The sequence below is a fragment of the Argiope bruennichi genome, chromosome 3 (genome assembly GCF_947563725.1).
Source record: "Argiope bruennichi chromosome 3, qqArgBrue1.1, whole genome shotgun sequence".
Lineage (NCBI taxonomy): Eukaryota > Metazoa > Arthropoda > Arachnida > Araneae > Araneidae > Argiope > Argiope bruennichi.
The window spans coordinates 42,097,112-42,319,403 of record NC_079153.1 but is presented as its reverse complement, the minus strand read 5'-3'; the positions used below and the strand labels follow the sequence as shown (position 1 = coordinate 42,319,403).

Below are 222,292 nucleotides of genomic sequence, written 5' to 3'. Positions count from 1 at the left end.
TCATTGATGATCCAAATAGATGTTCCAAAACTCCCATGGTTCGAATTTCTTCAAGGCCCATACTATTGCGTAAGCCTCCTTGTCTACTGTTGGCCATTGAGTTTGTGCTTGAGTCAAATTCTGACTCGCATAGCAGATAGCGTATTGCTTTCCGCTCTTCGATAAGCATGCTCCAATGCCTATTTGGATGCATCTGTATGGATGCGGACAGGCTTCTCCAGTGATGGTGCATGAAGTTCTGTAGTTTTGGACAATTTATCTTTCAGTTCTTGAAAGGATTCTGAATGCGCCTCTTTCCAGTCAAGGGCTTCCGGTGATCGCTTTTTCGTCAATTCTGTGAAGAGATTAGCAGTTTCTGCGTAATTTGGGATATAATCTCTGTAATAGTTCAGCAGACCAAGTGCAATTTTAAGCTGGGTTTTGTTCTAGGTATTTCCAACTCTTGTATTGCTCTTGTTTTTTATGGATCCGGTTGATGCTTCCCAAAGCCTATAATGTGTCCGAGATATTTGATTTGAGCTCTCGCAAATGAACAATTCTTCGAATTTACAGTGAAACCAAGCTCATATTTGTAAATATGCAATCCAGATGTTGTAGATGATTTCAAAGTCAAGAGGAAATATTGCAATATCATAGATGTAAGCTTTTGCGAATTCACTACATTCTTTTAAAGTACTATTTATAACTCCTTGAAATGTGAACGCAGAATTTGTAAGTCCAAAAGGTAAAACTTTAAATCGATATTGAGCTCTAGAAGTTTTAAAAGATGTATGGTCTTTATTCTGCTCTTCCAATGGGATAGCCCAGTATCCCTTTAATAAGTCCAAAGTTATGATGTTAGCTTTACCTATACTATACATTAAATCAATAGCGTTTTCCAAAGGAAAAATCATCTGTTTTGTAACAGCATTCAGTAGTCTATACAAAGTCTCAAACTCCCATCTTTCTTGCTAACGCAGACCACTGGATGAGCTATGTCGGCATCACTCTCATCTATTATCCCTGCTTCCAATAATTTATCCACCTGTCCAGCAACTTTTTTCTTCAAAGCCTCCGGTATTCTATAAATATATGGCTTCTTCAGTTCTATATTTGGTATCAAGTGAATTTTATGTCCTTCAACTTTGCTTTTTTGAGTTTTCCTGTAAATAATCCTTGATGTTTTTTAATCAGCGCTTTGATCTGTTTTCTCTGTTGTTCATTTAAATGATCCAATTTTATCTCACTCATTTCATTTTTCTTCAAATGCGCAGAACAATCTTTCTCAGGAACTGTTATAATTTCTCCGAATTCTTCCTCATCCTCAAAAATAACTCCCACAGCATTGACTCTAGTTTAGAATTTTCGAATTTTGTTCACGTGGACTCCCTTCTTTTTCTTTCAGGTAATTTGACTAAGTAGGAGTGAGCGGAACGACTCTGACTATTTCAGCAGGTCCAGTCCACCGAGCATACAATTTGTTACTCGAGTCCGGAATGAGTAAATACACAAGATCTCCAATCTTAAATCTTTACGATGCAGTTCCCCTATTAAAACAATTAGCATAGGATTGTTGTCTCTTCTCGGCAAATACTTTCACTAGTTCAGCAGCTTCCGCCATTTCATTTTCAGTTCCTCTAGGTACTTCACTGCAGATTGGCTCATATTCGTAGACAAAGTAATCTCTCCAGACCAAGTTGATTTTATCACTGCCAAAGGACCTCTTGCCTGTCTTCCATACATTAGCTGGAACGGTGAAACTCCAGTTGTACAGTTTGGAACCTCACGGTAAGCGAATAGAGTAAATGGAATGTGCTTATCCCAATTTGACAGATCAATTCTTATCACATGATTTAACATCTGTTTTAAAACTTTGTTGTATCTTTCAACCAGACCATTACTAGCTGAATGTCCAGGATACGAAAATTTGGGATGAGATCCTAATCTTTTCTGGAATTTTGGGTGAGTTTTGATATTAAATTGATTCCTTGGTCACTAGCAATAATATTCGGAATGCCGGTTCTCATAAAAATTTCTAATAAGGCATCGCAACATAGATTTTGCTGTCAAACATCTCAAAGGCACTGCTTCAGGCCAACGGGAATGTTTGTCCATTAAACATAATACATATTTAAATTTTCTTGCTGAATTAGATTCAATTATGTTAATATTTACCACTTGAAATAACAATTCAGGTCTTAGCACAGGTGTAATCGGAATTCTATCAACTTCTTCTAGGTACTTCTTAACTGACAATCTTTACACGTTTTACAGAAATTTTCCACATCATGAGAAATACCAGGCCAGAAAAATGGATAACGAATCTTCTCTTTAGTTTTTTTCCATTCCCATGTGAGCATTAAAAATCGATTTATGAGCTAGCTTCAAAACTTGTTCTCGCCTATCTTTAGGAAGTACAAATTGGATTAACGGCTGCCCTAAAATTTTATCCCTATATGGTAGATGAGATCATCAAATATATATATATATATATATATATATATATATATATCCATTTGTTTTCTTTTTCCCTTGAAGGCAAGCATCCTTTAGTGACTCAAAAGTTCTCTACGCTTTTCGTAGTTTTCCATACAAGCCTGAGGTGTTGGTTTGAATTCTTCTAAAATTAGAGTTTTTACTTTAGCGTAATCCTTCATATCCTCTTCATGAATGTAGACTAGCATATTCGAACCTTTTCACCAAGCAATCTCAACAGGATTTCAGCTTGAAATTCTTTTGGAATTTTCTTATGTCTAAAGGTTCTTTCAATCGAATCGAAAATATATTCCAAAATTCTGTTTTTGGTACAGGAATTGTCACAACTTCCACTCCTTTAATAAGTTTATCGAGGGACATTTCATTTTCATCTCCGTTGTTATCATTACCACTCAAAATTGCGTTTTCATTGTTCCGAAATCTGGCTAGTTCCACTTCGCATTGTAATTCCTACATTTTTTTTCGTATGATTTTACTCTGCCTGTTTTAGATTTTCGTATTTTTGTCTTTTATTTTCCTCTTCTTGCTTTCTATTTTCCACTGTCGAAATCATATAATTTCTAATGGACTCTTCATCTTTCTTGTATTCTTCGCTTTCAATTAGTTTATTTTTAGCTCAACTAACTTCATGTCAATCGTTGCTACTTCTCCAATTTCATTCAGTGAAAGCACTAAATCTTCGTTTCAAACGTTCTTAAACATTTTTTAAGACAAAATTCAAACTAGCAACTACAATTTACTAACCTCTGGTTCTTGAAATAGAGCGTGTTGTAAAGAAACGAGCGAGTTATACGTCTTAAAAATGACACATAACTCAAACAAAACGCAGCACTCAAACTTTTCTTTATAAATATCTATTTAAATTCAAATCAAAATGCTCAATCATTATTCTCCCTCCGCCTCACAAGCTCTTCTCATCATATCATATAAAAAAAAAACAATAACCCTCAACGGCGGCGGCAAATCTCGCCAATCGTTTCCGCAGACGTCTCTAATGGCGGCCAAACATCACGTGATTTATAGAGAAAGTAAAGCAATCGTCAAAAAATTCGAACTCGAGATTTTGACGAATCTCCACGTTTTAGATTTCTCTGAGTTAAAAAACACATTTTTGGAAAATGTCCGTCTCTCTATCTGTGACAATGATAACTCAAAAACAATTTGAGCTAAACGATTGAAATTTGACATACTGTCTTTAAAACAAATTTGTCGATTTCTGTCAAATTTTGAGTAAAATCTATTCGGATGAAATCCGACTTTTCGAATATAAATAAACACGATAACTACAAAACGAAGAGAGCTAGATAGATAAGGTTTGGTGCACAGATTTAACATTTATAATGTAGGCTATACGGCTCCCGAATTGCGAGTCAAATCCAACTAGGGGTTGACTGTCTGTCAGACTGTACTTTCAGAAATAAATAAACGCGAAAATTCAAAAACATAATGATCTTTATGTATATCAAATTTGGTATGAGAATTTGTGACTACAAGTGCAATTTTGTGTTAAATTTTTGTTTCAATCGATTGAAATAAACATGTCTAAAATATAAATTAGATTTTTGGATATTATTAATGCATGCCAATTAATTATTAATCTCCAAATAACTCGCCAAGGATGGCACGATAGATTCAGTAAAAATGCTACATTCGCGCGAAAAGTTAGCATCTCGTTACTATTGTTCGGAAGTGCAAGTCGTTCTCTGGCATGACAAATTTATTCGAGAGTATGCGAAAACGTTTTGAGTTGACTACTCCTGCTGGTTATTCATGCATATGCCATTCATCATCTTAGAGATTTAAAACTTTGAGAAAAATTACAATTTCTAATGAATTTCTAATAAGAAAAAATTAGCTCCTCGTAAATGTATATCGCAATTACCATTTTTACTTTCCCCTGTACAAGGTATAGAAAAAGCATTATAATCTTCAAAAACTGGAATTCTAGATTTTGACGAATCTTCATGTTTTTGACTTCTCTGAGTTTGAAAAACACATTTCTGTCATAATATCAGACTATCTGAGACAAATATAACACACACACAAAAAAAGCTTCGAGCTAGAGGAGTGGAATTTGGTATATCGTCTTTACACCAAATTTGTAGATTTCTCTCAAAGTATGAGCAAATTCTTTTCAGAGGAAGTCTGCCTGTTGTTCGAATATAAATTAACATGATAACTGCAAAAAGAAGAGAACTAGATCAATAAAATTCGGTACATAGATTTAACATCGGTAGTTTAGACACTTATAAAATTTTGAGCCAAATACAACAGGAAATTGACCTTTTGTTAATACCTTCAGAAGCATGTAACTTATAATGCTCAAAAATTTAGTGATCTATATATATGGGAATTCGTGACTACAGTTGTTCTGTGTCAAATTTGAATTTCAATTCTTTGGGTTTGGTTTGGTTTAGATATATTAACGTCCCGTTTGAAGCAACACTTGGGCTACTTTGGGACGGACCTCGTGATTTTGAACCGCAGTCAGATGACGAGGACGACACCTGAGCTGTCACCCCCTTCTCCACACCACACCAGCGGAAGGACGTTTGGTCAAGACAGATTTAACGTGCAACAGACCCCCTTACACGACGGTTCTTCGGTGGAATCGGGTCTCGAACCTGAAAGCCTCCGGTTCCGAAGTCGAGACCTTACCACCAGGCCACCGCGGCCTTCTTCAATTCTTTGGGAGAAACGATCACACGATAGATTCATTAAAAATGCTAAATTCAAGCCAAAGGTTAATATCTCGCAACTATTGTATGCCAATGTCATGTAAGGTGTTCTCTGCCTTATCCAAGGCCTGCAATTTTTTGCAGGGAATGGGGAATAACTCATTCATTAAAGAGTTAGCGAAAAAGTTTTAAGAAGACCAATCCTATTGGTTTTTTTAAGATTTTTGCATTGAAATTTTTCAAATGAGAAAAATTGGCAGTCTTTCTCTCAGATTTGTGTGTTTTAGATTAATATCATATTGTTTTCGTCAGATTTGCCTCCATCCAAATGTAATGAGTAAGCCGTATGTCAGATTCACAGAAATGATGACCAATGCCAATCAGGATCATCATTGCCGTGAATTATTGTTATTTTCAAGAATGCGTTGTCTTTGGAATTGCTTTATGTCTGGAAGCCATAGGAAGGGAAAATAGAGTATTTCTATAATTCTTTTTATATTCTCTATCAAATGAAAACAAGATTGATATTACAAGACACGAAATCACTGAAATCCGGCTAGATATTTCACTCATCATCCATATATGCATCTTTGGTACCGTCTAACTGATCCAATCCAGGTAGCATTTCTGATCATGAGCTTTTTAGGATTTAAACTAGTTTTTGTGCTAGATGTTTTAAAACTGAATTCGGAAACATCTTATATTACGAACAAATGTATAAAAAATATAGACATTTAATAGAATATCTAGGGAAGATGATAGTATCTGTCTTGTTTAGTATTTCACCAGCAAAAAAATTTTATAGTCAATATTATAAAAGTGATGAGATTTGCAAAAATCATTTCGTTTATTTATTTATTTTGTGTGTAGACGTATCAGCCAAATGCAGTCAAAATGTTATGTTATATCAAGAAATAGATCAAAAAATTTTATTTAAAAATTCTTTACCTTTCGCTTTTTTTTTCCACGGAAGAGCAGCACGAGAAAGTGATTGGAAAATCGCCTACAATAGTAAAGTGATCGGGAGTCCCGTCTCCAAAGCAAAAAGACGGGGCATGGGTCAATGGCGGCTATTTTGTACCCATGTTACTAGTCGTGGCGGCCGGTTATTCAGATATCCCGAATGGCTCAAAGTTAAATAAGAATAATTTTGCCTGAATTACCTTTTATTTTCTAATTTTGTAATTTTCAAAATCTTATTTTCATTATCCAACAATGTACATAAAATAGTAAAATATAATAATAAAATAATAATAAATTATAAAAAAATAAAAAAACACTTCCTATTTTATTGAAAATTAATTCAAACCTTCTTTCCTATTCCATTAAAATAAAAATGTCGTTCTTAAGAGAAAATAAAAGTATAAAATTTCTTTTGAATTTATATTTTTCATATATGTAATATGTTCGACGGCTTTTTAAAAAATTATTTTTGCGATATGTTTCGATAGCATCTCTATTATTATTCTGAATCTGCCGTTGAAAGCATGTTGTTTTACCTTATCGCTTTCCTTTCATGTTATTGTCAATTTTATCACTAATTCGCATCTTTGTCAACGATGCGAATATATATTAGTCATAAAGTTCACGAAGATATTATTTTATTTCTTTATCTTCTTACTTCTATTGGCTAGATTTTAAAGTTAAATTGCATGGAATTTCATATTTCTTTAAACCATCCATTTTTAAAATAGTAGCTGTAATTTTAGAATTACAAATTTTGTTAAGAAATAATGTTTGTCTTAATAATTTTAAATTTTTAATAATGATATATAAAATAATATTATTTGACAATAATTCTAAAGAATTCAACAGCAATTGAATGCAATTTTCGTGTTCTATAAAAATAATAGAATGAATGCCATCTTAAATTCTTTTAAATATAAATGTATATTTATTATATTCTAATGTGCTATATTCTATGGAAGCAAGTTCTGTTACAAATATTAGTCTAAGACAAGCTCTTCAAAAATCCACTTTTTTTTTCTTTGTTTATTTTGATATTATTGCATATTAACCTATTAAAATAACGACTTGAAGATTTTATTTATATATTTGAAACCAAACTGCGATCATATGAAATTTCTTAAGTTGTTTTTCATTTACATGTGATCCAAAGTTACTTGTTGGAGGAAAATGATTTTAAATAAGCACCCACTTTTCAGTAAAAATGTACTTTGAACCAGCTTTCTATTATGTTTTCCTTATGTAATGAATCACGCTGAATTAGTTATTTTTTTAATTTGCATTATGCAGCAATGTACCCATGATGATTTTTTTCAAATAATTCTGAATTCCAAATCTTTTACTTAGATACTTTTAAAGCTATTATTAAAAAAAATGTTTTGAACAAAATTTGCTCCACTAAAAGGGATGCAATTATTTTGTCAAAAATGCCTTAACGGTTGTTTACGATTTTGAGGAAAATAAAACATCGTGATTTTTAAAAAAATCAACTTTATTATTTTCAATAATTATCTGTTGTGAAGAATTTGGGGGATACTATTTTCGAATTTCCTGTATTCTTTATTCTTTTAAATAAGAGTTACAATTGAAATGTATGCAATCTGTGACATTTGTATTTTATTGGAACATTTTTTCTAAATTTATATTTTTAATGAATATTTATGAATTTTTACTTATAATGATATAATATTTACGTATTATTATTTACTTATCATTAAGTTTTAATAAGTAATAAAAGATAGATAATTTAAGTTAAAATATTTACTTATCATTAGTTGTTTTTCATTTACATGTGATCCAAAGTTACTTGTTGGAGGAAAATGATTTTAAATAAGCACCCACTTTTCAGGAAAAATGTACTTTGAACCAGCTTTCTATTATGTTTTCCTTATGTAATGAATCACGCTGAATTAGTTATTTTTTTAATTTGCATTATGCAGCAATGTACCCATGATGATTTTTTTCAAATAATTCTGAATTCCAAATCTTTTACTTAGATACTTTTAAAGCTATTATTAAAAAAAATGTTTTGAACAAAATTTGCTCCACTAAAAGGGATGCAATTATTTTGTCAAAAATGCCTTAACGGTTGTTTACGATTTTGAGGAAAATAAAACATCGTGATTTTTAAAAAAATCAACTTTATTATTTTCAATAATTATCTGTTGTGAAGAATTTGGGGGATACTATTTTCGAATTTCCTGTATTCTTTATTCTTTTAAATAAGAGTTACAATTGAAATGTATGCAATCTGTGACATTTGTATTTTATTGGAACATTTTTTCTAAATTTATATTTTTAATGAATATTTATGAATTTTTACTTATAATGATATAATATTTACGTATTATTATTTACTTATCATTAAGTTTTAATAAGTAATAAAAGATAGATAATTTAAGTTAAAATATTTACTTATCATTAGTTGTTTTTCATTTACATGTGATCCAAAGTTACTTGTTGGAGGAAAATGATTTTAAATAAGCACCCACTTTTCAGTAAAAATGTACTTTGAACCAGCTTTCTATTATGTTTTCCTTATGTAATGAATCACGCTGAATTAGTTATTTTTTTAATTTGCATTATGCAGCAATGTACCCATGATGATTTTTTTCAAATAATTCTGAATTCCAAATCTTTTACTTAGATACTTTTAAAGCTATTATTAAAAAAAATGTTTTGAACAAAATTTGCTCCACTAAAAGGGATGCAATTATTTTGTCAAAAATGCCTTAACGGTTGTTTACGATTTTGAGGAAAATAAAACATCGTGATTTTTAAAAAAATCAACTTTATTATTTTCAATAATTATCTGTTGTGAAGAATTTGGGGGATACTATTTTCGAATTTCCTGTATTCTTTATTCTTTTAAATAAGAGTTACAATTGAAATGTATGCAATCTGTGACATTTGTATTTTATTGGAACATTTTTTCTAAATTTATATTTTTAATGAATATTTATGAATTTTTACTTATAATGATATAATATTTACGTATTATTATTTACTTATCATTAAGTTTTAATAAGTAATAAAAGATAGATAATTTAAGTTAAAATATTTACTTATCATTAGTTGTTTTTCATTTACATGTGATCCAAAGTTACTTGTTGGAGGAAAATGATTTTAAATAAGCACCCACTTTTCAGGAAAAATGTACTTTGAACCAGCTTTCTATTATGTTTTCCTTATGTAATGAATCACGCTGAATTAGTTATTTTTTTAATTTGCATTATGCAGCAATGTACCCATGATGATTTTTTTCAAATAATTCTGAATTCCAAATCTTTTACTTAGATACTTTTAAAGCTATTATTAAAAAAAATGTTTTGAACAAAATTTGCTCCACTAAAAGGGATGCAATTATTTTGTCAAAAATGCCTTAACGGTTGTTTACGATTTTGAGGAAAATAAAACATCGTGATTTTTAAAAAAATCAACTTTATTATTTTCAATAATTATCTGTTGTGAAGAATTTGGGGGATACTATTTTCGAATTTCCTGTATTCTTTATTCTTTTAAATAAGAGTTACAATTGAAATGTATGCAATCTGTGACATTTGTATTTTATTGGAACATTTTTTCTAAATTTATATTTTTAATGAATATTTATGAATTTTTACTTATAATGATATAATATTTACGTATTATTATTTACTTATCATTAAGTTTTAATAAGTAATAAAAGATAGATAATTTAAGTTAAAATATTTACTTATCATTAAGTTTTAATAAGTAATAAAAATCATTTAGTAAAAATCATTAAGTTTTGATATTTTAACTTGACGAAGAATCAACTAACATGTAATTCAATGTAATAATAAATATTTACATAATATTTCTTTCAAATAAGTGGCATCATTTAGGTAAATACTGAAATAAATAAAAATGTATATAATATTTTTATTCAGCGTGAATGGCAACTTGGGAAGGTATTTTATATTTGTCACAAAATTTAAAATAGGTATATTATTTTATCAAGTTTGAAATTTAAATTCATTGCGTTTGCAATGTTTCAAACAAAAGATATTTTGCTTCGTCTTCGAAATATTTTTGTGGATGTCTGTTCAAAATTCCATTTAAAAATTAAACATTCAAATTTAAGTTTGTATCATAATATATCAAAATCTTATCATCATTGTCTCATCTTTTTTTTTGGGGGGGGATAACATAATTATTAGAACTTTTTTCTGTATAAAAAAAGCATGTTGCAATATTTTTTTGAATTCCCATTTTTGTATTTTGGTGCAGAAATAAAATTCAAGTTATTAATGTGTAGAATAAATAAAATTTTAAATTTAATTCAATTAATCTCGCCAAAAATAATGTTTTTCCTCAATGATCATTCCAAACAAATTACCATACTTTTAAGATAATTTTTTTACGAAGAATAACATAAAAATGTATCGAAAATATTTTTAAAATATTCGAAATAAATTAATAGTCACATGCATGTTCTCTTATTTATCATATATTGCTTATAAATACATTTAATATCTATTAGAAAATTTTATGTTATATAATTTTGATTATTATTATATAATTTTAAAATATTGAAATTTATGTAACCGGAAATTAAGGGGTAATAACTTTTTATAAACATATCAATTTAACACTGAGAACAATACTATATAAAAAATATTTATTTAATTTATAAATAAAACAAATATTCATTGTCTGTAAGTGATACAGCAGTTCCAAAATTTCTTACTATTTCAAAATAAGGACTAAAAATTACGCACATCACAGTTTCAACTTTTCCGTTGATATTCTCACCATTTCATATTTCTTAATTTTTCCAGATGTTGTTTTGGGGAAATCATCTACAAACATGATGTAGCGTGGTATTTTGAAGTGACTTATCTGTAAGCATAAAAAAAATACAATATATTTATCACTTATAAAGCTGTATAAATGTTTTAATTTTTTTATTTTTACAGAAAGGTATCTATGTGCATTCACATGTTTATTATCGTAAAATAAAGTGACTATCATCAAGGTGATAATAACTATTAATTAGTCATCATAAAATCCCCTATCAAGAGATATAAGCGTCTAGTTTGGTTAACCCTTTCTAGGGTCATGGGAAGTACGATTCCCACCAAATTCATCAATCTTTCTGTGGAATTATGTAGGTTAGCATAAGTTTTGACAAATTTTTCAGTAAATCACACGCAAAATGATGTACCTTGATTTGTTATTTAATTATTATTCAGTCAAATTAACTAATCAATCAAATTTATCTAATAAGCTAAATGGATCACTTTTCTTAAGCCAATCTCAATCCTGAAAGCATTTTAATATACCACGACTAGACAAAAAAAATGGCATTTTAACACATTCACTGCCACTACTCACGCCTGATATCCGGGCCATCTATCTAATTAGATGACCCCTTCTTTGTTATCTTTTAACTGTAGTAGAGAAGGTGTCATCTAATAACATAGATGGTTTGGTACAATTGCATATTATCCGTAACGCACAGGCGCATTTGCGGTAGTCAATGTGTTAAAGGTTAAGTCTGGCGAAACACTGTGGTTCCAGATGTTAATCGAAGGAACTACATTAAACATCATTACAAATCGAAAGTATGTTTCCGATTTTTGTGTAAAATGAATTTATGTTGGTTTAAGCCTTCGATAGAATAAATTGAATGTTGTTGCCATCAGTAAACAAAATTTCCGTCGAGTTTTCGCAGAATGTGCAACTAGGTTAAACGAGATAAATATTATTCCAAGTACTACTGCTCTGTGTATTGACGCTAAAGTGAAACTAAGTTCCACTAGAGATGGTATAAATTTTTATCAACTTATTCAGACGATGATTTCAGACGATTGCTCTGAACATTGCAGATCTTGACAACTCTCTTCAAGTTGATTTTTCTACCGAACTTTTAATCAGATAGTACGAGTTATTCATGAACTCAGCCATAACTATTTTTCCATTGTAATCTTACCCACAAACAAAAAAAGGATACGGAGATGGTGCAACTATCTGTGGTAAACACATAGATGAAATTTAACCCTTTCGCATACAATGAAGTGTTCGACACGCTCATCGAATTACTGAATATTTAGTTTTAAATCTGCCTTTAAGTGAAAATATTAAGTAATTTAAAATGTAAAAATCCCTGAGAAATGTCTCAATATTCCAATGCCCTTTATATTATTATAGAAATAAAAATAGCAATAAATATTCCAAAATAGGATATTTTACCTGATTAGAAAATTAAATAAATTCGTAGATAAGGGAATTAAGGCCTATATGTACTCGATATATCTTTTCAATTATCCAGACTAGTAAAATATTTATGATATTCAGGATTTCTGCATTTCGTAAGGCTGCGAACATTTTAAAATATAATATCTAATAGAAAGGAAAATTTCTTTTAAATTTCACACAACCAAATAATATATCAAATATCATTAAAACAGAATAAAAACGAGTAAAACTAATTCCACAAAGCTGTTTTGATTAAAATATTTCATTTCATATTGTTATACTACATAAGAAAAAACTACGACAAGAAGAAATTCTTTTGGCTATGAGAAAATCACCCTACAACTTTGCCATGTTCTTTTGAAAACCTACAAATTTTCAATCAGGAAGGGACCCACTTTGGATTTGAAACGATAAAGTTATTATTTCATTGTTGGTTCTCGCTTCACTAAGGGGTATAATAATGTTGTGGGGCCAAGTTTCCTCCACTCCAATGAGGACACTCACCTCCTATGGGAAGGGTTCTACTGTAGTGAGTGATGACAATTAGGACTCAATTTTAATTGACTCCTCCAAGCTGCCCCGAAGGAGATCATTCAAATACCCCAGGGCCAGACAAAAGGCAATTCTAATGTGGTTTTCTACTCTACAGAAGACTATATCTGCAATTGCGACATCGTTTCATTTCAAAAAAGTTTTTTCCGGACTATAGTTAAGAGGAATTATTACTACATTATAAATGGAAATAGAATGCAAAATCACTATAAAGCACTGAAAGTAACTCTTCGGAATATAGGTGGAATCCATCCGTTTGATGGCGTATCATTATCCGTAATCTCCACAATTATAACGCTGAGTACAAGATAAACACTTGCGGAAGTCACTCAGATCTTTCAAAACCATCCATTTGCAGCCATGTTTCTGTTCTCTAAAAATTTTCATGTTGTATAAACTCATTTAATACATATATGAATAATCATTCGTCAGGAAGGTCTTTATTATATTTGTTCGTATCGTATATTGACTAAACATTATTCCAAATGGATACGTGAACTTCCTGTTTTCATACATTCTTTAAAAAGTTTTCGTGAAAAAGTATTATGTGCCCCTAATATTTAGTTAGAGATTGTATAAATAATTCCTTGAAATTCTTTTCAAATGAAAAAAAAATATATGAAAATGTAATGATGTATTAATAAATATATATTTATTTATTTTAATATTGCATTATTATTTCTGTAATTGTAAATTTTTTAAATTGCTTTCTAGATATTTATTTAATCCGTTGATAAACTATTATTCTACAGGTTAAATAAAACTCCTAAAGCTTTTTTGGTATCCAGTATTATTGAGTTTTCGAAATTTTTAAAAGTAAAGCTATATTCATTCTTACTATTGATTTAAACATAGAATTGAATTTAAATAGATGCAACAAAACATATAAAACTATAAAATAGATAACCTCAAGAAATTACAACTTACCTTTCCTCTGCAGAAGTTTTTCACTTCTTCTTCTGTTAAATTCATGTCTTTTTTCACAGATATCCAGGCACAGACTTCTTCTCCCATCCGTTTGTCGGGCACACCAACAACCTGAAGATAATCCGAAAAATTGTTTAATTAGAAAGATATATTAAAATGTGTTTTCTAAAGAAAATAAATGGCAAGACTGGAATTGGAATTATTATCTCATTATATTTCACAAGACTTAGTCTAAAAAAAATGTATGCAACAGACATTTAATATACTGGGTTATTATAAATAAAGATCGCCTGTTTAGAAAGCTGTAGAGCATGCATATATTTTTTCAATATGAACCAAGCGCTTTATGAAAACACAGAAAAATTACAATTTAGTTACATTTTTCGTTGATAAATAACGCTGCACCAATATTTAAGGAGAATTTTCTAGAATATTTTTGTTACTAAAGCAAAACTAAATAATTTTCACAATGTGTGGCCATGTTTCTGGGTCTAGAGTTGTAACAATGAATCATCATTTTTATACAAGACAGTTCACAACCTCACATCACTCGCTCAGTTCAAATTTTTTTTTCATAAAAATATAATTACTTGTATTAAGTTGTTATTTTCATGCAATATGGCGATAACGATCGCCTGATCTAACACCATGCGATTTTTGACCATGGGATTTTTCTGAAAGACAGATAGATGCCAGGCGACTTTTGATTCTAGGAGCAGTATTATGCTTCACATGAGCTCAATCGCACAAGATACTTTACGTTGCGCAGTAGAAAACTTAGCTTTCAGAATGAATGAAAATAGTAGAATGCTCAATGAGCACGAACAAAGCTGTTTTTATTCATTTGTTGCTGCAGAAAAATATGTTTTTATTTTTATTTGTTAATGCAAATTGCATCTCTCTTGATATTATTTTTTCCAGCGTTATTTGGAATATTTAAATCTATAGTTCTTACTCTAGAACTTTGTGAATTAGCGAATTTTAATTTAAACTCCACTGAGTGGTATCATTACAAAAATGTGTCTTCGGATTCATGGAAGTATCAAAAGTGAAGATTCGTCAAAATTTCGAGCTAGAATTGTTTGGCAATTGCAATACTTTGTATAATTTTTATATGAAAATATAAAAATCACTATTTTATTTACCTCGAATTTTATTTGCTTCGTGATTGTTGCCATATCTAGGAGCAATTATTTTACGACAACTTTCATAAATGGATACGACAAATATAAAATAAAACTGCCTAAAATAGTAATCAACTCAAAATTTGATTTAAATAAATGCAGTTCTATAATTACTTATTACAGAAGTTGTACAAAATAATGGGAAAGCCTAGCTGAAAACAGTTACTTCCATATATGATAATATAGGACTAAGTTAAATACGTTATTACTTTTTTTGTACTATTTTGTTGTTTATATTCTCAAGGGTGTGTGCGAGCGTATTGTACATCATTGGATGCTTAATTTCGTTTGGGGTGAAGTTAAAATGAGAAACTTGTTAGAGTTCCAGAGAGGGCAGATAGTGGAAGCCCGTCTGATTGGTGCATCGGTAACCACAATGGTATAGCTGTTGGGAGTATCAGTAGGCATTCTATCGAATTTCATGATAGCATAGAAAGATCATACACCTTCCGTGGCCTGACCAATTACAGGGCTTGAACATCATAGAGCCCTGTGGTCTGTTTTGGAAGAAAGAATGAAATCCCATCTTCCTTTTCCAGTGTCTCTCTGAGAATTAGAGTAATTTCTGCATGAAAAATGGCACAACCCACTTATTATCACGCAGAACTTGTATGCATCCATTTCAAGGAGAATTCAAGAGATTTTAACTGCAAAAATTGCACAAAGTAGTTGAACCTTGAAAGTTTTCACTTGAATCATATCCATGAAAAACGTGCACTAACGTCCATTCACCAGTCCAGTAAATCATCCACAGCAAAAATCCACTCTTATCAAAATTTTTAGCATCAATTTAGCTTCCACAGCTTTTTTAACAATTTGGCGGGATTTGCTAGGGGTGTTCACGAGAAAGGCCGAGCCCCCAAAAATGTGGGGAAAAGCAACGACTAGCATTAATATGAAAATATATTTATTATAATTAAAGGACAAAACATTACTATACTAACTTAAAACATATAAAGATACATGAGCGTGAGCTGTACGTCTTACGGACTCACTACCCAACTCTCGTCTGCCAATTATGGCGGGAAAGCATCATGTGATTAATGACGCAACATGGCCAACATGGCACCATACAGGAGATGAGATCTGTTAACAGTTCCCACATATATAGGTTTCTCATCATTTTGGACAACTCCTGTATATTCTATTTCATTATTCTTAAATTTATTAATATATCTTATACATACGTTTACTTCCAATATTGCCGGATGAGTGTTTAAGAAATTTTCAATTTCCATCGGATATATATTTTCACCACCTCGGATAATCATATCTTTTATTCTTCCAACAATTTTTATACATCCTTCTTCGTCCATTACAGTAAGATCTCTACATGCAAATAAAATCATCAAATAAATCAAAATACATCCATAAAATGTGAAATATATAATTATAGATTCGAAAAAGATAAAATTCACTTACATTATTTTAATTGCATATAAAAATTCTAATATTAAATACATTGTATGATTGAAGAAACATATATTCTTTTATAAATTGCTAATCATATATTAATAATCATAAAAAAAGGTTAGCTGCACCCTGTCAAAGCTACCAGGGTTTCATTGAATGACGGAATCAAAGCAACATAGATGGTGTAAGCACATAGATGTTTCCTCTTTTCCCTCACTTGGTCAAAGGCATCCAAAGCAGATGTAACGTTCCTCGTTTTCCCATACATTGTTAAGAGTATACGGACTACCAAATTGAATCCTTTTCAATATGAGAGTCATTGTGTCTCGTCAATTGTTACTAAGCAGGTGTGGGAAAACAGCTGTGTATTCCGTCGTTTCAAATAGATCCATCACGTCTTCAAGAGCGAGGAACGTAGAAATATCCAGATACTAAACTTTTTTTTATTTATGAAGAGACTCCTCAAGTCATCAGAAACCGATTAATCACTAGCAACCAATGTCATTAAGTGTCAAACTCAAATGCACTTCACCCGGCGTTAACTGCGAATCCATTGTAATCGACATCGACATCTCAAATTTATTTAACTTTTTGGATGAAAATGGCATTTTGAGAATTGGTGGAAGACTTGTTGGTGGAAGAAAAAATGTTCATTCATGTATTGTGTGTTTTAAGGCTAAACTTGTTACGTTAGACCAAATAATGGGAGATTTGCCGAGAGATCGAGTAACACCTAACTATCCATTCAATGTGAGTGGAGTTGATTTTTGTGGACCATTCTTCATAAAATATCGCAATCAGAGGAAAGGTATTTTAAACAAAGTCTATGTATGTATTTTTATATGCTTTGTAACCAACGCAATTCATCTAGAGATTGTGAGTGACTTAAAGAGTGAAGCTTTTATTGCTACACTAAAAAGATTTTTTGCAAGGAGAGGCAAATCATCCAAAATTTATTCGAATAATGCTCAAACCTTTATTGGAGCGAATAGGGAAATTAAGAGATTACTTCAGATTGTAATTGATCAAGATAAAATTCTTGCTGAGTATTTACTCTCAGAGGGAGTTGAATGGAAATTCATTCCACCCCGTTCACCCAATTTTGGAATCCTTTGGGAGGCTGGAGTGAAGTCCTTTACCATCTTAAACGTGTGTTGTAGGTAACGCTAGGTTAACTTATGAGGAATTTTTGACAGTTACAAATCAAATAGAAGGAATTCTAAATTCCAGACCATTATCACCATTGTCCTCAGATATAGATGACTTAAAGGTTTTGACCCCGGCACATTTTTTAATAGGCAGGCCTATCAGTGCAATAATAGAACCAGATATTACGAGTGTAGACACTAATAGGTTAAAATTGTGGCAAAGAGTAACGAAAATTGTCCAACTTATTTGGAAACGTTGGCATCTTACCTATTTAAGCCATTTGCAAAATCGCACGAAATGGCAAATAATTAAAACCAATGTCAAGATAGGTGATTTGGTACTGTTGAAAGAGGAAAATTTACCGAGTACCAAATGGGCCATTGGTCGTATTTTGAATATTTACCACGGTAAGGATGGTAACGTAAGAGTTTGTGATGTGAAAACACAGAATGGTGTTTACAAAAGAGCGATTTCAAAATTGTGTAAATTACCTATGGATAATAGAATTTAATCAGTGTAATATTGTATAGTGATTTAATGTAATTTGTATTATATTATAATTATTTTTTTTGTTGTGATATATTTTGTATTGGTGTTCAGTGTTATTATTTTGAAATGTAATATTTCAAGGCGGGCGGTATGTTGCGACGCCAACGCCACCTTTTGAGTTTTTTGTAGCTATCGGCAGAGAGAGTTTCAATAAACAGTGTGTTGTGAGCGTTGAGTGAGAGAAAACAGGGGTTATTACTCATAGGTCATAAAGCATGAAATTTCTACTCACGGTGTCAAAGTCATGCTCCTGCTCATCACAAATGTCTAGGCAAAGTAGAATTAATTCATTGTGGCGTGTTTATATCTAAGTGAAATGCATATAAAAAAAAATGGGAAACAGGTACAACTAGCTTGAGACGAAAATAATTTTCACTTTCATATTAATACATCATACAATAATGTGCAAAATTTAAGCAACTGTCAGCATAGAGCTATTAAATTGAAGAAAAGAGCTTTTGCAATCTGATCAACATCAAGTCATTTCAACAGAAAAGTGATACATATATAAAAATCAAGACAATGAGATTACAGGGTGACGCGAGAGCACGCAAAATATCTAGAGGCAGCGCACACAATGCAAGGCAACATAAAACGAAGAAGGTAATCATATTTCCAGGCATTTGTTACAAATGAAAAATAAATTTGAAAAACCTTTTATTCAGAATGACTTCAAGAAACTATCAGAATGCCTTTACCCAATCCACAATGATCGAAAAAGTACTTTAACCGTATGTCATACTTTGGCGAGTGTTTCAAAGAGTTTGGAATTTACAAAAATGTTGTTTCAGGCATTTGGGAAGCATTCCAAAACACAGTTTGGCAGTGGTCTGCAAAAGAAAACAATGGCAACCGATGTCTGGCTTGATAAGGAAGACAACACACATCATTTCTCAAACTATAGGTTTCTTGATTTACTGTGGCCAGACGACTGTTTGAAAAATAGCTTGTTCACCCGACGACAGGAACGCTGCATGCCATTGCCAATAAGTCATCGGCGGCACCGTTTACAATGATGTAATGAACATAATGGAGATATGTCATTTTGAACGATGAGATTCATTTTAGTCTTACAAACTATTCTCGACGGCATTTGATATGGCAATAGATAGGGTCACATTTCCATCCTACTATTATCAGAGAAAGATATTGTTAGGTGATAGTTATGAGCTTGTGTGGGAAGGCAGAGTGATAAAGAAAAAAGAAAACAGCCCCGGAAATCATTAGTGTTATGAAATCAGCTTCTTTGCATGAATCCATCCCAAGACGCTACAGTTGCATATATAATATTTATTTACGATTACGCACAACCCCATAATTTCTTTTTGCTCAGGAGTTTCTAGAACGAGAAGATATCCATTGAATGGATTGGCCAACGTTCTCCCCTTGATGTAAATCTCATTTAATATGCTATGGATGATTTGTACGATGATCGTACGTTCAACGGTACGATCGTATTATTATAAACCTGTAATGCTATTTCCCAGCACGATTAGTTCTATCACCGGAAAGACCAATTTACAATAATCTGTATTGGACCCTGCTAGGATGCCGAGCCTGTAATCCCAGAGCTTGGCGATCAACTTGACGACCATTTGGCGACAAAACAGTTAATACTGGAAACTTCGAGAATTTTAACTAACCATCCAATAGGAATTGAGATACGCCTGATTGGTCGAGAAACTTCTCGGAACACCTCCCGGGAACTATAAAAGGCTGACAGACTCAAGCTGAAGGCAGTGTTTTGAGTTCAACTCTGGTTAATAGTTGAACGAGCTCTCTCTCTCTCTGAGTGCTTCCACCAGCTTATCGTTTTTGTGCTGCGTTCTGCTATTACGTACAGCTGTGTGTTGCTTGTGTGCGTCTCCGGCTGTGAATTTGCCTGAGTATCAGTGACTTCGTGTTAAATAAAGTCGTCGTTTGTCACGAGGCCTGTTGACTGTGCGTCTCCATACATCCACTACACGAACCCGTTAACTTTACGAACTTATAGACGAAGTTCCGTAACAGTATCCTTTGTAGACCAACAGGAAACTAATATAGATATTCATTTTAGAATAGGCACTCTTACTTCAAGATTTGCTACATAATATAGGGTATGAATAGACAGTGCCACGTAACCATTGTAATGAGAGAAGGTCATGTTCCCTATTCAAGGGTATATGTTTTTAATTCTTTTTCCAGTTCAGACACTGTTTTATACCACCACCATTCTTTTTTTTTTGCTTCGCTCGTAAATGTATGCATCCTATTCATTTTTTTTCCAGAGACATTTTGTATTACATAAAGTATGAATTTAATGTCTTCCAACTTACTCTCTACAGAATTATGGCAAAATCAGAAAAATTGCTCACGTTTTGCTCACTAATGTAGAAACGATGATACTTTCTTTGAGCATGTTCTTGAAAATTAAAATGTTTTATGGCATATGGAAATCGTTCAAATACATATTTTTGCTCACTTGTTTTGGGAAGAAATTTATTTTTTAAGAGGAATTTCAAATGTCTTAAAATGCAATATTTTGAAACTAGAGCTTTCGAATACTCGTGTTGATCTTATCAGATTCGATACAGAACCAACGTGAAAATTTGTAACTCATTTCCGTCGAATAAATTTAAAAAGAAACTGCACTTTTGAAAAAAGTCGAGAAACATATTATGTTTAACGGAAACAAAAACAGAATGGAAAGTGAAAAAATATTTTACCCAGTATGATACCAGTTCGTTTTTTCCACAACTTCAGCTGTTTTTTCTGGATCTTGCCAGTATCCAAGAAACAAATTGTGGCCTCTAACGCAGAGTTCTCCCTCTGCATTTATTGGCACTAAACGGCCATTTCTGTCAACTATTTTGAGCTGAAAAGAATAAGCATTGGTTTTTATATAACTTATGAATGCATTGTTTGCTTATTTAAAACAAATGTATTTTATCAATATAAATCATACATTTTTAAACAAAAAATTGTATTCTTATACTATTTAAAGAATGAGATGAATTGTTTCTAAAAAATAACAAGGTTAAAGTATCTTTTCAAAAAATATTTTTTGGAAAGTTTATCTTTTATTCAGTGGCAGATTCTGGACTAGACAGTTACCTAGAACCGTTGAGCTGAATGAAATTACATTCCAAATGATTAAAAATATGATTAACCCAGATTCAAATAGACATGTAAAAACAAATTCTCTGATTCTATGAATCAGAATTACGAATTGAATTCTTATACGAATTACGAATTGTATTCTTATACTATTTAAAGAATGAGATGAATTGTTTCCAAAAAATAGCAATGTTAAAGTATCTTTTCAAAAAATATTTCTTGGAAAGTTTATCTTTTATTCAGTGGCAGATTCTGGACTAGACAGTTACCTAGAACCGTTGAGCTGAATGAAATTACATTCCAAATGATTAAAAATATGATTAACCCAGATTCAAATAGACATGTAAAAACAAATTCTCTGATTCTATGAATCAGAATTACGAATTGAATTCTTATACGAATTACGAATTGTATTCTTATACTATTTAAAGAATGAGATGAATTGTTTCCAAAAAATAGCAATGTTAAAGTATCTTTTCAAAAAATATTTCTTGGAAAGTTTATCTTTTATTCAGTGGCAGATTCTGGACTAGACAGTTACCTAGAACCGTTGAGCTGAATGAAATTACATTCCAAATGATTAAAAATATGATTAACCCAGATTCAAATAGACATGTAAAAACAAATTCTCTGATTCTATGAATCAGAATTACGAATTGAATTCTTATACGAATTACGAATTGTATTCTTATACTATTTAAAGAATGAGATGAATTGTTTCCAAAAAATAGCAATGTTAAAGTATCTTTTCAAAAAATATTTCTTGGAAAGTTTATCTTTTATTCAGTGGCAGATTCTGGACTAGACAGTTACCTAGAACCGTTGAGCTGAATGAAATTACATTCCAAATGATTAAAAATATGATTAACCCAGATTCAAATAGACATGTAAAAACAAATATCTCTGATTCTATGAATCAGAATTACGAATTGAATTCTTATACGAATTACGAATTGTATTCTTATACTATTTAAAGAATGAGATGAATTGTTTCCAAAAAATAGCAATGTTAAAGTATCTTTTCAAAAAATATTTCTTGGAAAGTTTATCTTTTATTCAGTGGCAGATTCTGGACTAGACAGTTACCTAGAACCGTTGAGCTGAATGAAATTACATTCCAAATGATTAAAAATATGATTAACCCAGATTCAAATAGACATGTAAAAACAAATATCTCTGATTCTATGAATCAGAATTACGAATTGAATTCTTATACGAATTACGAATTGTATTCTTATACTATTTAAAGAATGAGATGAATTGTTTCCAAAAAATAGCAATGTTAAAGTATCTTTTCAAAAAATATTTCTTGGAAAATTTATCTTTTATTCAGTGGCAGATTCTGGACTAGACAGTTACCTAGAACCGTTGAGCTTAATGAAGCTACATTCCAAATAATTAAAAATATGATTAACCCAGATTCAAATAAACTTGTAAAAACAAATTCTCTGATTCTATGAATCAGAATTACGAATTGAATTCTTATACGAATTACGAATTGTATTCTTATACTATTTAAAGAATGAGATGAATTGTTTCCAAAAAATAGCAATGTTAAAGTATCTTTTCAAAAAATATTTCTTGGAAAGTTTATCTTTTATTCAGTGGCAGATTCTGGACTAGACAGTTACCTAGAACCGTTGAGCTTAATGAAGCTACATTCCAAATAATTAAAAATATGATTAACCCAGATTCAAATAAACTTGTAAAAACAAATTCTCTGATTCTATGAATCAGAATTACGAATTGAATTCTTATACGAATTACGAATTGTATTCTTATACTATTTAAAGAATGAGATGAATTGTTTCCAAAAAATAGCAATGTTAAAGTATCTTTTCAAAAAATATTTCTTGGAAAGTTTATCTTTTATTCAGTGGCAGATTCTGGACTAGACAGTTACCTAGAACCGTTGAGCTGAATGAAATTACATTCCAAATGATTAAAAATATGATTAACCCAGATTCAAATAAACTTGTAAAAACAAATTCTCTGATTTTCTATGAATCAAAATTAGGAAGGGTATTTACATTAAATAATTAAAATCATTAGCAAATAAATTAAAGCACAATTAAATTAGTTAATTGTAACAGTTAATTGTAAGTGGGATATTAATTATTAATTTGGTTAATTATTTAACTATTTGGTTAATTGGCATGTCTATATTATATTTAATTTTAAATTTTAACATTATATTTAATACTTTCCTATAATTTATCACATTAATTAAATGCTTTAATTTGCAAGCAACTAAACTATTAATTAATAATTATAAATAATTTATACCTTCATCTTGATTTACATATTAAAAACAGTAAATGAATATATATGTATAAAAAATAGCTAAAATTAAAAGAAGTGAGCTTAACTGTTAACTTTTTAATTAAGTTAAAATATGTTGAAATATGAAATTAAACTCACCAACAGAAAAGCCTTAAAATGCACACTGCTTGAGGCTGCACAATACTTAAATCCATCACTGCTTGTCTTATATTAATGCATTAAGACATGCATATAATTCATAAGCATGATTTATTACATTATAAGTATTAAGATCTTTTATATTTGAGCGTCACAAGCAATCTTGGATTTTCAACTAAATTTTAATTTTGCATTCAGGCAAGAAGTGTAGGATAACCATAAAATAACACTTCCTGTTTGGTGGAATTTTCAGTTAAAATCAATGAAGGAATGAAACCAAATTTCTTATACAGTTTGTGGAAGGCATAGGCGAATTTAGCAAAAAGAAAAAAAAATCTTTTGCAATATTAAGTGTACTGGTTAGAAGCAAGGGTTGTTTCAAAATGTCAACTGTTACATTAATTCATTGCTAAAACAGTGCCTATCAAAACGCCGTTGATGCGCAACCGATTTCGAGTCAACGAAATTATGTCTATTTTCAAACAAAATAAAAAACACTACGTAGCACGTACTGATTTTCTTGTTCAATCAAAAGAAAAACACTGGTGCAAATCGCCGTATCTTTGTAGGAATTCAAGGTGACGATGTCCTAACGCCAAACAATAGTTGAATTAGACGATTCATAAGTGGTGATTCCATACCTTTATATTTGATGGGATCTGAAGATTGTCTTGTACCATGTACTTCTAAAATCAGGTGAAACAATGAATATCGTTTGCTGTTGCCAACGAATGATAAATTTGAAACATGCGTTGATCAAAAAGTGCTCAGATTTTGCTACAAGACATTAAAAGGCAATTTTACTGCAAGACAACGCCTTATCCCAAAAAAAGAAAGGCACCAGAGACATCATTTCTGCATATGGCTAGGAATTCTTGTCCTAGCCGCCGTATTCTTCAGACTTGGCTTATTCAGATTACCAGTTGTTTTCATCAATAACTCACACACTTTCCCAGCAAGATGTCTATAAATGGCTTGCTGACTTAATCACCTCAAAATGTGAACAATTCTTTCCAGGGGTCATTCATTATTTGAATGACAGTTATATTCAATTGATCACCCTGCCATCACTGAACTGCATAGTATAGACAGGATAAATGTGGCCTAAAATTTGGTCTTAATTACCATCCAGTTATGCCACCTACCTATTCTTCGAGTTAACGTCTTTTTCCTCTATCTACTATTGGAAGGACAGTTGGGTGAAATATTGATAGCGATGTCGCATGCTTTGAATAAAGTATTTATTACCTTTCTTCCAGAAGAAATATTAAGAATTATTAACAAGTATATATGGTATCTTGTAAAAGGGAAAATCAGCAGATTGAAAACGTCGCACAAGTTATAGAATACTGATATTGATAAATAAAGAATTCCTTTCTGTGAATTTCATACTGTATACCATTCATTTCTAAATACTGTCGACTCGGTTTCAAAACCTCGTCAGTCAAAATTATTCTGAAAATGCAATTTACTTGGATTTTAATTGGAAAAAAATCGAGAAATACTATTTTAAACGTCCTTGAATCAGTTCATCGAATTAGCGCTCCTAGTGAGAATTTTAGACAATTATTATTATCGCCTGAAAATTTTAATTGTTTGACTTACATGATTTTTAAACCATGCAGACGATATGTTATTTCACGAATATTAATTAAAAAATTTTATAATCCATTTTCAGTGCACTCATTGTATTTATTTATCAGTTTTCAGTTCCGATGATGTCAAAACTTCTCCTATCAGTAAAACATTTTGCTTATAATTGTTTCGAAATTAATCTTTCCAGTCTTTCTAAAATACAAACACGAAATTTGGTCTTCTCGTATTTGTTAAACCCTCCATTTGAACAATTCCTTATTTTTCCTTCTTGGAACAAAAACAAGATAAAATCTTGTTCACTACGAATATCGGTTACCTCAAACATCGAAAGAATTTTATCTTAGAAAACTAAAGATGTTTGTTTCTGGAGCTTTGTTTGCAGTAAATTTGGAAAATTCAGCAAAACATTCCTATCGTTCGACGCTCTTAAATGGTCTGTTTTCAATCTCATGATATTTTCAGCAGTAGTATTCAATAAATGTATTTGGGAAACTCGAAAATTCTAATATTTTCTTAAAATGAAAATATTTAAATGAACAAATACGAGTAAAATAGTCTGATTAGATATATTTCGTTAAAAGAAGAATTAAACGGTGTTCCATTCTAATGGTACTTCAGTAGCTAATCTGTAAACTATTAGAAATAATTAAAATATACTTTCAAATTTTTTTTAAAAAAAAGGCTTTAAATGGAGTAAAAATTACACTTTTCTTGTTTCATTCAATAAATATACTACCGAAAAAATTAAGAAATTTAATTTTTTATATAGTTTCCGATCTTATTAGTCTAATTTATTAAAATATTCTTTACGCGTTAATGTTTTGAATTTTTAAAAAATTCAATTCGCTGTGCTATTAAAACTGATCGAGTTATGAAACATTGAATTCCAAAATATTAGACCAATCAACGACTTTTTTGGGGAAACATCGTTCCTTGATCGGAAAATCTTCCTTGAGACAGCCTTTGAAAGTATTTAAAATAATTTCAAATAGTGATATTCATAAGTTCACAACAGGTTGCGGAAGAGAGGAAGGTTCTTTTAAACTAAATTAACGTATTAAGAATGTTTTACTTAATAAGATCAGAGGACAATACAGGAAATTATATTTCGCAAATTTTTTTCAATAGTACATTTATTAACTGTAACTACTTACTGTAGTAATTTATATTATATAAAGCATTTTTTTGCAATTGTTACTATTACTTATCTTTTAAAGCTTAAAAATTACATATTGAGAAATGATTAGAATGAACACATCGTATATTGTAAAAAAATGAACTATTTATACAAAAACTCTTAAAAGATAAAAAATATATAGAGAGAATTCTGATTATCTCAAATTTAATTGTCCAAATCCTATGAAAGCGAAAAATTCCACAAACAATATTCTACAGAAAAAAATATCATATAAAGGTAGTGAAACAATTGGTTTTGACCAATGCCTTCAGTAATATTTTAATACTCTACAGTTTTCTTCTATTTCAATAGTAATAGCATCAATTTAACAAGATCAAGCAACTTTGATGAACTAATTGTTACTGTACTAAATGAAAGTACTATCTTAAATTATACCTGAATTAGTACTATCTTAAATTACAGAACATTCTGATTAATTTGCAGTGAGCAAGAGAGCAAAATTAATTGGCGAATTAGATGCAGTGATGTTTTTGAGATTTCTCTCGAAAAAATGATAAGGATAGGACATGATGTTTCATGAATCCTACTTATGAAACGAAAATTAGCGAAATCGGGAAGGTAGCAGTGGAACTCTTCCATGAGTTTTCCCCGTAGGGTATGTGCAGAGAAATATTGTTTTTGTGATATTTTCCGAAAATGGGGAAGAGGAAGGAGGTTGTTCTAGGTACGTCTGGTTGATTCATATGCAATAAAAATTTACGAAATCAGTAAAATAAATGGCACTGGGGGGTAATTCTTTGAATATTACGATGAAGTAAGAAAGCAAAAAGTAAGCAATATGCTTATTAATTCAATATATTATAAGCAAATTTCATTTTTTTTTCTGAGAAATAAACTTTTTGTCATTTATCCAATTATCCAGATATTCAATTATCCTAATCCTGTCTGTTCCCAAAAGAACGACATAATTAGAATATATCATATAAACATTCATAGAGAAGATTGAAAACTAAAGTGTTTTACAAAAAAAATTGTGAAAATAATTTTTTGCAAAACCCACATAGAATTACAATATTTCTTCAAAGTGCGTAATTTGAGAGAATTTAAAATTAATATATGCTTAATATATGCTATTAATATATGCTTAACTTGCATATTTTATGGACAATTAAATCTGATATAGAAATAGAGAGTGCGCATAATCAAATGCATAATTAACATACTTCAATATATTCTAGGGGTTTCAAAAGGCCTTTGACAGCCTTCTCAAAGTCATCATCAATTCCATTAACAGCGACCGCTGGACTATTTTCTGTGGAACCATATGCTATCTTCAGAATTAAAAAGAAAAAAAGAAACATAGAATTTTATCATCATTTTGATAGAAAAAGAAATAAAATATAACTGAATTCTTTATTTGAATTTGAAGCTTTTACACGATTATTTGTAAACTTTTTCATAGTCATCAAATGTAACACATTGTAAAGAAATACAAATTTTAACATGCTGTTATCAAGTTTAAAATTAAATCATAAAATACTGTTTTATTTTAAATCAAAACCACTAAAAATGTTTTTTCCTTTAAATATCTCCTGGTATCCTAAAACAGAACTAACCTCTTCAGCGACCAACTAGTTCACGGTGAATATTGATTGCGTATAATTTTAAGTAAACCATTTGCTAAATGTTATGAATTCCTCAACAAAGTAATTTTAAGCCTTAAAGTTATAAGGTCGTGTTATTTTAATAGCCTTATACAGGTTCTATTTATTATATAAATGAGTGTTTCTAAATTATTCAAGTTCCGTGGTATTACAATGCTTTTAATATAAGCATATGAATCGTCCATATTCTAATTGCGCGTTGTTTCTCGTGGTACTGTAACTTCGGTTTCTTATTCCTAGTGTAAATTGCACAGTAAATGATCGGAATCTTTCTTCCTTAACTTTAAACAATTGAAGATGATCAAGCCATTAACTGCTTCATAAAAAATCAAAATGGTTTGAATTTCATCGCAACAATAAGACTGTTGCTAAAATTTATGCACAAAAAATATTTTTAAAAAATACCAAAGTTAAGAAAAACCTTTTAGGATAAATATTAGAAAAAAGGGCAATTTCCTTTTTTTTTTTAATTGACATAAATCAGTTTTATGCAATGATATTTTTGTTGTCATGGGAAAACGCCAGAATTTGGTTTAATTTGTAATTAACTAAAGTTTTAATTAAAATTTGAAAAATAAATCATTCAAGATGTAAATTATTGCCTTTCAAAGTATATCTATGCCAAATTTAGTAGCTCAAGGTCAAACGGTCTGCCTTGTATTAATCCAATAAACGTACAAGCATATACCCACATACTTGCCTTTATTATTATTAAAGATAAAAATTGCGCTTTTTACGTTTAGCTTCAAAGTATTATAAAAGGAAATGTCTTCGTAGTATTATGAAAAAAAATTTTATAATTTTTTTTCTACTGACCAGTTACATCTAAAATTTAATATAGATCCAGAATTGTGGTTTGAAGTTTTGAGTTATTATGCAGTCAAACACACAGAAAGGGATACAGACAAACAATTTAATAGTCGATCTATTGTTTTAGACACAGATATATAGTTTTGAAGTATAAACTAAATGTCAAATCTTATTCATCTAGATTGTTGTTTTTATAGCTATTATATTCAATCACACACATGAAAAAAAGATAATAGTTTTCTGTTTTACGAACTTGCATGATCTATAAATTTGGTGGACCTTGGGGATCCTGCAGAAATAAGGCGCAAAGTTTTCCATTTCAAAACCCCAATTCCAACGAAAATACGTCCTGTATGTGGTCCTAGTGCAGACTAAATCTGATATCGAGAACCAAACTTTCTCCAGTTTGTGAAACACGCATATATAGACAAGAAAGAGGCTTTTTAAGGACCGTCCTTGTCATCTGATTTAAGTTCATACTCATCCAAAGAAAATGTCGTCTTCATAGAACTTCCAAAGGGCATTTTAATGTAATTTTCATACGATTTTTGTATGAAGGCCACATACTACATTTTATCCATAAATTCATTTCGTTTTTTTTTTTTGTTGTTGTTGTTATTGTTCTTGTTGTTATCGCGTTTCCATAATTTCAGAAAAATACGCAGAATTCCATTTTTTTTTTTAAATTTAACTCAGCAAGCTTAAAATGTAGATTTAACACAATCTCGAAGTAAATTTATTTTCTTTTGACGATTGTATTTCCTATTTGCTTACTTTGTAAATCAAAATTACAATCAAGCAAAGAAATCAAGTAGTCGAATGGTTTTTTTAAGATTTGAAATATATATTTCAAAGTGAATTTGTTATCAATAATAATCTTACATTTATATAAGACAGGCCGAATGTTTCCTTCAGTTCTTCTATGAGACTTTCAACAGCTGGAGATCCACCAACAACAGCTGTAAGAAAAAAATTATTCATATATATTAAACAAGTAACAATCTTGATGAAATAACTGCAATAATGCGGGAAATTCTTTATTCCTTATTATTTTCTTCGTTTTTAGTGATATACAATAATTTTTAAACAAGAATTCCGCCCGAGCTCTCACTTTTCGTAAACAATAAACTAGTAAAGAAAGTCTATTTTCTGAAATGATGGCTGTTATTAATTTTGGATACTATTTCGCACTACGCGCCTTTGATGGCAAGCTGTTCGCCCGTAATGTTATCTTTCCTAGTTTAAATTACTGATAAGAAATACATTTATTTAAAATTTCAATTATTCATTTAATAAGATTGAAAAATATTAATTGAAAGGAATCTATCGATTACCATTTCCTACTGGTGCATATCAAAATTATAATACATGCGGAAGGAAAAATTTCATTTCTGGATTAATTTCCAAAAAAAGGACACATTTAATTTTAATTTTAACATTGGCGAAAGTACATGCTTATATACTTTGATGTAACATTAAATTAATCTTAATTTCATCTAATAATAAAATCATTGTTATAGATTCAAAACCAAATTGCATTTAAGCAGTTAAAATTAGAAAAAAAATTGTATAAATTAAATTGTATTCACTAAAAAAATAATTTTTGAATTTTAAGATAGTATAGAAATCATTTTGATAATAGTTGCCAAATTCTCAGCTATTTGCTATTAACCTCAACATAATTGAAATTTGAGATAAAAATTTTAGTATTCTCTCAGGTTATACTCTAATTTCTAAATCGCTCAAGTTTCTGCAATGTAGTTATATTTATTTCATAAGTTTAATCATTGTGGTCAAATTACCTGTCATGTTATTTTTTTTAATTTGAATCAAATGCACAATTAAATGCGTTTTATCATTTTTCATTTAATGTATTTAGTTTTCTTTTTCAATATTATTTCATATTTTATCTTAATAGAATTCGTTAAAATCAAAAACTGATTGAAAATTAAAAGTTTTTTTTTTTTTATAGAATATGGTGCATATTATTACAATTGTTTAAAATTCTCTCTGAATTTCTTAAACAATACGGAAATAAGTTATTAAACTTTAATAATGGATTTCCTCGTCAGATAAGAGTCACAATTCTGTTGATGCGATTTGTTTATATCAATAAGAAATAATTATATTATAATACAGATTAAGACTTAAGTATTCTGTTCGAAGTATGTTGAATCAAATTTACTTTCATCATGTATGCTTCATGTTTTTGCTTAAATTAACATGTTTTATGTTCGTAACGTTTGGAAATCAAGTTTTCTTTCTCTTCTTAAATATATCAAAATTAAAAAATCATATTCATTTGTGTTTTGTCGATAGCTATATAAATTTTAATATTTTCAGAACTTAACAATCAATTAATTTAATTTTATTCAATTTTGATTACAGACAAAAAGATTTATCTGGTATGGAATTTTAAAAAGTTTGATTGGTGGATTCAATAAGAATGTTAATTATATTTTTCTTTGAAATTATAATTATTATTCATTGTATCCATTCAATTATACTCATTATTGGTGGATTCAATAAACATGTTAATTATATTTTTCTTTCTAATTCTGATATGTATTAAAAACTAAAAAAAAAAAAGAAATTAATGAAAATTGAAAAAACATTTTTTAGATTTTATGCTCAAAATTTTTGAAAATATTTTTTATATATTTGGGAAGTAAAAGCAAGAAATATATGATCGTGAGATGTTGAAAACGATACTACAAAAAAATAATTAGCAACAATGAATATCAAAAATAAGTAATCGTAAAAACTAATTATAATTTATATACGTAATTAAAACTTCAATTTACGAAAACATTTCTCCATGCTTCAGGTAATTTGATAATATGATTCCAAAGAAAAAATATTCTTAACATTTTACTACATTAATAAAAGCGTATTTTCAAAAGTTTCTGCCTTCATTATTTTTATTGGTCCATAATTGATGCCGGTTTCCACCAGAAAATCGTTTGCATATTTGTATAAATGTAATTTTTTTAATTCTTAGCAAATTCTTACATTATCCGAAAATATGTTTTTAAGGAGATAATTAAGATCGATTCAGTAATAATTATCTTGATTCTTAGTATATAACTAAGTCAAGGTAAAATTTATCAGAAAAAGTTTGTCACGCCTTTTAAAAGGTTTCCTTTAATTCAGTAATGAGCACCGATTATTTAGTCAGCTACTTTTTTATGTGACTTATGTCACTTTTCATCAAAAAAATTTGTAAATAATCAGGAAAACCATTTGCTAAAGAACTAATGGTGAACTAATGATGATCTACGAAATTTTGATTGCGTCGCATAATTTGTCAACATAAATCTAGGTACTTATACTCATAAATGAGATTAACTATAAATGGTCACATTGAGTAAGAGAATAAATTATTTGAATATTAACCTGGAGATAAAAGCATAGGTTGCAATGGCCTGATAAAGAGAAAAAAAATTGTTTTCAATACTACTAATAGAAGAATAAATGTAAACCTTGTTTTAGTGATGAGACGTCGTAATTCTGCAATTTGAAATTATAAATACCATCAACATGCATGGTTGGAGTACCATAGATAACTGTGCATCTAAAATAAATAACAATAATATAACATTTATTATCTTTTAAATGTAACAAATTATTGATAATTAAATGGAAATAATAATGATTTTAAAGCATTAATTTCGATTTCATTCCAAGTGAAATCTCATCTATATTATTTCCAGATCTTAGATGTCTACATTCATTTTCAATAACCTAAAAAACGTAGTAGTAGTTAATTAATTCAAAAATAGCCATTTTCAGAACTGCTCCGAAAAATTCTAAGTAATTATATTTAAATAGTTTTCTATTTGCCTCTGCTTTAGACACTTGTTGCATAAAGGAAAAAACTCATATTTGAATAAATCAATTAACATTTTTGTTTAATTTCGAACAATCGATTCTAAACAATCGATGTATCCATTATTGATGAGACGAGTGATCGCATAAATCGAAAAAATACATTGGCAATTTATATGTCTATTTCGTCGAACAGGAAAACATTTTAACCGCTTAACTGCTTTGCCCGAGTGCCATACCTGCGTGCATCGATTTATCAAATTTTGATAGTTGTAAGCAAAAAATCAACCATTCATAACGATTATAATTCAATATTAAAATTACTTCGAATACATAGATGAGTCATGTTATCAATGGATTTCCATTTGAATCAAAATAAGAAAATATTCCCAAAATAGAAAGTGTCATCTTATTAGATTGTAAAGAAAATAAAACAGTTAAAGGATTAATCAATTTGTAAAGAAGTATTGATTAAAGTCTCATCACATTTATTTAAAAAAAAACTATAAAAATAACACTTGTTGTAGAAAGGAAAAAATTTCATATTGAATAAGTTAAGACATTTTGATTATTTTTCGAACAAACGATTTTATAAAAACCGATGTATCTATTATCGATGCAATTAGTAATCGTAATACTTCTGTAATTTATATATCAATTTCATCGAACAGGAAAAAAAATTTCATCAAATTATAAAGCAGTATTTATTAAAATCACGCCACATTTACTTTAATAAAACTGCAAAGATAACACTTGTTGCAGAAAGAAAGAAAAACTCACATTGAATAAATTAAGATATTTTTGCTTATTTTCGAGCAGATTTTCGATTTTATAAAATCGATGTATCCATTATCGATGCGACTAGTAATCGCGTAAATTGAAACAATACTTCTATTATTTATATATCGATTTCATTGAACAGCAAAAAATATTTTAATCAATTTATAAAAAAGTACAGTGAAATTCTCACCACATTTACATAAAAAAACAGCAGTTGCTAATGTCATCAAACATCTAACTATATATTTTCTTAACTAACTATATATTTATATAGTTAGTATATATTTTCTAACTATATGTTTTCTAACTAACTATATATTTTATTAACTATATATTTTCTTATTTATTATTAAAAAACAATCAATCAAATATATTTTCTTATACTGTGCGGTCGTATCATACTCTCCTTTCCATCTGCAAAATGTATAATGGATTCCAAAATTAAATTGGTTATAACAGGCATGGGTAAACTACGGCCCGCGGATAGAATTTTAAATGGTATGTGGCCATTTTAAGTCCGCATTGGAAAAAAAAATTATCCAAAAAATGTGTAAGAAAAACGACACAGCAAAAAACAGTACACAAGCATTAATGATTTATATTTAGCAAATTAAGTAACATATTAAATCTTTTGTTTTTACTTTTCCTAATTTCCCAAATAAATTGCATCAAGTAGTCAAAATGCTAATCCTAATGTATTCTTTGTTTGTTGCACAGAAACCTTTTCGTTAATGACCAAAAACTCTCGATATTCTGCGTATAAATATTTACATCGTTTGGGCTTACAAAATTTTTGGAATGGTTAATTTGTTGTTGACCAAAATCTTCGTTATTAGAGAGAGTGCTTCTATAAGCACGCCACTCACCTGTTATTATTGTAGTCCCAGGAAGAACATATTCATCTAAATTCTCAGCATTGTTTTAGTATTTCTATTGGTTACAGGCTGTAGTTACCCGACTTCTATTATACTTTCTTTTTAAAAAAATGATTTTTTGTCTAACTCGATGATTTTCGGCCTTCCATCTTCAGTTAGACCACCCTGCCTGTCATTATTACTTATTATGTAACGTACTATTATGTCTCTTATTTTCTCACTATATTCTCCGACTGTTTTCTACTGATATCTGTCTCATATATCTGTCGCATAAGAAGTGAGCTCAGCTTTGCAGCTTGAATTAATTGAATTGCAATCTAACAATCATATCAAACAGTTGCTTCTGAATATGCCAGTTAGAGTTTTACAAATCTTTATCGAAAGTAAATTTTCCAAATTTAATATCTCACGCCAAGAAAATCAGTGCTATGTTTGTTTATATATGTGAACAAGTTTTCATCTATGAACCTTAGAAAGAATAATTTCAGAAGTAGACTGAGAGATGAGCATTTAGCCTCGTTTCTTAGAATCAGTACATCTCACTTCGAACCTCAGTATAAGGAACTTTTAAAAATTAAATAGCAATTTCATTCATCTCATTAACATATTTAAATTGTAGTACTTGTATATTGTTTTTCTCATTTTCAAAAATTTATCTTGGCCCGCCAATTTTTTTCTTTTTTTTCGATTTTTAGCCCGCGACTGAAAAAGTTTGCCCATCCCTGGGTTTTAAATTCATCCTACTGAGTTTTGAACTTACCTGTTCTTCTCAACACTTTTCAAGCTTTCAACAGCATTAAATCCAGCAGATGGAAAAATGCAAGTTCCACGAAACATAACGGAGGCCGTTGAACCAAACACGCAACCGAAGCAGTGAAATAAAGGAACTTGGCAACAGATAATAGGTTTCTGAAAAAAACAAAACAAAAAAAACGCATTTAATTTCATGTTTTTGTATAATTGTAAAAAAAAATTATCCTTTCTTACTTTTTGAATTGGTAATAGAATTTGTTGACAAATCAATCATCTACTTTAATCGTACCTTGCAATAATTTACCAAGAACCAGTGGGTGTGGCCTTCCCTAAACTTGTCATGCCAGAGAACATCTTACATGATATTGGCATACAATTGTTACAAAATATTAACTTTGGCGTGAATTTAACATTTTTACTGAATCTATTTTGTCATCCTTGGCGAGTTATTTGGCGATTGATCCCTGGCATGCTTAATAGGTATCCAAAAATCAACTTAGTTTTAAACCCTTTCTTCTCGACCAATTGAAACCAATGATACAAAACTGCATTTGTAATCACAAATTTATATACCAAATTTGATACATTTAAGTCATTTTGTTTTTTAATTACCACGTGTACTTATTTTTGGAGGTACAGGCCAACAGAGAATCAATCCATGATTGGATTTGGCTCAAAATTTGACAGGTGTCTACACTATAAATGTTAAATCGGTGTTACCGAATTTTATTTTCCCAGCTATCTTCGTTTTTTAATTATCTTGTTAACTTATATTCTAACAGCCGGACATACGGACTTCCTCTACTCAGATTTTACTAAAAATTTGATAGAAATCTGGAAGTTTGGTGTAAAGACCGTATACCACAGTTTATGTTATCAGATCGTTTTATAGTCTTATCTTTGTCACAGGCAGATGGATATTTTCGAAAAACGTGTTTTTCGAACTCAGAGAGGTCTAAAATGTGGAGGTCCGTCAAAATCTTGAGTTCGAATTTTTTGACAATTACTATACTTTCTCTATACAACGTATACAAGAAAGTAAAAATAGACCCAGAGATAATATTGGCATAAACCTTCATCTATAGAATTTGAAACAAGCGAAGTCAGGTCAATTCATCCTATTGAAACGTAAACACGTTTACTTCCCTAATAATGTAGATCATATGGAACAACGAATATTCATCCATTTTTTTCTGGTGCTACAGGAACCGAAATAAATTGGAGAGTTTTCACATAATAAAAGGACAATGAAATCTACAATCCATAACAAACATAGAGATTTGGGGATGCTAAAAGTAGCGTTATTTTATCCTCAATGCAGGCCTACACACCCCTGGATACAGCCATACAGCCATTGATCGATTTGACTTCGAAATTCTGGAACACTCATCCTACAGCTCGAATCTTATTCTATCCATTTCTTTGGCCCTTCCAAAAATTCATTCATCTTCAATTTTCTATGGAATACGATGATCAAGATGTAGGTGCATCAATGCGTAATAGTTGAACCATGATTCTTCTTCAAAAGAATGCATGAAGTTGAACACCGATTGGCGTAAAAACCTTTCATTCAAAAGTCAATCATTATGATGAGGCAATTAATTTGAACTTCAATATTAAGAAAGTTATAGGAAAATGGAAATTTAAACCTTCCTCCCAAAAAGTTTCTTCTCAAACCAAAACTGGATGACCCATCTACAAAGACTCGAGATTTTTATCTTTCTGAAACTTCTAATTCGCCCACTCAAATCTAAAAATTAAGGAATTCTACATATCATGTTTATAAAATAACCTGAATAAAGCGCAATATACAGGGTATTTATAAAATATGTTTCCCTGCTTCATGGCAGTTGCAGTTAAAGTTTATCAACGGGATAAAATTTAATTTCATATACCAGCTATAGAAAATACGAAGAGATATAATAAGCATAACAGAAATAAAATGTACCAAAAGTATCTGAGGAATTAATTTCAAACCATACGCGGTTTTATGAGGCATTGCAAATTCACTTTCTATTCCTCTTATAATCTACACAGATATTAAACATAATCCTTTTGCCTTAGCTTTCGAAAATGACAGAAAAATAAAAGCAATAAAACATTAGATGATACGATGGGAAAGTTTGAATTTCATTAAAATAACGAAATCTATAGAAAAAAAATTATATATATTTTTTAATTTTAAGCATTTTTTAAAAATAGTACGATAATTAAATTAGCATCCTCAAAACGACAATTTTCAATTTTTAAACTAGTGTAAAAGTCCAATTTGTGCAATAATATTTTCGAAAGTTATATTGGGAAAATTTCGTTTATATTTTAATTAATTAAAATTTCAAAAAAAAAGTACCTAGTGCCTATTTCTATTTTATAAAGTAATTCTTGAGAGGCCGAGCTCCAATCGGCAGTTTTATTTCTTATTTAATCAGGTTTTTTTCAGAGGAAATATATAGATATGAATCATATACTTATTACATATGAATATTTTCCAATCTTACCCATAAATGAACTGGTCATTAAAATACAAATAATCATAAATACACTTAGTTTAGCATTTTATTCAAATTGGTTAACACAATAAGTGCATTATTGCTATTAGATGTGAGTCGAACGTACACATATTAGGATAATGTCATACAGCGTCAAATTTTGAGGTACCAGTAGGTTATCATCCTATGGCAACAATGCAAGTACCACAGAAATTTATGATATGCTGCTACGACTTTATCAGCATGGGAGCAGATAGGAAAAGGCGCTAATACTTAATTATAAAAAAATGTTCTTGTTTCGTCTGTAATACCGTGTTCTTTCAGGAAAGACACCTATATAGACAAATCCAAAACCTTAAATATATATAAAATTTGATCCAAATCATTAGAACCGTTTATGAGATACACGAAATTCATATATATACAGGAATTGCTCATTTAAACTTATAAGATATATGTGACAACTTTATATCTGATTATCTGCCTATAGAGCACTAATATATTCACACAAATAATCACCTTCTTTTATAAGCATTTACATAGATACTTTTTTTTATTTATTACCTGTAAGTGATATCCCATTCTTCTGCCCAAAACCACACAATTATTAACAATGTTATGATGTGACAGTACCACTCCTTTAGGCCTGCCGGTTGTTCCCTGTAAAAATTTGAAGAAACCATTTTTTTTATTTCATTTATACATAGTATAAAATGAAGTCTCCTGAAAGCGTCTGTATGTTTGAAAGAGAAAAACTCGAGAAATATTGAACTGATATTGAAGATATTTGTACCATTTTATAAGGCATTTATTGCTGAAGATGTTAGTATATTGAAGCCATATCAAAATTAAAAAAAGAGTTTTAGAAATGCGATTTTAATTATTTTCCTACTACGACTCGCGCATGCGTAAAACAGCAGTATCTGTGCTGTGCACTTATTCCCGTACGTGTGAAAACCGCAATCTGCGAATGCGCAAAAAGCAAGATATGTGGTATGTATATAGGATACATTTCTTTGTTTACGTCTGATTTTAAACAGCGATTCAAAACTCATTATGTCCACAAAAAAAAAGGTAATCCAAACTTGTCCGGAGCGTATTAAATGCCAAAACGTTTCGTTTGTTGCGCGATAATGAAAATGTAGAGGAAAGAAATATTCGGTTAGCGAATATCAAAGAAAGAATGCCTACAATTAGGGAAGGAAGTCTGTTGTTGAGCGAAGTAATCGTCTCTCTTTAAATCGCACTGCAATTGAATTATAGAGACAGAATGAATCTCATGAGGAACGAAGTGATCGCCCAGCCAGTATAGTTTACAAAGAAATATTATGAAGCAAGCTGAATTTTCTTTTCATATCAGATTATACAGAGTTGATAAACAAGACTTATTTTTATATTTTTAAGTTTTAAAACAGCATTCTATTGCATATTTTTTGTGAATTGTTTTGTCTATGACAATATCATATTTTTACCTTTTTAACAGTTTTAATATTTCTGAATGTGTACTATAAGAGATTGTTTTATAGTTATTTTTGATGATTTCTAAAATATTTTTATTTGTTTGATGTTGCGTGACATGTCCATGTCACATCTAGACTTAAATTTAAAGCTAATTTCTCCTCTTGCAGGTTATGCTACGGTCAAAGCTGTGATGGTATTGCTAGTTTATTATAAATTAATTGAGCGTGGCCATTATATATATTAAATTACTAATTAAAAATGTCCAATAAAAGATTAAAATTAAACTCAAAGGAGTAATTACAAATCGCTTCATCATCTTTCTTCTGTTAAAAACTGCCTCATATACTATTCTTTGAATAAGCAAAGCATTATAAATGCCCTTACTAATTATTTGTTCTGAAATACTCTTACTAAAAGGAATTTTGCTAATAAAGTTTTTTTTTAATTCTGATTTTTTCTAGCTTTAAGCTTTTTTTATATAAAAAAATCAACATATAAATGTTTTTTTAGGATTTTTTTTTATTTGCAGCTTTTATAGTTATTTAAAAAAGGAATGTTAAGATTTTTATCAATCATATCACAGTATTTTATCAATGTGTAACAATGGAAAAATAATTTCAAAAAAAGTAATCTTTTTAAAAATAATTAGCTACTTTGAGATCTGTGCTGTTCGGCTTCCAAAATACTAGTATTAATTGTTTAATTTAATACATAAACTGTTGATAATTTAGTCATATCAACAGTTTTGATGACCTACATCTTAACAAAATAAAAAAGGTAGTATTCTAATTATTATATTCTATTGTAATTATTATATTCTATTTTCTAATTAAATATAAAGTGATCTTACTATTAGGTACATTTGTAAAATGGCTAAACAAATTGGTGAAATCATACAATTATTTAGGCTGTGTGCTCTATCAAAGATTTATTTCCTGATGTCTCTCGAAAAATAGAAGGGGTGGTGAACAAGCGACCGTTGATGGATTATAAGTGTTCACATGCAATAAAAGTTAATGAGATTAGTACAGTGGTTATAGCTGGCAAACTCTGTCAAGGTTTTTCTCCATCGTGAACCTACTTTAAAATATTTGTGCGAGCCAGAAGATCATTAATGATATATTTAGGGATCTTAAACTTTCAAACAAAATAAAAATAGAGGATATTGGACCGTAGTTTGTGTTTGGGGTACTGGATATTTGGTTTTGCCAATAATTTAAAAGAGAGACTCTTAAACTTTTGTACAATGCGATCCACTTTTTAAAAACCGAATCTAGAGAGATCCACTTCATCCTCGGAATACTGAATCTTTTCGGAGACGATAACAAGCATTTTTCCCTCAATAGTGTTTTTATAGACTCAGAGCTAGCCTTAGTGGCGAAAAAAGCATTTATTATTAGATGTAATAAATGTCTACACAAATGATAGAGAAGTGTTTCGAAATTAATGCATACACTAATTGACTAGAATGTTCACAGCGAAAAAGAGTTTATGATGAGAAGATCGGGGTTTAAGGTCTAATGAAAGTAAACCTTAAGTAAAACGAAAGATTGTAACAATAGAAGAAGCGACAGGTATATGGTGGACAGAAAGTAGATTCTTTATATTCAATTCTTTTATTTCTTCTTTTCGTGTTCAATTAACATTATTCGCTTGTTCGCATATTGCGTTTCTTTTTTATCTTGTTGCTACCATGTTGCTTCATAAAGATTTTAAATTCTCATTTCATTTTTGCAAATTTTAATTTGATATACATGAGAGATTTTGTGGCGAACTATCAAAAATTGGCTCCAGATTTACCAATGGGTCGATAATTACAATTTGGGAATCCCTAATTTAAAACATATAAATCAAAATTATATAAGCCACAAAAACAAGTGTTGGAAGCACACAGAAATTTAACAGCACCTTCTGATTTCTTTATTCATCTAAATAAATTCGTTAACTTAAAATTAAATAATTTTTCTAAAAAACAGGAATTTATAAATTAGAATTATTCAATAAAAATTCACTAATAATAACTACTCGGTAAAATCTATAAGCTCACCGAAGTATATTGAATATTCGCAGGATCATCAAATTGTATCGATTTTTCGATTTCAGAAAGAATCCTGTCGCTTTCCTTGTTTCCTGACTGCAGGGCATCATTGAAATTCAGAATTCCTCTAAAAATAATAAAGAACAATGAGAATAATTTTTATAATCTGAAGTACTGAATGGTGATACAATTGACGCTATGATGCACAATGCGAATGACAGTGATCTATAATTTTGGTGTAAATATCGCAAAAAGAAATTTATCTTTCTAGCTTGTTTTTGTTTTTGAGCTATCGCTTACATATACACTTGATTATAAAGACCAGGAATCTGTTAAGTAAAATTCAAAATATGATTTGAATCTAAAATCGTAGTTAGAGTCCAGCCCAATTAGCTTCGTTTTTAAGTAATCATAATCGCAGATAGACAAGAGTAATGACTTTACGAAAACAGGGAGCTTTAAAATGCGAAGATACATCACAATCATCGCGATCCCTATTCTTTCGATATATCGCATAGACGAAAGTAATAAGCTTGAATGTTCTTCTTTCGACTACCCCGTGCACTTAGATAATTTAGTGTCTCCTTTTCAGTTCTCCTTCCTTCCTTCTCTGCATCCCCTGAACGTACAGAGAGGATGGTGGAGTGTAGAGCGAAGGGTACCAAACTCTCGAAGTTCACGCCAATCCACAATCATGAGTACCACCTCGTTCCTGATTTCTGCATTTAATGACTCTGGATGGTGCAGTGTAGAGAGAGGACGCCAAACTCTCGAAGCTCACGCCAATCCACAATCATGAGTACCACCTCGTTCCTGATTTCTGCGTTTAATGACTCTGGATGGTGCAGTGTAGAGAGAGGACGCCAAACTCTCGAAGCTCACGCCAATCCACAATCATGAGTACCGCCTCATTTCTGATTTCTGCGTTTAGTGACGCTGGATGGTGCAGTGTAGAGAGAGGACGCCAAACTCTCGAAGCTCACGCCAATCCACAATCATGAGTACCGCCTCATTTCTGATTTCTGCGTTTAATGACGCTGGATGGTACAGTGTAGAGAGAGGACGCCAAACTCTCGAAGCTCACGCCAATCCACAATCATGAGTACCGCCTCATTTCTGATTTCTGCGTTTAATGACGCTGGATGGTGCAGTGTAGAGAGAGGACGCCAAACTCTCGAAGCTCACGCCAATCCACAATCATGAGTACCGCCTCATTTCTGATTTCTGCGTTTAATGACGCTGGATGGTGCAGTGTAGAGAGAGGACGCCAAACTCTCGAAGCTCACGCCAATCCACAATCATGAGTACCGCCTCATTTCTGATTTCTACGTTTAGTGACGCTGAATGGTGCAGTGTAGAGAGAGGACGCCAAACTCTCGAAGCTCACGCCAATCCACAATCATGAGTACCGCCTCATTTCTGATTTCTGCGTTTAGTGACGCTGAATGGAGCGCTTTGCACTTTTTAATGTAATAAAAAATATTTGATATGCATTTTCAATGCTTTTATATCCACCAATTGGGTCCGAAATTTGATACAGATATATTACTTAGGTTATAAGAACATGTATCGAATTTTATTTTTCTAAATCGAAGCATATTTGAGTTATTGTGATCACATAACTATGAACATAAAGATTGACATATGCCTTCCTCCCATTAAAAGATTAAGCACAAATTTAGTATGCTTGTTGGGATTTGAAGATAAATCCCTGTACCAATTTCATCTATATGGCTTTTTATATTTTTGAATTATTGCCTTCACAAGCATATGGTTGAAGAGAAAAGTTTTCCTTTGATAGATTTTAACAAATTTTGATAAAAATTAAAAATTTGTTCTTCGAACTACATACAAAATTAACTCATTCTGGTTTCATGTATTTCTGAGTTATCATATATCCAGACAAAGAGAAATTCATAATATCAAAAATGTGATTTTAGGGCTAACAAGAAATTTAAATCGTGGAAATTCGTCAAATTCTCATTCTATTATTGAATTTTTTTGACAATTGTAATTCTTTCTCTTTTTATTTCATATAAGAGGAAGTAAATAATGAAATTGACAGGATATATGCTCGTAATAAATATGCGGATATACAAGGTGTATATGACCTAATCTCTCTAACGAAAGACAGTGATAGAAAAGCCAGGTGGATCATAAAATACTTTGATAACTCCGTCTTAATGCTTACCAATGCACATTGTGGTGGATAAAATAATCTTGCTGCCAATCGGGAAAAATCCTGATTTAAACAGCTTCTGATAGATCTACACGTAAAACAAGCATATAATTTGAAAAGGACAGAAAACATTCTATAAGGTAACATCATTTTTATTGAGATACCATTATTTAAAACCAAGAGGAAAACGCCGGCACCTTGGCGAGATTCAAAACCTCATTATCGCCAAAATCTTTGTATCGTACACGAAAGATTAAATTTCTCCAGAATTAGGGCAATGATATATTTTATTGTAGGGTCATTTAAGAGCTGATGAAATGGAAAAGTATTTGGCGAGTTCAGCATATTGTAACTAGAAGGGTATTTGCGGTACACAAAACTTAAGATTTTGACGACAATCCAATTTTGCTTTTTTTCCCAAGCTTTTGGCGCTCAGTGCTTGGTTTTAAACCTTACTATTATGATGAAAATTTTGCCAAGTTATATGATTTTTTCACCTCTTTGAACACATAAAATAAGTAATGCTAGCTTTTATGTTTAGGGCTGTCAATAGTTTTTTAAATTAGGATTTTTTTCTCGATTGGTGCATAATTACTTTTTTTATTATGACTTACAAATGGCAGAAGATAAGATAAGGTTGTTATAATGATTTACGATCCACATGAGCTCTTCTATGACCCTTTTTCGTTTTGCATATTTAGTTAAACTCAATCTGTATATCGATGGGAAATATATTGATTTTTATTGATATTTTCAATAGAATATTGACAAAAAGGATTATATCTTTAAAAGCGACTGCGTACACAATTTAACGTTATGAATATAGACATTCTTCTGCTTTTTGACATATATATCTTGAAAGATCAATTTGCTAGGATTTTTCTATTTAGATGTTTGTTTTCAAGAGTGTCAAGCTATCTTCACAGATTTTTAGAGTTAGGAATAATTAATGGCTTAGGTAAGTAATTTCGATAGAAGACAAACGTATCTCATTAATTTCTTATTATTATATTATTAATATTTTTGAATAAAAAAGGGACCTAACTACAAGAAAAAGATTCTCTTCACAGTTTTTGATTAAATTATAAGAAAAGAAGAAAATTAAGAAAATTTCAAAGATGGAAAATTTTAATTCCAAAAATAAAAAAAATAAAAAAGTTGCTTACGTTTTTCTATCCTTAGAAATCATCATTATTGTTTTCAGATTTGGAAAACTGAAAATAAATTATTGTTATTATTATTATTATTCGTTATTCGCATATTATTTTTGATGAAATGTTTTTAATCTTTTTGATATTTTTTTCTATATTACTTAGAGTTATTGAGATCATTCGGATGACTGCTTGGCAGCTCAGGAATCAGCCCACACAATATATCGTAAAAATTTTGTGTTTTGAAGCTATCCCATGTCACGAGAGCCTTGCAACCAACCTACAAAAAAATATTGAACATCGAAAATTTAATTTCATGCATTATTGGAACAATAGCAAGAGAGGACTAGATTATTTAGTGGTAAGGTCTCGTATTCGAAACCGCATTTGTCAATAATGCATTGTGTATGCAAACGCATGTTAAATCTGACATCATCAATAAAACATCCTCTCGTTATTGTGGTGCGAAAGTTTGAAAAGAGGAGATACCAACTCGGGTGGCATCCTTATCATTTTATCACAATTGAGAATTATTAGATCTATCCTAAAATATCTCTAATGTTTCTTCAAAGAGGGACTTTAATATAATTAAACTAATTGCATTTTAATTTTTAAAAACTGTTTTCCCAAAGATTCATATTAATAAAAGCTAGAGCTTACAAGGAGTATGAGAAGAAAAAGAATTGATTTTAAATTTAAAATGCCATAAAAGAATTTTTTGTTATTTTAACAATTTTGAAAAATAATACATAATTTATAATAATTAGTAAGAAAAAAGCATTGAGAATTACATTTTAAAAAATTGAAATTATTTTCGAAATAATTATTCTCACAAAAAGTGTGAATTGTGCTTTGAATATACAAGGAGTGTTCAAATGAAAAGGTACGAATCGTCGAAACAACGTAACATATTTGCCTATGCCGCTATGGGAGAATATAGCGAGACATCTAGGGATGTGATAGGAGAATCCAGCGTAGATCAGAGCACGCGCTGGCACCCGCATGCGCAGGAGAGAGCAGAGGTTCTTATAAAGAGCGCCATCCGATTGACTTGGCAGTGCATGTGAAGACTGGATGGCGCTCACATTTCAAAATTCGACGATTGATGAGCAGCGCGGCGTTATCCGATTTCTGACAGCGGAAGGTGTTACACCGACCGCTATTCAACGCCGAATGGTCACCGTATATGGGGAAGACTGTGTGACAGATAAGTCAGTGAGAAAATGGAGTGCCCGTTTACGTGCAGGCCGTGAGAGTTTGGTAGATGATCCAAAACCAGGCCAGGCAAACACAGTCATCACGGTCGATCTCATCGACAAGGTGAAAAAACATATGAAAGGGAAGCGCTTCAACTCGGACAGCGAATTCGAGGACGCTGTGAAGGACTGGGTCTCGTCACGGTCACAGGGAACAAGGAATCCTTCGGCTCATTAATCAATGGGATCGTTGTGCTCAGGCCTATTTAACTCAGGCCTCATTTAAACACCCCTTGTAATACTTTTAACAATGAAGTTGAAAAACAAGCTTACAATTCACATTTATTAAATTCAAATTTTTTTTGAATGAAGAATTTTTCAACATTCTTTTGAATTAACATATTATATTGTGGTAGTGCAAGTGAATTAAAAGCCCTTAAAAGTTTTTCACTTATAAGCGCCATAAAAGATAGGTTGGAACATAATTATGTGCTTAAAATTTAAGATATTAATATATATATATATATATATATATATATATATATATATATTTCTTTTTAGATTAAGTTTTTTGCAGATCTTGTCACCAAGGCTTTTGGAGGACTCTAATTCTTTGCACTAGCACTGTATGCATAGATACGATAACAACAACAAATTAAGTTTTATTTTAGATTTGATGTCGAATTACTCAGAATAAATTCGAATATAATATATATATATATATATATATATATATATATATATATATATATATATATATATATATATATATATATATATATATATATATATATATATATATATATTCGAAAAATACATTTTAAAGTGGGGAGTCAGAAATTCAATTAAATTTTTTTCAATGATTCGATTTTAAAACGCTCAAATTAGCCAAGTTCCACTGTATATTTATACAAAAGTTTTGCTTTTTTAACTTCAAAAATTTTATTTTGTGCATTTCCTACCTGTGTAAAAGACCTGTCAAAAAAATCTACCCGTCCAAAGCAATTTTCAATGGCACTCATGATTTCTGAGTAAAGATGTCTCGTGATTCAATAATATAAATGTAAAATTCAACCCATTAGCCAACGATGCAACGAAATCAGGTCGTTTAAATAAGGAAAGGATAATCTCGAAAGGAGTACAGGTTTTCAATCATAGATTTATTTTTTACTTAAATTTACAGCAATTATTCGCTCACGCTATCAGCGTCGTTATATTATTGAGTTGCCGTTGTTTTGCTCTCAAAATACAGATTTGTATGGATACATTTTGTTCTTGCCATTTGATAAAAGCAGTATGAGTGTAAAGTTACCAACGACGTAATTCTTCTTTGAAAGTTATGAAGACTCGGAAATTGCATAAAGCACGGCTTGAGGGTAGTTTTTATATTTATACCCGCAATATTATTTACCAATTTTATTTACCTTTCAGTTACTGAACATAGATTGTGATTATGAATTTAACTGTGTTTGATGCCTTGCCTACAGAGGCAAAGTATCAAATAGGCAAGGTAGGCAAATACTAAAAGTCTATATGCAGCATTAGGGGGACTCAACAGTGGTGTGAATTTTGGCTTTCATTTTGTTTACAAGGATCATGTATTCGAGGTTATTCAAACTAAAATCATTTAGGGGAGATTGTGGAAAGATGAAGAATGATTTAATTCTTATTGATATTTCTTCAACTTTATCGATTTATAGATATTTCTAGCTTTTTACATTGCTGGACTCTAAAAATTTTCATTTGGAAACCATTGCCTCCATTTCGTTGTTTTTAAGATAATCTTCGTGTATTTTAATTAATGCATTGTAATTTTTAAGGTATGCAATGTAAAATTTCACTGACTAACCAAAATTTATTTGGCTATTCATTCCTTTCTTATATATGACTACCTTAAACAATACACTTTTCATAATCATTATTTATTTATATCTTTTTCCTGTTAATCCTGCAAAAAAACTCATTTCAAATCGGTGTAAATTGACGACATGGTCGTCTTGACTCAAGTATATTTTTTTATTATTATTATTTCCTATATTTGGAGTATATATGTATTTATTACTCAGTGTGTGCAATTTTCTTGATCAACATGATACACAAACTGTTTAAAACCATATGACAAGTCGCATAGATTTAAGGAAAATAATTTCACAATCTATCATTTGAAAGATATGCTAGTTCCAAAGGAAACATAAAAGGCACATCAAAAACATTTATAGCTATAAAATCGAGAGGATTTGGAAAAGAAAAAAGTAATCGTTACTAAGGTTTGTTTTCTAACTTTGAAGACATGAATTGAAACTTCCTTCGAAAATACAGTGCAGTGACTGCATGTTGTGAGATCTATTATGACCATCCATCAGGAAACTAGTAATATTGAGAAAGCTGCACATGGTAAGACAAAGGATGCTCAAACTTAGGAGAGAAATTTGAGTTCAATTTTTGATAAGAAAAAAAGATTTTCAGTTATATAAATTTATTATGAACGAGAGTTTAAAACACAATAATCTTTTATTTTATATTAATCTTAGTAACGTACTTAAAAATCTTTAATTAATTAGCGTACAGTTATGCATCTTCTTAGAATAAAAATATATTCAATTTTCATCAGATTGACAGATTTTATCAGACATCATCAGACCCTAAGGTCAAAAATATTTTACCTTAATACCAAGGCAAGATAATATTCTTGAAATAGCAAAATAATATTGACTTTATTAAAATAAAAAATTATCCTGTTTGCTACTATTTTGCATTTATAGGAAGTGACGTCACCTCCAGATAGCTCTACTAACTCATCATTTGGTTTCATACTTTTAATTGATTAATTTTGCACCACAAAAAAATTGCGAAAATATCGTTTGGTTTTCGAATTTTTTTTTTTCAGTTTTAATTTTCGCACTTCTTGTAGTACATAATTCTTGAGATTATTCTTCAACTATTTATTGAATAATTTATAATCGCACTTTTTCGACTTTTACCGTAGTCTTATGAATTATATTTCTCAAAAGACTTCTGTAAATGTTATGAAAATATTAAAATCTCTCTGCATTATATTCAATGATTTAACCATATATACAAAAGCTTTCAGAATATTTCAGCAATAACGAACTTGTGATTGAATTACTTGCTATTACTTATTCGTTACTTTCAACTACCGTAGTATTAACACTAGTTATAATACAGGGAAATGCTTTTCAAACAATGTATGCAAAGAAAAATAATTTATCTCAAAAACTAAATTTATTAAAAATGGTCAAATGTTAACAACGTCATCTTGGTTCGGTTTTTTCTATCAAATTTTGTATTTTAGTATTTAGAGTGTGTTAAAAAAAATTTAATTTTTTATCATCTAATTTAAAATTACCTTTAAATTTTACATTTTTTTATACGTGAAATACTGAAATCAACTTTCTTGAAAGGGATTCGCATTGAATCGTGTTATTATTTTAATTTTTGTAATATTTGGTACTTAAAAATTGATTTTATAGATGTTAAATTAAGATTAATAAAGAAAAAAGATCGCTCTTGACAGTTAAGAGGAGAAAGGAGGCCCCTAAACTCACATTGTCTCCATGGAGTTTAATTCGGGTCTAATGTTGCTATGGTTACATAAAAAGTTATAATCCTCTGATATTTAATATTGACTCCCCTTGTAGGATTCAAAACAGGAAGAGTTATTAATAACCGTTTTTAGAGAGTCATTTTAACTAACAAATATGATATTGGGGTGGAATGAAGATCATTATGATCCATGCAATGGAAGCAAGAGGACGTATGTTTTCGAAAACATTTCTTTAATGATCACATTTCACGCAAAACAAACACGAAAGACAAGACAAGACAAGACATTAAAGCGCACTTTTGGCAGAATAGCATCTCATCTCATTATAATTACAATCGCAGAGCACTATGGGATGCTTACCTAATTAGTTATCGTCATCTATTATCCAAAAGAAAAGATAGAGTAATGCAACTGCTACGATATAAATATTTTAATTTTATTATTCTATTAAAAATTTGTTAGAGAAATAATAAGAAAATTTTGAATTTTAAAATGTTTCTTTCAACTCACTTTTTTCAAGCAGTATTCTAATTCACTTGGTTGGTAGGCAGGGTTTATAGTCACCTTTGAAAGAGAGAATGATATAACTATTTCTAACAATAAATTAATACAAGTTTACTCACTTAATATCATTATAAAGTAAGAATTATTTTCAAATATTGTATCTACAAATAAAATATTATTTACAAGTACAATACCTATGAATTGAATATTATAATTACGAGGAGTACAAATAAAAAATTATTTCAAGGTTATTAGTAATATTTGTAATTGGTAATAATCATTTGTAATAAATATAACGTTATTCATAATAAACATTTGTAATAAATATGACATAATTCATAATAAACATTGGTAATAAATATAACATTATTCGTCATAAATATAACATTTTATTACCAATTCCCCCGAACTTATCTTTTTTGAGTGTGTGTGGGATTTTATTATTATTATTTACGTTTGAGGTTATGAAATCCAACGTTTATTTGTCTTCTCTCAGAAGTATGACGAAAAAAGAGATCTAATAAGATTTTTGGATTTTTTTTTATATTTATCTACTTTAATTAATATCTGGTTTAATTTTATTTCTGTAGAGATCCCACACATACACAAAAGCATATTCATCTTTATTACGAGTAGAGCTAGCCAAACAAAATATTATGGTTAATATTGGAAAGGATAATTTTTCACGTTAAAATTGTTTTGCAGCAAAGTAGCAATAAAACCTCGAATTTTAATTTTTATGTTCATTATGAATTTTAAACTTTATTCATAAAAACAGTTATGCTGTGTAATAAAGCATGTTTGTTCCTGTAGCATGTCGAGGATTTGAGAAAGAGAGATATGCTCCTCATCATCTGACCACATTTCCATAATGGGACGTCCTTTTCAAATAAACCCTGTATTTCTGCAAAACGGTACATTATTATAGTTAAGCTAAATTGAAGATAGTTTTTTTCACTCTGTTGATTACAAAAAGAGAGTAAATACTATGAAAATACTAAAAAGTATCATTAATATTCAAGTAACTGATAATGAATTTAATTTCGTCAAAATAAATTTTAACTCTTTTTAAGGTGACGGGCACAGTTTTGTTTTTCTCTTATACTCTATTATTTTACATTTGCTTTTCTTTTCTATTCTTTTTATTTTTCTATAATTTTTATTTCCTTCTTTTTTAAATTTTCACTTCTATTTTTCTATTTTTTTTTATCTGCTGTTTGGTATTCCAAAGTACCTTAGTGTAAATAAAACGCCAATTCTTGGTTTTGCTTTTTAGTGCTCTGTAATTTTGATTTATACTATTCTTTTGAATGGTTTGTATCCTTTTTTTGATTGTCTCTTCGAAATGGCATCTAATTTGTGAGGTTGAAACTCGCCGGAAAAACATGTAGATACTTGCTGTCCTGAAGAAACTTCTAAAATATTAGAGTAGTTTGTTGGCCACAATTTTAAAACAGGATGCACAATCCGAGCATTGGTTAATCATGATCATTTCTAAATTAAGCATAGCACCCGTGTTATCATGGTAACTCCATTATTCAATACCCCGGCTGCATAAGCAAGGCAGGGGAATATCATTTATATTAGATTATTACATCCCAAAAAGTGCCATCCTTGTGTAAACTGGCAGTCAACAATGAAATTATATTATTGATTTGGAAGTTAATAAAATGCACATAGACTTTTACAAAAAAGAATAAATTCATCTAATATGCGTTAATTGTGCCATGTCAACTAAAATTTAAATTCCATTCAGCATGCTGCAAATGTGGAAAACGCATGTAACGTCACAAATATGTGTTTAGATATTAGATAACAGATCAGATTCCGTTTGCTATGCAACTTCGTATGTTGTATAAAGAATCTACATCATTACAATGTCCAAAGATAATCTAAACACGCAAACATGTTGGTGTTAACATCCTTTGAAAAATGCACTGTCAATTGATTTCCGTTAATAATCAAAAATTTTCCACTGTATCTTTATCATACTTTTTAAAGCAAGATAATAAATAAAGCATTAAAACAAAGTTTATTTCAAACTTTATCTGATTCTAATCCATTGATGATTTAGCTAGTTCTAACCGTGTGTGAAGTGTTAGAAACTGCTCAAACCTGCTGCGAACACCATGTCACAAAAGAAAAACGTCCAGTTAATTGGCATGATATTTTAGACTTCAAAATATAGAATAATTTTATTTTGGAATGCAACTGATAATAAATCATTGATTTAGTGTTTTTAAGAAAACTGGAAAGCTCATTGAAAATAAGCCAAGGGATGTGAAATTTACACTGATTTTTTTTTATTAGGTGAGAATAAAAACCGTTTATTATCTATATAACAGGTTACTCCTGGTGAAAGAGCAAAAGATGAGTGTTTTTAAATCATGGCTTTATTTCTTTCTTTGTGATAAGGTAGAATGTTCAATTTTTAACAGCTTTTAAAAGTTCCTTACTATGCCATGATTAGATATGCCACTGAATGATACGCTCCATACAATTTTAGGAAAAACAGAAAAAAAGCCTTCTAATCTTATATACATTTTAAAGAGTATTTTACTGTTATCTATCTGATCAAGCATTTATTTTAATCACCTGATTTTCGTATGAGACTACAATTCAACATTGAACAGTACATAAATAAAACCCTGAAAGGCATTAAATTCCAAACTCAAGTCAGAATGTAAAGTGAAGCTTGAATTCGATTATTAATAAAACAATTGATTTTAAAAGCGAAAATGAACTGAATTTATTAAAAATACATATACATGTAAAACATATTTTAGCAGTAGCGTAACCAAATAGAAGAAACTTTTGAAATTTTAAAACTTCGATTTATTTCACCCCGGGAGGCATAATTTTCACACAAAAAAATAAGCGATGATAAAAAATGCGTCAGTCTACATTGCAACAAAAGAATGGAAAAGGCCAAAATTTTTCCGTTTAAGGATTTTACTATGAGAATTTGATAGAGATTTTTTTGACACGTGTAGATTTGATAGAGAATCTCAAGTATCTTTGAAAGAATATTGTAAGCATCAAGGATTTTTATTCCTTCTCTCAGAGTATTAGAAGCTGCTTTTAGGAGGAAGTTAGCATAATTTAAATTAGGATAAAAATTAGGAAATTAATTAAGATTTAAATTAGATTAAGAGATACCATTACACACATGCATATACATAAAGAAAGAGAGAAAATAAATTTTAGGTTGAGTTTTTAAAAACATAAGGCTGACTGCATAAATAAAATGCTTCAATGAACATATTATTCGTAAATTAAGGAATTAAGTCAGTAAATTCTTTGATTAGTGGTATACTGTAAATTACGTTATTGTCATTCATTGGAATATTTTTAAATATTATAATTTAACATAAGCTTCACGAACACTTACTAATATTAAACCTGCTTTAGCTGCAGCATATTGGGTTAAAGGCCATTCGTAGCAGTTGGGACTGTATAAGCCGATTCTATCTCCTTTCTTCAACCCAAGTGAAACAAATCCTGATGCCAATCTGTCAACCTATAAAACAATTATATAAAAAAAAACAGGTGAAAATTTATTACACAAGTTACCATACAATTTACATACGACATTCATTCAAGATGAAAGAAATTATTTGAATAATAGTACAGTACGCTCCCGAGTATCCGGTTCGAGACTATCCGTCTTCCTTTCGTACTATCTGGCCTAATTTACGTTTATCATAATTAAATGAGAAAGGCAAGGCGTTGCATTGGCAACATTGCCAAGGCATTGTTGTCTGCTACGGTCCTCCTACGTGTCGTGGGCAAAATACAGGTTGCGACAGGAAAAGAGTAACTTTCTTCTCGTTGTTCATTGTTTCGCAGTGTGTAATAGACCGCTATCGTTGCCACCGTTCCTTATTATAACTGCAAAGCGCGTGCAATATTCGTAAGCTGTTTTCGGGGTATGCTTAATGTTTTTTTTTAAGTGTACTATCGTGAAGATTACAGAATTTATGTTAAAATGTGAACAGTTTATATCCTTTAACTTACTTCCACTCTAATAAATTCTTGAAACGCTCAGTGCAGTATATAAACATATATGAACTACCAGTACAGAGCCTTCTGTTATAACCCAACACGTACCGGCAACCGCTTTTATGATTCGCCAGGCAGCGACCTCTTTCATATTTTACGTGGGTTAATAAATGGAGGGCTTAGTACTCAATCAGAAGTGAAAAAATAAGTATTATAACAATGAATGCTGATATAAAAACTTTGTCTTCTGGTATTGGTGGGCAGAGAAATGAGTACATAGAACTCCGGTCTATCCGACTTTTTATTATCCGACCAGCCCTTCGGTCACGTTAGGTTGGATACTCGGGAGTGTGCTGTATATGTTATTCAAATAATTTTTATAATTAATTCAATTAATTAAATATCAATCAAATAATTAATATGTTATAGCTTTCAAATATATTGTTATATGCATGCATTCCCAAAGAAGAAAGAACTCTATTCACATTCATGTAAGAGCATATTGTAATTATATGTTCAGAATTTATTGTTTTAATAGCATTTAAGAATTCTCAGTTATTATGAGAACATTTATTACAGAAAAAACTGCTTTCACCTGCAAAATTACAAATATTTTTAATATATATCTTATAAAATATTTTAAACAATTCAAATATCAATGAAACATTATTGATGAAAAGCAGATAAAGTCAGCACTCTTATATTCTATGTTAATAATGGAAATACGTGAATTTCGGAAAAACAGAAATTTAATTAAATTAATTTAAAGCTTCTATAGAAAATCAACTCAGTGTTCGCTCTAAACGTATCAAATTTTATATGTTCTTGCAATTATTCTAATTATTCTAATTAAATTCTAATTATTCAATTATTCTAATTAAATGCTACCACACCAAAAAAGTGTGCATTCAAGCTGTCAAGTGTTTTATAAGTCACTAATGGCTTTAAAGCATGTTGTAATACTTCATGTTGTTGGAACTTCAGTTTCGATTTTTTGTATTTTTATTCTGTTTTCATGTTTTTTTTTTTTTTTTTCTAATCCTCTTCTGCATCTCCTGAACATATCGCAGAATTGTGACAGAATAGTCAGGGAGCTGATAAATCTTCGAAGATCACAGACAATAAGCGTTAGTTCTCTCTTCGCTCCCAACTTCTGCATGTATAGATGCAATATGACGCATTTTGTGCTTCGAATGAAGAAAACTATTTGGATATAATTGAATAAGAAAATAAAACTATCAACAAAATGATTAGTTTCGTATTATTATGGAAATCAACCGGGATTTGGTTTGGTTTTGTTTTGTCTTTTTTGGAACAAAAGCCAAGATGTTGACTATGCTGCGCCAACCAGAGAAATAACATCATAGCAATATGAGAGTATAAAATTTTATTAATAAAGCTTATAAATGATTTTTTTAATATCATTTATAAGCATAAATCATATTTTTTAAATGAGAGAATAAAACCCTATTGATTTAAAAAAAAAATCAAAAAGATTAACATGAGGGATTTTGCCAAGTAAAGTTGAAATGGTAGATGTTTGAAAAAAGCTCAAGCGCTGTACACTGAAATATGAGCGTTCACTCAAAATATGGTGAATAGAAATTCGGCAGTTGTATCACGAACACTTTGGTGGTTGTTCGCCGAGTAAAAGATGAAGATGAGTGAACTTAGTATGACCAATGCGTAAGCGTGTTAAAAGAGTATCTGCGTTTCTATTGTTTAATGAAGGCCAAGATTGTAAAAGGGCTTTGACAGCGTGGTGTTAGTTCTCTATTTCGAAATCCCACTCTGTTTGCCATTTCAAATAAAGAACCATTTTAACATGTTTTTTTTAAGTCGCGCGCTGGTAAAGTCATATTTATAGGAGCAGTCGCCAATTTGGTGGCCTTGTCCGCTTTCTCATTGCCTAAAATTTCCACACGATGAATCTGATGGTACCCAACAGAGTAAAACAGTAAAACCATGAGAATTCAAGTTATGAAAAATATCCAAAACTCTTAAAATCTAAGGATGATTATGAAGATTGGAATTAAATTATTAGAGTGACAATTAAACACTTAATGAATCGGTATAGATAATAAAATAATAAATGTTTTTTATGGAGATATATAGGTCATCAACATATAAAAAACCTTTCACAGAAAGTGGAATTTGTTTTAAAATTTTATTAATTTTTAAAATAAAAAGAGTAAGTTACACTTAAAACACTGCCTTGATGGACACCTTCCTCTTGTATAAAAAATTCTGATAGTTCAGTTTTCACCTTTATCCGGAATTGTCTACGTTTTAAAAAATTTCTGATAAAAATAGAAAGATTTCCTCGTAGTCCAAGATCATGTAAATCTTTTAAAATTCAGTATCTCCTAGTCCGATCATAAGCCTTTTCAATGTCAGAAAAGATGGCAATCAAATGTTTTCTTTGTAAAAATCCAAGGCGAATGTCTGTTTCAAGAGCAAGTAGATTATCGGTTGTACTCCGACCTCCCCTAAATCCACTTTGGGATGGCTGAAGGAAATTATGTGCCTCCAAATAACAAATCAGTCTGCGATTTATCATTCTTTCAAGCAATTTGCAGAGACAACAGGTCAAAGCAACTGGACGATAGTTAAAAGGATTCTTTGTACCTTTGTCTGGTTTCAATAATGGTTATAGAATGTTGCCACTAGGGATTGCAATACCGGTATACCGGGATACCGAATACCGGTATTTTGAGCCATTTGTACAATTTCGTAATACCGGTATTCACAAGTTTAAATACCGGTTTTTCGGTATTTACTAGAAATTTTTAAAATTGTTTCCAATATATATTTCGGTATCGCGAACATAGCAATATAGTATACGCTTTTGTTTTTATGGGCGAAATTAATTAGCTAATTAATGGCTAAGTTAATTGCTTAAATCTAAATTAGCGAAACATGGATTATCCCTGAAAGAAGATGTTGTATCCATAACGACTGATGGAGCAACAATTATGAAAAAAGTTGGAAAATGGATTGGTGCAAATCAGCAGTTGTGCTATGCACACAGAATTCAATTAGGAGTAATAGATGTATTATACCAAAAATATAAAAAACAGAAGAATCCAAATACTGTGGATATAGAAACTTCGGAACCCAACTTAGAAAAGAGTAAGAGTGAGAGTGATATTGACAATGAAGATAATGACAATGTAATTGTTGAAAAAGATATTGCTAATGAGGATGAAATATGAACCTATCAAGAATTGCTTCCTATAATTTATAAAGTTCGAAAAAATGTTAAAATATTTAAACGTTCCCCTATAAAAAGGATATAATACTAAAATATATACTAACTGAAAATAAAACAGAATATATGTTAATATTAGATTCTAAAACACATTGGAACAGTTTACTTCTAATGATGGAACGATTTTTGAAACTGAGAAATCCAATCCAAAAAGCAATAATCGACTTAAACCGGTAAATTAATTTTTCAGATAGTGAATTCGACTTAATATCCAGAACTACATCAGCTCTATTTCTAATAAAACTGACTATTGAGGCATTATGTCGGAGAGATTCTAATTTATTAACAGCTAATGCAACAATAAATTTCATGTTGCAGTCACTGAAAGAACAGCACACATCACTATTTAAAGAATTATATATTACATTGAAAAATCGCACAGAAGAAAGGCATACCGAAATAGAAAATGTCTTATGGTATTTACATAATTCTAATGATTTTAAAAATGAAAATGAAAAGGAGAAAAGAAAATAACCCATTCAAATCTGATTAAATTAGAGTAAAGTTTCTTAAAAAAATTTTCCCACAAACCTATTCACATTCAGAATTCGGTTCAATTATCGAAGATTATGATGTCACTACTGTCGATAGTGAAAAGGAATTGTCTCTTGAACAAAAATTAGAATTAGTGATAAATAAAAAAAATTTCAACGAACCAAAATACAATACAGAAATCAGCTATATCCAAAACCAACCGACGGGAAATCGATTCATTTGAATATGAGGGATTTAGAGGTAAGTAAGTACTTGGAAAAAGTATATCGCGCATTGCTAAAAGTACCACCAATTAACGTAGATGCCGAAAGAGCGTTTTCGACAGCTGGTCATTTTTACACAAAATTACTTTTCAGACTTAATGATAGTAGAATTGATGCATTATGTTTTTTAAGATCACATTTCAAAAATTTGTAATAGTACCACAGACTGAATAGTGATATTTACACTTTTTTTGTGATTTAAATAAATAAGATGTTTCTATATTTTTTTTTTGTGATTATATACTGTTATAATTTATAAGTTACAGATTATTTTTTGTGATATTTACACTCTCTAACAAAACTGGCAAACAAAAACAAAAAAGAAACACCTGTGTTTTCTTCCTTTTTCTAAAATTTCTAATACCGGTATTAAAACCGGTATTCCGGTATTAGGATTTAAGAAATACCGAATACCGGTATTGAAATTTTGGTCCGATATTGCAATCCCTAGTTGCCACATAGTGGGAAAAAGATGTTCTTGCCAAATACGATTGTATAGATGTAATAACTTTTCTTGCGAATCCATTTCTAAATGTTAGATCATAGAATAACTAATCTTATCTCGACCAGGAGATGAATCACGAACATTGGCAAGGCATGATCGGAATTCTGAAAGAGTAAAATTGCAGTTATAGGGAAAATTATCCAGAGAATAGAAATTTAATTTTTGTTTTTCATCATTATTTTTGTAGTTCCAAAACGGTTCGAACGGTTTTGTAGATCATCGAATAGTTTTCACTATTCGATGTATAAGCTAGACTCGAAACTATGCAATTTTCAATATCCTAAAGGATATCCTAATGTTGACATTATGTTCCCTCGATCAATTAAAATAGAAACTGTATTGGGTTGAGAAATACCCGAGGCTTTGTTAACTTTTTTCCATAGCTGACGGCTAGATATTGTAGAGGTTATGCTAGAAACAAATTTTTGCCATGATGTTCTTCCACTTCTTCTTTGTATCCTTCTGGATTCAGCTTAGCTTTTTTTAAACTTATAAAATTTTCAGAAGAAGGGTAACGTCGAAAGATATTCCATGCCTTTTTTTTCCTTCTTTTTATATGCCAGTTGGCAATTTGCATCCCACCAAGGCTTGCTTTGCCTCCTCTGAATGCCAGATGTCTTTGGAATGGAATTATCCGTTGCTTCAATTAATGTATGAATTACATGATTTAATGCTTCCTCGATAGTGGAAGATTGCTTTCAGAATTGATGAATTGATGTCAGCTAAAGAAGTGAATTTTCGCCAATTTGCTGCATTTAAAACATATTTAGGAGAGCGGAAAGAACTGATTGGATTAGACTTTCTGTCCGGTAAGATTAATGGAAAGTGGTCATTGTCGTACAGCCGAACTGAAAATGGTAACAGAGATGGAGAGCAAATGGTGAGATCAACTGAATGAAATGTTCGTGTTGGCAAGTGAAATGCGCTTTTTCGTCAGAATTTAAAATGCATAAATTGTTGTCGGACAGAAGTTGTTCAATTTGCAGACCACGTGAATTTGAATCAGAACTTCCCTAAAAAGGACTATGGCCGTTCATTTCTCCCAAAATGATAAAGGGAGATGGAAGGTGACAAATTAAATAATTCAGGTCTACTTGTTTGATCATCAGTCGGGAATGTTTGATGAGAAGTCCAATAAGATAAAAGATAACAGTACTTTATTCCCAGATAGTAATATATAATCAAAGTGCTCACAAGAACAGCTTGCAAAAATCCTTAACACGCTAACAGCAGCACAGAACTACTTACAACAACTGTATAGCTCGCTCTGCAATCAATACTCCAAAGCGAAAATTCACCTAGTGAAATTAATTCGCCTTTTATAGTTTCGCAATTGGATATAGAATAGAAGATTTGCGAATCTTGATTCTTATTAGAGATATCGTCATAATTCTTGTATTTTTTAGAACCTTCATTTTTAGTGACAGGAAGAATATTAACCTGAACTAACTCAACATCTATTAAAATATTTTTAAATCTCTCTTCTTTACTATGACACTAACATTGCAGGGAAACAATATTATAAATTAGTAAGAATTTTTCTAATAGGAATTAAAGTTTAATGATATCAGTAAGCGATTAGAATGTTCTATATGACTTCGCAGTACGTCTAGATTAGAAGTCAGGAAGTAAATAATAAGGCTGAAAACTAACTTCGTTTCTAAAATCTGTAAAATTTTTCTTTATCCCTTGGTGATCAGAAATAAATGCTATTGCATCTCCATTGCTGTCAGCAGCTTCATCTAAAATTTGAGATATAGTTGAACTTGAAAGTGGAATGTCTCCGGGTTTAAAAGTATAACTCTCCTTGAGTTTCTCTCGGATGTAGCTAAGAAATCTTAAGAAAAGAAAAATTTGTACAAACAAAAAATAAAAATAAACAAAAAGTAAATCTAAAAACTTATTTTGTATAAAATAAAAAGAGTAAAAGGCTAAATAAAATGTTGAAAATAACATAGAATACTATTAATAATTTTAATATATTATTTCTGAAAAATACAAATTCATGATCTTTGGTAGGTGTGCAATATCTGTAGCAATATCTGTTTTGGGCGATACTTGTTATATAATAAAACAATTTAGCTCTACTGTTGATTCAGTGTCCTGAAACGACCACGTTTCGACGATTCCATTTCACCAAAGGGTGAGACGCAGAAGGATGTGCACATTTCCTGAATTTATTTTATTGTTAAATGGAAACATCTCTTCCTTTCATCTTTCTTCCCACCCCTATTTTGTCGAATTAAACTCATCCTAACGCATGCGCAAAAGTGCGAAAGGTTTTAGAATCCATTGGTAAACAATACTTTCTTTTCTGCGCCATTGCTTATAACACAAAATTAAACATTGTTAGTAAATTATTCCAGATTCTGATTCAGAAATACACTTTTTATTTTTCGTTTGTTTAGGGGAATAGATAAAATTTTATTTCAAAATTGAGAAACTTGTCTTCTAATGAATATTTTTGTTTTATTTTCGGGAAAGAAATAACTTTTCTTTTTTTATTATTATTATTTAGAAAATTCTCTTATGCCTTCGTCTTTGTATTGTTCACTCAAGTTTGTAGTGGAATGAAGATCATTATGATCCGTGCAATAGAAGAAAAAGGGCGTATGTTTTCGGGAACATTTCTTTAATGATCACTTTTCACACAAAACAAACACAAACACGAAAGACAAGACATTAATGCGCGCAGCTTTGACAGAACAGCATCTCATCTCATCAGTTACAATCTCAGTGCATCATAGGATGCTTACCTAATCGGGCATCGCCATCTTTTATCCAAAAGAGAAAATAGAATAACTGCTACAAGTCACATTTTGTGATACAATAATTCAGTTTCGAAATATTTTTTATATATATAATTTGCTTAGCAATTTTCATGTTATTTGAAACGGATGACTAAATTTTTTTTCTTAATTTGTTTGAAACTTTATTTTAAATCTATATTTTGTTTTATGTATTGTTTACCGGAAAGAACTGTACCTATTTCATTCCATAATTAATTTACTGATGAACTCATTCAAACTCATTCTTTCCTTAAATAAAGGATGTAAGCAATTGTGATTAGTGCAAAACGAATCGCATTTTCCAAGGTTAACTATCTTTAATATAATCTAAATGTTTTTTGTTTTTTTTTAAAGAATAAGGAAAGCTTTTTGATCGTGTAGAAAACCTTTAAAAATTTTATTTTTAAAGATTATATTTGAATTGCGTGCATTCGTAATTGTGAATATAATTTAACAAAAATTATGCCCTCCAAAAGGAATAAATAATTTTATAATGATTTCCTTATTTCATTTATGTAGCACTAGCCGCTTTTCACAACCTGGTTATTCAGAAATATTGTTTGCATTTGAATTCAATTAAATCTCACAAACATATTTCATGTCCAACATTTCGTTAAAATGCTATTTTTAAACTTAAAATTACCATAGACATTAAAGTAATGTTATTTTAATATACATATATTTCTATTCATTTTGCACATGAATATTTCTAATGGAAGCTACTCCCATGAAATCATAGGGCCACGGCCTACTGGTGATAAGGTCTCAACTTCGGAACCGGAAGATTTCAGGTTCGGGGCCCGATTCCACCGAAAAACCGTCGTATAAGGGAATCTGGTGCACGTTAAATCTGTCGGGATCAAACGTCCTCCCAGTGGTGCAGAGTGGAAGTTTGGAGAGGGGGTGCCAGCTCAGGTTCGTCCTCGTCATCTGACAACTGTTCAAAATTTTGAGGTCCGTGCCAAAATAGCCCTAGCGTAGCTTTAAAATGGGGCGTTAACTAAGCTAAACTAAAACCCATGAAATCATAACGCCATTAAAAGCGTAACTGTTCTGTTCATCCATCTCCTAATTTTCGCGGTATTGTAACTTCATTTTAATTAGTCGTCATGCAAACTATATAGATATTAAAAAGAACCATTCTTCCCTGCCCTTCAATAATGGAAAATAAACACGCGATTAAATATTTAATGAAACAATGAAAACAACGTAATTTTTGATTAGCTAAAATTTTAATTAAAATTTCAAAAAAGCGCTTCTAGATACACATTCCAAAAAATATTCAACGGTCTGGCCATCACAAAAACATTATTTTTTTATAAGTAAAGAAAATGCTTTCTATTTATTTATTTCTATTAAAATCATATATTTAAATGTTGGTATATTAGATGTATATGATTTCAATATTATACATGATAAAAATTATTGTTCGGAATATTTTACGCGATAGACAAACTGTTGGATTTAGAATTACCAAATTATTTACTGCAGTTACTCCTTGGATTTTCGGTGCACACTAAAAAAGTATTTTTCAAAATTTTAAATAAAATTTTGATTAAAAATAAATTGACATTTTTTTCTCATTAACTTTAGATCATATTATTGTACCAAAATTAAACCATTTTTACTCTTTTTTAAAAATTTTAAAAATAAACTTTTTAATAATATCAGCCGTATTTTCATAAAATATTTGTCGATAATTTTAATAAATTCTTCATTGTTTTAATTACTGTCTTTATATTCACTTGCTTGTGGCAATATTAAATACATTTTTTCGTGTTTGTTACCTTTATTATATAATTAAGAAAAAAATTAATAAGATAATAATAGAAAATTAAGCTTAAAAAATCTTTTCGTGTTATTATGTTTCACGCTGCTTAAAAAAAATAATTTTAAAGAAAAGTAAACATAAGACATTTTTTTCATTTTATTATCATTAAGATAAGCAAGACAAGAAATGTTTTCATTAAAATCATTTAGAGATATCCACAACCAAGACAGAGCTTGGTTATAATCATTTAAGCCCATTTCTTGACATTAGGAGAATTTTCAACAAACTAAAACTTGATAAAGAAATTACTCTTTTTTTTAAGAAACAGACACATAAACACAAACACACACACATAGAGAGAGAGAAAAAGAGCATTTTGTCAAACAAATTTCATATTTTTTCAGACAAAAAAAATATTTTTGCTTATTTAATAATTTTAAGCTAATTCTTTTAAAATCTTAATATTTTACTTTTAAGATAATACAAAATTAAATTTTTTAATTAAATGGCAAAATTATTAAACTTTGATTAAAAATTTATTAATTTATCTATATTTATATAAAAGGAAGTATTTATGTGTGAATGCGTATTATGTGTGAATTACTGAACAAACCATTAAATTTGCTGTTATCAAATTTGAAACAGATATGTTTGCAAAATGAGGGTATGCACCTGTTTTAGGTCAAAATATGCACCTCAAAAAATGCTTTTTAATTTTAATTTCTTAAAAATGAACTGAAATTTTGTAGTCTTCCTCCATAACTTTCGAAAATATTTCAACAAAATTTTGACTTTTACAACATTTTTAAACTCAAAAAAATTACATTCTTAATCACACCAATATAAATAACATGCAACTTTAAATTTTGTAAATTCATTGAAAACTTTTGGCAGGATTTTCAATAATAGATTGTAATGCGAATCAAAATCATTTTCCCAGTTTAGTCAGATATTTAATTGAGTGACTTTTTCCATTGCGAAAAATTAAATAAGAAAGATTTTTCTAGTTATCTGTGTAGTAGTTTATATGAAACATTAGAAAGTGAAATTACATTGTTGCAAAAGATAAAGCGCATTTTGAAATAAATTGCACAGACAATTGAATTTTGAATAGCACTATAATGTAATGGAACTCAACTTTATGGAAAAAGAAACTCTTTTGCTCTGAGAATCGTGAACATAAAATTATATTGAAAAGATTGCATTTAAATTAGGCTTAGTAATGTTTAGAATAGGCTTAAGCCATCAGAATAGACTTAAGTAATGTTTTCGTTTAAAATTTACAAGAGCAATCAAGAATTTTCGATTTCCGTTTTTATCAGCAACTGCTTTGTTTTCAATAAATATGATGCATTTATTTTATCGTATGCAATAAAATAAATTAATGATAACCAATATTTTTTCTTCCTATAAAATGGTCCATTTTAACAACATTTAATCAACAATTTGAATTATACGGAATGCATTTGTCATACGGATATGTTACCTAATCAGAAAACACCAAACACTAATGTTAAAAATAAAGAAAAAAAACATTTTTATATAATATATTTGTATATGATAAGATAAATGTACAAATTTTTCATCTTAAAAAGCAAAATATGCACAATAATTTTAGAAGGATGATAAATCCATTATTGTAAAAAAACTGAATTGATAAAATTTTTGCTATAATTCATAATTTTGTTGATTACATAGAATTGCTGCAATCGTTTTAATACGCAAGAAAAATACAAATATCTTTATAAAAGACTTTATATTTTTTTAAGGTTCCTTTTAAAGCTTTTCTTTCATTCAAACGCAAACCGAAAACACTGTTAATCCAAATTATATTACATTGTTGTATGAGATTTATAGCAAAATTTATTTAATCGGATATTTTCCTTTTGACTATTGAGTCAACATCGATTGCATATTAAATTACGTAACAAATAACAGAAAAAAAAGAAAGGAAATTCGATTCCCTACTTTGAAATATTATATCATATTATTTTTAGCTTTATTCATCTACATAGTGTTTCTCAGAACAAGTACATTCGCGATTGAATGCTGGGTACAATGATTTTGACAACATACAATTTACAGAAACTCATTAAGCATATCGAATTAAATTCAGAAAAAAGAAAAGTGTTTAAAAATGAATGAACTTTAGAAAAATATCTATGATAGTATTATTTTAATTTCTTTTCAGTTACTTGTTATTTTGACAGTAGAAAAATAGAAAATAGAAAGAAAAAAAAAAACGTAAAATTTTTAAAATATTGCAGGAAAATTAAATTGGCATCACTGGGAAGTTTACCCTTTTTAAATTTCAAGATAGTCGATAGAGGATTTTTTTGTGCTATGTTGTAGATATTTATCGCGGAAAATTAATTTTTAAAGTTAATTTTTAGCAATTAATTTTTAATAAATAAAATTTTGCTTAAATTTTTATTAATTAAAAATTCAAGAAAAAATTACTGTAGGAAGTACGTTTACACCAAGTTTGATAATTCCAATCTGGTAGTCTAGTATTGTAGAGCGTTGTATTTGATACGTTTTATACAATGGTTTTTAGATTACACAAGTTACAAAATGAATGTCAACCTTACAGCATTGTGATGAAAGGAAATGCTTCCAGAAATCACTATAAAACCATCTGAATATTTAATAATTTATTCATCATAATCTGCTCACTTTCAAATAAAAATAACAAATGTTAAACAAAAAAAAACCTACAAAAAATATCAATTCAATATTTATGGAAGATTTGAAAAAGATTTAAGCTACCAAAAAATAAATATATATATTTTTTTTTTGTCCCTTTCGGCAAAAAGTAAATAACAGAATAATTGTATTGACAATTTAAAAGAAATTCAATCGAGAACTTTACCAAACGATCCACTCAAAATAAAAGAAAACAGCACTAAATAAATTTCAAGTTTTCGTTTTTTTCATCTGAATATTTAATAATGTACTCCAAAATCTATTCATGTTGAAATAAAAACAACAAAAAGTTAAATAAAAAAAACTATAAAAATATCAGTTCAATATATCATTGAATTCAGAAAAATAAATATAATTGATTTTTTTTTTTTTGTACTTTTTGACAAAAATCGGCTGCAAAAAAAATAATAATAAGCAATAGTTGTAATTTAAAAGCAAATAAAGCGAGAACTTTACCAAAAGATCCACTCACAGTAAAAAAAAATAGCATTCATCAAATTTCAAACTTTTATTTAAAACTTTATTTCTCAGTTAAAGAAGAGATATAAAATATCTATATGTTCAAAAGGATTAATTTTAATTAAAAAATATTCTTTAAAGAATATAGAAAACCTTCAAAAGCATAGTCATAAAAGTATTAATGTCACAAAATTTCGTTTACATTTTTAAAAATATAATTTCTGACGAAAATGTTTATTATTTTAATAAAATTAATTATATTTCACAATTATGAATATAAATAATAATCAATCTTACCTTATATGTGAGCACTGCAATTGTAATAAACTTCTCAGAGTTCTCTGTATTTTGAAGCAATTCATTATTCAAATTACAATAAAAAAAAATTCAAGGCTGAAAAAAAAAAACTATTTGAGGCCTAGAATGCACAATCTGAAATTTAGGTATAAAAATTTCGATTTTTTTTTTTTTTTTTTTCCCCAATAACAACTTTACTAACAATTATTTTTTTTACTTGCAGACGTTCATATCTGTCAGATTCCAAACTCTCTTTCACATGCTCGCATAGTTATCAGTCAGTTTTGTAAAAGGATTCATGTTATCAATGACTGCAAAAGTACTCTTTGTTATCAGTCGTAATGATAGTTTTTTTTTCGATGTGTTTTTTCTGATTGGGACTTTAGAATTTGCTATCAATAATTTTCATATAAAAAAAAATTTAAAAAAAAAACTAGACGACATGAAAAATTACTGAATCTTTACAATGAAAATATATATAAAAATAATTAAAATTTGATTAAAAAATAACAAAAGACCTGAATTTGAAATTACATAATTTTTAATGCAATTCAAAGAGATAAAAGATAAAGCATACGTTAATTCTTCCGAATTACTTCTGTTCAGAAAATTGTCATCTTGGCGCAAATTTAATGGATTAACAACTCCTGGAGCAATTGATTTTGCTGTTTATCGATTCGTTCTTATATTGGGGAAAATAAACACCTTTTTTGCAAAACAGTAAATTTCGCAATGAAAATACTGTTGATAAATGTGCGCAAATATAGATAAGAAATCATTTCAATATTATGTGACAAAAGTTTAGGATTGAGAAAGGATAACAAATGTTGCGAATGCATACTTCATCAAACGTATGCTTTTAACTTTAATTTCGCAACCAGCTGCAGGCAATTTAGCTCAATTTATTTTCACGTGACTATTGTTTAACAACTAACGCAAGCTGAAATCAGAAGCTTCCGTGCATTCCGGAGTATTTGATCGTAATGGTAAAAATAGGTTTCTTTGCTTTGCTGTTATCAGGATATAGTAGCTATTTTCTGTTTCTCATTTTCTAATGACAATGAGGAAATATTGTGTTGTTTTTAACAAGGAATTTCTTAGGAATTAATGTAGATGGACTCATTATTTTTCCTCTTCATGATAAAACAAATTTAAGCATGCAGAATGGAAAAAGTTTTTTTTTTTTTTTTTTTTTTTTTTTTTTTTTTTTTTTTTCTTCACAGCTTTGAACATATAAAAAAATTGTCCTGAAATATTTCAATTTCAAGAAAAACTTTATAAATTTTATATGTCCCTTAGTACTTCTACCTGGATAAGCTACTGTTTCAAATAGTTTTCCTTGTTACAATGTTCATCCAACAATTTTCTTCCATTGTTAATGATCAAGGAATAAAGATTATACCTATTTTTTTCTTATTCACTAATTTTTTTAACTGAGTGTCTATTTCTTATTAAGTTGATTTTTTGCAGAAATATGATTTTTTTTTATTTAATATTCTAAATGTATAAAAAAATTCTTTATAAAACCGTTTGAATTGATGTTGTTTTTTTCTATTTTTTTTAAATTACACTAATTTTTATTTACACTTATAAAAAATTTAATGCTATTTTACAACATTTATGGATATTTCCTCAAATTTTGATTTTTGCTAGAATTATTTCACGAAAATTCTCATAAATATAAATTTAATGCATATTTTTTGTTCAAATTTGGTATAACAATTTTTGGATGTATTTTGCAATTTCTGAATTAGATAATAAGTAATCTCAACATTTAAAGACATTCTATAGTTGTTATAATGCTGGAAAAAATTGGAAATTCCGTATTATTTATCAGTAGAATCCCAGTATCTAAATAGCGAATAGAAATGCAAAAACATAATTATTTTAGAGAGTTTTTTTTAAAATTCCTCCCTAACATAGTCACATATTTCAAAGCATATTTTCATTAGAATTTTTGAATTTTTAGATTAAACGTTTAATTTCGGGATTGATGGAACGTTTAATTTCGGCAATGATGGAAAAAAATTGAGTCCTCCCATTATTGTGCAAAGCTGCTCTTACTTGTTGAATTACTGAATTTTGAAGAATATATTACCACTCTTTAAGCCTGAAAATTTCTGACTTTTTTTTTCAGTCTGCGAAATTTTTCTCGATTAATCCTTTGAGTTATTACGTAAATTAAAAAATATATTTTGTATTAACTTCGATGCTGAAGGATTCTAATTTCAGAAGGAACTGTTCCTCTGCAGCCCTATTAGAGAATCATCATGGACTTTAAGTTGTGCATTATATTACTAAAAAATTCGTCCTGTTTGTTTACTGTGAGAAAAATCTCGGAAGTTTAAAGGGAAAATGGCACTTTATGTCACAAATATTCCATAAATCATGGAGCACAGGTAATAAAAAATACAGGCAAGCTGTTCAAAAAAAGTAGCATTTTTAGATATTAATAGTATGAAAGCAATCAATAAATCCATAAATACAAAACAGTTATAGCTCTCAGTGAAAGAGAAAATTATTTCTCATGTGAACAAGCGCTTTCGATTATAAAATCTCTTTTATAGGCTATGACTTCACATGGAAATCTCTAGAAGAATTCCTAGGTCCTCGTCTCTAAAAGTGATAAAACCGAAATTCTTGAAGTTTCGGGAACCTTTATTTTGAATCAAATGGTTGTGAACTTTGTTAGTGCTTATTATAGCCTTCCATCCATACTCCATCCATTATAAATATATATAAAACCGAAACATAATTTTTTTTTTATTTTTTTCATACTCAAAATAGGTAGAACTAATTTGGGAAATTTTTTTAGTATTGCATTTTCCAGAATTTATGCAGTATTTCGGAACTATATTGTACAGTTTTCTAACCCTATAATTATCAACATTACAAAAGTCTTATACTTTATATTTTTTCAATATTGTTAAATATACCGTACAGTATTTTTCTTTTGAATCCTGCAGTTATTATACAATATAGCGTGCTACTTGAGCATAAGTGTTTTTTTTTTTTTTTTTTTTTTTTTAGGATTCTTCTGAAATAAAGTCATAGCTCCCATATAAAGGGGCTAGCTGCCTTTCCGGAGGACATTTATCGGCAATGAACACATGTTAGTGTTTCCCTAACATGAGAGCAAGGTATGATATTTGAGTAACTATTTTATTTATATGAATAATGTTTTTGCTAAGCTTATTTACTCTAAATATGCAATTTCAATAAATACTTGCTGTTGTAAATATTACGTTCCGTAGACGATAACATAAAGAGTAATTTTTAGTCCAGTGCATATGTTACCCAGTGATTAATAAATATTTGAGGATACCATCATCCTATAAACTAAATCGTTGTTTTTGAGTTAGATTAAAATAAATAAAAATAACCACGATATGATCTTGTGATTTCAATCTTTTTACTAACAACCCTTTTTATTTTAACATTAAAAAAAAGAACACATCATTTTTTTAGAATTAAAACAATGTTGACATTCAAAGAATAAATTATGAATAAAAAAATAAATTATTATTATTATTAATTATGACAACTTCAATATTTAACAGCATAGATTTCCTGGAATACTTTACTTATCACTGTGATATTAGTCTTTCGCAGCTCAAAATGAGAATTAGCAATAGCAAAAAAATTAAGTCATATTGAATGCAAACTTAAATAATAATAAACTATCGACTATAAATCGAAAGATTACTGACTGGCCAAGCCTGAATTTTCCTGTAGCATAAACAAAACACTCTTCAACTTCAATCAACTGTTAGAGTGTTGCCACTAATTATAAGTTTTGTTTTTCCTGTTTGTTTTCATTTTAAAACGCTGCATTACATTTTATTTCAACATAGATCTGGCAACCCAGTGTTATTTTGTCAAATTATGCTGTGTTTACATGAAATTGACTAGCGTCTCAATCGCAACGTCTATCCCTATGGGATGGGCGAATCCATCCCAAACCATACTTTCGACAGGTAGGGACGTTGACCGAGAGGGGCAGCAGGGATAAACGTTGTCTTTTAAATGTTGAGTTGTAGCTCAACGCTTATCCCGCTTCAATTGAATCGTTTTCCGCTGGAGTGGAAGGATGCGTTTTCCAAGCAAGGTGTTGACATATTAGCTTAAAATATATTTTTCAGTGACCTTCATCTTATTCAATGGATATTTAATACAAATACCATTTATTTTACCAAAAGCAATATTTCAGACAATTCATTTTCAGGTGGCTTTTACTTGTTTTCTACTGTTTTTTTTTATTATTATTACTAATTCTGTTTTTATACGGTTCTGAATTTCCTGATATTAATGAATCTTGAAATCATTTAAAAGTACTTTTGACCCGACGAATGTTTCCATTAATACATCATCTTCAAAACTGGTAATTTACTGATTTTGAAAAAAATTTAATTGTAATATGATAACATTCCTTTACAGAAAAATTTCTCAATAATATGGAAACATATTTTTCATTTACATCTAACATGTACTATTTCTGCTGTAAGTAAAAAAGATGTGCCTATTATATGATTGTATGGATATAATATCTTTATAGTCTGAGAAAAAAAAATATTCTGCCAATGGTTATATTTTCCTTTACATTCCCAGAACAGTGTATGTCTATTTTTTTATAATTCCTAAATTTCACATTTCTATTTGTCTTAATATGTTACCATGAACGGAAAAAAAAAAATGTATACTGCTATTTTTAAATTTAAAATTTGACATGAGAACATTTCAATTTTGTAATATAAACTAAAATTTGGATTTTTTAAACCATAGATAGTCACAAAAGGCATTGACAAATTGAAGCATCTGAAATATATATACTTTAAATAGAATATGCTTCCTGATATAATCTTTCTGTAGAAGTATTTTCTATAATATGATTAGAATGTTGTTAATTCAGAATATAAACTCAAACAGAATAAATTTGGAATGGATTTAGAATGTGTTCTGATATTTTGCATTTTCTGCAGTCCCAATTTAAAGATATAGCTGACCAATTTTTTTCTGAAGTAAAAATTTCATTCCCAAAACTGTATCATGTTCTCATATCATAAAAACACAATTTAAGACATTATTTGGGAACTTCATATGTTTTACATTTATTTTCCATTAGCCAGTTGCAGTTATATAGTTTCTAAAAATAATTATGCAATGATAAATTCTTTTTAAAAAGAAAAAATCCAAGTAAAATATTGCACACATAGATTCATAGTGTCTCTTTTAGAATGTACTAAGTATTCAAAAATTGATTATTCAAAATCAATTGTAGTATTGGCAATTTGAATCTTGGAACGTTTTTTAACGATAAAATGCGACACATCACATGATTTGTGAGAAGATATACTAGTGTTTAAAATACTTAGGTAAATTTTTCCTTCTTGTCACTTTCTTTACTTTATTGATCCTGAAATTGTAATTATGGTATCTATGTTTTGCAGTTGTAATATTTTTTTTTTTATATTATGCGTTGTTCTCATTCTTAATAAAGTTTACACATTTTGCTTAGCATTTTATATGTAGTTTGTGCATTTAATATGTGTCTATTCATTGCAAAACCCTCTTGATAATGTTAATTCCTTTCATTAAAATTTTACATTGTTAATTAGAGCCAAATATATCAATTCAATAGACAAAAAATTTTTTTCATATTAGTGTTTCAATTTAGTTACATGCTAAATAATTTGCTGTTTTTATTATTTGATTTTTGAAAGTTATATAGTAAAATATTCTACATCCAAAGCATCTCCTATTATGCAATATCAATGTTTGTTGGACTAACTCGGTCAAATATTCATGTATAAATGTTTTTCATTGTTAGTCTTATAAATTATGAGAATTACCTATATAATTCAGTAAAATAAATAACAAATTATAGTTATTTTTTTTAATCACTAACCACTTACCAAAGACATTTTTAGCAGGCATTCAGCTAAGTGTAGCCTTTTGTAACCAATCTGTAAATATTTTTACTATATTCTTTAACACTGTAACATTTCTATATTTTAAGTGAATAAATATTTTTCCTATACCTATAGCACAATTATGAAAATTACATATATAATGCACAATGGTTCCAATGCTAATTGAGAGTACATTATCTATGCTTATCATTCATATTTTGGTTTCCTTAATGATTTCGAAGCAAACCTAATGAAAACAAATATATTATTTTCTTAACTGCCTCACAAAAATGAGCTGTTATGTAAATATTTAAAAACAAGTTTTAATCAAATTACTTTCATTCTGTTTATTTTGCTTCTAGAGTGTCCATCCAACTTTATTTTGTGTTTATTATTTTTTTTATTGTAAAACAATAAAATAAAGAATATAAAATTTCTAAAATAATATATAATATTTCTTCTCATAGAAAAGAACATATTTTTATATAAATACTAATAAAAAAATGGAAATAACTATTTTCATTATATTTTTTTTAATTTGTGTTAAGTTTTTTTTTTCTGCCTCTTATAGTCAAATAGAACAATAAGTTCTTCAAATGATGAAATATATTGTATGCTTTTGAAAAATTCTTTGTTTCTAATAAAACTACAATGCTATATTGTTTAATAATTAGATACAATATACCAATGGAGAAACTAAATTGCATTTGAAATTTTTAAAAAATCTGCCTTGAAAAATTTAGATTCATTTGTATATTAAGTAAAGAAACTATTTCATTTCTTATTCTATATTCAATAAAGATAATAAAAAAAAAAAAGTTGTTTGCTATAGAAAGTTTATAAAATATTATTATTTAAATTTATTAAATTAAAAGTTTCTATAAAATATCCATTAACTATCATCAAATTTATTCAATTCTTGAGAGCTGAAGTTCTACAGATTCACTAGTTTATTTAGCATAATTATAATATATAAACCAAAATACAGTTTGTAACATTTAACCAAATAATAGAATTGCAAGTCATCGTGCACTGAGTTGTTGTCTGTAGTATTTATGTAAATATCTTTGTCTGCATTATCTAACCAATAAAAAAAAACTCATTTATGGTATCACTTGCATATTTTTTTAGTATTATTATATTTAACTATTTTATTTTAATACATTATAAGGATAAAAACGGAATCATTTTTTAATCCACTCCATACCTAACTTGCTTCAACGAACGAATAACGAAACATTTAATTATAAAAAAAAGTGGAACAAATATATTTATATACTAATAATAAAGTTGAATGTGTGTGTTTTGGTGCTCTACAAGCCAAATATTTGACCTACATGTATCAAATGTGACACATAAGTAGAATGGTGGATGTGTGCACCTTGGACCGATTTTTTGGAAATTTTAAATAATATTTTAAGCTGAAATTCGCTGTTTTTCCACAATAATTTCTGAAAATATCACTGCACAAACATAAATTTTACGTTGTTTGAAATTTTTTTAATTATATCAATTGAATTGTAGAACGAATATTTGCTTTTTTAAAAAATATCCCCCCCCCTACATTTAATGTTACATTATTACCCTGAAATCCAAATCGTTTTCATTTTTTTATCATCTAATTAATCGCATGGTTTACGCCTATTATTGAAAATCAAGTAAAGAAGTATTATATTTAATATCTGAGCAATTTATAAAACAAATAGAAAAAGGGAAGTTACAATACCTCAAATTTAGAAGATAGATGAAAGGGTTATTTACATTTTCAACAGCGCCATGATGTCAAGTAACAGTCTCAATCAGAAAAGTTTATGATCACAATACACAGAGTAAATAAGAATATTTAAGTAAGTCAGTTAAAATCACAATTTTAATGCTAAACTATTTGATAGACTCATTGATATGAAGTTATATCTAAACAATTTATCTAAAAACAAATACAACCAATGTTCCTGATGAACAAACTGGTCACCTGATGTGACAAATATGAATATATATACTATGAAATGCATAACAGAATGATGAAACAGACAATAACAAATATGAAAACAATATCTTGTTTCAATATTGCATAGTATTCCCTTGTCCTTTATTAATCCATTTTCTGTTTGTTTCATTACACAATGTTTTCGTAATAAATATGTCTTGCATTTTTATTATATTTAACTTTATTACATACTAAACATTTTACCATTTGTGAGCAATGTCATTTAGATTACATCTCAAAAAACAGTTTGCTTCTGTAGGCTCTTCTAAATTTAGCTTTTAGTTTTCCTTGTTATGATTCAAGTGAACTTGCTAATCATTATTTCTTTTTATCATGATTTCATATTTGGTAAGGATATCTTTGTATTTTATTTGATAAACAGTAAGATGAGAATCTTATTTTGTCATTGTTTTGTTATTAAAATAGTAGAAACTTTAGTAATGTGTAAACTTGCACTATCATTTTAATAAGATAAGCATTAAGATTTAGATGAGAAAAATTTTGACAAATCAAATAAAACCTTTCTCATGATAAGGATTATATATATTATATTTCTTTTTATGACTCTTATAATGAAACCAACCAAGATTTTTCAAATAAATTAATAAGTATTGCAATTATTCACAAAAGGAAGATAACACGATTACTTTATTCCCAAACACTGTAAATACGATTTTATGTCACAGAACAACAATCTGAAAAAAATTACCATGAACACATTTATTTACATTTTATAGCTGTATAAAGCTAACAATCGATACGTTATATTTTTCATCACTCTAAAAACTGCCTAGTTATGACATTAACTTATTAAAGTTTAGTCAAAAAATTTTGTAATACAGTGCTATATATTATTTATTTTCTTTAGTTTTTATTTCATATGTTAATTTGTTTATATTATACTGTTAAACCAATAAGAATTTGATACTTGACTATATTTCTATTTTTCCAAGTGTTATTGCTTAATTCAAAATTCAATATTAGCTCATTATTTAATTGTAGAATTTTCAGGATATTATATTCAATACTCCTAAACATGAAAAAAATAACTGCTGCATGATTTAGCAGGTAAAATTAATTCTTTCCTAACTATAATTATTTTGCTCCAATTTTTACTTTTAAAACTTCATTTTGCCATATTTCAAAAATTTTGTGTAATTAAACTACAGGGTGACCATAAAATAACTTTCCCCATTTCGAGGCATCTACAACTAAATAGAATGAAGCCAAATTCCACTAACCCTCTTTAAAAAAGTTTTCACATGGAAACATATTGGTGCTACTAGAAATAGAACATGTGACATGTTGAACATTCAGGCTTTCTATATTTGTAAAATATATTAGTTCAGTATCACTTCTTTTTCAGTTATTAATTGGAAAATTTAGTAGTTTCATTTTTTAAAAATAAGAGATTTATTCATTTCCTATATTCAGAATGTCAGTAACAGGCTGCAATATTGTGAATATTCTGAACATCTTTTAAAAGACCATTATATTAATCTTTCAAGAATCTTTATATTTTGAAATATACTGAGGAAGCTGCAAGTATGAACATGAAACTCTATATAACATGATTTCTTAATAACTAGAAAAGCAAACCCTAATTTAAATAAAACCAGTATTAAAAAAAACTTATATCCTCCAAATCATTTGCAGGGAGTTACATTTTAATACTTTTATGTAATTGAATATAATCTTATACTTATCATAAGAAAATTGAATTTAAATAGTCCTATGTTTTAAAAAAAAATCACTGTTACAAAAGAACTTAAATTATCAATAAAACATGAATTGAAAATAGTTTTATTTCATGCTTTAAAAAGGTTCATATTTTTACAGCTCATTTAATGAGATTTATCTGTTAAGTAATAAAACACAATTTGTTTTATTTATTGAGAAGAGGAAAATAACTTATGATAATAAAAATTTTAGAAATTTATAATATAGTAAAATAAATCTCAATCAAACATGAATAAAATCAGAATCCTTTTAAGAAAACTGTTTCTTGAATAAAGGCTTGATTTGATATACAATAAATATTACAATATATACCTACTCAACATGCTATGTCTATTATTACACTATGAACCCCGAGTAGGAAATAAACTTTGTGATAAAGTTGTTTTTACAGTAAGCACTTTATAAAATTATTTTTCTAAATTTATGTAAAAGTTGTTTTATTTATTTTTTTAAAAATAAAGATGACCTAGATCATTAAGTTTTGGTTATATGTCTTCTACTCACAAAACGTGTTATTTAAATTCAATAAGTTATTTCATTCCTGTTAGTTTATTACCTTTACAAGAATTTAACATGCATTTACTTAAAACTACAAAGCACAAGAGTAATATAATGACAAAAAAATCAACAAGTATGAAAATGAAATGGTTAATGATTTGCTTTATTTCCATATTACACACTATGAAACTTAAATATCAATATCACATTACCTCTTCATTCACAATGTAATTTAATACATTTCTAAAAATTATATATGATCCGTTTATGAAATGCAACACAAGAACAATTTTGTAAACATTTTCAAAGATAAGAAATAGTGATTTAAAAATAGACATTAATAGAGAGGAAAATTATATCCACATTCACATGCTAAAGTAATGACAACGTATTCCCTCGTGATCAACGAAAAACAATTCAACTGAACCGGGATAAGCGTTGAGCTACAACTCAACATTTAAAAGCCAACGTTTATCCCTGCTGCCCCTCTCGGGCAAACGTACCTACCTGTGAAAAGTACGGTTCATGATGGATTCGCCCATCCCATAGGGATTACGTTGCGATTGAAACGCTAGTGGTGACAGCCGAAAATCCTTTAATCCCCCTCAAACAAACAAACAAAAACTGTTGTTAGGTGTATAGATCAATTGTTCAATTTCTGTCTGTTCCCTTTATTAAAATTCTAATAAGTTTCTATAAGGTTAATCAAGTAAATAATCACATCAAACTCTAGTCTAGTGTTGTGCAATAATAAACTGATTTTAAAATAAAAGGTAAGTTCCCAACCATAACAACAGTGTGCCTGTGTTTGAAAATATCATCACCATATTTATTATATGGTACATCACTCGAAATCTAAGTAATCTGCTTATTTCATATATACGAAAATGTATTTCTCTTTCTTTCCAAATTGATTTTATGTTTATGGCTTATATGGTCAGTTTCTTGTCTACATATTCTTGCATGCACTTTTGGTTTTATAAAGAAGAAAGACTTGATAGAAAATTTATATAATAAGAGTTTATCAAACAAACGTGAAACTTTTTATTTTATTTTTTTCAATTACAGAAAAAAATTGAGTTATCATATTTGGTAACTTATCTTTTTTAAAAAGTGTAGTCTGGCGGTTACGAAGACAGAGATGGTCCACAAATAGCATACAAAGCGAGGATAGGTCATAGACATTCGATATCCATTCCTTTTTTTTTATTTGTTAAGGGCTCTAATACATCCACTTTAGTGAATGGCTTTTAATTCTTTAATGAGATTGTGTGCTACTGCTCAAATATAAAGTCCCATTTATTTATTATATTGTTAATTAAAAGACTATTAAAAAAAGAATAATAAAAAGTTAGAAATATGGGAAACCCTTAATAACAAAATTATCATTTACTTATTATTTTTCATGTATACTTTGCTGATGCAAATAATTAGTAAATTTTTAATGTAACTAAATATAATAATTATTTTTAGAATATCATTTTACATCCATAGTAGTAATTACCTGCTACGTTAATATTTTTTTATAGTTAAGAAGTATCAATAAATCCACAAAAGCATTGTAATCGATGCTTATAAATAATTCAATTTTATTATTTTTGTTTTGATTTAGTTTGTTGCTTATGCTGCTAATTTTCTAGGAGTCTCCAATATTTTGCTGTAGCATATTTGCTCTATATAACTGAATTTGCCTTGCAAAATTATCTTAATCTCTTTAAGTAAACCAATAATACATGATTTCACTATTAGGAATTACTACTGAAAAATATTTATCAGTATTTCATTAACTATAGAGAATCAATAAAATGCTTTTTATACCTCTGTATCTACTGAGAAAATTGTTTAATAATCTCATAATATATATATTGTTAAATTATTAACATTTGAAGATGTACAATTATTACAGCATGTGGAATGTAATAATTTCTTGCAAAGTAAAAATATCTTAATAAAATCAAATTATATTTTGCTCTTCTTTTTTAGAAAATGTATATGTGAAAAGAGTTGAATTACATGGATATTTAATTTGATCTCACAGCCATATTTTGACTTTCTGATATTGTTATACATGAGGTATAAGTTTTCTGTTCTGTAATTCTCCTTGCAATTGATTTTATTAAGTAGAGGAAATATTCAGATCTATCTTCCTTGTTTATTCTTTCTAACAGAGGATTATTTTTTTTAAAAAAAAATGAAATTATATTATTATTAGAAACAAAACAAAAATCAAGCATAAATAATACATATGAATTATGGAATGCTGTTTAATTTCTTGATATCAAATATTTGCTAGATGGGGGCATGATAGTTGCACAATTATGTAATGGATTCCTTTTATATTTATGCTTTCATCTATCTAAATTCTTAGTTGTGTTTTAGTTACTTATTTGTTTTTCTTTTAAAATGCATTTTTTAATTAATTTATAGTTTAAATGATGCTGAGTATTAAATCTTTTTTTCATTTTAGTAATCGTTCATCATAATGTTGCTTTCCCCCTTTCCTTTTCTTTTAATTCTTTTTTAAGAATTTTCGGTTGCATGCAAGCATGTTTATGGCAACCTAAAGATATCATTTTTCTCTATTGATTTTATTCACCCAAAGGTGTCATGTTTCTTAATTGATTATATTCATCAAAGATATCGTGTTTCTTTATTTTATTATATTCACCAAAGATATTGTGTTTCTCTATTGACTACATTCACTAATAGTGTGCAATTAATAAACAAAAACCTAATTTTTTAAAGTAAAATCCTGTTGTTTAATATTATTTTATTCTGTATAATTCTGAAATAAAGGACAAACAATTAGCTGTTGTAATTTAAGTATGCAAAATTAAATATTGATGAAAAAAATTCCATTAAAATCCACAAAAACCTTTAAAAAAAATATGAAACTTGATGTTTCTAAATTTCTTCAACCTCTTAATTTCAAAATGTATGTAAGAACAAATTTTTCAGGATCTTATATTGTTCATTGTGATAACCAGCTTAAGGTATTTAGTTTTTTTATCATTGATTTTACTTGCGTACAGAAACTCATTATGAAGTTGTTTATTCTCTGGATTATTTACAAAATTTTAATTAAATATAAAAACAAATTCTCATTAAAGAACATAATAGAAATAAAAATGTAATATCATTTATTATTTTGGTTTGACAAAATAATTTTTAATAACATTTTTTTACAAAGTGACTGGAGAAAAAAAAAATTCAAACATATTTATTGCTTATAATCAAAGATTTTACATTTTCTTTTTTTTCTCCATAATATATAAATCATTGAAAAAAATGTTTTTTTTTTTTTTTTTTTTAATTATTTCCTAATTTGAACAGTTCCATACTAAAGGAGGATGAAATATCTATAAATATGTTTTGATAGATAATATTGTTGGAGTCGGTGTTTATTTAAAATTTTATATTCTATATATTCTAAATTTTCTATATTATACAAAAATGTGTTCTAATGTAATTTGAAAAATCTTAAATGCCCTCTATATTTTTAAAATAAATATTAATTGATTAAAAAGGAATTACTAAATTATCAAGAATAAATTCATAAAATTTGCACAATGTTTTTATTATTTTAGATACAAATTATTCTAATTGTAACATTTATTTAATTTTTATTTCAATTAAAATAAAATTTGCTCTCTTTATTATATCATGCAAAGAAATCAGATTATTAGTAAGTAATTATAGGCATATATTTTATGATAAAAAATCATTTTTAGTAGAATAAATTACATTTATAAAATAATTGAAAAAAAAAGAATTATTCTGTTGGTGAATGCAAAACAAATTGATTGTTATTAAAAATAACTTTTGTTTTTACCCTCTAAAAGTTAAATAAAAAAAATAGTTTATTATAAAGCTTTCTTAATATCTAAAATTCAAAAAGTAATATTGTTAGTTATTTTGAAAAGAATTTTGATTATAATTTTAGAATTGAAGTTTTTATTATTTTTTTATTTTTAATATTGAATTATTATAATGAATTTACTGTTTGAGCGTTATTTATTGATAATTTAAGTTTTCATATTTAAAATAGCTGCACTAACATTTTCATAAAGCATTCTGATTAGTGAATTCTATTATATATTTTTGTTTAAGACGAGGAAATCATAATGCATAAAAAAAAAATGGGAAAAGGTCATTATGCGTAAAAATGAAATTCTTATTAAATATTTCTTTTCATTTTCCTTTTTATGTTGAAATCTTTATCATGGTATTTTTTTTTATTTAAATTAAGATTTTTTTTTTTTTTTTATCACCACCATGGTACTTTATCTTAAGGTATATAAATAAGCACATATTTCTAGTATATTTCCAGTTCTAAAATGTAAAGGAAGTTAGTTACAATGACTAAAAAATGTGATGCATTTCATTTTTTATTTCAAATTATTTTGAAAATATATTTTTTTTAAAACAAGCTATTAAAGGAAGAAAATGTACAAAAAAATAGCAGATATATTGATAAAAAAATCTTTTAAATAGTGTGTTATTCTAATATGATTATTATTCTGATCAATAAATAGAAATAAATATATGCATACTATATGTACAGTGCAATCATGAAAGAAACTTTCCCGATTTATGAGACCTTAGCAGCCTATCCATTCAACTAATCTAAATGAAATTTTAGATATCTATTGTGGGGATAATTTTAAAACAATAGGATTTCTATACTTACGATTACATAAATTAATATTTAGTTAAAATTGCAATACCCATCCCTCCCTTCGTCTCTCCTGCTCAAATTGATCAGAGCATTTGAAAACCCTAAATGGTGTTGGAATGATGCGTGTGTGACAAAAAGTGGCATTCAATATTGGCAAATAAGAACATTGTAAAGAATCAATGACTGCATAAGGGAGGAGATAAAGGAAAGCGATCTTTATTGAAATTATCATGAGTGTTATGCCTTCCTTCATAGACGAGTACGCATTCATGCAAGGGATTATTGACAACAATGTCGAGCGTATCACATCAAGTGTAATCTGTATGGCTTCATGTTTTATGGCATTTTTTATTCTGACATATGCCTTGGATTTGAAGTGTACACTTTAGATTTCAAATAACTCCAGAACCAGAAATCCATCAAAGTGAGGTTCGGGAGAAGAAGGAAAAAAGAAAAAAAAACCCTGCAAAGTTACTTTATTTATGATATAACTCTCCAAATTGTTATTGCAGCATTTGTAGTGTGGTGACTTGTGTAGGAGTACCATCTTGCATCCATACAATGTGATTAACTACGTTTCGCTGCTACAGTTCTAGAATTATGTAATTCTGTAACGTTGTGTTTATTGTGTAACATTCTGTGCACTTATGATGGAGCACGTTTACATACCTGTTGAAGTAATGTTTTTGAAGAAGTACGGATCGAGAACAAATGTGTTTGCGATGGCGTACCACATAGTCACTTTATTTTCATATATTGGCTCTGATGCCGTATTATGAGCACTTTAGTCAGCATAATGATCGCAGTTTGTGGAGTTTACATCCCCAATGAAGAAGAAATATTCCGCATATCTCTGTAATATCTGCAGTGGCCACCTATTATCTTCATCATATCTAATGAGTAAAGAATATTCGCAAAGTCGATTTGCTGATGTTCGTGCCCAAGTTGTGATATCTGGACGCGTTGGAATCGATTCTGAAACATCCACAGAACAAGGCATAGGAGGTTGAAGACTGCCATTTTCGATACATCCAAATTACGGGCAACATTGCTAACTGTGTTTAATGGACCTATTCTAATCTCATCGCTTTCGCAACAATTTCTGCGGGAATAGATGATCTACCTGATCGCTGACTGCCAGATGTGCATTCTATCAATTACGTTACACCATTTTTACGAAACACGGGCTCCGTCTTAACTTATGATTTCGTCGATTAATTCACACTTCTTTGAGGGCATTTTTCCCGTTCAAATAATAAAGCTTTATCAATTCACCTCGCTGTTTTCCTGCAAGTACCATCGTGTTGGCATGTTCATTCACATCATTGAAGAAGCAGTCTATTCATTCTCCTTATTAAAGATTTTTCTCGTGTCGTATTTTACGGTGTTTTGTAATTGGTACTTAGATTGTTCGTTTCGATGAATTATGCATCTTGCACCAATACACTTATTCTCGTTGTTATCATTGGTTCTTGACTTACACCACCAGTTTTCGCCATATGTGTACTGTTCCAACACCATTTATGGGCCTTTTTTTTAAATGCAATGATCAGTTTGCACAGAGTAAAAATCAGTGTTGCCATTCGAAATTTTTTCACGGTAACAGAAAACTATAGAATTATAGAACTATATTATTTTAAATCCTCACAGTCTTTTACAGAAAGTCTGGTGATGCATACCAATCAAGTAATGTAACTACAAAACATAAAGAATTAAATTAATAAAAAATTGGTATGCAGATTTATCATCTAAAATGTAGATTCGTATCAAATTTTAAACCATATCTGTCCTAGGGTTGATTTCTGTAGGCACTCATTTGCAGAACTCTGAGGGTAAGAATCTGAGTACATTTGGCTTTTAATTCCTTGCCCGCGGTCCCCAGTTTTTCTGAAAGGGCATAAAATCTTTATTGAGATTTTCCAAAAGTTTCGGAAAAACCGCAACTACTGGTTTTTATTATGAAGTTAAAACGTAACATATTTTTACGAATTGTTACTCAGTGCAGCAAATCTCCTACTAAGGAAGTTAATTTTACAGATATCTCTAATAGATGCTGAGTCATTGAACTCTTGCCTTGGTGACAAAATCAAAAGTTTGGCAACTGCTGGAGTTTTGGCAATATATCGATTAGAAGCGAAGATACGGTAATCGTCTAGAACATTCGTTGCTCTCTCACGTAACTGTAAAAAGCCGGGAGACAAAATTGAAATCAGTCAGTGTAAGCAGTAGATGACTCCAGAGACGTGATTATTCGAACGAAACCTACGAGTTCTCACTGAGCACTTTGTTCTCTTACGATTGTTTATTTCCGAATTGCTATTATTTTTGCATACAGTCTTGTTATTTTATTACCTATGTTTTCTGTGTTAACTTTTTTCTTTACAAATTGAATTAAATTTTTCTTTACAATACCTATGAATGGATTTTGGAGATTTTCCATAATAATATTTTGTTGGAATATGAGAAAAGATGGTGAAGTATTCAAATGATATGAATGGGAATTGCGCGAAAGGTGCCGACTTAGCTTCAAAATTTTCTCCTCTTAATTCCTTTTAGTTTCAGCATTCTTATTTTAGTCAGTATGCAGTCGGAAACGTATATCTTTTTTTTAATTAGTTATTTTTATAAAGCACTAAAAAATAATGTACCTCGTTAAAAGTATTCAAAGAATCGTATGATTAAATATAATGAATGTTAAAAATAGTGCTTCAAACAGTTCGATAACGATTATCCCAAGATAATTTTTGCTGATTATTAAATAAAAGCTTTCTGCTGAATTTCACCAAAATGATGCATCAACAAAATTTAAGCTTTAAAAGATATAATTTTAAGTGTATGAGAAATTTGATTTTACATTCTTGTAAATCGCTTGTCCAAGAGCAACCTAGAACAATTAGTTGTGGTGGTGATATAATTCCAAAATCAGCATCAGTTAATCAAACATTAATAGGGAATGGAGGATTCATTGAAGATAAAACACACAAAAAAGCAGCAAGAAAAAAAAAAAAAGACATATTTTCGAAGGTTTCTGTGTTTAATCGAGTCGAGAATGATTGAGAATTCAAAGGTAATAATCATGTTCAGTAATTACATTTTTTTATTATTATTATGTCTAAATACATTAGGTAATTCTCTATATTTGACATTGAGGATCAATTGACTTTTGATTTTTCAATAATTGGTCATTACCAATCAGATTACTTTAACCCTTTAAAGGGCCATTTTTTTCTAGTCATATTATGTTAAAATATTTTTAGGCTTGAAATTAGAATAAGAAAAGGAATTCATTTAACTTATTAGATAAATTTAATTTGATTTATTAATTCATTTGTTTAATTAATAATTAAGTAACAAATCAAGACACATCATTTTGTGTAAGATAAAGAACTGAAGCATCTAAGTTTCTGTCTTCCTAAAAAATTTTGTCAGAACTTATGCCAACCTACATAAATTCATACAAAGGTTGATAAATTTGGTGGAAAGCATACTTCCCACAGCCTTAGAAAGGGTTAATATAATTTTTAAAAAAATTGAAAAAATGTTTCTTTTCAGTTGTTTTAAAATTTGCTTCGTTCTGTTCTAAAAATAGTCGCCTTTCTTCGATACAAATTGGAATGTGAAGAGAGGTAAAATTATAATTTATTTTATAAAAATGTATAATAATATTGATGTACGTTTTTTTTTTTTTTTTTTTTTTTTTTTTTTCCCAGCTGATTTCTGAAGATGACATTTTACAAATGGAGAAGAACTATATGCTCAGCGTATGCAAATAAAAGGAATGTGCTATTTCAAAATAAACTCTATTTTGACTTCAACTTCGTTCTAGATTGAGAGAAAAGGCATTAGAAAATGGGAATAGTGATTAGTGATGTGCCTGCTGAAACATTTAATGCTGATATAAAAATCGAAGATAACAATCGATTAGACGAGAAACGTTTTAACTGTGAAATTTGTGGCATGGCATTTGCTCTGAAGTGTAATTTCAAGCGACATATCCGTTTTCACACAAAATCAAAGAAGAAACCTTATTCTTGTGATATTTGCTGTAAAATATTTTCTTCAGAATGCCAATTAAATGAACATTCTTGCGTTAATACAGATGAAAAACCTTATTGTTGTGATATATGCCATAAAAAGTTTTCTCAGAAAAAATGTCTAATTGTACATTGTCGAACTCATACAAGTGAAAAACCTTATGCTTGTGATATATGCGGTACAGCATTTTATCAGGCAGGTCATTTAAAGGAGCATTTGCGTATTCATACAAACGAAAAACCTTATTCTTGTGATATATGCGGTAAAGCATTCTCTAAGAAAGGTAATTTAAATTATCATTTACGTATTCACAAAGATGAGAAACCCTACCATTGTGCAGTATGCAATAAAGCGTTTTCTCTCAATGCTACTTTGAAGAAACATTATCGTTCTCATACAAATGAAAAACCGTATTCTTGTGATCTGTGCAATCAAGAATTTTTACAGAAAAGCAGTTTAAATCGTCATTATCGTACTCATACAAGTGAAAAACCTTATTCTTGTGATATATGCAATAAAAAATATTCACAGAAAAGTCATTTAAATTCACATTTGCTGGTTCACACAAACGAAAAACCTTATTCATGTGATATTTGCAGCAAAGCATTCTCTAATAAAAGTAATTTAAATCATCATTTACGTATTCATATAGATGAGACACCCTACGCTTGCATGATATGCAAAGAAATATTTTCTGACAAAGCTTCTTTAAAGGAACATCATCGTTCTCATACAAACGGAAAACCTTATTCTTGTGATCTGTGCACTCAAGGATTTTTCCTGAAAAGTAGTTTAAAGCGGCATTATTATATTCATATGAGTGAAAAGCCTTATTCTTGTGATATTTGCAATAAAAAATTTACTCAAAAAGGTCATTTCAACTTACATTTGCGTACACACACAAATGAAAAACCTTATTCGTGTGATGTATGCGGTAAAGGGTTTTTCCAGAAATGCATTTTAAAAAGACATTATTATATTCATGCGAGTGAAAAACCGTATTCTTGTCATATATGCAATAAGAAATGTACTCAGAAAGGTCACTTAAATCTACATTTGCGTACACACACAAATGAAAAACCTTATTCTTGTGATATATGCAATAAAAATTTTTCTCTGAAGTTTAATTTGAATAAACATTTGCGCACTCATACAAAAGAAAAACAACCTTCTCATACAGTTGATTTAAATAATGGTATTGTGCTCATATAAATGAAAAACATCACTCTTGTGATGTATGCAGCATAAAAATATTCTCAGAAGCAATTTTTAAGTTAACTTACATTTCTGATTGAAAGAAAAGTAAACCTTATTCTTAAAGATATTTGTGATGAAATAAATAATTTAAAATCTCAAAAGATCATTTTTAATTTTGTATTATCATCTTATCTATGGAAAGAAATAAAGTAAAAATCATTTTGTCTATAATTATATAAAACCTTTCTTGAAGAAAGTAAAGCCTTGAAAGGATTGTTTTGCAATTTATTTGGCTATGCATTGTCTCAAACAGATTATTTGTGTGTAAAATAATTTTGTATCTAATATATTATTGTAATTATTTGTATATGCTTATCCTTATTATGTGCATTATGCCATTCTGTGTCAAAAATAATCATAATCGACGTTCTCTTATTCATCAAAATGTAGTATCTTGTCTTTGTGATATATGTAATAAATAATTTCTCCTTGAAGCTGTGTTTGCACGTTGATCTCCTCTCGGGCGCCATTCAAGACGATGCATTATTTTGGCGTTCCTTAATTTTTGTATATAATAATAATTTTTTAAAAAAATCTACAGAATAGTAAAAAATTGTAGGTTAATTTTTCGTTTAAAAAATTAATTGCAGTATAATATTTTTTTTTTTTTCGTTTAAAAATCTAATTCCATTATTATATTTTTTTACTTAAAAGAAGAGGATCATTTGCCCTCATGTTCAGTGAAATATAATGTATCCTTTTTATTACAAATTACAGTATCTAAGAAGTCGACGGCGCTGTCTGTATTCATTTTCATTGTATTTATTATGTACTCTTTCTTATACATTGTTCTCTTCTGTAAATACCTCGTGCAATAAAGTATGAGTGCGAGAGTTCTCGAATTTTTCTTTAATCAGGAATGCAGTGTAAGTCAGCTGCAAGCATTGAGTTCCGCTGCATGAATTACTGCTGCTTTTCTGAGTATAGAGAATAAATTTAAATTTACAAACTCATTCATGCAAAAAAAAAAAAAAAAAAAAAACTTTATTAGTATGACATACTTTATTTATATAAGTAAGATATATTTATTTTATTCAGATATCTTAACCCTTTAAAGGACCATTTTTTTTCTAGTCATATTATGTTAAAATATTTTTAGGCTTGATATTAGAATAAGAAAAGACATTCATTTACTTATTAGAAAAATTTAATTTGATTAATTAATTCATTTGGTTAATCAATAATTAAGTAACAAATCAAGACACATCATTTTGTCTGAGATAAAGAACTGAAGCATCTAAGTTTCTGACTTACTAAAAAAATTTGTCAGAACTTATGCCAACCTACATTATTTCATACAAAGATTGATAAATTTGGTGGGAAGCATACTTCCCACGGCTCTAGAAAGGGTTAAGTAATGTTTTAAAATTCATGCCATTTAATGTCCAACTATTATCCTTTTAGCACTATCTCAGATATGATTATTACCGAAAATTGTTGTAGGAAATGTCTGCACGTTGACAGAGTGCTTAAAACTTTTTAAAGAAGTTATTATTACTTACTTAATTATATACTTACTTAAAATGTAAATATGCAATAACATTAAAAATTTTGTTTTTTTTTCCAGTACGGTCATCTCTATGCATAATGTTCACAAACACTCAAAAATAGTTACTAAAATCAGTTTGATACAAATAAGGATTAATTAGCAGGAGGAAATCGGACATGGCACATGCTGGGATATATGTATATCTATTAAACTTCGTAGAGTAATGAATTCTGTTAATCATAAGCACTGAAAAATAAAATAAGTAAAGTAAGATGAAATGAACAATAAAATGAATACACTTGTACAAAAGATAATTAATCGATCTCAATCATGATAAAATTCAATTTTGAGACCTTTAAAAACCGCAGAAATGCAATAAAAAATAACATTGAAAGTAAATACTAGCAGATCTCAGCTCATTAATCTTTGCTGTAATTCAGCAACTATAAAATGTAGAGTTTGTGATCCTATTATTACATAAGCAGGCGTCCTGGCATATGGGTATCGCGTCTTCCCCTTGATCTGGACGTCCCGGCATGGTTTTTCTTCTGTGTTTTTTCTGTGAGGTGTGTGAATGTGCCCCTCCTCTCTGTAAAAAGGGGTTGTGCAAGCGAATGTGACGCATAAAGTAGCTAAGTCGAACTCTTGGCGCTACTGAAGAAAACAAGAGACGCTCACTCGGCTTAAATCGCTGACTGATAACTGTCAGCGGGCTTATAAAGTGCCATAAGTCACAACATAGCACACAATGTTCAAAACACTCGAATTAAAAGCGGGTTGAAACAGATGATCTATGACATCAAAATTTTGCTAAAGGGTGCCATATACGAATTGAAAACTGATTAGATGTTTGGGAACACGTTAATTTCTTAGATAATGCAAGAAATGCACAATAAAAAAAAATGCGTTTGGATTAGCCTCAGAAAAGAGATGTAACTGTCCTATAAATAAGACTGTGTTAAGAATTTAATTAGGAATTCATATTTTTTTTTAATTTCAAATTATCTTACAGCGTTGCTGAAAAGAGAATTTTCAATCTCAATTCATAAGAGATGTGCACTATAATGTTGTATTTAATCGGTTTAATTGGCTAGCAATTTGTTTCAATGTGAAATTCATTCAAAAAACTAATTTATGACAATAATAAATTCTAAAGTTGTTCTAGTAGATGACTGAAAAGTTTACTTAAGTAAAAGAACTTCCTATAATAAAAGGAAGCTTTAAGATTAGAAATACAGTTTATAATTTCTTAATTTAAGAAAGTTCTTTCACGCTTTCAGGTATCTTTAAATTATTTTTCAATAAAACACTAGTTATATTTCTTTTTTTAAAGAAATTATGTCTCAATACATATTGAATATCAAATAAAGCTACTTTAATTAAATCCATTTTTAAAAATGCACATTCTATATATACTAAAGTAACGAAAGTCGTGGATAGCAATATGTAAATATACAGATAGCAATAGTGTTAAGTACAAAATATATAAATGGGCAGTGGATTGCCAGGACTTTCATTTGTATTCAAGTGATTGATGTAAAAAGGTTTCTAACATGATTATGGCCTGGTGACAGGAAATAGCAGGCATTGAACCCGGAATGGTAGTTAGACCTAGACTCATGTGGTATTCCATATCGGAAATCATTAAGGAATTCAACATTTTCTTCGACTAAAAAGGGACAAAAAAAAGATAGAATTCAAGGGCAATTATTGGTCTCATTTTGTCAAAAAAATTGGGTGACATAATGTAGACAGGTTGTTGAACACATCAAGGAGAGGAGACAGACATCTTTGGTGAGAAACCGAACGTCTCGGACTGTTCTTGTTTGGAAAGGCAGTCATCGCAGTTGAAGAAAAGCAGATGGTCCACAAGAATGCCCTCAGGTGAACCTAGCCAAGTTAGAATTTTGCTTTCTGTTGGCATTAAATCTGGGGCCAGATTGCTCAGTTAATCCGGCGTATCGCCATCAATGTCCATATAAGCATCTGACGAAACCTGTCAGGTTGGTCTATTCTGACGGGGGTCTTTACATGTAAGTTTTTCCAACAGAATTTCGGAGATATTCTAGAATCAGTTACTAAGAATCATCAAGGGACACGATTCCATTCTCTTCTTCTGCAGCAAGCATGGGTAATAATATGGAGTTGGCTTAAGGATGACTGACCATTCTTTAAGCACAGATATGGGATAGATGGAGGGAGCAAGTCAGTATTTTATTGGTTTACATGTAAATTCCTTCGCTTTATCACATCACTTTCTTCGTCGAGCTCTTACACCTCTCCGTTTTCTTGGTCATTCCTTATATTTTCTCATCAACATTTTTTCCCCCTATCGGAGTACACTAAAATTTTATTCGTTTAAGGGTGGGATTAATAACTATGCAAAAGGATTTCACCACCAACTTGCTCCCCACTAACACAAGACAGAAAGACGAAAAAAAATTTTAAGTGAAGGATCCGCGTTTGCAGCTTCAAAACACTGATGTCCTCACAAAATTCAAAATGAGACAACCATGTAGAAATAATTTTCTAAATGGAGAAAATTCAGGGATAATTTATATCGCAAAGAACCACTCAGAAAGGACTGGGAAAGAATTTTTTTCGAGTCTATTCTGGACGTTCAAACTTGTAAATAAAGTAGTAATTTTCGCAAATAATTCAAAGAGTAAAGTAATAATTTATACAGACACGGGACGTCACAAAAATATTCTCACTGAAGTACTGAGTTACATAGTAAGCAACTATTGGGAAAAGCCAAACATTGACTTTTTTCAATAATTTTATGCTATTTTTAAAAATTTAATTAGATATATAGCTATACGAAAAGATAGTAATAATAAACATGAATTTATCACAATTAAAAAAATATGGTGAAAAAGGTTTTATATTACAAGTCAAATTTAATTTTTGTCAAGTTGGAAGTTTTTTTATATTAGAAAATATCATATCATCAGAGTAATAACAAAGAATAATTATTACACAATGATACTCCAAAATTAAAATAATCATTGTAATATTCAATACAATAAATAAAAAAATATAGATATTCATTTAAAAAAATTATTATTTTTTATACTTTGAATATGTTAGAATTAATTTTGAAAATATTTAGAGTATTGTGAAATAATTTCTAATCTATTGGGAATTATATTTAGAGTATAAAAATCTAATATTGATTAGTATATCAAAAGTCCTACTATTTGATTAGTATATCAAACACCTACCGAATAGACGTTCTAATGACGACCTTCTCAAATCTTCACCAGATATTTATTTTCTGCTGCATACTCCATTGCGGGAATAGAGTATAGAATTATTGTCGAAATCTGTAGAGATTTTAGCATTTCCTGTACAAATTATGACTGGTTGTGTACATTTCAATGGAATTAATGATTCTTTCCCATCACCATTGATAAAGTTAGGTTCATATAAAATAATTATGTTTCTTTAATTAGAGCTTTTCACACAAGTTTAAATAAAATATAGAAATAGGACCCAATTGTCAAATCCTACATCTATGAACTAAATTGCCATAACATGCGTTAGTTGCATATCTCAACAACGATTTTAAAACAACATTTTGACATCTTTCTTACAGCCTTCATCACAAAGGCAACATTCGTCACATGCTTTTGGCTTAGCTGCATCTTACTTCCTTGCAAAAAAACCGATGCATATTTCCTGTTATATTTTTAAAATTGGAGATTTGTCGACATTTAATGAAGGAATAAGACATTTAATTTAGATATTTGTAAATAGGTAGTATAAATTTCCTTCCATCCCCTAGATATCCAATAATACAACTCACATAAAAAGAAAATAGAACAAAAAATAAATATATATATTACATTACAAAACAAACATAATCTCAAAAGGGTAAATTTGCTGTATTTTATTAGAAAATATGATAAATAACTGATAGTGATAGCTGATTGACAGTAATAGCTGAATTCGACTTTTCTGGATTCAGTTTAACAAATTCCTCAACTATATTATGCAAATCTAATTTACTATGCTAATGTAATGCACTATGTATACTAATGCACTAGTAAAATTATGAAGCTTTAAATTCTATTCTGAGATACGGTAGTACACACAAAATTTTTGACAATTTGTATGTACGGAAACTGTTTTCACGTACAATTATGGAGACTGATATAAAGTATGCAATTTTCATCCATATATTCTATTTCGTAAAATGTGTCAGCAACTCGATAAATATACTGTTGCAAATGTCATTATGTTTTCGACTTAGCTGCATCTTGCTTCCTTGCAAAACACCGATGCATGTTTCCAGTTAGATTTTTAAATTTTGTATTTGCTGATCAACATCTAACGAAAACAACGATATCATCTATATTCAAAATTGTTGGTGGAAATGGTTCTAAGGTTTTTAGACTAATAGCGTCCAACATTAGGCTATCCATAAGCGCGCAGTGAATCTCATTAATGAAATAGAAAACAAAGTGTTGCTAATGGGAAGAAAATATTTTCTCAAAGGAAATAATATATCTAATATATATATTTGCCCCAACAGGGAAGCACAGCGTCATCGCCGGGGTTCACCCCGAGGGCTTTCCACTGGCAAATTATATAAAGTTTGCCAAATTCGTTTAAATTCACATGGGCATTTTAATCAATGCTTATTGTTACGGAAATTCCGTTAAAGTCGCTGTAGTGAATGTATGGCGACACAGTCAGGAGACCTGAATAACAAATAACGACGTTTACTGGCCGGCGTCCTGGCATAGGGATAGCGCGTCTTCCCCGTTCCCCGTGATCTGGGCGTCCCGGGTTCGAGTCCCGGTTTGGGCATGGTTGTTCTTCTGTTGTTCTATGTGTGAATGTGCCCTCCTGTAAAAAGGGGTTGTGCAAGTGAATGAGTGATGCGTGAGTGGCAAAGTCGTACTCTTGGCCCTAGTTGGCGCTGGTATAAAAAATAAGAGACGTTCCCCATCAGGATTAAATCGCTGTCTTCGTAACAGTGGGCTTGTCAGTGGCAAGTGCCATAAGAAACAAACAAACAACAAACAACGACGTTTACTAACACGAATACGCAGACGACGAAACACATTTGAGAAGTATATAAGAAATATATGGTAGCATTTAAGACAAAACACCAACCCACAAGTAATAATCTGTAATAAACAACCAGAACAGCACACAAAGAGGCTAGACAAAACTCAACAGGAAGAGAGAATCAAAGTAGCTATTTACTAAGATATCTCCACACACCTGTTGTTTTCCATTATGCTCCATTTATAGCTTCCGGAGCAGGGCGCAGGCAAACAAGCAAGCATAATTCGAGTCTTATCGCCAAAATTCATAAAGATATTAGTTCCATACATTTTATCACCAAAGTCACAAATTCGTCATCAAATTTGTCGCCAAGGCCGGGAGTCATTGATACGGCGTCCAATCAGCATTCAAGGAAGCTGCCAATAAAAATGTCTTTCTAGAGATGGAACTAACTATGCTGGGAAGTAATAATATAGATTCGTAACAATTTCTTGTTTACCACGGCTTTTCCTTATTGATGTAAATCGAAGCATCTGGACAAGATCCATAAATAAAAAAAAAATTAGATATTATGAAAATTTTGTCTTTGAATTTATTGCGAGATAATAATACTGTACATTTACGGCACATGAATCAACATATGCTATTCTTGTGATTGTTACATTACTCTTAGCTTGCGGGATTACATCTCTCACAGATGAGCGTCCATTAAAATTCTAATAATTAGCGAAAATTACAAGATAACTTGATAAGCAGTTCACCCGCCTCGCTTAATATGGTCAAAGAGTGAAAATAGTAACAATTTTCTAACTGGTTTTATTTCGATTTCAGAAAATTAGGACGTGCTAGGTTCAGCCGGTTTTAGGATAGCGAAGAAAGATTATTCACATTCCAACCATTATTAGAGAGATTCATTGGGTTGATTTTCTACGTTTTAGTTGGTTGAAAGATATGCATAAGTCTATCAACTTTTGAATGATAATGGTTAAGATAATTGATTGAAGATAGAACTCATAACCTTCTTCTACCGATTCATTTTTCTGAATCTTGCAATGCCATGCTTTAACTTGCTCGGCCATTTGCAGGCAACTATCTTTGTATGAGGTTTTATTAAATATCTTATTTACTCAAACAATTTTTGTTAAATTTCTGAGACCTTAATAAACATTATGAATACTTTGGCGCTGTAAGTTAAATGGTCCACAGACTATAACAAATAAGAAATGCTTTTTGTCCGGTGATTAGATATCCTAATTTATTTCACTAACCATTGTGATATTAATCTTTCTGGGGTGAAAAGATGAAGCAGCAGCAAAGAAACAACTCGACCATATGAATTCCAAACCTAAACAGAAACATCTTCATTATCATCATCATTACGTAAACAACGTGCATTTGTTTAGAAATTTTTATCCTCACCACATTCAGTTATGTGGAAAATCACTCGGAACTTAAGTATGCTTATTTTATGAATATGCATTTCTTTTTTCTTTTCCCCAAATTAATTTTAAGTCTATGGATTATACTGTCAGTATCCTGTCTTTGCATGTTCTGACACGTTCCTTTCATTTCGTATAGCTGGATGCACTTTAGTTTTTCATCAAGATGTTAGCTGAGCTTTCTTTACCTAAACTTTTTTTCATAATTTGATTTTGTAATTTATTTCTAATTTTAAAATGAAGACATTTTTTCCACATTCGTCTTCTGTAAAAATCTTTTATTACATATAAATAAAATTCGTTGACAAGTTCTGATTTTTATGCAAATTAATAGATCCTGTGGCAAAACAATAATTTTCTCTTTCGATGAGTATGTTCTTAAAATCTAGTAATTTTTATTTTTAGATGAGTATTGTAAAATCTTTATTTAATCAATAAATATTGTAATGTTGGTCTCCTTTAATATTAAAAACTTTTAAATTTATTAATTTTTAGCTTATCATTATGCATCAGTTTTGTTACAGTTTCTTTACTTATATTTTGTAAAATATTGGTCTTAATTCGATTTCTTCAATCAAGCATTTATTAATGGAATAATAATACAGTAAAATAATCTGTTCTTAATTGAAGTATTTTATTTTGACCTCCCTCCTTTTTTTTTTTTTTTTTTTTTATCACATCAGAATTCTAATGTAATTTTTGTTCTAAGGTACTCAAAACTTTTAGTGCCCTTTTTGTGTGTCTCTTAAAGATGTCAGAAAAAAATCACAGTTATATTAAAAATGGATTGTAACTAATGATAGCAGCAACTTCTAGATAAGGAATTAAGTTTCTGTTTTTAAAGCAAACCTTCTTGATAAAAGTTAGTAGAGATAAGACATATTTGTTTACCAATCTAGTACAATTAATTTGACAACATATTTGTGGAAACTGAAACTTTTAAAACTGTATCAAATAAGCTTATTTTAATCCAAAGTTTTTAAGATTCATTTAGTATTGAAATAATTTTTTCCACTACTTACTTTAGACTAATACTGAAGTAAATTATAATGTAACTATTACAAATTTTGGATTGGAACTTTGTGTAATCTTTTTTCTTATTTCTATAGAAATAATGATATTGTATCTTTGCACCTTCTTCTAAATTTACTTAGATTATTTTATTTAAAATGTCATTCAACTTTAAATTAGAATATATTATAAACCTTCTTTAACCATAATTATTCTTGAAATTTTTATTGGTGTACTTCTACTGCTTTTTAAAAAAATAGTTTTAGATTGATATATAAATATTTATATATTAATCATATACTATTTAATTGAAATTATTGATTGATATATAATTTCTTTTGGTCTTCTTCTTTTACTGTTTTTATTAAAAATAGTTTTAGGTTGATGTATAAGTATTTATTTTTTAGAACTGAAATTAGAAAAATAAAGATAAATTTAGAAAAAATGATTATTTTTCATTTTGAATAAATTTTAAATGTTTTAAATAAAGTACTCTTTTTTGTGATTTCAGAATACATTGTTAATTGCTTTTTCTTTTACTTTTCTTTCATAGTTTTCCCAAGATTTCATCCAAATCAAACCAAATATACCTCTGAAAGTGCCCAAAATCCTGTTTGTCCTTTTTTGAAAGTCCATTCAAATGTCTCATCTTCTGAGAAGAAAAAGTATGTTATAAGTTTATACTTTAAATCATATTATTTTAAATATTTGACTACATTTAATTTTCTTTCTATTTTATGATGGTAATTAATAAAATTATTGCTTTTATAATCAGTGATAATATACAGAAACTATGAGCAACTTCATGATCACTGAATGACATTATTTCTTTATTTTTATTTTCAAAATAATGAAACTTCTTTTTTTTTTTACTTTATAACAGTTTCTAAAATGTCTTCATTAATTAATTCTTTTTGATCTAATTGGATGATGTTGATTTTAATTTTTCAACTAATTAAATATAATTTACCTTCTTACTTTCATTTTATTTATATCATATCTCATTCAGTAACACAATCACAGATTTGAGTATGTCTTCAAATTTTTTTATGTCTTCCCTTTTTTTAAATTAAAATATTTCTAATTAAATCAATTCTGTATATTACTCACCTAAATTTTCATAACATAGTAATATTGATAATAATATTAATATAGTAATATTAATATTGATAAAAATTATATTTGTGCTATAATCTATAATGAGTACTTAAAATTTTAAAAAAATTTGTAAGTGGATATTTGTTTTTTCAATTTAATAAATATGTTACCAAAAAAACTATTAGATATGTTAATCTTATTCTTCACATTTCAAATTAAATGATATATATATGTTTTAGATCTTCAGAACAAAATGAGTGGAAAAAAGAACGCTTTAACCAACGTTTTTGGAATTGTGCTGATTTCCGATTTCATGTGTCCAGATCCCTATTTCTAGAAACAGCTAGTTGGCTAGTAAGTTATTAGATTATTTTATTTTTATGATAAACCATCTTATAGGCTTATCTTATATTCATATCTAGTTTGCTTCTGTGTCTTTTAGGTAATCTTTATAAAAAGCACCTAATGCGCTTAGTTTTTATAACAGTTTATACCTTTTTCATAAAAGTTTTCTTATAAAGTATTTGTTATTTAGGTCTTCATATAAATTTTATTTTCTCATAAATATTTTGTTTTCCATGCAATATGCAAGTTGTGTGATTTAAATGGGTTTTTCATCATTGGCAGATAAATTTGTGTATTTATTCAGAGAGCATTGCATGAACAAATGTATGATTAATTTTTTCTTTATGATTAGTAATTAAATCAAAGGTTTTAATGCTGGATTGGTAAAATTTTTCTCATGTTGATTGTTTTTCTGTGTTAAAAGAAGAATTAGGCTGAAACCATAACCTAAAGTTAATTTTACATTTAAATAATATAGTGTATGCTAGAATGCCTTTGGTTAAAAAATTTTATTAATAATTTATTATATTTTCGTAATTATAATAGTTTTGAAAAAGATTTTATTATTATGAAGCAGTTGCATTACACTGCCTTTTCTTTTGGATAATAGATGGCAATGTCTGATTAGGTACGCATCCCATAGTGCATTGCGATTGTAATCAAAATGAGATGATATGCTGTTTTGTTAAGCTGCGCACATGAATGTCTTGTTTTTGTTTTGCGTAAAATGTGATTATTAAAGAAATATTCCCGAACATATACGTCTTTTGGCTTTCACCATGGATTATAATGATCTACATTCCACCACAATTATTTATTTATTCGTTTATTAATGCACATCTTTGGATAATTTCGATTATTTTTGTAATAAAATTATTTTCTAATCCTTTTCATAAAGAGTTTATTCTTAACTGTATTTCTTTATCTTTTATAAAACTGATTGTAAAAGTTAATTTAATTGCATTTCATCAGATAGTTTATTGATATAATGATTTCAATATTATATTTTTAACATTGTTATGGAATGCTTAAATTTTTATATTTTTATTTTAATTTCGAATCAGTTTTTAAAAATTTTGTATGAATGTATTTTAATGCTTTGAATAAAAATGTTAATTGGCAATATAATCAGGATTTCCAGTGCTTCTAGGTATGACTTTTACAATATTTTCAGCAATAATTATTCTTTATAATTTTCTCCATTGACTTTGCATAATTAAAAGATATATATTAACCTCTTATTTTAGAGTACAGCAACTGTATTGAGCTTCAATTTGCACCGGCGTAAATTTTATGCTCTATTTGATAATGAAAGAGCAAGACTATTTTGCCCTTTTTCAAGACATGTTCTTGCTATGCAAGGAGCATCAACTCAAAATATGGAGTCGCCTGAAAACACCTTGCCTCCTGTACCTGAAGATAAAATTCAAAAGTCTGTTGAAGCACATGTATGTATTTTTAAATAAATCTTTTTAATTTTATATTCAGACTATCTTATCTTTGATAATAAAAGAAATTATTCTGGTGTATTAATCTTTCGTAATTATAATCCATATTAATTTAATTTTTAGCTATTTATGAAAACTCTTTAATGAATCTTTATTTTTTATGCCTGTAATAAAAAGTGACATTTTATAATATATAATTAATAAATTGTAGTGTATTAATATTAATCTTTCATGAAATATATGAAGGAATAATAATTTCTTTTCTTCCATTTTAAATTGTAGTCCCCAAAAAGTTTGAAAGTTTAATTTTGGACCAAAAGTCGTGAATTTTTTTCAGTACTTGTTGGTTGTAACAATGACCAAAAAGCGCCAAGAAAATTGTTTGGCATTTTTCAATTTTCAAGCTATATAGCATGTGATTCACCTATCCAAAAATTTTCATAATAAATAAGAATACACTTGAGTAAATTTTTATAATGTGGCAAAATTATCTCTTGGTGCTTTTTGGTTGCCGTTAAAATCTAATTGTATTTTTTTTTTTCTAATGAAAAAGATTTCTTTTACAAGTTTAGTAAAGGAGGGGACATTTTCATTTTGTTTTAAAAATAGGTTTTCTCAAATTAATGTATTTAAATGTTATTGAGAAATTGATGCTTTTATTTTTTATATACGCTATTTGTGCAATTAACTATATTTCGTCCTTTATTTCGGAAATAAACAATCTGTTATAATAATGTACAGATTTTTGTAACAGCAGTCATACTGATAAATCATTTCAAATTAAAAGTAACAATAATACCCAAAAATACAAGAATAATCTGTGTAAATTAAAAAGCTAATGCATTATCAAATCCTTTTTTTATAGTAATATTTAAATTTTGTTGCTTAAAATTATTTTCTGCTTAAATGAATCAGACAGCAAAATATGATTAAATATGGCTCGATAGTTCTGTGTTTTATTTACTTTTTTTTTTTTTTTTTTTTTTTTTACAAAGTTTTGAATTTACTGTTGTCATTTTTATATCATTCATTTTTCATAATCTCTTGCAAGATTTGCTATTATATTATATACTGTAAGAAATATTTTAATATTTTTTTTGAAATTTTTTAGGTGGATTCAAATCCAAATGTTTTCCAGGATATAAAAAACAAATCAAATGAATATGCAGCTGCTTTGCATAACTCAATAGGTATCTCATTCTTAGATAAAAATAACAAAAAAGCTTTTCGACATTTCCTAGCAGCAGCACGTCTTGGCTCTAGTCCAGGATTGTATAACTTAGGAATTTGTTATGAACTGGGAAAAGGAACTAGAATGAATTTAACTAGAGTATGTATTACAGTTTTATTTATTTCCTTGTGCATTTCTAAATACAAAATAACCATTAATATCTGAATAGTATAATTCAGTAACATAAGATGCCCTAAAGCTGGTCTTAAATTAGATTCTTTATATATAGTCCAATTTGTATTATTTTGAACAGCATACAATCAGTACTTATCAATAAATCTGGTTAGATTGTCAGGAACCAAACAAAACAATAAAGAAATTTTTATTCAAAAAAATTATTAAGACAATTGTATGAAACTAAGTGATTTAATTAATATATGATCAATCAAATGACTACTTATAATTTAATATCTATTGCAGGCAAATAGTTACTCATAGAAATTACTATTGAAAAAAGAATAAATAAAACTGAAAATATAAATATATTATATTGAAATAAGAAGGAATAAATAAATAAACATTAAACTAACATGTGGATGCTTTAACAGACTTTATTTATTTATTTCTACTGATTGAGCATCAAATTACCAATATGGGTGAAAAAAAAATCTTTAGAAGGTTTCCCACCCCTAAAAAGAGAAAAGGAAGTAGTAACTTTAAGACTGTTTTTTTTTTTTTTTTTTTTTTTTTCAATTTAATACTAATAAATTAGTGACTGTATTTAATTTGATATGAGTAATCATTACAAAGCAAATCATTACTTACAAAAAAATTATTCTGAATATTATCCTAATCATTTGAAAATAATGGAACAAAATTTAGATTTATAATAACTATCATTTAACTGAAAATCTAATTTTATAACACTTTTATAGATCTAAGATGAAACATGCAGTTGATTGTATTTTTGTTTGCCCTGTGGTCTTGAGACACTTTTCTCTAGATAAATTAAAAATTAGATAACATATAAAAGAACATATTTAGAAGGAACTAAAAGTATTTGTTAACAGTCACTTAAATGTCTACATGACATTGCAAAATTCTTTTCATATATACTGTCTTCTCATATAAAGTTATTTCAAGGATGTAACAAAATCATCGAGCGGTTTGCATTTATTAAATATGTATTAATTCATTGGGCTGTGTAAAGAATTTATTTTATACTTTTACTTTTAAATTATAAAAAAAGTATGTGCATGTTAAACATTTCTAAGAATATCTTAATTGCAATGAATTTTCAATCTTAATTGCATTCAATTTTCAACTGAACAATGAACATGAAAACAGACATTTGCCTTAATTTTTATTTCATAAATATTATAAAATTATAATAATAATCTATTTATTTTTTCAATTAATGTATTAATTTTTTTTCAGGCTGCATTTTGCTTTAGAAAAGCTTCAATGAAAGGTCATGGGATGGCTTCTCTCTATTTAGCGAGATATTTTCGTGAAGGTTTGGGGGGCTTGCCTGTAAATCATGAGACTGCAAGGCTTTTGTTAGAGCAAGCAGCTGATCAAGGCATTGAAGAGGTACTTTTTTTAAATTATATTTACTTGTAATTAAATACAGTGTAATACTTTTTTTTTTTCCATTTAATATTATCTGAATATCTATTTTTGTAAAAACATTGTATTAATATTTGCTGCTTTGCGTTTTATTTGTTTAGGCTATAATATTTCTAGGATTACAATATTTAGAGGATGGAAAGTGGTCTGATGCATTTGAACTATTTAGTGACTTAGCTTCCAAAGATGTGAGTATTTTCAGACCTTACTTATATCTAATGAAAGCTGTTAAAATACAAATTCTTAATTAAACTTTTAGTTCTTAATTTAGTTTATGTGTCATTAAATTAAAATTGTAAAAATTATTGTGGAAATTTTAGTGATGTGCTGCCTTTTAAATTATTTGTGTCTTTTTAAAATTTATTCTGGTAACAAATTCTTCTGTTTCCTTTCTTAATGAAATAAAAATAAGGAATAACAGTGTGGCAGATTTTAAACTATGCATCTTTTAAAAGAAAATTTGATGTTATGAAACTAGATGTTCTTTTTTCTTTTGAAAAATGGTGTTAGCATCATCTTGCTAATTACTTGTATTTCAACTTTCTCGAAGAATATATATATATATATATATATACGATTTTATTTTAGACCTTATCATTTGAACCAAGAAATAGTATGCTTAAAAACAAATCTATAATTCATATTTATCAAGTAATGAGTAATTAAAATTTGAAATCCTAATTATGTCAAAATTGGGAATAATAGATATTCAGTAGTCACAACATGTTTTTGTTTGTTTCTATTATGTTACTGATTTTAATTTGCTAATTATAAACAACTTTTGGTTTGAAAATTCTGTCTGTATTTTACATTCATCATATTTTGCTAGTTTAAGATGAATGACACTAATTAACTTCTTTTTACTGTACAGATTTGCCATTATTGTATTCTTTTAAGGATATATTTTGGAGAGACATTTACTTTCTGTTTTAAACACTTTAAGTTTGATTTAAGTTTTACATTTAATAAATTTTAAACTTCATGTAAGGTCATGCATTTGTGCAAAAATAATATTATTAATCAAAAACTGAAATTTTCAAATAGTAAGATTTTGAAAAAATACACAATTTTAGTCAACAATATGTAGTATATATTCCTTTTCTAATTCTATGGAGTTGAATTATATTTATTATTATCTGAAAGACAATGAATTTCATAATGATCTAAATAACGATTTATATTAAGTGTTTGTCATTGGAAATATTTCAATTTCAATCAGATGCTCTATGGAATTCTGCATTGCTTACTACAATAAAATTTGAATGTTAGATTATACATATTTAGTAGTTAAGGTTATTAATGTTTTTGTCTAATAATTATTATTAGACAAAATTTAACTATTGTTTGTTTTGAGAAATCTTTTTATTAGAGGTAGATTTTTATGATTATACATGGCTTAAAACATTTCATTATTATTAACTTTATTAAGTTGTCTTTTCTAATTTTTCATTTGCAGAATGTGGATGCAACATATTATCTTGGTTTGTGTTATGAAAATGGGTGGGGTGTTCACACGGATCATGAAATTGCTATGGAGTATTTTTCAAAAAATGCTAAATTAGGACACTCCAAGTCAATTATGAGTCTTATAAAATATTATGAAGAAGGGCTAGGAGGTAAGAATGAATATTTGTTATTAATAACTCATAATTTATTTGTGTAGTTTTTATTTTTTTAAATTTAGGTAACAGAATTTTATTCTAAAATGACATTTTATAAAATTTGTTTGAACATTTGTTTAATAATAATATATTGAGTTTAGAATTTCTGTATAAATCTTGATAAAGCAAGAAACAACTTTTAATATTATACATACATTGTCTAGGAATTATATTAAACTCTAAAGTTATATATAGTAAGAACTAGTACTTTTTTTTTTTTTTGTTATCAAAATACAAAAAAAAATCAGAATGATTGTTTTCTATTTCAATTTAGTATCTTCTTGTCTACTTAAAATAGCATTTTTTTAACTCTTCTTTTCTCTTCTGCATACCTTGAATACATGGGAAAGGTAGAGTAGTGTTGAGAGAGAGGATGAAAGTTTCCAAGGCATTGTGCATCCCACCTCAAAAATTTTGTGTGTAGGGACTGTTGTAATAACTACATTTTGTTCTTTGTGACAGAAAGAAGAAAATTGATTATACTTTTTGGATGTCTTTTTTTGAACTAACTAAATCGAAAATTTGAGGCATAACTACCTCTATATCCAAAATTGATACAAATTTATTGAAGCCATCTTAATTTTGATTTAAGATATTAACATGCAGTCTAGCAAATGCCCTTCCCCCTTCACAGATTTTATTCTATATTTAATACACTACAATTCTGATTATATATCTGTATAACAAATATTGTTAATATAACTCTTAGAATTTTGAAATTACGACATATACATTCTTATAGACAAATAGGCTTTCCTTCAATGGATTTAATCCAAATTTGAGAGAAATTTACAAATTTGGTGTTAGACAACATACCACATTTTTTCAGCACAACTAGTAGCTGCTAAAAGCTAAATTGAAACACCATTTTGACTTGCAAAGAAAGAACTGCTACATGGATTTTAAGGAAATATTGAATTTTTGTAAGGAAAGTGAAATATTAAAATAAAACATTGCATACTTTGCCAAGATATTTTATAAAATGCTCAGTTTTTTTGCTATTTTTGGAATTCACATATACATAGACACATTTTACCACTAACTTATAAACAAAAATCAATAAAATAAAGTGTAGTATTACTTTTTTTCACTGCATATAAGAATACATATTATTTATATATTGTCCATATTATGTACAATGATTTTATGTTCATAGATCAATTTATAATGTTTTTTTTATAATTCTTATAATTTGTTTTAGTGCAATTAATGTTGAACAATATGACTTATGACCACTTCAATTTACAACCTGTTAATCAGAATGAAGCTCATTTGTAAGTTGAGGAAAACTGGTATACATCTGTTGCAAGTTAAAAATTAATCCATGTGGGCATAGGGACAGCTGTTGATTGCAACATGAAGCCACATACTTCAATTGAATTAATGTTACCATTAATCTTAGCAATGTTATATTTTTCTGCTAGATTATTAGCAAGATTACTATTTATGTAATCTCATTGGGATCACATAGTTCATATTGTGCCTAGCAACCCTTTCAGTGCAAATAGTTCTAAAGAAATGAAGCCAGCTACTTCAAATAGCTTGTATTTTGAAATATGAATGACAGAGTTTACAGATGTTTATATTATTATTTAAGTACTCTTGTTTAATTTGGAACCTTTATGGGTGCCAAAATCTCAGTTTTGTCTAGAGGGTTTCAAGTTTGAAATCTGATTTCACTAAAAAACTGCCATATAATCAGGTCTGGTTTGCATTAAATTCTTTGAAGGCCAAATGTCCTTCCATTGTTGTAGTGCAGAAATTTAAATAAGAGATTGCCTACTTAGGCATCGTCCTTGTTCCCCGAGTTTTCTTAAAAATCTCCAAATAGACCTTGTGTATCTTCTAAACAGGACTTTATATAACTTATTTAAGTATCTCTCTCTGTGTGTGCACTAATTATCTCAAATTCCATTAATGAACACAATGCATTTTCTTATAGGATGCAATATTGACTTGGATTTTGCTTTAACATTGAGTCAGATGCTTGCAGACCAAGGAGATGATGAAGGTGTGAAGGCTGTTTTAAGACTGGAGTGTAAAAAGAAATATGAAAGTAAGTATGTTAAATATTAGGTAATCATATATTTAATTGCAAAAATTTATTTTAAATATCAAAAAATGTTTAGAAAAAAATCTTAAATGGCAAATAATGAAGTTAGTTATGAATAAAAATGATAAAAATGTATTAAATTTCAAAAATTGTTATTTAAAAAATGTTTTTAAGTTTGAATATGCAAGTTAATTTTAAATCATTTTAATCTTAACTGACTTTTTTCTTTCTTCCAGAAACCAGAAGTATGCATTACTTGGAAACTAAGAAAACAGGCTTGCATATGTCATCCTCAGTTCCTGAATTTCCATCAGAAAAAACCACACATTTAGAATCACATCGTTTTTCCATAATTTCTTCATATTTAAACTTGATAAATGATTTTATTCCTTTCAAGACTGAAAAGATTTTCAGTGAAAATGAAACAGTATTTTATATTGGCCAACCAAATGTATCATCTTCCTTAATGCTGCATTTACATGCCAAAGTTTAAAAATACATTTGTCTTTTTTTTTATCTACTTTTTAAATCATTTTAAATCTCCTAAGAATGAAGCTGTGATATCTTTTTGTTGTACAAATTTCTTGATATGTGTTAAATTGAGATTGTATATGATGTTATTTGTTATAATTACAATCTCTGGTATTGTGTATTTGTTTCGCATTATAATTAAATAACCATTTTTTAAAAATCTTTTTGTGTCATTTACTGTTATTGCAAATCCATTTCATGTGAACAAACATTATGAAAATATTAAAAATACTGTCACTAACTAGTAGAAATCTTATTGTTGCCATAAAGTTTCAGTATTGGGCTAGGTATCATTACAAATCTGCTAAGTTAAAGATAATAGATTAAAGCATCATTAATAAATGCTGATTCAAGTTTGATAAGTATATAATTTGGTGGAAATTAATTCAAAATAGGAGGAAGAAATCATTGTTAAAATATTTGTTGTGACAGTCAAAAAAAGCCTACCTTGCTACAGACAAAAAACTTTTCAATAAATATTTAGCATAAAAAAATTTAGTATAAAGAATAGCAATTTTTTATTTTTTGCGTATTAAAGTGAGAAATATAGACTTTCGGTTTCAATTTAAAGATTACAGGTACAACTATAGTAATATCAAAGTTTCATTATTAATAAATGACTAAATTACTATTATTTGAAATCCTACCATCAGTTTGAACTGAATTTTGATTTCAACTGAATCTACATAAAGCAGACTATAAAAAGATTAGAATTATTAAATGTTACTGATAGATGGGTATTTCTATAATAGTTGCATTTAGGATAATTTTTAAAGCTCATTTTCCAGAATGATGTAACTTTTAAAAATAGCAAATAAGAAAAATTGTTTACAATTTTCCTCCTTGTTTGCTCCATTTTATGCATGGCATCTGCCTTTGGGGACGTCTTGTTTGCCCAGATTATTGACTTTTTAGGCTGTTATATAATTAATATGAAATGCAATTTTTTTTTTAATTTTTCATTTTGCTATTTGATACGACTGAAAAACATGAATTCACTTGAATGAGTTTAATGTTAATTAGGAAGTGTAATCATTTTGAAATAAAAGCCGAAATGAAAATTGTACTATACAGTGTGTGATTGAATGTTTTGATGAATAAGTTTGAAGGCCATCTTACATTTAAAAGCAGTGTTATAGATAATGTTATGCAATTGAATTTAAAAATATTATTAAAACTAAGGGGAAATTATATGAATTGATATTAAAAACTTAATTATCGATTCTGTAAGACAAAGCAAAAATGGCATGACATGGCAAAACATATGAACCTCATTTTCTATACTCAAGTCAGCAGGGTTGCTACGCCTCCGAGAGAATCGTAAAATTTGAAAATTTGCATAAAACTAAAGAATTTTGTTTTTTAGTTCAACTTTTTAGATGGGGGGAAAGAAAAAAAAATCTCTGAACGTTGCAAGAATAAAAGATCGTAGCCATAGCTTTAAAAACGGAATACCACCATTCACGGAAACTCACTCCTTTTCCACTCGCTCCCCTTTTTTTTCTGTATAGATCAGTCTAATCATGATTTGAGGGATAGTTCTCATTTCATGTGATTCTTGGATTACAGCTAATGAAAATATGCAAAGCTGCTATAATCTCGTGAGAGAATAGAATAAATTTCTCTTGCGGGAATTGCATCATTCAATTTGCAGAAGCATCGCGATGATGTTCAGTCACTAATACATGTTTTGGTTTGTATATTATTTGAGAAATTGTGACCTTATTCAGTGTAGATTAAAGAATTTTTTTGAACAATGAATTGCTTAAAATCCGTATTTAATGCGGATTAGATAGATAAAAAGGTTGTTGTGTTGTGACTTATGGCACTTTACAAGTCCGCTGACTGTTATCTGTCAGCGAATTTAAGCCGAGTGAGCGTCTCTTGCTTTTTCATTAGCGCCAACTAGAGCCAAGAGTACGACTTAGCTACTCACACGTCACAACCCTTTTTACGAAAGTGGGCTTGATTCATGCATTTCATTCAATCATCCACAGATCGTAATTTAGAACTGAATCAGAGAACGATCATCACTGAACAAGTATTCCCATTGGTATTACTCTCGATATGGAGGACTTTGTGATCACGACAGATTTATATGTGTGCCAGCCACTTCGACCGGCGGGGTTTGAACTCGCAACCCAAAGGATGCGAATCCAACGCACTACCAACCTGGGTATCCCGGCCCATAAATAAAAATATGAATCCTGACTTCACTAAATGGGTTAGAGAAGTTCATCCGTTTGCTGCATACTTCTCGCTTTGTAAGATAATAATGGATAAATAATCTGGGAAAACATGCACCTACTAGTCATAGCAAAAGATCAAAACATACAAAATTACATGCAAGTTCAAAAAAGCCATCATTGATACTTGATTTTGTATTTGAAAGGAATACAGGGGAAGGTGAATTGTCAAATCCAGAAACGTCAAATTTAAAATAGCCGATTTCGAACTTTTTGGTCCAAGAACAATAATTTAAAGCTGAATTTTTGTATGGGCATCGAAACTTGTTGGTTACATTTGTCTTTTAATGCATTCAATGATATATTAGAAATATTTTCACATATGTTTACTGATTGTGAAATAGTCAAACAATCTACATTAGGTCCTACAGTTCTTGCTTAATGCTTTTGAATAACTATATTCCAACCTCGCTAAACAAGCACATTTCATAACAAGGGGAAAAAAAAAAACTTCCACTGGTGTTTACCTCAAAACTTTCTCGTATGTTCTCTAATAAATTCGCCATGCCAGAGAATGCCTTACATGTCATTGGCGTACGATCATTACGAAACTTTAATTTAAATTTAGAATTTTTACTGAATCTACCGTGTAATCCTTGGCGAATTATTTTGCAATTAATCCCTGGCATGCGGTTAATAGTATCCAAAAATCGAATTTATATTTTACATGCGCTTCTCTCAAAGTACTGAAATAAAATTTTGATGCAAAACTACACTTATACTCACAAAATCACATACCAAAGCCGATGTATTCAAGACATTGAGTTTTTGAGTTATCATATTTATATGTTTCTGAAAGTACAGTCCGACAGATGGCCAACTCCTCATTAGATTTAGTTCAAAATTTGAAAGGCTTCTAGACTATAGATATTGTTACGGATTTCCTTCTATCACTATCAATCCGTCGGGTTCGTTTACTTGTGTGTATATAGTGGTTGTGTATGGTATGAAGATAACACAACACAATGATCAGTCCTTTCAGTAGACGAACACACAACACTTTTATTGACACTACGACACACAGGACTGCACAAAGACGACAACTATATACGGCATAGAGAAGACAATTATCTTCAGCCGAGACGTGCACACAGCAGCACACAAGACTCTAGCGCAGACAGTAGCGCACAGCTTAGTTCAGCACTAGCTTGACTCCGTCGCTGCTCTGCTAATCTCTGGAAGACCCGTTGTTTATCGTCGATTCCGACTACCACTACGGCAGCAGCAGACTGCCTCCTTTTATAGGTCTCAGGAGGCGGGGCTAGAAGCCTCTCAACCAATCAGGAACTTTCGAGGCGTATCTCGGTTACTAATGGACGGATCGGGAAAATTCTCGATGTTTCGGGTATAATCTATTTTGGCGCCAAAATCGTCGCCAAGCCCTGGGACCTCCGACGCGACGCCCGGACTCCGTCCAATACAGATGACTGTAAAACAGTCTTTCTGATGATGGAACCAACTATGCTGGGAAGCAGCATCACAGATTCGTAACAATATTAATTATGTGTATCAAATTTTATCTATATAGCCCTCTTCATTTTGTAGTCATTGAGTTAAATTATATTCGAACAGCCGGACTTCCTCTGAGTGGATTTTGCTCAAAATATGACAAAGCTCTACAAATTTTGTATAAAGTCAGTATACCAAATTTCAACCGTCTAGCTCAAAGCGTTTTTGAGCTATCTTTGTCACAGGCAGATGGACGGACTTTTTCCGAAAATGTGTTTTTCGAATTCAGGGAGATCTGAAACGTAGAGATTTACTAAAAGCTCGAGTTCGATTTTTTTTTTAATGATTAATATACTTTCTCTATTCTACGTAAAAGAAAAAAGTGAAAATACCTTCCTTATCAAAGATATTTTGCACTACGAGTAACGAAGCAATATCATGATGTTGCCTGCATTCAGAATCTTGCCAACATCTGAGCTATTAGTTTGTGTTTAATAACGTTTAACGGCTGTCCGGATTCCCCCCTCCCCCAAATTAAAAGAGAAAGTGTAAAATATGCAGTTAGATAAAATTTCAAAAAATTAAAGAGAAATCACAGTTTTGCACTGCGATATGAGGAAGAAGTATTTCAATAACGTGCGAAAACAAATACAAGCATAGCTAGCAAGGCGTCACCAGCAAGAAGTTGTGGAAAATATTTCGTTTAGCAAGTTAGGATTTAACTGCCTCAGTATAGCATCAATAAAAGAGATGCTGAGTGCATGAAAAACTATTGCATCATATGTTGAAAAAATTGCCTTAATAAGGCAATATCTATGCGCAGTACAAATTTATTTAACAATGACAAATGTTTTTAGACAATTTTCTTGTAAAAATAAAGTATGTAACATGAATAATAAATTATATTATTATTATTGGAATGGAGTGCATTATCCTGTTTAACATTGATTCTATGGTAACTATTGTTCATCTTAAAGAGTGCTTTGCAGTAAGAATCGGGAATGCCTTATGCTTGCTATGCGAAGTTCCACTATATTCGATATTTGATTTTTAATAACTTTAACAATTTTTTATCAGTTTTAATCAGCAAATTGTATATTAAGTTCATTAGAACAATGAAAGTTGTTGCCTCACAATGAAGAGTAGGATTGAAACTGTTAAACTTGAAATTATTACATTATTAAATTAAAATTTTTAAATATTATTTTTTTAAATAATTATTTTAGAATCCATTTTGATCATCTATAATCCCCAGGCAATATTATTGTTCCAATATATATATATATATATATATATATTAAACTCTTAATTTAGCCTTAGTAAAATATTATCTAATTTCTTGATCTAATCCCACTTTCGGTTTAATGAATTCCTTTGTAAAAAATAATGCGCCATCAGTACTACGTATTGAGTGAAAGTGATACTTCCGTTGCCGTTCTCAAGGTCAACACATATATTCAATTGGCGCGTGGGCGGAAATCCCATCTTATATAAGGTTAGTGATCATTTGTTCGTCCCTTTTTGCTCTTCTTTACTTCTGCTTTTGTGCCGCCCTGTGGCGGATGTGCCTTGTCAGCGTCTCTGCTTGCAAATAATTTTGCTTTCCCGAAATGGATATTAAAACGAAATAGAAAATACAACATCTCGTCTATGTCTTCAAACCTGCCTTCTACTTTTCCGAAATAACATTACATATATATACTTCTTTTCATAGTTTTTACATCTTATTGTGAAATTCCTTATGTTACAGAAAACACTAAGTGGTTTCTACTAGTTATTTATAAGAGTAAATTCACATTTTATTCAGTTATTATCAGAATTAATCCCCGGGATAAGAGACAATTTGATGTTACGGTACGGCTCCTTGATATTCGCTCAAGGTCAACACATATATTCAAGCGAGCGAGAGACAGCGCTGTCTCCGCCACCGATGGTTTTCTCCTACGGCGACGTCGTTCCACGCAGCCAATGCGATATCCTCTGCATTCTGCCCGTAACCTGTGACCTCATCCGACTCAATACGCTTCTGTTTGTACTCCATTTCCTCATGTGCGTGATCCATATATCTTCAAGAAGTTCCATCCTGTGCCATGGTTCATCAAAAAGTTATTAGTGTTAAAAAAAAGCATCCATCAACTGACTCATCTTTCATCAATTCAAAATTTATATTGTACTTTTGATTCGATGTTAAATTGCTTTTTTCTATTATAATATAATAGCAAATAATCTTTTAAAATATTATGAGTTTTAATTTAAAATATTATGTTTTTAAATTTTTTCAAATCTATTATTTAAAAATTATGCATATAGACCTTGTGAACGAAAAAAATAATATACCAAGATTCTTACATACTTAATAATTAACGGCACATGATAATTAGACTAAGGTAGAAAATACCTCAGGGGAAATTATTACACCCCTGACAGTTATTAAGCTGCCCTCTATTATCACTGTGTCCAAATACTTGTTTTTACAAAATACAAATGTTTTTTTTCCCTTCAATTTCTCAACTATTTCTTATATTACATATCCCCCCCCCCCAAATATTATAAGAGTATTTTGAGTCTTTGTGTTTTGTTTGAGATTTTTGAATTTTGCAATTATTATTTCCAAATGATTTATTTGAAATACATGAATCTTTCATTTATTTACAATTCCAAAAGTTTTTTACGAAATATTTCAAGTATTTATTTTCATATCCAAGTTTTTTACCTGAAGTTTTGAAGCTTGTGTTTTTATTGACAGCTAAAATAATTTACTTAAAATCATAACTATACTGATATATAACTACACTGATTATAATAATTTAATTTTTTATAATTTAATAATCTTGTTGAGTCAAGACTTCTTAGCATTTAAGAATTATATAAGCAAATATACCATAGACTGTTTTCATTAAATTCAATAGCTAAGTTTCTATAAAAAAATGGTCAAAATAACCTTGTGCAATATACTGTTTAATTTATTAATATTTTGTTATTACTGTTGATTATTAAGTTTATATAATATTTTCACAATTATAAGGGAAACTGAGGTGTCACTTTCAATATACTTTTAAATTAAACTTACTCAGACACTACTGTAAGGTATGATTGTGTGTCAAAGGCCCTGACGTACTTCCACGTCTTGCGGTGGGGGAAAACTGTAATGATATTTTAAACTCTTAATTTAGCCCATAGTTAAATATTTTCTTATTTCTTGATCTAATCCCACTTTCGGTTTAAATAATTCCTTTGTAAAAAATAATGCGCCATCTGTACTACGTATCGAGTGAAAGTGATACTTCCGTTGCTCTTCTCAAGGTCAACACATTTATTCAATTGGCGCGTGGCCGGAAATCCCTTCTTATATAAGGTAAGTGATCATTTGTTCGTCCCTTTTTGCTCTTCTTTGCTTCTGCTTTTGTGTCGCACTGTGGCGGACGTGCCTTGCCCGCGTCTCTGCTTGTAAATAATTTTGCTTTCCCGGAATGGATATTAAAACGAAATTGAAAATACAACGTCTCGTCTATGTCTTCAAACCTGCCTTCTACTTTTCCGAAATAACATTACATATATATACCTCTTTTCATAGTTTTTACATTTTATTGTGAAATTCCTTATGTTACAGATAACACTAAGTGGTTTCTACTAGTCATTTATACGAGTAAATTCACATTTTTTTCAGTTATATTTACAGCAATTTTTATTCTATTAAATGTCTTGATCTTTTTCTGATTCAGTAACAACAATGTTAATTTGAAGCCAAAAAAAGCCATGATAAAAATTAATTTCAACAAATTATTTAAAATTAATAAATCTATGTACCTTTTTAAATTTTAGTTCTCTCACATCAAAATATTCATAAGAATGCTAATTGAAAATCCATATTCTTAATTACATGATAGCATACTCAGGACAGCAAAAAAAGTTATTATAAATTTTTAAAGTTAAATTTAATAAAACTTGCTTCAAATTAAACATTTTTTTTTTACACACAAAGTTCAATTTATAATGATTTTGTTACAGAATATTTTCATTATAAATGAAAAATTTGGAATTAAATTTCATAAATTTCAATAGAAATTAATTTATAATGCAAATACTGAACTATAGTTTAAATGCAAAGCCCATACTAAAAAATGAAATATCTTTAACAATTTGATTGGAAAATGTAATTAACATTTTAGATGGGGTTTACATAAATGCTCTGTAAACAAATTATATGATTCTTTACCAATGAATACAATTAAAGAATAAATGGAAAAGCTATTTTAATATCATTACAATTCATACACAGCAGAGGAAATACAAGAATTTATATAATTTTTACAAACTAACAACATCAAATAATTATTTTTTTCTGTCAAAAGGATCAGACCATACTTTCATTCCTGTAATAAAAATGAGCTTGGATTAATATTGCACTACTAAAATGAATTCGAATTAATTTATTTCCATAAATAATGCAGTATAATAATTCAGATATATAAAACTTTAAAAAGGAATGTTAGAAATTTTTGAAAGGGGCAAAAAATATAAATAAATAATGACCAGATTCAAAAGAAATAAATTTAGAACAACTAATAAAATACTAAATATGCTAATAGTGTATCTGTTAAGTTCATTGAAATGTATAATTAGAGCTTGCATCTTGAAAGATGATTTTTCAGCCAATATTATATAAGACTACTGTATTTGACATGCATTTTGTTTATTGATGAACTCGCAGAAGAATATTAAAAAAAATTTTAGGATTTTTTAAAAGGGGAATAAATTAACTATTTTATATTCTTAAATAGCTAGAATCATTTAAAACAATTATGAACAAATCATAATTATAGCAGAAATTTTAAAATAACTGAAAGTTATTTTAATAAGTAATTTTATTTATTCAGTTAATTTCCCTCTCAATTCCTCTTGATGACTCAAGTGTTATAATTTTCATTAAGAATAAAGCATCAAAAAAAATACTCATACACTAAAAATTCATTTAAATATGCAAATTTAAACTATAAAAAAAATTATAAATGTTTTTTTAATTCACAGATCAATTTGAAGTTTTTCTATAAATTAAGTATTAAATTTAAACTGTTCATTAGTGATAGCAGAAAAGTGCCAATATTCCATTTAGACTTACTATCAGAATAGAACTAGTATTTAATAACTCATTTTCGATTAAAAAAAAAAAGAAGCAGAAGAACATAAAAATTCAAAGAGGAAAAATAGGATTGTTATCATTAAATAAGAGTTAATAATAACATCTGAAAGTAGCAGATACATTTTTTATAAAACAGGCTTTGGTTAATAAAGTAAAGTTATTTTCTGTATACATGGATTATATATTCAAATAAAACATTATATCAAATGAAAAAAACTTGCTTTATTACAAAATGAAAAACAGCTATAGAATAATGTATATGAAAATTAACTAAAATGCTAATTGACTAAAGGTGGATTTCATACATGATATCCATTCATTCAATATAAGAAAATTTTGCTTCATAAATTTAATATATATATACTAATCATATAATTATCAATTTATGAATAACTATATTCATTGCAGTATTAACACAGTCTTTCATTTTATACGGAAAAACTGCATAAAGCAGTTAGATTTATCCAGAAAAAACTCTTAAACATAAAATATCAAAGTCCAAAAATGGTTATTAATACAACATTATTAAATACAGAATTTTGTCAGCAACAAAATTCTGACTATAACTACAGCTTTTTCATCGTGGCATTAGAAAACTATTAAGTCTTGAAGGTATCTCAAGAATTTATTATTTGATATGAGGCATAACAGATACAGAATGTATATGAATTTTTTGGAAGGAATGTTGATTATATCAAACTGCATTGCTATGGAATGCAATTTCAGAGTTAAAAGAAAAAGAGGGAATTTTGAAAATTAAAAAGAAAAAAGATTTTCAAAACTATAAAAACAAAATCAAAGTTTTAAAATTTGACAATATTACGAGAAATGCAAAAATCAATATTTAAATAAGAAAGATTTCTTTAATCTAAAACTTTGAAAAACATTTAATGGTTTTTAAATCAATGTTTTAGTTAGACAACAATATTCTTACCACCAGGTTGAATTTTCTCTTGATCAATCCCAGCTCTTGTTATTTTCTGTATTTCTTCTACAAGGAACAAATTTATATCAGAAGGAATATTTAAAATGGGTTAAATAATCAACTATATTGTTTAATTACTGAACTCACTGTATTCATCTATATGAAGATATGGATAAACAACAACTGCATACAGACAGGCACCAACTAATCCACCCAAACCACCATAGAAAGCAAATGCTCGCAGTCCTTTTAATTTTACTGGTCGAACCATTCTAATATTAGATAATTCGAAAAATCGAAATCCAAATTAATTCAGGTTTGATGCCGTTGACTTTTTAGCCGGTTTCTTTTTTAGACAATTATTGTTTCTAAGTAGCTTTAATTCATATTAATTGATTAAAAAAAACCAAGAAAATTAAACTGAATAAATAATGATCAAACAATTTCTCAACGAATCAAATTTATTTGATTTCCCATATTGTTTATATAAGTTTACTTTTGTTTTGATATTTTAATGTAAGCCCAAAGTTACAGTTAGAAAGATTTGATAACCAAAATTAAAATACATCATCGATATTCAGTTATGTTAATCATAAATGAAAATTCCGAAATAAACAGGATTCCAAAAATGCTTACAAAACTCATTGCAACTACTATTTACAATCTTCCCATTGAAATTTATTTTGATATCTTCAATTTATTAATTTGATTCTTGATTTGTTTTTCTTTAGTATATCGTTGCGCCTTCTAGCGGACTAAGTTTTAGTACGCGCAATTCATTTATGTTTATTTTTGTGAATACTTTAAAAAAAGATACGAAATTTCATTTTCTTACTCTACGGTTTCATTCATAGTTTTAAAGCGCATTACTTGTCAAATGGTAATTGTTTAAAGCAGGTAGTAATTAGTTAGCTTTTATAATTTGTATCGAACTGTTGGTAAGTTTTTATTTGAAGAAACATTTATAAAATATTGTAAATAAATTTTGATTTTGTTTTATTTAAACTTTTTGTTATCTTCGTCGTTCACTGTAACGAAATAAGGTAATATTTTTTTATCGAACATTTTAAATTGGTAGTGTAAGTGTGTAATTTCAGAAAGAAATTGATTGATATAAGAGCCATTAACCTACCGGATGCAATTATAAACATTAAAAACTTTTTTTAGAATTTTATGGGTGTTGACACTTTAAATAATCTTCAGTTTATACATTCTAATTATATTTCCCCTCAGTATGTATGTTTTCTTAATATTAATGCGTATTACTGTCTAGTAACAATGATACAACTTTTTTACTATTAAATCCATTTTCGTTACATTTGTAAAATATTGCATTACTAGATAACATTGCCACAATTTCAAAAACTTGTTAATTTGCTAGTTCGTTCAGTCGCGATCCCTTTCATGTTTCATATTTATATAACAATAATTTTAATTCCAATAAAGAGAAATTAGTGGGCCGAGAACTTAAGATAACTAAAATTCGAGTGATTTTTCATCTTTAGATGCAATTACAAAAAATTGAATTTTTATAAAGAAATAATGATCTTATGGGATAACATATATTATTGTGAAATAAAAAAATGAACTGGGATAAAAAGTGAAGTGAGATACTGAAAGAAAATAAATTTCTCTTATTTATTATAGTTAGAATTGTAATGGTAAATCTTATTTTTTTCCCAGAATAAATTGCATGCCTGGAGAATAACATCAATGATCTTATGATGTTTATATGTAACATTTGATTATATGGATCCCACTACATTGCAGAGATATTTAAAGGATTCTAATCGTAATCTTAATTTGATTTGGAAGATTTCAGCATTTTCTGAATGAGATTTTGTAATTCCTGAAACTGATTTTCTTTTCTTTTATGAAATAATTCACAATGTTTTTAATATGTGAAGCATTTATTGTATAAATTTCATCAGTTTATTGCTCTGTTAATCATATTTTATTTCTTAATGTTTACTTTTAGCAAAATTTATTTTACAAATTTCAACCTCTTTTGTTCCAAACATTGTGCTAGGTCTCTTTCAACTTGTTTAAAGATACATTATTTTAATTAATTACTAAAATTTTAGAAAACTTTACAAATTCATCTCTAAAAAATCTGACTCGTTTCAAGCTTAAAATTTTTACGTTTTTTTTTTTTTCATAAATTTGTTTTCCTCCCATTTGAACAATAGTGTTTTTTTATGTAAATGCTTTTCTTAGATGCTATTTAGAATTTATGCCTATAAATTCCAAATGACTCATTCAAAGTGCAATGTGTTATTAAGATGGATGCTTCCAAAGTCGTGGATAATATGCATATTATCAATTTGGGGAAATATCCCCTTATAATGGAATTTTTGAATAGGAACTACCTTGTTATGATATTGCGACTATTATTTGTTGTCTTTTAGCTTGTATTCAAATTATAATGTACTAAAATATTCTGACAAATATACACAATGAATAATAATTTATATATGACTGGTACAAGACTTAATGGTAATGATTAAAATATCAATATTTAGGATCTTTTAAATGACTTCTGACTTACTATATACAGTTTAGTGTAAACAGATTGTTTGTGTTAAAACATTGTCTATATTGTACTAGTTCCTTGAATCTTTTTTTTTTTTTTTTTTCTTCTTTTTTAGAAAGTTAATCTGTATAATTATATCGCTTATCTTCGACCAATTTAAACTATATATTTAAATTTCAATTACCTAAGTAAAGACTGCATTTGTTGAGGAGGAGGAAAATTTGAATATGCAAAAGTTTCACATAAGTTTACTGGTCTATTTAAAAAGTTTTATTTTTTAAGGTAAAAAGTCTTTAATTTTTAGAAAAGGATTTAAGAACAGCTTAAGAGACTTTTAACTATCTGTTTTAGATTAAAAGGTAACTTTATTATTAATGATAATGATGAGTAAATTCTAATTCCTGTGATTGTGGGTTTTTTATTACTTTAACTGCTTGATGTATATAAACTTAAAAGGATTTGTACTATGAATAATTTCAATAGCTCTTTGATTAAGATGTGCTAACTTTCATGGATAATTATCTAGTAATTATATCATGCTATTTATTGTTTCATTTCTATACCATTTCCACCCCCACCCCCCATCCTTTTATATGAAATGAAACTATTTGATAGTGATAAAGTGATGGAAATTTGTAATTTAACAATCTTACTAGATTTTTAAATTTTTTTATGGAATTATTTAGAAAAATCAAGATTAACCCTATCCTCCCCCAATGGTAAACTAAGAAACAACTATTTTGCTTGTTATGAATAAATTATGATAATTTTGTAGTATACCTAATTGTTAAGTAGAATATCTGCTCTTGAATATTTCTTAATCATCTAATGTAAATAAGATTTATATTGTGTATCTCAGTATCTTGCATTATAATTTAATACCTGATTTTAATTCTAAGCTAATTTTAACTATGCAGAGTGCTGTTGAAAATCTTGTATGATTAAAATGAAAAATTTTCATGGTTAATAGAATATATTACAGGCGATATAATTTGATTATGTTTATTAGATTTTTTTATAGTCTTTAATTTGTATGTCATAGTTTTTTCTGTATAAAAAAAAAAGTAGATAATAATTTTTATGCAAATCTGTATTCAAAAGCATATTCTTTGTTCCTGATTTTAAGAAACAACTTACAATTTTCTCATGTTTTTCCTCTTAATTTGTTTAGTTAAGAATCTATATAACATTTACTATGTAATATTTATTAAATAACTAAATTTTTACAAATTGAAAAAGTTTTTAAATATTATATCAACATCATAAGATATATCTTTATTTTTGTCTTATAAAGTTAATTAGATTTGTAGTTCATATGTTTTAATGTAATGAGTTTTCCTTTTCAGTTGCCTAAATTTTAATATTGTTTGTTATAAGTATTATTCAGAAACAGAGGATATTTGTTTTTAACATAAAGAACTAGTTTATAATTGTGGAATAAGGATAGGAGAGGTTCGATTCTAACTTAAAAAAAAAAAAAAAAAATCATTATTTTGAATGAAAATTCAGAGCGATTATAAAACGAATTTGTCATATAAGTAGAACTACAATGATGAATTAAAGCTAATGAAATTCAATATATAAGTTTATCAAACTACGTGTATAAGGACAGAAACAACAACAATAAATCCTTTCAGAGTTTGGATCACAAATTAATTTGTACAGTAAAAAACTTTAATTAAAGTCAAAGGGGTTCTTATAGCATTGAAAATATGGGACTAGTAAAGGCATTGTAAAGTGCAAAAGCGAAACATTCATTTTATATGCCAACTTCTTCAAACGTTATGGAATTTGGTATGGAGAGATGAGGAACAACAGTAATGTACCTATTTATTAATGGATTACATCAAATCCATAAACTGTGTCTGCTTTAAAAGATACTAAAAGGCATAAGAATTAATAAATTCCTCGCCCAATGTTTTATGTTCTTTTGCTGTCTACCATCTTGTATTTGCAGAGTATTATAAGGGTGAATGAAACTAATTAAAATGTTCTGCTTTTGCCCTGTTTCTATGTCCTTGCAAGTCTTTTTTCATGCCAGTGTTTTTCGTACTACAAGTGTTGGCAATTAATTGAAAGTGTGTAAAAATAGAACTAATATTTTGAATAAATTCTTCAACTTCACAAATTTCATTCATATTCATTGATCATTATAGCCACTAAGAACTTGTATTTCCTTAAAAAAAAAAAAACTACTTTATAAGCAGTTTTTACTTGCAATATGTTTTATTTATTAAATCTGTATTCATGAAATATATATGAATAGCTCCATTAGATACAAACACTGAATAAACCAAAAGAATATGCAGGCTTTTGTTTAATCATTGTAATTGCATACAAAAACATTAAGATAAGATTGTATCTAGGAACTGCTTAAGTGCAAAACTTGAAACATCTCGCAGTTTTTTTTATAAATTTTAGTTTCTTTGACTGTAGATGGATTTTGTTAATAAATTGAATATCTCATTACTTCATTTCAATCCTTATAATACACTTAAGTGCAGTTAATTATCTTAAAATTAATTTATTTTTATAATATTGAAATATCTTTATGGATGTTATGAAATCATGCTAAAAATATTTTTGCATTTTAGTAAACATGGGACAGACTTTATCAGAGCCCGTCACTGCTAAGGAAACTTCAAGTTGCGCAAATGATTTTGTTAAAGTTGGTGCTTCGTGTATGCAAGGATGGCGTATTAGTATCCTTTATTTTTTGTTTCATCATAATGTATTTTAAAGTAAAATTTTCAGTAAGTTTTAATTGTTCCATAATGTATTTATGAAGTAAGTTTCTATTGGATAAAAATGTTTACTTTTTAGAAATTTAGTTTATCTTAAATAATATATATTTAATTGACTGGTAATATTTTTTTTTCAGTGGATAATGGTGATACTTGACAAACAAACAATAATATTAGAATAAAAATAAAAAAAGGAATTAAAAAATTCTTTTGTTTTTTTAAATTTCAATAAAATATTCTCAGCCTACTCTTTACATATCAAATCGCGTATCATAATATGAAGGTGTTTTAAAAAAGATTTGGAATTTGAAGGAAGAACTTTCAAAGGGGGAAAAGAAAAGACCTTAATTCTTGTTCTCAGATATGGAAGATGCACACACACATTTATTATCTCTAGCTGATGATAAAGAAGCTTGCTTTTTTGCTGTTTATGATGGTCATGGAGGAGCAAAAGTTGCTGAATATGCTGGAAATAATTTACATAAGAAGATTGTTTCTCATCCAGCTTATAGTAAGTAATTTCAAAGTTATAAAATGCAGCTATAAAAGATGACATTCATTTTGTAGATTTTTCAAGTTGTATAGAATTTTCTATATTAAATATATATCATTTTGAAATTTTTAATTGCATAATAAGCAATATTTCTAATTGAATTTGTGTGAACAACAAATCCAATTAGACACAAAAATTTTTTCAAAAATAATGCAATGACAATTTCATTCATTAATTTCACTTGTATTCCTACTTTTTATTTATGTATATTCATTTTTTTTGTTTTTGTTTTTATAGTTATGTCCTTTTATTTATTTTTTTAAAGAGAAAAGGGTTATTTTAATTACAAGTTATTTGTTTTTTATGATTTAAAATATTATTTCTAAGCTCTATTTTTAAATTTAAATGATTATAAAGAAATATTTCCTCATGTTTAAATACCTTGATTCTCCAAGAGTAATAGTCTTAATTTCTAGCTTTAGTAATTTAGTAATGTACCTTCAATTCCGAAATAATGAAATGCAGCAGTTTGAAGCTTTAAAATGTTTGGAGAAGTTGTCTGCCGTATGAAATCACAACTGAATTTGTATGTGTGTGGACACGCTCAAATTCCTCCTAAATTGATAATTTTTTATATTTCTCAAGACATATATTTTTTATATACATAATTATGACTGTTTTTACAGTGATGCTTATAAACTTTTTTATATCTTCAAGAATTTAATTTGTCTGACTAAAATTATGTTTTAAAAACTCTTTGAAGTCATTTATTATTTTTCTCATTTGGAAAATTTTAGAAAAGGGAGATATTGTTGAAGCTATAAAACAAAGTTTTTTGGAAGTAGATGCTGATATGCTGAAAGGTATTTTTTCCCCCCTATGTTATGGATTTTTGTTTTATTTATTTATTTTATTCAAAAACATATCAGAACTTACTCTTTTTTTTTTTTTTTTTCAGATGAAAATATGAGGGATGAATTAGCTGGCACAACAGCTGTTGTTGTATTAATTAAGAATGGAAAAATTTATTGTGTAAGTAACTTTAATAATTTTGGTTAATGCAATTTTTGAAACAAAAATATGTTAACATATTCATATATAAAGTTAAGAAATAATACTCTATATGATCAAAATACTTTTTAAATATACACTTTTTAAAACTTTAATTTTTTTTTTTTTTTTTTTTGAGTTTCTCCTGAAAGATTATGTTAAATACCCTTGAATTGAGTGTATATCTAAAATACTTTTTAGATATACACTTTTTAAAACTTTTTTTTTTTTTTTTTAGTTTCTCCTGAAAGATTATGTTAAATACCCTTGAATTTCAGCCAAATAAAGAATGCATTTGAAGGCATATTTTACATGGAAGATTTTGTCATGGGGTGATTTAAAGGATTAAGAAAAGATTTGTCCTAACTCAGTTTCACAAAAAGTTGGACATGATTTGCTGCTTTCATGCATGATTTTGTTTGCTTTGTGTAATACTTTTATACATTTTTATGTAAAAGGAGGGGGGAAACCACAAATTTTTTTAAGTTTTTTTTTGGAGGGGGGGCTCCAATAAATGCTTAATTTTGCAGCATGTTTTCCTTCACCTCCTCCCTTTTCTGATAATATGAAAAAGTTTTCATAGAATCGTAGAAGCGGTTGCCGGTAACGTGACAAGTTAAAATTGAAGACACTGTACTGGTAGTTTATATACTACACTACATGTTTCAAGAATTTATTAGCGAAAAAGTAAATTACAAGAAATAAACTGTTCACATTTTAACACGAATTCTGTAATGCCTAACATAAATGCAGTAAGCATAAACAAAACTTTAAAGTACATCATAAGCCTAATTCTTAAGAAAATTGATTTTATTTTTGACTGATAAATGATTACACATTCATGAAAAGGTAACCCTGAAATAAGGATCAAAACTTGCAGTTTTTAGTTTTTGAAAAGGTCTTTAATAGAAGACATCTTCTGCAATGCCTTCCTCATTTAATTATGATAAAAGAAAACTATTCCTTATAGTACGGAAGCTGGATGATCGAGAATTAAATATTCGGTATTTGACTTTTAAATTATGAAAATAAAAAGGCTATGTTTTACATATTTTAAAATTTTTTAAAAGTAAATATTCATATTTCCATGGAATATTTACTGTATTTATTATTGGAAAACATCAGATTTTTTTTTTTTTGAATAATAATTTACTTAATTTTTTGTTTATTAATCTCTTTAATGTTTGGTTATTTGCAGCTAATTTTTTGGGTATATTTCATCAAAATATTGGGAATTAAGGATTTCACTCATCCATTCATGCATCATTTTTGTTCACCCATCAAAGACCAGAAATCATAATTTCAGTTTCTAAAAATCATGTTCAAAACCATAAAAAATATGCATTTCCAATTGTGTAATACAGAAGGAACTTAATGTGTGAAATCAATTTTCTTTAGAAATTGTGAATAATTGTCTAAAATTAGTGCAGTTAATACTAGTACTTTTCTATAGTATCATGTTGGTCTCTATAAAGTGCAATCTTGGTTATGAGAATAATTTACAAGAGAATTGGCATAGTTTTGGAATACTGGAAATCGAATATGTGCAAAAATATTTTGATACTTAATTTACAAAAATCAAAGAGTAAGACAAAATGGAATTATTTTTTTAAAGCATAAATCTGATAGAGTTCTCCATAAAATATGAAGCAAGTGATAGCTTTACTAATCGAAGGGTTATTAATATTACCAATCTTTTTGATGTTATTGCCTGAAATAAATTTTTTGAGAAACTAATTACTAACTTAATAAAAAATTGCAAAAAAAAAAAAAAAAAAAAAAAAAAAAAAAAAAAAGGATTGAAAATATTTAAATGTGCTGTCTAATTTCATAATTGAACTCACTTATAAGTTACTAAATTCCTTATGAAGTATTTATAAAATATAGACTTATCTCATAGTGTATTATGAAAGTAAATAATTTAGCTTATGTTGGTTTCTTTAGTACATATATTATAATATATACTAAAGAGAACAGCATAAATTATAATTTTGGAGTAGTCTGTTGACTGACATATGAAGAAAATTGAATTGTGGTTGTATTTTTGAATTTCTTTTCCTTTTTAATATCGGTTATTTTGTAAAATTAATTTGATTATGAAGTATTCATCAATTTTGTTTAATATCTAAATGCTTTTGGATTTTAATAATATTTTAGGGAAATGTGGGGGATTCTCGGGCTGTTGCTAGTGTTGCTGGAGCTGTTCAACAACTATCATTTGATCATAAACCAAGTAATGAAGGTGAAGTGAAACGAATAGTTGCTGCTGGTGGATGGGTTGAATTTAACAGAGTTAATGGTAGCTATTTTTTATTGATTTACATAGAGCTATATATAAAGTTTTATGGTTCATTTTTATTTAATATGCTTATCTGTTTCAGGCAATCTTGCTCTCTCGCGAGCCTTAGGAGATTTTGTTTTCAAAAAGAATGAAAAGAAGCCCCCTGAAGAACAAATAGTGACTGGTAATTTTTAAAATTTTCTTTTTAACTTGACACTAGGGATTGCAATACCGGACCAAAAGTTCAATACCGGTATTCGGTATTTTTTAAATCTTAATACCGGGATACCGGTTTTAATACCAATATTAGAAATTTTAGAAAAAGAAAGAAAACACAGGTGTTTCTTTGTTTTATTTGCCAGTTTTGTTAGAAAGTGTAAATATCACAAAAAATAATTTGTAACTTATAAATTATCACAGTATATAATCACAAAAAAGTAAAGAAACATCTTATTTATTTAAATCACAAAAAAGTGTAAATATCACTATTCAGTCTGGCGTACTATTACAACTTTTTGAAATGTGATCTCAAAAAACAATGCATCAATTGTACTGTCATTAAGCCTGAAAAGTAATTTTGTGTAAAAATTACTAGCTGTGTAAAAAATTACGCTCTTTCGATATCTACGCTAGTTGGTGGTACTGTTAGCAATGTGCAATATACTTTTTCCAAGTATTTACCTCTAAATCCCTCATCTTCAAATGAATCGATTTCTCGTCGGATGGTTTTGAATATAACTGATTTCTGTATTGTATTTTGGTTCGTTGAAATTTTTTTATTTATCGCTAATTCTAATTTTTGTTCAAGAGACAATTCCTTTTCATTATCGACAGTAGTGACATATAATCTTCAATAATTGAACTAAATTCTTCTGAATGTGGATAGGTTTGTGGGTAAAAAATTTTAAGAAAATTTACTCTAAACTTAATCAGATTTGAATTGGTTATTTTCAATTTTTCATTTTCATTTTTAAAATCACTATAATTATTTAAATACCATAAGACATTTTCTATTTCGGTATGCCTTTCTTCTGTGCGATTTTTCAATGTAATATATAATTCTTTAAATAGTGATGTGTGCTGTTCTTTCAGTGACTGCAACATGAAATTTATTGTTGCATTATCTGTTAATAAATTAGAATCTCTCTGACATAATGCCTCAATAGTCAGTTTTATTGGAAGTAGAGCTGATACAGTTCTGGTTATTACGTCGAATTCACTATCTGAAAAATTAATTTACAGGTTTAAGTCGATTCTTTGTTTTTGGATTGGATTTCTCAGTTTCAAAAATCGTTCCATCATTAGGAGTAAACTGTTCCAACGTGTTATAGAATCTAATATTAACATATATTCTGTTTTATTTTCAGTTAGTATATATTTTAGTAAAATATCCTTTTTATAGGGGAACGTTTAAATATCTTAACAATTTTTCGAACTTTTCTTGATAGGTTAATATTTCATCCTCATTAGCAATATCTTCTTCAACAATTACATTGCCATTATCTTCATTGTCAATATCACTCACACTCTTACTCTTTTCAAAGTTGGAATCCGAAATTTTTTATATCCACAGTATTTGGATTCTTCTGTTCTTTATTTTTTTGGTATAATACTTCTATTACTCCTAATTGAATTCCATGTGCATAGCACAACTGCTGATTTGCACCAATTAACTTTCCAACTTTTTTCATAATTGTTGCTCCATCAGTTGTTAAGGGTACAATATTTTCTTTCAGGGATAATCCACGTTTCGCTAATTTAGATTTAAGCAATTAATTAAGCCATTAATTAGCTAATTAATTTCGCCCATTATGGAGACATAAAAACAAAAACACATACTATTTTGCTATGTTCGCGATACCTGAACATATAGTGGAGAAATTTTAAAAATTTCTTGTAAATACCAAAAAACCGGTATTTAAACTTGTAAATACCGAAAAACCGGTATTTAAACTTGTAAATACCGGTATTACAAAATTGTACAAATGGCTCAAAATACCGGTATTCGGTATCCTGATATACCGGTATTGCAATCCCTACTTGACACATGATAAATATTAGCAATCAGTTTTACTACATTCTATCTGGAACAGTAGGTTACAGGTAGTTTGGAGTTTTATAATAATAAATAATATGCAATTTTTATCTATGATTGGTATGTTCTGTGTTATTAGAGACGAGGAAAAAATTTCAAAAAGTATTTATAAACTGAGATCTACCATTCTTTAACTTTCTGACTACAGTATTTTTAAATCGCTATTTCAATGTAATATTTGCGTGCAAATTCGGATATTTTTTTAATGGGGAAAAAAAAAAACTATTATATTCAGATACATAATAGAATGATATAATTCAAATCTGTAATTTAGAGGATAAACATATTAGTACATGAACATCACAGGATGCAGCAGAAAATTGACTGCCTTCCAACTTGTAGAAATTGTGGGCTATACAGTTTGAGAGTTAATCTCCCATTTTTATTGCAAATTTATTTAAAGGAATTTGGCTATTAAAACTGATTTCATGACAATATATTTCAAATATATACATGTTCTTTTTGTTAATTTTTTTAAAAAGTGATATATTGATGAAGAAATAAGAAAAAGTTTATACAAGTATAATATTGATTTAGTAAGACATTTTACTAACTAAAAATAGTTAAAATTCATTTGTAAAATCATGCTGATATTTTTAAAAAAGTATTTTAAAGTAGTTTGTGACCTTGCATTCTAATGCATGCTTGTTAAAAAAAAAAAGAGAATGGAAGGAATAGGGGTAAAAAAGAAGCAAGATTACAAAAATTACTTATTGAATTTCTTAATATTATTAAATTAAAAAGGTCTTTAGCTATCTGTTTTTGATATTAAGGTGTTACTCATAATTAGATATATGAATATAAGTACTGTATAATACAAGGTATATCCACAAAGTAAGTTCCATTTGGTTATATAAAAAAAAATGTGTACAGATACAGAAACAAATTTATTGTACAAAAATCTACAACTGTTAAACTACTTTTCTACATAGCTTCCGAAATTTTGTAGACACTTGTCATAGTGTGGCACAAGTTTTTGTATTCTTTCTTCATAGAAGGTTGCCGCCTGTATTTTCAACCATGTGGTAACATGTTCTTTCAGCTCGTCCTCATCGTTAAAGTGTTGACCACCAAGGAAAGATTTTAGGTGCAAGAAGAGATGAAAGTCATTAGGGGCGAGGTCCGGGCTGTACGGAGGATGATCAAACACGTCCCAGTCAAATTTCTGTAGGAGTTGTTTTGTCACGTTCACAGTGTAAGGTCGGGAATTATCGTGCAAAAAAAAAAAAAAAAAAACCTTTTGACATTTATCCTCGGCGCTTGTTCTGTATTGCGCGGCGCAATTTCTTAAGGGTCTCGCAGTAAACATGCGCATTGATTGATTGGCCTCGTGGTAAGAAAACAATCAGCAAAATGCCTTTTCTGTTCCATAAAACGGTGCACATGACTTTTCTAGGTGTCAAGGTTTGTTTAGGCTTAACTTTCGTTGGGGAGGAAGTGTGCCTCCATTCCATTGATTGCCGTTTACTTTCAGGGGTGTCGTAAGATACCAAAGTCACATACCCCGTGACTATCTGAGAAAGAAAATCATCGCTGTCTTCATTGTAGCTTGTCAAAAACTGAAGTGCACTGCCCATCCGTTGTTTTTTTTTGTGTTGTTCTGTTAGAATTTTGGGTACCCAACGTGAGCAAAGTTTTCGAAATTTCCGTTTTTCAGTAACAATTTTATGAATTAGTTATCGTGAGATATGCGGAAATTCCATAGCAAGAGCACTAATTGTAAACTTACGGTTTTGCTGAAGCTTTCTTCAATTGCGTGAACCAGTTCATCAGTAACCAAAGACGGGCGTCCACTTCGTTCTTCATTGTGCACTTAATCACGTCCTTCATTGAACTGTCTGACCCATCTTCTAACCATTGAATCACTCGTAGCATTTTTTCCGTAAATCTCGCAGATTTGACGATAAATTTCACTTGGTTTAACTTTCTTTGCATTTAGAAAACGAATCGCAGATCTGATTTCTCAAGCGGCGGCATTTTCAATTAAGGCTGACATTATAAAGAAGTACTACAAAGAACACGTCGGCAGCAGCGATTTGAAAATAGCATACATTTCTTCTCCTTGAGTCAGAGTAACTGCCGCGCATGCTCGGAATTGCGATCGCAGCGTTGCCGCTGTTAGAAATAGAAACGGAACTTACTTTGTGGATATACCTCGTATATATATATATATATATATATATATATATATATATATATATATATATATATTATGTTAAATGACTGTTGGAATGATATCATGCATTTCAGGAATAATAGTGACATACAGCTGTAAATAACCCTAAGTTCAAAGAAATTTTCATTTCATACCCATTTTTAAAAATTATATGTAATAAATCAGAATTCGGTGTGCATTTTTTCTCCCTTCCTTATGATAATAAGCTGAAAGGTAATGCAAGTTTTCCACCTTTTTTTCACCAAATTTCAGAAGTAATTCAAGTGTAATTTTTTCTAGTTATTAAATGTTTTTATAATTCGATTGTTATTGATTTATTAATGTTTTAAATAATATGAATATCAAGATAATCACATTAAACATATTTTATTGTATCAACTTTATTTTGCGCTTACATGTAATCTCGTAGGAAATAAAAATATAGCCTTCAATTTTAAATCATTTTGTAGTGTTTAAACTTCTTATCTATAATTTCAAACTATTTTTTAAATAACTTGAATTGCTTGATTATACATGTATAATTGCAATTCATTTTGTATAGGATTTGAAAACTTTTTGTCTTGCAAAATCAAAGTTAATAATATTTAGGAATCCTTATTGCTGCTTACTTGGCAGATCTTGTTTTTTTTAATTATGTCTTTAACATTTGCTTGATTATTTTCTTTAATTTTCCAGCATATCCTGACGTTGTAGTCAAAGATTTAACTCCTGATCACGAATTCATAGTTTTAGCTTGTGATGGAATTTGGGATGTAATGACAAATGATGAAGTTGTTAATTTTATAAGAACAAGAATAGCTATAAGAATGGAACCAGAACAAGTGAGTATCATGATTATCCTTATTATTTAATTTGCATTGCAAAGATTAGTTATGTGTGTGCGTGCATGCGAGTGGGAGAGAGAGTTTTATTATTTTTATTGCTTCGAAAATCAATTATATTGGGTGAAAACTTGCTTCTTCTTATTTCTTGGTTTAATAGGTTTAATATTTTATTTGAAGATCATATATGGAAATGTGTTTTCATATTGTTTATGTTCTAGAACTTATATGTTTGCATTTGTCTCTAAAAACATGAAGTATCAAATGGTTGAAATTACATTGTACAAAACTGATGTAATTGATAATATAACAAAAGGAATTTCTTTACTAAAATCGGTTGATTAATATAGTTAGCGTACATAAGTAATCGACACTTTAACACCAATTTATTCTTTTGAAGAATTTCTAAAAGAAATCATTGGCCATTTGTAAAACTTTGAGATATTGAAATATTTTAATTTTTGCATTTTTTAGATATGTGAAGAGCTGATGACCCGCTGTCTTGCTCCCGACTGCCAGATGGGTGGCTTAGGATGTGATAACATGACTGTAGTTTTAGTTTGTCTCCTACAAGGAGAGTCATATGAAGAATTGGCTAATAAATGTTATAGAGTGTATACTTCCACTCAGGACGATACTTTGATATTGTCAGAATCATCTGCCTCTGAAGCAGAAGATGATTGTGAAGAAGACAACACTAAGTCAGAAGGTTTTCATCAACGAGATTCAATGTTACGTGATTGTAATGTTCCGTCAAATAGGCCTCCAACTGTTCCTTCCAACTTGTCTGAGAAACCACCAACGTCTCATTTACCAGGCCTAGTTCAAATGGACCCTTCCACAAGAGAAGGGGGTGAGCTTACTATAGCTTAAGTGTACTTAGCTCTGAAAGTTAATAAAAAATGTAAAGTATATATAGGAGGCATTCTGCACAGATATACAATATTTAAATTGTGATGAAAAATATTGTAAATAATAAAATATGTTGATGCCTGAATAAATTTTAACATGGCACAAAGGATAATTTGTTTGCAGTTCACAAAATATATCATTTTGTATTTTCATTGTAAAAAGAAATCATTTCATGCCTCAGGAATTTTAATTATTCATTAATTTTTAATTACTTTTGTATCTTTCAGATGTACAATTGTATACTTTTCCACAATATTGTGTTACAACCTTGAGAATGTAATATTTTTATTCAATTTTTCGTAATTTATTTTCTTTGTATTTCCCCTGTGTTTTTGAATATATTTGATGAAAACAGTGGAGTATAATTTTATTCATACCAAATAGTTTCCACATTTTGGCATCGAATTAAATGCCTTAAAAGATTTATTATGATTTAATATATATTTCATTCAGTTTTAAACATTTTTTACATCATGAAATGTTAAATTATGCTTCACTTGGTTGTGAAAATATTCATATTTTTAAATATCTAGCAGCTATCAGAATCTTTAGATTCTTTGGTTGTGTATTGGGTTCATGAAAATTTATAAAATGAGTTTTCTTAATCCTTCGTGCCATATTTCTTCTGTTTTTAGTTCCATAAAGTTTATAAAATTTTTGCCATATTTTCAATGTTAACTTCACTTTATTTTTTATTAGATTAAAAATATCATTGTTTGTTTCCATAGACTGCAAAATAATTTTAAATTAATCCAAGACCATCAACAAGGTGAAGTTTTGAAATTTAACATGCCAATAGTTTCCATAATTTTTAACGCCATTTTTTTAAAAAATATGTAACAGTTTAAAAGATAATTTGAATATAAATTGCTCAACTAATCTTAATACTTATTTTTCCTTTTAAAAGTGAACTGACAATCTGTATGTTTAAGAGTATTGTTGTGAATACTATTTTATTAAATTTTAAATATTCTCTTCTTTCTTTATTCAATGAAAATATTAAATATCAAAATAGTTTTAGTAAATGTAATTTGAATTGCCTGCGAGGAATAAAATTTTCAAAGCTTTCCTATATTCAGCGTGAAGGATTTTTTTTTTTTTAATTTTTTTTTTTTTTTAACTAAGGCATATTTTAATTCAAGTGAAATATTTTGTGCTGATGATTCTTTTTCATATAGGTAAAAATGCTGCAAAAAATGAAATGGGGGGCCTTATGCAAATGTTTGATATAATTCTGTTCAAAAATGGACTAAGAATTTTTTTTTTTCTCCATTTGGGAAATTGATTAATAGTACGCAGATTATAACACTTCCTAGTTTTACATGATAAAGCATTTTAATGTCTTCATTAAAATGCTTGAATGATATAGTTTATCTCTTCACAGTTAAGGACATGGCTTTTTTTTTTTTTTTTTTTCACTCCTACAATATATTTCCACACAAAGTAGATAATTGATGATTAATATTATTTGTGTAAGTTTTTAAACAAAAGCAAATAATGATGAAAATTTCACTAATATTTTTGTAAGTATTAAATTTCAAATATTTTCTTTAATCATAATTATTCTGAAGTTCCTTACTTTATTGTTAATTGAATGCAAGTGAATTTAAGAAACTTCTTACAGTTGGCTATTCTTAATTGTAACTGAAAAATTTTATTGATTTTATGCACTTAGTTTTCAAAAATGCAAAAGAGACTAAGCTTTCTTCTCTCATAATACCTTTAGGCCAGAAATTAGAAAAAAATATACAAAACATTGTTATCATTATTAATGAAGATTAAAAGAGGATAAAAATAGTTTCTCAAGATATTTTTTGGCTTATAAATATAGAAGAATGGGAAAAATTCTGTTTCCCACTGATTTCTATTGAAAAACTTGTATATTCTATTATATCTAAATGCTAATTTTTACAAAAGATTCTTATAATTGTAACTGTATTAATTTGTGCCATTTAGCTAAATGATCTCTTAATTATGTTGATGCCAAGCATGAAGAATATTTTCATGAAATAATTATCCAATGAAGTGTTGTGCATAATTTGTTTTGCATCATTCCATTGTCATCTATTAATACAATAAAAGTTAAATTTCTAGTGGTTTGGGCTGTAGAAAATATTTTTTTAATGGTGATAAACTGCAATAAGACACTTATTCCGAAATTTAAAAGAATGCTGTCTTTTTTTTATACATAAATGATTTTAAATTTAAGCATTTGGTCTTTTTTTTTTTTGAAATAATTATTTTTAACTAATAATTTGGCTTATTACCATATTGCTAATTATAAATAAAGCTGAAAAAGCTACAACACAAATATTCTAACAGACAAATCTGATTTGAAATATATTAAATGTTTATTAGCATGCAGAACTATTATGACTACTAGTTCACATTAAAATATCACATCATTGAAACTCAAATTTCAGTAAAAAATGGAGAATTTATTCTCAGTATACTTTATTTGATAATGTGTTTATACTTCAGTATATGACTTTATTATAAAATATTTTAGTAGACTTTAGATTATGTCGTTCTTTATTGTAACCAAGACTACTTTATATTAGCATAATTAATGGATCAACTCAAAATATGCAAAATCAGAAATGAATTTTAGGCAATCTATATTATATAACCTGAATAAGAAGTTTTGTATAATAATAGTTTATATTATGCAATTTGAAGTTTCTGCATTTTCTTCATTAGATTTATCTTACTTTATTCTTTAATTGCTGGTCATATTGCTTCAGAAAGAGTAATACATGTTTAATACCAAACTCATTAGCAAATCTCTAATGTAGCTTTAATTTTATAGAATTAAAAGAAGAATTATATTTTTAAAATAAATTATTAGCTATATGTGAATTTTACTCAGTTTTTTTTTTAAGGACTTTTTCCATATCAAATTTTTGGCCCAGGGCCTGTATGTTGGAAAAATATCCTTGCTTTTTATTATAGCAGAATGTTTTAAAGATGATATTGTAATTTTGTAGTGAAAACAAATATATGTCTAATGTTTATTAACTCTTTTCTTAAGGCAATAAATATTTGATATGTAAAATAAGTATATGTATTATTTTGCATATAGAAAATACAAGAAAAGTCGTAAATATAATTTACTAAGCAATAACAGTATTTTTACATGTCTTTAAAATTGTATTCATTTGTAATATGTAAAATTATCACATATGCTTAGTTGCTAAGTTCTCTTTATATGATTTTAAAAATGCTTGTATTTTATTCAAACATTTGTTATCAAAAATATATAGCTTAACATCATGTTATTACTTTAGTACAGTAGAATCATGTTAAAAAGCTAGCCATATCTGATTTATGCTAGAAAAACGATCATTCTGCTTTAGTCTTTTGTATAGTTTTGACATTCAGACTGATTTAATTGGAGGTAAATATGTTACATAGTTATAGAAGGATTTTATATAAGTATTTCTAATTTTCTGACTATTTAGAGCAAGTTATTTTTTAACATGGTCTTTTGATTTTAACAAAAGTTACTAGTTTTTTTTTTTTTGGCTGATATTTTAGAACTTTAATATTTTTGAGTTAAAAAGAAATGTGCCTTTATTACGTTTACAAAGAAAATTGCTATCCTGTATAAGAAAGAGAAGATTAACCGAATGAAAATATAAAATGTGTATGCTGCACTATTTTATTAATGCGCTTTTCCATTGTACATAATGTGTATGAAAATTATACAAATTGATTTTTTTTTTTGTTTAGTAAAATGCTTAATTTGTTTTAAATTTTTTATTTTTTAAAAGAAAATATTAAGCCTTTGTTAGCTTTGTTTTTGTTATATCAATGGCCAGTTTAGTGCTATATTATAAATGCCAATTTCTCTATACTTTATGAGCTTGGTTGTGTTAATATTTATAATATATATTATGTATTGATTTTCAAAATAAAAAGGTGTCAATCCATAAGTTTTTTTCTCTTTCTAAACAAATTTACACAAATTCCTTTTACTACAAATTGCATGTAAAAATAATTTATCAGATAATTTGATTTTCAAATAATTTTGTTTTGCTTTATAGGTTAATTTGTTGCCTATTATTATTTTCCTCGAAGTTTCTCTTTTTTTTTATCATGATATATTATATATCGCCAGTTCTGAAACAAGCAGCTCAATTTAACTGGCATGTTTTCTCCATCAAGATAAAATTTAAAATGGCATTAATCACAACTTTAAAAAAACAACACTGAATTTTGAAATGTTAAACATAAAGTTCTTGAACATTTCATTTAATTCGAGTAAGACTTTTTTATGTGATGTAATGAGCATATGTATGTTAATGTTCACATTTTTCATAATTTAAATTGCTGCTCCTTGTTTTGTTTCTATTCATGCACATATGATTATAAATTTTTCATATAAAATGTGGTATTCAGGCAGTAGAAAAGTTAGTAATTTTCTTCCCATTTGATTCAGTTAAAACTAAGGAGGCTATAATTTAGCATTGCTGTTTCATTATCCAACAATTAAGTTTTTATTCTATAATGTGTAGTAAATGACATTTGGTTTAGACTTATAAAGTAGTGAAAATGCTATATATATATACACACACATACAAAACAAAATCAGCATAAATCAAATCCATCAATAATTCTTTTTTTTAATGCTCATAGGTAGCATAAATGATGGAATAATTATTGGCTTTTACTTCAAGAAGTTGATAGAATAATAGAAGTAACTGAATTAATGGGTAAAATTTGCTAATTATATCTGTCCAAGAACTATATTAATGAAAATCTGATTAATCATCACTGGATAACTTTGAGAAAAATCTTACTTTCTTGAAATATTATTTAAAATATAGTTAATTTTAAAATGCCTAACTTCTAGTTTCTTTAAGTCACAGTTAATGCTTTTTTCATTGTATGATTTTTGAAGATTGCTCAGTTAATATTTCATTAAAAACAAGGAAAACCATAACAAAATTAAACATTTATCTAAAATTATTCGTATCAAAAATATATGCACAATTTTTTAAAATATTGCATAGATGTACAATAAAATTTAAAATACATTATGATTTGCATATTCATTTCTCATTAATTAGGATCTACTCAAAGCTATTTCCAAGCAAAGTGCAATAACCTGAAAAAAAAAGAAGACATTTAATATATATATATGTTTATATTCAGCTTTTTGAATAAGTCTTTCTTGCTACTTAATTGAATTGTTCGAAAAATATTACAACTAAAAGAAATTTTTTTCTCAATTTGTCGGATTTTGTACTAATTTATTTAGCATCTGTATACATAAATAACTAATTCTTACATAACCAAAGAAATCAGCATTCATTCTTTCATTAAAATTCAATATGTAGAAGTGTTTTAAGGTCACTTGACAAATTATAACTGTACATTCCTTACAGAGAATAGCTAAGAAAATCTTCTCTTCAGAAAGGGATTGTAGCAAACAAATGCTTTCCATTCTTCTCAAGCAGTTAAAAGATATATGATTCTTTTACACTATTAATTTTAAGATATATTATTGTTACCCTTATAAAAACTACTCATTACACATCATGCTTTAGAAAGACATAAATAAATTTGACTACAGGGCATTGAGAGACTAGTTAAAACACTGAAACAAAAGGAGTTAATAGCACTGCACATTTACTAGGCTGTAAGCAGGGATAATAAATATGTTGATATAACTTTCATGCTGTTGATTCCCTAACTGTTTTATCTTTTTTAATAGTCTAATAAGATGAAACCTGTTTTAGAGATGTTTTGTCCTATCAATTTAATTAAGAATTCACAGTATACTTGAAATATTATGTCTATTTATATCGATTCAAATTTGAAACAGCTTATTTGCATATAAATTTGAAAACAAGAATTCGATAGCCTTATGATGGATGGGCATGATGATTTAAGGGTTATAGGAAAAATGGTTAAACTCTTGTCAAAAGAAATTGTATTATTAATTTGCCAGAATGAGAATCATCCATTTTCCACAGTTTATCTCCACAGACTTCTATATCAAATATATTAATAGATTTTTAAAAAAAATAAAATTGTGTTTCCATATTTTAATTACCTTTCTTGTATTTTCTGGGGATATTATTCCGTCACATAACATGTGTGAAGCTCGAGAGAAAGCACTTGTTTTGTTTTCAAACAATACATCATAATCATCTATATCCTTTGCATCCATTAATTTGGTCAATTTTCCAATTGGTTTAATCTGAAACAAAAAGGTAGAATTTAATATTTTTAAAAAAAATTTTAAAAATAAATAGGAAAATAATTGATAGATAATTAAATTCAAACAATACTACTGCACATAATTTAATAAGTAATAAATTAGGCTTTCATAAAAATGTATCAACTGGAAGAATAATGGGAATTTGAGCCTCCAAATAACAAACAATAATATTGGTATATTTAATATAATTTATGTATAGAATTTATTAGACATTAAAGAATTTATGCTAAGCTACAAAAAATATGATATTAATATCTCAATATTTCACACAAATATACTCATTATACTATATTAATAAGAATTAATAGCTTCCATATAAAGTAAAATAAAAATACAAACAAACCTTTATTTTAATAAAAAGCATATTTACTGTTTCTATTTCAATATAAAATGAAAATAGTAGCTTTTTCACTTACTTTTGATTCAATCTTCCGAGATGAAATATTAGCAAATGGCCAAGAAAGAAAGAAATTTGGCTGAAATGGCCACCCACACTATAAAAATCAAAACACAGAATAAATTTATCAAGTACCTAAGAATGCAAATTTAATTTTTTAAAAAGGGAAATTTAATTTTTAATATCTCACCATAGTAAAATTATCATCTTCATAACAACCATTAATACAGAGAGTTATTTTAGGTACTTTGCTACATGAATGAGCTGCTACCATTTTTGCTCTACAATTCAAAGTATCTAAAAAATGAACAAAACAAAGTAAAAATGCATTCAGCACTAAAGGAGAAAAAAAAGAGATATTTTACAATTTCGGAAAATAATTATAATATATTTTTTTTAAGGCACATAACCTTACAGATATTTTTAAAAGAATATGTATAAGATTAATTATTAAGATGATTTGCTAAAATAAATAGAAGCTATTTTACTGGACTTTTTATGAACAACTTAAAAAATTAAAAAAGCTCATTTCAAAATTTTTAAATTAAACTACGAAAATTAATTACTATACACTCATGAAATAAATACATATGTGACAAATACAATTTGAAACATGTCAGTCATAAAATAAAAATGAAATATAGAAACAATTACTCTTACAAAAGACTCTTAAGTTTTTTTAAAGTGCAAATGAAACAAGATAGAATTTAACAATGAAATTGCAGTGAGTAAAATAAACACTTAACTTCATTCCCACAAAACACTTTTTTTTATAATTTGTACTCAAAGACAATTGTTCAAATCTTTAATGATACAAGAAACAGAATAAAAAATTCATCTCATTAAACATTTGATTCTAAATAAATGTGTAAAAATATACAAATAGATATCATATTTTAAAATTCTGAAAGTAAAATAAAAAAAAAATTAAAGATTATAATACTATTTTATTTTCATGTGGATAATTTTTAAATTTGGAAAAGATATATTTATAGGAAAATGAGAATAATTTACAGAAATTTTATCTCTTATCTACACTTATGTACATTATGAATAATTTCTTGAATTTATTTTTACTTATATCTTGCAGCAGAATCATGAGCGACAAGAAATTTTTATCTATTGATACAGTACAAGACATGTGATCAGATTGTTGGAAACCAGACAAGATTATCTGATAATTAGTCAATAGGTTCTGATAATGGATAAGAATCATTTGTTATTGAAAATGTTCTAATTTAAATAATTTTCCTAGTTCTTTCTGGGTGTGTAGTGTGAAATGGATGCAAAAATTAAGCACTTTTTAAGCACCTTAATGAAAAAAATTAAGCGCTTTTGTATATGCATGAATACAGAAACAAGAATTTTTTACTCATAGAATTTTTTTTGTCTTATAATAAATTATAGATTTTATAGAAAAATTAAAAAATATATCTGTTTTTTAAAAAATTTAAATTTTAATCTTTGATTAAAAAACAACTTTTTAAATTTTAATCGATGTTTAGATGTTGAATCCAGCCTCATCTTTTATTTAAATTGACAACATTTTATTCAGCAATAATTAATACAAAGAAACTCTGAAAATTTGAATTAAGAGCAAATTGAACAGAACCAATAAATGTTACAAAAATTAAAGATTCAAATTGGTAAATTCGAAAAAAAACCAAAAAAACAACAACGGGTTTTCAAAATTATTTTCACAAGACATAGGGTGAAATAAATTTATACTAATTTTACAAAAAAACTATAATCTATTATGTATTAGTTCAGGAAACTTAATTTATTAATACTAGATAATGCTGACAGATTTTTATCAGAATAATTTTAAATTTAAGTTAAATTTTAAAAAAATAATATATATATATATAATCAAATAACTTCTATGTCTTAATAATTCTTATTTTTTATGTGTACATTTAAAAAATTTATTTATAAAAAGTAACTGACTGTTTCCTAATTTTTAAAATACTTAACTCAAATTTTAACATTAAATTGACAAAAACCTGGCAGTTTTATTTTGTATTGATAAATTAAATTAACTAATGCATACAGCTTTTATTTTAACATTATTTTTTATAAAAAAACATGATTGTATAAGACATTTTCTATTCATATAAATATTTATATGAATAGAAATTACAGGCATAGAAACAAGAACACTATTATTACAACTAATTAGGTAGTTAAGCAAAGAAACATTATTATTACAGCTAATTTTACATTAAAAAAATTGGTGATTTTAGAGTCTACATCTTATAAAATTTCTTTTTTTTTTTTTTTCCCCACCCTACTATCTTTCTCTGAATGTTGTTGCACTTCTCTACGAATGAAAAATCCCTTGTTTCATTAGCTTTTTAGAGAGATTTCTTTAATTTCTATAGTATATGTAGGTTGCTGAATATATTCCAGGGAAAATCAATAGCATCAATTTTCTATGGAGGATAACTTACAATTGCTGTATGTGATACTTTCCGCTTTGTGTTTACTAACGGATTTTTGCACCAGGTTTCTTTATAAGAACTGAATTAAAAATATATGTACTAACTATGAACTTGCTTCTTTCGTTATAAAAAATGGGTTTACAAAGGAGAGGGATAAGAATTTATTAATGGAATGTGAGTAGCTAATATTTTTTTGAAGCTTTTTAAAGCGAAATTTGTCAAAATACTATAGAAGAAGGTCAGATTTGAAAACTGCTAATGGGAAAATCCTTCTATGAGTATCACAATTAATGCAAGCCTTCCAAGGCCATTAAAATAAATGTAAATGAGAAGTAACAAACAGCAACCAAATTCACTGAAAATTATCGGAAAATAATAAATAAACACTTTTAAGAAAATGTAAAAATAAATTTTGTGCCATAATATTCCTTAATGTTATGTCGGAAATACGTTAGAATTTTAATTTTTAATAAAAGTTTTGTAAAATCCATCTTAAGTGAGTCTCTAACATCCAAAAAGTAATTGGCCATTAAATTTCACGTCCCTTATTTCTGTGATGCTCTGTATTAGGCAAATCTTCATATATCGAGGAAGAAAAATTTCGCTGAGAAACTTGCAAAAAGAGAGGGGAAAATAAAAATCCTTTTAAAAATGATATAATTTGAATCAAAGTTTTCTTAAAACTTGTTTTCTTTTAAAATTTTAAATATCAGACCTTGCAGAATTAAAAAAATAAATAAAAACTAACAACTGACAAGATTAGTTCAACAAATGATAATTTTCAAGGGAATGGGGACATTTAAAAAAGTACAATACAAAAGAAATTATTGGAAACTTACATGTCTTCAAATTAAAATTTCATCTCACTGGATTTTAAACAATCGACTGAAGTAATTACAATCACTATAAATAATCATACAGTAAAATCCCTTTCGTAGTCCTTCAAAAGATCGCTCAAAACAACGTATTAACAAGAATGATGAATGAATGTGTAATGAGACAACATAGAAATCAGAATAAAAGCAGTTAAATATCAAAAATATCTTTCATGTACACTTTTAAAATAACTTCTCCCATATCTGTATATGTATGCACCATATTATATTATTTTTGATCGATCAGAGTTAATCTGTAAAGTCTTTAAGAACACATAAAGAATTGAACATAAAGTTACCAAGCATAACTAAAATAAATTATTTGCTATTTAGAACACTAAATGTAAAAGAAGTTCAAATGTTTTCGTGTTGCAACCGATTTGGCATGTTTTGGTCTTTCGGAATAACCATTCCAATTATTTCAATATACGCTGATGCCCATTGTTGAAAAAAATGTTCATCAAGCATTTTCTTAATATGTGTTGAAACTCTTGTATCTCTTTATTGAATGCTTCCCTTTCGTCAGTTTTCTTTTTTGATATATCCAGCAAAGATTTATCGTATTCATTATCTGCGGGGAAGAAAAAAAAGAGGAATATCTTCTTTGCACTTCTCAAGAAAATTGAGCACTTTTAAGGTGCTTAAAAATGGTTTTCAAATTTAAGCACTTTTTAAGGATTCTTCATGACAATACGCACCCTGAGTTCCCTAAATGGAACTTAGAATCTAAACAGACTGAAATAAATTTGTTGATTATACAATCTGATTATACATGAATATATATGTATTAGAAAAAAAGTCTTACAAAATATAATCCTAAGTAAAAAAATGTACATGATTTTTTTTCTTAAATGTACTACTATAAATACCCAAGTATTTTTAATAATTGTAATTAAAATCAGAACTCTATGCAACAGCAAAATTTTGTATTTCCAAAATTATTACACTCATAATTGAAAACAAATTATTTCTGTATGTAATCTTTATAAAATAAATAATATCTAATCATTGAGCATGTTGTTCTTCAAATTATAAGAGAGAAACGTAATAATTAGTCCTCAATACAATAGACAGAAATACTAACTTCAAATCAAAAATTGCATACAATAATTGATTTTATTTATCACCATTTGAAGATTCATTAATGGCATCTTCAAGCTTTCCAGAATTTTGCAAAAAGCATAATGGTATATTGCGTTTATCACAAATCTGGATAAAATGTGCTCCTTTTTGGGCATCTTGAAATGTTAGTGCATTACAATTTGCCAGCATACCAACTAGCATACTAAAATAAAGAAAAGAAAAAGTATTCTCGATATATTAATATGATAAAAAAGATACAAATAATTGTTTAAAATAATACCTTTAATGGTGATCTTTCAGTTATAAAAATTACATAATTACAATGAAAATGAAAAAAAAAAAAAATGTGTTCGAAGTCATTGTTTGCTTTTTTTATAGCGATTAAAAGGTATTTTGTTTAAACAAATTATTAATAGGTATAAAAGGCCCAATTATTAATTAATCTTTATTCCTTATTAATTGTTCTTCCCATAATATTTGTTTTTCAGACATTATTAGGAATGATAAATAATAATCTAGGATTTCTTTAAATAAATAATGCAATATGAGAATAATCTGTAATTTTTAAATTAAAAAATGTATTGCTATTGTTAGCTAATTAAACATTTTAACATCTCTTACCCTTGAATGTACCCAAATCCTGTGATCAAATTTGTACCAAATTTTTCTTTAAACTCTTTAAACATGCTGCCATCAAGAATCCTAGATAAAATCTGAAAAACAATAATGCAAATAATAATTATAAAGAAGTAGGAATTCATTCAAAAATTAAATTCCATAATTTATTTAAATTCTTATGAATAATGTAAATGAAACTATTAATAGCACCCATCATAATTAAAATTGTTAGTTAATTGATTCAGTAATAATTTCAATTTCCCCAATTTGACAAATTTCAATTTTGACTTAATCCCTTGATATATTTAAATTTTAACATAAAAAAACACTATCCTACAAATGTGGATCACACTGATTTAGGTTGTTTTTTTTTTTTGTTGTTGTTTGTTTGTTTTCATAGTTATTTCTGAAAGTCATGTACATGACTATGGAACTTCTTAAAAGTATTTAAAACTGTAATTGTAAGAATTTTGACTTACAATGTACATATCTTCCTTGCATAACTTATCTTTTCCTGAGATAAGCAATAAATCATTTGAAGAATATAAAGGTTCTTGGTAAGAATTTGGCTTAGAGGAAATTAGTGAATTCAGTGTCAGAACAGATTCTCTACACATCTCAAATGCCTCTTCTTCACTTTCTGCATAATAATCTGTACAGCCACTAACACTAAAAATATATATATAAATATATAAAAAAATTTTAAAATGCTCATATGCATTATACTTTATGCTAAAAATCCAATGGTATCATTATTGCCTTTTTTTAAAAAAATATTTTAATCATAAATCAATTAAAGTTAGAAAATCTTACAAGGTCACTGAATATGAAAAATGAATATGTGTATAATCTAAAGATATCTGTTTAAAGGTCATATAAATCCATTGAAAATATATATATATATATATATATAAAAAAATGTTGTAAAATATTTTCATTATGAAAAAGTATTTCTTAAGATTTTGAAAAATGTATTGCATAATCTTAAGTTAAGATTTTATACTTAAAAATTTATCAATGTACCTTCTATATGAAAGAAAATCCAAATACATTTATTTAAAAAGTTCATTTAAGAAATTAAAGATTTTTCAATGAATGGACTATAAATGACAAAAAATAATCCAGTCAAACCATGCTTTTAAGCTACTACACAATCAAATCAATCTATTTGATAAAGTTATTTATTTTATTAATCATCTCTGGAAAGTATAAACACAAATTGGAATTATAATGCTATCAACTAGTAAGATGTTGGTTTATCTTGAAATTATGATATCATAATAAAAACAATGTATCATGGCAGAAAAAAAGTTTAATCATTTTAAAATAAATAGATTAGCTTTTCAAAGGAATCTGAAGTATCAGCCTCATTTCTAAGAGGGGAAAATACTTAAAACTCTATAATTTTTTTTATAAATTTTGCCTAAAACACTGTTGAACTAAATGATAGAATTTATAATAATGCTTCAATTTTTTTCTTATATCCTTTTTTCTAAATAATAATCAAATGTTAAGAACTATTAAAGCCTTTATAACACTATTTAATAATTGCATTATTTTTTATAATAATTAAAGTTATAGATTAATGGCTACTACAAACAGCATAAAACATAATAGGGGTTTGGGGAACGACAGAGAATTAAAAATTTACATAATTTTCAAAAGCAAAAAGTTTCATTCTAACAAGTTAAAAAAAAATACCTGCAATGCATCATAGCTCCTCCAAGTTCTTGTTCTGTTACTGTTTCTCCAGTAGCAGCTTTCACTAAAGGTGGACCACCCAGAAAAATAACACCTGTCTGTTTGACTATAATAGCTTCTTCAGCCATAGTAGGACCGTAAGCACCACCAGCAGTAGAGCTGCCACAAACAACAGCTATCTATTTATTTTTTATAAAAATAATTTCATTTATTAACTAAATTATTTATTTTTTCATACATCATATATTTATAACTTGAAAAACTCTGTTCTTCATAAAATCCTCAGCATTTAATTATTTACATTTCTAATAACTTTAAAACAAAAATTATAGCAGTATACATTTTTAAAGTTAATTTTATTCATGTATTTCTTTAAACAAACAAATGCTACTTTCTCCTTGTATATTAGACTGAAAAGAATAACCTATAGTTAAATATATTATTTAGAAAAAAAATTTATAACTTTAAAAATAAAATACAGAAGTTCATCATTGTTTGCTATGGCTAAATAAGTTTCTTTTAAATACATGCTATCATTTTCTTAAATTATGAAAAATATTATCCCGTGTTATTATTCAAATTAATGTTATAGATGCTACATTAAATTAATTAAAACACGGGACTTTTTTTTAAAATTTTGGAAGCATAGCAAATGTAAATTTGTAATACTTTTTAACTGACAAATAGCTTTATTACCTTTGTCTTTATAATATTTCACTTACTCAACAAAGTGTTGACATTTGAAACAATATATACTTTTTTCCTTGCTAAATAAAAAAATTGAATAAATAAAATTCTTGCTTAGTGAAATGTAAAACATAATAATCATATAAATATCAAAATTGTAATATCATTACTTATGATATTAAACTGCAATACCCATTGCACTGTATATGAAAAGCAGGATGATTAATTTTATTAGATTCTTTATACTTACTTGGGGAATCCCAATTGATGACATAACAGCCTCATTGTAAAATGTTCGTCCTCCATGATCTCTGTCAGGAAAAATATCAGCCTAAATAAAAAATAATAATATAAATAATAAAAAGCAATAATAAATTCCTATAATGAGATATTCTCATTTATATACAAAATAAAATAAAATACCAGCAATGTAAGCATCACAAAAATGTATTTACAGTTTGTCCTACTGATGCTTTTTACTATTAAACTGACTGTGGTCAAATTAATTTAAATTATATTTTTAAGAGACAAAGTATACAGGATATCTAAAAAGTATCATTATAGTTTTAAAAAATTACTTAAAATGAAGTATGCACTTAGGCTTTATATTCAATATTCAAATAACATTTTAAAGTTTTTTTTTTTTTAAATATTTAGAATATCAAATGTGCATATTATAAATGCATATTATTATTGCTCTTTTTGTTGAGTCAGAAAATTACACAATTATTACTTAGCTTACAATAATTTGTTCTCAAGTATATTGAATAGTATAAAATTTGAAACACTGTTTTTCTGTACAGTTAATCTCATAGTAAAGAAGAGAGATTTATAGATATTCTAATGGATATTGAATAGATGTGAGGTCAGTGAATCATCCCCAGCTTTGGTAAAAAAACTGAAGTTTCTAAAAAAATACAAAAATATTATTTATGGCTATATCTCTCTAAGGAGCCAGAATCTTTCATCATATCTTTCTAAAAACTATATATATCAATGGAATATAATTAAAAGTTAATTGATGACATGAAAAGTGAATTCTCTCTTTGGAAAGTTGATCAGTGTGAGCTTTGTCTGGTTTTGAAGTGCCATTATGTTGCTGCAGTCATTTAATAATGAGTTACCTTGTGTTGCTGATTTCTGTATCTTTGTGTATGCTTCAGTTGTATTTTGTTTTTCATGCTTTCTTACTGAATGAAATATCATTAACCATTATCAAGCTTCTTAGATTTCCGGCACCATACATCCATCAAATGATTTCTTTTCACAACATGTCGATTTTAAAGGTAGATTCTGATCTTAAATTATCCAAAATTTGCACTGTACCAGGATCATAGATTTAATTTTGATAAACCATGCAAACATTTGTACAAAAATTAAATTATAAAGACATAAAATCATTCAACTTTCATTTATTGAATAAAAAAATATATAAATACCTTTCTTAGTTTAGTATCTTTTTAAAGATTTTGTTATATATACGGATATTTTTTGAATACCTCTTAAAATAGTGATGAGAAGAGCATTTAATATAAATATTTAATCATAAAATTGTTTAGGTAAAAGATATTAATTGTTAAAAGTTAAAATAATTAGATGATAAATTTAAAGGGGGGGGGGAAGGGCAGTAATGCGATTTAAATATTGGTATACAGAACATCATTTAATGGTAATTAAAATAAATTATAGAACAAGAAAAAAACAATATCCAAAAAATGTGGGCAATTCAATTAATTAATAGATATTATTTTCAAGCAACCTAATTATAATAATGATAATCATTTACCTGCAAAGGTAAAAAAGCTCCCCCACTATCAACTAGATATATACATGGTAACTTATTTAAATATGCCAGTTGTTGCATGCGAATTTGTTTAGTAATTGTCATAGGAAAAAATGTTCCACCTTTAACAGTAGCATCATTAGCACTAACCATGCAGTACTGACCATGGATTTTTCCAATTCCTATAGAAATAAGAATTTCCAAAGGATTAAAAACTCTAAATGAAGCTTAATAAAACAGAGCAATGAAATTTAATGCATTGTAAGAAAGAATTGATCTTAAACTAGAAAATATATTTGAGTAATATATTTATAAACAATAAAATATTATAAATCACAGTATTTTTTATTCTCATTGTTTTTTTTTTTTTTATAATTCACTGTTATTATTTATAAATTTGTTTTTTCAAACACATGTATATTTTTCAAAGGCAGGTTTATAAGTTGGAACTTAAAAGCCATCAAATCTGAGATGTGTTGTTATGAAATCCAAGATCTGAGAAAGAGATAAGAAAATTGTTAAAGCACTTTGTGAAAGAAATTCTTTTTCAAAAACTTCAGTATTCACAATACCTCATAAGATTTCATTGTTTAAAGTGCAAACCAAGCTTTCAGTTTAGTGCAACCAATTCTTGTATACTTCATGCACACCATTGCAGTTTAGTACATTGTAGACTTTGAAAGTTAACACAATCCTAAAAAGTTTTTTTTTTTTTTTTTAAATATAATTTTTTTAGAATGTTTTGGAATTTGTTAGAAAGCCTGATGTCTGATAGTTTGGCATGATAGATAAAATTTTAAATTCAGAGATATTCTGAAAGAGGTTTGAATTGACTGGAACAAGCATTTTGAAGGCTGCAAGAAAAGTAGTCTTGTTTTTATATGTATAGAACCATATTACACGTAATTATCTACTCATAGTTGAATTTATTAAAATCTGCTCATTTTATTTAAATCTAATTCTAAGCATACTGTTCATAAAGTTCATAATTATCTGCTCATAGTTGAATTTATTAAAATTTGCTCATTTTATTTAAATCCAATTCTAAGCATACTGTTCATAAAGTTCATAATTATCTGCTCATAGTTGAATTTATTAAAATTTGCTCATTTTATTTAAATCCAATTCTAAGCATACTGTTCATAAAGATATTTTTTTTAAATCAATATTCTAATAAGTTTTAAAGCAGCCTGCTTAGAATATATCTATATTGTTACTAGTGTTTTCATATTATATTGCATATTTATATCACATTTTTGGTACAGTGAAGAACATTTAATTTATTTCATTATTCTGAGAAGTTCTCTATTTAGCATATCTCCCCTGTTATAAATTTGAAAATTTTAAATTAAATTTCTGTAAAAAAATTTTTAACTTCACTTTTCTTTCTTTTATCTTATCAAGTGCATCAGCCAAGTCTAAGCATTTGTCTATGTCAATAGTAAAGAAACAGATGTGTTTTTCCTGATTAAAATTCTGAAATAAAAATATCCACAAAGAGATATATAAATGAAAAGGAAAAATGCATACCAACAACAGCACTGGCACCAGGAATATTACCATAATCCATAAACAATCCAGCAAGTAATCCAATTTCAAGGAAAGGAGAATCAGGATCAAACAGCAATTTTAACCGATCTCGAACTAGAAGCTTCTTGTTTTTCACAACATGTCTATGAATTCCTTTTGGGCCACCTCCAGCTTTTACAAATTGTGACAGGTCATTCAACACTTTAACAATAAGTTTAGAATTTTTCTCTGCCTTTTGCATATTTGCATCATCATATCTAATTTCATAATTGAGTGCCTAAGAAAACAATTAAAAAAGATATAATAGAATAAAAAGCAAAATGTCCCTGAAAAAATTTGTTTTTAAAAAAAGAGAAAAATAAGATGAATAATGCAAAGGTTTTAAATTATTAATTTTCCATTATTTAAACAATGAGAAACTCAGCTACAATTTCAAGCAAATTAATCTATAATCACACAATTGTACTGGTGAAAATAATTCCTTGGGGTATTCAAAAAATAATACATGTACAATTTTATAAATAATAAAACTAGCTTTAAGGGAATGTCCGGTTTACAAGTAAGAATGCCATAATTACAGTAGAACATGGGTCTTCAAATGTAGATGGCAATACCAACAGATAGTTTTTTGTCAATAAATTACAGGGTGTTTATCAAAATCTCTTTTTGCTCATGCATATGTCCCTAGCTATTATACAGTTGAGTTGAACAGAGAAAAAAAATTTTTAATGCATGCATTTCAAGAAAATTTATGCCAGCAATATGTGAAAATTACAACTTTTTCTGGTTGTAATTACAGAGACAAAATTTTGAGAATTTCAAATTGCAACACTTATTTGTTGCTTTTAGAATATAGCCTACACAATTAAAAGAATTATAAATAACTGTGGGACAGTACTTGCAGTATCAAAAATAGCAGCACAAGGAAAAAGACAAAAGCAATCAATCTGAAAAGAGAAATTATTGAAAAGCAAAGATTTTTTTATGATTAAAAAATTGCCTCTGTTCAATGTATCATCATGCATTAAGGCAAGCTACATATATTGACAAAGTTTTATTATTATTATTATTCCACTGAAATTCAGTAATAACCAGAGACCTCTAACACTTTGCCTTTCTACTTTATTTTGTACTGTGACTTGTTTTTGTATACTTCATTAAACATTCTTAAAGTTTGTCACATGATTTTAAAAACATTTTGTAATTTATTCATTTAATGATTCATTAAAAATGATTTCACAAAAAAAATTAAAAATACTGCTTTTTTTTATTATTATTTCAATTGAAAATAATGCTACATTTATAAATATGCTATCATATAAAGATATTCACAGATCAAGATATTAATTCCAATTTACTTACTTATCAATAAAAATTTCTGAAATCAGAAACAACATTCAATGTACATAATAAAAACTTCATACATTTCATTTTTTTTTCTTCTTTAGATGAGAAAGAACTATTTAGCTTATAACTGAAATCATTAAATTAGTTTCTCCATTAAAAACTCTAAAAATTAATCACATAAGAATGACAATGTTCCTTTCAGGTTTAAAAATTTAACACTCTGCTGGAGTAAATATAGCAGGTTTCACAAATTTTTTTTTAACAGACATGAATAATCGGTAACTACGAATTCTGAATAATTTTACTGAGTAGTAATAATAATGAATCATAGCATTCAGATATCTCAATTTATCAGAAAAATTCCATGGGATAAATATCTCTATTTTCATTAAATGAATCTAAAATAACATATAAACTGTATGCATCCAGATTAATTTTAATGAATACAACTTAAAAAAATATTTGTCAATAAAATGTTTATTATGTCCTAAATAACACACCAAAGTTAATATTGTAAAATGATTTATTAAAATATATGGAATAGAATCTAGACTAGTTAAAAAAGTAATTCTCCATAAAGAAACAAAAAATAATCTTTGTGATAATTAAGAGTGTGTTTTACATTATTGTTTTTTAATGTACGTAACCATATTGTGCATTGTATATGACTTTATGCTGTATAATTAAAAGCTAGAGATTAAAGAATTTATCTTAATACACCTATAATATTTTTTTTATCTTATTATTATTATTTTTTTGCAATAAATTTTTTTAAATGTAGATTGCAGTGCTTGATAAGCATTTATAAAGTAATAACTAGTAAAAGAGGTCAAAAAACAGAAATAAAAGAAAATTTGGATATAAAAAGTGTTTTATTAATGGTATGAGTGAGATAGAAAATGAAGCTTATATAAAACTCTGTCCTATTTTATCTGTACTTCTGATACAACAGGTCAATTAGTTTGGTATCTAATGTACATATTTTATTTCAAGTAATAATAATAAATTTGTTTGAAATTACTCTCTCTCTCTATTTTTTTAAAAAGTGTTGTAGATAGTATAATTCTTATACATTTAAAAAGGTGTAAAATGATTGACATTGCATACCCTAAGCACAAAATTAAGGTGTATTTACTATAACTGACTACAAAAGTCATCATGAAGTACAGCAAATTGTCAACATTTCACTATTAAAAAGTTTGAAGAATCTATTAATGCAGTGTTAGTCTTTAAATTTTGAGGCCCTCAAGCACAAATACAGATCGGATTAATTAGTAAATAAATACTTCATATAATTTTTTTTAAAATTTAAATAGTATTACTTATAACAGATTTATATAAAAGAAAAAATTAACTTTATTTTCCTTACTTTAATTTCAGAAAATCTGTTCATCATTTCATTTCAATTAAAATCTTTACATAACTTATTACCTATGGTAAGCAAAGTTGCAGTGTTCCAGAATAAGTAATGATATCCCAATATATCAAGAGTATTAATATAGTTGGCAAGCAGCTAGTCAGGATAAACGACTAGAATTAAATGTTTTAAAGAATTTTAGAAACATGAATTATCTGATTATTAACATAACTGCATAGCATGCGATTTACTTGAAAATTTAATTATCATTTATCATTATATTTTTATAACATTTTTTAGTTTTATTTGCTTCTTGAATGCATATTAATAATACTCTATCATATCATTTCTTTTTCTGAGCCAGCATGTTTTATTCTATATTAATTAAGGTGACGACTTAAAAAATCAGTTTAGAATTCTAATTAATTTACAAAAGTGCCATTTTGATGATAATTATACTATGTCACACTTTAAACTCTTTATCAATGAATCTAAATGAACTGCATTTAGGATTGTCTTTATATGTCTTAAAACCTTTATTTATTTATTTTTCCCTTTTATAATTTCTTTTGCTTATTTCATTTGATTGTTAAATTAGTCTTTTACATATTTATGAAATCCAGTAGGAAGGAGGGCACCTTTTTCAAGGTTTATAAATTGTCTTCCATACTAATTTGAACTAATGCATCAAAAGCAGATCAATTAAATTCAAACAATAATTATTTCCCTCCCCCTAATATTTATGTTGAATTCAGAGTATTCTCTGCAGAAAGCAAAATGAATAAAATTTGAATGGAATGCTTTGTTTAGTTGGCAAAAGCAGAAGGCAGATTTAATCATGTCCATCAAGTTTAATGAATTACAACTTATCACACACAACAAAATATTTTAAATTAAACTTCACAATAGACAGAGAACATTCAGATTGGTCAGCTATGCACTTAAAGTAGCAAAATTATTTGGCAAGTTTGGTCCAATTGTTGTAGCTGAAAACTGTAATAGAGTTTAAATTTGCAATATATTTCAATACTGGAAAGAAGTGGGATACAGCTGAACATTGATAATGTATTTCAGGGTCCTAAGCTTTCAGATGAAATAGAAATGGTTAAAATCAAGAATTCTGTTTCAACTTTTTTCTTATAAAAAAATAGACAATAAAAGTGTTTTTGAGATTTCTGCAAAAAAGTAAGGGTGGAAGACAGGTGTCCAGTGATTACATATCTATTGGTCATGAGCTTTCATATGAAATATAATTTGATGAAGTTGGTTCAGTGGTTGCAGCTGGGAATTGGTTCTTTAGTTTTCTTTATTATTAAAATATATTGATGAAATCAATTTAACTATTAAGGCTAGGAGTTCTCACAAAGTTTTATTTTAAAATATCTCACAAAAATAGAGAGCTTGCAGGAAGTGACAATCATTGATAATACATCTAGGCGACATCAATTTTAATATAAAACAAAAACTGATATTGTGGTTGGAAGTGGAAACTCTCTAGCAGTTCATTACCATACAGAATGTACAATGGAAAAATTTGCAAAGATTTTTATCGACTTTGGGGACTGCTAAGGATTAATGATTTATTTAGGTGATCATGAGCTCTCATATGAAACAAAAATTGGCAAAATTGTACCAATGGTTGGGGTTGCTGAGCTAGTTTTTTAGCTTTCCAGATTATTTTAAATACTGAGATAAAATCCATACAGCAATAGGTAAAAATATAAAATATACATTGAGTGATTATTCTAAGCAAAAATATACCAAATGATTAAATAAGCAATTTTTCTATGTTGGATTTTCCTTAATAATTAAGCATTTATTTTTGTTACAGACAACAATTGTTCTTTATTATTCTTTCACTGCTCAAATTGTTTTGGGGAGAACTTAAAAACATAGGAGATAAATTTAAGGATCAGAACTAAGCTTTCATAATCTTAGTTTCTAACATGTGGGTAGAAAGTTTGTCGTGAAGAGATAGGTACATGTATGGTTGGCTGACTTTACTGATGCTATTGCACTAATGCATAATTCTTTTACTATTAAGGTGGGTTCAGACGAGGCTTATTATTGCCGGCAATAGAAGATCACGCCTACTTCAGGAAAATCACGTGACTGCAACGGGACAATGGCAAATGGTTGTCCCGTCGGGACAACTATTAGCCATTGTCCCGACACGTTGTCTCAACTGTTCACACGGGGACAATAGAGGGACAACAGTAGATAGACAATGTTTGCGCGCAATAAAAAGCCTCGTGTGAACCCACCTTTATCTATACACACATTAATGTCTTATCAGATTAATCTTCTTTTGAAAAGTAGTATGATAGTTGAAGTTATTGTTTTGGAATGAATAAATATAAAATTAATTTACCCTAAATTTTAAAAATAAATCTAAGAAAATAGTAAGAAATAAATGAATATAAGCAGAGAAAAGGAATTATAAATTGACTATTTTGTTTATATATCAGAATTATTGTATCTAACCATATTGTATATAACTTGAAAAATAACTTTTAGAAATGAAAAACAGAGAAGTTTTGTTTTTTAAAAATAGTAATTATAATCATTTTAAAAAATAAAACAAGTTTGTCATCAAGTATAGAAAATAATACCTTAAAACTCATCAATCTAGTGCAAGATTTCAGTTGGAAACAATTCAACAGTGTTAATCTTCTAAGCATCATTGGAAAGTCCTATTAATAAGATGTGCAAATAAAATTGTAAAAATCTTAAATAAGCATTATAAAAAATTTATAAAATTATCAATTTAAAGGAAAAATAATGATTTTTAAAATATTAAACAAATAATAAAAAAATTTCATAGAAAATAATAAATTTTATAATTAACACTGTAATAAATCATGACATTTCAAACTTTTACTATTACTGGTAATGTAATTAGTATGTAGTAAGTGATAATTAAATAATGTTGTGTAATAAAACTTCCTACTCTCTAATCTATACATTCTATATTTGTAATGACAAAAATCTAATTTGCATGCTGTGACAGATTTATGAAAACAATATTTTGTACATATAAATCAGTGAACAACCAGCTAGAATTTGCACTTAAAATAATTAAATTGTCTTTTTAATAATTAGATTTAAATGTAGCATAATAATTAGAAATAATAAAAGCGAATATTTATTTATCCCCATCAGTTTAAATTATTCCTTTTAATAAATCCTGACAACAGATTTTAGAAACTTTTGCTGAATAGGATGAATGAAATAAAATATGCGAAAAAAATATTTCAGTAAAATTTTACAAGGCATTTTCATTTAAAAATCTTACATTAAAGTATGAACATTTAAACAAAATGCAGAATTGTAACCTTTATTAATAGTCCAAGAATTTAAATAGAAAAAAAAAATACTGTTGACATAAAAGAATTCTTTTTCGCAGGTATTAGTTTCACTTTCATTCTGTTATCAAACAAACAGAACAGATTAGTTTTGCCCGGAAGTGTGATAAATATTTCGCTAAATAGCAGATAATAATACTTTTCACAGACTTCGATAGATGTTATTTATAACATAGAATGAGAGAGAAAACCCATAATGTTTCTATAAAAAATAATTCACTCTAAAATACTGTGTTATAAAAAGAATGCTGTCCTGTTTATAAATAATAATGAAAATCAAATTCAAGGAATTTTGTGTTAAGAATAATAGAAAAATTCAACTTCCGGGTCATTATTTGATTTCCGGTTTCATGTTTTGTCAGCAGTGCATTTCAAAATTTTAGTATTAAATTCGAAGACATTCTTTTTCAGAACTTAATATCGTTTTCTGCATTAATATGGGTTCAAAACATCAAATCTGACTTTTTAAATATCTTGTTCTTTCGATGCTTAAATAATAAAAAAAGTTCACTTTTATAAAATGATCCATTATTCTAGCAAAATATAAACCTTAGCTAAGAATAATTTATACATGTTTTTCTAGTTTAAATTTCAATCTAAAACCCTTGTTTTCTAATTCGATTGCATGAAGAAGCTAAAAGGCGGGAGTAATTGCTATTAAAACGAATGCAAAGAATCCAATCTCCTTTTGCTCAAAAGGTAGAATTTTCCATAAATTGTCTCATGAGTGCTTGAATTGAAGAATTGCTGCATTTATACTTATAAATAAAGCTCAATGTGTGTGTGTGTGTGTGTGTGTATTGGCGCTCTACAGGCCAGGTCATTTGACATACAGCTACCAAATTTGGTACATGTATACCTTAGGGAATGTGCACCTGGAGTTCCTTTTTTTGAATTTTTAATTAGAATTTTAATTATTAATTAAAAACTAACTTTCCCGCCAAAAAAATCTTCCATTTCCCCACCGCCAAATGAGTAAGGCTTCAGGTTTTTTTTCCCCCAACAGTAATGAGGCTAGGGTTAACATTTTTCGGCCGATTATTTCAAACCATTCTGTTTATTTTCTTAATGTTTTATGCATTTAAAATTAAACATTGTTAATTAATCCATGTTTCAGATTCATTCTGAAGTACTTTTGAATTAAAATAAAACAGAATAAAGGAAATTAAAAATGTCTAATCTGCATAGCATTACCCCAACTGGCGTAGAAAAATTCACGCATTTGCGTTAAAGTAACTGGCGAAGAAAATTCACGCATGCGCATTGTGTTCTGATTGTTGACATGACAACCATTATCAACGGATGATTTAAATTATTTTTAGGTCAGTTGCATGCTTTTGTAAGTAAATTGTATTTATGTTAGTTATATATTTTTTGTATATGCTTATAATTTTAAGTACATCGTTTTTTAAATAGTTTTTTTAAACCGGTTTTCGACCGATTATTTTAAACGATTAATTTTATTTTCTTAGAGTTTAATGCATTTAAAATAAACATTGTTAATTAATCGATATATTCATGATGAATCTGAGAAAATTTTGTTGACATATTCTTGAGATATTACATAAATTAAGAAAGATATTCTTTAGTGCCCATAAAGTTTAAACGCTCAGTGACTCTGTTATCAGTAATCATATTATTAAAAAAAAATGCTTTGTTTCAGTAAAAAATATTATTATATTGATTGCAGATTAATCATTTACACTTTAATGTAAAGCATAAATTCTACGAGTGGTAATAGAAAATTAGAGAGATACATATTACGTTATGACTGAAGGCCTTTATAATATTATGAGTGAATTATATGACTATCAAAATTTGAAGTTTTAAAATATTTTGATGAAGAATCTATTAAAGTTGGAGTTGCGTAAAATATTTAATGATACCACCGGAGTTTAGCACCCTGCTTGGCGCAATTTTTAAAAATAGCCAACAATGGTCTTGCGAAATGTTCAAAAACAAAGGAGCAGATGTCCAATTATAGTGAATAATAAAGATTGGCAGCTTTGGCGCGTTATCGCAACTTGGCGAAGAAGGGGGTTAAACTCCGGTTCAACCTATTTAATTATTAAAATTTAAACGAACATTAAGAATGGCGAACCGGCTGGTCGCCAAAGGCGGCTAGTTGTAAATAAGTTTTAAAAAAAACTACCACTTAGTTAAAAAAAATCGATTTCAAAAGAAAATGTAGAGGTTAAAAAGGGGAAAAAAAAAGAAACAAACCTCCGATGTGTACATTTATCACGCTCTAGTTATTAAGTAGATAAAGTAGACAGATGCTTGGAATCGAGACTTTAACATTAAATAACATTTTTTACGGTTTTATTTTTTTCAGAGCAATTTAATTCTTTGCTTCATTTTGAGTTATAAAGCCTGTGTATTCAAATTTATTTAAATTCGCTTAGATTTCAGACTTTTTTTTTTATGCTTTCAAATTTGCTTACAAATCAGTATGATCCACTTTTCTTTTTTTTTTTTTTCACATTTGTTTGACTAATTTATAAGTCAAATGGTTTTGGAAAACTCTTCATTAAAATATTTAGATGATGTAGAAAAAGTATTAAATTTTATTTTACTTGATTTAATTTTAAAAAATTTATATTGAATTTGTTTCTAATGGTGAAATACCACAATCAACTCTTTTCTTCAGTTTGTCCTAATTTTTGTCATTTAACAGCTGCTCATATAGAGTTCAAATTAAAATAATTAAAAAGACGTTCAGTTTTGTAAGTCATATTCAGTTTTAAAAGGGAAGATAAAGATTGTGGATTGTAAATGCCTCCTACAGACTCTTAATAGATTCCTGGCGTTTTACGGATTGACTGTTTAATTTTTTTTTCCTTTACTGCTTATTAATAACGGCATTATAATTTAAGAACCAAATAGTCTGTATATTTTTGCAGCATCGTGTTCAAATCAGGAATATTATCTTGATCAATCAATATCAAAAATGATAAACTCAGAGTAATTAAGTTATTAGAGATACTCAAAATTAAGTGATCGATTACATTGAACATTATTAGATGAATATCGACAAAAATATAAGATGTTTTATAAAGTTTCGATATATTAGATAAGATGTCAATGTAACAAAATGCGCGTCCTCTATTCAATATTGCAAGATGTCGATGCATAATCAGAGTAAATACGAGTATCATCCGAAAAATAAAGACCATTTCGTTATATAAAATAAAAAAACCCTATATATATTGAAAAAATAATTTTGCTATATATGTGAAGTTTCCTTCATTTCTCTACATTATTACATCCTACATTTAACTTGTTAAACCAGGTAATTTATTTTTTTAAACTCCCTCATGTTCCTCTTTTTCAAGTTAAACGATGACGCATATACATGTCGGACGCAATACAAATAGTTGTATAATAAATTTTAATTTAAAAAAATTATAATAAAGAGAATCAGATTTCATTTTTATTAGATAAGAAAATACACATCGAACACTCCAAAATGAATTTTTGTATTGACATGTATATACGTTGAACACAATTAGTTAAAGGTTTGTCATATCTGGTCATGAGTAATCTGACCAGATATCTGGTCATGAGTTCCAGAAAACTTGTGTTATATTCTTCTACCACTATATACTTGGTAATCTTGGACATTGCATTCAAACAAAAGACTTGGTAAGTTCCATGCAGAAAGACACTCTGATCTATGAAAAGTGTTATTGTGAGAATTTAAGAAAGTTACGTCAAGTGATCCGAAACAAGAGGCGACGAATACTTTCTGGAGGAATTGTTCATTTTCACAATAATGGGCCACTGAAACTCAAAAATTATTGGATCAATTCGGATGGAAAATTCTTGACCAATTATCCTTATAGTCCGGACTTCTTTTCCCTAATTTGTAAAAGTTTCTGGATAGTAAATATTTTGTGAGTGATGAAGACATGGAAAATGTAGTGATTTCCTAGCTCTTAACTTGGGAGCTCGGTATCTCACACCGCTAAGGATGGACTTTCGATCACCCCTATTCTATTTTTAGCTGAATAGAATGGATTGGTCCTGTAACTTCTTGTCTCTTGACTTTTCACTACGCGTGAACTTTTTCGACCGGTATTAGCGAATGCTTTTTTTAAAAAATATTTCAGCTATTTCTTTGCTCGACGTCTGTGAGACTGCACCTCCCTTTTAGTGCTCCAGTATTATACAAGGCTTAACAGATGGCTCTAAAACTTCACTCTCGTAATATCTTCCAACCTACTTAAATTGATACCTGCAGAAATTGATTTTAGTGAAGAGGATAAATGTACAAGAGATTTTTTTCGACAAAAGTTCGCATTTGACTGATTATGATATAATTAATTCATGTTCAAATATAATTAATTTTTTTTGTGATAATGTACTTGGAAAAATTTCTAGAATATAATAATATACCAAGAGAAATAGCTACAGAATTTACAGACTGATTTTAATACTAGTACCAAACCTGTATGTTTAAAATGCTCTCGAAAACCGTACTACGAATGTTCAGAAATTTCTGGGTAGAAATAATATCGATAAAAAAAGGATCAGTTTTACCCATTGTCAATTTTTATTTTTCACGTAATTGTGGAATTTTCCATTATATTGTTTTCTATATACCTTTGAATACTGGAAAAATAAATATGATTTAAAAAGTAAAAAGTAATATGATTTTTTTTTCAAGAATATTGCTTGTTGTAACATGTAATTTGAAAAGAAAATGTATGCTTAAATGCAATTCATTTTTTCAATGATAATATATTTCGGAAAATTTCTAAAACATATTTATATATCAAGAAAAATATCTCCAAAATATATTGACTGGTTTTCATTCTAATACTATCATTAAAAAATTTAACTTGAGTGTAAAGAAAACGCAGTTTCGTAGACCGCATCTCCCCAGTTAAGTCCTAAATTTTCACCTTCCTAGTTAAGGATCATGAACTGGCGATAGAAGAGCATAATATGGGAATTCAGATACTCAGATACGACAAATGTTTAAATGTAGGAAATGATTATGCAGAGAAGGGAAGAAAGCTTCAGATATGTAACAGAATAGCCATTTTTCAATAAATATTGTCTCTTTCATTTTGTCTAACTAAATGATCTTTATTTTATGGAAGCCTCTCATATTATACAAGATGTTTTATATCATAAATATACAGGCTATGCGCATTAATCATAGCTCAATAGTTGATTTTTAAACCATATTCTAAACGAAAAAAATCCTTTAAAAGAAAAAATAATTATATCTTATATTCTTTTAGCAAATAAACCGAGATATGAGGCTTTTAATATCACCATTTTGTATCACTTAATGTCAGTTTGAGAAAAATCTGTTAATCAACATATGCCTTTTTTAGTTAATCCAGTACCGTAAGAGTTCGCCATGCCCATTGTTTGGCTTAAAATAATGAACTCAAAAACTTTATAGTATGGTCAGTTTTAATCACAAAAAAAAAATGAAGGGTTTAAAAAAAAAAAAAATTTAAATTTGTCAAGGATATTTTACTAAACACAACTAATATAACTATGGAAAAACTTTATTAATAATTTTTTCAGCAGCACATTTATTAACTAAATAACACGAAATGCAATCCTTTATATTATTTAAAATATTTTTTCTACTGGAAGTATGTGCTCATTTTTAATGATTTAGAAATTATTTTCAGATAAAATAGATATCTTTTATATAAGAATTAAGATCTTGATTGGAAGAACTGATAAAATGAAATGAGCGTTATGTAAATTAATGTATCGTAAATATTCTGACCTTGTTAACGTACCCGAAAAGCTTTGTTTGATTATGAACACAGGATTAACTGATTACTTCTCAAATATGAATACTTAATCTTAGCGCTGCTTTAGAATTTTCGTAACTTTAACTTTGTTGTACTTATTTACGAAAGTTGATATTGAGTTGTTGCCTTTTAGCATGCAAGGACGAAATATTTCACTTTATATAACTTTATTACTTTCGTAATCGTCAAAAAATTCAAACTCGAAATTTTGACTAACCATATTTAGACTTCCCTGAGTTCGAAAAAAAAAAAAAACATTTTTGTGAAAGTGCCCGTCTGTTCGTCTGTGACAAATATTTTTTAAGCCAGACGAAATAAAATTTAGTGTAAATATTTACACCAAATTTGTATATTTCTATCAAATTTTGAACAAAACCCATTCAGAGTAAATTGTAGCGGTATGGAATGAATGAGGATAGAGCCTGGGACCCTGTGGTTTGCAGTCCAGTAACTAAACCATTATACCAAAACAGTTAATCGGGTAGAAGAGTTGTTAACTGGCTTATATGCTATTCATCACAAAGTTAAGCTCATCATTGTCAGGCAATATACAGGTTTAAGGAATTAGGTAAACTTAAGATTTTGTAGACAACCGTCGTTTTTCAATTACTCAATCATATATTATATTTCCTTTATTTATATTAAACAAATTTAAATCTCTAATTCCTTAATATGTTTATATATTAGTGGTGATGTATTTTAGCTGTTGTTGTCCAAATGGGCCTAAACCCAGTTGAGTAGCGCCAAGCATTATGGCGAGCGTTTGTGGTTGCTGATGCGCCAAGTGAGTCTGGCGGCTTTTGGGTTGCTGCGGCCTTTTTGCATTGCTGCGTCAAGTGAATCTGACGACTTTGGTTTGCTGTGGGTAGATGGCGCCACAACAGCTGTACGAAGGTTGAAAGTTCATCGTCCGAGGTCACCAACTTAGCGGTATGTGATGCGGGAGGATAGAACCTGGGACCTCATGGTTCGCAGTCCAGTAACATGACTATGATACAAAAGCAATTGCTCGTGCAGCGTAGTTGTTAACTGGCTTATATGCTATTCACCACAAAATCTACCTGTCCGGTGTCCGAATATAAGTTAACACGATAACTATAAAACGAAGGGAGTTAGACGGATACAATTCTTTCAACAGATTTAATATCGACAGTGTAGAAACCCATCATATTTTGATTGAAATCCAACCAGAGGTGATCGTCTGTCGCTCTGTACTTTCAGAAACATGTAAATGCGATACCTCAAAAATGCAGTGATTTAAATATATCAAATTTGAGATGGATATTTTCTGATTACAAGTGTAGTTTTGTGCCAATTTTTTTTCTCAGTTTCTTGGGAAGAATGCCTCTAAAACTCAAATTCAATTTTCGGATATTTTTAACCGCCTAACCGCTTTTGATCGCCAAAATACTCGCAAAGGATTACATGATAGATTGAGTAAAATTGCTAAATTCTTACCGAAAGTTAATATTTCGTGACAATTGTACATAAGTGCCATACAAGGCACTCTCTGGAATAACACCCTTATTTGGGAATTTTTCAGGAGAACACTCCTGCTAATGTTATTACTTTGTTGTTATGTTATGTTATTACTTTACTTACTAAATGTTATCACTTTGGTGCCAGGTGCTGTTTCTTAAAACCTGTCAGCAGTTTTAGGCAAAAAGGGGCAGAGTTTTCTACAATCTTTTCGCATATTCTCTAAAAGCTTTCTCGCACTGTCTCTGAAAAAGAATTGTATTCCCACTCCACCCGCCGTATAAAGTTGTGTTCCTTGATTAAGGCAGCGAAGGCCTTTTATGGTATTTGTAAACAATAGTTAAGAAATGTAGATCTTTGTTGTATGATTCCTATATATATCATCAGTATTCGTCAGCTCAAGCCCTTTATTTTAAGAAATATTGTAAAATAAAACCTTGGCACAGCCCCCTGTCTTTACCAATTGACTAATTTCGCCAATTTTATAAGCCAGTGATTTCTTTATTGTGTATGCACAGCTAACCAGTTTGAGTTTCTTTTTTAAATTGATAAAGATGGCTGATTCTTTGCTACCAAGAAGGGCAAAATTGTGCACCTCAGAGCACACTTTTTTTTTGAAATTTTATTTAATTAAATATTAAAATGAATTTCATCGTTTTTCCACGATACACCTGAAAATTTATTGCGCTAAAATTAATTTTATACCATTTTAAAATTAAAAAAATTATTTTTTAATGATATCAATTTGATGGTCGTGCGAATTTTTGCTAAATTTCAGCAATTTTTTTAAAAAAAAAAATTTAATTTTTTTTTTTTTTTTTTGCCTAATTTTTAACAATCGATCACATTATTGCTCTGAGATTCAAATAATTTTCATCGTTTTATCCAATATTTAACCGCGTGCTTTTCTTCCATTCTTGAAAGTAGAGAAAAGTGAAGTTACAATACTACGAAATTTAGAAAATAGATGAAACGGATTTTTATGGTTTTAATAGCACTAGGATGCTATGGGATTGTTTTTATTGGAAAAAATTCATATACACAATAAAAAAAATTTAAGTAAGACAATTAAAATAACTTTAATGTCAGATATCAGTATCATGTGTATAAAATTATATCTAAACAATTTGAAATGAATGAAAGAAAAATGAATGAACAGAATGAAATGTTCCCGGCAAATGAGCTGGTTGTTTGAGGTGACTAGTATAAAGATAAAATAAATAATAACAAATAAACAACTTAAACACTATTAATGCCCAAATTAATTTACAAATGATTTTGAAAAACTTCAAGCTACAGACTACTAACTAGTCATCTTCATGTGGTCCCAGACCTGTCCAAGAGAGTAATTAGATAAATAAGATGTTCTTAATGGGCTGAAGAAGGAATTGAAGAGTCTGGAATCGAATTTTCTTCCCGTAAATTCTACGGAACTGCTAGCCTTCGTTTTCTGAACAATCCATATAAGTAAACAAAAGAAGAGGAATGAAGAATTTTTGTTTTTATTATTGTGGGTTGTAGCGACACACCCTGAATAATGTCATTACGGAAGCCGAAAGGGAATTACGATGTTTATTTTGTGCAGGAGGAAAAGGCCTTTCGCGAGTTGGTGTTTCTTTGGCGAGCAAGCCATCCTTCATGGGAGAACAAGACCGTTGTGACAGAAGGGGCGGATTTAACTCCACCCAGCTCTTTAAGCTATTGTTATTCTTTTTTTGGAGCAGTTTATTATTTAACCTGTTTTTTCTTCTCCTTTTTTTCCTATTCTTCATTGTACTTGTCGATAGTCCAGACGTTTCTAGCATAATTAGGAATAACACAATTCATTGCTGACGACGAATAACTTGAATAATAAATTTTTGTCATACTCTTTTAGGTAGATTCCTATAGGAAGACTACCTATTGCAATAATTCTCATGATAAGACTTCGGGAAAATTCTTCAGTTCTTCATCAATTATGGTTCCTAGAACCTAAAACGACTCTTCGTTCAAAGGTTTATATATATATATATATATATATATATATATATATATATATATATATATATATATATATATATATATATATATATATATATATATATATATATATATATATATATATATATATATATATATATATATATATATATATATATATATATCTGTGTGTGTGTGTGTGCGTGTGCGTGTGCGCGTGCGTGCGTGTGTGTGTCCGTGTGTGTGTAATGATAACTTTAAATCTAAATTAAATCCTAGTTAATTTTCTAATTTTTATCTTAATTTAACCCATATTAACTTCATTCTAAAATGTTCTCTTACTTCCTGATCCAATTCTACCTCTTTTATTTGATTAATGCAACAGGAGCTCTGTAAAAATGCTTAAATCAGAGGTTCTCCCTTTCCGAGTGAAGAGATAAAGCTAAAGCTAAGTGAATTCTTTTAAAAGATACCCATAATTCCCTTTCCTAAATTGACACGTGTAGAGAAATTCCTATCAGAATCTCCAAGTATATAATCGCCGGGGAAAAATATTTCGTCCTCTTTTCGCTCTTCTGCTCTTGTATTGCTTGTAAGCGGACGTAAGTTTTGCCCTTGCTTCTTGCTCCCGGGATCGAATAAAAGCGAATTTTTAAAAATTTTGAAAGTGTTTTCTCTCTTTGGCCACGAAACTGCTTAAAAATATGTGTTTTATACTTTTGACATAAATATGAGCATAACTCTCTGCCCATGTTATCTTGTGAACAGGATAATTAGAGTAATTTTCTTTGGATTTTAACTGGCTTGGAATATGTTGTTAGAAATGTAAAAATCTCAGACGAGTTCGTAAATGGCCCATCTGGTTCAAAGGAGTGGAAATCGTGCGGTTTTGAAATTTTCATTTCGTTATAACTTTCTTAATATTGAAGATAGAAAAATAAATCCGATTTGTTAAATTAGCGCTTCATTAAGACGAACAACTTTTGTGTTTAAAGTTCTTCGAAAATTGCGATATCTTAGAAGTTAGGTGCTAAAAAGGGATTTTCATGCCCTAATTTTGACTGCTTCCAACATCAACAATTTGTGTTGTCAGATAAGATAGTAACTTAGATGTAAAGGAACTATTTGCCTTCCAGCTTTCCAAAAGTTTTTTTTTTTTTTTTTTTTACTTACGAAACAAAGAGAAAGTAAGTATTATAATCGTCGAAAAATTAGAACTCAAAATTTTGTCAAATGTTCACGTATTAAAACCCCTTGAGTCCTAAAAACACATTTTTGAAATTATGTCCATTAACTGTCGCATTATCTGTCTGGTTGGCTGTAAACACAATTAACTCTAAAATACTTTGAACAAGACAGGTGAAAATTGGTCCGCTGTCTTTGATTCAAATATTTAGATTTCTATCAAATTTTGAATGAAATTAATTCACAGGAGATCTGTCCATTTGACTGTTCGAGTAGAAGTATACGAAATCATTACAAAACGTAAAGAGCTAAATGAATGAAATTTGGGGCTCAAATTTGGCATCTGAAAGATACATACATATCAAATTTCTGCGCCAAATCCGTGAGGAAGTTGGCTGTCTGTCGTTCTGTACTTTCACATGTATGCAAATATTTTAATTAAAGAGTGGAATAAAGTGCGTGATCTTATTATTAAAATCGTATTTCCGTGCCAAATAAAGGTTTCGATCGATTGGGGAAAAAAGGCATCCAAAATTCATAATAGCTTTTTTAATTATACTAAGAAGCAGAAAATACCACGTACTGGACACTGAAAATAAAAATCTGAGCACTCGTAGCATTCATGATATTGTCCAAGAAGGAAAAGATTTACGCGGGGGAGAGGAGTAGTACTTTCATTCAGGAAATCGCGAGACCATTTCAGGGAGACCCTTACCACTAGCTTTTATTGAACTTTAACGCTACAAATTTATCCAAGAAAATAAAAAGAATGCCAAGGCAATATTAAGATATAAGAATTTAAGGCAATATTAGTATGACTTAAACTTTTAAATTAAAAGAAAAAGATTAATTCATTTCTATACTCATTAAAAGAAAATTATGCAGTGCAACTTGGGTTATTCAGAATTGACGGGATTCCAATAAAAAAGTTTTTAGAAATAATATTTCAATAACTTAAAAAAAAATTGAAGGTACAATTATTTACGACTGTTTGATGATTTGATTATCTGTGAATTCGTATCCTTTTAAGACAATATGACCCGGTTCTAATGATTGCTTTAACGTTACGATTAATAATTAATTAATACACGTTATATTAACAATTCAGATATTTTCTAGTGTTTTGAAAATACGGCATTATCTACAGTGACATACTTTAATTGGATTTCTAACGTTCACCATTCCACTTCTTCAAGAGTAATATCTATTTGATTTATAATCATATTTTATGTAAAGTGTTTTTTCGCATTGTTTAGAAAAAAATTCTCTTTTTTTTTTCATTATATAATATACCATAATAAAAGTCCATATAGCTAGACCAGTTCCCTGGCTTTAAGAAATCCTTTTGTGAGTTTCGTCCGAAAAAATTACAGCAACCCTACTGGGTCTAATATTGGCATTTGGCATCCTCTTTCCTTTGTACGCATCTCTTGTTCCACACATCCGATAGCAACCTCTCCAGTTTCCATAGGAACGCATCTTCCCTTCCCCGCTCCTTTCATCTTCCATCTCTCTTCTGCTCTTCAGCCTCCCTCCCTTTTACTTATTTATTTATTATTTTTGTATAAATCGAAATATTTCTGATTCGTCCTACCGCTCGATCAATAAACCTAGGCTTCCGAATTTATTTAACATAAATATTTCCTAACTCAAGTAAAGCTATTTTATGTTTCGCTTCTATGAGACTGATTTAATTTCATGATACGTTGTCTTTGTTTTTAGAAAAAGATAAATTTTTAGTTGAATAATTAAAACTTGGAAAATATTTTTTGAAACATTTAATCAAAACTATTTTACAGAAAGAAAAAAAAACCATAACAAATACAAACACAACTGTGATGTTTGTAAATGTGTGTATGTGCGTAAATTTTTGAACGAAAAGTGGGATGGGGTTCTGGAGACCATGTTCAAAGATCTGCAAAAATGTTTCCTGAAGTCGTGTCATGAAAATCACTGCAATTGGTAGTCTTCCTATAAGGAATCTACCTAAAATTTCTATTACATATGCGCAGTATAAAGCAAATAAATAAAGGGCCGGTCAAGATTTTTCTAAAATTTACTGTTGTATAAACATGGTTTAAATGCAGTTCTAAAAATTATTTTTCTTAGCGAAAAAAAAAAAAAAAGAAAGTGACAATTATTTTTCCACAAGTATTGGTAAAAACAGCCAGTTGAGATTTGTAATGAGAGGCATATATGTGCGTATTTTTAGCCAATTTCAAGCAAAGTATACCTTTATTTATTTATTATTTTTGTTTCATGAATTTTTTGTCAACTGTATAAATTTATAATAATATTTTTAAAAATAATTTTAAGTACAATTTGAAGTTTCAAAAAATGCTACAATTGCAATTTTCTTTGAAAATTCGATGTCGTGAGCAAGATATTCTGATGCGCATATTGACTTTTCACCTAAATTTTTCTAGATTAAAATTCGAAAGATGCATATTAACAGATGTCGAGAGATAGAAAACTACTTGTAGGAAGAAAATAGTTCCCGAACTCTAAAGGATTTCAGTGAGCTTTACTCAGTTATTGAAAGAAATGCCCATACAATCCTTGCCAATAGAATTCTGAAATGGATTTTCTGCCCAACTAAAACATTCCAGTGATATTTTTCCCGGTTGATCAGGATTATTAGAATAAATAATTTTTACAACCAGTACTTCAATTTCTATGAATCTTCTATTTTCTTCTTAATATTATGGTGATTGCGTTCGCGAGGACAGAACCCGCGACGTTAGGGTTGGTAGCCGCGTGACATAACCACTAGACAAAAGTGGTCACCCTAGTCCGGCGCTTGTTAACTGGCTTATGAAGCTACCACCACAATATAACCTAAATAATTAATGCATTTTAATCTATTTTGCCACTTCTAGGCAAAGGTGGAAGCAGACATTCATTGACATTGAGGCAAGTCAAATTGGACAGCGGGGGGTGGTAAGTACAATAAATCTAAATTAGTTTCAAGATACCTCATAATAATTAATTTTACATTTAATTAAAGAAGATTAAGTATTAATTAAACCAGTAAAACTCTTGGTCCTTTTAATTTTTTTTTCGCATTTAGATATTGGCCCTTTCTCTCATCATTAAAAATTTACTAAGATATTTCTAAAAAAAATGTTCTCAGCTTCTTTTACTGACCATCATAAAATTATCAATATTTAAATCTAATTTCTATGAGACTCTTGAGTTTTAATTACGCTAAGATCTAAGTCTAGAAAAAGTATGGTTATATTTCATTCTAGATTTTAGTATACAGGTTGAAACTCCGATTGTAACAATAAACCACCTTAATTCGTTTTAACATGATTCTGGAAATACTTAATCGGAATTTAACGAGAAATACGGTTTTAACTACTTTGAATTGGTTTAATTTTAACAAAATTCTTTATCATCTGGATATTTTTTTAATACTTAAAAATATTTCAATTACAACAAAAATGTATTAATCGAGCAGGATTATGATAATTCATGAATGCCTAATATTGGATAATAATAATATAACGCAAAATAATGAAATAAAATGAAAATCCAGAAATTCTTAAAATGTTTTTTTAGTTAGTTGTCTTTCTTGAAAACGTACGATGTTTCTACATTATATAATTATACTAAAATAATTAATACATAAGACTTTGTTGAGGCAAAAGAAAGTAAAATAAATAGTAGGGTGAGTCTTACAAATTCCTTCAAATTCAAAAAGGAAGAGTGGGAGAGATCTTTGATAGCATTATCCTGAAAGAGATTCCCTCATCTTCAAGAGAGAAATTTTGATGAAATAATTTACCATGATTCTTCCTTTTCTTCAGCTTCATTTATAAGACTGGAGTAACCCGATTATATTTTACTAATTAGGGATGCTTTTTGTTTACGTATCATTTGGCGTAATCAATGTCAAAGCCTTCTTGAAAAGAATACATTCAGCATTGTATCGGTTGCGCTTGAATGACGTGTCATATTAAAAGTTATATAAAATGAATGTAAAAACTAAATCCAAACGGTTTGATAAGTCAACCATCTAACTCTCCGACCCGCCCTAAGGCACACGGATTTAAACAATAAAACTGAATGACCGGACCACCGCAACAGCAATTGGCGGGAACTGTGGTTGTGTCCTAAGGGCCGCCACCGGCCACGGTACAACCCTCCCAGAAGGAAGTACGTCCCGTCATCGATGGGAGGAGCCAGATCCCCCACCTATTAGTGTACCTCCAGGGTGGCGAGACCCAACCACCATGCCGGAAGCATCTCATCCTCATTTCGAGGTGCCCCCCCCGAGGGACTCCAAACGGTTTGATAAATAAAACCTTTCCTAAATCCAAAATAATTAATAAAAAAATATTCGATATTTTCGCAAAAAATGGATTTTTTTAGTGCAATCACTAACAATTTTTTTTTGAATAAAGATTGCAACAACGTGCAGGAATTCAGATGTCTTTTGAGTCTAAGACGAATAATCTCGTGTGGATGAGCTGAAAATTACTATTGTTCGGTTACAATATACAATATAGAACGTGGAACTTCGCACAATATAGAATGTAGGAAAGATATGAAAATGTTATTTTTTAAGAAGGATGAAGAAAATATTTTCTAAATATATATACTAACCATAAAAGAATAAGTTTGCAAGATATGAGAAATGCACTAGTGAAAAATGAATTACTGAAACATTAGATTCCCCGTGTACTTATTTATATGTATGTTTAGACATGAAAACCAATGCATATTTTTCAAAAATAATTAGATCTTGAATTGCCCCCTCCCATCTTTATTCTTATGCATGTTTTCTTATTGTTTTTTTAATCATTAAGTACTTTTTTGCCACTGAGCTATTAAAAGCATAAATATTTTAAAAATCTGTCAGTTTCTTTATTTTCTTAACTGCATGCATTGGGTTTTCTTAATGTGTTATATATAAATATTCCATAAGTAGTAATTTTAATCATTTTTTCATTAAAATTTTTTTATCCAAATCCTATAAAAAATTCGGAAGCAGTTAGAGTCATATAATTTTTGTTGTGAAGAGCAATTGAAAGAAAAATTCTAGAAGGGGGAAATATGTACTCCTCTTTGTATAGTTATAATACTGAATTTAGAATATGAAAATTTTAAAAAATAATTTATTTAACAAATTTAGTACATTTTTTAGTCAGAGACTTATCATATTGAAATAAATGTAATATATATGAAAAACTTGCAAGTACATTACAGTGGTAGTAAAAATTCGATGAAAAAATAACAATTGTTTTCCGAACTTTTCAGTGATTTCTAATCAGAGAAAAATAACCCTATCGACTAGATGATATAAATGCTTCAATTTTACCTAATAATTTCACCAACAGGTGGTCGAAATAGAGGATGAAAATAAGAATTTAATTTTTCATCAACCCTGATGAGCGATATCTTAGCGGAAAGACAGAGAACAGCCGGAAGAAATGCGCCATTTTATTTATTTATCACATTGTTCGTTATTCTGCCAAATAGAGTGGAAATTATAAACTGAAGGAACGGTATTTGAATCAGATGTCTGAAAAATCTGCAAACTTTAAATAATCGACACCCAACGAATCTGTTTCTTAATCGGTCGACCAAAAATTATCGGAAAAATGCGATATCTTATTGATTTGTCACCTTGTCGACTATTTTACCAATTGTAACTATTCTATCAACTTATCCTTTTCACGGATATTTCAGTTGTTTATATTAGTTTAAAGATGATTTTTTTTTCAATTATATTTGTTAATTCCCTACTCTACATCTGTTGCGAAGTGAGAAAAATTTAATCAATAAAATGCAATTTCTCGCCGATGGAAGGGGGAGGGGAGTGTCCTTGGTGTTACAACAGTAGGGCAATTGCCCCTTTTGCCCCCTTCTAACAGCAGCTTCTGCTACTAGATATCTTTGATTTACATCATTCTGTAAGACTAAATGCTTCATTTCAAAATTTTATAGTATCAGTCTTTTTTTTTTGTGTGTGTGTATAAATCTTTTGGATAGTTTCAGAGTTCCTAATTCATATTGTATTCATAATTCATTTATCTATTTTTCAATTCTTGACCCGAAAAAATCTATCAAATTTATTTTGAATTGATTCAACATCCAGAAATTTGCCTTTATCAGGTGCAGCAGCATTTAAGTTTTTTTTTTTTTTAATAAATGATATCATGCGCAATTTATCAAAAATATTAAGTTATTAATATTAAAAATATTAATAAATTAATATTAATATTTATATAATATTAATAATGTTAACATCAATAACAATATTCTTAATTTTGTTTCATAAATTTAAGTTGAAATAATTTTAAAATTTAGTTGAACGTTGAATAATGTTACATTTTAATTGAAATAATGATGCATCATAGTGTTATAATAGAGTTTTAGTTTAAATGAATGAATCAAATTTTGAGTGACTGAAATAGAAAAAAATTTACTCATGATTATTGTTTTACAAGCTTTATTAAATGTAACACATTGGAAAAATGAAAGGAACAAAGTTTTTTCGGAAGCTGATGAGCTCAGAATATATCACATATGCATTGTACAGAATATTAAAATATTATAAATTTCAGGCTGGCCATAAAAATTTATTTTGTGCTATTTGACGTGCAAAACTAGACATATTTCAGTTTTAAAAAAATAGTAATTTTATTTTTTGTAATACTTAAATTAACATTCGGAAAAATTAGCACCAGACTTTTTTTTTGTTATGTTTTGTAAAAATATGAAATTGTGTTCATTTTCACTTGCACTTTCAAGGGACTGGGTTATTTAATTTATTTTTAATGCATCAGCAATTTTGAGGTCAGAAATTTAAAAATAAAATAAATGTGACTATTATAATATGAATAAAATTATCTTCAATATTTTCATATGAATTGACAATTTCCTAATATAATTATAAACAGAAATTTATCCAGAACAAATCAACTTTAAAAAAACTATTAGAGTAGATGAATTTTATTTCAAACCCTACTAGAAATGGTATCGATAATAAAATTTCGATTTTCAAAAAAACTATGGAGTAGAATTTTTTTTCATAATTTAATAAAAAAGGTATTGATAGTAAAATTCCGATTTTCCGTTGGAATAGATGAATTTTCTTTCAGCTATAAAGAAAAAGGCCTCGCTAATCGTTTAAAAGATTCATCAGAATTTCGATTTCGAATATTTTGACGTTTACATTATTTTCTCTATATTGTGTATACTAAAAAGTATAATTGTTTAAATATGCTGATTTTTGCCATTTTCATAACACAACTTACTCTCTCCAGATATCAATGACTCCATGTCCATATTCGAGTTATATTGCCAAATATACCGAGACCACGACAACAACGAGACCAATTTCGCCAGTTTCTTTCAATTTTCAAAAAAAAAAAAAAAAAAAAAAAAAAACCTATGGAATAGATTAATCTTTTTTTATGCCCCAATGGGAAAGTTATCACTAATAAAATTTCGATTTTCAAAAAATAGTGGAATAGAAGGATTTTCTTTCATGATGTAAGGAAAAGGCTTCGCCAATGAAATTTCGATTTTTAAAAAACGATGGAATAGATGGATTTTCTTTCATGATTTAATGGAAAAGGTATTGATAGTAAAATTTCGGTTTTCCGTTGGACTAGATAATTTTCTTTCAGCTATAAAGCAAAAGGCCTCGCTAATAAAATTTCGATTTTTAAAAAACTATGGAATAGATTAATTTTCTTTCATTTTCCAATGGAAAAGACATAGCTAATGAAATTTCGATTTTCAGAAAAAGGTTGGAATAGATGAATTTTCTTTCATGCCTTAATGCGAAAAATATCTCTAATAAAATTTCGAATTTCAGAAAACGATGGAATAGACAAATTTTCTTTTATGCCCTAGTGGAAAATATACGCTAATGAAATTTCTGAAATAAAAAAACGTTGGAATAGATAAATTTTTCGTTCGTGCTCTAATGGAAAAGGTTTAGCTAATAAAAAAGGTGTACATTTTGATATAGAACAATTAATGCTTCACCGCTTGATATTAGTTAGTGTATCTTTCTATGCCTTGACAAATGTATATCGAATAATCTAATACCTTTTTCGAGCATCTTGGACGTCTAAAACATCTGCAAGAAAAGACAAAAACTAAGATGAGAAAGGAAAACTCTTTCACTCGCAACTGCCAACTTCCATCGTTAGGCAAGAAGCAAAGTCAAAAGAATAACAATCGTGAGGAAGAGAAGGAACATCCTCGCCGGTCAAAGGACAGGGTTGAGGGAGACGTCAGGAACAAATGGGAGGAGGGAAGAAGAACAGATAATTTCAGGTTCCGGGAGATGATGGCGGAGTGCCGTTTATGAAAAACGGGCCCCGTGGACGCGCATTGACACTGCTCTCGATCACGAGAAGTCCATTTGGCTCGCTGCATCGGATGTTGTCCAGAACCACAGTCAGAGCTTGTTCCACCGCCTCATTACAGGGTTGCAATAAATCTTGCAGTGGATGATTGGTCTGCACGGTGCTTGGAAAAATGTACCAGAGCTTCGATTTTGTTCGAAACAATCGGCAAACTGTGGTTAGGGAGTCATAAGTGACTGGGCAATAAACTAAAAATGGAGTTACAGCATTTTTCTGCAAATTTTAATGGCAAAGTGAATGATTACTTTTCTTTATTTGATACTATCTGCTTTTGATTAATCGATTTCGGATTAATGATTACTAAAAATTTCAATTGTTTATTTTTGGTAATTTTTTTCTTAATGGTTTATGTAGCGAAATATTTTTAAAATTCAAATTCTGATGTATATATGCAAGCAATACCCCGACCTAGCCAGAGGCCATGCGGGAAACTTGATGGGGCCGTTGAGCAGCATCCCCACCTAGCACGAAAGAACAAATGACGACGACATTGGACACTTGCAAACAACAAAGGACCCTCTAGAGAGAACACGTATTGGTCTTTTTACGTTATATATATATTACTTATTTCTGATTTTTTTAAAAATTTCATTATTACTTATCTCTGAAATGAAGCTTTTGCAGTAATTGCAAAAATATTCAAAGATTTTACTAAAATCACTCATGCTTTAAACGGAAACTTGTCCAATATGGAAAACTAAGGCAAATCTTCGTAGCATGATAGTCAAAAATGGAAGAAAAAAAAACATTATGAAATATTGTTAACAACAAAGAACACGATTTGGATTTCATCACAATAGTGAGAGTAATATTGTAATATATACTAAAAAATACCTTAAAAATCTAATTGAATCTAGTCAAAAGAATTTTAACTTTGTAGCGATATAAAAATAATTTTTGTGCAAGAATATATTTGGAAATTCTCGAAGTAAAATATCAAAATCTTAATTAATTTTTAATAAATTAAAATTTTTTAAAAAATTGTTACGAACTATACATCTGCTTTCTATGCCATTCATTTTAGTACGTATGCCAAATTTGTTACGAACTATACATCTGCTTTCTATGCCATTCATTTTTGTGCGTATGAAAAATTTGTTACGAACTATACATCTGCTTTCTATGCCATTCATTTTAGTGCGTATGCCAAATTTGTTACGAACTATACATCTGCTTTCTATGCCATTCATTTTAGTACGTATGCCAAATTTGTTACGAACTATACATCTGCTTTCTATGCCATTCATTTTAGTACGTATGCCAAATTTGTTACGAACTATACATCTGCCTTCTATGTCATTCATTTTAGTACGTATGCCATATTTGGTACTCTAGATCTAACGATCTCTTTTGCACACATCCAATAAAAAAATATTATTCATCATTGTTAGTAGAGGTTGACAAGAATGATTTTCTAGTGAACTTCCTATAGTCGATTTTAGTTTAAATTAGCTAGTTCCGTTGAGTCTCGTTTCGAAACAACACTAGGGCTATTTTGGAACGGACCTCATAATTTTGAAGTAGGGTCAAATAACGAGGGCGATACCTGCTCTGGCACCCCCTCATCAAACTTCCGAACCACACCAGTACTCGAGTCGGAAACAGACGTTTAAAGATCCAGATACGAAAGATTTGGTATTGAAAAAAAAACTGCATAGAAAGTAATGATTTTATTAGTTAATCAAACAGCTGTAAATGACTTCAGATAAATTCAAATGTTTCAATACTGTGAATATTGTTCTCTACATAAATGAAGCATTAGAAATTATTCGGAATTCTCGATGACTTCGCGCTTACATATGTATGTAAACAATTATTTTTTCAAGTATACATCGAAGAACCAAATTACGTATGTCGACCTAGAATTGTATTATAAATAATGAACTAACATGTAAGTTTATTACTCTCACTAAATAAAATCAATAGTAGAAACATTTTGATTAGTGTTTCTTCTTTTAATAAAATTTGTTTATAACTTATAAATTATAATGATATGTTAATCTTTATTTATTAATAAAAATTATTTATGGCCATCGAAAAAATTTAATTCTTTTGAGGGCCTAGTTTGAAGATTTTCCATTTCAGAGGTTTACAAATCCCATGATCTGAATGACAATGTAATTAAGAAAAAAAATTTATTATTATTACGATTATTTCGAAGTCTGAGATTGAGAAGTCTTTAGTGAATCAGTGATGTCAAAACTAAAACTCTATTTTATTTTTTCATTTTTTTTTAACTTTATGTCCAGGTTTTAATGGGAAATGATCTGAATTACAAAATATGATGATTCAATAAAAAATAATTAAAAAAAATAATAATTTTAAGCATTGATTTTGTATTACCTTCATGAATTCAAGCGAATGACTTCAATTTTTAAAATTCATTGAATATCAAGTTTTCTAAATATTTAGACAAATGCCAATGTTCTATAAAATTTCAGAAACTTACGATGCACATAACACATAATGTACATCGAAAAATTTAGAATGCATAATTTTTTACATAAGTTCCAATTAGCCACGATACACTATTTTTTTTCCTTCAGAATTTAAAATATTACTTATTTATTTGAAATGTGCACACTACAAAGATTGAACTCCATTTATAGAGTGAATAAATAAAAAAACACTGGAGGAGCACAGAAGCCATAAAGAAAATTAAAAAACACATAACAAAGGATCAGCAAAGAATAAAGAATTACAAAGTTGTTAAAACACATATAAACAAAAACACAAACATCTAGCAAACGTCAAAAGGCAAATGTGTCAGCATATTATTTTTTAAAATATTTCAAGTGGTAATATTTTGAAATATTCTAATAAATTTTGCTTACATTTAAAATAGTTTCTTATTGACGTAAAACAAATTGAAAATATCTTTTAAACCATGGAATAAATATTTATTTTCCAAATATTTGAAATATTTGCAAAATACTTTACAAGAGGAAAAAACTGCCTTTCCTATTATTTTCAAACTGACGGTTCCTTATCTATTAATCACGACTCAACTCAATTAATAAAGTAAATAGAAATGTTTTGCCTTTCGTATAAAACCTCTCGTTATTTTTTCTTTCCCACATAATTTTCTATTATAACCGAAGAAAATACAATCGTTTCGCTATTGCACAATATATATGTTTCCATTCACAGACAAAACATATAAAATGTCACCCAACCGTGTGTCTTAATAGAGTCTATAAATTTCCTTTAGAAATTTGATCAGCATTAATTCCCGACTACAAATGAATGTCGAGGGAAACTAATTTATAAATAAAAATAAAATAGTCTCAGAAACAGTATTCGCTTTTCGCTCATTATAAACCATAAGAGACGTAAAGTTTGGAAATTTCAGGTCAAATTATTCTAATTTGAAAACTCAATTGTATCACTGAAAAAGAATTTAATTTTTATGACGCATATAAATAAAAATGAGATGCAGTAAAATAATTCAAGTGAATTTTTGAGTTATATGAAATTTATCTATTATAAATACGTCCAAATTTAAAATATGTATAAATATGAATATGGATTTATTTAGCCTAAATTCATACATATTTGAATCTTTATATATCAAAGATTCTCGTCTGAATAAAAATTCGTTGTATAGAAATTTTGATATATCGAATTCCAATATACAGAGAAGTATATTGTAAAATTTTCATCATTTTATTATTAAAAAAATAATTTATAAGAGCTAATTCTTTTAGGATTAAAGAAGATTTGAAACAATTAAATTGTCATATTTAATTTTAAAAAATGCGCATATTTCGAAATTTTGAGGCATTATTTGTGGAAATTCCATTTTTTTCGCTCTGTCTTAACTTTTTACCTTGCACTTTACACTTTTTTTTTTTGTAGCTGAATTTCTTTGTCACTCTTAAAAACATCTGTTTAGGTTACATAGTTGTTATAAGAAATCTAAATCTAAATTGAATTAAAATTCTTGTTCCAAATTAGTGTATATAGATCAAAAACTGGCAAATGAATTACTGGTCATGTGTTTATTATTTTTTTATAAAGTATTTCTGATCTTTTAAGAATTATCGCAGTCAGAGTCAAATAACCAACTTTTTTTGTTGGATTTATTTTCCTTATTATGAATGAAAACAATGATCGCCTTTTGATCGCTTTGTAACGGTTAACAACTACTACCTTCTTGTTTTACCTAACAGATGGCTTTACCTTATTAAAATCAAGGTATATTTCCCATGATCCTTCATGGGGGTTATTATTAAATTGTATTCTGAGGGAATGTCATATATTTTCGTGCTCGTGTGTTTTTTTTTTCTTTCTTTTTTTTTTGTAAAATGTGGAACTTAGAAAATAATTTAATAACTGTTCCTGAAATTCCTCTATAATTTTTATCTATCTTATAATGAAGTTGGAAAGAGTCTCTTCCCTATACAGTTTTAATTATTCCTTAATCGAAATATTTGTTGGGTATAAAAAAACAGTTTTTCTATTAAAAATACATACTTCAAAAAAAAGTTTGATGTATGCAAATTTTCGATATACAAAGTTTCCAATGTATTTAAAATTTTAATGCTGTTTTCTGATTAGTAATCATCTTCACTTTCAAGAAAAGTAGTTTACGAAGTTATGTCATGTTGTTATTGCTTTATTTCTTAATTCTTTTGCAAAAGGAGAATACGAGAAAAAGATTTTTGATTTTCTATGGACATGAAGATTTTTTAAAACTTAAAGGTTTTCGCAGCCATTTCAATGACATTTTCAAATTCCAAAAATAGTAAAAAGAGTTTAAGGATTCAAAGCGAAAAAAAAAAAAAAAACTTTTTTAACAATTTGCAAAAAGAAGGGAGTATTAACTATTTTCATTCAAACGAGGGGGGAAAAAGTTGTTTTCAGCACTTAATAATCACATACCATTTTTATCAAGAATACTTCAAGCTGTTAAAGGAATTTGTTTTATTACTGTAATGTTTTTAAACTGTAGAGAAGGGCTACTATACCAAGAATGAGATGAATGATTCTTCGCAATGATCAGATGATCATTTACTGATTTGATAACGCAAGAATATCATTGATCAAATTATTTGAGTGATATCAAAACCTCTGATATTTCACTTTATTTTTATAAGAGGGATTTTTAATACACCATTCTTAAGCCCACGGTAGATTTTCCTAAAATCGAGATTCGAACTCATATATTCCAGACAAAACGCTGGTTTACAAATAAAAAAAGAAAAAACTTCAATGAAGTAAGCATAACAGGAATACTGAGCAATAATTCGCAATCATCATAAATTTAATGAAAATAGATTTCATCTTTCACAATCAGAATTTAATGAAAATGATGTATATTAGCAGGCATTTCTTTGCAATTAAAGTTGAAGCGGAAACTAATTTATTTTAGCATAGAAATGTACAGTAGTAAAAAAGATCAATAAGATTTTTATTCTATTACCTATCGCATGAAACTAATGCAGCAACAACAACCAATGTTGTAATATTATATCAGTGATAAATATATATATTAGCAACAAAAATTGAGAAAATCTTTGGAGAGAAAAAAAATTATAAAATATAACAACTGTTAGTCCTGCTAGATTTTTAAAAAGCATTATTTTGTTTTGTTCTGGAATGACAATTCAACTTTTTACATAATTTCTCTATTTGGTGGCTTGGTGGTAAGGTCTATATTTTAGAGCAGGATGAGTCTAGTTTTGAATTTGCTTCTACTCAAAGAATTGCAGTGTAAGCAGATCTAGGATGTCCTAAATCCGTTGGAGTCAACCACTCTCCCGCTGGTATATAGCGGAAGTATTGAGAAAAGGTATTAACTCAGTTGACGTCCCCGTCACCTAACCAAAGTTCAAAATTATGAGATCGATGCCAAAATACTTCGAATGTTTTTTTTTAAACTTGGTTTTACATAACTAAAGAAATTACTAATAATTTTCTTTCGCAATTAGTGCGCTGGGGATATCGATTATATTTAATTTCAGTTAAATCGCTTAGATATAACTTCATGCCCATGATTCTATCAAATTATCAGATGGTGATGTTGTGTTATTCTGATTGTCTTATATACTTTCTGAACATCATATGTCATATTGATGTCAAGTGCATCTCACAAGGTACTTGACTAACTTAACTTTCGGAGGAATAGTAGTTTCCTATTTTTATTCATTTTGTAAACTACGCAGTTATTAAACAACAGTATAGTGAGTGTGTTGCGACTTTCTACTGAACAGCCCGTTTTTTAAATACAATATTTTTAATCTGCACAAGCACAGCTACACTACAAAATTTACAAAAAAAATAAATAAAATAAAAAGGCAAGTAAGTTAAAGTAAATAGTATGGTGGAGGGATTCCACCATTTCCAACCGAAAGCATTCGGTGTTAGCACAAGGGTTGCGCATAGGAAAAAACCCGACCTCAGGATGCAGATCTCCCGTTCAACTGCTTGTCTGTAAACGCCACAAGAGGCTTTTGTAAAGCGCCACAAGGGGGCGCTCTCTGCTCAAGGGAAAAAAGTGGTACTACAACAGTTATAAAACATATTATATAACATTTTCCGTAGCTTTCAACATTAGGAGAAAATAACGCGATCAAATATTTGATGAAAACGGATTGTATCTCATTGCAAATATATAACCTATTGATGAGATTTAAAGAAACAAATATTTTACAAAAAAATTGCTAGAATTCAAACAAAATTTGAACGAATATTAAATTAACTTCATTGAAAAGTTCATTTTTTGAATTTTAAGATGTTGCAAATTCAATTTTGTGCTATCGATGTGTACATTTCTACCCTCCAAAGTGTATATGTCCAAAGTATATATTTGGTAACTCTTGGTCAAACAATCTGACCTGTAGGGCCTTAACACGCATGCTCATTTTTATTAGTAGTAGAGATTACGTAATAGACATTTAATTAACACTTTGCTGCCGCATCACTCACTGGCAAATGTTCTCCCAAAGCTCGATGTCATTAACTCAAAGTCTATGTGATCTTATTAACTTAATAACAAAATAAATAACACAAGATCGTTTCCTTAAATACTTATTTCTATTGAGTACAATCAAATGAAAGAAAGTCATTTCATATAAGCTTAAATAAATTGTGGTTATTTTTTATGAATCATTTGGCTAAGAGGGTTAAAATTAATATAAATTTCAGTAAAACAGAACAGTTTTGGGGGACGTTTCGAATTACAGCAGTGCCAGAATAGTATTTCAGGAGATTTATTTAATCAACGAGGAGTTCTTGAAATCAATACTAGGTATTAAGTTATAAATGTGTAATGTATAAATATAAAATGTTAAAATCTATTAACGATAAAGTAAAATGCATTAGAATATAAATATGCTGGTTTCCAGTGGGGTAAATCGATTGACCTAGAACTACCAGTTTTATAAAAATATACTTAGAAAGTTAAAAATCTGCTCTTTACAGTAATATTTTTTTTTAAATTAAATAATTTAAAAAATTAAACCAGAGATCAGAGTTTTTCCGATATAACTTTTGAAAATATTTTTCTGCTAAAATTACTTTTATTCCTTTTAAAAATCCAAAGAATTGTTTTTTATTTTCCTAGAATTTTTAAAACTTTTTAAAATATTATTTTTGCATTATTTTCAATAATGTATATCATTCAGATCTCTTCACTGTTTCCTCAGATATTTAATTGTTGGATTTTTTGCCTTGCTGAAAGCTAAAAAGGCAGGATTCTATGAAAAAAATTCACAATTTGCGTGAGGAATCGGAAGGCAACAATAATCCTATAAGGCAACATGCAATTAAAAGGTAGATTATCCGAACAGTAAATTATGGGATTTCGATATTATGGGACTTAACTCCAGGATGAAGGTTCATTTAAACAATAAATAGAATGACTGCAAGTCTTTTAAAATAGCCCGACAGTGATATATACCACAATTTAAAACTTAAAAGTAATTTTTTTTTAGGAACAGAACACTAACATCAAGATTTGACGTAAATATATTTTGTAGGCTTAAAATGCGCAATTCAGAATTAAAAAAAAATTATTAATTAAAAATTAAGCAAAATTTTGGCTGGTTTTCCTAGATCACTTTGGAAAAACAGTATAGCACAAAAATAGTTTTTGCATTACTAAAAAAAGTCATTTATATGATACTAAATTAGTTGCCACAAAATTTTTTTTTAATGTTAACACACTTTAAAAATTATTTTAGGTCTATTTTACGAAAGTATTTTTTTTTATCATGGTAATGAAATTCAAATTGCTTTCCTTTTTACTACAAATATTTTTAAAGCGTAGTTGAAAATTTTATTTATTTATTTATTAGTTTTGTAATAATTACGGATCAGGATTTTCAAAAATAATCAATGATGCCAATTTTTCTTTTTATAATTTAAACTTTTCTAAACATTTTTTTATATTTTTTCTGTAGTGTAATTGGGTTTACAAAAATAAATTAAGCTTGAAATTTTCCTTTCTTATTGTAGCGAATGATTTTGTTCTTTAATGAGTAAATCAAGAAACAAGCACAAAAATTGTGAAACATTTTCAATATTACGTAAATAACTGATGCTGAAATATTTCATTAATTAACATCATACATTTTATGAACATATTTTGACTCTGCAAGTCACTATTAAGCTGGTTGCAGTTAAATGATTCTTCTTTTCAGATTATAACTCATTTTTACTTTCTCCTGTACAAAGAGAAAGCATTGGAATCATTAAAAATTCAAACTCGTGATTTAATGATTTTTCAAGTTTCATACCTCCCTCAGTGAGAGACGCACATTTTCAGAATTAAGCCTGTCTGTCCGTCTGTCTGTGAATACTATAACTACAAATCGCTTTGATCTAGGCGAATGAAATCTGGTATAAGGATTTGACACTAGATTTGTAGATTTTTATTAAAGTTTGAATGAAATCCATTTAGATGAAATTCGTCTGCCATCTGACCGAATATAAATGAATACATTAACTTCAAAATATAAACTGCTAGATAAATGAAATTTGCCACGTATTTAGTATTTAAATTGTTTATCTGTAACAAATTTGGAGGCAAATCTGTCAAAAGGTTGACATCTGTTAGCCTGTACTTTTGTATACTTGTAAATATCATAGTTTAAAAAGTTCAAAAACTTAACAAGTAGCATAATCGAAATTGAGTTCATAATTCTAATATCTAAAGTGCAGATTCTTATTAAATTTTGAACTAAATTTGTCGGAGGATTAACTATTTGTCCATCAGTGCTTTCTCTTATATTATAAACGTAATAATTTAAGGTAATGAAATTTGGTATGTGATTTTGTGAATATAATTGTAGTTGATTACCAAATTTTGCTGTCAATCGTTCAATAAGTCATACATCTGACCTCCAACGCGCTACGAAGGCACACGGAAAAATTACAGGGTTACCGGACCGCCACAACAGCAGCACTGGCGGGAACTGTGGTTTAGTCCTTAGGGCATCACCGGCCACGGTATAACCCTCCCCGAAGGAAGTATGTCCCGTCATCGATGGGAGGAGCCAGATCCCCTACCTATTTGTGTACCATCCAGGTTGGCGAGATCCAACCACCATGCCGGAAGCATCTCATCCTCATTTCGAGGTGTCCCCCGAGAGGTTTACAATCATTCAGTAAAAAAAGCGTAAAAAAATACCATCCGATTTTTTTTTATTTGTGTATTAACCGTATCTCAACGATTAATTCACCGAAGATCGGAAACTAGATTCAGTAAAACCATTAAAATAAAAAAGATGAATCTTTTTTAACTATTGCTAGCTAATAGCAAGCAGTTAAGAAAAAGTAGCAGCAAAGAAAAGGTAAAGAAAGTAGAGAAAACCACAATCATTGCCTTTCTTTACTGTACGATGACACAGCACTCGTGTTGAATGTAAATATCTGACCACTTGTGGCGTTCATGGAGAAATTGTTTAATTTATATGCTGGGAGAGGATAATATCTTTATTAGAAAGTATGCGAGAAAGTTGAGGGGAAACTATTCCCATTGGTTTTGTAGTGAAAGAACTGGGAAAGCTCATAGGATTAATGAACAGAATAGGTATAAGATTTCTAAGATATAAATTTATCAAAATTTGATATATTAAAAATACCTTCCTGAAAGAGTCTTTAAGACCAACATAAGATTAAACGATTTAATTGAAATATTTCTTGCGCAATAATTTTGGAGAATGAGCTAGCACCAAAGACGGTCAGTTCTTAATAAAGCATTTAATTATTATATAAAATTCTAATGACACTGTATTATAATACTTAAATCACGTATCGGAAACTTTATAATTAATATCAATAATGCCTGCACTCTCTCTATATACAACATGATGACATAAGCATAGTTTTTAATGAATTCCTTAATTATGATTTCAATTAAACTGAAATCTTTTTAAAGGGGATATTAAATGCTGATCCCGCTTGCAATTTGTTTTCTGTAATGAAAGAAAGCCACGAAGGTACAAAAATTGACGGACTGATTAACAAACTTACTGACTAATAACTTAATTCTATGTAGTGGGTCTAACATTTGTGCTCCCAATTTTGAGAAAGGGTTATCTGGATTTCATTATTACTTAATCATGTATTTATAACAAAGCCAAACTATGGACATTTCTTAACAGGCAGACTTTTAGACTTTTAGCAGCCATAAATATTTATTTTACTCATATATCTCTGAATCACTGATAAAAGAATATTTCTTAAAATAGCACATTGAATTTTGTTTTTATTTAGCTTTGCATAGTCATTTCTTACAACTGTTAACAATCTTGCGTATCGATGGTCTGGTGGTAAAGTCTCGTCTTCGGGAGCGGAAGGTTCTAGGCCCGAGACCCGATTTCACCAAAGAACAGTCATGAATGTGAGTCCGGTGCACGTTGACCAAATGCTCTCCATTGGTGTGGTACGGGAGCTTGGGGAGGTGTGGTTCTGGCACCACCAGCTCAGGTCACGTCCTCATTCTCCAACCGCAGTGCGAAATGAAAAGGTTTGTTCCTAAATTGCCCTGGTTTTTTTTTTTAAAGCGCGACATTAATGAAACCAAACCAAAATTGATAGTTTTGCGGCCTCATTTAAACAAACAAAATTTTTGATAGAATACAAATAACTGAAATTTATTGTTTTTATATATAGTTTTAACTGTAAATATGGATTTCTTAGTGAAATATATCAGAGAAACTAAATTGAACAATATTTCGAGAGAAAAGTAATATAGTGAGCCACCAAACTTTTAATAAATAATGCATCGTTTTGTAATGATTCCCATAGCTCTGGTCACATATGTAAAATATATTAAAAAATTAATATGACTTATTTAAATTTTAAAACGGGGATTATTTTTTAACACGAACTTCACAGAAATTGAGCAAATATAGATCTGAACTAACACCCGGTTTTAAATTTCTGTTGATTCAATAAAACCGGATAAAAACTGTGCAGCTTAAGATAGGAATCAAATACAAAGTCTAAACAAAAGGCGAAATTCACAACAAAGTATTTAAATTAAACCTGATATTTCAAACAAATAACAAATAAAAGCGATAAACTAGCCAAAATAGGAAACGCTAAGAAATCCTTATAACTACGTATAAAAGTAAGGGCAGGGGGGGGGGGATGCAGCTAGGAATGGAAGGGCGAACGTATCATGGAAATATGATTCTGGATTCGGTTATTGCCGCAAAGAAGTTTCTGGCAATTATAGATCGAAGCCCCCCGGATCAGGAGAGAAAGTTTTTGATGAGAAATGCCCGTTTCCAAGGAAACGGCAGGGGAAAAATTGCATTACAGGGTTCTCATCGCCTTACAGCTTCTTTTATTTATTTACTTTTTCTTTCTATGGCTTTAGTTTTTCCTTCGGGCTCAAATTACGGAGCGGAGAAGATGAAGGAAAAAATAAATAAAATAAAGAAATGAGACAGGGAGAGTAAAGAAATAAAAAAATGTAAGTCATATATGGACATTGCTATATCATTTTTTGTTGTTGTTGTTGTTATGGAATGTTTTTCATTGTTATTTTGTTAATGAAATGAGCTTTTTTAGTAATTAAAAAATAGTAAAATTTAAATTTAGTAATTTTTAATTGCTTATTTTGTTTAAAATAAACAAAATGGGAATTTTCAAAAATATGTGACATTATCAAATGACTGAAAAGGTTAGAAATTATTTTCACTGTTTATTCATATTACTCAAAAATTTATTTATCTCACCTCTAATTATTAAAAAAATTAAATTTATGAAAAAAGGATGCTTTCTTTTTTAAAAGATTTATTATTATTATTATTAAAGAGGGTTTTTAAGTTGGAAATTCACAGAATATATTTATCCGTATTCAAATATAATTGAGTTGAATTCTTCACTTCTCGAATAAATTGACGTACAAAATTACAGGTAATTTGTAGACAAAAACGGACATACAGAAAATAAATACTGAAGTCTATTTCAGCTCAAGTAATCAATGGATATGGGAGCAATAGTTAGGAAATGGTTAACGATAGACGAAATATACATGAATGTGGTAGCCATATTTTGGAAATGACACGGCATCTCGCAAACACTAGAAACAAATTCCTGATTTAGAATTCTGTCTTGTAGTGATAGGACTCTAAATCGATCAGGAGATGGGGACAAGATGGATATTGATTTCCAAATATCAGTTTTATGGATTGTCCATTGTAACAAAACATTAATGGTTTATGCCATTTTTTAAAAATGAAATGCCCAGAAGAAACATAATAATAATAATAATAATAATGTCATATCCGAGCGTCATCTAAGAACTGATAATGAGTGGGGGCGAAAAAGATTATATTATTAATTGGGCGTCTGTTACCTCCGCTAGGCCATCGTCTTGAGAACTATTAGAGATACATGGTTAAATTACATAGAAGTAAAACACCAACGAGTTGAGAAGAGATGTCTTACGTACATTAATACCAAAGACACAACGTGGAACAAAATTCGTTTGTTATGTTCGGAATTCTCGACATTCTCTAAAATAACAAGCAAAGTAAAGTTTATGATACCTAAAAAGGTAATGCTGTGTTAGAATACATATGAAACTTTTATCAAGGCTATTCATTTAACATTTTATTCATTATTTATAATATTTACAGCATTCACATAACATTAACATTTTATCAATTTATTATTTTACTTGGACTTTTTAAAAGTATCTTTTCAAAAGAAATAACAAGACAAGACTTCAGCAGCTATTATTTTCTCAATACGGATAAGAATCGGGTAGGTTACTAAAAATGTTCCAAAGTAGGAAAGATAAAAAAAAAAGCAATTTCTCTGGTGATAATATAATCAAACAATTCAAACCATTTTATAAAACAAACTGAATGGCCCAAACAGGCTACTTATAAAAGTTGTACAAATCAACAATTAAAGTCATTAAAATGGCAATAGTGAATTTTTCTATAAATATCTGAAATAATTTTTTGCATGTCCCCTGTATTCATTTTTTAAACATTTTTGAAATGTAGAAAATGTACACATATATGCACAAACAAATTTAAAAAAAAATGCGACCAAATAATGAGAATTTCGCTCAGCTTTGTGCTTAACTTTTCTATAGTTCGTTTATAACGGCGTTGTTAAAAAAAAAAAAAAATGCTTTTCACGGTAGAGGTTTTCCAGTTCCTCATTGGTTTAAAAACCGTGCTCCACTATTGGCTGATGAAGAGGCCGCCTCGGGGGATCTCAAAATTCCATCTGCAATGCTTTAACTAATAAAAAAAAAATGATCTCAAATCCGATGCGGGCGAACCAATAAAATTCCTCCCTGCTCGTGCCACCTATTGGGGGTTGTGAACAAAAGAAACTAAGTTCATCGAGAGAATTTTCTGCTCTCGGTAATAGCAGACGAAATTCTGCTAATTTCTGCAGTTTGAAAAATAGAGAATGAACTAATTTTAACTTCTTTGAAAATTCTGTAATTTAAGTCAAATAAAAAAAATGGCGATATTTGTTTAATAAAATATTTTACGAATTTTAAAAAAAATTAAATTCAAGGCTTCTTCTGTCCAAAATCTTTATTGGAGCTTTAAAAACACTTTTTTTTGTTGTTGTTGCTACTTTTGAATACGTATACGAAAATATGTCTAGAGTATTAATTTGTTCTTAAAGAAAGATTTATTTTTGTGAATGGTGAATGGTTTATTTTTCATTATCTAAATATTCTAAATCAATATGACTTTGATAATTATGCTGATTAAATGGAAAAGTTTTTGAGATGTTATTTTAGAATAATATATATGGTTAAGGCAGTGTTTCTCAACCTTTCAGTATTTGAGCCCCAGTTTTCAATCATAATTTTCATCGCGCCCCCCGCTTACAATAAAATGTATACAACAATAATGTATATTGAGTATTTTGGATTCGGTTTTTACATTATTTTTAACTAACTGCCAAAACAAGAGTAAAAGCGTGCTAACGTTGGTGAGAAACCATATCTTGCATTTTGGACAAGCTGGCTGTGAACAGATGAAGCGAATAAAAGCGGAGAAAATTTAAATATCATATTTGAAATGAAAGCCAAACAGGGAGATAACGTAAAAGAATATGAAAGTAGGAAAATTCGTAAATGAAAGTTAACCTAGACGGGGTGAGCGAAATTTAGAAATTGGGAATACATTTTCTCGAATAATAAAAGAATAAAACAGAAGCATTACAAAACAAAAGTGAAAAAAATAAACAATATTTGTGGAAGGAAATACACAGGGCCGATATCGCCTCGAGCATGTGCGGAGAAAATATTTTCTCATAGGAAGAAGGAAAATGTTCGATTACGCAAGTTTCAATTCCAGCCAGTCTCATTCGAGTCTATCCTTTTATCGCTATCAAATCTATCCTGAATTTATATGTTATATATGTTTTCGTGTTAATTGCAATTCACCATATTAAATATTCACGGCATCAGATTTATGCAGACTCATGAATACATTTTTAAGCGAAAGTAAGCAAGCAATTATTAGACGATAGTCAAGCATCAACAAGTGCACAGACGAGCGTGGTTCCGAAAATAAAATCAAGGAAATATTCTCAAGAATGCTTAAATTTTGGGTTTACCAGTACTGAAGTAAACGAAGAAGAAAGGCCCCTGTGTATCATTTGCTCAAAAATGTTGGCCGCAGATTGCATGAAACCTAATAAACTTAAACGACATTTGGAAACGCTTCATAGTCAGTACGTCAACAAACCCAGAGAATTCTTCGAATTAAAATTAAAATCATATAAAAAGCAAAAATCATTTTTTAAAGAAACTTTGTCTGTAAATAAAAAAGCTTTAATTCCATCTTATAAAGTTCATATAAAATAGCCAGATGTAAAAAAACCTCACACCATTGGTTGGTTGACTTATTTTGCCAGAGCAATTGAGACTGTAGAAACTATGTTTGGAGATAATTTTCCAAAACAATTGCTAATCCATACCTCTTTCAAATGATACTGTTTCTCGTCGAATTGGTGATATAGCTGAAGATGTACAGTGTCAGCTTTTCCCGAAGTTGCGTGACAAATTGTTTTCAATACAACTTGACGAAGTAACAGATAGTAACAAAGATGCTCATTTAATTCTTATATTCAAATTTGTGATAATATGTCAGTAGTAAAAGAACTACTTTTCTGCAAACCAATAGAACTCAAAACATCAGCGCTCGCATTATTTGCTATTTTTAAATGATTTTATGAACGAGGCAAACATAGAATGGAAAAATTGCGTCGGAATAATCACCAATGGTGCTCGCTCAATGTTCGGAAGATTCCAAGGTATACAAGCACTTGTAAAACAAATGTATGGCCTCAGTGCGCATATTGCATGATCCACAGAGAAGCTTTGGGTTCGATAGAAATGAGTCCTGGTCTGAATATTGTGTTAACTATGGTTGTAACCGTAGTAAATTATATAAAAATGAGACCCTTTAGATTAAGAATCTTTTCCGCACTTTGTAAAGACATGGGTTCAGTACATTCAGGGTTACTATTTTATAGCAAGGCAAGATGGTCATCACGTGGGAATTTTTTGCAATGTGTTTATGAATTTGTAAAAAGAAGAAATTGTCCTTTTCCTAGAAGAAGAAAACAGACAGGAGGCCGAGAATTTTCGCGATGGTTTATTTGTGATTAAACTGAGGTACTTGGTCGACATATTCGAGAAATGAAATAACTTGAATCTTCAACTTCAAGGAACAAATACACATATGTTGGATACGAGTGATAAGGTTAATGCTTTTTATAGAAGATTGAAATTGTGGAGCAGAAATTTAAAGCAAAAAACCTAACAATGTTTGCAAATGTGGATAATGGTACTAAAACTTATAAGGATGAAGAAGAACACATAAAAGTTGTTTTGTAACCATTGAAAATCATTTAGCCATGCTGGCAAACTGATAGCAAGTTACGAGTGGATTAGGGATCCATTTCATAAGACTTCCGAAGGACTCTCAATTGATGAGGAAGAAAAATTCACAGACTTCACGATAAGTGACGAAACTAAAAGACAATTTATTAATAAATCACTATTTGAATTTTGGGGTAGGAGTAAGGATGATTTTTCTGCACTAAAAACAAGGAATTTTCACATTCTATTACCATTCAACATCCTACTTTTCTGAAACTGGATTTTCTGCTGTGGCTTCTTTGAACACAAAATATAGAAACAGAACTGAGAGTGGCTACTTTTAATATTAAGCCTTCCTTCGAAAAACGTTGCTCTGCAAAACAGGCCCAAGGAAGACACTAATAATTATTAAATTTGTTTTTAATTTAGTATGTTTTGATTAAGTAAGTTATGATTTAGTAAGTTGTTTTACTTTAATAATTTATTAAATATGTCGAAATGTATTTTGTTTTCTATGTGTATGTGTGCTTTCCTTTCAATCAGTTAATCAATTTTTTAAAATAATATTTTCTCTTGGATATTCTAGAGTGCTCGCGCCCCCCTAGGGGGGCGCGCCCCACAGGTTGAGAATCGCTGGGTTAAGGAAATACAAAATCAATCAAATAATTTTAAATAAAGAATAAATCTACAACATTTTTATTTTGCATTAGACATGATATGCGAGAATACCTTTAAATAAATGAAAAGTAAAATCACATAGAATAAAATCTTTTTACATGCATTTATGATGTAGGTAAAGGATCCATTTATATTATCAGAACTAGAATAATTTTATTTGATTCGATAAAATAATTTCGGTATTTTCAATATATTTTTAATTTAATTATAAAACTTCACATTCCAGTTATCATGTAAAAGTATTTTTTGATTTGTGAATATTTCTCAGATTACTAAGAAAACAATTACATTTTGTTAATGAGGTCTTGCTAGTTTCTTCCTTTGAAATTCTCTTCATGATCTTAGAAAGTCTACCTGCTTTGAATTTATCGTCAACTACCCACCTTGGGACACCGATTAATTCATGGGGATAAATGAATTCTAAAAACTCCATTTAATATTTTGTGTAAATATATCATAATGCTTCTTCAGAAATATATTATATTTTTCGATAGACGTACCACTTTCCTTATTTCAGAAGCCGTATACCATTCTATTCAATATATGCTATGCATTTCCTTCATTTTCTGTATATATTTTTATTATACATTCAATTACATAACAGGAAAGAGCAACAGTGCTTAAAAATGCACATTTAAAAATAATGTTACTCATTGTCTGATTCTGAAGTTAAACTTCAATTGTAAGTATAACAAAAAATACCAATAATATTATTAAAAGTGTGTCTTATACTTAAACTTGTTCAACAGAGAAAAATGAGCCGAATATTCATATCTTGATTATCAAAAATGAAAAAAAAAAGACAGAAGGAAATATTAGTTGCAACGATACGATTTTATTCCCTGCAAATAGCAACAACAACAATTAAAAGAATCAGAAATTGATCTGATATAAAAAAAGATATATATTCTTCCATAAATTATTCTGTAAATATAATAGTTAAAAATCGTAAACGATTTTTTGTTGTGTCTGTAGATTTGAAATATGTGTAAATGAGTGAAAATAAAAGGGTTTGTAAAAATTTTTTCAATGGCGCACTGAAATATAATGAAATAAATATAATTTTTTCAATGGCGCATATTATAAAGTGTTTATATTTTTTTTATTAAAAATATATCAACGCGAAGAGTTAGTGGAAATATTTTAAGCAAAACTTTAAACTTTTTTTTTCCCTGTAGAGTTACTCCATAGTACAGAATAGAGATTTTCAGATATTCTTAACGGATGCAGAATAGATTTCAGGTCAATGACCCACAGCCTTGATAACAAACTTGGCAACCATTTGATGTTAAAAATGAAAGTTCTAGAAGATGCAAGAATTTTTGCTCTTTAATGAGGTCTGGGGCCTTCAGACTCTTTTGAAAAATTCAATATCCTATCAGGAGACTATAAATGGCAAAGTGTTGATAAATTATTTCTTTGGAGTGTTGATTACTTTAAAAGCTGGTGCACCGAGCGTTATTATGTTGTTGCTGTTATTTAAGTAGCGATTTGATTTCTGCTTTGCATTGTTAATTTCTATTGGTGCTGTTCTTTGTGTAAATTTGGCTTCGTTTTTGTTGCCTTTGCGCCATGTTTTTCGTGGAATAAAGCGTCGTTCGCTATTATTCAGCTTATTATATTAAATTCATTGCGCACACACCAAACGATGTCTGTTATATTTTTGATGAATGTTATACAATTTTCTACTTTGTAAAATTCATTATGGATTTAAATTTATTTGCAAAAATGTTATAAAAACTTAAAATCAGTTCTTTTCTCGAATTCACCATCTGATAGTGTAACTATGAAATCAAAAATTAATTATAACTAAGAGATTAGTTTTCAACTAATCTCTGAAGATATTAAAATGTTATATTGTAATTCGGAATACACGAATATGAAATTTCAGTGTAGTACTGAAATTTATTTATTACTGTAGTACATACTGATTTATTTATTACAAAATTGAATCTTTATGAGCTTGAAACATTTGAACTTAAAAAAAGGCATGTGAAAACAAGTCAAAAGTGCTATTTTTAATTTTTTTTCTTCTTTTTTTACGATTTTTTTTCTTCCCCCTCAGGATGTATAACTTTTGATGTCTATACAAAAAAATATAACCTTTATATTATATAACAACATTAATGAGTGGCATACTTGAAAATCTTCAGGATTATCGCTTCAAGAAGAATAACAAGGATTATCATTTCGGGTTTAATCACTAATGTTTTCTATTTCGCTGTTCAAAAATATTAGTCAAGAGAAAGACGGATTTTCTATTTGCCATGATAAAATTTAAAAATTATGTATTGAATGATTATGTATTAATAAATTAAAAATTATGTATTGATCAGTTGATTGGCAAGTTATTTTCTGTTTTTTTAATTCTGTCATATATTGTTTTTTTATTATAATAACGATATTCTATACAAATATTATCTACCAAAGCCCTTATTCGAAAAAACTGTTTCCCCCCATCTTAAATTCCAAAAACTAATAATTTAGTTACTCTAGCTTAATTGCAGAGCTGTTTTTTTCTCTAACATTACAAAATAACTTTAAAAAAATAAGCTTTAATTATAGTAGCGATTATGCGAGTATATAAATATTATTTAATGTATTTACTTTATTAAATATCCACTTGAAACTGAAAAAAAAATCCTTTTGGATTTATAACAGTGTGTCAATCTGTCCATGGAATTGTATATGATTAAAATATCAAGTCTGGTTATGAAATATTAAAACTATATTTGATATTTGGTCTTTATACCGAAAGGATAGAGTTGTAGATCAAATCCGTCAATCGGTATGTTATCCGTTTGTTTAAATATTCACGAATATATGATAATTCAGAAGTCCAAATAGACAGTTGAAGTAAATTCGGTGTATGGTCATGTAGCGAATTTGGAGCCGAATCTGTCAAGTAGAAGAACTGTTTTTTGAAAATAAAGGCTAATATTCATTAAAAATTTAAGCGCAAAACGCACTATATTTACAATGGTGTTTTTTATATTCGTGGTCCCATTCATACTCTAGATGAAATAATGTTGTCTATCTTTTAAATTATCTTATTCTTTTGTCTATGCATTGGTGTAGGTATTCTATGAAAATATCACATATATTTTTTAGTTTCTTTTATTACTAGGCATAATCATATAGGTATATTGCCTGTTCAGATGCATGCATTGAAAATGTTTAACCCTCTCTAGGGCCGTGGGAAGCATGCTTCCCACCAAATTTATCAATCTTTGTATGAATTTATGTAGTTTGGCATAAGTTCTGACAATTTTTTTTTAGAAAGACAGAAACTTAGATGCTTTAGTTCTTTATCTCACACAAAATGATGTGTCTTGATTTTTTTACTTAATTATTGATTAACGAAATTAATTAATTAATCAAATTAAATTTATCTAATAAGCTAAATGAATCCCTTTTCTTATTCTCATTTCAAGCCTAAAAATATTTTAACATGACTAGAAAAAAATGGCCGTTTAAAGGGTCAAGACACATATCTGAGAGCTCGTTAAAGTCGTTATAAATGAAAATATGCTTAAAAAAATCGGGAATATAAGAGAAAGGGGCGGTTAGCATGATATTAAAAATTCTTTAAATGTATAAAACGATAATAACAATAATAAAAAAGTGAAAAATCATAAACATAAAAAATTATTTTAAATATTTTCAGAATGTTTTTTTGGATGACAATTTAGAATATTTGGTTGTATGCACATATGGATATATTCGTTTTTATAGCGATACTTTATAAATTACTAAAAAAATATGAGAGGGTATATGAGAAGATGGACTAAAGAATACCTAAGATACTTTTTTTTATCTACTTTCATAGAACACGGGAAAAAAACCTATATGATTCCATATAATTGACTTTGAGAACAATTAATTACATTCGAGAACACGGGAGAAAGTCTTAAAAATTGTATGGATTATTTATCTTTACAATTTGCTTTGAAAATGCAACAGAGCCTCCGAAGTTCCGTCTTTCATTTTTATTTCTATTTTTTAAAGTAAATTTTTAATTATTCGCTTTTATATATTACAAAACCATGAGTGAAGTATTCTTTTTACTTTCTCGTATAAGTAGTATAAAGAAAGTATAGTGATCGTCAAAAAATTCGGACTCGAGATTTTGACGTATCTGCACGTTTTAGACTTCCTTGAGTTCGAAAAACACATTTTTAGAAAATAGACATTTGTCTGTCTGTGACAAAGACAACTAAAAAAGCTTTGAGTTAGCTGATTGGAATTTAGCATACGGTCTTTACATTAAATTTGCAGATATCTATCAAATTTCGAGTAAAATCTGTTTAAAAGAAGTTCTTCTATCCGGCTGTTTGGATCTAAGTTAACTCGATAAGTACAAAACGAAGGCAGCTAGATCGATGAAATTCGGTACACAGGTTAACATCTATAGTGTAGACACGTGTCAAATTTTTGACTATTTGTCAGTCTGTAGAGAAACATGTAAATATGAACATTCTAAGTCACAATGAAATATATTAAATTTTGTATGGGGTTTTGTGACTACAAGTGAGTTTGATTTTTGGTTACTTTTAACGCATGACAGGAATTAATCGCCAAATGATGGCACGAAAGATTCATTATAAAATGCTAAATTCACGCTAAGGTTAGCATGTTGTAACTATTGTATGTCAATGCCATGTAAAGCAATTTCTGATAAGACAAGTTTATTAGAGAGTATTCTTGAAAGTCTTGGGAAAATCACTCCCGCTAGCTTCTTTTTCTAATAATAAGTCTTTTTAGCTCTTAAAATGGGTAGCAATTCTTTGTAGCATTATGTTATATGTAAATAATTATTATACAAATAAAAAAGCAATAATAAAAATTCATTTTTTGAAACAAAATTTTAATAAAACCGGCAATTTATTTAATTTTTTTTCTTTTCTCCTTTGCGTCATTTTACTTTGAGAAAAAAAAATGAGGATTGGAGCTCAGAAGAAAGGAAATCGAATAAGCATATTGCATCTTTTTTATCTGGCATGTAAGAAGATTGATCAAGCGCAAGTGGATGTTCATAGTTCCACCCCATCCTTAGACGTCACGTGATATATGTCCACCCCTTGATGGATCAGGTACAGAGAAGGGGCCCTCTCGAGACACACAAGGGACCCCAACCACTCTGCCACCTCTCCAAGAAATGACGGATGAAAGACCCGTTGTGAAAGATGATGTCTGCATCCCATAAAATAGTTAAAAAGATCTTCTCTCATTTAACGGGAAAGTTCGAGAGTAGATCGCCATATCACGGTTTTCATTTTACACAAAAAAAAAAAAAAAGATATCTTGTCAGTTTATTATCATTAAAATGCCCCCAGTTTCTTGACATTTCGGTTAAAAAATGGAATGTAGTATCTATTATTGCTGCACTACTTAGAAATAAATTGTATTTATTGCATGTTTTTATCTAACTTAATTTGTTTCCTGTTATAAAAAGAAATATTCATAACTGAATTTTCGCTCATTTCATAATGCATTAGAGTTCTCAAATTCTGTAGAGATCCCCGGAATAATATAATATTTTAATATATTCAAAGTTTAATTATGAATTAATCATTTAATTACATTTAGTTTTACTCAAATACACCTGTTGCCATCTAGTGGAGAATTTTAGAAAAATGATATATATGTTTCAGAATAATTATACAGATAAACTAGTCGCCTTTAGTCAACTAGTTAGTTCACCATGATTGGCTGTTGCTTAAAATTTTATTTAAATATTTTTTGAAATTTTCTAAACGGCTCCCTCAAAAAAAAATCATCAAATTTGACATTTCGATGGACTTATAATTCATAATTTTAGAAGCCATGCATCGTTTTGTTCATTGTTCTATGTATTTGCAACTATATCAAAGGAAAGAACAGCATTGTTTGAAAATGGCCGGATTTCAAAACGTTTTCACCATTGCTTGAATCTAAAGTTAAACCATAATTGTAAGTTCAAATAAATTTCAAAAAAAAAAAAAAAATTAAAACTTGTTTTTTTACTGAAAACTAAAAATAAGTCAAGTAATAATAAATAAATAAGTAATAATAAGTTCGTTTCAATAAGTAAAAATAAACATATTCTTCATACCTTGATCATCAAGATTGAAAAGAAAAAAAAAATGTGGGAATTATTAATTGGAACGATGAAATCATGTTGAGTTTCATGTCAACAATGAAATACATCGTTACAAACTATATTTTTGATAATTAATTAAAAATATAAATGTTATTGAAAAAAGATTCTTATGATTGAAAAAATAGATTTTTTTGTATTTTAAGATGACGCAAAAATCATTTTTGTGCTGTAATATTTTCAGAAATTACGAGCGAAAAGACACAAAATTTTATTTAATTTTTAATTAATTATAATCCTAATTAAATTTATATATATATATACATATATATATTGGTAGGTGGAGGTCCAAAACAAACACACATATTCCTCTTCAGTTTTAGTAAAGATGGTGATTATGACTATTAGAATAAAAAGTAGAAAATAATAATAATTTTTTTTTAAATTATGCTTTTATTAGGGTATTAAAATGTATAAAATAAATTTTTTCATTAAAAAAGGGTTTTCAAAACAAAAATAAAAAATATCAAACTCAATACTATAAGAATATTAAGGCTATCATAGGCAATAAAATCCTTAGCTCTATTTCTACCAAGAGGCATCAAAAGACAATTTTCAAATTTTGACTCAAAATATTCTTAGGGTTTAAACATTTCCCTATAAGTGATTTTTGACGTTTCGTGCCCTCGTTGGTGTATTAATTCAACGGAACCATTTTCCTCCAAATCTTCCTGAGACTAAAAATGTACATATGCTATACTTATGCATACTATGCGTTATCTTTTGAGATCTTAAGAATTTTATAACAATGCTTGATTTTAAATCATTTTGCATATAACTATCAACATCATTTTGTATTATAATATCAATGACAAACAGATTAAAGAATCCAGATTTCCGTTGTCAAAGAAAATACAAAAAATGTATGTAAATTTGATATTAGCTTGTTTCTCGCCATATTGCATTTCAGTGTAGATCGTTGTAGAAATTAGTTCTAAAAAAAACTGAATAACGAGTTTTGTTCTCCAATTCTGGTTGAATTTATTACACATGAATTTTCCTTTCATTCCGGAAAAATATGAAAAACACAATATTGAAATTAGCATTGCTGATATGCAAGTATATATATATATATATATATATATATATATATATATATATATATATATATAACAGTTACTGGTAATATTGGTAATTATTTTTTACAAGAAAATGTAAATAACTTTATTTATTTTTAATTATTATTCTTAAGCTGCTTTTACTAATGCTGAATTATAAAGATGATTTTAAAATTAACTCTAAAGATTTCATTATAAAATTAATTCTAAAGATTCACAGATGTTTAATTTTAATTCTAAAGATTCACAGATGTTTAATTCTAATTCTAAAGATTCACAGATGTTTAATTCTAATTCTAAAGATTATTCTAAGATTAATTCCTAAGATTTCATTATAAAACTAATTCTAAGGATTCAAAAATGTTTCATTCTTATTCTAAAATTTATAAAATTTTAAGAAAGAAGGAGTTAATTTTAAAAAATAAGTAATATAAATTAAGAATATTCTGAAATTGATGAAAGCTCACAATCTGAAAGTGAACATAAGTCGAATAATTCTTTCGAGAAGGACCACAAATTCAACAGTGGTTATGAGAATTACTCGTCAAGCGCTAATGAAGGGGAAGATAATTTTCGTTAAAGAAGGAGATTATTTTAGACGACAATAAAGAAGATAATATCCGGTAAAATATTAAATTTGCTATAGATGGAAAAATTAGAAAAAAATAGAAGGAAGTTTCTCTTCTAGTAGATTACCTCTTTATACCATTTTTAAAGATGTGTCTTGTATATACAACTGGACACGCTAAATGAAGCATTATGATGAGCAAAATAAGCACCGATATTTAATTACTTTTTTTTGGTTATAGTTAGAAAAATTATAAAAGTTTGTAATGAAATCATAATAAACCATAACTTACTCCTTTTATAGTTTATGGTTTGTTATGTTTTTAGTTAGGTAATAAACACTGTTAAAAATAATCTTGGATATCCAATAAAATTTGATGAATTAATATCAAATAATCAGTGATAATTTTTTTAATTTCTAAAAGAATGATCTAAAAAGATCTTTTTGTTCATATATATATATATATATATATATATATATATATATATATATATATATATATATATATATATATATATATATATATATATATATATATATATAAATGATCGAAGTAATATTTGATAGCCAAATGAGTTGAAGGATTTTTTACGCGTTTTTAACTAGTAAGCAATCCTTAAATATATATATGTATATATAAATGATTTTTAAAGCAAGCTATTTTGGATCCACATGTAAATGGTGAACTATATGCAGATACTTTTTTTAAAATCTGAATTCAATGAATTTGGAAGCATTGCATTTTATAAATATTTGCTTGCATTATATTTACTTGTATTGAATTTTTTTATTTAGAATATTTGAAGAAACTAGTAATTATTAAACAATAATTCTAGTAAATTAAAATTACTAATTATAGTGGACTAATTGAAACTGATTATTCCGGTTTAAAACAAGGTTACTAATTTTACTGACCATTCGTACAAGCGTATACCGTTTTGTACTAGTAGAAACATCTTCCAAGTATCTCTTCAACGCAGTAACTTTATAGTCAAGTCTGCTAATTGCTCTAGACTTACCAGTTTTAATCTTTTTTTCTTCAGCTAAGCACCATATAAACATAATAAAAGTGAAATATTATATAATAATTTTAAACAACTATTTTAAAAGTAATAACACTATAAAAGATTTTGTTTTATTTATATATAATCCTTTTTAAATATTACTTTACCATTCTTACCAATTTTGACAACACAATTTCAGGAAAAATATCTCGGGACCAATTTCGTTATCTGTTTGTTACAGCTGAGAAAATGTGTGTTGTTTTTAAGGCGCCATTTGACGAAGGGGCTGAGGCCATTTAATAGTGGATAGTTTGCCCTATAAAAGTGTGCTGTCAGTTTTAAGTTGGCACGCTCCATTGCAAACAAAGGCAACAGGTAACGGTTTCAGAGCGTGGGAGGGATATTACGGGGGATGCGTAAACCCCTGGGCAGCAAGGGGAAGCAGCTGTTTCTTTTCGATAAAAGGGTGTTTTCGATCGGGGCAGACGAAACATCACCGGTCACCTAACAGCAGTCCTCCCCCACTTTCTTGGGTTATGGCGAGGTCATAAAGTGGAGCTCAAAAGGCGCCGAAATGTAGGTTGTGAACGAAAGTGAAAACTACAACTGCTGAGAATCATTTAATGTAAAAAAAAAAAAAGTCTAAAGAAAGATCACATAATTTACTTTTTTTTCGATATTCGATTGCAGATAAATTCATCCAGTTCATTGGTTACAATGTTCTTGTATAATTGTCTCAATAAATCATCTTAAATATAGCAATTAGTAAATTGGCTTTTCCTTGATTTAAATGAAACTAATATGAAATATGCAAGATATAGTAAGGTATAAAGTTAGAAGGAAATATTTTAAGAGACAAATATTTTGGTTCAGGAATCAATAGAAATTTGAAATGACATATTGGGCGGGTCTGTTAAGTAAGGAGGAAAAAAAAGAATGCACTCATCTTCAATATGGAGTGTATTCATATCAATAAACAATAAAGTTAATAATAAGGAGAAATTCTGGCACTTATGTTATAAATAAGACAAATAGGAAACAAGAATCATCATCATTACTCTTACGATGTTGTTCTAAGGATAAGTAAACTCTGAGGAAGTATATTGAAAGAAGCAACACCTTTTCCAAGATCATGCCAATATTCTTTGTAGGAATCAAATCGAGCTGGACAATTCATGCGCTGAATTTTAAGGTAAAACTGAAAGATAGTATTCCACAATAGAAATCCTTTGCTCCTTGCCATTCGTAAGATCGAATGATCTCCTACTGCAAGAACATAAGCAACAAACGTAACATTTCTATATTCTTCTGTTATCACTTTTTCCATATCAAATGACATCGAGGACAATGTGTTAGCACAAAGATTAGAAATCCGCACACAGATACTGTAGCCTAAGTAAGAAATTTTTTCATGGATTTTCGATGGACGCTGACTGTTTGTTCTGTCTTTCTAAATCGATCATTTTCAAACTAATATCATCCTAGAAGAAACGCTCCTTAATAGATCTGAAGTCTTGTTAACGTGTTAATATATCCAACCAAACTCTTCTGCAACGCGATATTAAAAGCTCATGAATGTCATCTCTCTAACAAGCCAAATTTATAACGCCTTCTGCTCAAAGCGGTCACAGACAAAATCTGAAATAGAGTGAATTTAATTTTGATATGGTAGACATTCGAATACATAATTGCAAATATTCATAATATGCCTATTTCTTGGTCATCTTTAGTGAAATTATTTAGATGATGATTTGGTGATCAGAAATTGTCTTTACAACTTTCGCACCCAATAGCGGATTTTGTTCTAGGTAAATGCAAATACTACGTATGTGTTATAAAATATTAGGATGACTTTCTTATTATTAACATGATTATTTATCATTGTAATAAATACAGAAAAATAATTTTGTACTAACATAATACCGAGTATATACATTTTTACAAAATTACTAAATTAAAAAATTAACTTGAATTATTAAGGTACTAATTACATTAAAAATGGCTTGAAATATGAACTAAATTTACCGATTTATTAAAAGAGTAACCTCATAATGCGTATCGTTTAGGGCCGCAAAATGTTTAAATTCATTTGACTTTGTACTGCAAAAGGATTAAACTACTTGGCGATATATGCTTGATTTTAAACTGCTTCTTATATTCTTCTGGATAACCATCGCATTTCCCAAATGATACTTTGAAGTTTTCATAAGGAATTGGTTACTCCGGTTACTCTAAATTTTCATTTATATCATTATCATACCGGAACAGCAATGCTTTCATACATGTATTTCCATGCCACTTGTAGAGGATGCATTCCAACTGCAGCGCAATGACTTTTTGTATGCAATTTAGCAGCTGTTATTAATAATAATTCAAATTTGATATCAAATGTTCCCTTTTTGAAAACATTATTATTTGTTGATTTCTTTTCCTATAATTTGCTATTTATTATTTTTATGAGAAGCAGCATAGTTAAAATTAAAAGCCTTTAAATGAAATTTGATACCTCTTTTAAAAAATGCTACGTTCGTATTATTAAGAGAGTTGAAAATTATTGCATTATTATTAAATTATTATCATGGTACATTACCCATATCACCAATATATTTACCCATCTCATTCCGATAATTCTCTTTTACAAATGGCACGAAAGGTCACTGATTCAAGCTAGAAAATTTCAATCTTATGGCTAGAGTTTTGCTATAATAACTGTGTATATCTTATCACTTCTAAACTTAATATATTAAATTAAAATACTATTCTAAAGATTCAAATTTTTTAAACCAATCAGTTTATTATGTTGTTAACCAGAAATGTATTTATCATTTAGACAAATTTCAGAGAACATGGAGAGATGGAAAATGGAGGGAGTGGGAAGTGGAGCATGGCTCCAAAAAATCAGTGGAACCACCTTATCTTGTTTACTGCCAGAACGCGTGCTGTTTAGGAGTAATACGTCGCGTGCTAGCTGCCATTGTTAAATGGATGAACTCTTCTCTTGACATAAACAAAACTCTCGAGTTGCTGATCGAGGACCCCATCACGATTACTTATCCTCCACCCAGCCGGTGTCTCGGCCACCCCCCTCCGATGAAAACGTCTGCCACTTCAGACACTCAACTCGACAGAAGTACTGCCCATGAATTTTGTTAGAGGAAAGCACATAAGGCCGTTTTGTTCCCAAAAGTTATTTGTCTCGATCGAATCTGGAATTCTTTTTTTTACCCTACTATCAACTTATAATATTATGACATTTTTATGCAATATTATGAATGAATATCACGGTTTATCCCTATGTTATTAGATTAAGTTCATTAATTCTCACATTTGACATAGAGAATAAAATTAACTAATGATATTATATTATATCTTTTCTCATTGATAATAAGACACTTTAATTACTAGTGAAATGCGGAAAAATGGTTTCTCTTAAGAACATCAACTTGAAATAGAATCCTAAAATCATGAAGCACTCTGAAAAAAATGGGATTAATTACTCTTATAATATACTACAAACTTTTTTTCTTGTTTCCCAGCGCAGTAAGTCCGGTAAGGAAGATAATTTTACAAGTATAATAATAGCTGCTGAATGAATGCCGAGCCAATGACTCTCTGCCTAGGTGAAAAATTTTATGATCATTTGGTGATTTTGCAGTTTTTTGGCAAAAAATGGAGGATCCAAATATTCGAATTTATTGGCGTAGCTTCATTAGAATTCAAGTTCCAGCATTTGTTCTAGAAGCTTTATTATTTTGTCGCTGGGACTAAATTTCCGAGAAACTGAGCTACCAGTAGTTGAGTAGATAGAATAGTCGGCAGATGAGTCAAGCTCAAGTGAGTATTCTAGCGAAGTTTATTATGTATTTCTATTATGGATTTGTCATGCTTTTTTTTTTTTTTTTTTTTTTTTTGCTCTGTGTACACTTCGCCTTTGGTTTGCTTTTTCCCCTGTAGAATTAAACAGCATAATTCTTTTTTGGGGCCTTTTCATCGGACATCTATAGGACGGATATTCCACATCAACAATCTAAATTTGAATGAATATTTAATATTTTTTCCTTATGATATTCATCATGGATTAATTTCTGTATAATAGATTTACAATCTTTCACGCGTTTCCTATTTTGTCTTTTACCTATTTTATTATTTACTAAAAATATTGTTTTCTACCTTTCAGTATACTTATAAAAGCGTGTTTTAAACTTATTAATTTTGATCATTATTACTCTTTAGCAAACTGTATTGTTCATTATTGTATAAACAATGAAATCTTAAGTTCAATAATATGTTTAAACATATTCTTATATGGAGCCAAGATTTAGTTAAAATCAATAATTATTTGATAATTAAGCTGTGAAAATATTACAATATTAAAATTTTGTAATATTATGAAACCCACAAAACTACGTAAAATCTTAGAACTTTAGTATAGAAAAAGCGATTACGAGATTTCATCTTCACATGCATTAACATAAGCTTGGGGTTGACATATCCCTGAAAATTAAAATTCACTTTTTGTTCGCCTATTCCGATTTTTTCCAAGGGAAATACCTATCTATAAGTTATCAGAATATTGGTTTTAGTCGATAAAGCATTGTTGCTAAAGATGAAAGGAAATAAAGATCTACAATGATAGGAAACTGTTGCAGGACAGTCGAGCAAGATTTAGAGATACATTTACAAGTAGATGAATAGGGTAATAACAATCAATATAGTTATTAAATAGCTTATTATATACATTGGCACATGTAATGATAATCAAACTTAAAAATTTTAATAAATGCGGGGAATTTTTTTGAAGTTCCGCTTCGTAGCATTGAATTGTGTATTCCATTGTTTGTGGATGTTGCACTTCTACTGTTTTGATTCAGCAATATTGTAATATTCTGTTCCTTCAAGGTTTGAAGGATTGTACATAAATCTCACTCGAATGAATTTGTAAAATCTTCATGCAAATTTTTTGAGCAGAGTAATTTAAAAAAAAAAAAAAGTGAAAGCTTAAAAATTTTTAATTAATTAAAAATCATTTGAAATAATAAGTAAAATGTACTGAAATGATGTTATTAGGGTGTATTCAGGCAAAATAAGTAGTTTATAACTTTTAAACTAATATAGGATGGAACATTGCATTGGAGTTGCCCTCTGAGCAAGGTATTATAGAGGCTTTTATGTAGTAAAGTTTTTATTTCGATAATTTCAGCTGAAACGTTACTCATATTTTTCTATATTTCATTGAAGAACAGAACATTGCACGACACTTTTAACAACCCATTTCTGGGATCCACCGTTATCTCGTCAAATCGACCCTTCTTTTGTTGAGCCCATTCAATGCGAAACATGCTGGCCTGCAATGTCTCATGCGTCCCGTTCTTATCTGTTTGGTCCTTATTAGAATCAGATCGTGTTCTCCCTGCCAACCACCATTGTCTCGTCCCTCGGCCGCAAGCAGGTCGCCCTGTTTACATTTATTTGTTTGTGTTTACGGGGCTCACTCCTTCTCCACCCCCATCAACATCTGCCGCCGATTTTTGCATTTCATACCGAACAGTTATCCATCTCCCTCCTGGACCACTTCATTCCTCTTCTCCAAATTTTCTGTCAAATCAGCAAACGATATTTTTTTTTCTGTTATTGGTCATAAATATCGTTTTGATGTTTGGAGTATGCGTAATCTCGATCAAATGAATAAAAAACTGTTTGAGAAAGATTATAATAGCCAGAAACCTTTTTTTTAAAAATTCAATTGATATTTCTTTGATTAGCAGTTTGCGTAAAAATTCAGTTTTACAGCACATTGTTAAATAAAATTTAAAAAAATGTTAAATAAAGCACCGAAAATAGGAGGGTTTTTTAAATTGGATTTTCACTTTAGAAGGAAAAAAAAAATTCTACTTTCAAATTCAATAACATTTAAGATTTAAGAAATTAGAAAACTTAAAAAAACTTTTTCCTTCCTCAATTAACTCTGTTAATAGAGATATTAGAATTCTTACCTATTAAATAAAAACCGATGATTAAATGTCAAAAAAATATTGCTGAAGATCACATGCTAATACGCTATTTCGCAATGAAAATTTAAATATGTTCGCCAATTACAAGATTAATATGTAAGTACGAATTTCAGATAGCCAAAAGCCTATCCTATTTCATAATGCTATTTTTTTGACATATATTAAATAAAACTGAATATCCAACTTCGTGAATAAAATTATATTTAAAATTAAAATTGCCTTCAAACATCATTTAAATTTCAAAACAGATTTTAATGAAATTATTTTGCTAAATGTTTCGGTTACATAGGCATATTATAAATGATGAGCCGACTTTGAAGTATTCTTCTATAATTCTTAGGAGGAGGCTAATTTTTATTTGAAATTTTTTGATAGTTATTAAAATGTAGCTGCGACACATGGTTGGAAATTTTCAGAATTTTCAAATACTTTCTAACGGCATATGTATTAGTTGAAATAAATTCAGAAATCTAAAAGACATTCATCTTGAGCTTATTTTAAATAATATGCTATACCGTTCATTCAAAAGAACCTATTGATATTCAAATCGTGCAAAACACTGAGGGCGAAAGTGATGGATCTAAAGTTACAACATTTTCTGAGAGCCTCTTTTTAGATAGCAATGAATACTCGATAAGTAAGAGTTTTGTAAATTTTTGGATTAAAAATTAGTAAAAATATTGATGTTGTTTTTTCTCACGTTAACTTCGAAGCATGTTATAATGAGCAATGCAAACCCACTTACAAACCATTTTAAACTTTTAAAAAATGTTCAGTTATATCTAATTTAATTCCGCACAATTTGAAAAAAATTATAAAAATATTTTAAATTGATTTTATAAAAAAATTTCTCATTGTCTTGATAACTGAGTTTCAGATTGTGATGATATTAAATTTTCGTCGTTATTGCTATAATTATGAGCATAAATTAATAAGAAAAATTTATCTTGATCCGATATTTCCAATGAAAAATTTAATTGCTCTTTAATTTTTCGTTTAAAGAGGGGAGAAGGCAGTTAAAGTATAAATTAAGTTAAACTGAAACTAAACTAATTTAAGATAACTTAAAACCAAAAATATAAAAAAACTAAAATGCAAAATCATAACTATAAAATTGTTGAAAAACATAAGAGTTTTACTTTAAAAAAATTAATTATTAATATTTAATATTTCAATTCATAAATTATTAATATTTCAGTTTTAAAAAAATTTGGAGAAAAATAATCTCAAAAATCTTAAACAAAAAAATTAAAAGCTACTAAGCCACTAAATAATGATGCCAATTTTTTGTTTTCAATTGTTTTTTTAAACTATGTCTTTAGTATTAATTAAAATCGCGTCTTTATTACAGAAAAATAAATTCTACATAATGACGAAGATTCAAAATACCAGAAGTTTTAAGTTAAATCCTGAAGTGGTACAAAATTCCCCTCTATTTATGTATTTTAGAAATAATTTTTTTCCTCCTAAACTTAACCATACTGTCAGCGCAAAAGGTTCTTCCTTATAATAATACGGTACTTTTTCTTTCTTTTCTTCTGGGTTTTTTTTTCCAGATCGAGTTCCGGGAAGGGTGTTCTTTCTTATTTACTTACATCTGCGACCAGATCATTTTGATTGTGATCGAAGGGGCAAAGGTTTTGAATGACATTAAGGCAAGATTTAGAAAAGTTTCTATAGCTTTTTCTGTAAGTAGGAAAAAAAAAATTAATTTTGAACCGAACGTACTCTTTTTATACAATAGAATAGGAGTTGGTTCCCTAACTGCGACTAGTGAAAAGATCTTGAATATATATATATATCCTCAATTTGGAAAAGAAAAAAAAAATAATAAAGATAATATGGCTTAAAATTTTCAACAAATCACATATTAATAATGATATTTATATAATTTTATTTAATAATAAATATTTTTTTCTTTACAAAATTTTTATTTTATTTTTAAAACCTCTTTCGGAAAGAATTTTTCTTGTTCGTTTCTGAAAAAATTCATTGCGCCAGGGATGAAATGGACCGCTACAGATTTGGTTCTAAAAATTGGGTCGCAGTGCTTAAAAGATTTGGGTACTCTTGCAATAGAAGATCGATAATATTATAAGAGATAAATCTGCTAGAAAAATATCAACACTTTAAAAACAATTCGAAATAAAGGATCAAATCTATATTCAGCACAATAGTGCTCCAATGTCTAGTCAAAACAGAGATAGAGAATATTCATGTAATAATTTGATGAAAGAATTTCAGATTTATGAGTTTCAAAAAAGAAAATAATTTGAATTTCCAAGATGAAAATATCGGCTTATTCTTGAATATAAGTAAGGCCTTAAAAAATGAATTACTTCTTTTCAGTTTTGGTATTAAAATATTTTTTTAAAAAATAAAGCCTGAGTTAGAGTTTAAAAACGTTTTCTATTTGTAATATAAACTTATCTATCTGTATTAGTATTTATAAATGCACTCATTCGCTTTTATTTTCGCATCCTCAGAGTATTATATATAATTGAGTTTGTTTCGGAGGACGGAATCAGTTTTATAATATTTTGAGATGGAATACAAAAATCAGGCTTAAGTGAGATTACCAAAACGTATCTTGACGGAAATTCAATACAATCAAGCATTTTGTGCCTCTTATGCGTAATAGTAAAGATAACAGGACAAAAATTTTAGACATGATGTGATTAAAATGAGCCATTAACAGAAAGTTATAATAAGCCAATAACCAAAGTCGGCTGATGTTTAATAAAACCAGTGGGTGTGGTCTCACCAAAACTTTCTCGCATACTCTTTAATAAACTTGTCATGCTAGAGAGCTCCTTACATGGCACTGGCGCGCAAAACTTACAAAATATTAACTTTTGGCGTGAATTTATCATTTTTACTGAATCTGTCGTAACACCCTTGGCAAGATTTTTGGCGATTAATTCCTCGCATGCGTAAATAGTGTCCAAAAATCAAATTTGTGTTTTAGATTCGTTTTTCCCAAACGATTTTTTTTTAAATTGACACAAAACTACACTTGTAGTTATAAAATTACATCACAAATTCGATAAATTTAAGTCATTGCGCCTTTCAGTTATCGCTTTGCATATTTCTAAAAGTATAGACCTACAGATGGCCACCCCCTGATTGCATTTGGCCCAAAATTTGATATATGTCTACAATATAAAGATTAAATCTATGTACAGAATTTTATCTATCTAGCTCCCTTGTAATTACCATGTTAACTCATATTCGAACAGCCGGACAGACGAACTTTCTCTGAACAAATTTTACTCGAAATTTGATTGAAACCTGCAAATTTGGTGTAAAGATAGTATGTATACTAAATTTCAATCGTCTATTTCAAAGCGTTTTTTTTTTAACTATTTTTGTCATAGACAAACAAACAGACAGACATGCACCAAAAATGCGTTTTCCGATCTCAGGGAGGTCTAAAACGAGGAGGATTCGTCAAAATCTCAAGTTCGAATATTTCGACGATTACTGTACTTTCTCCATACTTCGCATCCGAGAAAGTAAAAATATGCTTTTATCTAATTGCATAACGAACAAGATCCGAAACAAGATATCGATTGTAGAGTCGAAGAGAATTTTGCTCGAGCTGATTAGTTTCGGTGCAACGACCACAGGTGTGATCAATACTTTCAATGATCGGTATAGCTTTCTTCTCCTCTGAAGAGGAGGAAAAAGCGTGCGCATTAACTTTTGTAGAGGACATTCTTTCAGGGAAGGTATCGTTATGGTCGCTATGGAAACGTGAGGATGAAATAACATGAGGGTAGGGTTTCTTCGCAGAACAACAATCGATGGCCGTTTGTAAAGAGAGATACTTTCGGGCCTTTCCAACTGAAGATGTGAGAATTTCGAGTCTCCCAAAATAATATGCTTTTGGAAAGCGTCCAGGCTTAGTATTTCAGTATGAAAAATGATTGCCCATTTATACAAAAGCCTTCTAAAACAGACATAAAATTCTACAAATTTTAGGATGTATAAAATATATTTGTGAGTATAAAATAAACTCAAAATTTTTGCATTTCATGCGCAGCTATACTAAATCTACCATGGCAATTTAATTTTGAGATGCACTGCACATCTGTTCAGATGATGGATCGAATATAAACGAGAGACTTTTTAAATAGCATTTTTTTTCCTGAAAAGTTACTTAACAAAATAATGCCAATGTTACTTTTTTTTATTCTCCATTAACAGTTATAAACCCTTTTAAACATATTGAAAGCCTTTTTTATTACTGTATGGTTAAAATTGAGTAGTTTGCTTCGTAAATTTCAGTCAAACCAATGCCTAAAAGCGGAAGTATGTAAAGCAAATTACACCCACCCCCTAGTTTTTCCGATGGAAATCTTTTTTAATCCTAACACTTCTTTGAAAGGGTTCATACAAATATGAAAGTTAGTACTGTAAGGGTGGTATGAAAGTTAGTACTGTAAGGAGAATATTCGAGTGCTGTTTCGTGAATTTTTACATTTCTTCTTGTACTGCATTAGCTGTTTGGGACTTTGAATCATCCTAGAGGAAAAGGATGTTGCATATCGGAATTAAAAGTCTTTTGTACAAATATGTTGCTTTAACCTTCCCCAAAAGTTTGCAATAACATAACTGCATCTGTTGACAGCCATCCACAAACACAACACTTTGTGAATCCCCCTCCCTCCTCAAAAAATGTAGTTGTGACATTTCTAGCAGAGAATCGAGTTTTTGCTTTTAATAGAGTAAAAACTTCAGCTTCCCCAATATCATTTTCATACACATTGTTCCATTAGCATATCTGACATTCCAACAAGTTGTTACTTCAAAACTCGGCATTCAACTGTTTTTCGAATCTAAAGAATTTTAAAAGACTTGGTTTTTTCATTTGTTAAAAATTTAATAATTATCTGCTGTAAATCTGCATTAGGTACTTCATGCTCACTCGCCGTTCTGACAAATAAATGAAGAATAAAAGGATATCATGCTACTACTTAATTTCAAACAACTGATTTTGGTCACTATGGCAACATAAAATCGTCTGCCAACATTGAAAGATTAAAACTCTCGTCGATATTTGATCTGCTTTTATATTTTCTGCTTTTAGGTATCATCATACTGAACTTAATATGATAAGCGCATTAACTTTAACAATCTGATTGTGACGTTATATGAGTTAATTCCATTGACTTTTATAATTCATTCAAAACATAATTGTGCCATCTTTCAGGCAAAATGCATTGTTATAATCACAAGACGAAGATAATCACACATATCACGGCACATTTAACAATACGTTGTCTTATGCAGTACTATATCATTACGGCCTTTTTTCTTTTGTAAAATAATATTGAATTTCAAGATTAAATTGACTTGAAACATTTAAAATGTAGCATATAACAATAATTAGGGTTCATTCTATTAAAATCTTTAATAAATAACACCTAATATACAACTCAGTTGAACGTGCTGCATCGGAAATTATTATGAATAACTTCCTTCTTGGGACTAATAATTCTAATTTATTTGTTATAGCAAAATAGTATTCAGCTCATCCACTGAATTTCGTCGCTATTGCGTAAAAAACTGCTGATATAACTATTATTTATTAGAATATCACTATAAATCCAGAAAAGGGAACGTAGCCTGATAATGTTTGCACAATTTTCACGCAAATATTGAGTTCGGATAAATATTATACCAAACAAAAAATGGAGTTGAAAGTCTTTTTTAGTTCATCCGTTATCTGGTATAAACCACAAGTACTGAATACTTTACAAAAAATTATATTGCTTCTTCTAGTCTTTATTTTATATTTCTTCTCTTTATCAAAATAGAAATTTTTTTTTAAAAACAAAGATGTTTAGAATTTCCCAGCCAGATTAGCGATATTCTGCAATTTGAAAGTAGCGCAGGAAAAATAACAGCGCATATTTTGTAACAGAAGAATGCATTCAGACTTTTTTTTTCATTAAATTCACATAACTAATTAAAGAAACTTTAAAAAAAACCATTACATTACGTAAGATTATAGAATTTAAATTGCAGTCCTATTGATGTCTATCTTCCAAAGACAGTTACAAAACAAAAGTGCTTTATGCGCGATAGGAAATATTTAAATGCGTAATCTTATGAAGCATTTCATTTTTTTCTTCTTGTGAAGTTCTATAATTGATTTTTTTAAATGGGTATAGGAATTACAGAACTGGTTTGTAATGAAGGACGGGAAAAAAAAAGTAAAAACAAGAATTTTCAGTTTTAAATACACATTTTAGAGAACCATAAAAAAAAAAGAATGAAATAGAGCTTGTGTCCTCTGATAAGTATAATACGTTAAATTAACTAAGATACAATGAGAAAAAATAAGTTGTTATTTCTTTCGAAGATTATCTACATATTTTTTCAGAAAAATCACATTCAACATTTCGTTTATATTGAATTAATTAAGATAATTCTAAAAGATAGAAACCAGTAATTGCAATATATTTATCAAGAATTTTAATCAACAACAGTAAATGAGATGCCAAATTTATTTCATCTGCAGAAATGCGCAATTATACTGACATGAAATAATTACTTATCTGCAAAATAATTATAACATTTTTGCTTTATTATTACGAGTGAATTGAAACCCACTACAGAATGAGACAGAAATGTGAGAGCAATCGATATATTTCTCATCACATGCCATTCGGGCCCTCTCAACAGGAGGTCAGCTCTTCCTGTAAACAAAGTCTCGCAAATCCAGAGCAGACAGATCGCGGGAAATGAATTGTTGATTCAAATTAGTCAGCAGAACACTGAGTGTCACAACAGTGTGGAGTTAAATGAGGTCAACTCACTCGTCGGGAGCGAAATAATTACAGAATTTCGGAGAGCCACGATCTGTTTACCGTTAAGGAGGGGAGCGGCGTTATTGTGCTTTTGCCGGCCCGTTATTATTGTGCCAGCAGCAATTGTTCAGGTTGTTCAATGAGTTATTTAGATCATCGCTTGGATAAGCACGAATGCGATGAAAACAGACTGGCGACAGGACTTGGGAATTTAAACAGCCACTGTCACCAGGCAGAAGTCTTCGAACTGCTCTGAGAGGGAAAGTAGACATTTTGACAGTTGAATTTGCAATTCTACTAATAACAAAGATAAATGAATGCGTGTCTATGTGTGTGAGTATTGGTGCTTTACAGACTAAACCATTTAACTTAGAAAAATCATATTTGGAGCATACGTATTTGGCGAGAGCTATCTTTTTTAGAAATTTTGATTAACATTTTAATAATTAAAAATTAAGCGAAATTGTGGCGTTTTCCTTTGATAACTTCCAAAAAAAATATCACATCAAAAAACTTCATTTAAAAATTAAAAAATATATATCTTTTCGATGATACCATTTTTTTTTTCAAATAACTTTTCTTTTTTTTGTAATTTTACTAAACTTTTTAAAAATATTTTGAGTGTATTTTATCGCTTTCATCGTTGCTTCTAATATTTCAGTTCTTTTTTTTCAATTGTTGATTAAGATATGGATATTCGGCTTTTTTTCCTTGTTGAGTAGTTTTTAAAGGTGTTTTTAACAACTTTTTTGGAATTTTGTTATGCTTACAATTAAGGTTTAAATTCAAAACCAAGTAATAGCAAAAAAAAAAAAAAAAAAAATGTGTATCTTTTTAAACACTGTTGTTCTTTTCTGTGATATTATTGGATGTATTAAAATTTAGGCCGGAAATTAGGAAACCCCGTAGCACAATTAACAAAATGATTTAAAGCTTCTAAAATAGCTTGAGTTAAATGAGTTTAAAATGTTTTGTTGTGGAAGCCTTTGAGGCATAGTTACACAAAATAATGTATTTGAAAATTATAAGTACTATTAGTGCTGGTGAACAAACTGGCTGCCAAGGACAACTAGTTGAATAATATTTTGAAGTACTTACATATAAGTCACACTAAATTCTTTTTTTAAAGAGTTTTCTTAATAATAACTTTAAATTCTCATTTATTTAAATATATATTTGAAATAATTGTATTACTTCACGAAGCTGGAGGAGACAGGAGATTAAAGAGTATCTAAGAATCGTCAGCATTTAAATAATATACGTACTACGTATAAATAAATTACATATTTAAATAATATACGTAAACTAGAGAAATCAGTTTATGGATGTAGCTGAGAAATTCTGTGGAAGTTTTTTTCCATTGAGAATGTACAATAAAGATAAGTTTTCATTTCTGAAAGTGGTGAAGGTTGGGCGTGAATTAATGACTTATGTAAAAATTATAAATTTTAAATGAAATAAAAATTTTCGGAAAAAGTTTCTGTGGGGGAAGTGGAAATTTTTTTTGTCGGTTACTTTAACTTGTAGGTGATTGGTGAACAATTTGGCCTTCGTAATCCGTTAGTTCATGATAAAAAATTTTATGAATCCATATAAAAAAATAGGTAGGAAAATAAGAATAGTAACACTAATTTTCTAAAGATTTTCTATTTTTTAATAGGCTGATAAAGCTGCATAACAACGACAAAAAATCCTGCATTTTTCAGTCATCGGCAAAGGTTTTAGTTTTTCATCATGAAGTTATTGAATTCCTTTTTTTAATAGTAAACTAATCGAAAATTAATTGATCTTTTCTGTATTGATTATAGATAAAGATAAAATAACTGATTCCTTTCTTCTTCAAAGGTCATTTCTTTTTTTTTTTTTTTTTATGCATGTTCAATACACAAAATATTGTGGTTAAATAGAAATTTTCTTGCTTTCTCACTATTTATGGAGTTTATTTGTGATGTTTTCCCCACCATAATTCTACATAAATCACTTGTAAAAATTAATCCAAGACGTAGTAGTATTGCAAGAAATGACTCATCAGAAAAGACATGGCAAGAAACTATAAAAAATGCCATGGCTTCTGAAATCGACTATTGTTTCACTCTTGCATTACATAGTTGCCTCAAGATTACATAGTGAAAAGAACTTTTTAATATCGGGAATTTATAAAAGTAACTATATTTTACAATTCTGATTAAAAAAGCTTATTTATTTTTATTGTTTCATAAGTATTGATTATTTTTCCTTTGAAAAAAAAAAAGACTTTTATGTTTGATTACAGAAATAGTATAAAAAAAACAAAAAAAAATAGTATTAAAAAAAACATTTATCTGCTTTTATTGATTTTAAATTTTTTTCTGTAGACGAATCCATTTTCGATCAAATTTTCTCTCAATGAATCTATATTTTAACAAACTTCAATTTGCATTAAACTATTAACTTTTATTTCCCTTTTAGATAAAGTTCTCCCTTTGCTTTTTTATATTTTACTTTTATTGGAGGAAAAAAATTATTCATACTGCAATTATTCATTTGCATGGCATATTTTGTCAATAAAATTTCCGCCAGGTGCAACCAAGAGATAATTTGTTCTGCCTCCAAGAACTTCCATTTTCTGAACACAACAAATCCGAGAAACGACAGCTTAGAGCCATCCGTTCAGGTTCTCCCTTCTCCATCAGAACAAACGGAACCGACAGGGGTCGACAATAACCGATGATCCACCTCGCTTAAATTTCCCTACAAAAAAAAAAAAAAAAAAAAAAAAAAAAAAAAAAACTACTTCCCTACTAAAGTACTTTTTAGTACTTTGGTTTTGTTTTCTATATTTAGCTGTTTATCTCTACTCTTCCTATTAATGGTTAATGTTTACTCAAATTATAGCCATACACAAATCAAGTTGTCAGGACAGGAAAATGTGGTTGCTTTCCTTTAAGTAATTCTAATATGTTCCCAATATGCTGAAAAGTTATGCCTGCATTTGAGCAAGAATTAATTTTAAACACCATTAAATGATATCTTGAATTATAAAAGTGTATATTTAAAAAGGAACATGTAATTGGATGAGCATGCTTTACAATTATAAAAACAGTAAATATTCTATAGCGATGCAATCAATCTCAAATCTCCAAGTATTGTCATTTTGAGTTGTCATTCAATTGTGAAATGTTTTGCCTAAATTCAATTAAACTATAAGTAAATTTTCTCATTTCAATATATTATTGAGTAAAATTTTAGTTTACTTATTTTTTTAGCAGATCTCAAAAGTAGATTTAAATTTTAAGATATATACTTCGAATAAGATTATAAATGATAATTTAAAATAAGCTCTTATATTCTGTTATTCTTTTTAATATTTTGTGGGATCGATATTTGAAAGGTTTTACTTTTACCCTTTATGAAATTTTACTCATCAAAATTAAGGTATATTAACAGAAATAAAATTTAATTATTATACAATGAAAAATATTTTTAAAATTTTTTTACAGAATCACTATTTAATATAAATTATCATGTTAGCCAGATGATTACAATATTTAATCTGAAATGAAAATTTTGGAAATTTAAAACTGATGGGGAAAAATTCATATCATTTTTGCAACAAATTTATCTTTAATATTATATATGGTTAATTTTGATATAATTGGTAAACATTTTTTTTTGTTTCATAAAAAGCTATCTATCAAGACTTGTGAAATTACATGCTGCCCTTCTGAAAATGAGTTTTTAGTTTCTACAGAATCCAATAATGCATTTAGACATCCCACGATATTCAACCGAATTTAAATCTGATGGGAATAAATTCTGCTTCAAAATATTCTGACAATAGAGATGTTTGACCCATGCCATCTTCGATATGTTTGTGTCTAGTTAAAGAATTTCTTATAAAAAAAATTGCAGTTTGATGCTGCCAATTTTGATTATTCCACTCTAAAATGTTAATCACTTCTGTAAAAAAAAATGTTTTTTAAAGAAAAAGCAAGTTGACAGATTCTGATTTCTTTAAAATCAAAGATATCCGCAGTCTTAATTGAAATTGTAGAATATCGTGAATTATATCCTATTCCTTTCTTTTTTAGCATTGATAAAAGTTGATAGTTATCATCAATGATGATGAGTCATGATTACTAATCATCAAGTGTGTTCTTTTGGAATATAAAGTGAAAGAAACGTAAATCACTGGTTTCTTCGTATAAATCCAATCTATATGTATTCATTGCCCAACACTAGAACAATCGACACACGAGCTTTCAGGATAGTCGACAGCTCTAAAACAATTTCTAAGTCACTTTCCTCTACTCTTTACTGGCTAATCCGTCTGAGTTCTTGAGCTTTCAGAGATATTTACATTTTGGTTGATTTTCTTCATTGGCCTTTTCCAAATATTCTGACAATAGGGGCCGGATCGTAGTAGAGTCTCGATTTCGGAACCAAACAGATGTGGGATCAAGAATCAATTCTACAGAAGTTCCGCTGTCCAACAGCTTACTACACATTAGTAAAATCGAAGATCAAACGTCCAAGGGAAATCAAGGGAGGGTGTGCCAATTCAGATACTATCTCGTCATCTAATCACGATTAAAATTCCAAAGTCTGTATCAAAATAGTCCTAGTATACCTTCAAAACGAGATGTTAATCTAGTCAAATTAGCCTAAACTAAACCCTACCTTTATAATCACTCTTCTTCCTTTTACCATTGCAAATACTTACTAACTCTTCCATTTTCTTAAAGGATGACTTTGATCACTGTTACTAACCCTAAAGACCATTCTTAGTAGCAATTTTATTTTTAAATAATTCGATTCACCATCATTCCAGCATCTATCTCTTTTTTAACACGTCGTTGGACTCCAATTTGAATATCCTCTAATTTATATATATTATTCTAATTTTGTCTTCACTTGTTATAACTATCATTAATAACTATATCATCCAACAACAGATTAAAGCTCTAATAATTGAAAATATTTTTTTTTATATTTTTACTTAATTATAATGAATATTCATTGTTTAGTTCCAGCAAGTAATGTAATTTGTCCTTTATTTCCTTACTAGTCTTTACATTTCATTTCTTGAATTATTCTTTTCTTATATTTCTTATTTCTTTTGCAGATTTTATATTCTGACCAAATTATTCAATCAACTGTTTCATTTGCATCTCATTTCAGTTTTAAGATATAGAAACTCAAATCAAACAATCATTAATTGATTTACTTCAAGATATTAATCTTTGCAATAAAAAATAAATCATTTTAGATGACTGATGTGGGCGATTCAAAATCAAGAGATAAGATATGTTATATTTGTTGTTCAATAATAACAAAAATGCAATTGTCAAAAGTCATTGATGTCTTTTTTAATTTTCTATCGAAATTAAATCTTTTTTGTTGACTTTTCTTTGAAAAACTTTTTTAAATAAAAGAAAATTAGTTTTTTTAGTTTCCTAAATTATTATTTTTATTCATTTATTTATTTAGAAATGAAACAATACGCAAATTCAATTATTTTTTAAACCTATTTTGAAATATTTTTGGACAAATTCTGGAGGTGTCAAAACATTTGAAGAAAAAAAAAAGTGTCTATTAATTTTTATTAACATTTTTTTCTCTTCTGCTATTGTATTAAAAATTATCCTCATCTCAAAGTTTAACTTCCGATTTAGAAATGCCATTTTCCGTATTTAACTGGATCAATGAAAAAAAAAATTAAATAATTTCATTTCCATTCAAAAAAGATCCTCACAAGAAAAGTTAATTTTCATTAAATGATAACCTTTTAAATGCTTTATTAAGTTAATTGGAAAATAAAATTTCTAAAATTAGCAAGCTAATAACCATGTGAAGCAAATGTTTCTTACAGGTAATGTTTTTGCTCGGAGCGAATGAATCACATGTGTTTCATGTGAAATCTTTTTTTTTTAAATCCATAGTTTAGAAACAATAAAACATTGATTATATAAATGCATAATAATTGACAAAACATTTTCTACGAAACAAAAGAAGATGGATGATTGATGTTTATGTATTTATTTTTAAATTTCATTAATGACTTGTCGCTGCCTGCGGACTTATTCGACGACGAATCCCTGAATTCGAACTCGCATTCATTTATTGAAACTTCAATATTCTTCATCTCCTTCACAAGAAAATATATCAATCATCAACTTCATGAAATGTTGCTTTTATTCCCTTAACTGTTTTTATTTCTTTAAAAAAAACCCTGAATATAATTATATATAGAATTAATTTTTTGAGATATGAGTAATTTCATGCTCTTTACTATGCTGTTAACAAAATGCAACTATATATAAGTAACGAAACATTCTTACTTCGTATTCAGAAATATTATTTTTGATGAATTTGTCACTATTTTTATGATTTTACTTGTAAAATTGATTCAGTTGCTTCCCGTGGTTCTATACATCCAAATAGTTTTGCTGTTGTGATGGTGATGGCGATTAGCTTGTTAAATTTCTAAACTAACATGATATCTGTATAAAGTATAGACATGTGATGATATTAATGATGCAGGAGATATGTTCTACAACTTTCTCTTAATAAATACATTGCTTTTTTCCCCTTCAAAAACAGAAATGTTTTCTTCACGCTCCATTCAATTTCCTTTTATTTTCGGAAAGAATACGGTCATAAACTGAAGCATACTTTCCGCAGCTGTTACAGGACTGCGTATTTACTTTCCACCCTTCACCGTTGTATTCAAAGGGATATATTTGGATCGAACCCCTTTTATTATAACGGGCCACGGACATTCGTTTTCTATAAGGCCTTTAAAAGGTTGCTGGAATCAATTCTCTTCGCCAATCCAAGTAACATTGTGTGGTTTATCACCAACGGTCTTATTCACAACCATGACTGCACCGGTACTTGAATGGAAATTTCGTTCAACGATGTAGAAGAAATCATGAAAATTAAACGATGAGAATGCTTCAACAGTAATAAAGGCAAAATATGAACCCTTTTAAATCTATCACGCAAAATAACTGATAAACCCTGAGAAATTTTTTCAATATTAGTGTACTTATACTACTTTATTTTATTTTTGGAAAAACTGAAGTACCAAAATGAAATATAAAGAATTGGGTATGCGTGGACATGGATAATTTTAAATAGATGGAAAACAAGATAGTCATTCAACTTTTTTCAAAAATTCATTTATTAGAAACGGAACATTTACTGAAGTGAATTGATACCATATGTGCGACAGTCAATCAGTTTTCTCAATTGAATGTTGCCATTAAAAATTACTCGCTTCAATATTAAAATAAAAATATCCTAAATATAATGAATAGTGTAATTAATTCATATCAATATATAAATATATGAATCATTTGTTTAATATGTCGAATGAATTGTTATTTTGTTCACATATTTACAGTCTTTTTTTTTTTTGAGAAAAAAAAGATTTAAATATTTTTTTTCAAATTCTTGTACAATTTTATTATTCGTAAATGCCATTAACTTAAAAGAGGACTTTATTATTGGTTTAATGATGAAAGAAATTTCTTTAATTGAAAATTAATTTATTATAAAACTAAGATTTCTTCACTAACTCAATGTATAAATTTAAATGAGAGCGAATTTAAAGATTATAATAACATGCATTCATTCAACAAAAAAGGATTTTGAATTTCGGCAATTTTCATAACATAATAATTTTTGATTGAAGCTATATGTTAAAAACGAAATTTTTCTGAATTTATAAGATGTTTATTTTTAAAAATAATTTTTAATAACAGGGAAGTTTTGACTAAAATGACTTTTCATTCTTCACATCTTAAATCATGAATTATGTGAATTTCTGCATTTAGTTGAGGATATTGTTTATGAATTCAGGGCTCAAACAAACTAGAGTTTAAAAATAAAACAAATATATTAATATGATTAACTTATTTTATTTCTAATAAAGGCATTTGAAAAAAATCTCAATTTCACTCGAGATTCACATTTACTCTACCTACAAATAAACGGAAGCGATATTTTAGCTTCTCTGGTAGCCCTTCAGGTGAAGTTATTATTTTGAGGGAACGCGCTCACTCTCAGCATGTGTCAATAAAAACCGAAAAAAGCAGGGAGGAAAAATAAGGCAATTGACAAAAATGAAGTCCGTCTTCATACATGCACCGAGATTCAACTTTCCCCCCTCGTAAGTCAGTTATTTTTTTGGAGTGAACGCGTGGCAGATGGTATTTGGAAAGTGCCACTTTCGGTTTTTCTAAGTAAATAAACAAGGAAAACCAGGGGGGAGATGGTTAGTTTTGTACAATAATTTTGATTTATTGGCGAAATGGACTGATCTCCCTTGAGCAGCATATGTAAGCTTAGGGCAGAGAAAAATATCTTTTTACCATTGTGAAAATTCTAGCATTCTGTTGTGATTTTTGGCAAAAGATAACAAAACTATCTGTCGCAAAAGTATACAGCGTGGTTTTTGATACAAAAGTATATACAACCTGGTTTATTTAGGTTTTATATTTTTATTAGAATAAAATCATTTTAAATGTGAATCGTAAAATAAAAAAAAAATAATAATAAAACATTTGACTTTAGAAAGTATTATGTCTAAGCTATGAGAAAATTCATAGTTAAATACATTTTTATATAAAATAGAATAAAATAAATACTATATAATGAGAATCTAATAAGCATTATAAAGGATTTTTTTTAAAGTGATGAAGTAAAAAAGAAGTAAATTATGAAAACTTTCATAGAATCAAAGGAATTTTTAAAATGAATGTGCAGATTTAATCAATTTAGAGTATGAAATTGAGTTTGCTTGGGAGTTGCGAGGGCAGTTACTAAAATTCTGATACTTGGCATTAAGTCAAAATATAGAAGTAAAATAATGAGCAATAATAATGTGACTAAGTTGAAACATGTTTTACAGAAAAAATTATCAATTTGCGAATTTAAAATAAAAGCACATAAGAATTTATCCTTATAAAACTGTAACTGATTTCTCTATTTATATTTGCTTTCACAGCTCCCTGTTTCTCACCTTTTATAATTATAACATAGCTCTCCTCTGTTTATAATATTCTCACTTTTTTGAGGAATTTATAAAATTTGCGCTTTTCTAAAGTTTTTTCCTCGGGCAATAAAATTTTAAAAAATTATTTATTATTGATTTGTTTTCGAACAAATTATGAAATTTCATGCATAATTGTGGCGATTATCTAATTATTTAAAAGGTATCTAAAACATGCTTCATCTTCATTTTCAACATCAATGTGGGTCGCGGTTGCCTGATAGTAAGGACACGACTGGTAAACCGTAGGGTTTAAGGTTCGAGACCCGATTCCAGAAGAATCGCCGTGCAAGGGGGTGTCCGTTGCACTTTAAATCTGTCGGGGCCAAGCATCTTTCCGCTCGTGTGGTGCGGTATGGAGATGCAGTGCCAGCTCAAGTGTCGGCCTCGTCAACTGACCGCGGTTCAAAATTACGAGGTCCGTCCAAAAATAGCCTTACTGTTGTTTTGCAACGGGATATTAATATAACTAAACTAAATTCAACTATCAAAATACTAATAGAATATTGATATGCATTGTTAATAACATACCTCAATTTTTTAAACGCTTTCAAAAGGAAGATTTGTAGATATAAATTTCTTCAAATAATCAATTATTTCAGTGATCTGTTCCACTCATTCTGCTGCGTTTTAAGTTAAATCCATCAGTTTTATTGTTGATATTCTCATATTGCCAATGATCCTTCTGAGAGGGACAGAAACAAAATAGATTGACCAATAAATAATTATATACATACTAATGCCGCTGTTGCTTGTTTGACAGCTCTACTGACGATGTCGGATCATACTTCTATCCGAAGGGTCTTTGCATGGGCGGTTCATTATAGTAATTCTTATATGTTGCCTGAAGATCTCAAAATTACCATCAGGAGATGGGGCAAAATACTGATGCCTTGGCTATGTTGGAATAATCCTTTATAGTAAGTTTATGTTAACATGCATAGCATCTAAAAGAGCGATCAGAAATACCTTAGATAAAACTGAAGAACGAAAATCACCATAATACTTCAATTAACCTATCACAGTAAAAATTATTCTATTTTTAAACCAATTTAATAAATTAAAGACGGCATAGAAAACCACAGGAAGCTACGTAGGAATCAATTTAAATTATAAAGATGACTATGAACAAAATAAATTCACATAGTATTTTTTTTAAATGATTTATAATTAAAATGGTTTATGTTTATTTCTTTTGGCGAATGAAAAACGAAGTTCAGCGACATGTGTTTTGCTCATTTCTTTCTCTTATAATTCGATTATGCAACTCATTCCTGATTTGTATATAGGCTGGTAATATAATTTATTTATGACTAGCATTGATGCAGAAATTTTCAAAAGGAATTGGCAGCAATCATACCATTTTAGTCTCTGAACAAATATGTGGTACGTTTTCAAAAAAATTGCTTCAGTATGGAATGCATATCTGATTTAATTAAATGCACCTTTAAAAAAATATTCCTGCACAAATTTTCGCATCACAACTTATTAACTTGTAAGAATATTACTTTTAAAAATTTGTTTTACCTATTTTTTATTTAATTTCGGTGCTCATTCTTTGCGAAAATTCCTTGAGTTTAAAATAGCAGTTAATAAAAGAAAGGCTACATTCTCGAAAAAAATAATAGCATATTTTTCTCTCCAAATACAATTACATTTGATTTTAATTTCCTTCAACTAAATCGTAATTTTGAACTCAAAACCATTCATTCCACACACAGGGGAATTTAATTTCAGGGCTTAAGAAGCATTTCAAGTGAACTGAAGCGATGACGGTGCCTAAAATGGAAACCCATTCTTTGGTAAGTCTTCAAGTCATCTCCAGGGCAACGGTTAATGGTGGAGGTGGTGCGGACAGCCAATAAAGTGTCAGCCTGACTTCCGCCATCTTTTGTCCTTACCATCAATTACTAAGCCTAAAGCTTCTCTTAGGTGGCCCTGGCTTCCCCATTACTTAAAGAGGGAGGGGAGACACTTAGGTTTTACGGACTCCAACCATTAAAGAAAATTGGCCTAGTTCCAGAGACATCAGCAGCGTTTTATAACGTTATATCGAGGACTTAACTCGACGATGTACTTTGGCATTGTTGCGACTCGGAATGTTACAACCCGGGAGAATGAGGGAAAAAAAGGAAAGAACGAGAAAGGAAAGCTCATCGTTTTAATATGGATGAGCGCTCTCGTAAAATCAGTCTTTTGGAAAAGGTTGATTATCTCCGATTTTAATTGGCACCGTGAGAAATTTAATGACATCAGAATAAAGTGCTTCTTTTATTATTTCTTTCTCACTGTTATTCTTTTTTTGTTGTTGTTGTATAATCATATTATAGTTATAAAAAAAATCTATTTGTCTT

At 28.6% G+C, this 222,292-nt stretch overlaps 5 protein-coding genes across 15 annotated transcripts; 3 read left to right on the top strand and 2 right to left on the bottom strand.

The window, feature by feature from the left end:
- Nucleotides 1-10,742: 10,742 nt before the first annotated feature.
- Nucleotides 10,743-67,188, bottom strand: LOC129962724 (medium-chain acyl-CoA ligase ACSF2, mitochondrial-like). 4 transcript variants are annotated; one of them, XM_056076674.1, is made up of 17 exons: nucleotides 67,059-67,188; nucleotides 66,218-66,313; nucleotides 59,849-60,032; nucleotides 53,051-53,179; nucleotides 49,666-49,719; nucleotides 44,556-44,674; nucleotides 44,410-44,457; nucleotides 41,074-41,191; nucleotides 38,130-38,225; nucleotides 35,084-35,232; nucleotides 32,323-32,414; nucleotides 29,723-29,799; nucleotides 27,590-27,697; nucleotides 20,821-20,969; nucleotides 16,192-16,333; nucleotides 13,821-13,931; nucleotides 10,743-10,982 (listed from the first exon to the last, which is right to left on the bottom strand). In XM_056076674.1, the coding sequence occupies exons 2-17, from the start codon at nucleotides 66,280-66,282 to the stop codon at nucleotides 10,863-10,865; spliced, it is 1,761 nt and encodes a 586-aa protein (XP_055932649.1). In that variant the 5' UTR covers nucleotides 66,283-66,313; nucleotides 67,059-67,188; the 3' UTR covers nucleotides 10,743-10,862. The 4 variants fall into 4 exon arrangements, with proteins under 4 accessions (XP_055932649.1, XP_055932646.1, XP_055932648.1 ...); XM_056076671.1 differs by lacking the exon at nucleotides 67,059-67,188 and adding an exon at nucleotides 66,420-67,047; XM_056076673.1 differs by lacking the exon at nucleotides 67,059-67,188 and adding an exon at nucleotides 66,795-67,047 and having other exon boundaries at nucleotides 66,218-66,528.
- LOC129962725 (zinc finger protein OZF-like) lies at nucleotides 67,114-87,141 on the top strand. Of its 4 annotated transcripts, none has more exons than XM_056076678.1 (3): nucleotides 67,114-67,203; nucleotides 69,248-69,357; nucleotides 84,740-87,141. In XM_056076678.1, the coding sequence occupies exon 3, from the start codon at nucleotides 84,879-84,881 to the stop codon at nucleotides 86,274-86,276; it is 1,398 nt and encodes a 465-aa protein (XP_055932653.1). In that variant the 5' UTR covers nucleotides 67,114-67,203; nucleotides 69,248-69,357; nucleotides 84,740-84,878; the 3' UTR covers nucleotides 86,277-87,141. The 4 variants fall into 4 exon arrangements, with proteins under 4 accessions (XP_055932653.1, XP_055932651.1, XP_055932650.1 ...); XM_056076676.1 differs by lacking the exons at nucleotides 67,114-67,203; nucleotides 69,248-69,357 and adding exons at nucleotides 76,572-77,124; nucleotides 78,335-78,424; XM_056076675.1 differs by lacking the exons at nucleotides 67,114-67,203; nucleotides 69,248-69,357 and adding an exon at nucleotides 76,572-77,124.
- Nucleotides 87,142-94,144: 7,003 nt separating this feature from the next.
- LOC129964237 (uncharacterized) lies at nucleotides 94,145-105,331 on the top strand. The gene is made up of 10 exons (XM_056078968.1): nucleotides 94,145-94,284; nucleotides 95,833-95,944; nucleotides 96,617-96,731; nucleotides 97,970-98,170; nucleotides 99,282-99,500; nucleotides 100,779-100,934; nucleotides 101,072-101,158; nucleotides 102,427-102,586; nucleotides 104,574-104,687; nucleotides 104,921-105,331. Exons 1-10 carry the CDS (start codon nucleotides 94,260-94,262, stop codon nucleotides 105,175-105,177), a joined length of 1,446 nt encoding a protein of 481 aa, XP_055934943.1. The 5' UTR covers nucleotides 94,145-94,259; the 3' UTR covers nucleotides 105,178-105,331.
- A 10,428-nt stretch (nucleotides 105,332-115,759) lies between these two features.
- Nucleotides 115,760-130,192, top strand: LOC129963172 (probable protein phosphatase 2C T23F11.1). 4 transcript variants are annotated; one of them, XM_056077313.1, is made up of 9 exons: nucleotides 115,760-115,913; nucleotides 120,103-120,210; nucleotides 120,614-120,763; nucleotides 121,543-121,608; nucleotides 121,704-121,777; nucleotides 123,953-124,094; nucleotides 124,177-124,260; nucleotides 129,023-129,168; nucleotides 129,643-130,192. In XM_056077313.1, the coding sequence occupies exons 2-9, from the start codon at nucleotides 120,108-120,110 to the stop codon at nucleotides 130,039-130,041; spliced, it is 1,164 nt and encodes a 387-aa protein (XP_055933288.1). In that variant the 5' UTR covers nucleotides 115,760-115,913; nucleotides 120,103-120,107; the 3' UTR covers nucleotides 130,042-130,192. The 4 variants fall into 4 exon arrangements, with proteins under 4 accessions (XP_055933288.1, XP_055933289.1, XP_055933291.1 ...); XM_056077314.1 differs by having other exon boundaries at nucleotides 115,773-115,872; XM_056077316.1 differs by having other exon boundaries at nucleotides 115,836-115,855.
- A 4,830-nt stretch (nucleotides 130,193-135,022) lies between these two features.
- LOC129963362 (uncharacterized) lies at nucleotides 135,023-153,607 on the bottom strand. 2 transcript variants are annotated; one of them, XM_056077693.1, is made up of 13 exons: nucleotides 153,464-153,607; nucleotides 152,741-152,821; nucleotides 147,425-147,701; nucleotides 145,898-146,076; nucleotides 144,362-144,442; nucleotides 143,425-143,603; nucleotides 142,203-142,392; nucleotides 141,727-141,818; nucleotides 141,150-141,307; nucleotides 136,897-137,003; nucleotides 136,726-136,803; nucleotides 136,142-136,288; nucleotides 135,023-135,190 (listed from the first exon to the last, which is right to left on the bottom strand). In XM_056077693.1, the coding sequence occupies exons 2-13, from the start codon at nucleotides 152,810-152,812 to the stop codon at nucleotides 135,149-135,151; spliced, it is 1,602 nt and encodes a 533-aa protein (XP_055933668.1). In that variant the 5' UTR covers nucleotides 152,813-152,821; nucleotides 153,464-153,607; the 3' UTR covers nucleotides 135,023-135,148. The 2 variants fall into 2 exon arrangements, with proteins under 2 accessions (XP_055933668.1, XP_055933670.1); XM_056077695.1 differs by having other exon boundaries at nucleotides 153,424-153,589.
- Between the last annotated feature and the right edge of the window lie 68,685 nt (nucleotides 153,608-222,292).

Excerpts from the sequence above, each read along its gene's own strand:
- LOC129963172 (XM_056077312.1), top strand. Across the intron at positions 121,778-123,952 it reads AGAATGGAAAAATTTATTGT|GGAAATGTGGGGGATTCTCG; the intron begins GTAAGTAACTTT and ends ATAATATTTTAG. Across the intron at positions 124,261-129,022 it reads TGAAGAACAAATAGTGACTG|CATATCCTGACGTTGTAGTC; the intron begins GTAATTTTTAAA and ends TTAATTTTCCAG.
- LOC129962725 (XM_056076678.1), top strand. The coding sequence starts at position 84,879 with ATGGGAATAGTGATTAGTGATGTGCCTGCTGAAACATTTAATGCTGAT.
- LOC129962724 (XM_056076674.1), bottom strand. The coding sequence starts at position 66,282 with ATGAATTGCTTCAAAATACAGAGAACTCTGAGAAGTTTATTACAATTG. Across the intron at positions 49,720-53,050 it reads CTAAAGCAGGTTTAATATTA|GTGACTATAAACCCTGCCTA; the intron begins GTAAGTGTTCGT and ends TCTCTTTCAAAG. Across the intron at positions 20,970-27,589 it reads AACCCCTAGAATATATTGAA|CTCAAAATAGTTGACAGAAA; the intron begins GTATGTTAATTA and ends TATTCTTTTCAG.
- LOC129964237 (XM_056078968.1), top strand. The coding sequence starts at position 94,260 with ATGTGGAAAATCACTCGGAACTTAA. Across the intron at positions 99,501-100,778 it reads CTAGAATGAATTTAACTAGA|GCTGCATTTTGCTTTAGAAA; the intron begins GTATGTATTACA and ends ATTTTTTTTCAG. Across the intron at positions 104,688-104,920 it reads GTGTAAAAAGAAATATGAAA|AAACCAGAAGTATGCATTAC; the intron begins GTAAGTATGTTA and ends TCTTTCTTCCAG.
- LOC129963362 (XM_056077693.1), bottom strand. The coding sequence starts at position 152,812 with ATGATGCTTAGAAGATTAACACTGTTGAATTGTTTCCAACTGAAATCT. Across the intron at positions 143,604-144,361 it reads CATCAATTGGGATTCCCCAA|ATAGCTGTTGTTTGTGGCAG; the intron begins GTAAGTATAAAG and ends AAAAATAAATAG. Across the intron at positions 136,804-136,896 it reads AAGATGATAATTTTACTATG|TGTGGGTGGCCATTTCAGCC; the intron begins GTGAGATATTAA and ends TGATTTTTATAG.